The following is a 288,358-nucleotide window of genomic DNA, read 5'->3' on the forward strand; positions in this document are numbered from 1 at the left end:
AGCGATGGGAGTCCCTGTCTTTGTTCTACTTAACCTGCAAAAAGCACAATGTCTCTACACCTGCATAACTCTTGTGTGCTGCCCCTTGTTGATCAGGCAGTTTACCATGTTCCTGCTGATGCTGCTTGCACTGGACGCCCACCTACAGCATCATTTGGCAGAACGGTGAGTCTAGAAGAGTTAAATAAGTTAACATCAAACCTTATATTCATCGCCAGTAAAAGCTGTGTATATGACAAAAATAAAGAATCTTGCACACAGAAGCACTGAAATGAGTAAATAATGCCTTATATAAACTTTATTTCTCAAAAAAGTAGCAGAATAGTTTTAGAATTTTTTACAGTGCTTTGATGCTGAAGTAGGAAAGGGTCATGTAAGCATCAAAACAGGTAGAATATCAGGGGGGGGGGGTCTGGGTGTACTGAGAGATTGGGTAATCATACCTCTTTGAGTGCCTGAAATGCACAGAAAACCATGTTATCATATCACTTCATGTATCCATAGATTTATGCCTTATAATTTTGTGTCGAATGCTCTTCCTGACACTACCATTTGCATGATTAGGAAAGGCAAAAGCAAGACACTGGATTTTTGCCCTGTTGATGCTGCATATATCTTTTGTTTTCTATGTATGACTGTGTGTAACTGTGTCTATTCTTAAAAATGATTTTTTTTTACTTTTGTTTTATTTTTGTCAATTAGTTAGTTGTTTTTTTTAAATGTTTTGTTGTGTTTTTTTTTGTGTGTGTGTTCTGCCCATGCCATCTTGAGCCAGATACATGTTTTCAAGAAAAAAAAAATCTTGTCAGGTGACAAAAGAAGATAGGAGAGAAATGTCAACAGCATTGTTTGGAACGCTGTTACATCAGATGTGTGTTTTTATTGCATGTTGACATACGAGAGTCAAGGAAAATGCAAAACTGTCACAAAATATAAAGAATAGATTTCTGCTCAGGCATCAGATGATTTATGCCGTTTGCTTTGTTTGTGCACATGGTCTGTATGACTTAAAATCCAATCTGCACTATTTCCATTTAGCAATGATGCAAAACTTAGTAATGCCATGAAACTACTAGATTTAGAAGCATCTTCATTTCTTACAAATAGCTCAGCAAGGCCGATGCTTTTCAGAAACCAGACATTTATTTCAGATCAAAAAGACCCCTTTCAATATTAAGAAGGTTGATGAAAAGCTGTCAAATCACATCTTTGGTTGTAGAAAAAATTAGTCTGATTCCCAGTAATGAAAACAATTTGATATTTGTGTCTCTGAATTGCAGGTACTCTTCAGTCGTGACCCGTCAGCGAGCTCTGTGCGTGGTCCTGCTGTGCTGGGTGGGCTCGGTTTTGTTTTCCTTTTCTCAGTTCTTCGACTCAGATGTTCTCAGCACGTGGAGAAATGGAGGCACTGGTTCTGATACAACTGGTGTCGAGCTAACCGGAAATTGGACCTCTTTACCTCATATTCCTACCACGCCCCCCAAATACCACCAAGATCGTAAAGTTATTGGAAAAAATCTTCCATATGGGGGTTTCTTGTCAAAGTTCTATGTGGAGGACAAGGGGAACTTCACCTACGCTGAGATTCATAGCAGCCACTGGGGTGTGTGTGGATCTGATCATGTTTTAGGTCCAAAGTTCCTCGTCTATGTTCATGGGATGACTTTGTTCATCCTGCCCTTGCTTTTCTTATTGGGTATTTACCTAGAACTCAAGTGCATGAGACCAAAGAAGACTCCCTTTGGCAATGCAGGCCCTCAAAAGCATGACTCTGGTCGGGTCCGCTCCCTGGCCCTTTCTCTTTCGCTTTTAGTTCTGTTGTGTTTGCCACTCTACATCACCCATGCTCTCTTGCTCTTTACTCCAAACACCCGTATACCTGACTGGATGCACACAGTTGCCGCTTTCCTCTTCCAGTTGTACAGTCTTGTTCCCCAGATTCTCTTCACTCCTCCTAGGAAACAGGCAGGAGAAGAACAGGCATGCTTCCCTCTTGCTGTTCCCAATATCCACCCTGTAGTTACCAATTTCACGGAAAAATTTGTCCGGAGGGCAATCCATGAGGCAGTACAGGCAGCACCATGGTCCTCAGCTAAACACTCTCTCCAAGCCAAAGTGTATCCAGAGGTTTGAGTTCTTTTCAGCAAAGTGGAATAAATATCTTTTGTGTTCTTTTTAACTCTGAAATGAGTGTGGTTATTCAAAATGAGACAAAGCCATCTCCATCATTTGTGTGCATGTGGATCGGATTGAAAACAAACGAATGAATAAATAATTATAGAAACATTCTCGTTTGTTTTTGGCTTTTAAACAAATCCTTAACATCATGTACACTCATTTTGCATTACTTGTGAATGAAAATGCTATTAATTATAAGGTCCCTCAACAAATGTCAGTGAGAAAATGAGGTCTCTAGATGATAACGGCAATCTCTTGCAGACATCTGCTTTCTTTTCTCTTCTTGTGGGCCTTTTTCTGAGCTTGTTTTCAATCTCACTAAAAGGCAGTTAACAGCAGTAGCATCTAGATGCTTGAGATAACATTCATTAAACACCACATCTACGTAAAAATGAGGCTCTGCAGGGAAAGAATGAAAATCACAGTCATGACACATGACTTTTTTTTTACATTTAACATCACAAATCTGTATGAATGATGCAGCTCCATGATAAAAGAAGGTTTTGTTAACCGGTACTGAATTTTAGATTTTCGACAATGGTTAGAAATAACTGATGTTAAAAAATTCATGTTTCCCTGTTGCTTCTTAAAAAAAAAGCCAAATGTCTCTTATTTTAGTGCTGGACTGTGTTGTTTTTGCAGTGGAGATTTATCAGCTGCACTTGTTAGCAGATCATTTCTGAGCTCTGAAAAGCACTTGTGTCCACAATGAATCTTTTCGTTTTACCGTTGCCGGTTGCTAAAAGAGATTATCGACAAATGACTCTGATAAATAAGGACACAGAGAGAAAACTTGCCTGACTACCCTGTTGGTTTAGCACATTCAATCATTGTGTATGCCTGAAAGCTCTCTCTCCTTGATTATTTTAGAGTCAGACACACTTAGCCACCCCAATCAATTTCTTATGCTACACCATCACCCTGCACACACCTATTTGCAACACAGACGCCACACTGCCAACAAGAACAACAGCTCAAGTTGCCTTTAATGAAGGGTAAAAGTGTCCAACATGCTGCAACCAGGAAAATAAAGACCTACAGTTTGGAAGGAGAAGTGTTATTTATTACAAACTGTAGAAACGAAACACATCATAAATGGGCCATAACTTAGAATTCTATAATGAGAGCTAGTTTCAGGGCATTCATCAGTAAAACTGACATCAGAGAAAAACAATGTGATTTATTCATATATTTTGTGCCCCTATTATTGTCAATATTATGGTGGAATGTAATAAACTCTGACAAGAATGTTATCAATCTGGAATCTTGTCCTGATCTCAGTGTTTTCTCCTTATACTATTTTTATTATTATAATTGATTCTAGGGGTGACATCAAGCTTAAACGGTAAGTTTAGAGAAACTGCTTTATCAATTGTGCTTCAAAATCCATTTTGGAGGAGACAAAAACTGGTTAGAGTAAACCAAAAGCAGTCAGTTGGCAGAACATCAATCTGGAGAAATTGATGGAAAGAGCATGCAATCCTAACCAAAATAGACGCTGAACATTTGGCAATTGATGTTTTTCTTCTCTCCACTTCAAAAAAGCTCTACATGAAAGTAAACTACAAGTTCAATAAACACACCAGACAGTTTATAAGACACACCTGTTTGCTTGTTAGCACAAGCAGTTATTCCACCAGTTGCATATGGTTGCAATTCAGGCATGACTACATGGTGAAAATGGCTTAATGAGAACATCAAAACTGTAAAGACATTAGGTTTAAATGAGTTTGGACGTGGTTGTTGGCTTGTCCATGTAATTTAAAAAAAACCATATGGATTCAGAATCAACTTCATGGAGAAAAGTCTAAAAAAAAATGCAAAATGGTCAGTGAGCAGCAGATATGTGGACAAAAGTGAATGATTGCTATTTTGCATAAGGAAATCATAGCCTTAGCTCTCTGAGTTGAGCAGTCTGTCTGTTTTTTGGCGCACCTTTGACCCCTTTGTACCAACTGTTAGGGATTTACACTACGGCCTACCTCAGAAGTGCTGCTGACCATGTCAATCCACAATTAACTATAGAGTAACTATCTTTCTATACATTGTTTCAGGCAAATCAAACTGATTTCTCAAACAGATGAATTTTTTGACTTGACTCTATAGGCTTCCACAATCAGACAGACAGATCACCTCCGGGATCAGGAGATTTGCATTACAGACCGCTGCACAATACTATGAAATAGATATGGAGCAAAATTTTTTGAGAAATGTTTCCAATTCTTTATCACATTTTCTGGCTTAAGGACCTAAGAAAGTTCTGAAAGCAAAAAGATGTCCAATAGGAGCAAGGTGTACTTGATGGAGTGCCATGTGAGTGTATTCCTGATGAGGGAAATAATAAACAACCAAAGAAAATAGACGGCTTGCTGTGAATCTCAGAAAACAAACCAAAGAATGCTCGTTTTAAAGGACTTCATTTCTGTCCTGAAGACATTTAGAGGAACAGCACTCTCAGTTTTATTGCCCATCGACCTCCTCTGGGTTGATAATAGGAGTGGACAGCACTACCTTTGTGTCATAAACTGAAGATATGTCCAGCGTTGACTGAATTGTTTGCTGCCCATAGTGTCAACTCACACTGGTAGCGTCTGGCAAGTCCATTACCTTGATTGCCATTTGACAATCTGTCTTTATGACAGGCAACCACAGAGTTTCGCCATCGATGGAGGAGAAACACATCGATCTATCACCTTGTGACCTCCAGCGGCTTTCAAATCTAGCCCTGCACACAGATGGACATGTTGAGTGCTCCTCGACAGAATCAGGTATTGATTGCACGGAAGTCAATGGCAGAGTCATATTTTTCTTTGTGCATCTGACTCAACCCTCTTGTCACTATTTTTCCTCCACTGCCTCTTATTGGGATTCATCAGTCCAGAGGCAGAAACCCGTGCTGTGTTTGTTATAAAAGCACTTCCAGATAAAAGTGACTCAACCTGTAATTCTTCAAATCTGGACTGATCTAAACATCTGTCGCAGCCACTATTCTTTTTTCACAAGTTTTATTAAAATAAAAACAGACGATGTCATAGAAACCACATCCAAAAATGAATCTGACAAATATTTTTTTTGTTTTTTTCTTTATTTTGTCGTGCTTTGTATCTTTCCCCTATAAAGAAATAGTTAGCTATATATCAACAGTGACACATGGACTCAAAAATAAACCAGTGAAAAACAGGAGAAGAGACAACTAGGCACAACAGACAAAGAGAGAGAAATACTGGGAAGAAAGAGGGAAAAAGTGAAAAATGAGAGTAATTTATCTACAGTAGAACCAAAAACAAACCATGAGAAGTGTACAGTTCTTTAACATTTACAATTATAATATAACAACGGCAATAATAACAGTAACAACAATCATAATTGTTCAAATAATACCAATAATTATTTTTAAAAAAATCAATAAGACCTCTGGTTTCTTGTAAAGACAATTTTCTTTTTTTTTTTTTTTTTTAATTTTTTTTTTTAAAGATCACTGGACAGTAGTTTGTTCGGCTTCTATAGGCTAATATTCTGTGTTAGTATAATTGGTTGGTAACGTGTTTCAATAGTAAACAGTTCTTTTTCATTTCTTAAAAGTTTAATTTAATTTATTACACAGTTCTTTTTTATACAAACAAAGAATTGAGAGATATGTATATTTGTTCTGTCAACTTGTTTACTGTATGTTTGTGTGCATGTAGCTGCATTTGTGGTCGCATTCAGAAAAATGTCCATCAGACTTGTCCTTTTGTTGCTGTCTCTCCACTTGCCCTTCTTAGAACTCTCAAACTTTTTGATCCTCCTAATGACATTCTAAAATAATTAAGCTAGTCTTAAATGCCTTAGCAAGTCGCATTTCTTTTCTTTCACAGGAACACGGCCCAACGCTAATCTTTTCATTATTAGGAGTCAATAAAGGAGGAGGAAAAGAGGGGGACAGAAAGACGGATATAGAAGAAGAGGACAGGATGGTAACAGCAGGTGTACAGAGAGGATGTTGAGAGCAGATTACAGCAGAAACCCTCGTGCCTTTTATGGCGCAGACACTCAAAAACATGAGCTTTTCTGTAAACTAACTGGCAGGCCACCGTGCAGAAGGAAAGAAACAGAATTAGCTTGTTCTTATGGTATGGATGATTCCAGGGACTCTGACTTTAATTACTTGTGTCTTTCTGGAGTTATACTTGAGCTGGGCTGTGGGGACAAGATGCCTTGTCAATTTGAAGAATTTCAGCGTTTTTTCATCATGTTCTCCGCGGCTCAACTTTGCCCGATCCTTGCCTCTTTTCATCGTGCACAGAATTCCTATAGTCTTTTCCAGTTAAAAAGCTTAGTGAATTGGATTCTTCTCTTCTTCAGGCAGGGAATTACCGCAGTCATCTCCCTCTAATTCTCCTTCCATTTCGGCAGCTGCACAGGCAAAGTGGCTCTTTCCGCCGCATCGCTGTCTCCCTTCCCAATCAAAACAATTATGGCATCACTTGGATTTTTCTATACATTCGCTTCCTTCTGCCCGCGCTCTCTCACTGTCATTGCCCTCTTTTTTTCCAGTGTCTTTGACTTACATTAAATATGGCACAGTCGTTAATGTCTGGTGGGTCTACAGGCTCTCTTGCTTTCAGTCTGTCCGGGTTTTGAGTGTGCATGAAGGGACATGGAGTGAGATGGATTGTTTGTGTGCTGTACTTGAATACAGTCACGTGTGTGTTTGAGTGAGTGCACGTGTGTGTATGGTGGGAGACTGGGATAGGAAGGGCAGGTGTATGAGGTCAGAATGGACAGGATTAGGAAAGGAGAGGGGTTACAGTAGGTACTCCTTCTTGCCCTGGCTGGCATCGTTCCCATTGAGGAAGGCCTCCTGCACTTCGCCATGCTCATCTAACCCACTGGCCTCATGGGTAAGATAGGAACCTGGATGGAAATATCGAGAAAGAGAAGAGAGTAGAAAGAAAGGAGATAGTGGGGGCAAGGTTAGGTGGCAAAGCGTCATGATCATTGCAGCGCCATGCAGTTTTATCAACCATACAGTAATAATATTATTTTGCTCCACACCTAAGACTGATTAATCCATTAGTTAACTGATTGTTAGGTCAATACCACGCCAGAATAGGCTCTCGTGTACGATATGAGCCTATCAGCAGAAATTAGATGTGGCAGATGGATGCATGAACGTAAGATTCATAAGAGAAAGAGGTGATGAAAAGGGAGCGATGAGGGTAATTGAGAAAAAAGACAGAGCACAATAAGTCATAGTAAAATAGTTTGACGGTAATGTCAGGTGCATGAAAAAAAGCCAAGTTTACATCCTCCAGAAAAGTCTATAAAAACTCTACCAGGTCTTATGGAGGTCATGTCATCTTCCTGCTTGAGTGTGCCTTCAATCCAAGACTGAACGACACTCTCAATCTTTTTACCACAGAGGCTGCCTGCCACACTGACAGTCATGACAGAGCAAAGACAAAGCCTCGATGGCCCTGTCTCAGCACTGATTGGTTGTAAGGGTCCTGTCTGTGTTCTGATATGTGGCCAAGCCACGCTGAAAACTGACTGATGGCTTATCTAGCCACAGGGTAAGTTAAGGTGGTTATAGTTTGCTACACTATTTCGAGATGGCTCGTTGGCAGCTGCAGTGTATAGTGTAAGGCTGCCAATAAAAGGAGCACTTAGAAAGATGGGGAGCGCAGGGAGGCTGCTTTGAGCCTTAATACAATGTAACATGCAGTCATAAAACCTCAAAGCCACACCTACAGAGCCCACTCCATCCTTTCTCGTTGACTCCTCTGGCCAAGATTATTTATTATGGACAGTGGTTTGCCAGAGAAGAGCATCACACTCTGCTTTCTCTCTGTTGACAATTTTACACCTGAGTTTAAAGGGTTATTTATAAAGAATCTGAGCGTAACTGGCCCCTCCAATGAGTTTTTTTTAACTGCAAATTACTCTGGAAGCGGTAGAAGTGAGAAACAATTTCGGAAGCAAAAATGATAAAATACTCTCATTGTGACAAACATAACTGTGCATTTTTAGAGTGTGTCTGTACTTTACCTTTCTGCCGAACTGAGCACCAGATGGTGACAACAAGGACACAGATGACGGTGAAGACCAGAAGGGCCAGAACGACAGCAATCGCCTTATATGGTACTGCACTTTGAGAATCTACGATTGCACCAGGATCTGTGAGAACAAGGGGGTTAAACAGAGCACATCAGCTGAAGGCTGGATCTTTGAAGGGAAATGTAGAGATAATAGGAGAGAAGGGTGCGGACAAAGACATTGAGATGAAGAAACAGATGGATCAAAAATGAAAGCAGAAGAGATAAAGGGGAGACAAAAGGGGCACATTAAAACAGCAGAATGGGAGTGTGTACAGGGAGCAAGGCTTGGGAGAGGAGAATTCGATATCTTCCACCCAACTTGCATTATCACCTTTCATCACCCTCCACTGAACAGAATGCCAGACAGTCTGAATGGGTGAGAAAAAGGTGGAAAAACGAAGGGAATGAATAAAGAAATAAGGATGTCAACTTCTACACTATTTCCAAGCACTTGGCAAGAGCACAATGCATTTCCAATGAGGGAAACTTTGTGTGTTTACATCCTGTGTGATGCAACAGAGAAGCACTTCACCTTAAAAATGAACCACAACAGATAATAATCAAAAGAAAAGGTGGGAGAAGTTTTGTGACAATTTCCAGACAAAAATGAGAGAAGTAGGAAATCGTTTGTGCCGAATCCCACCTTGTAACAACTATACACACCTTTAGCAGGTTAGTAATGAAAAACCCTGACCATAAAATCCTGTTATTTTCCCACAGATATGCTGCAGAAAGATGGACATTTCCTGGGAAATTGTTTTCATCATTTCCACTTAAAAATTACATGGTTAAAATTGAATTAAATAGTTAAATATCAGCTCCTTGTACTGAATTATTATCCTAGAATCTTAATATGTTGATATTTTCTCTACAAAGTGAATGAGAAGTGATGCTGAAACCCAGTCAAAGCCTCCCACATAATGGATGGCATCTTAAGGATCTATCTGTGGAAAAGATGGCTGTTGTCAACATTCATGTAATGATCTATAACATTCAATTAGTCCAAGGGAAGAAAAGAACAGGCCATGAGATATTGTTAGTTTCTCCACTCAGCCGTAAAGAACCATCAAGCTAATTGTTAGTTGTAAAGAAGCATGTGTGCAAGCTATATTTAGTGAAAGGCTTTTTGCAAATTCACACGTTGGCTGTCACAAACATAACAGAATAAATGACCACCAGATATACAACTAGTATGGATGTTGGTAACGAGTATCTTTTGAGGCAGAAGTATGAATGCCATTAAGAGAAACAACAGCTTTTTCAGTGGAATTTTTGAAATAATAATAATTATTCACATAAAAGGCAAGGACATGTAGGTATTGATGCATATCTTGATAGGAAAGAATTAAAGCATCAATAAAATATGTGGAGATCAGGGTCCGGGAAAGCAGCAGTAAGGTAGAAGCGGCAGTTCACAAATTGAACCATGAACAGTTCATTCTTCTAAGTGCATGCCATGGACAAACTGATTAAGATCACATAGTGACATGGGTGAGTGTAATTAAAATTGATATGGGTACATTGACGGTTACATAACTAATGGGATTTAAATGTATTAAGACAGAGCTGTTGGTCAAAGCAATATCTCCCATGAGGAGTGCAGAGGAGCTCTACCTCTTCCTCATGTTGCACTGTTTTTTAATCTTTTGCAGCCCAGAGCTTTGTGCAAATTGACTGACAGAATTAAAAACTGTGTTGTTTTCTCCTAGGAGCCCTGTGGATAATGCATCAGCTTTGACTAAACATCCACCAAAGGGTTCATGCATCACCCAGCAAGTGAACAACCTGTCACAGGTGATGGCGGAGGCAACAGTCGAACAAGAAGGATGCTGTGCTCCCTTTGCCTCACCTCACCATTTAAGAAACTGAAAGTGTGGAAACCAGACGAAAATTACAGCGAGCAGGAGAGTAGATGAGATCATTTCAGGAGCTAAAAAGAGAGGAAAACTACTAAAGAGAATGTGTAGTCACTCTTTAAAACATGCAGAGAAGCAAAGTAACTTTCCCCATACCCACACAGCCCTCTTTTGGGACAACATATACAGAAAACAACCTGAAAATCCCTGATCTTTCATTCTACCTTTGTCTTTCTGCATATGTGTGTGAAAAAATGTGTTTTCTGTAACACCGTCTGGGCCCTCCAGAGGACAATGTCAGTCCATAAGCTCTTCATGCAGAATCACTAGCAGTCTCCACCAAGGTGCGTAAAACCTAACCCAGCATGGAAACTCGCGCGCGCACACACACTCATGCAAATGCTTACAGAGCAATGCTTTTGGTAGGAGTGGTAGGAGACTTCAAACAGCCAGTGATAAGAAATGAGGAAGGTGGTTGGGCATGGTGCATATTCAAGATTCTGCAGGCGCATAGACTCATAAAGATTCACAGTAAAATAGGGCTGCAGCAGGAAACAGATGTGTGTGCGTGTGTGTGTGCATGTGAGGGCAGCACCTTCCGGATCCATTTGGTTGCTGTGTTCCTGGTGAATGTGAGCTGCAGGATGAGAGCTGATTAACTGGGTGGTGTTAGGGGTTAGTGTAGCCGTGGTTGTGATTGACACAGTATCTACAAACAGACAAGGCATGGGGAAAATAAAAACACACACACATTGAAAACTATGATCTACAGCAAGCAGGAACAATTAAACACGAGCGTTGGCGGGTTTTATGGTAAATATGACACAGCACATAAAGCATGAAAGCATAAAGCATGGTGCTTTATGTGCGGTGAACTGGGTTAATGGAGGCTCCTTTGTCATTGGATGAGTTGGAAAGTCAGCTCAACTCAGACATGCTTTGATTAGGAGCCAAAACTGCTGAAGAGAGTGTAGATGGAAGACTGACACATACATTATTCAGTAATCAGCCATAAAGTCTTATGCCACTCCTCAACACACACAGATTACCAAATATCATCCTTAAATGGGTGAGCCTATAAATTTGAAGTGATTTTGACCCCTGGGATGTGATGAGAACACCAATAAATGATGAAGCTCCTGAGAGCCATTTAGGGTAGTTGGGCAGTGGAAAACATCAAAGGTTAGAAGGAAAGGATGGAGGAGGCAGAGGAGGGGATCTAGGAATGTGATCACCAGGACAGTGAGGGAAGCTTCGACCACTTCGGCTGTACAAATACTTTGTTTTAATATCTTCTGGCAGCAATGATTACAGAGTAATAATGATTATACTGTTTTATAAATCGCTAAACTGAATCAAACAAAATCTGTTTATGCCTTCATTACTGCCATAAAAATGATGACTTTTTCAAGAAATAGACTCATTTATTTTACCTTAAAAAAATACTTGTTTTGAACTTACCAAGGAGTTCACTTAGTGAATCTTAATTATTTCAATTGCTTCGTATTTGAAAGCAGTGGCATAAAAGACGGGGGCTCACATGGGTTCTTAGATGTGACAGCAGACAAAGTACACAGTGCTTTCAGTTAATTAAACTTGTTTATTCCGGAATTAAAAGTGCAGTGCCGAGAGGGTTCTCTGCTAAGACTTTTTATGATAATTCATTTCAGTGTTTGAGTCTAGCTCTGAATACTAAAGTTGTCATTTTAAACAGTTGTGGCGAAATGACACGTGAACAAAGCAGGATTTAGAGCGTTTTCTTTTTTTAATTTTCAAACCACTGTCTCTACGTTGATACTTTAAAATGACTGTACTTTGTTTTCATTCACTTTATCTGTACACAGCTGATTGGAAAACACACACTAATAAATTCTATTATCTACAACAGACGGGGGCAATTAAACACAAACTTTGGAGGCTTGTGTGGTAGAAATGACACCTCACATAAAACATGACACATGGTTTATGACTTGTTATCATGAACCAGGTTAATGAAGGCCCCTCTGCTGGATTGTAGTTGGAAAGGCATCTCGTTTAAGCCTTGATAAAGGGCCAAAACAGCAGCAAACACAGGGCGATTAAAAGACTCCCCCACTTGTCACCCCCTCCATTGATCCTTTTCTTGCAGAACATAGTATGAGGTGAGGTGAGGGCTGAAAAAAAAAAAGGTGTGTGTATGCATGTGTGTTACCTGGTGGCGCCGGGGGAAATCTGTCTGGCAGGAGGGTTTGAGTGACATGATGGAAGGTGATTGGTTGGGTGGTGTTAGGAGTGGGAGGGACCATGGTTGTGACTGACACATTATCTACAGACAGGGAATGGGATAACACACACACACATACAGACAAAATGCTATTATCTACAGCATGCAGAGACAATTAAACACAACGTTGGCGGGTTTTGCAGCAAAGTTAACAATGCACATAAAATATGACACATGCTTTAGTACCTAACATGAATCTAGTTAATGGAAGCTCTTCTGTTGGTGGACATAAGTCTGTTTTACTCAGCTACGCACTAATAACTAGCCTGAAATGCAGAATGCCAAAGATAGATGAAATTCCTCCACATAATAAACCATTATCACATTTTTTTTCTGAATTCTATTTTTTTCGAATTAGAATTGATTTTTGACAGCTAAGGTTGGATGTGGATGTCGATAAATGATGCTTTCAGGCTGACCGGCCTGAAGGAGATGTTTACAATGTTAAAGAAATGCTTAGAAGAAGAGGCTGACACAAATTATCCTGGCAGATTGACATTCATTCACAAAGCAGTAGTAATATCTTGGGACACGTTCTCTATTGCTGGAACATTTTCTATCGCACAATGGCAAGGGACAGAGCCTGACAGATGCATCCCCTGTGGAAAAAAGCACCATACAGGGATTGTTTCATTCAATCCCGAACAATAGTTTGGATCCTGACATTCTGCAAATCAATGGCAAAGACACAGATGGTGGGTAAAGAGGTAGAAAGTTCATATTGCTGTTTAAGACAAAAAGAATAGCTGAAAGGAAGCGGGGAGACGTGGGTGTAAATGCATGCATGTGTGTGAGGATCAGCACTTTCTGAGTGAAAAATGACATTCCATCACACAATCGCGAAACAGCTGCAACATGCAATTTACACTAGGTTTGCTAAAGCGCACACGCAAACACGTTTTTTTGTTTGGATATCGATGCAAATGCAGTCGTGTGCACATGCAAACTTTTTCGAAACAGTGGTTCAACAAAAATGTCTACACGCACAACAACGCACAAACACACAGTGCCCTTTCTGCCCAGGAGTAATTTATTGGTAAGTATTCCTCTGTCTCTTCTCCCCCTTTCTCCCACTGGCCCTGAGATCATCAATCTCTTTTTGCACTCTTCTTATGTCAGCACTATAGTTCCCCCTCATGCTTTTTTTCTCACTTCAAGGCCAGCTTAGGTCTTTCTTCTCCCTGAAAGAAACGTACATGATGCATTTTCTGTTCAAGACAAAGAGTGATGAAAAACTAAAAGCGACAAAGAACCAAAGTCGGGTCATGAAAAATATCTAAAATGATTCAATTGCATTTGTCCTTCATACATTAGAAGCCTGCATGTCGTGTATGTAGTTGTCACTCCAAACTCATGGCTAAAGATTAATAGCAGAGCTGGATGCTCTAATTAACTGTATTATAATTAACTTCTAACTTGAAATTATTTTTTTTAACCTTTTTCTAGTTTTTATATCTTCCCCCTGGCATCTCTGACTTTTCGTTTTTTTTTCTCTGAGTTGCTCCAGTCCCTCATTTGCAGCCCACACCTTCACTCGGCTGCCTCAAAACTTCCCTTCCTCTGTGACTGGACTCCCTCCCTTCAGCTTAATTAAGGAGAATGCCATACAGCTGTCGTTCTCTTGGCCGATAGCATCCTTTTTTCCACATCATATTGTTATTCATTAACACTACACGCCTGCCAATCAGGCGCGCAGCCCGTGTTATTTCCAGGGATGGTTGAGGCGGCACTTGTGATAATGGCGTTTCTGCTTGTATCTCATTCTGCAGTACGCCTGAGGATACTGCTTCACCACTTGGAATTCTTTTATGTTTAGCTTTCCTTTATTATAAGAGCCTGGCCCAAAGCGCCGGTTGTCTATCCAGTTGTCCATCAGTGCACTCTGTGCAGAGCCACAAGGCACAAGGTCCACCGCCGAGGGTGTGAGGGTCAACCCAATTCATTTGAAGCCTCATTCAAAACTTGCTTGGATCTCAAGTTTATGATTATGGGTGAAGTAAAACAGAACTGAAGACAAAACTAACTCCAGGTCATTGCAGTGTGTCTCGCACAACCGCTACTCTCCACACTCTTTATGGTGTAGCTTTGGTTCTATGCTTTAAAGTCTCACTTCATTAAACAGAAGTCTGTGTTTTTCTTTCCAATCATCCTGACGGCTCATTACACCAGTCAAGGAGACACAGACAAATCCCTGGTCACGTAATAGCCCCTCTGTCTCTCTTTCTGCCCCTTGGCTTTATTTTTAATCAATCTACAAATACAGTTATTAGGTCATTGGATTTTTCTTCCTGTTCACTTCTGCAGGATTATTTGACAGAAATAACAGCACACAAACATTCATGGAGAGTCTCCTATACATGAAACCCCAAATTTGAATCTCTTGATTTTCTCTTTTCATATTCTCTCAATTTCATCCTTCTGCAACACAGCCCTAATGGCTTTTATTTGCTTAGCAATTCATCTGAGTGCAGCAGCTCAGCTCAATTATGTAAAGGAGCATCTAGACTTTCACTACTCAATCCGCAAAGTCAGATGTATGTGCAGCTTTTAATATGCACATGAGAAAATAAAATGTAACATGACAATAGATGAAAAGCAAGAAAATGAAAAGCAGATGCTCCTGTGTGTGTGAATGTGTGTTTGACTGGGTGAATGGGTCTGTGACTGTAAAGCGCTTTGTCCTTGTAGGAAGAAAGGCGCTATATAAGTATACGCCATTTACCATTCTGCATTTTGCAAGTGCTTCCCTTGTGGTGGTTAGTGTATGTTCTTATATTCTAGGCTACTTTAGTAAAGCAATGTTACATTTTATTCACGTTTGAATTCAATTGAATGTTCCTAACAGGAAACATCCCTTTTAAATGCAAAAAGAAAAAAAGAAAAACCCAAACGCACAGACGTAGCAGCGGGTGGCAAACTTCACCGTTCCCAGGCTTCCAGCGGAGCTCCTGCTTTAGAGCTCTTCTTCACAGCAATGTTTATCTACATTCATGAAGTTACAATTTGTAAGGCCAGAAAAACAAATAAGCAGCAGTTTTTGGTTCGTGTAAAAAAGTATATTCAGGGATGGTAAAAACTGAGTGGGACAAAGGTGGTAGTTTTTCTGAACCTGCCTTTTTTTAGCTGACTCATCCTGTACCTTCCAGAAACTTCGTCTTTCGACTGCAGTCCTACAGCTACGCACTTTGGTATTCCCCGTGGGAGCCAACCAAATAGACATTTCATTTATCTGACATGCCGTTGTATTATATTTTAACCTGCTTTCAACCTTCCCTGTCCTTCCTTACTCCCTTTTCATTTATCCATTCCACCATCCTTGTCTAGAACCCAATGCCCTAAGTAGCCCAATCAACCCTTTCCTGACTTCTCACCTCCTTCCAAACGCTTGTTTTTTCACACAAAGACACTGAACTGCAAGTGAACCTGGGGAAAAGGCAGATCCACGGCAAGGTGAAAGACCGCTGATGTTCAAAAATCGAGGTGAGGAAAGGAACTTGGGGAAGGGACAAAGACAGATGGGCATCGGAAAAAAACCCCAGAGAAAGACAGATGTCCATAGCTTGAGACGTGATGAGAAACATCTTTTAAATACATGATGTTTTCTTTTCTTTAATTTTGGAATACCAGAAATCCCTTAATTGAGACTCTTTTCTGGTGATTGGTTCCAATCTAAAACGTATGCGTGTGAAGATAATTCAAATCTATTTCTTTTACTTTGGTTCAAATCTGTAGAAGAAAGTAGACGACTGCTGCTGAAACATTAAAAATGCATTTCCTCCAAATTATGCTCACAACTCAAGACTGGATGCAAAACTGAGAAATCCAGGGGGGATTAAAGACAGATTTTGGTACAGTCCAGGTGTCTCAGGCACAAAATCAAGATGCCCTCCAGACCCCTCCCAGGGAATATGTTTTAGATATGTCTCACTGGGTGGAGGCCTCAGGGCAGGCCAAGGACTTGCTTAAGCAATGTATCTTTTGGCTGGTATGAAAACGCCTCCATGTTCCCCAAAAACAGCTGGTGGAAGTGGTGGCAGAGCGGGAGGTCTAGGGACGTCTGGTCACATTGTCAGCCCTTTGACCTGGTCCCAGCAGGAAATAGATGGCTGGTTTGACGGATGGACAGAAAGATGGACGACAAAAAAATGTAACAGTAGAGGCAGAAGAGGATAAAAAAAAATCCTTTTCCTGCAGAAGTAGAAATCCAGAACTCAAGGTGTGTCTGACCTTTGAGATCAGACAGAAAGAAGGAGAAAAGAAAGGTGTTGGTTGAGAATGACAATTTCTTTTGCCAGTGTCGCCAAGCATGGGGAAAGTGTTGATGCGTATGTAATTGGAGGGCGGTGTAAAGGAGAAATGCGGGTGGGGACGAGTTGAATGACTACTAAAAGAGCATAATCAAATTTGCCAGATAATATTGAAGATCTCCACTCCAGTCAAAAACTCTCCAGTTTTGATCTACCACAATAGCTGCCAAATAACAGCTGAGCGAGAAGATTCTTAGCTGCTTCTGCTGCTGCCCTCATCTCTTTGTTCAACAACAAGCTTGCTCCCTTGTTTTTTGAATTGCACAACAAGAAAACACGACCTCATATTCACATTCGACTCTAACTGAAAGTTTGCCAATTTGTCACAGAAAAAAAACTGTGCACTGTTTGTGTCACACATAAAGTACCCCTGTTTTTGGTGTTTGCATCTGGGTCAACCTTCATTAACAATCTATCCACCACCAGTGAACCTAGGTGCAACATACTGGAAAAGAAAAGGACAAAAGCCCTGCTAACAACTCTGCTTTGTTAAGAAAGCAAACTGTAGTCGCTGTAACACAACAAATGTACAACATTTTTTTCAGAATTATGGATTAAAACTACAATAGATCTGTAGTCTTTTCAGAGTTGAGGTAGATTCCTCACAAGCCAAAGCTGGGACTGAAAACCTTAGAAATAGTGTTACATGTTTTTTGCATTGATTAATTAAAATGTTTTCTACCTTTACTAAATCCATTTAGATGTAACTTTTTTGTGACATCATTTGGTAAAAGAATATAAACTGGACAGATAAAAAAAAGACAAGTGCTATCCAAACACGTTTGCTATGCATGTTTCTCTGCATGTGAAATCTCAGATGAATCAAAGATAAGCGAGTACTCACCATACACCAACAGAGTGTATTGATCAGCAGCGCGTCCAAAGTTGTTCTGGGCTTGGCACAGGTACGTTCCGTTGTGTGATTGGCTGAGACGGGAAATCTGGAGAGTGGGCCCAGAGATCTCTGCCCTCTCAGGCAAGGTGTCATTAATCTTGGACCACTGAATATGTCTAGGCCTGTGAGGGATTATGGATACAGAATATAGTATTTGATGAGTCAGTGAACCATTCCTCAAATGACAATGTTTTTCAAAATCAGTTATTTAATGAAAAAAAAAAGAAGCTGTTTTTTTCTTTTGATATCAAAAATTCCAATAAAAAAAGATAAATAAGTCTCTACCTCAGATATAAGCAATATCTTTAAAGGGCTTACATTATGCAAACTCAACTTTTTTCAGCATTTAAGTGTTTTGTAATTTTAATTCCCCTCAAAAAACAACCCCAAAATGGTATTTTGTTGTTCGTTTTCATGGGCGAAACGCAAACACGCTACGGAGGCCGGCTGTAGGTTGACACCATGAAATGTGCGGCTCCCAGAAGGAGAGAAAGGCGGCGACTCAGAGAGAGAGTTGCCTTACTTCCAGGAACTATGAAAATCGTTCTTTCGAGTACCAAATGTAATAAATTATTATATTTATGGATATAGTTTAGTCTGAATGTGCAGTTTGAATTTTTACATATATTCCAGAACTGGAGCAAAGTTGCAGTTTATTTCTGTTTAAGCGTAACATTTTAAAAGCGGTAAACTTTTCTTGTAACTTGATGAACTTGGTGTTAAATTTTAAAAACGTTTCAAACAACTAGATTTAGGTTTTGAAGCACCAAACATGTTTGTCTTTCTCATTTACACAGGCATTTTTCAATGCTTTGTTTTTGTTCTAACTTTATAGTATTAAATTTGAAGTCTATTCATGCCAGCACTCTATTTTGATAGTGCATCTTCCACATAAAGCCTTGCACTTGTTAAAGGAGACAGCTCTTTCCCTTGCCAAACTTTATTAAAGATCATAGCAGTTTAAGACAATTTGTAAAATTGGTGGTTTATGAAGTAATTAAAAATAAATTATCTAAAAAAAATTGAGTACAGTTCAGTGAAAGTAAACAGATCTTAAGAAAATTGCACCAAAAAAAACAACAACATATCAATCTTAGACAAATTTTTCCCAAAAACATAAGTCATCTAATGCAAAAAATAAGACAATGGTAAAAGCACCAGCTGTTGGGAGTGTTTTAAAACTAGAGAGGGGAAAAGAAGGGTAAAGGAAACCACAGGGTGAGGTTGACATGGGAAGATGGAGAAAAAAAAAGCTTGCAGAAGGAGCCAATGGCAACAGGGCGCTTCCTCCTGAAAAGTAATGAGGAGATGAATGGTCAGAGGGCAGGGATGGTGAGAAACAGTTGGCAGGAGGTAGAAAAGGGCAGATGAGAGAGGAATAGGTGTCAGGTGTTAAGGGTAAGGTAAAAAAAAAAAGACAAAAGCAGACAGAAAATAGAAAGAGGAAAAAAAGTCGAACTGTGTCAGAAAAGATGAAGGGAAGACGGAAGAGAAGATTGTGTGGAACAAGATGAAGGGATATAAAATGATTTGGTCATGAAAGATGGGCAGGCAGTGCAGACAGAAGGTGCGGGGATTACAGAGACATCCTGGCGGGGAAATCTGTGTATGAGTGTCTTTGGCAGGGAGTCATGGCTGATGCTAGTCTGGCTAGATTATAATCCTGACTCATCTGGTTTCTATTCCCATGGCATGTTTAATAAAACCACTTTTCTGCTTAGTGTCACACACACATTCTTTAACCTCTCCTGCGTTCAAGTACACTTAGTAAAATCTTTCTCTTTGAAATATACACATTGCTAGGGATGTTATTGCACAAATAAGATGGTAGTCAAGTAAAACGGCAAGACATGCCCCTTAACTGCTGTTGTCTTGACAGCCAAACAATAAGTGCAACTTTTTGTACCAATGGAGCACATCTTTATTGGTCATTATTGCTTAAATTGACCAGAATCATTTCAAACATAAGATGACAAAAGAAATGTGCATCTGTGTGTAATCCAGCATAAGATGAGGGTCCAGAGCAGACTTCAGTTCTGTCTCTTTCTGTCAGTCAACTACATTCTCAAAGCATCCATGCAGCGTTCCCAATCAGCCATTTGAAAGCTTCAGTGAGGTTAACGCCAAAACACTTCTCAGCCAGTCCTCTCTGTGGATTTCATAAAAGTCAATAGACACACAGAACAAGACCGCTACACTTTGTGGCTCCATGAAACTTTACTGAGGAGCTTTAGTGGACCAGATTTCTCACAGACAGATGGGCAGACCATTCAGAAGGTGGTGGTTTATGAGCTTAGGACCCAATATCCTTTTGGAAAATGTACAATCAGCTCTGAACATCCTGAAAAAAGAAAGATTTGATAAAAAATTGTTGAATATTGCTTGGTTTTACCATTCCTCACAAGTGGAGGTGTGTGCAAGTTTACAATATTCACACTCAGTCTCCTCTCTGAACAAGCTCTCAGTCAGTCTCAGGTGCTTTTTCTCTGTTCTGCATGCAATAAAATATGAATCGGGTGAGTTTCACCCATCTGTCAAACTCTAAATGTCAGCTGATGCCACAGCTGCTGCAGTTTGGCTGTTTTTGACTAAACTTACAGACACAACACTTCTTTGGCACGTGCCGCCAGAGAGTTTTCACCTGAATTTTAAACATAGCAGATGTTCACATGTTTGTCATTAACAGGCTTCAGTCTGCACTCCTGGATTTTCCTGTGTGTTCCCCCCCCCCCAGTTTTTAAGCTATTCTAATGTTCAGTGACTCCTAGATGAAGAAAAACTAACTACTTAGACAAGATAACATTTCAAAAGCAAATATATAAATTTAAGGGAATTATTTATAAAAAAAAGACAAAAGACCGAGAAGAAGTACATTTCCTGCCACCTCAGTTTACACTAACCAAAACAGACCATAAATGAAGCAGATTTTAAATAAATTTGAATTCAGCAAATTGCAAACTTTTTGTGTGCTGTCTGCTGTGAACTGACTTGAGCATTAGCTGTTATAGAAAAACACTGGTGCTGTTATTGCATGTAAATCTGAAGCTGTAGCTCCATTATTTTACTCTTTATTGCTTCAAAAAATCTTCAACTGAAACACGTTTTCCTGACAGAGCATTTTTCCTGCCAGTAGAGGGTCCCAAAGAGCATTTTACCACAAAAACGCACGGGTACTGTTTTAAGGATGGTTTCACTTTTGAAGTAGAATTCATTTTTAATGAGATTTATCTAACAACAAACCTGCAATTTACACACAATTGCACAATTTGAACATTAAAATAGATGTATGTACATTTCACACGAATGACTTCGCTGCTGCAACCGAGACTATTTAGCAAGAGTTTGGCGTTGAAGGTCTACGAAATGGAAGAATATGTATTAGTTCCTATTGGTTTGGGCGAGCCTCTGCATAGATTATTAGAATACATTAACTATAATCCACATTAGTCACTGTCAAGTAGATGAAAATAACTTATGTGAACCTCTAGAACACATTGAAGAAAAATATTGGTAGAATATCTGGTATGCAGCAAAACCCTTATATCTATTTATGGTAATATGTGTCCATGTGTCATTGAGAGATGAAACAACTAAATAAGACATTTGATCAAACTCAGTTTATTGCACCTAATTAAAAACGTTTATTAACTATTTTCTGTGCATATTTTTTTTTCTTTTTTTCCAAGCTTTTCGTTTCAAATTTTTTTTAAACAAATATTAAAAGACTTTGGACAAAATTTGACCTTATAATACTGAAAACTGTTTTTTATTGGAAAAAAAGTCTACATAAATGTTTAATATAAAAATAATATACCTTAATAAAAATCAATTTGGTTGATTATTCCTTTGGGTAGAGAAAATGATCATTAAAAGTTATTTAATACATGTCATTTTTTAATACATGTTTTTTATTTGACTGTTTTTTACACCAAAAGAAAACACACATAAGTTAAAATACTTGTATCTTGTGAAATTCAGCACTCAAAGGGATTAAAACTGTACCATAAAATATAATGTCTTAAAACATCAATGAGTTACTGAATAGATTTCTTAAAATCTATCCTGTCTTAATTTTTTAATCAGGTTTGCCAAAAATGCATAACAGAAAACAGACAGACTCCTTTCTGACAGCTCCTAACAGCCTGGAATCATATCATCCAATAGGTGAAGCAGAGCCCTGTCAACTGCTACCTCTATTACAAATATGACAGAATATTTTCCTGAGTCAAAGTTACAAAATGCGAGTCTAGCATAATGCCAGTATCAGACTTAGTTTGCACGAATCCAAAGTCAAACTTACAGAGGATTACCGGTGACAGAGCACGTGAGGGTGAGGGAGTCACCCTCACGCAAGATGCCCAGTGGATAAATGATTCGAACAGTGGGTGCAACTGCAAGAAAAAGAAAGAAAGATGAACACATTCCAACACAACATTTTGTACTTCAACATATGTCTATGCTATGTAAGAGGGAAAAGCATTTATTAGCATTTTATCAATTAAAGACAAAGAGTCTGGATTGAGGCTGTGTTTTGTGTAGGGATGTGTTAGATGGCACCTTGAGAGGAGAGCAGTGGTTTAATATGCCTACATTACATTAAGTAATGGTAAGTAGGTAAGTGTAGACTGTACATTCAGCCTTAAAGCTATAATTAGAGTCTTGACTTAGATCCTGGCAGCCACTAGAGTTCAATGAGGGGAGATTCTGCAACTGCATCTAACAAATTGAGAAGGGTTTCCAAAATCTCTCTTTTTTTAAAGTGTTGCAGCCATTTGCCCTTGTGTCAAAGGATGTTTGCAGGGTAAAACGTATCGTATATTAGAACCACTCTTAATTATAGATGGTTAAAAGAATGGATGGATGGATTTTTATGTCAGTCCATGAGGAAATTGCTACTACTATGTGTAGTTCTGTTAAGTCTGTAAGAAATTAGCCTGGTTGATTAAGTGACATAATAAAATGTAAAAAAAGATCATCTATATTAATTTCAAGGTGTTTAAAAAACATTTGCAGTGGAAAATTATTCATATTTTTTACAGTCAACACTGTGTTAAATGAACTGAATGGGTGGTCAGAGAGCTCCTATGAGCTTCATGTTAAAAGGACGAGCCAATCGGGTCAGGAAAATAGACAATCAGGTGTATATTTTTATATGAGAAGTCATGTTGGTGGATGAGTAAGAATAGGGAGCTGATCTAACCAGCAAATTTACTGGATCCAAGTTTTAAACGTGTTTTTTCTATGTCAGTCAAACAGAGTGTGGAGGGGAAGAAGTCATAATTTCCTGCGTTCATAGCTACAGATATGTCAACAAAATAAGTTTTAAGCATTTTACTGACCATTTTTCTGCCTTTAGGGCCTCTGTTATTAATAGTGAAGTGTGGCGTCTCTTAAATACACAATGAACTGGGTGTAATGTGCAAAAGAAATTTGGGTCACGCTTCCAACCCTCATTTTAATAACCATATAAGAATTGAAGAAGCAAAACTGGTCAATGGATCCCTGGTCAGGTTCAGATTGGCAAAGCTGTAACCGTAGCCTCTTTGAATGCAACTGGAAAAGTGCCAAAGGCAAGGGAAGCATTTATTACATGTCTGAATGCAGGTTCAACGCGAGGAGAAAGTGCATGAACAAAGTAAGCAGGTTGGTTGTGAGGCTGTAGCGAATAACAATGAGGCTGACTTGTTGCCAGCTTTATATAAATGAGGTCTATGAAGAGGTTTGAAGTCAAATCAATGGATCAGAGAAAAGAATGCAACAAAGTTCTGACACATATGATGAGCACAGGGGGACCATGTTCTAGAAAGAAAGATAGGAGACTGCCAAGATGATCTACAAAGCTGTTCTAGTGGACGGCAGCTATCACACAGACAGTAACTGGAGCATTCATGACAGGTAACAATTAAAATAGAAAGTTCAGACAGATTTTTCTTTACTTCCTGGCCTCCATGTGTGGATATTAAGCTTTTTAGTATGATAGGTCCAAGTACATAATGGTGTAAAGACGACAGTCGATAGAAAAATCCATTTGAAATTCATTTGAAAACAGAAATGACCCAAGAATAGCGCTGTGGACAAAAGATTCTGATGGATGATCGACTCCTCCAGGGGTCTGTTGTCACAGATTTCAACTTTAAAAAAAAAGAAGGATGAACACGACAGAAGAACAAAAAGAAGGAGCAAATCAAAAGTGACACAAGAAGGAATCTTTAACACTCGTTTCCAAGGCAACCAGCTGACAATCTTGCGGTTAAGACACCTGTTATCATAAGCTGCCTACAGCTCGCAGTTGATGTATAGCTCCAACTTCAGCAACGGAGCGATGGGATGCCAAATCCACCTTGGAGGTTGGCCATTGTTCCAATTTCTGTGGCTGGAGGAACCAGCAGCATGCAAATCATCAAACGTATGAATATTAATCGTTCTAATCTATCAACAAACATTTATGTACAAATTAACTGTACTCAAAGAGCAATACAGGCGTGCTTACTGAATATGAATCATATCTACAACAGTAAATATTTATATATGCCTGTGGAGTGTTTGAATATGGAGAATTATAGACATATTGCAGGATAAGAATCATGCTGAACTGGCAGGGATGCCGATAGGAGAAAAGAACAAACTGATTAATCTAATATTGGTTTTGTGGAAGCATCACAGTAACACTGTAGGTGAAATGCTCCTACCATCTGTCTCTGTGGAACATAAATATAGTATTAAAATGTTTCAACACCAGGAATCCAAACGGATCCAAAACGGAGCAGCCACTTTCTAGAAACAACATAAACAAGAATAGCATTATTAAAAATTAACTCGGGTGAAATGAGAGCAAGTCATGGCAGTTTTCTCTCCCATGTCAAATAAAATAGGCAGGAATATTAAACATAAGATATTAAAGCTGACAGAATTACATCTGAACAAGATGAATGAACCTTTCAGAGTCTTTCAAGTGTTTACAAAGGAATATAGATTAAACATGTTTGACATTTTTAAGATCAAAGTATCTAAATATAGAGCTGTTTTTGTACAACACATTTAGCTTCTTGATAAAATTTTTAATATTAACAGTTTTTTTTTACCATGATGTATTTAAACTACACTTTCTATTTGTATGCATTTTCCTTTGATATAAAACATTATTTTATTAGTGCTCCAAGGAAATAAGCTAAAAAATATTAAGCTTTCCCTAAGCGTTTCTCAGATCACACAGAGTGATCTGACAAGCTTTCTTTCCAGCTGAAATTACTAAGATGCTTAAACCCCAGGCCAGGACCTTAGCCTGGCTGGAGGGTTTATGCAGAACACCAGTCCGGGCATGAATTAGTCTGTAATGACAGCAGCTCTCACACTGGGCAGATCCACACGTGACTAAGTACCATGTAAATTTGGCTTTGGACGACCCAAATGAAGGAGGTGGGGGGCAGATGTGGCAGAAATTTGAAACATTCAGAGAAAAAGTACATGACAAATGCAGTACAAACTGAACTGCTGCTCTTAAACATGAAAAACATAAAGTAAACCATGAAAGAACTAATGCGAAACTGAGAAGCAACCATTGACTATATTTGAGAACTTGACAGAGTGACCCCAGGTGATGCCAAAGAAATGTTGACCCAGACTGACTTGGCCCAATCCCTGCTAACTAAATATTTCTAGTTCCAAAAAATGGCAACTGAATTGTCTGAATTTTTGGTGAAACTGGAAGTAAGCCATTTGCTACGGGTGACGTCACACTCACTCGATCCAGTTTTCATCTAAAGTCAGTGGGAGCAAGAAACAGGCTTTTTTCTCTGTCTTGTCACCTTTTTGTTTACTTGTTGTCATTTTGTCATCTTTTTTCAAGTCAGATTTAATTTATTTATGGAATTATTTAAGCTGTTTTCTCGCAGTCTCTCTATTAAGGTCCTGAACATCAACTTATTATGAGACTCAAACCTTAGAATAAAGTTTGTTTTCAACTATGATTATGATGATGAAGAGTGGTATAAAAAAGTTTAAATAAAGTAATTTAGAGGAATCTTACAATACACATCTAGGCGATAATGTCGGATCTTCTTCTGGTCGTTCAGTGCCGGGTGGGTTGCTTCACAATTTAGTGCTGCTCCATTGTCCTTCCTTTCCACTGGAATGCGAATGGTGCTGAACACACTGAACGTCTTCCCATTCTCCTGCTGGGACACATCACCTGGAGGCAGGTAGAAAGAACAGAAGGAGGAGGTAATGCGATCAGCCAACATCCTATATTTCCTTTTTTATTTTTTTTTTATTTCAGTTGAGATATCACACCTACGGAGCAAGGAAGGAAAAAAGGCAGCTGGGAAGAGACTGTTAGCCAAGAACACAGAGGGGGACAGCAAAAAGTGTGCTGAAAGACAAGTTAGTGACAGTTGAATTAACCTTTTAGGTCTTCACTGGGCATCTTAGGAGGGGTAGACAGGCAGCAGAGAACAGAATGAAAGAATGCAATTTGCATCCATGTTACGCAGCAATTATGAGCAGCAGACAAGTTTGTTTTGAGATAGCAAATCAACTGTGTGTTTTGTGTTTGTGGGCGCAAAAGAAAAGGACGACTTAAGAAGTGACTGAAGGATAAAAGAGCGAATATGCATAACTCAATTGAGATTTTAACTGAGGCAGACATGGGAGGAGCAAGATGTCACAGCAAGAGAATAAGGGGAAGGAGAAAGGGACTGGGGGGAGATAAAGATGCAACATATGAAGGATTTGATGTCTGTTACAGTGTGGCTGTGTGTGCGTTTGAAGGGGGGGACATAAAAGGAGATCATAATAGAGCAGAGCAAGATGAAAGTGAAAAACAAAAAAGATGCTAGAGGAGGGGAGGAGGAAACACAGATTGAGGGAGGAGGACACACTGGGCAAAGCTAACAGGACTTGACACGGTCACGTAGCCAAGGTTTGTGCTTGTTTAGGCAGAATACAATATTACTTATGTCGCACTTAGTTTTCACTTACTTCCAACAAGCAAATGAAAGCTGACCTAATCTCAGACTTAAAAGTACGCGTACTGCAGAAAGATAGTGTCTTAATTAAAAAATGCTTCCCATATCTGCTGGAATCTTCCTCTAACCTTCAGTGTCACAGTTCGTTTATTTCAGACCCAAAAGGCAGTGGAGGAGGGGTAAAGAAGCGGGAAGACAGAGCAGTGAATGAAAGACAGTCGTGAAATACAGAATCCGCACTTCTGAAGCCTTTTTGCAACCTAAAACTGGGCAGATGAAGACCGTGTATTTGTCAGCGGCAATATTCCAAGACACAAGGAAAGAAACAGGAATCAGATAAAAGGTTGAGAGAAGTGATGGGGAGGACAGAGGGGGAGTGACAGAATGATGAGACAGGTGCCTCCTGACAGCCAGCAAGAGAGACAAAAGGATGAAAGAGGCACAAGGTGTCAGAAATCAAAATAAAAAGGAAGGAAACTGAGATCAAGGCTGGCATGAGGTTTAATCAGCACAAAACTTTTGATCATGTCCTACAGAACTGATTTATTATTTCAGTCTGTTAAATTATTCTTCATATTTGGAGGAACAACAAAATAAAAATAAAAAGTTTTAATTTAAAATGTAGTCAACGGTTTCAGTAAAAAAAAGGTTTTTCATAATTCACCTTTGCTCCTTCATTTGTTATTTTTGGTTGTTTTTTTCCTCAGTGAATCAAGAAAGATTTTAACTAAAACCCAAACACTGTAAAGAAATAGATTTAACAGAATAGTACTCAATACATTTTTTTGGGTTAAACAGGCTGAAGGCTACGAAAAGACAGATCTCAGATCTATTATTGAAGGACACTCCCTGATAACTGAGAAACCAAAAGAGTCAGCGAATTACAGACAGGATAGATCAAGGTAATGGACTGATGGATGGCTCATAGAATTTCTAGACCCAAACATGTAGGGAAAGATAGAAGATGAAATAATTAAGGGTTGAATTAAATACCATTTCTTCAAGAGGCTGAAATAGACGCCAAGAGAGATTGGCAGAAATATTCAAAGTATATATCGGCTAAGCCTTCATATTCTTAGACTTGACAGTTTGTGAAACTAAGTCTTTAAAATATTCAGACAGTAGTGCAGATACTGAACAAATTTGAATTATTTGGCTTTCGCAAAAAACAAAAAGTAATGTCTAACAGTGGCTTTTAGCCGTTTTTCAACTATGTACCAAACATTACCTTTTATTTTTAACAAATGTACCCCTTTAATCAGCAAAAGGGAAGCTTTATTTATGAAAGACCAAGGTTACAAACAAAAAAAGCAGCAAAATAAAAAATATGCATAAAAACAACAGATGATTTGAGTTGGAAACAAGCACAGTACTGTTTCAGTAGTTTTTTTATATTCAAAATTGCAGATTCGCAAAAATGTAAAAAAATTGCGATAAGATGGTTAGAAAATTACACTAAAAATATTTAGATTGTAGATAAATTGTAGACAAAAATAATTATCCAACTGCTGGAAATTTTAAGCGGACGGAGTTTTACATAGATAAGTGTTTTACTTTTTACATTTTCCTATGTGCAATGAAATTTAAAGAGTGATCTCTGATTAGTGCAATACTCAGTCATTGACAACAAGGAATGTACAGCTAATACAAACATTGTATTAAAATGAAAACTGTGCTAAAAAAAAACAGGTGAAATTTGGATTTGCATAAAACATCAAGTTTGGAGAATAAAAATTAAAACACAATGAAAAAGAACATAACAGAACATAGTTCTGTTTTAAAGGAGCAATAGAAACTAGATAGGAGTAATTTTGTTCCAGATTGACAAAAAGAAAAACCCTGGAAAAGGATGTATTGGGAAAAAAAAGTAAAAACAAAACAACCAAGAGCAAAGAACTATAATAAAAAAATTAAGCCTTGCAGCTCATTTCTACAACTGGTTAATCAAGTTTATGGAAGTAAAGCAGAACATAAGATATCAAAAGTTAAGTGCACCATGATTTACTGCAAATGCAGCATACTGATAGGTTGACAAATCACTGCATATAAGAGCAATAAAGGCGAGCAAAGCGTAAAAAAATAGTGTATTTTTTTTTTTTAAATATGACAAGAGAATGCAGCTCTAGCTGAGTTAGTCACTCAGTTTCCATATGATGAAGCAGCACTTTATTTGCTAAAATTAAAGGCAGAAAACAAACAACAGCTGCAGTGAAGGCCTAACGAAGCAACTTGGGGAATTATTTTCTTTCATGATGTCCATGTGGTTGAAACCTCCGGCACTGTTTGCCAAGAAATGATTTATAACAAATTATCCTTCATTAGGATCATGCTAACTCGTCCGGTAACATTTAAGTCTTTAGAAATGCAGTTACTTCATCTTAAGAGCCGGCCCCTTGTGGGCAGAGGCAGGGTACACCCTGGACAGGTCGCCAGTCTGACGCATTCACACACCCCATACACACTCACATTCACACCTAGGAACAATATAGAGTAACCAATCAACCTATGAAGCATGTTTTTGGATGGTGGGAGGAAGCCGGAGTCCCCAGAGAAAACCCAGGCATGCACGGGGAGAACATGCAAACTCCACTCAGAAAGGTCTAGCATTGGTTATTCTTTTTCAGGTCCCCCAGCCAGGACTTGAACCGGCTTGCATATAAACAGTGCAATAATCTTGCACAGTTCATGATCTACGTTATTTTATATGTTCTTTGCATGGTTTATTCGTACATCTTCCGTAGTTTTAACATAATTCATTGTGATACATCTGAAAATTTCATGTACTGACCACGACTTTTCTAACATTTTCTTCGTATATTCACGTATGACCAATTTTCATTTGTAAAATATGCGCAAAATGTACATAGTGTATGTGTGACGTGGCCTTTAAAGAATTACTATTTGTAAACTGACTGACTATATGCACCTTTTTATTAAATGAATATACTGTAGCTGGGTGAAAAAAGAAAGATAAATTGAGGCATGCACTAATAAAATGAACACTAAAGTTGAAAGCTTCATCATCTTGAAAGAATGAGAAGACAGAAAGTCTTGGTGTTCAGATCTCACAGTAATCTACATCCCACGGATCAATGAACAAGATGGAGGAAATAGGAGGAGCCATTTTTGCAGACCAATCACCCAGATCCTTATTCTCTCCACCCATTAATCCACCCAACCATTTATCTTTACCTGCACCCATCCATCTGCCATTCACTCTATCAACCCATCGATCACACATCCATTTATTCCTTTATTCAGCACTCAATCTGTGGCATCACCCAACCATTCCACTTCGCTTCCCCTACATCATCCCATTAACTTTTCCATTTATCGCTCATAATCATCCAACCATCCATCCGTCCATCTGTCAGACATGTCCTTGTACCTGGTATCTCCCGTCCATTACGCATCCAGCGCAGAGTGGCTGCTGGTTTGCTGCGCGGCGACATGCAGGTGAGCTCCGCCTGGCCGCCCTCCACCGCCTCCTGCTTCACCTCCACAGTGGGAGTCTCGGGTGGCACCAGGACTGACAGTGTTGCCACGTGGTGGTGCGTGGACTCTGTGTAGAGCTGGCAGTAGTAGCCCCCCTCATCAGACACGCTCACGTTGGTCAGCGAGATGCGCATTAAGTGTGGCGTGAAGAGCACCATCTGGAAGCGGTCCTCCTTCAGTGCTGCAGATGGATGAGGATAAAAAAAAGAGAAGGGATTGAACAGAAACAAAGTTAAATCTGTGAAAGATTAAAGGAACAATTGCAAGAGAAGTGAGGCTGAGTTCGACAGACTTTGTTGTTTAAAGAAAAAAAAACGTTTAAGTAAAACTAACCAGAAATGCACAGTCGTTCATGTAAAAAAAAACACCTCAATATTAAATGTCATCTTTTCTAAAGCTTGTCTTAACATTTCATTGGCAGCATTTCACTTTTATTATTTTGGCTCAAATGAGAAGTGTTCTTTGAGTTGGTTACAAACTCTGACTCAGCAGGATGCATTCTCTTCTGCAGCAGGAACAGCTGGAACTCCCTTCGTTCACATTTAACAGAGGAGATTGTTAATATTTTATAAATTCCTTTTTTTTTTCATTTATTGTTCAGAATGACACTGAACACAAGAACTCAGTTTTTTTTATATTGGCAGTATTTTAAACCTATTTTCAGTCAACATGTGGTATGTGCTTGAAGCCACAAAGACCTGGATTACCCTTCATCTGATAGCAACAACCTCAGAGTCTTATGTTTTGTGTCCAACTTTTTATTCAGTTCTAATTGACTGCCAATTCATTTGAATTCTTTGGTTTTGCTGGAGTAGCATGACAGTAGTGTTAACATTCCTGGACTAGTTCCAGAGTAAACACAAGCACTTATCCACAGTTTTTTCTTTTCTTCTTTAACCACGGAAAAAGATAGTGACCACAAAACCACACCTGTGATTTGGTCTGTCAGTAATCAAGTTCAGATGTCAGAAGAAAACCCAAGATATTATGTAGCATTGTCAATTAATGGCAGGAAGACATGGAGGTAAATGGACACTGGTGTTTATGATTACATATCTACTCTGGCCAAGTTTGGATCTGTGAGTTGATGCAGTCACAGAGAGCCTGGTCAAATATAGTTGCAAGAAACATGTCACATTACTAAAATTGGTAATTCTTATGATATAAATGTTTGCAACCAGTACTTTGTAAGTCTTTAATCATTTAAATAGGCACATGCATTAGCATTAAAACCCAATACCAATCATCTTTTGAGCTATTTTAAAACATTCCCAGTGGTCTTTTAATTATGATTATGTAATTTAAAGCTAAAATTTAAAACCTGTGTTGTCTTCTAGAACATAGTTTCTGGCAGTAGTTTATTAAAAATTCACCTCTGAGTTGTGGGTGGGATTACCCCCCCCCCCCCCCCCTCCTCCAAGCAGGCAGCTTGTGGCCCGCCCAAATTATTTTCAACGCAACAATTTCAAATCTTTTTCAAACTGCATTTTTTCATCTGCTCCAGATTCACGACAACTTATATGAAAGAATATGCAGAGATGTGATGTTGAGCAAAATTTTCTTAATATACGTCCCTCACAGGGATGGAGCTGTGTGTGTGTGTGTGTGTGTGGGGGGGGGGGGGTTATAGCACCTCAGCAAAAAAATCTGCTGCTTCAAAAATATGAATAATAAAATTGCTTGGAATATGTATTTTTGATCATCTCCTTTTAAGAAATGACCTTCCAATCTGCTGTTTTCATTTGCTACCCTTTCAAAGTCTTCTGCCCCACATGTAAAATGTTCTGGCTCCGCCTCTGGTCCCTCATCTTAGGAAAAATGCAACAAAAACATGTTAGAAAACACCAAAAACCCGATTTTCATCCAAGTAGGTCATTCATAGAGCTGTGTAACATTTTTAGTGGAGAGTTTAGTGTCTGCCTTCCGTCTTACACCAGGCTTAAAACTATAACATATTTTTTATGTCAGCCATGTGAAGAACTCTGAAAAAATAAAAGTGAGAGAAGTTGGGTTTGTTTATTGAGGACCCCCAATTATTTGCTGCCCTAAATTTCAACTTCATTTGGTATGAGAAATTTTACAGAGTGCAGGGCTCAGGGCTGAACAGGGATTGATCAAAGTAAAAGCGACGGTCCTCTCATCTCGTGTTGTTCAGTTTCCCATGATGTTATTCAACTACTCTAAAGCAGTTGTATTCATCCATTCTTTTATTTTATTTATTCTATAACCCTGTTTTAAATTAGGGTCTGGATTTTTATTGTTCCTTTTTTTTTTAATCAGCTTCCTATTTTTCACTGTGAGGAGTACATTGGCTCTTTTGAGTCCACAACAGACTGTCTAAATGCCATAGTTGAACACTTCTATTCAGAGATTTCAAAATGCAGCAATTGTAGTCAATCTGGACCCCTAGTTTGAGCTGCAATTTAGCTTATCTCATTCGCACAATGAAGTACAATGACTGAAGACTGAAAGGGAAAAATGAGCATGCTGCAATTTTACTTTTGTCACTAAAGAAATGTTATAATCAATGTGGAGAAAACTGCTGATAATAACAAATAATTCTAATAACAGTCTATGGCTCGATGTCAATAGATTCACACAAATACCTAGGAGGCGGCTTTTGTATTGACTTGGCCATGAAACCTCCCTCATTTTCCAGCTGTGTTTTGTTCTTCCACCCTCTTTTTTCCTGTGAATCAACTCACAATGAGATAACTAAAAAAAATAAAAACAGGCACTTTCCTGATGTAGCACCTGGCCACTCTGAATTGTCCTTATCAGTGTGAGTACATGTGTAAGTGTGTCCCAGAGAGAGTGTGGGTGGAGAGCAAATGAAAGAAATGGACTAATATTACTACATAATGTGGCAGCCAGGATCGAATAATACGAACAGACAAAAATCCAGGGGAGTATAAGAGAATGGTCTGAACAGATGGAGGAAGTCCACTCCTCCAGAGAGTACACCGCCACACTGTTTTAACCTCACCTCAAATGTTACCTTTGACTGAAAGGCAGGGAGTGCTTTGTAGACTGCTAATCTTAACAGACTGACAAGTATTTTACTCTTTACATTTGCAGAGCAAATGACAAATCTAAGGCTTCTGCTCTTGTGTAAAGTCAGCTTCCCTTGCATGCTGACTAAGGCCATGTCACAGAGCCACTTTTTGCACATTTTACACGTATGAAATGTCGTACCTTTGTGATACATGCGTGACATACATAATTTATACGTATTTCTTTCGTTCGTCATTCGTCGATGTGTGCAGATGTCCATCAATGATTAAAATTTGTAGTCAGTTGAGAATTTTTTAATGTAGATTATTCACAATTATTACGTAAATCTTTTACGCAATTGTGTGGGATTTTTACAAGACTCATAGACAAATTTGTGGCTTTCCTCGACCATTCCACGGATGTCTATGTATGTAAAACAGACTTTTCACTAATATAGCACCTATGTATAACATTATTAACGCATACACAGCGCACATATCACGTTAAAATCATGTAATTGACGCACAAATGATTAATTAGTTGCATAAAAATAGTGCAATAAACATGCAAGGTCCATGTACTACATTAATTTAGGTGTTCTTTTTATTCTTATTTCTTCCATGGTTTTAACATGGTTCACTCGTGACACATCTGTGAACATTTCACATAAAGAACAAATTGTATTTTCCAAATGTATTTACATATGACCAATTGTCAACCATGTGTGGCTGTGTGACATGGCCTTTCAAGCTGACAGTGGTGGGAGGACTGGAGGAAGGAACCACTGGCAATAAAAGTGGTCCATTTGGTTAGCTCCTTGGCTCTGTTTGAGCTAACTGTCCCCATCGTCTCATAAAACACAACCCTGACCGGTTGTTTGTTTGCAAAACATTCAACCTAATTCCCGGTGCCTCCTGCAGCAGCCGTGTTTAGACAGCTAAGTGTGCACTGGTCGAGCAGAAAAAAGGCCTAAATTTGTGATCTGGTTGGCGGATGGCCAGCAAACAGGGAATGGAATAGAAAGATAGGAGGAGAGATTGAGGAAAAAATGGAATTTCTACTCTCATAAATTGTCCATGATGACGGATTTTGTTGCTTTATAGGAAGTCATCTCATATGTACAAAAAGTCCTAATCATTCTGCTCATATTTTTATTTTTTCCATTTTCTTCTTTTCTAACTTTCCCTTGTTTCTCCTCCTCTATAGTCTTCCTGATCTCCCCTTTCATTCTTGGCTTCCCAAACTCCTTTCACACACCCGCTTGCTCCACGTTCTGATTAATCTCCGCCACGCTTTTCGAAGGGTGAAAGTCGATGCTTCATGGGGGAGCAGACAAGGCAGTTCTGTTTAAACACTTAATGGAACCTACAGTTGTGCTGATCTGATAAAATTTCGGAGGAGAGCTGAAAGTAAGATTTTCTACCCTGAAAGCAACAACGGAAGAGACTGACAAATGAAGGAGAAAGTCTGTGAAGCAAAAGTATTTGCATACTGTTGTAAAAAAATTTAAATGGGAAGTGTTTTGTTGTGCTGGATTTTGTCCAGAAAACTTGTTATTGATTTTGTAAAAAGGCAACATCTCTTTGTACAAAAAAAAGTAAAGATATACAATGGGGCAAAAAGTATTTAGTCAGCCACCATTCGTGCAAGTTCTCCCACTTAAAAATATGAAAGAGGTCTGTAATTTTCATTATAGGTATACTTTAAGCATGGAAGACAAAATAAGAAAAAAAAATCCTGAAAATTACATTGTCTAATATGTAATTTTTAAATAATTTATCTGTAGATTATGGTGGAAAATAAGTATTTGGTTAATTACAAAACTTCAACTCCATACTTGTTGTTATATACTCATAGTTGGCAATGCCAGCAGTCAAACATTTTCGTCTTCACAAAGTTGCTGGTATTTTGGCCCATTCCTCCATGCAGATCTCCTCTAGAGCAGTGCTGTTTTGGGGCTGTCGCTGGGCAACACGGACTTTCAACTAAATCCAAAGATTTTCTTTGGGGTTGAGATCTGGAGACTGGCTAGGCCACTTAAGCACCCTGATATGCTTCCTGAAACCACTCCTTTGTTATCTGGGCAGTGTGTTTGGATCGTTGTCATGCTAAAAAACCCAGCCATGATTCATCTTCAATGCCCTTGCTGAGGGAAGATTTTCACTCAAAATCTGATGATATGTGGCCGCATTCATTCTTTCCTTTACACGGATCAGTCGTCTCAGTCCTTTTGCTGAAAAACAGCCCCAAACCATGATGTTTCCACCCCCCTGCTTTACAGTAGGCAAAGTGTACTTTGGATACAGCATTCTGTCTCCTCCAAACATTATGAGTAGTTCTATTTTGGTTTTATCTGACCATAAAAAAATCTCCCAATCCTCTTCTAAGTCATCTAGATGCTTTCTAGTAAACTTTAGACAGGCCCGCACATGTCCTGGCTTCAGCAGAGGCACACGTCTGGCACTGCAGGATTTAAGTCACTGGCGGCGTAATGTGTTACTGATGGTAGCCTTTGTTACTTTGGTCCAGCTCTCTGCAGATCCTTCACTAGGTCCCCCGTGTGGTTCTGGGATTTTTGCTCATCGTTCTTGTGATCGTTTTGACATAAGCTGTTTAACCTATTGCTGATTCAGTCTTACCAGCATCGTGCAGGTCAATTTTGTTTATGGTATCCAGCTCTTTGGTCTTGGCTATAGTAGAGATTGAAGTGCGACTGTTTGAGGTTGTGGACAGATCTCTTTTATGTAGGTAACAAGCTCAAACCTCTACTATTAATAGAGGTAACGAGTGGAGGACAGAGGATCCTTTTACAGAAGAAATAATAATAATAATTGATACTTTATTTATCCCACAATGGGGGGAGCAGTGAAGTGCAGGCTAGCCATGCTCCGGGGGCGACAGCTGGCTGGGGAGAGCAGGGATTGATCCGCCAATACTTCGTTGTTGGACAACCTGCTCTCCCGCCTGAGCTAAACTGACGCCCAAGAAGATACAGGTCAGTGAGAGCCAGAAATCTTAATTGTTTGTAGGTAACCAAATACTTATTTTCCACCATAATTTGCAAGGAAGTTATTTAAGAAAAAAAAAAATCAAACTATGTGATTTTCTAGATTTTTTTTAAAATTTATTTTGTCTCTCATAGTTAAGAACCACAGGCCTCTCTCACCTTTTTTAATTGATAGCTGACTAAATAAATTTTTGTGCCTGTATGTTCCTGTATAAAAATTCTGTAAACAAAGGCATATTATTTAAAACTGTCAATAAAATATGAACAATTTAAAGTAATTTATTCTTATTTCTCAAATATCTTAGCCACATTAAAAGAACTATTCTTGTTTAAAGAATTGTCCATAAGCATCAAAAACACAGATGTTTGGATGGATGATGAACTCATCTTCCTTTTTTATGTGTTTTTTTCAAAGGAGTGGATGTTCTTGAATAGTGTGAGCACTTGTTACCTTCAAGGAAGCTCATGATGAAAAATCCCTGCAACAACTTTCCTTTCATGTTTTCATCATATTAAGGTTGAACCGGAATGCCAGTGAGAGTATTAGCCGTAATCTGCAACCTTGACACTAACACGGGCTTTTGCATACTTTTCCTAGAAATTAACTGGCATTTCAAATGCTAGAAAGACGCTTTAATCTACTTAAAAAAAAGTAAGAAAAATGTAACAAGAAGCTCGCCCTGAGGTCATAGGTGAGATTCTGGGCTACGACCATAAGTTCAAACTCCAGATGCATTTCTGGATCCTCAGCTTGCATTAAACTGGCAATTAGGGTCATTTCAACTGAATTTTTATTTCAACTGTTTCAAAGTGTTACCTGAGACCCTGCAGGAGATTAAGGCTGAACAGGGTTAAGGAGGAATTAAATTCTCTGACTATTATGAAAAAATTCTAATGGGTTCATGCTTTTATGCACAAGTCCTAAAACAAATAAAAATGAGGAGTTTACAGAATAATCAGCTGTAGGGATAGCAGGGGTGTGGTGTTTCCTCTGTACCCACCAGTGGGAGATCACTTCAGGGCTACTATGAACTTTGTGTTCTATGGTTGGTAAAAGCCCTTGTAGATTGGAGTCCTGTTTGTTTTGCAAAGACAACTGCAATTCAGTAACAGACATTTAATTGGTTCATTAAATAAACTTTGTGTAATTCCAGTTTTACTTTTTATAAGTCTGCATTTCTCATTAATTATAAGTGTTTTAGGATTCTATTAGAATAATTGTATTTGCTACTGCAGCACTGACAAAGGTTGCATTGTCTTGTTCTGCAAGAAGTTTTTTTTTTTACCTTTTTAAAGGCATATTCTGTCTGTGTCTGCCCTTTTGCCGTTTATACAACGGTCTCAAATACAAGTGCCACATGCGATAAGGAGGCATAGGCAGAATCGACAAGATTTCATGCCGCTGGCCGATTTCTTGTACATCATTCGCATGGTCATGAACGGAGGCGGAAGCAGTCTGGCGGCCGTCAGTCAGGCAAGGATGATGTCATTACAAAATCAGGTGACAGCTGGGCAGTGGCAGCCGGATACTGGCCAGCAGCAGCAGTTCTGATTGGATGATGAGTAAATGTCTTTGGACAGCCGCCGTCCATTTCAAGTGCCAGCAACTGCCAGCCGCCCAGCAGTATATGAAAGCGGGGGATTCTACACCACTCGTCAATCTGAACTCAGATTCCTCCTATGCCCTTCTTATGCAGCAAGATAAGTAGGACATTGTTCTCATTCTTCAACTGCAAGTCGTAAAAACCCAGTTCTCTGAGTCGCTGTGGTGCCATCAACTCCATGATAATAGCACCACTCAATGACGTCTCCCTAATTATATGCAGGACCCACAGATTGACGTCAACAGCCCTCGTCGAGTGTCCGCGCTGCTACTGTACAATTTCTAAAAATCGGACGGTGGTAGTGGGACAGCAGTGGGCCACCCATTGCCACAGCGGTGGCAATGGGTGGCTGGAGGGTGGCCTTCCTGCCACCTGCCTATCACTAGACTGCCACCTCGTGACCTCAAAATGTGCACAGGCGGCCACTGAAAAATCATCTGGTTGCCGTAAAATTGTAACTTTTTCTGAAGACCACCATGGCCCTCGTGTGGGATGTAAAAACGTGATTGCTGCCTTCTGATCACAAATGCTGCCATGCAGCCAGCTGCCGAATTTGCTGAAAAACTTGCATTTTGGTACTAAATGCTAAATGCAACTGTGGCATTTTGGCATGTATGACCATAGTCTTAGTGTGGGATATTACATTTTCTCTGATATAATTTGTAGGTTACATAGACAGACTGTCGACAGAACGCTTTTATGACAGCTACGTGTGGAAAGGAATGAGATTAATCAAACTGTATACAAAACAATCTTTAAAAATGTTACTTTTTGCTTTGTTTTGATGTTTTTCTTGCACTCTGTGCAGTGCCTTGAGGCAACTTCAGTTGCAAATTGGTGCTTTATAAATAAACTCAACTAACTCTGTTATTGAGGCAAAATCTGTTTCCACATATAAAAATAAAGCTGTGCATAATCTCCATTGTTCGCTTCATTAGGATGCAGAAAGTAGCAGGTGGCACCTCCAGGAGAATCACTAATCCCTCTTGCCAACGAAATTCCCACACATCTGTACCAAACTCTGTTGAACTTTTGTGAATAACAAGATGCAAAGCTCGCTGGGAAGAAAAAGGAGTTTTAAAAAGGTAGAAATGCTGTTTTGTTCCACTTTTTTTTAATAATTCATCAATTGTCATGCATTTTTCATGTTTGTGTGTGCATGAGGTTCCACTCAGTTGTATACATTTTGATTGCTGTCTTGCACATTTAAGACACACTGAAAGATGACCAAGCCCTCCTCTTTGACGATACACAAACAGCTTGATTGCATTGCCTTAAACTCAAACTAATATCTTATCATATTGATTATCGAGTGAATAATCTACTGCAGCGCTATAAACCACAAAGCTATTTTTTGCAACAATTAAGCATCCACACAAGTTTCAAAGGCAAGTCCTTGATCCCTGTTCTTTCCCTCAAAGGTTTCCTAGCAGCGCTAGCAGAGAATTTGACTAAGGTGGCATGCTGCCCTTGTTCTTAATTAGAAATAAAAAAAACACATGTAGTGTTTTCCTGCCTCAAGGTACTAAATAAAATCAGCTTACCTTATAGTTTTGGTTACAATTAAAGTTTTTATAAAGCTGCCCTTAAAAAATATAGCAGAAAATGTACTTTAATGAGGACCATAATAAGTTCTGATCTCATCAATATGTTTATCGGTGGATTAGGCTGCAAGCTCCAAACACTAGCAGCAGCTGCATTGCAGGAGCAGACGGTAACTTGCTGGCTATCTGACTTTTATGTATAACAGCTTCAAAGAAAAAACCTTTTATGTTTCACAAATTTTGTAAAATGTGGTGCTATGTTCACAGGGCATGTGACGTGCATCATAGAACACGCTAAAAGTGCATTTTTGTCTGTCACGAGCCCATTGTTCACCACCCACAATTGGAAGAGGCTTGCTGCAAAATGTCCAAGTGGTGAAAATCTTGTGAATCGTACTCCAGGCTTTTTGTTTCACAGTTCTATTCCGATATATGAAAGAATTGGTGTCATATTATTTAGACTGGGCACAAAATGCAATTATTATTTTTTTCCTCCATGATACATTTTTAAAAGGTTGGCACTTACATGAATTAAAAAGGATGTCATTACCAAATCCAAGTCCCTGAGTTGTCAAAGTAAGACTTGGCTTAACTTTCAATGTGAATTTAATGATCATGCGTTTCGTACGTGGAGCCTGAAAACTGACTTAGAAACTTCTGTTGCCACGTGTAAATGCAATAGTTTTAACAAAGGAAGCCCGAAACATATATTTATGTGCATTTACATCAATGTTTTATTTGAATTGGCCGCTTGAACAAACATTGCTGAGGGCAGTGCGAACGTAGCTTAAAATTTGGTTCCATCATCCATCCCAGCAGAACATAAACACTTACTTGAGCACAGGTGTCAGCTTTGCACAAATAGTATGCGTGACTGAATGAAATGCTTTACATGTGTTGGTTGGTTTGTATGCATAAGTGTGTGCGTGTGAACTGTAGATGTTGATGCGTTTGTATGTGAAGATTTTTGGAGCCAACATGTATATTTGTAACATTTGAGTGTGTGTGTGGACAGGCCCCGCCCCTTTTAGACTAACATTTACACCTGACAGTAATGATTATAAACTTCCAGCAACTTGTTGCTTTATGATTCTACCCTCCCTTCTATAATCATCCTCCTATTTCCTTACCCCCCCCCCCCTTGCCCGCCCCCCTTTTCTTTTGTGCCCTTACCCCCCTTGCTCTAACATCCCTTCTTTTCTTTACTCTTCTTCTTTTTCGTCTGGTCCAACAAAAAATGTCATATAAAACGTAAACATAAATCAATATAAATAAAGTTTAGCTTAAATTACAAAAGGGGTTTATACAAATATACACCTTGAGTGTCAGAAGATTCATAACCACATGTTGTTACAGTAAAATATGTTCAACACAAGAGGCCCCTCAGCTCTTATTTGTTTGCTCAGCTGTTGGACAGGCGAAGTTAAAAAAAATAGAGTTGGTGATGGTCCATGAATGTGTCACAAAGGGCATGGACACAGATGGATTGGGTTTGCCAATGGAGACAACCACTACAGCTACACACCTCGTGTGCCATTGAAGAAGAGTGTCTGCCGACGGGGATTCTGGATCACCACAATGGAGCCATCGTAGTTTTGCAGGTGGCAGGAGATGTGTGCCGTGCCTCCTTCCAGGACTGTCACACTCTCTGCTTGCACCGCCTGACAACGGGCTGAAAGAGAAAAAAGGTGGCAGATGATTCAGTTATTCACAGGTTGGATGATAAAAATTAGGGCTAGAAGAGGACAGGTAAGAGACAGACATAAAGAAATAGATGAAGTGTCAGTTCCCTTAAGATACAATCATTCAAAATAAGCTACTTAACACATTCTTCATTTGCTTGCCATTCATCACATGGATGCAACAAAGGAATAAATGAAGAGGGGAAGGAAAAAAGATAAGGGGAGACAAAGCGATAGAGATAAAAAGACTGAAAGCCCAAGAAATGACACTGAAGGACTCAACAAGTGAGAGAAGGTCCTTGTGAGTGATGCTTTCTTATAATTATAACAGGGATGATTATAATTACTGCCATTCATCTCTAACAGTACAGAAACCCTGCCATTCTAAAAGGCATGTTGCCTCTGGCGAGTCTAACAGAATGCATAGGCACATGTTTGAATACATAATGCCTAATTAAATCTCTATGAAGCTTCAAAGCAGCTTGGAGCCACACAGTCTCACACGCATCCAATCACGGGCACAACTGAAGATGATCACTGCCCTGCAGCTCTGATGCTACCTGCTTCTGTTCTTTGCACTTGCATAGTATGCTTTTGCAAAGTGCAGCGCTCTCAGACCTCATGAAGACCTTGAATGTACATTACACATTACCAATGCCATTCATCATCCAAGCTAAAACAGCTGACTACACTCCAAACTGGATTTCAGCTGCAGTAACCTTTTCCAGAAGTCAAAGTCCGTTTGGTTTCCTTAAGCCTCAAACTGTATCTAAAAGTTAGGAAAAAATATTTTCTACCTTAAAGTAGGCACTGTTGTCCAGAAAATTTGGGGTGGGGTTCAGCTGAACGTTTGCCAAGAATCTACAGCATATTGCGTCCACCTTTCTGTCATCTGAAGATTAATTTTCCTATGAAATCTGTTTAGTTGAAATAGCCCCAGAAGAATTTTTCCTACCATTTATAAACACAACATTTGTCATTCATGCAATTACATTCAGATAAAAGGGGTGCAGCCCGGTGAGCTCTAGAGGGAATAAGGGGAGGAAGTGATCATTAAAAAAAAGTAAAATAAAGCATACATCTCTCTATTTTTAAACTAATGTTTTAAAACAAAAATTAAAGCACAAACAATGAAATAAATGGGTCAAATTAAAAGGGTAGGTCTTGATTTGGTCTTTTTCAGATGTGTAAAAACAAAAAGAGTGGGCTGATTAGAACAAGGATTTGTGAGAAATAAAGTATTCTCAAATTATTTCAACTGGAGTTCACAAACAACAATTATCTTTATTCTTTTAGAAGTGTTTAATGTGCATGGAACTTTATTAAAAATTCCTGAAGCTCTTTTTTTTTTGGATGGGTCTATTTACTATTTTTTTTTATTTTAACTTGTCCTGTCCAACAGCTGGGCAAGCAGATGAGAGCTAAAGGCCTCTTGTGTTGGACATATTTTACTTTAACAACAGGGGTTATGAATCTTCTGACAAACCAGAGGTATGTCTGAATAAACACCTTTTGTAATCTAGGCCAAACTTTATTCATTTTAAAACCATGAAGCAGCATAAATGGCGTTTACTTATATAGCGCTTTTCTACCTACAAGACCCAAAGCGCTTTAGTCACAGACCCATTCACCCATGCACACAAGCCTTCACACACTGGTGGCGGCTCCGCTGCCGAACACAGGCGCCAGCCTCCCACAAGAGGCAAGGTGGGGTTCAGTGTCTTGCCCAAGGACACATCGACTCATGGGTGTGCAAGGCTGGAATTGAACCTGCAATATTACGATCATATCACGCCCCTCCGCTGCACCATGGCCGCAACAAGTTGCTGGATGGTTATAATCATTACAGTGAGATTCAGATGTAATACAAGTCTATAAGGGCGAGTCCTGTCCACACACGCTCAACTGTTATAAACATACCTGTAGGCTTCAAAATATTCATATGTCAACATGTACACAATACAAATAATGTTTACACACGCATACCTATGCCATCGAACCAACTAAACCAACTGGGGGGACAGAGAGTGCAAGCTCCAGCCCAGCCAGGAAAGCAACCCCCCCCCCCCCCCCCCCCCCCCCCACGCCGGGAGGACCCAACGCGGGGCCTCGCCCCAGAAGAATGCGCACAGCCCCAGACGAGCAGGGGTCTGTACAACCATCGTAAGAGTTTGGATCATATTGGCGGCAGTAAGTCGAACCCCTTCATAATTTTTTATGGACAGAAATTTTGGGCACAGCCATGGGCCTGAAGGAGTTCACTCTGAAAACAGCAGGATTTCCTTCCTGTTTTTTGTAGATGATTTTGCTCGGCTGGCTGGAATGAGAACTTGTACCTCCGAGTCAGAGGCCATGCTTCTCAACCAGAAAAAGGCAGTTCATCCTCTCCAGCATGGTGGCAAGCTTTTGCCACAAGTGGTAAAGTTTAAGGTTTTTTTTTCACAAATGAGGGCAGGATAGCGCATGAGATTGACAGGTTGATGGTTACAGCTGCTGCAGTACTGCAGTTTTTGACTCGGTCCGTTGTAGTAGCTGTGGTGAAGGGCGAAGCTTATACACTTTGGGTCATTACCAAAAAGATAGGATCCCAGGTACGAGCAGCTAAAATGAGTTTCCTCTGCAGGGTGGCTGGGCACTCCCTTAGAGATAGGGTGTGGAGCTCGGTCACATGTGAGGAGCTTGGAGCAGAGCTGCTTCTTCTCAAGACACACAATTGAGGTGGCTTGCTTTTGGAAATCTCCCTAGAGAGGTTTTAGGGACATGCCACACAGGGAGGAAACCCAGGGGTCTGCAGTGGAGGGTTATTGTTCACAGCTGTTGGGAGCAGCTAGTCCCCAATTGGAAGCTCCTGCGGAGGGGAAGGTCTGAGCATCTTTGCTTAAACTGCTGCCTTGCTCCAGATAAGTTTATGAAAATGGGTGGAGGGGGCTGAAAAATAGCAGGAGGCAAGTTTGATGTTTCCGAAAAGCTGATAATGAGTAAAAAAATTATATTTTGATTGTCGCAACCCCTGTGTTTTGTGGAGCAGGCTGTTGACACGACTGCTGACTCTCACCTTTCACTGTGCTCCATGGACATACAGCGTCGTTGTTTGAATGTAAATGAATTGGAAAGCAATTATTCACATGGTTGCAGCCAGGAGTGGAATGTGATTGCCTTCAAGAGAGGATCAGCTTTCTGGCTTTTCCAAACTAGTATTTACCAATTTGCATCACCATTTACATTCCCCTCCCTCCCTGGCAAAGTGTTGGCCACAGGGAGGATTTAGAGATAGAATAGCATCAATATTAAAGCATAGTGATGAAGCAGGCAACAAGAAGAGGCGATAAAAGCGATGGGACTATATATATTTCCCCGCTGAGTCTAATGGAGTCTGGGAGCTCTGTAAAACACCTTCAGAAGACTGGAAACGTGCGACAAACAGATGGTGGCTGCCATGGCAGAAGTTGCTGACATGACTGCTTTGGGGGAAAATAAATGTCTATATCTGCAACTGTGGAGGTGTCTGAAGGGTGTGTGTATTTCTGCACCATAGGTGGGCATATGCAGTGAATGCACAAATGCAGATGTTGGCATGTTGCAATTAAAAGGTTTTGACATCATCTGATCCTGCTAACTTTCAACCAAACCGTTTTCAGCCTGATTTTAATATCTTTTAATTAAATACTGCAAGCTCACACTTTCATCCTATCAAGAGAGCATAAAGACACAGGAAGGATATTGGAATATGGACAGAATGAAACCAAGAGGGAATAAAGACAAAAGAGGGTCTAATACTCAGAGGAACAGAAAAAAAAAACTTGACAATTACCACTAATTGAAGTCATTATTACTCCCATTCTCCACATCATTTATTGTGATTGGTATCAAGGGCCATCAGGGCCTGCCACCTCCACCCTACATATTTTTCTAATGGCTGTTATTACTCAACACATATAGCATGTGACTGGGCTATACCTTCCATGCATGGCTAATTTAATAGCACTGCTGTGCGTCTTCTGTGCAGTGTGGAAATAGACATCCAACAGGAAAGGAAGACTTTTAGTGGGGAGTGCAACTAAAATAAGAAAAAAAAAGTCAAAACTTTGAGGCTGAGGTGATGTCAGAAAAACTAATTAGCTCCAATTTCTCACGACAGCTGTCACCCCGAACTGTGACAGTCAAGCTCAAAGAAGAGTCAAATTAAAAGCAATAATAGCGGTTTCAGCTGGGACGGCTGTGATGAGATGTTTCCTGCTGAAAAACCCACCAGCTGCAGGTGCATGATGGGATCGGGGGAGGAGAAGGTAGAGGGGCTATATCCAGGAAATGATAGGAAGGAGCAAGGAAGTTTTGCTTTGGGCATAATAATGCAGCTGTTGGGGGGCTGGACAAAATATACGAGAGATGACGCATATTCCCGCACTTCTGTTCATAACCCAGCTGGGTACAGCACTTTAGTTTGACTGTAAGTTTTATAGGCGTCTATTGGCTTCAAGGCCATAAGCCTCAGCCTCCGATCACCAGCGTACAATCCACTCAGGAGATGAGAGGGAGGGGGAGTGAAGTCAACTTCTGTGACAGAGGTATTAATCTCACCCCCATTAAAACCTGTGCCCATAATAAAATACTCCACAAGCGTAGACTCATATTAAGAGAAACTGCCTCCAGCAATCAATATTATGGTAGTGCATTGATGGCTATGATCAACTGATAAATAAAACTACAGGGGGGGGAGAGAGAGAAAGCAAATGCGATGAGTACTCTGTTCAGCCAAGCGGGGGCAGTATTTTACAGTAATGATCCGATGCCTCCAAGCCTTTGAGATGCCTCCAGCCCCGGAAAAAGGGAGCCTTTATTTATTACTTCAACAGACTTGTGTGAGAGGTCATCATTTCACAATACATAAACAAATAAATAAATAATAGGTGCACAAATTCATAAGACAAGGCTGTTCAGGGGCCGATCCTAATGGTCCCGCATTGGGGGTGAGTTATAAGCAAAGGGAAGCAGGGGATAGACGGAAGAAATGGGGAGGGGTGTGTGAAGGGAGTTTAAAGAGAGGGATTTGGGAGGCAGCCATTTGGACGGCTGGCTTGCCTTTACTCACAGTAAATTCTAGAAAACTACCTCATTGGTGCAGGGTTAGGTGGAATTACCTCCTTGCCGGGCACTTACTGCTCTCTGTCCCCTTCTGTGAGTTTGTAGACAGGTGAAGGCAGAACAAAAAGGCAAGCAAGGCAAGGAATGAACTGTCTCCATTTGCTCCAAACAAGCTCCCTTGTATCCTTGAATGAGTGCAATCACTGTCACCCTATTCATTATCTGTCATTATCTTTCAGCTGGAAGTGAGCCAAGAGCTTGTGTTTTCTTTGCATGCTGGCCATGGATTTACAAGTGAATCAATGCAGGAGGACTGCAGTGGCCAACCCTGCATGTTGTTGCTGCTTTAATTAAAACAATAACAGCGGTTCAGAGTTACAAAACATTTGAGGTCGTCCGTTAATAACTTCTTCATCTCTTCCCATCTGGATGAAAGTTTTTTTTTCTTCTAGTGATCCCCTAAGGATGCAAAGTGAGCCTGCTTTCCATAGTATATATGCAAATTGAGCTCGCAGTGTTTATCCTTGCCTGTGTTTTCCTGTTTTTGTTCTCATCTGGACTTTAACATTTTCACCAATCTTGTCAGGACCAAAAGTCCTTGTAGGAATTAAAGGTCAAGTCTATTTTGATTTAACAGACCGGTAACTTCTCAGTCCTGGTTTGGCTTATTGCTGAACTGTGAGCGGACTTACATATGTTTATAAAGAGTTGATGGGGGAAAGTCAATTCCTGATTTGTGTAAGCTTCTTTCAAAGATGTTTGTGTATGTGTGTTTGTGGTGTACCGACTCTATCAAATAGCTGACTTTATGGTTTTTCTCTTCCCCAGCTTCCTCTAAAGACCTACAACTCTCTTCCAATCCATCTCCCCTCTATCCTTTTCCTGTCTAAAATTATCTCTCCATCTCTCTCAGGGAGCCGGAAGTCTGCCAATCAAAGAAAAATGCAGAGAGAAGATCTCCATCACTATAAATAATACATAATCCTTTACAAATCTTGCTGTCATCTCTGCAACTACCTTTGTTCTGTTGCCTTCTCCTGTCCTCCTTTTTTGGGTCCCCCACACTTAGGCCTATTCTTCTTTCTTTAGAATACCCCTCCATACCCCCATTAAGTCTCAAAACTCTCTTCTCTTCGCCTTTGGGTCTAATCTCATTCTCAGATCTGCCTCTTTCTCTTTTTATTTAAACCCACAATCTCTCCGTTCGTCTCCTCCCCACCTTCTGCCTGATCCAATCCATGATTTCTCCTGCCTTCATTGTCTCCTCTCCTTTCTTCCTGTCGTCTTCCTCCTAGTTTCCCCTTATCTTTTATTGCATCGTTCATTATGCATCTTCCTCATTTAAGCTGTCCCAAAGATCTCCTTTCCTCTCTTTGTCTACTAGGCCTTAAGAAAAAGGTTGCAACTCATCCTTCTTCCATGTTAGACCCCGTCTCTCATTCTTTCCTTCTTCTTGGTGTAATTTTTCCTGCCCTCGCAAATGTTTCCGTTCAGCCTGCAATATGCTTTCATTCCTTTTTTCAATCTTTCTCCTTCTTTCTCTTTTTGTGACTCAGTGGGAATCCTTTCCTGCCTCTCTGCTGGTTCTATCTGCACACTCTTGCTAAAGTGATTTGTTCTGCAGCTCAAGTTTGCAGCATAATCGGCCTGTTTTTTATAGTGAGCCGGAAGAGGGAAGAAGATGGAGGGGGAAAAAGCAGAAGAGTGAATAGGACAAGAGCACAAAACAAATGAGTGGATCAAGAAAGTGAATGTCAGTTTTTTTTCCTCCCACTTTCATCTTTCTTTGTACTTTGGTTTCCTCTAATTGCCTGCCATTTAGCTTAAACCTCTTCTCATTATGTACTCTCTCTTTTCCTTCCTCTTTTCTTGTTTCTATTTCTGCAACATAAACTTCAAACCGTTTCTCCATAATGCAATGGGACACTATTTGCTCTGCATTGGTAATGAATAAAAACATACAATTTAAACGTTTTACTTCTGAGGTCTCATTCAAAGCATTTACTTTTACCTATTTATACTTCAATTTTTGTTTTTAATATTTAGAGTTTAATCCTTCTGCCACATGGCCGTTTCTGTCGACACACATGCCCTCTTTTCATACCTTTTTTTCCACTCCCACCTCTACATTTTCTCATTTGACCTTTGAATCTTTATGTGTCCTCTGCGCTTGGAGCACTTCAATCCACTCCCCCCCCCCATGCTAAATCCACCACTTCCGTTTCCTGCTTGCAGTTTCTCGCCTTTCTCGTCCAGCCATTCCTCACTCTGTCCTTTTTTCTATGCTCTCCCCCATCCTCTAATACCCAAAGCTGGTTATAGCTCTGTCTACTGTGCAGCGTTTCATGGAGAGGGTCTTTCACGGCTTCAACAACCATGTGACAATACCCACCACACAGGCTCAGGCCGCGGCTTAATGGAAATTTACAGGGTTATTACACAGCTGTAACCACACTGGAGTTTTAGCCAAGCCAAGAAACTAGTCTTAAAACCCCTCCAACACCTACCCCCACTCTATTGCCTTCCTTTTAAACTATCCATGTGGCTCACATGACATATTTGATGGCAACTGATGTCTGTGTAGAAGAATTTTACAGCTTCTCTCTATCAAACATGAAGACGAAGTGACAAAAAAATCTCTGTTAATCCTGTAAAGACCACGACATGAATTAATTGACAGAAAATTAAATTTATTTTGGAGTTAAGATTATTTTTAGTCCTTTGACGAAAGCTGCAAAAAACTTGCAATATCCTTTTTTATATATGATATAGATGGTATCAAATGTGATACGTTGGGTGATTTGGTAAGTTTAAACTAACAACAATGTTAGTTTAAGATTCAAAAATATTGAAACGTGTGTTTCGGAAAACACAACTTCTTTACCCCTTTCTCAAAATTTGATACAAACATTTTTAATATGGTGTAACTGTACTATAAAAAATTAATTGTCAACAAATTTTGCATTATTTTAATCAGTCATTCAAAATTTGAATAACAATGTATGACATATGAGTTATGCTGTCCATATTTGTTTTGACAAGGTTTTGTAGACAAAAGTGTTCTTGAGATTTAATGGAAGCAGTCATTTTGAAATGACCAGGAAAAGCCCCATTACTGCCTAGAGTGGATTAATCATCCACTTCTGACCAGAAAACCAGGACAAGGTAATGTACAATGGTTTTTAAGGAAATTTGAGATCATGCCAATGATATGTATCAAATATGAAGTGAATATTTATATATGGTTAAATGCACGTGGGAGGTGTATCGACCAAAAATGTGTTGATTTTTAAAGGTAGTGTTTTGTTTAGTTGCTTTTTTTCATTTTGGGTCTTTTCTCAGAGCCACACAAATACATTTGAGGCCTTGTCTCTTGTTGTATCTTTGTACCACTCCCCTCCATCACTGTCTTCTTTTTCCATACACACACAGGCGGCACTGTTCTCCATCTCAGTCGCTTTTTTCTTTTTCTTTTTCTGCTACAGCTGCTCTCTCCCCCACAATACTATCTGGACAAATCCTTTCCTTGAGGTTCTCTGTTACTACATATTGGTCTCCTGCACTTCACTTTTCCACATAGCTCCCCTGCATTCAACAACCTCTCCACTTGGTTCACTATATCTCTCCCACTTGAGAGCCCAACTTTCTTTTATTAAGTTCTTCTGAGAATAGCTGAGAGCATGGTTTCAGCCACTCTTGTATCATTTGTTGGCCATTCCCTTAGAGTGCTTTGGTCCATCCATCCGTCCTCTTTCTCTTTTGGTCTTCCTTTGTCCTCTTGGGTAAATATTTCTCTCTTAAGCTTATGTACTTTATCTTAATTATCAATTTTGCCTTAATTATAAGCATTTTGAACAATTGAGCTGCAACTTCCATTACACAATCCCGTCATTAGCTTTCCCCCCTTGGTCATGGGAAACGTGCTCTATCTCATGCCTTATCCTCTTACACAGATACGTTTTATATTCACAACCTCTCTTTATAGAATAGAAACGTTACATCGGAGCATTTAGTGGTATATCTGCAGGGAGTTTAATTTAAATGAACAAGAGCTGGTGCTTACACTAAATTGCCACATCCTGACAATAATATGAAACAAGTCTCTCTTTGGTTCCTGTGATTTATTTGGTGTGCGAGTTTCCTTCTCACATCAGTATAATACATCAGCATGTATTTACAGATGTTAGTAAGAATATGCTATCAGGACTTACGAGTAATGCAGATCAGGGCCATGACCAAGCTGCACAAGGCCAGAGACGGGGAGAAGAGGAGGCAGCGGCAGAAAACGGTGCTTTGGACAGGCCTCATTGTGCTTCCAAATATTGCGTGCGTTTGTGTGAGCCAGACCAAGGATCAAAGGCTCCTCTGTGGCTGTGTCCCCACTTCTACAGACAAACTACTCAACAGGCAGAAGTTCCCAGCTGCAGTGCTGCGGACACGTGCAGACTCTTCAGCTTTACTCAGGCACGGTAAAATAGAAGTTATTGTTTGAGAGAAAGAACTATTTCTAAGAGGAACTATCTCAACAGAGGCAATGAAACCGCTTTCGCTGCAAAGCTACACAAGACTGACTTATGGCAATAGCTTTACCGCAACACATAAAGGTTTGGTCAGAGCTCTGGGTGATAACAGAGATAGAAACTATATTACAAGGCGCAAAGAGATGAGCTTAGAGTAGCAGTATCTCCAGCTTGTGTAGCTTTAAAGGAAGTGATAATACATATTGTTGTAAATCCATATAATGTGAAATTGTGATACTATAAACCATCCAGGAGCTTGATTCCATTTAATCAAAAAGAAAGTGATATGATAGACGTATATTTTTGAAATCAAAATGCTCAAAATCCGCATCAGACCTCCAGATATCCGGTATTTCTCAACAATGAGAACCTGCACAACTATCTGCAAGTAATGGAGTTGAGTTTTATTATCTTTGAAAACTATATGATGCAGTTTCAAACTCTGAATTATGCAAACTGAGCCTCAGGAGCTCCAACGATCAACCACAATTGTAACCACAGCAGTAAATAAGCTACTTGTCTCTGTCAGGTCAAACCACACAGCTCCAAGGAACAGCAAAGATCAATAAGTATGATTCAGTCACACATAGCCTGAAAATCTCCAAAGAACGTCTAATTCACCTGCTTGCATGTTAGCTGAAGGACTTTTCAACAAAAAGCTACCAACAGTGTTTTGCCCTAAATGATAGAGAAATGTGGGGCAACATTGTTGACTGTCGAACTTATTGTATCTAAACAAGACAATACTTTTGGCACTTTTCTCACCCAAAAATGAGAAGACCAAAGTTAATATACCTTAAAGCTTCAACCACACCGACCAGAACCATAGACAGCCTGTGACACTTTTGGGTCTGCAACTCATTTGGACATAGCTTTGCTTGAATAAAATCTATTGAGCTTGAGGGCTGTGCTGTAAAAAAAAAAAAAAAAAAAAGGTGAATTCGTCGCCCTTTGTTAAACAGCCAACTTGCAAAGGGCCATGAAAACTGCAGTGACACACTCCAGTTTCAGATATCTATTTTTCTACCAGAAGTGTTCACAATTATTTGCTTGAATGATAGAACTTTGTCAATAAGCTATCATCCGCAGCCCAGATGGACAGTGATTCCTCATGGTAATATAATTCTCTTCAGAATAACCACAGGTTATCAGACAGTATAACCGTGCAGAATCGACCGACTAACTCTTCCTTTCCAACATGCTTTGCTGGATACAGTCAGCACCAGGATGCCCTTTAGTTATACACCTCGTCAAACGCAGTGATCTGAAAACGGGCAACAATTTAGTCCAGAAGAAGTTCTGCTGATTGTCAAAAACAATAATACACAACAGATTTTGAATGTGTAGCCTGTGGTGCGTGGGTGTGTTTGAGTGAGTTTCTTTGTACGGTGGAAACTAAGTGTGACAAGCTCCTACACACAGCTAACTAAACACCATCTCAAAGAACACAGTACGTCACTGGTACATTACTAAACACTTTGAATCGGCACCTCTGCAACCACAAACAGCTCTAAAGGTGACTGCCCTGACACCTGCGGTAAAGCCTAAAGTGGATCATCACACATCGTCTCCACTGTGTTTACTTCATTGGTCAGCCAACTGATGCTGAGAAAATTGCTCTGCCGTGGTGATTCAGCCAAAGCACAGACTTTTCAGGTCGGAGACTTCGCTGTAGATGAACAGACAAGAAAAGCCAAATCCCTCAGTCAACAAATATTTCCAAGTGGTGTATAGCTTTTAAGTCCTAGCCCCTTCTCTGTGATGTCTTCTTTCACTCCATCATTGTGATCAGTCTTGTATTTCCAACAAGTTAGTCTCAATTTTGGCCTTCATTTTTCCTCTTGATCCACAAAAACTCTCTCATAGTTCCAATGCCCGAACACCAACAAACACTTCCATCTGTCCGTTTGCTGCCTCTTACTTGTTTATATACGGCAAGCCCCCTCCCCTATATTGGAACGTGTGTTGGTGTGGAATCCCTGCTTGCACATTTTGCATCCCATTTTGTGAAGGTTAGAGATTGAGTGTCTGTGGCTGGAAACAGTCACAATGGTTGCCTTTCAGGTCAAAAAACACTGGCAGAGTGTCTGTGCATGTGACTGTGCTTGACTGTCCAGTGTTGACTGAAGCAGTGTACATTTGGCTGAATGTTTGGCTCTTTCACTATCTCCTACACATTAATTTATCCGTGCAGACACACAAAGAAGCATCACAGTGCCTCTTCATGCTAAATGGACAGTTTTATGTCCGCTAGGATGCACATGTCTGCATGTTTTGTATTTCAAAGTGAATGTCAATAAGACAGAAATGAACATGTCTATGACTTTCATATGAGTTATGCTGGAATCTGGATTGTTCCGATGTGTCTGCTCTATGGTTTTATTGTAATGAAACAGAAATCATTGCTCAACCACTAGACAAACCTGTCAGCACATTCTACATCAACGAGTCGTGCATAATGTAGCTGCCTTGCTCAAGCTCATTTCCGTGTGTACTATCATTACTGCTATTGGCAATAAAACTGGCAATACAAAAAGCAGTAGCGGGAGCTAACTACACACAACTCTTCAACTATGACTTTAATTATCCTGTAAATTCTGAAAGGCAACACAGTGTTGCTTTTATAGTAACACCTTTGCCTTTCTTTAATCAGATAATCACAAAATTCTAGCTCTAACTTGACCAAAGCAGCATTTACAAACATCTTTATGCAATTCAATTTAATTGTGCTGTTTTCTATCATCAAGTCAAATAAAGTCATATTTATTTTTTCAAGCACTTTTTACTAAATAGGGCCATCTCAAACTGTGTTAAAGAGTAACTGAGGACATGGTTGGGGGAAAAAAAAAAAAAACATGTGGCGAATCTTTTAGCTGCTGTCAAGGATGTGTGTGTTTGTCTGTCTAAAAAGTCCCTGTGTGAGCAACTCCCTGATGGGTATATTTGTTTTTGTCACTCTATGTGCTGAAGCAAAGGAAGTAATGGCAAATTGTGTCCCCTATCCCCTTTCCTCTTTTTAGTCCCTTTCCCTTTCTCATCCAAATCAAAAATTTAATGGGCTTCATTGGTGCCACCGTGGAATAAGTGTTGCCAAAGCACTTAAGGGGCTTAAGTCAGTGGCGTGCTGAAAATATTAAGCACTCAAACAGCCTTACAAGGATCCCTGCCTGCTTAAGTATGCCAAGAAGGTCGCGCCAACATTTAATACTAATGGTATTAAAGTACTGTGACAAGAGAGTGGAACAGAAATATAGATACATATAGCATAATGTGTACCTCAACTGGGAGTTGATGGAGGCTGAGGGGAAGAATGGAAAGAGGCTGTGAAGGCATGGGGTGAACAAAGCATAGGGAAACAAGGGACAGTTCATGATGCACAATGGGGGAACAAAAAGAGTGAAACTATAATGAAAAAAGGAGGGCATAGGGAAAGTGACAATAAGTAGTGAGAGTTTTTGAGAGAGGCAGCGACAGGGAAGGAATAAAAGCTAAAGAAACAAGCAGCACAGCGGAGGCGAAATATAAGGGAATTGAGCCAAGGTGTGGGAGGTAAGGGTTGATGGGATAGCTGTGAAGATGCAGGACTGGGCTAATGCAGAGATTCTATCGAGAGGCTTAGCCAAGATTAAATTTCTCTTTGTCCTTAAGGCACTTCTTGGGTTAGCGGAAGTGTTAAATTTATTTCTTATGTCTCCCTTGAGGTTGTTCCGGGCAAGGTGGGAGGGGTGGTGGTGGTATTGGGGGGGGGTTGTGTGTGTGTATGTCCCTGAGTAAGCACGAAGCGGCGTTAGTCATGATAGCTTCAAGGGTGGAGGGAGAGGATGTACATGTATATCTTTTTGAAAAGGTGAGAGTCCTGGGGGGTTTATTAGCCAGTGAAGTGTAAAGGAGGGCATGTGTTCCTGAAAGGTAATGATCAAATAAAATGAACATCTCCTCTAGGGTGAACATCACGAGGAGAGGAAAACCTGTACACTTTAAAGTTGTTCCACCCATATTAGGGGAGTAAAACCAAGTTCAAAAGAACAAAAAGCAGCTCTGTGACATAAGAAGGGGTTCATTGAAGATTATCATAAAGAAAATAGTTTTTTTCAATTGATTTGCTTTCAATCTCTAATTTTTCTTTAAAGATCCACTCCGACAGAACATGTACTTGCAGCATTTTTCTCATAATTTATAAAGAAACTTAAGCTTAAAATTGAATTTCTGAGTATTTCTTAGTTCAAATCGTTGTGAATCAGGATAAAAGGCTGTTTGAAAGGATTGCAGGTGTCCCGTAGGACCTACAACAACAAGACACGAGCTCTCTTCTCCACTCCATTCTGATGCATCCACTTGGAGACAAATAGATCCATGTGCGTCTTTGTTTTTTCCTCATCCGAGCTGGCATCTTGATCAAAACTGTACAGCTTTATAGCTCCAATATTGCTCGATATGGATTTATTTCACATATGCTGTGCTATGACACAGACTCCTAACAACTCGTTCCTAAATTAGATTCATTAGATTTTACATTGATGATTTACAAAAGAACGCACAAAATAACTTTCAAACTGCAGCTTGATATACTCTAGAAACCATCTCAAAGTTGAACTAGATAAATATTAGCAATTTCTTTTAAAAAGCTTTGCGTGTTTAATAGTCTATAATTATTGCCAATTTCTGCATACTTCTATATATCAAGGTTGGCGTGCACACTCAGCCTCTCCCAGACCCTCTGCTCTCCTTCTCCCTTCATTTTTCTGATTTAGTATTTGTCTGGCTGACTTGGTCTTAATAGCTAGCCTGGAGCCATGCACTAGCAAATCCAACTCAGTTCTGAACTCTCTAATTAGAAAAAGCCACAGCTCCTCAATCTGTGGAGCTCGTCAGTGACTGCATTTTCTAAAGCTACGATTCAGGCTTATCCTGCCTCACGGTCTTGAGAAAAGGGATCAATGTGGGTCAATCTTCAGTGAAGCATGCAAGTGACACTACCTGTCTTAATTCCCACAATTCAGAGTTCTGAAGTTTCAACTTCCCTTGTCTTTTTTTCCCCACTTGTTGACACTGGAGCCTAGCAAATAAATACAAGTCGATTTTGCTCTTGACACGACAGGCTAATAAGGATACCAAACAGATCAATAGCTTTGTAAAATGTCATGGATGGCTGGGAATGTATGTGTGAACAGTGTAATCTTTAATTTACGACCTTTTTTTTCAATCTTGGTGGGAGAGGTCTGTGTGTCTAGAGTAAATTGCTTAATTTCAGGTATTTTCTGGAAAACAGCTGCTTCAGTTGTGTTTTTCCAGACATATAAGGAAAAAGAAAAGACCTAAACTCTCTTTGATAGATTTCTTTTTAGACATTCTATTGATTGCAGTCCATAATCCATTTTCTATGATTTTTCTTATGCATTAAAAGGGATAAGTTACCTTCTTACCTATAGCTAGGTTGAGATTAAAGACTTATAATATGCTTTTGAGTAAAAATAATACTGAAGAAAAATCTCCGAAGTCCACTGCTTCACAGAAATTAAAGAAAACGTGTTGTTCAATGCTCAACAGGCATGCAAACCAGAACTGCTGCACTGTTGTACTATACACTATACAAGAAAGACGGGTTTTATTTAATAGATTAGGGCTTTTGCTAGAATTTCACTCTGAACAAACAAAAAACTTGTGAAAAATTGAACCTATTTACAAGGATTGTTTTTCATAAATAGGGATTCTGAGAAAGTGGCAATAATATCTGTAACTCTAGCTTTTAGGAAAAAATACAGCAGGCCTCCAGGTAGTTAAAGGTTTTTCCATTTGCTCAGATAAAGAAAACTGCTGGATATAAGATGTTAGACTTTAGAGGCCATCAAGGCTGGAAGCCTTTTAACACAGAAACGACAGTTGATGCTCTGAGCGCTTGCTGTTTTCAAACCAGCACTGATAAAACGATCTGCGGTTTAAGAGAATGCATTACAGGCATATTTAATGCATTCCAGTGGAAGTCCACCCCCACTGGGTTGCAATAGAATGCTAAACTCAGTCATCCCTTATTCAGTAAGATAAATGCAAACAGCTTTACCTGCCAAGTTGAGAACCTACTGTCAGAGCTTCCTAACGAGTGTGTCTGTGTGTGTTGTATGCCACATGCTACAGCTACCTGCTGGGAGTAACACTCATTATCCATGCAGCATCGCACCTCCCAGTGACAGGCTACGACTTTCTGCTCACTGTTTTCTCTATTGCTGTGAACATGTCAATTTCTCTTCTTTGTTTTCCCAGTGCATGCCTAACATTTGTGCGTTACCAAAGAGCAATTTTCTTTAGTTCCGTGATGTGTGAGTGTGTCTTACAAATACTTGTCACTGTGTCTGAACTTGTGTGCTCCTGCTCCTTTCTTGCACTTAACTTTTCCGTTATAGACATGGAATGTGTTATTGATGTTCCTATCAGCTTGCCAAGGCCACAGCTTTGTGACAACTCATTTTTGGGTGCTCAGCTGGGGGTTGATAAGAACACCACAGTGTGTATGTGGAGTTGGGAGCTGGCTGCTGTTGTGGCATAAGGTGGGTGATTAGAATTGAGCAGGCATGGGCCACCTCGCTGGAGGGAGCCCTGCCAACTGACTTGCCCTCATTCCGCCGGTTCACAAATGCCTAACAATGGGATAATTTCGCCCTTGCATGATATAATCTTTCCTTTCACCAAATGCCTGAATGGAACCCTTTATGGCTTTTAATCACATCTCCTTTTTTCCTCCCTTCATTTCTCTTCGCCTGACTCCCCTCGCAGGTTTTCTCTCCCGACCCCTCCCTGCTCATGTGTCGCCCTTCTCGCTGGCCCTTTCTGAACATTTTCTGACTTCCCCCCTCCACTCCCTCTGACCTTACAGAGGCTCTTTGCACCAGAGACGCTCCCGTTACTCTTTCTCCTTTTGTCTCCTTCTCTTTCTCTCTCTGGAGAAAAATCACACACTCATCAGTTTGCCGGCTCTGTTCCTGACGAGCAGGCTCGCAAGGAGAATATTAACGAAGCTCCTCAGCCAATTAACACCTAAAGCACATAACAACCTTTTATGCCAGCAGACGCACTCACGTGGATGGGAATGCACATCACACACACACACGCATGCAGGCTGAAAAACACACTTCAACACACAAGCTGGCTGCCACATAAAAATTCAGCATGAACAATCGCTACCAAGGAGGCAAACACATACATAAACCCATGTCTCTAACCTTAGACTCACATCACACTCTAGCTGTGAGTGAAGAGTGGCAGAGAAACAGGAGCAATGGGATTTTGAGGAAGATGCAAACAAAGTGATGAGAAACACAAAAGGCATCATGGAGTAAAGAAGAAAGGCACCAATGTCTCCTTTCAATCCCCTTTTGATCCATTTTTAAAGCGTTCCCGGTGGTCTTTTAATTATGGTAATGCTGTTTATCAAAAATAAAAAGGTGACATTTTTCAGGATATAGTTTATGCAAAGTGGCAGTAGTTCATCAGAAATTTGCCTCAGAGTTGTGGCCCGGACTCTTGCCATAGAGTGAGCCTGTCCTTATTTCCCATCATCCCTTTGTTTACGTGCTCTCTGATAGCCCCTCACAACCCCAACTTAACACTACTGATGTATCAAAAATGGCAAACAAACCAGCTCGGACGAGGAAAACAAAGTCGTACATGAGCGAATGACTCAGAATGGAGTGGAGCGGGGAACTTGTGCTCAACTGTAGCACCTACTGTATGTCACAGCTACAGTCTTTTTCAAACTGCATTTTATCGTTTGCTCCTAATTCAGGATAATTTGAATAAATAAATACTTGCAACTTTAAGCAGTATTTTCTTTTTTTTTTTTTTTTAAACTTGTCCTGTCCAACAGCTGGGCAGACAGATGAGAGCTGACAAACCAAAGGTATGTCTGAATAAACCCTTTTTGTAATTGAGACCAAACTTAATTAATTTCAATCATGTTTGAAAATCTTTGGTGTTGGACCGGACGGAAAAGGAAAGGAGGGAAGAAGAGAGAGGGTTGTTGGGGGGGGGGGGGGGGGGGGGGGGGGTGATAATAGGAGGGGGGATAAGACCATAAAGCAGCATAGAGCAGCAAGTTTACTGGTTGTTTATCATTACGGTAAGGTTCAAATGTAGTACAAAAAGGGCGGGGCCTGTCCACACACACTCAAATGTTAACACACCTGCTAGCTGCAAAAATGTCCACATGTCAACATGTACACAAAACAGATAGTGTTCACACACGCATACTTATGCCTTTAAACCAACTAGTGTGAAATATTTCATTCATTCAATCATGCAAACTATTAGTGCAAAGGTGAGCTAACACCTGTGCTCAGGTGATTGTTTATGTTCTTCTAAAATGGATGATGGAATGTGAAAAGAAGGAGGGAGAGTGCCCAGCCATACCCACACAAAGACCCCCAGCGCAGCAGCAGCGGCAGCCGGAACCCCCAAACGCCACACGGCAGCAGGCAAGGAACAACCACCCCCTGGGCGACCAAATCCGCCAGGCCAGGGTCAGCAGGACCGCCGCGAGGCCACTAGAGCCAGAGAGCAGGGAGGCATGGGGGGAAAGAGAGCGCCGCCCCAGCCCAACTAGGAGTGCAGCCCCCCCGCCGCGTCAGAAGATCCCAACGCAGGGCCCCACCCGAGAAGGGCACCCACAGCCCCAGACGAGCACCCCATCACCACCCAGGAGTTCTGGGCATCCCCCCGCCCCAACCCCAGGTACGAGCCAGGACCACCCAAGGGAGACCCGCTCCGCACTCCAGGCAGCCACCCACCCGGCCAACGGTTGGTCCAGGGAGGAGCAAGGCAGGGGCCAGCCGCCCCTGCCCAGGAGGGGACTACCCCGGGGAAAAAAGGGGGCCCACAAGGGGTGTTGTAAACATGGCCCGACCAGGCTCGGCCACAGTTGGAAATTTGGCGGGGCCCAGCGCTCAGGGGCAAGGACCAGAACCCACCCCCCAGGGACACGGACACCCCCGGCTCAGGTGTAATGTGAACCCCCTCCCCGCGCGGAGAGAGCACCGCCGGGTCCAGGAAATCGGCACCCAGGGGACACGGCCGCCGTTGCCAAGGGCCCCATACCCCCCACCAGGGAAGGGGTAGGGGACAGATGGTCTTAGGTCCCACCTTCCTTGCAAAATGTGTGTGCGTGCATGTGTGTGTTTAAGTTGGAATGTATATTTTGAGGGGGGAGGGGTGTGTGTACTAAGGGGGTTCAGTTAAAATTGGCTTAATTAATTAATTAAGCAGTATTTTCTACATGTCCTCAATCATCAGAAAAATGCCACAAAAACATGACCCACTGCAGTGGGTCTAAAAAGAAGTAAAATTAACAGCGATGGAAAGGTACCACTGTTCTAAAAATGGCTGTTTTTTTTTTTTTTTTTTTTTTTTTTTTTTTTTAACTTGTTCTGTCCAACAGCTGAGCAAACAGATTAGAGCTGAAGGCTTTTTGTGTTGGACAGGTTTTACTATCACAAAAAGAGGTTATATAGCTTCAAGAAACTAGAGTGTAGATTTGTATAAACCCCTTTTTGTCGTATTAATTTTTTTTATTTATTTGTTACATTTAGTGTGTGTGGGGAGGGAGAGGGGAAGAATGTGAGGGGAGGGTGGAAGAGAGTAAAAGGAAGAAAGGTGAAAAGGTGGGGGATACAAGCACTGATTTGACTAAGTTATTAATTTAAGCTGTAACAATTATACCAGATCTGCTGGAAAGACGAATGTTACATCAAAGGTGAAAATCTGACACTAAGATGAGCGAGAAAAAAAACTGTCCATCAATACACTGTAGGTAAGGAGGAGGGATGAAGCAGACAGGGAGCAGTGTGGAGTGTGCACGTGCACGTGGGGGTGGAGATACATGCATGCTGCCGACGTGAACCGTGTGTTCATAAAGGGAGCCAGATCCTACCCAGCCAGACCAGCCAGACCAGGAGAGGGGAGGAGAGCCCCCCAGGCCAGAAGCCCCCCCAGCATCCGGACCCAGGCAGCCCGGGAGGGGAGGAGGAGGGGACCGCCCACCCCACCAGCCAGGCACAGAGAGGGCCCCCCTACAGGGGCCCCCCCAATGCCCAGAGGCACAAGCGAACCCAGTGTCCGGCCCCCAGGCCACAAGACAGGAGCGCTTAGCCGTACCAGGCGGCAGCCATGGGGGCCACCGGGCGCCGGACACCGAGACAAAGGCCAGGGACGAAGCCAGGGCCCCCGGAACCCAAGAGCCGGCCACCACCCGACCGGCGCCCCGTCCCCGCAAGCCAGCCCAGGCCCGCGACCTTAGCAACCCAGGGATCGCCACGCACCCACAGCCACAGCCACCCCCCTAAAACCCTACGCACTACCACCCCCCCCGCCATAATATCTGACCCCCCCTCCCCAACCCTCTCAGTGCCCTCCCCTCTCTGTGATGGGGAGGGAAAGCCCCAGAGGGTCCCAGCGAGCCAGCCTCCAGGTCGGTCCTACCCATGCACTCACACACACATACTCACAATCATCTGGTTACCCTCCCTACCCCCGCCGCCAAGCAGCAACCCCCCCCCCAGCCGGCCGACCCCCAGCGCCGCATGCCCGACCCCTCCCGCAGCCGACAGGACACCCATAAGCCCGGCCGCCCTGAGAGGACCAGGCGGGTGAAGACCGGCCGCCCCCCCCCGACCCCACCCATGTATGGAGGTGTGGGAGTGCTGTGTGTGTGCTGCAGGTAAAATAGGAGGTCACCAGTGTGGGGGGATCCACCGCTGCCAAGCCGCAAAGCCCCCCACTCCGGAGTCCCTCTGTGAGTGGTGTGTATTTGCTGTGTGTGTGCTGCTAGCATGCAGTGTGTGTGTCTACAGAGGAAGTTAAAATTGTGGGGGGGCCAGCGAAAGGTGAGCACGGATGTTTCACCGTGCCCCCCTCCACCAGACCCTCTCCACAAGGCCCTAGATGAATCAGAGTGTCTAATATGCAAGTAAAAAGCGGGGAGGAGGGCGGGTGCCAACGAGAACCCAGAGAGGGGCATCCCCAGTGAGCCCCGCCAGCATACCCCTCCCATCCAGATCCCGGGGCCCTATGTGCCTGTGTGCAATATTTGTTTGGGTGAGAGCGGGGAGGAGCTAAAAATGGCTGTTAATAACTTAAAGAGTTTAATAATAAGGAGAAGTGTGGAGACAAACGCTTGTCAGCACAATGCATTAGACATAGTGTCAGAGGAGGGCATTATCAGTGAACTTTTAACTTTTACACACACACATTTCTGGACACAAGTAGGGCAGTATCCTCTTATGCATAAAACATGGTGAGAGACAGCAAGAGCAGGGGGCGTGAGGGAGATAGGAAGAACAAGTGCAAATGGACAAAAAGCATATGGTAATGACCCGGATAACGAAAGCCAGCCACAAGGGGTGGGGAGTCAAAGAGAGAGTAAGAGAGGGGTAAGAACGGGTGTGATAAAGCCATGGAAGGAGGGAGAGGCGGAAAGTTTCCTTGCGGCCTGTAGCTTTTGGATCAAACGGCGTGCAAATGAAAAATGGAGATGAAATAATTAGACAGGCTGACTAGAAACACTCATTTAAATATGTAAATGCACTTAATTTTACTTTCATTTGCTCCACTGCTTCCCTATCACACCCCTATTTCCCCATTCTTTCCCACTCGCACATTTCCATTCTGCTCCCCTCTGATTTTTATGGCTCTTTCCTCTTTCCTCTCAACCTTTCTGTCACCAGCCTCCTCTCCTCTTCTGTCCCTCTTTCATCTGTTTTGTCTTTCTGCATATTAAAGCTGCAGCAGGTTACCCCACTGAAGATACTGCACTCAATTATTCACTCTTTTATGGACTTGCAGCAGTGTCTGAGTAATAGAGAGTGTGTTTAATTAGCTCATTCATGCCTGTCTGCCTCTGTGATGGGAAGCACATGTTGCACAGTCAACACACATGTATTCAGTCCATAATATTTGTGGTAAATGAAAAGCTGGGATTTTAGAAATTAATATTAATCCAGTGCCATCATGCGTTAACTGCAAAGTCAGAGTTTTGTGGTTGTAAAGATTCTTCGAAGCTGTAAAAGTATTAAAACACTCTCCAACTTCCTGTAAATTTAATCAATTCTCTTTTCTGATTTATTCTTCTCAGCATCTGTTTGCCTACCCAGGAGAAATCCTCCTTTATTGTGCCAATTTTCCTAAAACTTCAATTGATTTTACATATTAACTCGTTCTAAGATCAGAATGAACTCCAACAATTGTACAGATGCCCTGTTTGTACAGTGTTTGTACTAAGCGGCAAATAATGGTTCCCATCAGATATCCTTACAGAAAAGGTCTGAGCGGTTAACCAGCTTTTATTTTTAATTACAAGTTTATTATTTAACACTCCTGAAAACACGATAATCCTAATAAATTACATAACTTTTGTTATAAATTCAAAGACTTGTGATTCTTTTATCTTGTTGTAAATCCAGAACACCCCCTTTTCTTTTACAGAAGCTGAACTAACGGCCCTCGCCTGTTTTCTGTCACCGAGAGGCATGTTTAATTCAAAGCAGAAATAAACAACAACTTCTGCAGCAAGAACAGGAGACGTTTGTATATCACCTATGTACTAATGTGCTTGCTTAAACAATTTTAGCACGCTGGGAGACTTGAGCTTAATGCAACTATTTTTAGAGATGCATCACACAGACAAAAACTTGCTCTCACACTTCTGAAGCATGCTCAGTCACAAGTGCATTTACATGCATGTTTCTGGACTGCAACAATATAAGAAAGAAGCAGAAAATATATCCTTGCATATGGGGCAATATTAAAACCCCACAATAAGGATAAACTTTACTTTGTGATTGAGGCTGATTTGACAACTAATCTAACCACCTGGGCAGTGGACCCATGATCGTAAGATAACAGGTTCGATTACCACCTTGCACACCCATGTGTCGCAGTGTCCTTGGGCAAGACACTAAACCCCACCTTGCCTCTGGTGGTTGGTTGGCGCCAGTGCTCGGCAGCGGAGCCGCCACCAGTGTGAGAATGTGTGTGTGCATGGGTGAATGGGACTGTGACTGTAAAGCGCTTTGGGCCTTATTCAAAAGAAGGTAGAAAAGCGCTATATAAGTACGGCATCTACCATAACAGGAGCCCGATATGCTCCAGGTGAATTGCTAAATCAGTTCTCAGTCACTTCATTATTAAACAGCCCAACTGCACATGTAACAGCCCAACTGCACATGTAACAGCCCAACTGCACATGTAACAGCCCAACTGCACATGTAACAGCCCAACTGCACATGTCTGTCTGTCTGTCTGTCTGTCTGTCTGTCTGTCTGTCTGTCTGTCTGTCTGTCTGTCTGTCTGTCTGTCTGTCTGTCTGTCTGTCTGTCTGTCTGTCTGTCTGTCTGTCTGTCTGTCTGTCTGTCTGTCTGTCTGTCTGTCTGTCTGTCTGTCTGTCTGTCTGTCTGTCTGTCTGTCTGTCTGTCTGTCTGTCTAGAATAGAGGAAAGCCGTTGTAGTGGAAGTGACAGTACCAAGTGACGGAAACATCAGGAAGAAGGAACTTGAGAAGCTGGAGAAATACCAGAGACTCAGAGAAGAACTGGAGAAAGCCTGGAAAGTGAAGGTGACAGTGGTGCCACAACAGATCCCTGGAAAGACCTCTGACATCTCAGTCCAGAAAAGCGCAGTGCTAAGAACAGCTAAGATGCTGTGCAGGACCCTCAAGCTCCCAGGCCTCTGGTAGAGGACCCAAGCTTGTGTGAGAAAAATATTTGAAAAAGTCATTCACTACTCGTTACTTTACTTTTTCTCTCACAAATTGTCAAGGGAAAAACAGTTTGCACAAACACAAACTAGTCTTTTATTTAACTTTATTTTTAAAGGGACGACCTCGAGCAAAGTATGAACCTGCTTCAAGACATAACCTTGCTTGATTTGATTTCAGACAACAGTGTGAAAAATGACACAAATATAAGTTACACCTGTGGTCTATGCCACTGCTCAAAGTGAGATGTAGAAAAAAAACTCTTACGCCTATATTCATTTCTATCAAATCTGAAATTAAGCCATTATTTAAAAATGCAAAGAACTATTTAATGCCTCCATGTTCCTTTTAGCCTACTTTAGGTTTTCCCTCACAATGAGTTGCACCTTTCTATCATTTGTGCGCAGTTCCGCAAAAGCTGCGGGTGTACCAAACTATCCCCCGTCAACTCATTAACCAGAGATGCAGTCAGGTGCACCTTAGAGAGTAAAATAATGTCAGAATGGGTGGTGAATTCATATTGAAAAAAAAGACTCCCAGGAAGGAGTCGGCTCTTGTCTTTCACACTAAAGAGCGGCTCTAGAGTCGTGTCGGTTGCGAGTCTCTGCTCTGCTGCACACCTGCTGCTCCTCTGGGAATGAGAAGACTCCTTGCAGCATCTCTTTTTGTCTCATCTTTGAGCCAGTTTAGAAAGAAATGTGACTGCAGCAATGAGGGCATGTCGGTACTTTGACCAATCCCCAACTCTGCGCTTGCATGCGTGTAACGAGGCTTTCTGTAGTCCAGTAATTCTAATGAATTACCGAAATTTGAACTGTAATTCGTTATGTTCCTCCATTACTGACAAAAGTTATTAAATTACAGTATTTCTTTACTTTGTAATCTGTTACCCACAACACTGTATATTTTTGCTTCATTTCAACATTAATTTATTTTAATTAATTCTCCAGACATCAAATGTTCGAACTACTGTCAGGAGTCCTTATCCTGCCAATTTGCCTAATTTAAAAAAGGCTCAGTTGGGGTTAACCATTGTTGTCATGGTTTTTTTGGTGAAGTCTGGTCCCATGCTTCTGTCGGAACCTCATCTATGGCCCAACAAGCTTCATCACCTCATCATTATTACATTTAAATCATGACTTCACTCCCTGTTTGTTGCCGCTCAGTCTTCCCATTCCAGCAATTTTCTCATTGGAAAACTGTTTTTGACCCACTACGTCGTAGGACCCAGCGCCAAGCCAAGCCCTGAACCAGCAACATCCCAGGATGGAGCCACCAACCATTAACTCCAGGATTATTTTATTAAGACATATTAAACTTTGTTGACTCCATCCCAAGGTTGTTCTTTTCCAGGTTGTCCATCTTTAATCTTAACAGTGAAATGTTTCGTTGAGCTACAATCACACAGTGAAATAACTGCCTTCCAGCAGTCCCCGTGCAAATCACCACCCTCTGTCCATCTCCTATTGCTTCGCACCAATGCTTTTGGCTGTGTGGCAACAGTGCTAACCTACATTCCCCAGAGCAGGCCGGGGATGAGGGATAATCAATAAAAATTCTAGCTTAATTAAATATCAATATTCTCTCCGCACGGTGGGGGGGTTCATATTACACCTGAGCCGGGGGTGTTCGTGTCCCTGGGGGGTGGGTCCTGGTCCTTGCCCCTGGACGCTGGGCCCCGCCAAACTTCCAACATGGCCGAGCCTGGTCGGGCCATATTTATAACATCCCTTGTGGGACGCCCTTTTTTCCCCGGGGTTCCCCCCTCCTGGGCGGGGGCGGCGGGCCCCTGCCTTGCTCCTACCTGGACCAACCGTGGGCCGGGTGGGTGGCTGCCTGGAGTGCGGAGCGGGTCTCCCTTGGGGGGTCCTGGCTCGTACCTGGGGTCGGGGCGGGGGGATGCCCGGAACTCCTGGGTGGTGGTGGGGTGCTCGTCTGGGGCTGTGGGCGTCCCTCTCCGGTGGGGCCCTGCGTTGGGCTCTTCCGGCGCGGCGGGGGGCTGCTTTCCTGGCTGGGCTGGGGCGGCGCTCTCTTTCCCTCTGCGCCTCCCTGCTCTCTGGCTCTGGGGGCCTCGCGGCGGTCCTGCTGGCCCTGGCCTGGGTGGCGGTCTTGGTCGCCCGGGGGGCGGTTGTTCCCTGCCTGTTCCCGTGTGGCGTTGGGGGGGCTCCGGCTGCCGCTGCTGCTGCGGCGGGGGTATGGGTGTGGGGGTGGCTGGGCGCTCCTCCTCCTTCTTTTCACATTCCACCATCCATTTTAGAAGAACATAAACACTCACCTGAGCACAGGTGTTAGCTCACCTTTGCACTAATAGTTTGCATGATTGAATGAATGAAAGATTTCACACTAGTTGGTTTAAAGGCATAGGTATGCGTTCGTGAACACTATCTGTTTTGTGTGCATGTTGACATGTGGACATTTTTGCGGCTAGCAGGTGTGTTGATAATATTTGAGTGTGTGTGAACAGGCCCCGCCCTTTTTGTACTACATTTGAACCGTACCGTAACGATAAACAACCAGTAAACCTGCCTGCTCTATGCTGCTTCATGGTCTTACCCCCCTTCCCCTCCTATTATCACCCTCCTACCCCCCCCTCTCTCTAACGTCCCTCTCTCTTCTTCCCCTCTTTCCTTTTCCGTCCGGTCCAACACCAAAGATTTTCAAACATGATTGAAATTAATAAAGTTTGGCCTCAATTACAAAAGGGGTTTATTCAGACATACCTTTGGTTTGTCTGAAGATGAATAACCCCTCTTGTTAAAATAAAATATGTCCAACACAAGAGGCCCTCAGCTCTCATCTGTTTGCCTAGCTGTTGGACAGGACAAGTTAAAAAAAAAAAAAAAAAAAAAAAAAAAAAAAAAAAAAAAAAATAAAATATCAATAAAAGAAGGATGTTCACGAACACCTTACCAGTTTAGCTCGTAACATGGTGGTTCTACAAGTTATTTCGAGGAAGCATGGCTTCAAATGGATGAACACTCAAATGCTATAAGGTAAATTAGAAAAATCCCAACCATAGGGTAAATCTGATCAATTAGTGAACACACTGTTTAATGTTATATCACTGTGTCCTCAATGTTGATAAAAACAATTATAAAGTCCGTGCAATGTTAAAAAAAAATGTTTTTGCCCAATGGCCAGAGACTGTCATTGTTAAATAAAAGAAAATCATCAGCTAAATCACTTTTTTCTAAACTTTAATCTCTTTTGTCTGAATTGTCTGGGTTGTGTTATCAATTTAGACCTGATGGCACAGATGACAGTTTTTCTGTTACTGATGTTTGCAGAGGTTTACCTTAAAACCAAGATGTCAGCCGTGATGACAGTAGCTGCGGGCATAAATGAAAAATGAAAATGTGGCTGACACTTTGTGTATCTGGTAGGTTCATTACATATTCCTGCGAGTCACCACAGACAAAGACGGCTTTCCTTCTTAAAGGTAATCTGTCACAGAGCTGCTCTAAGTGCTCCACCTCTTACATCAGTCTGTCGACTCTTTCTTCAGCTCTGTCCTCTTCTTTCAGTCCAGCTTGTACCAAACATCCCTCACTGGGACACTCACTTACTGCTCCTACAAGGAGAACCTGACAGCAGAGCCTAAGATTTTAGCCTCCTTTTTTTCCCTTATTCCTTTGCTTACAGGTGTCTCTTAAAAGACGATTTTTATTTTATTTTATTTTTTTAGTAGCTGTTAACAGCGCTGTGAAAACTGCCAGACTGGGCTTCTCTCCACTGAAAATGTCTGTTTTATGTGAAAATTTAATCATCATAAAAGGAAAGACATAGTTTTTGCAACAATTTGATAATTGACTCAACACTAAACTAAACTCAAGAGGCTATAAGACTTTTATTTTCAATAGCTTTAATATTTTTTATTTTGGCTCGATCAGTTAAATTACCGTGTCAGAAAAATGGTGATCCATGTCGAAAAACTGCCGCCTTACTAATTGTGACACATGCTGTGGCTACCACTGGTTGTTTGAGAGGCTAGAGTTAATAAATGGATCCTACTAATGACTGCTGATGAAGAAAGAAAGTGTGATTTATGGAGGTTGAACACGTCAGACTACATGAACTTTCCAAAGGCTGTGTTGATATGATTTCAGTCTTTAGTTACTCTCAATGTTTTTTAGGATTTCTCTCCTCTGTAATTCAATTATTCTAAGCAGCAAAGAATATTTTACCAACATCAAATAACTAGAGAGCTACTGGTGAAAGATAGAAAAAACTATGAGGAATGCCACAGAAATTTATTTTTTAACCTTAGATTTCAATTATTTTAACCAAATATTCTGACTGTAAGCTTGACATTTTTTACTTTTTAAAAGAAAGTTTGAACTTCTCTATTTTTATGCATATATAAATGTTTTAAGTCTTATTAATTTTCAAAAGGTTAGCATTTTACCTTAATTTTTTTTATAAATTCCAAACTTAATTTTAGAATTAAAAAAAAATTACAACTCCTTAAAATTTCATATGTTTGCTCTGTCAAATTCCTCTTTTTAACCCTCATGAGCCCAAATCTCATTCAGATCAATAGAAAATCAAATAAACCCTTTTTGGTTCACCGTGATCAACATCCAGCTGGCATGTTCAAAAGACCACTCTCCCCGCACACGGCTGACCCAGACACAGCACACTTCTTCACACCTCCCAGCACTAACAGCCTTCAGGGTCTGTTCATGAATTTGGAACAGGCCACCAGAGTTTCACCTAAATAACAGGCTTTAGTCCTCACCCGGCTGACAAATGAGCGCTCAGCCAAAAACACACAAAAAACACCCACAGCAATCTGTAACTGATTCAAACACTTAAGGTGATTTACCTACATTTTACTAATCTTTTTAATAAGTAGAAAATGCCTCTTTTTTATCCACACATGCTTTCTCAGTGGTTTTAAATCATTTTTTTTGGGTCATATAGAGTGTCAAAAAAGAAAATCTTAAATTTTCTGGCAAAGGGTGTTATTTTGGATTTACTGGCGAACAGCCAACATATTTGAAAAATCGGCCTTTATTCCAGCTGCAAAAGGTTAAGAATAAAAAAAAGATCAATTCACCTACTATCTTATCCTCTTTTATAGTCTTACAGGCTACTGGACATTGTTTTTTGCCTTAACAAGCCAATTCTTGTCAAACCATTTTAATGAGCTGATTTCACCTCTCAAAACACACACGTTCCTCTCTTTGCTCCTGAATTACCCAAGGTTGGTGAGGAGCTCGGAAGAGCACACAACGCAAAATGTCAGCAGAGATAACCCGGCACCAAAATCAATCAGTCCTGTGAGAAGGATCAGATCTTACCTTCGATGAGCAAAACCTGTCGCAGTGCTGCTGTCAGCCAGTATTTTTTTTTATCTAGACCTAGGTGCACCTGTTGTTAATTCTAATGAAGAGAATAACACCCACAGCTGGGGACTAAATTTAGCTGCAGGAGTCACAAACAGACCTAATGAGGCCTGTATGTGGGTCCTACACACCAACACATGGATTCCAAACTGTGTGGAAGACTCTTCCAGTTTCATTACATGACCTTGGGAAAAGCCTTCTGACATAAAGCATAAAGTTATTCTATATATACTCACATTCCAACACCCACATGCATAGAATCACGCTGTTTAATGAGTGCTGTGGTCCTGACAGCAGCCCTCCTTTAATTTCCTCTTAGTCTTAAGTGAGGATCTCAGCCGGTGTTTCCGTAATGATGGTTATTGCCTTTCTCTGCCTGCAGGACGCATACATGCAAACACGTGCGTACCATTTTAGAGATTCCATTTCAACAGTTCAGTGTCGTCCTGAAAAATGTTTAGGGTTAAATTGAAGGGTAGGCAAGTGCAATCATGCATGCACGCACAAAAACTCAGTAAACACACATGCTGACATAGTTACAGAGAGTCATTGTTCACAGCTGGTCCTGTCTATACAGACAGCAGCTCGAGCTAGCATCTATTGCCTAGCAACCACCTATCAGAAGGCACAGTCACTCCAAGACTCAAGCAGCCACCCCCTCCAAAGAAAGCCAATCAGGTGAGCTGCTCCCCTGGGACAAACTCGTGTGATCAAGAGAGAGGGTTTTGGGGGTTAGTCGATAAGGTTTCAAGGTCTCCAGCGTAAGCTTTTCATTTCTTCTTCTAGGTCAAACTGTTTCGGTGCCCTTTTGACACATTTATTGGTTTTGAAACACTCAAACCTCATTCATGACAAGCTTCTGTGTGTGAAGATGGCCCTTCCTGACTCAAAAGCCCCAACAGTGCTTTCTAATACATTAGATTAAACACTTTTTGTGTTTTTCTTGATATAAGACTGCAGGCCTCGCATGAAGATGTGCCAACTCTAAACTGTGTGTAGTAGTTTGTACATGAAGCATGGTTTCCCGCACCTAAAGAAGAAATAACATCCAGAAATCATTTGCAGTTTGCAAGTCTGTCCTTTTATCCAAAGCACAATAGAGGTTTTATCAGCCTTTTTATGTTGTACCTTCAACACAAATCTCAAATAAATGCCTCAAATGAGGAGACATCATCGTGGTGATAACTTAGATAGTCAGAGTGTTTGCAGTATTTTTTGGAGAGGGATTATGTCCCAGCAGCGTATTTTATTCCTTCTAGTAGCTGTCAGGAGATTGACAGTAAGCGGAGCACAATGCTGCACAGTGAAATGAAAGGATTCAAGCTGGGGACTACCTGGCACACGGAGATAATAATAAAGCAGGGCTCCAACAGGACCAAATCAAAGCCTCGTTTTTACTGTGATGGATTTTCTGTCTTTGGTAATTTTCAAGTCTGAGCAAGCTGGTTTTCATGTATAATAATGCTGACAGCAAACACTGGCTTCTTTAGATGCTCAAAAAAATGTCTCAAGTTCAGTTTAAAGCAGTTTGATTTGCTGTTGGATAGAATAGAAGATCTCAGTAAACCACAGCCTCCTAATGGGACCTTTAAAGATGTTGGATTATGATTATTAGTGGATCTTCTTGAAGTCCTGAAGGTTCACAGAGTTAGATTCTTTAAACCCCCTCAGTCTCAACACCACACAAATCTACACTGACCGCTGCTCCTGATTAAGCCTTTGATCCAACTGTACAGGTGAGCAAATCTGCTGCAAATCAGCCCGATAATCCTCTGGCGTGCCTTCATCCTTGCTCTATCTAACACCCTTTTCTGGATCTTGCTGGTTTCACACTGCACTTGCTTTTTTCTGTTGTGCTTCCACAGCGGGTATTCGGTCTCAAATTTCTTTCTTTCCAGATTTTTTTATCTCCTTTACACTGCAAAACTGAATCTTAAGAACGTCGAAAACAAATATCAAGAAAAATTGTCTTATTGTCTGTCTTGGAAGAAAAAGAATCCTATTAAGAAAGTTTTTCAATAGTAAAAATATGTTTCCAAGTAACTAGATGTTTTTTCTTAAAATTTCTTTAAGACCAGATAAGATTTTTTGCTGATTTAAAGTTTTTGTTTGAAATTTTAAGAAATGTTACCTTATTTCTAGGGGGGGGGGGGGGGGGGGGGGGCTGTTTTTACAGCATACTTAAATGAACCAAGTGTCAAGGTAATATTTCTGAGTGATTGCAAAAAAAGAACTAAAATCTATTCACTAAATTAAGTCAATCAGATCCGTTATTTTCCTTCCTGGAAAAAAAGGTTAAAATCCTCTTTAATTCTGCCCTTTTTTTTAAATCAGCAGCCACATTTGACAACTCTCATTAAACCTAAAACCTTCTTTAAGCTGCCAATTATTTTTATCAGGTAAAACAGGCTTTTACCAAATAATCAGTGTCCTTGTCCTTTTGACACAAACAAAGTCAGAAGCGTTGTGAGATCGGTTTCACAATCGCAGACTCACAAATGTCGCCAGAGCTGATCAGTGAGCTGCCGTTTTGGTTCTCGGCCCCCACAGTCTGGATTCCTACAAGAGCGACATTTAACCCCAGGAAAGTGACAGATTTGTGAAGTCCCTTTGGGTAAAAGCGTTTCCTATGTAAATGTAAGAAAATTAAAGTAAGGCCCTAATATAGATGAATAGTCACTTCTAATTTATTCATAATAAGGCACATTGGGGATGGTATTAAAGGGCAAGCAGCTTCTATCAATTTACAGGCTCCATTAACACCGTGGGTCTTAATGATTCTAATAATGAAGGTGAGGAAATGTGTGAAACCTTGGCCACGAGGATCTGTCAAACATTAGATTATGCCATTACAGCGCACTGTCATCATTCATGGTGACGTGAATCACAGGAGTTCTGCTTTTTGTCTTGCTCTCTCCCTCCCCTCTGGCCTTTCTCCATCACCCCGTCGCTGCTTCTTTGCCTACTCTACAGTGCGATACTTCCATCATTTCTATTTCTCCCTGGTGTGCGGTGCTTTTTCGCCTCATCGCTTCAACGGCACCACTTCCTCTCTGCCCCCCTCCCTATATCTCCTTCTTGCTGTCTTGTACCCGACATCCCCCCCTCTGGCCCCCGCTTACCTCCAGCACGCTGGCTCCCCTTGATTGTAACCTTTTTTTTTCTCCATCCTGCCCTCCCCTGTTCCTTTTCATGTCACCCTGCATCATGCAAATTCTTATCTGTTTGTCACGTTTCTTCTCTTGCTGGGCATTCATTATCCGTTATGCGATCTGCGTCCCTGTCTGCCTTTGTGTCCTGTATTTCATCTTCTCTACATGACAGCTACCTGCCGTTCATAGCAGGCTTCACCTCCCTGCATCCTTTACAGTATACTTGGTCCTAATATGTCCAGGATGAAAATCTGGGACATATATTTGTCTGGTGAAATTCAAATTTTGAAACGAAACAAGTAAAAAGCAAAAGAATAAAAATTAAGCAATAAATCTACTTGCAACAGATAATTTTTTTTAATTTTCTTGACCCTGGAAGGTAGCAGATGTTATAGACTGTTCTTTTTAACTTTTAAAAAGTCTTTTATTACCATTCTTAAAATAAGCACTCAGGAATTTTAGCACATTGTTGATTGTTTATTCCAAATATTTAGTTTGGATCAGATAAATATTTTAGCGGGAAAGTCACTTGTCAAAACTCAACTTAGTGAAGCTAGAATACATTTGACTGCCTTGTGGGGTATAGACAGTGACTTTATATGAGAACTGGACTGAGTGAATGTGATGTCACCCATAGAAAATGGCTTACTTCTGGTTACAAGAAAATAAAATCAATTTCGTCATCTTTTTTTTCTTCGATAGACACTGCCTTGTTGGAATCAGCAGTGGACAGTAAGCCGTGCTATGTAAAGATTCCTTCCCAACTCCCTATTACTTAAAAACTAGACATTGGGGACTATACAGTACCCTGGATTTTAGAAACATTTCTCAGCTGTTGGACAGGACGAGTTATATAAAAAGAAATATATTTTTTTTAATCAATTGTTTTTCACATGAAAAATTGTTCAAACGCAATGCATTGTAGTCTATATACACCAATCTAGTGAGCATCAATATACTTTGTTTTATTGCAGAGACTTCTGGGAAATTTCTAGGGCACTAAATGGTGGAATTGTAGAATTGGACAAAATGGCAAACAGACTATAGTGCACTATGTAGAGAGGGAACGTGGACATGATCATTATTTTAAGTTGGTCTGAGTCAATATTTCTATGGCAACAACTCTCACCAATTAGGAGTGAGCTTGTTGGAAATCCACAGCCCTACCACTTGAAAGTGGGCTCGGGAGAATCTGTGAACCAAACGTTTTGAACGTTTGACATGAGACCACATACCTTCAATAAGGCATTGACTGGTCAGTTTATAACCTGAATTAATTGCATTACAGAAAAATGATCATGAAAAAAAAAATTAAAACGAACAAGAAATGTTAAAGGTAGCAGAGCAAGAAAGGTTTTACTGACAAATAAAATGACTGAGTAATTAATAGCTGTTTATTTCTCAATAAAAGTTGATGGGATTATGGCTTCTTGGAGCCAGCGGGTACTTCCTATTTGAAACAGAAGACGGCGGAGGGGGCACTCATCAATTCTCATACGCAGTCAATGGGTGCACATATCCTGACTTCCTAGTGAGCTTTAATGTGCCCAAACTTTAATCACATTTCTTTTATTAGTGTTTTTTCCCATGTGCTAACATTTGAATTCGGCTACATTGCTGTTTGATGTGCTTTCCTACCTTTGATTTTCTCATTTTAATGTTTTGACTGTTTTTAATATTTTCAAAAAGCTTAATATCCTTAAAGCATTTGGAAGTGCCTGAGTGTGTAAAAAGGGCCGTGTAGTGCCGTGAAAAGTTGCCTTTGCAGCATCTTTAACCCATAGCTCTGTACATGTGATGTGTACAGCACTGGAACAGCTGAGTTTGTTTCCCCGCTCCTGATAAATCACCCTGATTGCTGGAGCTGTGGTGACAGAGGTGAAACAACTGCTGTGTGGAGGAACGAACCCCCACAGCAAAGGCTGTGCCTTTGAAGCTGCTGTTACTCAGCTGATCTCTGGTGTTGCGTTCCTGTGTATAATGCTGAGTTCACAACGCACACCACTCATACGTCAAATTTACGTTGGATGCCTCTCCTTTGACGCGGAATACTTCCCATTGTGACCCAGTTTGATGAATTACTGTCCTGCAATAGGCCAAGGAGGGAAAATAAAAATAAGTATAAATCAGACAATCTTGTTATTGATGGAAAAAAGAAAGATATTACAAAAGTTCAGGAGTAGAAAGATTGTCATGTTGGTTTTGGACTCCATCCGCTGAACACGTCATCACGTCACATGCCAAAAATTGGTCGACAGGACACGTCTTCTTCGTCAGAGTTCAGATTTTCAACTCTCGACGTGCCGCAACACCCATAGCAACTGTATGTGACTGTACATTAACAGTGAAACTAAATGCCCCTGATGTGATGTGGACCCAGCTTAAGTGCATGTTGATGCAAAGCTATGGCCTGATTGTCCAACTTACAAAAAGGGTAAGTGCGGCACCTCAAGAAAAAGCATATTTTGGGGGAGATTTGGAGCATCAACTATGTGAAAATTCCATTTAATAGCTTTTAAGTAATGTGGATAAGCTCTCTATGCTATTATTTTTCCAAAATATGTACAGTACCTTTAAAGTAGGGGTGTCATGGTACACGTAGTTGGACCGAACCGTTTCGGTACGGCAACTTCGGTTCGGATCACTTTTGTACCGTTTCGGTTTTTTCTGTTTGTTTATTTTTTTCCCCCAAATGTATTAACTTTTATTAACCCGCTCTGGAGGCTCTGAGGGTCAGAATGGAAAAGTGAACCCCGAAGGAAGATCCGCCCGAACGAAGATCAGCCTTTGGCGGAGAGACGCCCCTGCGTTTTTCGACCACGGTCAGAAACCTCATTGCAGGAGGTTTAACAGCTATTAGGTGACGGAGGTGACAGTGAGCATGTCAACAGTATCATGTGGATGCGAGGCCAGAGCTGGAGGATAGCATATGCCACAGATAACACATCTGATCTGTTCACGCCCTTAAAACGACACCATCCGACTGTAAAAATCGGGTCTACGAGAAAAGAAATGTGCAAGTTAAAATGGTTTTTTTTTCTCAAGCCAGTGTTAAGTATCCAAAGTTTTATGTTTCCTGACAGCTAATATTTGTATTGTTTTAAAGAGCATTGGTTAATCTTATTATTGTTACATCAAACCAATAAATGCATTTTGCAAGAAATATTTTTCTGCCTTTTTTGTACCGAAAAAATACCGAAAATGTATCGAACCGAATAATATGAAATTCTGAATCGAACTGTATTGAGATTTTGGTGTACCGTTACACCCTTACTTTAAAGAGTTCTATTAAAGCAAAAATATACAAAAAAGTTTCAGTAAAAATTATGAATGTACATAGAGATTCTAGACAAAACTTTCCTGTTGGATTTCTATCTTCATACTTTTTTCTGAAAATAATTATGTGATAAATAGTAGTTGTTTTTTTTTTGCAGGCAATCAACTGTCTTTGTCATCCCTGGTATTTGCTTTTAAGTAGACTAGAGCCTGTGGAGCAACATATTCTGAAGGAGCACTCGGTCTAACTGAAGAGTGCAGTAAACAGTTTGTCCAGGTTGCAGAGAATTTGGCGACCTTTTGGTGTGTGGGAGTGCATTACCTAAAAAAAAAAACATTACCACTAAACCCCTACTTTATTCAATTATGCTCAATAAAAATCATTTTAGAGCCAGGAGGAGGAAAAAACTGTTAGAATGTGTGATACTATGTGTCTGTCTGCGTGTTTTCCAATATCCTGATTGGCCGGGTCCAAGTGTCCAGCACTTATTGCTTTAAACACTGGAGCAGAGTTCAAAGAAAGGACAGGAGAGGGCAAGAGATGCTGTAAATGGGGGGCTGACTGTGCAAGCACACACACCCACACCCACATACAAAGGTGAACACTTTAAAATGATGGCTCCAGTACATTATTGGACTGTAGGGATGCGCACAGACAAACACAAATTACAGCCACATGGATGAAATGTAATGTAGAAGCAGGCAGTAATGAAAAGGAGGATAGGGACGTGCATGCACCGGGAGAAGACAAAATGCAAATGAAAACAGGTAAAGTGCATGTGTGGCTTATCTCACACACAAATACACACACATAAATACACAGGCTCACTGCAGAGTGGAGAGCACTTTGATAATGTCAAAGCCCTTAGGCCTAAATCTTCCCTAAAGGATCAGCCCCTGCCTGCTTTAAGTCAGCATCTTACAATTTGTGGGAGTGCGTGTGAATGTGCGTGTGCTCCTCTAAGACCGATGATAAAAGCTGCCTGCGGCGACATGACAGGCTTCACTATGACACCAAATAGCCCCCAGGGGACTGTAGACAGGCTGCTGCTCATACAGGAACGAAAGGGGGAACGGTGGGATGAATGCGGAGGAAAAGGGAAAGAAAAGGAAAACAGCTGATGGAAGATGCAGACCGGGGAAATAGACGTGGAAACGGAGCAAGCGTTGTGCTGACAGGGGGAGACTGAGAGAAGACGTAATCTGGGATGACAGAAGGAGAAAGTGAAAATAAAGAGGCAGACTAGGAGAGGTGGAGAGAGAGGGAGGAAGAACAGAGATGTGCAACATGATGTAAAAAAAATACAAACAACAAAAGGATGAAAGGCATCACATGGAGAGATGAGGCAAATCTTCATCAGAGGGTTTAAAGGTAAAAACAATGTTTATCTAAGCCCTGGGGAGGAGGAAAAATGAACAAACACCAGGGAAAGGGGAAAAAGGAACAAAATAAGGAATAAAAGAGGAAAACACTTTTTTGGTCCTGAGTTTTTATTAATTCAGTCACATTTAGATCTCTATCTCCCAGCGAAGAGCTCCGTCAACAATGGATTCTTCAAGCAAAGCGGAACAATACGAGTTTAACTCCAAGAATAGAGGAGAGGATGTAAACGGTTTGGAGGGAAAAAGAGGCAGAGAAAGTGTTTTGTGGAAGGAGAGGTGGGGACAGGTTGGTGCACTCTCATTGTGCTGAGACCTATTCATCATGAATAGACTCTGAAGGGAAGGGTGGAACGTCAAGTTTTATTGTCACAACCATGAGTTATTGTTTATTCACCTGAAAAGACAAAGGGAGTGCAGGGGGTGCTTTTGCAAGTTTGGGACAGTGCAAGCTTGTCGTACTTTCATGTGGGAACACAGGGTGTGTGTGTGTGTATTTGTGTGGCAGACAGTAAAAGGAAAATCGGAAAAGTTGCTACACCCTTTTTTGCACTCAAAACTCATATTGGTGATGACCTGTACAGATGCTGAGGTTCTTTTGGTCTGGGCTTGTGGAGGATCTTAGAAAGGTGCGGCTGCATCTTAAAGGGAGCCCAGGTGTGTCTTGCTGTTCGCTTGTGGATGTCATCAAAATAAACTTGTAATTGTTGTGCATGGGGTAAGTATATCTTAAGGTATTTGTAAGGATGATGTCAATTGCTCTTACACTTCACTATAGTCTTTATTGAGGTGCAGGTGATACCTACATGCCGTGTAAAGTGCGGATTTATCACTGAAAAAGCACTATGGGCCCCTTTGCACAAAATGCAGGTTTTCGGGGGAAGGGGTGTGTGACGTAGGACGTGGCTGCATCTCACCTACTTCATCCGTCCTTACCACTAGGTGTTGTTCAAGCTTTGCCTACAACCTCTCGCCCATAGCATGCCATAGAAAATAATGTTCATGAACATTTTTGCTCTACAAGTTCACCAAGTGGTTTGCCCATGTTTTGCCGGCACACAGCCTGTATGCACATGTAAGGACTATTGTGATTTACACTGGTCTGTCTGCTGTGTGTCTTCGTTGTGTTAACACGAAAAAATAGAATGTTCATTAATCAATCGGAACGTTGGATTTTTGAAGCATGCATGCATTTTTAAAAGATTCAGTGAGGAAAAAGAGGGCATGGGACCTGATTGGCAAGGTTTGGGATGTTGATGGCAGGACAAATCACTCCTCCAGAATCAAGGTGGGAGGGAGAACAGACTGGAGACACAACAAAGACAATGGCTATGTCCGAATTCCATCACTACTCAGTACAAAGTGGACTATATAGTGCGTTCACCATTTTGTAGAGCTGACCAAATCTAAGAAAAAGTAGTGGTTCATGGTGTCCGGACACAGCCAAAGTACACAAACTGATGGTCATGAGACCGACACCCCACGCAATGCAACGCAAAGACAACGCACTGCACACAAATCAGGCATAAATGTCAGCCTCACACGCAGATTTGTGCTTTCAGAGAGTTGGCGGGCATGTATACGTTCTAGAAGATGGCACATTTTTTGACAAAGTCAACTGAGTGCATAATTGACTATCCACTCCTCCTCTCTCCTCCCCAACCTTTTCATTATCCCTTTCTCCCTTCCCACACTTGTCTCCCTCTGCTGGGATTATTTATCATTTACAGTACTATGTGGCATCATCTGTCACTTCTGTCTGCCCCCTATCTGTCTTGCCCTCCCCCTATCTTGCTTGTCAAACACTGGGGTCATTGTGAGTTGTAAAGTAACAGCAGACAGAGGAATTCTCAGCTTGTCTTGCATCCGCTGTGTCTTCTCCCCAGTTTTTCCGTGCTTGCATTGCCTGCTTAAACAATTTACTTGAAACTCTGAGCTTGGCAAGCCACCTCTTTTGTCTCACCTCTCGAAACAACCACAGCAGGCTGTGATAATGGAGCTCAGCTAATACCAATAAACGGTGCAGTAAACACTCTGCAGAGGTGTTGGCCTTTATTTACACTCTGAGCATCTAAAAAGTCCCCCATTTCAACTCCATGTGGTCCAATCGTTTTCCACACAAGCATAAGAAATCCAGTGTTGTGTAAGGCTTACAGCACCTTCCTCCAAGAATCTGGATTTATTCAACGAAAATGAGTTTTTTCTGAACATCACCAGTTGGTTTTTGAGTGATCATCGCGGTTTACAGTTTACAGGGACACCCAGAGTGCTGCAGTCATACATTTTGACTGAATGACAATAAAATGCAAATTAGATGCTGATTATGCAGCATATCTCTCTAAATTGAGGAGAGATTATAGAAAGAAAGTCTCTCCCCCAAGAGTTTACCTGCATGATTTTTTGGTCAAGTTGTTCCACAGGTGTACCGGTAATTATTTTCTTTTTTTTTCTCTCAGTGTCAATTGTCGAAGCACCCTTACCAAACTGTTATGCGTTGTAAGCCAACAACGCCACCATCCCACAGAAAACCCAAAGGGACAAACGCACACCAACCCTTTGAAGGCACAAAATTGGTTCTTTCTATTCAAAGCTTCAAAGAGAATGTTTGTCCTATTTTTTTTTTTTTTTCGTTTGTCAGAAATACTTTCTGAGGTTTCATTCTGCTGTATGAAATCTTAAGTCACTTTACACAGAAGCTGGGTTTTTTTATTATTATTTTTTTCTAGGGGCTGTGACTTGCAGCCAAGCTGGCCACTGTTCAAGTTACAGTGCAGGACTAAAAAATAACAGTTCAAATTTATCATTTGGTCTTTGTAATTTTTTCTTTGCCCTATTTATTATCTTAAGTCATTAAACCTTAACATAATTAAGCTATAATATGCCACAGAAAAGAAGGGAAACAGAGGAAAAGAGAGGAGATAAATAATGAATGCAACCACTGCGGGTAAGGAATTACACAATTATGCCAACAACAAGAGCATTACAACTAGCCTTTCTTTTTGTTGTTGGTTTTTTTTACGTCAGCTTGTCATCAGTCTTTTGTTGACCGTTGCTCACAGAGACACTGCAAGCCTCTGTGACACAAACAGAATTGAGAAAACCCCAGAGACAGGCAGTTTATGAAAAGGCCCTCCTCCAGATGGCTCATGTATTCAACTCAATTCCCTCAGTGGATCTGGCCTATATTGACAAAGCAGAATGGAGAGAGGCCATGTCAAAGTATGAGATGGAACAGTGTGACACATTTCTCACACTACCTGAATGACACACCCAGCAAAACAACATCACATCCCACACCAACTGTGCAAATGATCTCTGAGTGCTGGAAGCCAAAAGATTATTGAATATCAAATTCATAAAAAGTCTGAGGAACATTTTTACATGGAAGGTGTGTCATTTTTTGGGTGCCAGCATTTTATTACGATGAAATTGCTTTTAAAGTGGTCCTGTTGGGATATTTTTTTAGTCAATTCTTCAGCCTAAGCATTTTTAGATCTTCTTTTCTTTTTTTCCTTTTCTTTTTATTTGTTCTTTGGCATGTTCTGGGACCAGAAGGGATCAAAGAGTTCAGTCAAAACTGAAAACTTTGCTAAAAGCTTACTTTCAGTCTATTAAATGTTGCAAGAGTCAAATATTTGCAAAATAATACTTTCAAAAAGAGTGCAGAATTAATGCTCAAAGCTAGATTAAAAGCTCACAAGAGGAATTCGTCACTTTTATTAATTTGTGCACAGTGTTTAAATATTTAGCATTTGTAATACTTTTCTTTTTTATATTCTTGTTTTATTCATTTATTTAAAACAGCAGTATTCATCTCTAGGAGTAAAATTCACTTAATATTTTCAAATTGAATAAAAATAGCCCTAAATTATTATGTGAATTTATAAAATACATGTTCTAAATACCAAATACTCAGCTTTTTTTTCCAATCCTTATAATTAATTTCTAATTATGTTTTCCCCTATTTTTTTTCTTTACCTCAACAGGCCTATTTTTTGGCTTATCCCCTCAGGGGGAGCCACAGCAAATCAGCTTTCTCCGATCCACACAGGGGTTTGGCAGAGATTTTTAAGCCGGATGCCCTTCTTGACATAACTCTGTATTTTATCCAGGCTGGGGACTGGGCCCCCTTGTGGCTACATAGGTAGGGTTTGGCCTAAGGACTCACCGCGTACCCCTGAAAAAGGAAAACCCTGGTTCCTCATGCGTCAGGCAGCACCCTGTGTCATCCAGCCACTTTTGCTCTATAAAGGATGACTTATTTTAAATTAATCATGTCATCCATTTTATATTATATTTGAACAGATATTTTTTCTTTTTTTTTTTTTTTTTTTACATTTTTCTCTTTTTCAAACCACGTTTTATTCAGATTTAGTTGTTTTTCTTTGATTCGTTTCACATGTACTTTTTCTTTTTTTTTAACTTGTCCTGTCCAACAGCTGGGCAAACAGATGAGAGCTGAAGGCCTCTTGTGTTGGACATATTTTACTTTAACAACAGGGGTTATGAATCTTCTGACAAACCAGAGGTATGTCTGAATAAACCCCTTTTGTAATCAAGGCCAAACTTTATTCATTTTAATCATATTTGTGTTGTGTGGGGAAGAAGAGAGAGGGATATAAGAGAGTGGGGGAAAGGAGGGTGATCATGGGGGGGGGGGGGGGTGTAAAACCATGAGGCAGCGTAAAGCAGCAAGTTTTTGGATGGTTATACTGATTACAGTGAGGTTCAAATGTAATCCAAGTTTGAAGGGGGGGGCTGTCCACCCACACACTCAAATGTTATAAACACACCTGTTGGCTCAAAAAATGTTCACATGTCAACATATACACAATACAAATAATGTTCACACACGCATGCTTATGCCTTCAAACCAACTAGTGTGAAATATTTTATTCAATCACGCAAAATATTTATGTAGAGGTGAGCTAACACCTGTGCTTACCCACAACCCCAAACGAGCACCTCACCACCACCCAGGAGTTCTGGGCATCCCCCCGTCCCAACCCCAGGTACAAGCCAGGACCCCCCAAGGGAGACCCGCTCCGCGCTCCAGGCAGCCACCCACCCGCCCCACGGTTGGTCCAGGAAGGAGCAAGGCAGGGGCCAGCCGCCCCCGCCCAGGAGGAGGGCACCCAGGAGAGAAGGGGGTCCACAAGAAGTGTTGTAAACATGGCCCGACCAAGCTCAGCCACAGTTGGCGAGGCCCGGCACCCAGGGGCCAGGACCAGAAAGCTTTACATATACTTTTAATACTAGGTTTTTGTGACTCCCGATACACAACAGATACAATGCATGTTTGTTTTAAAGAATAAATAAGCAAATGTATTTTTATATCTTTACATTCTCATTAGAATACTTTTTTTCCACCTTAATTCTCTGCAATAAAGTTGAGTAGTTGAAAATTATTGCTGGAAAATTTGGTAAAGGGGCAGAGACTTCAAAAGCTTCATTTGCTTCGTTTAATCCCTCTATAGGACCACATGTTGTTTGAAAGCTGTCACAATTCTGCATAGACTCATTCATTGAAGATATTCATTAGTCCAAACCACAATGACATGTAGTTTAAAGCAAAGAATGATGGATTGTCTCATGGTAATGATGTTGAGGATATGCAGACGCCTGACATGATGAATGACATGTGAGCTTCTGCAAATACTGCAGGTGGAGGCAAAGGAGTTACACAAATCTGCATTTTGATGGGATCAACATGGTGGCGTCATGACTCAACTCGAGAACTTCATATACAAGACTGCAGTTTACAGATTTTTTATGGATTTCATATCCAGGTTCACCCAACTTTACTTGTAGTACTGGTTAAGTTAAGGTCAAGCTAAAAGCCTCAAACAACAGCTTTGCTAAATTGTTAACAGGGACAATACTGTATAAACAGAAGACATTGGTTGTGAATGATGGAGTATAAGATGTAAAATAAATTAGGTCACATTTTGATTTCAAAAATTTAATTATAGAAAGAAAACAGCTCTAAATAAATATTTGGTTTAATTTTCGGGAAAGGCAACTAACAATATAGAATCAATAATTAAAGCTAAGAAAGTCAATTTGATACATCTTCAAAATTTTCCCAACTGCTCCAGTGGGTCGGAGTGTTTGATGGTTAAAAATGAAAAAGGATTGTTTACTAAGTAACATCTATAAGATCTTTGAGGCAAAGTATTTCTTTACAGTTATTTCCAACCAACTCTCAAGCATGGTGGTGGAAGAGTATTAATTTGGACCTTTGCTCCCACATGTATACTTTAAAGTCAGATATTCTTACACAGAGTTCTGTTTTGAGGCTAATGTAAAATAATTTCCTAAAACTCAGAAGTTCTTACACAAAGGACTTCAATGGTTAAATCTGAGACAAAAAGAGCACAAATTAAAATAAAACTTGATACAATCCATCCTCGTAAAAGAGACTTAGGAGTATCTAAATATAAAAGGACTTTTTACTATTTCATGGAACAAAATCTGGAATTCTGCATTAACAAATTTAAAACACAGATGAATCATTCAAAGGGAGATAAATATATTCTGGTTACATGTGATGATGAAGAAGATCAGCTCCGCCGTTCAAATCTATGGAAATATTGTAATTTTAATCATGGGCATGAGCAGGAATAATAGGGCGTATTCTAAATGTATATAAATTAGTCACTTAAGAATTGACAGTTCCTCATTTATTTTTCATTAAAAGATGTAACCAATATTGAAATGGTGAAAAATTCTCTAATTGCAATAAATGGCAGTCAAATATGGCTCAAGCTTTTGTCATTGACTGTCTGTAGATCAAAATGAAACATGTTAGTGCTCCTTCTGTTGCATTTTGTTTGAAAATGATAAAGTTTCATGTGTTAAAAAGATGAGGAAGGCACTTCTAAAAAAGTATGCAAGTGACCATATGGCATTTTTCTCTTGGTGGAACCTGCTGGACGTCCGTTGGAGAGTACTTCAGTTCCAGTGCCTCATTAAAAAATCACTCCCACGCATGTGAGAGTTAATTACACAGCTGTCAACAAGCCTGTAACTTGTGTGTGACAAAAGCAAAGCACAGCCAACAACGTGCAGTGTCTGGGAGATCTTCTTTCTTGTTGTAATTACGGTCTTGCATATTGTCATAGTCACACAGGACACACATGCACAGACATAACTGTGTCTCTTTCATTAATCCTGGCGAATAGAGGGACTACTCTTTCATCCGATTGTTTTTCTAAAAAGAAGGGCAGCACTTATCTCACCAGTGGGTGGCTGAGTGTTCCTGCATCAGCAGACTCCAGCTTGCCAATTACAGCACTGGTCTGAGCTTAGTCTAAAATCAAAGCGGAGCAAGAAACTCCTGATTCATATTCTAGCTGGCTACTTTTCTGTTTGAAGGGTCTCCCTGGTTGTGAGAAGTACTGTGGTTTCTTTACATAACCCAAACAGATCTGTGTTTGGTTCATGCTTGGTTCTGAATTTACAATAAGAGAATTTACAATAAGAGAAGAATTTACAATAAGAGCAAACTGTTGCTGAATGTTTTGTATGGACCCCACCTCACAGGCGTTTAGTCACATGCACCTGTATAGGGGTTTGACCAGTACAGGTGCTGCAGGTTTTTTGGGATGGCCAGAACCATATAGGGTTGTAGAGAAAACTGGCTGCATCTTCAGGGGAGCACAGGTGTGTCTTGCAGTATGATATACTTACGCCACACTCTAGTTTTAGTAAGGTGCAGGTTAGTTGCTCCTTACTGACCGCAGTAAGGACGGGGTTAGCAGGTGATACATAATGCTTGTAGGCTGCAACACAAACTACATTTCTTCATTTCTGACTGGCTGCATGCAAGGAGGACTCACTGACCACTTGAACAGCACTAACAGGCCCATTTGGCAGTGCGCAGGGTTTGAGGGGCTGAAAAAATAAAAAATCCACATGATGTGCCTGCATCTCACCTACTCCACCCTTACATTTTGTGTCCACTACAACCTGTTGTCCACAGAAAAAATGTGTTTGAACATCTTCCCTCTACAGGCTCACCCTGCAGTCCAAAATTTTGATATTTGGTGCAGACCACGTGCGTGCCAAATATAGATTTGCCCGTTTTTCGCCAGCAGACGGTCATTATCCACCTTTGAGGACAGTTGTGACTAAAGCATCTTCTGCCCCAATAGCTCGGAGTGACACTGAACACAAAACAGCGAGGGATGAATCAGGTCCAGAAATATTATGCAACTAGCAAAGCTCATAACTCATGTCTTTTTTTAAACGTGGAAAAAATGTGGGATGTGCAGATTTTATTTGGAATATTTGACCTTATTGGCAATAGCGGCATGAGCTTAGGGGGTAAGGTTGTTCTGTCGGTGATATGACTCCTACCATTCACTGACAGTTTGCCAAACCAAACTAATGTAGCCTTCACTTCTCCAGTGTGAGATAGTGAACTTTTTAAAGTGTCCTGCAGGATCTGGACATATGACGGGTCGACAAGCCGTGTGGCTCCACTCGCCATTTAAAGTGACTGTAGTAAGTACCACGTGTTGCGTCATTTCTCAATGATGCAACATTGAAAAGTGGAATAACAGTAAGGAAAATATGGCATCATCTGCCAATGGTGATGTAAAAAAAATTTGGAAACCTGTCCTTCCATCTATCCGTCTATCTGCAGAGAAAGCGGCGTGTTTTTTGAAGTAGTTAAGTACATCTCTGCAGCAGGTCTGTAGTGGTTATATCGCCACCTTCATTGGCTCATCTCAAACGGCAATTTGTAAAACATGGCCCTGTGTTACCCCCCACCCCTCTCCCTCTCTGTTCACAGCCATTCCCTGCACGACTGCTCTTCTTCCTCATCTGTCCTCCCTCTCTCCTCTTCGCGTCACTCGCTTTACTCCCGCATCCTCTCATTTCCATACCTCCTGTGCACTCGCCGTCTCCCTTCCCTCTGCCTGTTTATCTCCCTCCGTCATTCTGTTTCCCTCTACCTCTCTCATTTGCCCTTCCAGCTCATGTGGCTTTTCCTCTTCATTATCCCAATCTCTTGTTTTTTTCTCTCTGCTCACTGCAGTCTTTGTACTGTTTTTACTTCCGCCATCTAATTATCTACCATTCATTTTAGGAATTACAAAAAGTTAATTGTTTATTATTTTAAGAATCTCCTTTTGCCTCCTCCATATAATCTAATCAAGTTTCTGTTCATATATTAGCATATTGACATTTAAGTAAAGATGTAGTCATTATTGAATCTTGGTGATAAATTGCTGGTCTTCATTACTAAGAGGAAGCAATTGGAAACAATATAAGTTTGTTTTGTTGTCACTTAAATCGATGTCATGTATCACATGGACTAGTGGGACTATGAGAGTAAAGTTTAAAGTGTTATCACTAAACAGGACAAAAAGGCACGGATATCAACCATAATCTGCAAGAACAGGAAACGGTGCTTTTTTTGGACTTCATTGACCCAAAGTCCCAGAGCTGTTTCCTCAAAGCCTTAGTCACTTGCACCCATATGGAGGTTGACCCGTACTATTGTACGGGTCTGTGGAGGGTTGTAGAGAGGAGTGGCCGCATCTTCAGAGTATTGTATGTCTTGCAGTTTCCTTGAGGCTCGTGCGGCCACCTAAATGGACCTCATGAAAATGGAACGCACAATTGCCAAGTGTGTGGTAAGTGAACCGTGAAGTGTTTTTAGGTCTAATCAAGGCAAGTTGCACCCACTCATGATGTGCAGGTGATGCTGTCCCTTTACACTGTACTCTAGTTATTTAAGGTGCACATAGTGCTCCTTAATGACTGTGCGGGTAAAAACTGATTACTTTTTATGCTAATTTCTAATAGTCAGATTGCACACAAGGAGCACAGAAGGAGCACGCTTCTTATCACTTGAACAGCACTAACTGGCCCCTTGTGCAGTGCACAGGGTTTGGGGAGGTTGAAAAATGAAAAATTTAATTCTACAGACTCACCGGGTGGTCTACAACTTTGATATTTCCTGCGGGCCTCCTGCGGGCCACCTGCATGCCCCATAAAGATTTGTCTATTTTTTGCACACAGACAGCCCGTATCTACCTGTAAGGAGAGTTGTGACTGAGGCCTAATAGATTTTATTAGGGTAAGTACACTATATGCCTTTAGGCCGACCTGCTTGGGATTTTAGCCTTTGCTTTAAGCTCCCATTAGACTGCACTTCCCAAAATCTGCTCTTCAGTAAAAAGTCGCAAGAAAAATTGGATCTGGAAAATTGGCTCTGGAAATGTTCAGTCTTAGCCGCAGCACTCACCTGCAAGAAGTGCACATATTAACAGATTTCTCTGCATTAAAAAAATAAAAAAAATCAGGGTTCAGCTCCCATCTGTTCCTGTCGTCTGTGACACATCCACAGTATGCTCGTTTGATTGATATGAATGGTTAAAGCATCATCATGTGCAGTTGGAAGAAAGCAGATGCAGCAACCCTCTCTTGAGGAAACATCTATCCGGATCCAAATGGGATGTACCCGTACTGTGTTTTTATCTATTAATATCAAAGTTTTAAGGGGAAACAAGGAACACTGACACGAAATGACTCACGTCGTACAATAACATTACTTTAGCAGACTGATGAGGCTTTCAGGGTTTTGTTTCCTCTCATCCCATGTCTGATAAGAGCTGTATTTTACGTCTATTTTTCAGAAGTGTTTTAATGGAGCCACACGAAATAACCTTAAAAATATGGAAAATTCTGAGATAAGTGTAAATGGAGCATAATGACAGTAACTTGAAGGACAGAAATGAGAAATGAGGATGGATCAGACTTTTTTTCCTTTTTCTGCAAACAAACTCTCTTTCTCTCGTCTATTATTCTATTTGTTCCTCTATTCTTCTTTATTTTGCATTAATGGCTTTATGTAGTTAACTGTGTTGCCCTTAAAAGATTTCCATTATACGTCTAAGATAGAGTCGTCCTCATTAAGTATCCTTTTGCTACTTTTCTTTTTTGCATTTTTCCGAGCCATTTTTTTTTATTTATGTCATTGTACATTTCCATGACAGCTTTGACATAAAATCTACCTCAGTCCAAAATAACCCCCCCACCCACCAACACACACACACACAGACATATTTAATAGATTTGCATCTAATTTACATGGTTCTCAAACAACCAGCAGTATTTCTCTGTCCCTTTCGTCTTGATCTCCCCTTTCTTTCTAACTCTCCACTTGTCTCCCTTTTTACTTTATTCTCATCCTTTAGTTTATTGCTATAATAGTTTGAGCTAAAGTGTTAGCTGCTGTTTAGAAAACAGATCACTTTCACCAGTCAAAAGTGTTCTTTTTGCATTTTTCTTTTCTGTTTTTTCTGATTTGTAAACATTTTTTCCCCCCAATCATTCTCTATTGCTTATATGAAAGAAGCTTCAGCTGCACGTCTTTCATTCCTTTCCATTTTGAAGAAAAACTTACATTTGGCTCCTTTTGCAAGTCGGACAAAGAGCTTTTCACCAATTTTCTTTTCAGAAAAACACAGCTGCTGGTAAACACTTGTGCAAACACACCGTGCATTGATCAACCCTTCCACATATGAACCGTCCGTCGCCAAAAAGATAAAATAAAATGATGATACATACATGCACATGGCCCAACTGAATCCACAGAGAATCCACTGCAAATACATATGTGAGGATTACTGCATAAGCAGTAAACAGGCGTAAAAACAGGAGCAAGTGCACAACCAATGCCCTTTACGCAGCCTGAACACCCAAAGTCAGGCAGAAATCCTCAATCGGCTGTGAAATTAAACTTCTTTTTCAGATCTGACATTTCATAAAAATCTTTTGAGTGTTTAACTAAACAAAGAAAAAAAAGAACATGTTTTTGTCCCTTCTATTTTGTTTTGTTCCCTCATGTAGATTTCCAATTAAACTAATTCTCCATCACCGAGATTAGCATCACTAATTTGCCTCTTCCACTCTACGACAAATTACACTTCACCATCAACAATATGGCAAAGTCACGTCCCTTTCCCTGTGCTCCGCTGGAGAGACGGCAAAGCTAAATTGATGTGAGAGTATGACAGAACCTGTCCTCCGCCATGGAGAGTTTAAAAGCTGAGCTCAGGATGTCTGCTGTAATTGGCTGCTGAAGAGTAGAACCCTTCATGGGCTTCATTACGGGAAAGCCAACGTGTAGCATGTTAGCAGAATAAGAATTAGATGGCATCAACGATTTCAGTCAAAGCACTCTAAATGCATGTATATATTGAGTGTGTTTTGCTGTTGCTGCAATACCCATCAGTATGACTGACCAAACGTGCAAGAAATCACAGAGAGAGTGTGCATAGATCGCTATGTTTCAGTAAAGAGGAACCCATCTTTATAAATCCATCAGTGAGTGTGTATTTCTGTGCATGTGTTTGCCCATTTCTCTTACAATATTTGTGAAAGACATGGTGCACGTCAGTGAGAGAGAGGGGGGGGGGGGGAATCATTGCTTTCTGGCTCCCTGTCTGACATTTAAAAAACAGCCGCAGAGGACAAGCAAAGCATTATGAAAAGAGACTAACTGTCCAACAGGGTTGTCAGGCGGAGAGACAGCCACAAACACAGGGGCAGACAGACAGATTTGGAGAGGGGGGGTATTCAGAAGAGCAGAAAGAGAGGGAGGCAGCTCAGCAGGAGGGTAAAGTTCAGTATTCAGAGTCATGGAGAGAGGAAGGGACTGTGCAGTTTCATTGATTTGAAGCAGTGGGAGTGGGGACAGGCAGTGTGAGGGAGGGGGCTCAGAGACAGACTGGCTACTGTAAGAAAATGGCTTTATAATACAGTTAAGTAAGGGGGGTGAGGGGTTGGAGTTTGACTGATGCAGGACAAGAAAGGGGAAGCAGTCAACATGAGAACAGAGTTGAAAACACAAACTAGTTTTTCCATTTTGAGTTTATGTGAAGTTCTTTGCTGCTTTTCAAATCTGCACTTCCCAATTATTGCTTATAAGCCCTTTTTATCCATTATTATTAACAATAGTGGATCTTTAAGTTTTTAAAGACCCACTCTGATCATCTTTTAAACTATTGTAAAAGCATTCCCAGTGGTCTTTTATCTATGATGATGCTGTATTTTTAGGCAATTTTTTTAAATTTGTCGTTTCATAGGACATAGTTTCTCCAAGCGCACCCCCATTGCCTGTCAACCATCTGTTTATACACTCTCATAATTAGGACCATGGATCTATTTTCAACAAGTGGATGCAACAGAATAGAGCTTGTGGCCTGCCGTAGTAACTTGTACATCACAAATACAAACTTTTTCCAACAGCATTTTTCTGCTCTTGATTTATTAAAGCTTGAATAAAGAAATACTCAGAAATATAATTTTAACCTTAATTTGTAGTATATATGTCCTCCATTATCAGAAAAATACCACACCAACATGTGAAAAACACGATTTTTGTCGGAGTGGGTCTTTAAATAAATTCAAAATTTATTTCTGGTGTGCTCTCCCACTTTATTTCATCAAAACTGAATGGTTCAGATAATGTTTTTTAGACTTGTACATTAGCGACGTGACAATTGCCCAATCCTTCCAATTAAGCCCCTTGGATTGATCTGAAACAACCCGAAGCACTCAAGAAGAGAAAAGCGGTGGCTGAGGAAAAGGAAACATCTTATAAATAACTTTGGAGAAAATCTATTCTGCGTAATTGCTATCTATTAATGCAATAAAAGGAACAATCAATTTACTTTGATTGCTTGAACATGTCCACATACAATTATACTTCTTTATTAAACAAATATACAATTTAAGGTTTAATTTCCTTCAATAAGGGCTTCCAAGAAGTAGAAATGTGTTATCTAAATTAAATTTGAAGCAAAAAAGGTCATTAACAGCTCTTTTCCCTAAGATCTTATTTGGAACATAATTTTAACTAAATAAGAATCCAATGAACAGAGAAATTTTTACTTTATGACATGTTCTCCCTGTGCATGCGTGGGTTTTCTCCCGCGTACTCCTACCGTCCAAAAACATATTTATAGGTTAATTGCCTCCTCTAAATTGTCCCTAGGTGTAAATGCGAGTGTGTATGATTGTGGGCCTGTGTCAGACTGGTGACATGTCCAGGATGCACCATGCCTTTGCCCACAAGTGGCAGGGATCTCATACTCTACACTTAACAAAAAAAGATTCCAACAAAAAGGATAAAGTTGTCTTCAGTTGGAGGTTCTTTTTTTAGTCTTTTCCTCTGTGAACTGTGGATTGAGACCCTCCAATTAATTAGATGTCACTTTCCATGTAACAGCATGTGGAGTAGTTCAACCTAACCCCACCTTAGCAGCTGCATAAGTAACACTACTGCACATCAAGATGTGCTCCATGAAAAATCTAAAAACATCTTACAAAATATATGTCAGTTAGAGCAGGAAACAAGGACACGATTGATTTAAACTAGAATCTTTTTATGTTCCCTTTTAATGTTAATTTTCCGATTTAGATATTCATCAGATAAATCTATGATGTGTATTGGTATATTTAATTAAGCAGAGGGTCTTTATAGTCACATTTTTTGTTTCCGTGCTGTATGATGTTTTATAAAAACTGCAGCAATGTCCTTTTTTATGCCTCGCAGCAATCCTGAACAGGAAGGACCAATTTTTCTTTCTTATTGTGCCTTTGAGTGACAATTTTGCCCTGCCACATACTCAAAGAGAAGACAAAAATAAATGAATAAAATTAAATTCACCAAAATTTCCACGCACCTAGAACCCTGATGAAAATGAATTTTGGGCAAAGTGAACAACACCTCCCCCAAAAATGATGACATCATAGTGGGCAAATCTGTCAAAAAAAATGAATGGGGCCAAAGTCTCTTACAAGGCCAAAACAATATTTCCAAATCCACAAACAAAACCAAACACCCATGTCAGAGATATCAAAGGTAGTTTTGAAAATATTATGGGATTGCCTTTTTGTGGCAAAGAGAAATGTGAAAGTGAATGTGAAAAGTGAGAAAAGTGAAATTTGGTGATTTTTACATTTTTCCACAATATGGTAAAAGAAAACTTTTGTTTACCAGCTACAAATTTAAACTCCCTCTTCAATCTATCGCCTCCTAACTCTTCGAGCGTCATTGGAAAACTCCCGGGGAAAAAGGTTGGACTTAGAAGTTGTTGGCTTTGAAAAGCATCAACACGGTGAGCCCACAAAAGTAACCTTCCTTTATTGCTCACACGTTATTTTTTTTACCAGAATATTGTGAAAATGTAATAAGTCAATCCCTGGCTCAAGTTGAACAAAAGGAAATGACATTTGGCATGAGCATCTTAGGAATGTGGGTGTACTTAACAAAAAACCTCAGATGACAACGAAATCCAAAAGTTTACTTTTGCTGATTCCTCTAAAAATTACACTTATTGTTTATCACCCCCTGATGACCAAGACATAAAATGGTTGCTATGGAGATAAAATCAACGTGGGAGCCACAATTCTGAAGAATGTGCTCTAATTCATGAAGTGGCCATGTGCAGCTCTGATCATGGTAGCAGAGGGGAAGAGTGAGGGCATGTAAGGGGCCACCAAGGCGGGGAGCACCTGCGGATGATACAACACTGGTCCCAGTTTTAACATAATATAACATCCACTTATCATGTGATATATTTGAATTCATTTGTATTTAAGGTCTGCTGGTTGTTCCAAAAATAGCGACTCGTCGCATTTCGGGCAGACACTCGGCAGAATTGCAGGTTACTCCCCTAGGGCGGGTCAGTTAATTAACCCACCTGCTTAGCGTCCTATTTAAGTCAGGTGTGCAATTGTTCATTCTCTCTTACCTTCAGCGCTCATTCTTTGCAGTTCCCTGTGCTCGCTGTTCTCTTATCACTGTCCCACCGGTCCCTGTCGGATCTTGTTGGATCTTCATCCTTTTCGCAGCAGCGCTGGGGTCCTCTTCGCCGATTCTCCGTGTTCGTTGTTCTCCTTCTGCGTCATGGTGTCCTCCCCCGTTCTTCTGTTTGTTGGTTCCCCCCGGCGCGCGGGGGGGGGGGGGGGGGGGGGGGGGGGGGACATCCGTCTCCCCGCGTCTGCCCCTGTGTTTCGGCTTCCGGCTCGTGGCGCGTCTTCGGATCCGCGGCTCTCGTGTCGCGTGCCTGCGTGTCGCGTTGGGTGTCTACGGAGCAGTGTCCTGCCTCAGTCGGGTTGTCTGTGGCGATCGATCTGGAGATGTCTCGGCGTTTTTGGGTGCCGTAGTCACCGGAATGCTTGCACCTCTATTATCGGATGCAAGAATCAAATCCGGCCGAGCCGCACTCCGTTGCTACGTGCGATGTTGACCTTCCTCATCTACAATCTCCTTGGTTCTCGGTTATACTTCCCAGTGCCTGCTCCTCCGTGACCTTCCGCAGGTGCGTCCCTTTGGAACTTTTGAAGGTTACTTCTCTTACCACTGGTGTACATAAAATTTGGTGTTAAGTTTTTGTGCAGGTTCTGTATTTCACTGTCACTTCTCTGTTGGAATTTTTGATTATGGTGGTTTCCATTGTGCGATGACTCCACAATGGGACTTTTTCTTAACTTCTACCGAATTTCGCTTCTCAGTATTGTTCTTTTAAAAGCAGTGTTATTCCATTTTTTCTCAAGCATTTTAAAACTGATCAGTTTCTGAGTTATTTATATGTTCTTTGCCAAGACTAATACTGGTTTTGTCTTTATCTATGCATCGCATCCTGAGCCTGCGAACGCCTACTCCCCGGTCAGCTGCTCCATTTCTGCCGATTGTCACCCCTGCATTCCCTGGTCTGGTGCTGCAACGATGACTGCTCAACGCACCTATTGCTGCACTGAAAGTGAAGAGGTGGTGGACCTCCTCTGCGTTCCAAGGACATTTCTGGCTTGAATCAATCTATGTCAGCGGCGGAATGAGTGTGAAATTCTTGGATTATAAATGTTGGAAGAAAATTATTGTCAGGTGGAAGCCTAAAAAATTAAGGATGTTCTGGGTTTGTATTGGTATGCGATGGAGCTACAAAATTGGTTCGTAAGTTCATTTATATGTTAGTGTAAAGGAACTCGACTCATGGAGGTTTGAGGGCGTTTAATTGGTATGCCAAATGGGAGAACTTTGTGGCCGTTAGGCTCGTTGTGGGATTGTCGTTGGGAGTTCGTAATAATGGAAGTTACTAAGCCTGCGTGATTAGCATGCCTAATGGATGTTGTGGCGTCGAGCCCGTCATAGTGTGATGGCAGCTTAGATTAATGGATGTTACTGAGCTTGTGTGAATATTATGCCAGATGAAATGTTTATGGCCGTTAACCCCGTCATAGTATGAGATGGAAGCTTCGTATATGGGGTTATTTCAGCATGGCACAGAATGTCATGTATTGGATGTAAGTTTGTGTCATCCTAGGGTCGTTCATGGCGGCTAAAATTGTAGTTCCGCACAGCGTTTTGCGGACGTGGGCTTTACGTTCTAAAATCAGGTATGAGTACTTCTTCTGTCGGCTCCCATTTCATTTCTTTCCCTTTCTCTTTTAGGTAGTATGCTCCCCTGGTGAACGGGAGCAGCCCAACGGTCAATGGTGCCGGGGTAAACACATAGCAGATACACTAGATAGCATGTTCCCTTCGTAGAGTGGTTCTCGTATGGGAGCGGCCCAAACGGTCAATGGTGCCGGGTAAACACATAGCAGATACACTAGATAGCATGTTCCCTTCGTAGAGTGGTTCTCGTATGGGAGCGGCCCAAACGGTCAATGGTGCCGGGTAAACACATAGCAGATACACTAGATAGCATGTTCCCTTCGTAGAGTGGTTCTCGAAGGGAGCGGCCAAACGGTCAATGGTGCCGGGTAAACACATAGCAGATACACTAGATAGCATGTTCCCTTCGTAGAGTGGTTCTCGAAGGGAGCGGCCAAACGGTCAATGGTGCCGGGTAAACACATTGCAGTCATACTGGAAAATGAAATGAAATGAAGTGAAAATGGAATGCCGCCGAAAACACACCTCATCTTATTTACACACTGATTATACATTCACATTTTCTTCTTCTGGATGATCTTGGGTTGGGGGTTTGTTACCCTAAAGCGTAAGGAAAATAATTATCTTAAGAGAAGTCCTTCCTCAAGTGGAAGCCGCGAATGATGAGTTTAAAATGCATGGTGTTTAAATTCAAGAAGAATTCAAGAAGAACTTTATTAATCCCCGAAGGGAAATTTAGTTGAATTTAGTTTAGTTAAATTTAATTAAATTTAGTTAAATTTAATTGAATCAGGTTGTGTAATCTCGTTTGCTCCCCTCCAGTCTTCTCTCTCTCTCTTCAGATAGTATGCTCCCCTGGTCAACGGGAGCGGCCCAACGGTCAATGGTGCCGGGGTAAACACATAGCAGATACACTAGATAGCATGTTCCCTTCGTAGAGTGGTTCTCGAAGGGAGCGGGCAAACGGTCAATGGTGCCGGGTAAACACATAGCAGATACACTAGATAGCATGTTCCCTTCGTAGAGTGGTTCTCGAAGGGAGCGGCCAAACGGTCTATGGTGCCGGGTAAACACATAGCAGATACACTAGATAGCATGTTCCCTTCGTAGAGTGGTTCTCGAAGGGAGCGGCCAAACGGTCAATGGTGCCGGGTAAACACATAGCAGATACACTAGATAGCATGTTCCCTTCGTAGAGTGGTTCTCGAAGGGATCGGCCAAACGGTCAATGGTGCCGGGTAAACACATAGCAGATACACTAGATAGCATGTTCCCTTCATAGAGTGGTTCTCGAAGGGATCGGCCAAACGGTCAATGGTGCCGGGTAAACACATAGCAGATACACTAGATAGCATGTTCCCTTCGTAGAGTGGTTCTCGAAGGGAGCGGCCAAGCGGTCAATGGTGCTGGGTAAACACATAGCAGATACACTAGATAGAATGTTCCCTTCGTAGAGTGGTTCTCGAAGGGATCGGCCAAACGGTCAATGGTGCCGGGTAAACACATAGCAGTCATACTGGAAAATGAAATGAAATGAAGTGAAAATGGAATGATGCCGAAAACACACCTCATCTTATTTACACACTGATTATACATTCACATTTACATTTTCTTCTTCTGGATGACCCTGGTGTTGGGGGTTGTTACCCGAAAGTGTATGGAAAAAATAAGTGTCTCGAGGAATTGAACGGAGCCTTATGCCAAAACGAAGTTGTGAATAAAATTGTGAATGTCAACCTAAAGATGTTGTGAAATAAATATTCTTCTGCAAGAGTTGTCTGACTGAAATAGCGACTCGTCGCATTTCGGGCAGACACTCGGCAGAATTGCAGGTTACTCCCCTAGGGCGGGTCAGTTAATTAACCCACCTGCTTAGCGTCCTATTTAAGTCAGGTGTGCAATTGTTCATTCTCTCTTACCTTCAGCGCTCATTCTTTGCCCCTCCCTCCTCCCCGGCTTCCACCTGTGGGCTCCGTTACGGGGGTTGTTACCCGAAAGTGTATGGAAAAAATAAGTGTCTCGAGGAATTGAACGGAGCCTTATGCCAAAACGAAGTTGTGAATAAAATTGTGAATGTCAACCTAAAGATGTTGTGAAATAAATATTCTTCTGCAAGAGTTGTCTGACTGAAATGGGAACTAAAATGCACCTGCAATACGAGTTTGAGCTTGAGCTGTTGTAAAGATGTTTTATGTTGTATACCATCTTAAAATGATTCTATCAGGGCTGAATCATATAAAAGAGAGGTGAATTATACTTGCATTGATTGCCCTGAAGTTGATGAACTCACTTTAATGCAAAACATTGACTACTTCTCTCTCAAATTGCTGTAATCTTGTTCTGTTTCCTTGCAAATCCAGATCACTTGTGCAGCCTTACTGGCTTGCATAGTGTTTTCAATGAGACACAACACGTAGATGAAGCAAGGCAATCAGACACTGAAGAAAACTGACAGGAGTTTGAAAAGATGACATGGCTAACTATGGAGAGAAAGAGAGACACGGGGAGGGAGATGAACAGATAAGCCCAAAGCACAGAGGAGTAAACAAGCCCAGGCAGCAAGCTGTTGTAACCTGCGGTGACCCTGTGACAATGTGACTAATGGCCTTGAAACAAACAAGGACCAGGAGAGCAACCACTGATGGAAGCGAACAGCAACTCACACGGGTATGGAGCGGTGCACAGGTCCAAGTCACTTCCAAAAGAAAGCCCAGATGAAAGCTCTGAGGCAGGTTAGACAGCGAAGATGAAAGCGCTGTATGGCTCCAAGTGAGATTTGTTTGCTCCTGCCACCCAGCAGGGAAAAAAGAGGAACTGAAACCTATCTTTAACCCCACTTAAGGTAAGCTAAGGTTTGCTGTAATTTGAAGAAAGGAAGCAAAGCCTCCACCAACTCATGAAATCCTTTTTAACTCTGCAGCATCAGGTTGGATTTTGCCCATCCAGATTTTACTTTTACTTACTGAAAGTACATTGAAAAGAAGCCTCTGTTTGCTCAATGCCAGCTGAGAGAAAGCTTTAAGCGTTTGGCTCTGAGGCAGATGGCGGATCATTGCATAGCGTTGCCCTGAATATCACATAATTCACTTGTATTTTGTCGAATCCTATAACATGAAATTATTTCATTCTTTAGTGGTGGTTACAAAATGCGATCATAGAAGGGAGAACACAAAAACATCGGGAGTCCAGAATCAAACTCAACACAATTAAATATAGAATAACCTGTGTTCAGCAGCTGCTTTTTTCTTATTGCTTTCACTTTTCCAACCATAAGCTATATTTATTTTACTCCCCAGTGGTGCACTGGGGCTTGGAGCCTATTATAGGCTGACAGCGAGCAAAAGGCAAGGTTCAGTCTGGACAGATGGCCACTACATTACAGCTCTGACACAAACCTACTTTTAGATCTGGGTAGATCCATCTGAGTCACAGGTTCACTTAAAGCCACTTTTGAAGTTTTCCAAAGAGGACTGGGAAGGCATGTGTATGTAATGTGTGCTAAGACCTTCACACACAACATGCAGACTGCTTTTTTGAATAAAGGTGTAGAGAAAGACTGAGGTAGATGACGATCACCTCTTGCTCTTTTTGTTTCTTTATCTCAGTTAATGACTGCGGCTGACATGAGAGCCTGCACACCCAGGGGTGTAGCAGCCTTTGTTCAACAAAACAAGAAGGGTTTTTTTTGTGGATCCTTTGAATTGGAGTCGTAGCTGAAATCCTGTGACATTATCATCCTTTTATCGTGCACTTTGGAGAGTAGAGGCGTTTAGTTTGACCACAGCCTACACCTGTCTTTGAATTTGATTTAACAAATCCTTGATTTCATCTCATTTTGCCCATGGCAAATGTAAAGATCTGCTGCAATGAAAATGGTGTTTTTGGTGTCTTTAACATGTTCTTGTGGCATTTTTCTGATAAATGAAGACATGAATTATACGCAAATTAAGCTGAAAGTTGAATTTTTTTAAGCTAAAAATAAAATAATTATAATTAAAAACAACTGGAAAGGCTTTTAGAGTGAATCTAAACATGATCGGAGTGGGACTTTAAGAGATATTTACCTCATACATTGGATTTAATTTAAAAAATAAAATAAAATTGTCAGCCTGCCTCCTGCCTCTGTAAGTATACTTGGATTTTGGATTCATGAATAATAACACAATATACACAAAAACATTAAAATATATATATTTTTAGCAAACATCAGAAGGATCCATTTACTCAAAACAAAGAATACATTAAAACACAATTTAATGTTTTTATTTCAAAACTCAAAAGGAAAAATGTTGATCTGGTATTAAATCTTTAAGGATTGATGAGCATTTTTGCAGTAATCCTAAAATACCTTAAGAATTTCCCCCAAACCCACCAAAACCCTTCTCATCCAAGGACAAACAGAATCCATTAGTGATAAAGTTTAACAATAACTGACAAATTTCAAGGGGATGAACAATATTAAGCTTGTGAAAACAATATAAAGCAAAATATAGCATTTTCATGTTGACATTTATGTGACAAGCTGCATACGTCAATTATAGTGGCGTCCTAGAGCTTGATCTAAAGTGTTCTGATGTCCTGCTAACCGCTTTCAACAGTGGAAAGATGGGATTTCTTGGTGCTGCTTTACTGCAGAGTAAAAAGGACATAAATTAGAAAATATAAAGAAGCCCCTTTGCTTTTTTATTGGTTGTTTTCATTTGATTTCAAAGAGGAAAATACAATAAAAAGAAGCAACATATGGCAATGCTTCAAAGCAAAGAAATATGTTTATGGGAGTTGCAGTATTATTGGAAAACTGTAGAATCTAAGGGCTTTTTTTTTTACACTGAGTTGTTTAGTCCAAATTAGAGTTTCTGTCCCTAGCTAATCTGATTCTTTAAGGTAGGTGAAAAGCAGGTAGACTCTGGTACACTTTTACCTGAAAACAAACCAATCACTCCAGCAGCAAGAAAAATACAATTCGGGAACAATGTATTTATTGCCTTGAGCTTGAGCTGTTTTAAAGATGTTTTATGTTGTATACCATCTTAAAATGATTCTATCAGGGCTGAATCATATAAAAGAGAGGTGAATTATACTTGCATTGATTGCCCTGAAGTTGATGAACTCACTTTAATGCAAAACATTGACTACTTCTCTCTCAAATCGCTGTAATCTTGTTCTGTTTCCTTGCAAATCCAGATCACTTATGCAGCCTTACTGGCTTGTATAGTGTTTTCAATGAGACAGAATACATTCTGACATGTGTACTTTGTGTACAAATGTACTTTGGTTTGAGGTTTGATCAAAAATGGATATAATAGAAAGCATAGTAAACAGTAAACTGAACCAAGTTGTTAACTACCAAATTAAATTAAAATCAGAACTGGGTTCAATTGGCTGAATATTTTGGCGGTGAGACCCAGCCTTTTGTTATGTACTGAAAACTATTTTTAATAACCACAAGACGCTATTGTTATGATGGGACTTTTATGTTGAGAATTGCAACAAATGCTTGTTGTGTTTTCAACAGTTTGTCCTCCTTTCCCTCTCTGTTTCTGCATGTCTTTAAAAAGTCACACTCACTCACTCTCCGTGTCACTCAAACTATTGCCAGTGTCAGGTAGGAACTGCAGTTGCAGTCCATGCCAACAAAAACAGCATTAGCACAGTAAGTTTGGATTGATGTAAGGTTAGTTACAAACACAGACAAACGCAGGTTAAATCCTGCAAACACACTGTTTCACTCACCACTAATAGTCACCTGTCACAATGTTTCAGACACCAAGAGATTTCATGTCAAAACACACATTTTGAGTCTATTCAGATTGCCAGTAAATTTCCTCCTCCTTCTTAACTTTCACTTTGTGCCTTTCTCTCACTTGTTTGTGGTATCTTTCCTTCCCTCCAGGCCTCCCTCTTCTCTCCCTTTGTCATCTACCTTTGCCCCTGGGAGGCAATTACTGTTTTCCCCTGGACTTAAACTAATTAGCTTAAAAACTCCCACAAATAAATAAAGCATTTGCTGATTGTGTATTTGCCTGTGTGTGTACACATTATTTGTGGATCTGTGCACTGGTGCTTGTGTGTAAATGAGTGGAAAATGAAGCTGAACATATAAATATTAATATGGCACAGATTTAGGAAGAGGCTAAAGCCTGTTAGAGCGAGCCTCCAAAGGAAGGGGAAAAAAAATGGCTCGGAAGTGAGTGTGGGAACATGCAGCTCATATAACAAACTTTCATGGCAGCTTCGTCACGATCAAAAGTATGCAAAGTGGCGACATGTACATTTCCACAAGCTTAATTTTGATCAAATATGAAATGGGAACTCACAGGCACACACGCACACACAGGGTAGCCTGGCTGACAGCTCGTTTTGCTCCGGTTGCAGGGCAGGTAAAATACACTACAAAGTGATGTCTGTAGTAGCAAGCAGCTGAGTCACAAAGACATTTCTGCTTGTCACATTTAATGATTCATCGCCATAAACACCCCACACTCCGCACTCAAGAGAAATGATCAAAATAAATTCCAATAAAACAGCAATTGCAGATAGAAGGCATGGGCTGCTCTGTCCGAAAACAAAGCTAACATCACTCCTGGGGCTGCCTCTTCCGCCCATAAATTCAAACGCATCACAGATTCACTCTACTTTTCTGGTTTGAGGGATAAATTCACGAGAAGAGAAATGTGCAATAAAAAAGAACAAGTTTACAACCTATCAAAAAGGGAAGATGGAAGACAAGATATTTCTCTTGCGGTTTGAGGTTGTTTTTTTTGGTAGAATTGAGCTAAAAAAAACCTCATTACTCAGCAATACACAAATGAGCACACACACTGTAATGTATAGGAAGTACTTATTATAGTTTTTTTCCAGTCATCTTTTTATATACTGTAAAAGTTTTTCCAGTTGTCTTTTAATTGTGATTATGCCATTTTTTGCCAAAATTCAAGAAATGCTGTGATGTATTTTAGGAGCAGCAGTAGATTATTTAGAAATTATCCTCTGAGTTCCAGGAGGGACTGTTGACGTGAGGTAAACCCATCCGCTTCCCATCAACCATCGATTTACGTGCTCTCCCACCAGCTTAGAGCCCCCAACACGCCTGACCTATTACTAATGCAACGAAAATGCAGAGCAACATCAGAGCAGTGAAGTTTTTAGCCAGATGCCAGCCCATGAATGACAACCAAGACATGCTTGGATCTAATCATCTACATCGGAATGGAGCGGAGTAGGGACATTGTGGCTTGCCGTAGTAGCTTTTACATTACACTTACAAGCTCTTTCCAACTGCTTTTTCACGCCGATTCGACTAAAGAAATACAAAGTAATGTAATTTAAGCTTAATTTTCTTTATATATGTCCTCTATCATTAGAAAAATGCCACAAGAACTTGTTAAAAACAGCAGAAATACGATTTTTATCGTAGTGGGTCTCTAAACATAGCCTCACATTGAGACATGCACGCACACACAGGGGGACAGAATCCTCGCCTCATTGATTCCTCCTGAGGAACGTAGGGTTGCTCTTAGTAATAGCACTGTCACACTGTAGCCAAAATGAACATCAACACACCCATTTACACACAAAACACCCGGCAACCCGGTGGAGGAGAGAGCATGTCCCATTTTTAATAACAAAAAAGCTCTAGGGAGCTGTGTGTTTTGATAGCTAAATGACACTTGCAGGTTGATGTGCCATGGATGTGGCAGCAGAAAAAATAACAGACTGCCAGGCACAAGGGGAGGAAGGCCAGGCTTACACAGGGAATTCATGCGGCATTGGAGAGCTGATTAAAGTGCCTGACAGAAAACTGGTCGAGTTGGAACCAGACACAGTAGATCAGGGCTAGCCAGAAAGTCTCACTTCGTGGGGTAATAATACCCATCCCAGCAGGCACAGAGATTGTAGCTTAAAGTCTTGTGCATCAACTGAGGCTCTCAAATACCATTTTAACCTGAAGTGTTTCCACCAGGTTGCATTTAAAATTAGAAAAAAATAAAAAAATTCAACTTTCTTGCTGGGATCACAGCTGGAAAAACTACAAGCTTACAAGCGTGTAGAATAGTATTACTATGATATAAAACATTTACAGGTAAAACAGGTGGTAAAATGCAAACACAGAGAACTCAAGTAAATTATTTATTTTCATATTAGGCAGAGATCTGTCAGGCTTGGAAATGTGACACGCACTTTTACATCATATTGAAAACAGAAAACCTGTTTGCTTTTTTTTCCTTTTTGTCCAATTGTACCAAATATAAACCAATAATTCATTGCATATGCAAAAAGGCCCCTAGGCAAAAAGATACCACACTGAAGTATGGGGAGCCTGAGGATGGCTTAAATAAATTGAACTATGAGTGGAACTTCTTATGTGTGAAAGTCAATTTTCTCACTTACAAAAAGAACAAAAAAAAAACTATTTTGTTCAAAAACATTAAAAAGCAGTCATGAAACTTACCATAGTGCTCTAAAAATAACTGACCAATTAGAACAGTAAAGTCTCTAAAGCACAAGGAACCCTGTTTGATTAAGACAGCTATTAAAGCCTATTAGTTTGGTAATTAGCAATCTCTTGTTTCTCATATTTGCAATAAGCTCCATAACTTGAAGAAACACTTCCCCAGAACGCTGATGCTTTGAGTATTGCAGGAATTTCTCCAAAGCCTCAGCGTGTTGCTTTCAGCGCAGTAACCTGTGCACATGGACACTGTCTAAATGTCTGTAAAACACATTGTGTATGTGTCCAGGCTGTTGAAACAATGAGGTAGATTAATTTAACTCGGCTGTAGCAATTTGTAATAGTCACATGTGGTTGTACAATGATGTTCTGGGGATTATTGAGGTGGGGTGTGAAGTGAAGCAAGAAAATGATGGCAGAACACAACTGAGTTACAACTGCAATGTATATGCGTTGATGTCGGTTTGCGTGTTTAGCCCCTTAGCCCCCTTTTCATTCTCTCCCGCTCCCTCTTTCATATACATCTCCATGGAGACTGCCGCCTGGCAACAGCTGGAGGAGAGGCAGTTGCTGCGGTGACACTAAAGCCCAACGGTAAGGAGCAGTGATGTCAGCAGACGCCCAGAATGCCCAGATTGTTGAGGGGCAAGCCAGAAGATTAGTGCAGTGAGAATCAAACCCTCCTCCTCTTCTCTATTACCCTCCATCTATCAAGCAACACTCCACTCCAGTGACAGCTTCTCCCTCTTGTTCATCTTCATTAAAGGTGTTTTTGTTCTTTCTTCGTTCATTTTTCTTGATCTACCTCTCCTTCAATGTCTTTCTGTTTTGCTCCCCTAATTTATCTTCCCATCCTGCTTTCTCCTACTGTATAATTCCTTCCCTCATGTAGTCCATCACTCTTCTTTGTCTATTTAATCACAAGGTAACCCTGTTAATCCATCCAATCATTTCCCACAATTTATCCAGCAGTCTTAGTGTAGAGTTGCGGACATTCACCCATCTCCCGTGTTCCTTGAAAAGCACCTTGGCTTTCCTTAGAATTACATGCAATTCCTTAAAAGAGAATTCAGTTTAGTGTTGAAATATCATGCTCCAACCACCTTAACCAGTTCACGCTCCTTTAGATAGAACTCTACTTGAGACCTTCGTGGATGACTGAGTGCTCAGTCACAGACAGTAAGCCCTACTGTCTTTGGAAGTTCTCTCTGCAAAACTTGTAAATGACATTCTCACTCATCCCCCCTCCACTCCCCCCTCTACAGCTAACCACAAGTCAGGTTTAGGCTGTACATCAGCGAGCAGATTCTGAGATTTGCCTGTCAACTCCCTATTTGCCCAAACAGAATTGTATATCAGCCATAATGATGCAAACATTACATGAATCCACTGCCAAACTCTAGCTCTGTTGTCTTTTAAATGGCTTTGCTGTGTTTCCGCTCTGACAGCTTCTGTTTTAAAAGTAATTCTGCTGTGCTTAGACCAAAAAGTAACAATGCAAAAGGATGAAGAAAGTAAAAGGTTGAAGAAAAATGAAAACATTAGAGTGAAAATGGACCCCCTTAATAACACATAAAAAACCAATTAAAGTGAGAAAGAAATTTGGACTTTAGCTGCATTGACTTTCACAGTTAGTTTAATTATAAAGTCTTCAAAAATTTAATTTCTGCTCTGAGATGATAGGTAGCTTATGCTGGAAAACCGAAGCAACTCATGATCAGGATCGGGAAACGTTCACATGGAGCAAAGGGCTGACTTGCACTGTTTAGTAACATGTGGCAGCAGGTAGCAGACAGGCTGCCTGGATTGACGGGGTGTTGGGGGGGGGGGGGGGGTGTTGGGGTGTTAGGCAGTCTGTGACAAACAAGAAAAGAAAAAAAAACACACAGAGAAATTAAACTGATCAATTGCTTGTCATTTTGCGAACTGTTTTGCTTTTTCTTAGGTGTTTATTGGGTGAAATTGTAAAGCAGCAAACAAATGAAATTGCCCAGTTTTCTGTGTCCGATCAATATTCTAGGTAGACACTGTAATCTTTCCAAAAAATAATACCGAACATAAATCCTGGAATTGTCAATGTTGACATGTTTTTTTAGAGAATGTCATGTCTCTTACAGCTGCCTGTTGGGAAAAAGGAACCCACTAATGCCAAGATAAAAGGGATAGCTATGAAGTTTAAATTAGGGGCTATTGAGCACTCCTGGAGTCATGATGGGTCCATAATGTTAGACGCTTTTGGCTGAAATTAAAACCCAGATAAACTTGTATATACTCGCAGCTAATTAGATTACAGGTTTGTGAAGCTGTAGTAGCAGAGAACTAGTGTATTTTCCATACTATAGGGTCCACCTCAATGAATGGTCTATAATAATGCACTATGTAGTGAGTAGTGAAGAAACTTAGACACAGCGTCAGACTTGACTGAATTCACAGTAACTTTAATACATCACACTTTAGACACATCAAATAATTTTAATTCTCACCTTGTTTAAAAAACAGACTTATAAGGCGCACTGTTGTTTTTTTTGGAAAAATAAAAAAATAAGGCTTTTAAGTGGCACTTATTGTGTGGAAATTCTGCATAAACTGTGTTAGTGTTGAACAGCTGGTGTGTACCAAACTTGGCTTTTTTGATGACACAGCTGTTGCTGCTGTAACTCCAGTTGTATTCCACCAGGAAGAAATGGCGGTTGCCCTATTTGCAACTCTACTGAGTGCCACATCTTTATTATGTGGCTTTCTTCATCAGTGCTTTCCTTCGAAAATTTGGAGATTAGAAAAAAAAAATGTTTTTGATTATCTAAAGGTAGATATAGGACGTTATGTATCAGCTATTTAAGGAAAAAATCTAGACTCCCATTTCTCAATATTTAATACCTGCTGCTATTGGATAAAGGACATCAGATTATCTAATCTACATGTCACTTGAAAAATCTGATATCTCAAGAATTCAGTTAATGATCCAGTATTTGGTGCATGTAAATATATGTGAGCCCTCTTTAAGAAATAGCTTATTTTCCTTTTTCCGACACTAAAAGTCATTTTGTTCTTGTCAAAAGCTTGAACGACCTTCTGATGTCATTGGTTACTGGGATCACATGCAAATTAGCTATAAAATCCTACCCCCCCTTTAATCAAAATTTAACCTTCTATGTGGAGCATATGGGTTGCTTGCCCTTACCTGCCAGGTACCCCAGATTGCCATTCCAATGCCAAGCTATTTAGTAACAGTTAGTTGTTGATTAATACCAATAATGTCAATCTGAACTCTAATGTAATTATGAGCTAAAATTGGGGGGGGAAAGTTAAGAAGCAGACTAAAGACTGAAAATGTCTTTAAAAAAAAAAGAAACCTCTAAAAACACACAAACAAAGACAGCTCTTGTTGTCATGGTTGGCCAGTGACCCCAAGAGAAAACGAGCCAGGAAGGCAAGGCATGAAAAAATTAAAGCTTAAGAAGAGAAAACAGGCATGTGATGAGGAAGGCAACAAGGCAAGAGAGAGCGGCCCTGCTTCAGTTAACCCACTAACGTGATCTGAAATGCTCCACGTTCAAAACACACTTAATTAATAAGTCTGTGCAGCGCCTATAGCTCAGCTAATGCTAAAAGTAATGACAAAATGAATGCGAAAGCTAATGCTAGGGGAAGTGCTGCAGACAGAAGAACCTAGTTACTGGGGTGGAAGAAATCAGTGCTAAATGGTTTAGCTTAGGTAATTTACTCTGGAGTAAGTAATAGCTCTGAGCAGCAATGGAGTTGCTGAGAGAACACAAAGCCGCACATGCTTTATCATTTGTGTATCTTAATACAAGTGCAGCACAATTACAAGCAAAGGAAAAAGACATACCTCATTAGTAGGTAGAATATTCCAGTGCAATAAAAATATTTATTATTCTTCCCTCAAATGTAATTCAATCTAATCTATATTTTTACACTGCGCAAAAAGCAAGTCTAAAAAAAGCTTAAAACTCAAACTCTGCAACTTTTTCAGTAAGCATTGCAAAAATTCCGGACATGTTCACTGATATGGTTGTGTGTTTTTGCTCAAAGTAAAAGGTGCACAATTGTGAGCACACGAGGAAACAGTGAGAGCAAACAACAGCGCTGTTGTCTGGAAGATAAATAGATCCCCACAGGTACGTGCAGCTCAAGAATCAACTACTGTGTGTGAGGTATGTGGTGGAAAATACTCTGATTCCTACTTCACCAGCATGAGGAGGGGGGTCTTAAGGATTAAGCACTGACGTTGACTTCTTGACCCCCTTTCATCCTGTTTTCTTATCTCCTGCATCATCTGATGGCTCCTTCTTTTTCATCCTGACATGCATCTTGTTTTTCCTTCCACTCTATTTGTTTCCTGTCTTTCGTGGTGGCTTCTCCTGTTCACCCCCCCATCCCCTCTTTTTCCTTCTCTCCCTTCGTTTAGCGGTGTTGTGAATGCAAATAGCCTGACACCAATTAATAAAAAAGGACCCACCCCCTTACTTCACCGCCAACACACTCCCTTTCAGAAGCTGTTTCTGCTCCTAATGGGATAGTTGGACGATTGATTGCTTCCCATCACAAACACTGGTAACATGTAGATAAGCACACGTATTAAGTGGCAGATGCACATAAACAAACCTCTGATAGGTGCGTTCTTGTTGCTCTTCATTAGATTTAGGAGAGAAAAAGTGGCACATGTGCATTTTTGTCCTAATTTTTTGACTCTTGACTTCAGCAGAGCAAGAAAAAACAGCAACCTTCCTTTTACTTTTGGCTCACAAAACAAGAACTGTTGATGCTTTATGCTTTCTTCTGTTCACACTCACTTGTACTCTGCTTCAAAGCCCTTCTTTGTGAGCTGTGCTTGACATTTAAAGTAGGTGAACAGTGGGCAAGTTTTTTGAAATTCCCTTCAACTCCCACTGATGTCCTGTCCACATGAAAACTTCTTCTGAATATGTTCACATTAGTGGCACTTCTAAAAGCTCACTTTTAAAGGGTTAGGCCAAAAGTGAAGGCTTTGGAAACCACATGAGAGCAAGAAGTGGCAAAGATAGAATGGGCGGTCCTGAGAAAACCAAGACCAGACCGCTCCGATCCAACACAGAGAAGAGACGCGGCATATAGAACATATTTTGTTAACTCTGTCCAGCCTTACATTGGATTCAAGACCAATTAAAGGAGAGCTGACACTTCGTTGGAGAAACAGATTATGTGTATGCTGAGGTGTTAGTGTGGGTTTGTGTGGGTGAGAGTGGCACACAACAGCAGCGTGGGTTTACAGGCATTGTGTACGCGTGTGCACCTAATCTTTTAGCCTGTTAATGTATGAGATGAGCAAATACACTTGGGAGAGCAAGCCTGTGTGTAGGCACTGCTTAAAGAGCTCATTACTGGGTTTGTGGGAATCCAACTGTCTCAAAAAGGATGTTTGACTCCTGTCTGCTTGAGAATCGGAGTGTGTGTCAAAGATGATGTGAGTAGGCGCTTCACTATTAATAGCGATAACACCAGTGAATATGTGTGTTATCATAAGTGTGACTGATCTTTGCATCAAGTTTTTAATCTGAGAGAAGATTGGGAGATTTACTGCTGCGTGTGAAGTGTTTTTTTTTGTAGGAAAATAGCTTTGAGCACACACATTTAGAAGGCAGATTAACACTTGGTTCATTGTAGAGCATAATCCTCCAAACTTTAACAATTACCAGTTATTGCTTAACCTTGACCATCCCCTTCCACCCTAATCTCACTTTTGCATGCAGTTATATAGATCTAGGCACTTAAGTGACAACTCCAGCATTTTCTACAAATCACAAGAGCAGAGGTTGATAGAATGTTTTTTTAAAAATATGTTTCCCCGACATTTTGATAACTAAATATTAAAAAATAAGCACAAAAAAAGTTCTGTAAATGTAACACAAAGTCTGTCTCAAAAACAGAATCAGCATTCCTCCCGTGGAAGCACACTCGTAGGTTTCTTGAACAAGCCTAGCTCCTTTAGCGTTTGTAGCAAGATGATTCATGCATTTAATAAGTTCGTGGTGGAGAATGCATTTTTCCAGCCAGTTATCTGTTGTGGCAGCAGCATTAGAGCCAGTGACTTACAGAAACTGAAGGAACGGGAGATGAATCTTTGGATCTTTGCAGAGAACTGCTCTGAAATCTTAGAGATGATTCGGCAAAAAAGATCTGTGGGAGAAATTACACGCAATAACACGGGCACTTGGAGGAATCGAGAGAGTTTTCTTCAGCAAGAGGCTTTTTTCGGGTTTGATAAAACAAGACAAAACAATGACAATGCAAAGTTATAATAAATGTAGCTTAATCATTTTTTTTTTCGTCATTTCACAAATGTTCCACTGTTTTATTTTATTTTAATGTGAAAAAATCCTATTACGTGTAAAATAATAAAAGGAAAATGAAACCCTTAAAAAACCCTCACAAAATGAGTTAAAAGAATATTAAAGATACCATGCAGACATTCATACCACTCACCAATTGTGAATAAATTCTAACATTACATATCAAATATATATCAGAACCAATATGTTTGGAGTATCAGTAGTATATTTTGCATAGTTTGGCCAGGGGTGCGACTTCTGTGATTTTTAAAAAATTTAAATAGATGATATATATATCATCTATTTGTTTCTTTTACCACAGACAAGCAGTTGCCTTTTACCTGTTGTTTCCCACCAACAACTGCTAGAGGGCAGTGTAGGGGTGTGTATCAGTATTTGGTACTAACAGCATCGCAGAAGAAGTGTCGTGAAACATGGAGCAGAATCTGATCGTCCTCCTCCTGAACTTGATGACATTTTTTCTTATTTGCATCTAGAAATTATTATTCCTGCTTTAATGTTTTCCTTCCATGTACTACTGCGTGACAACAAGTTAAAGTAGGTTACAGAGAGATGGAAGTCTCGCTGAAAGCACCATCATTCACACTAAGCTGCTGCTGTAGAAAGTAAAGATTGCCACAAATTAAAAACGGACTCCAAATTATTTCATGAACCCAAACATGGAGACATGATTACCAGTGTTTTTGTAGAGCTCTTCTAAATAAATATTTTTCTAAACATCCTCTGTGTCTTCTGGACATTGTAAATGAGGTAAACAGTCCATGCTCTCATGTAGAGACAAGGCCAAAAACTTGATTGACGAATTTAATGCCTGTCGAAAAGGGGGCAGCAAACGCAAATTTGATGTGTGAATTGCATTTCGCATGAATGCATCATTCCTACGAGTTAAACTACTCCAGTGCTACTTATATATTCTTTTTTTCTTCTTTATAATGCCTTCTTTTTATTTTGCTGCAACTTAGGCTACGGAGCAACATATCATCTGAAAAATAAAAAGTATGCAGTGGATTTATAGATATAATTAAGTCCAAAATTTCTACTTTGTTATTTAAAAGTCTTTCTGGAATCTACAGATTGTGGAACCACGGTGTTAGGTTTTAAGACAAGAAATGTATTTTATTTTTTTTGCAATAATACGTTTTGCTCTGCTGTGAGGTTTTAGGGCCAAAGGACAGAGCGTGCTTGGCAATAAATACTGTATGCCTCAGCCTTTTCTGTTTTGATGTTAAAATTAGGGTGTGATACTGTACACAGCCAAAAATGCAATCTATTTTTAAGTTTCACCATGCTCTGCTGTAAGACTTTAAAGAATATCACAAATCCAATTTAGAGATTTTAGGAAGGAGGAGAACAATGCTCTGCTTAGCCGTTGTCTTTTGAGATTGCCTTCCTGTGGGCAGTTTGATGACATCCTGACAATTGTCCGAGGGCGTAATTAAAAGAACTCCAACGGCAAAGAAGAAAGCTTGTCAGTGTTGCAGGTAATTTGAGTCTTTGCTGTGTGGAATTTCTGGCTTTATATCTTCTTCCCTGAATGTTTAATTGCCTGATTGGTAGCTTAAAACTCAGGTTAAGTGATTCGGGAGAAAAAGACTTTTCCACAGCTTCAATTAGCTCTCACAGATGTGACAGACACTGCAAATTGTGGTGTTTATGAGGGAAGGGATTTAGAAATCTCAAGTTCACATTTCTGCTCTGCAGAAAACACAACTGCCATGTTTTTTGTTCTAATCTGTGCTTTTTGTCCATGTCCTCTTTGCTCTCTGAAGGCGGTGACAGGTAGACTGACGGATACACGGTGTCAGACAACACTCATGAATATTTCAAAGGCCTCACGCAGAAAGTCACACAAAGACACACAAACTGGGGAAAAAAATCAGTCAAGCGTGAAATAAACACAAAATAACATGATGAAGAAAAACAGGAAAATCAAGAGATTTTAACCCCTTTGTGCAAAAAAAGTGACTAATAAAGCAGTGACACTTCAGAGAGTAATCAAAGCAGTGTGGCCAGACTGAAAAAGCAGAACGAGCGTTGGTGTTTAGCCCAGAATGTGTGGGCTGATCAGAGCGTTAGAATGCAGCAGACTTCTAAATTGACCAACATGACTTGTTAAGAGGAAGCGAATGCTGACCGTCTGTGTGCTTTCACAAGCCCGTTCCTTGTGTTTGAGTCTGACGTCTAACACCACTTCTATTAAACACAAGACAGCCCACTGCAGCTGCTATTACCACAATCTAACACATTTCCATTACACCTCCAACTTTTATACTCCTCAGTACAACATCAGAAAGCACATAAAAGCCTCAGGGGGACCAGAGTTCAGCGCATAACGTCCTGACAGTGTCAATATAGGTGTACATGCTCCACAAAAGCTGGTAATTTACACAGTCAGTGCACAATAGATTCCTCCTATTTTTGCTTCTCCACTGGACCCATTCAGCTGAAGCAGACCACTTCAAGTAAACTCTCAACACCGCGCCCCGCTACTCTGCAGTCTATAGCATTGCTTTATGTATCAGCATTGGCTAGTCATCAATCACAATGACACATCAGAAGTCACTTTGTTTGCTGTTCCGCTTTGTGCATTTGCTGCAGTAAGTGAATGTTACTTCTGGTTAAAATGCAAAACTCGTAGAATGCGTTACACAATAAATGTGCTTCAGCAAAAATGGACGTATTTTTATTCCAAACAAAGCCTCTGTCTTTTTGCGACTCCTCAAGGTTTTCTTTGAAAGTAAAAGGTTTGGGCTAAAAATAAAAAGTTGGTCTTGAGTTATAAAGAGCTGCACCCTCTCTAGGTTGAGTACACATAAATAAATCTACATTTTTAAGGTTTAATTGTGATCGGCACTGCTGTTACTGTCCTATATTTGTCTTCATGAAAAACCATAGATCTGGTAGAGCTGATGAATTTTTAATTGTAATCACAGCAGCTCACAAAAACCCAGTCGTCCCTGAAAGGTCTGTTATCTATACAGCATCAGTGAATATTAGACGAGAGAGCCAATCTCTCATGTAAAATTCAGAAGGACAGAATATAAATAAACTAAAAATATCTTCTCTATAACATAAAAAGAAACACTGATTTATCTGGCGGATGGATTATTCTGATGTATTGTGTAGGAAATTCACTCTTACTGCTCACACATGCTTAAAATAGAAGGAAAACTAAGAAAAAAAGAAAGAAAGAAAGAAAACTAATATCTTACTTTTTTTTAAAACCAAAGTTGACTGCTCTCCAGAGCCATCATAGGAACTGATCCTAGAATCCTAACTTCGGTTTAAAGACTTTAAAAAAATAATAATTACATTTTTAAAATAAAACTTTATTATGTACAAAAATCAAGCAGCATAAATGAGATATCAGATCAAAGAGAACCTCAAGCTTCTTCACTGTTAAAAGCCTAAACATGTCTGAAATTCAAGAAAGCGAATTTGCTGGTTCTACAACAGAAGACAAAATTATGTTTGACGTGTTCAATTTCCAGAAAATGATGGCCAAAATTATTACCAAAGTGACTCAACTGATGTGTTTAAATAGTAATCTGATTTTCTACAGTCTGAAACATGTACTATTTATTTTTTCTAACAAAATTATGGTTAGCCCTTTCCTGGTTTCAACGGTTAGGGCCAATTAAGGTCAGGCGTCTTTTGGCTGCTGTTATGCTTAAGGAAAGAAAAAAAAAAAAGATTTTTTGCTAAATGACATTATTAAAGTCCAACTCCAATCCTTTTTTTAAGTATTGTAAAATGGTTTATATTATTTTGTTGCTTTTAGCCAAATCGAAAAACCTACTTCGTTTTCAGGTACATAGTTTCGGCAGAACAGCAGTAGTTCTTCAGAAATTCACCTCTGAGTTGTGGATGGTACCATTGGTGCAGAGCAAGCCCAACCCTATTTCCCATCATCCCTTTGTTTATACTCTTCCCACCAGCTTACAGCTCCTAACAACCCCAAACTGACATTACCAGTGCAACAAAAAATAGAGAGAAATATTGGAGATATCCAGCTCCAACAGGTTTTTTTGATTTCTGCTAAAAACGGCATGAAAAAGACCACTTTGCTTTTTTCTTTTGGGAATGCTTTTAAAATAGTTGATTTTGATTTTTGATTTTATTGATTTATTTCAAGCATTGTAGTCAAAGCAATGAAGAATTTACACATTTATCAAACTCATTACAGAAATGATGAAATGCATAGATTAAAAAGACAGAAAACAAAACAAAAATGTCACTTAAATCATATATGCTTAATTAAATACAGTGATCATTAACTGAGGTATAAGTAGAGTTTGATTTATTGCTTGAAAAGGAGTGGGAAGAAGCAATCTTATATAATCCCACCCCTACAAAAGTAGTAGTTAGTAGTAGTTAAAAAGTAGTTGATCGGAGTTGGTCTATGAAACTTATGATTTCAAATGAGTTTTTTTTTAAATAGGCTACCACTATTTGTTTGTGTTTCGAATTAAATTTCTTTAGTCAGTGTCCATTATAGGAATGATGCAACACTTCCTGCCTCCTGTTCTCATCTGACTCAGCCTTCATGAGCTTTGATCACACTTATGTGAGAATGGGGATAAGACTGCATGTAACCGTAGGGGCCTGTACATGGGCATGTTGCACAGCACCTCAGTTACACTGGCCACCGGCCTCCTTTGACAACAACCAGCCACACCTACCCTCATTAAATATCTATCTGACGCCTTGTTGATCGCTTATGCCTCTTTTTTGACACTTCAAAGAAATGCTGTAGTGGAACCGGCATTGCAGATTTTTATTTGTCTGCACTAAAACTCCTATTATCAATCAATAAAAACTAGCAGAGATGAAGACTATTATGGTTACAACCTCCTGAAATAGCTTCCTTCTCTGCGTTTTTGGTCAGTTAATGAAAAAATGCCAAGAAGAAATATGTTTAGCTAATGAAAATACGTCATATGCCCGCAAGCAGGCAGCTAGAACCTGATAAATAATGATGCTCATGATGTCTAATCTGATATCAGCAGGTCAAAACGGATATGAAAACACCACACAGCTTCATTACTGCCACACTGATTGAAAGATTTCCTTTTCTGTGTGCAGCATGTAGTCAATTTAAGTGCAGAACAGCAATACCTGGCCTCCAAAGTTAATGCATTCGGTCAGATTACTATATCATCAGCAGCCCATGTTGTACTATGCAAAAAAATCTCATTTACTGTTCTACTTCAGGCTTGCAGGTCGTTATTGAGCAGCAAAGTAATTGATGAGGCAGTGCTGAGAGAATCCTCCAGGACACTGACAGCTACAGCCCTGCCCTGTGTGAAGCGGTGTGCAAAAACCAAACTGCATTTACTTCACTTTATCAAATATTGGTGTCACTATTACCAACTCTATCTTTTTAAACTAATTCAAGTTCCAGGAAAAATAAAATTCAAACATTATTAAAAAAGGAAATGCTTGGACAGACTTTGCGGACTTTTTCTAAAGATGGAAAATGAAACTCTTAACAGTGTAATCACATTTTGCACATAGCTGGATTTACTTATGTAAAGGCAGAGCTAAATCATTTAAATTCTTCTTAGGAAGTGGATAATGGCTGTCAGCAACACAGGCCAGAGATAAGTACATATTGGCTTAGTCTCGATAATGAGAAGAACATGAGCTGCTCGCACATTCCCACTGTCCATGCTGTGATTCTCAGTGTGCCTGCATGGAGCTGCATCAGTGAGCTGCTCCGTGCTCCACGTGTCCTCAGAGAGCCACAATCACAGCACTGTCAATCACGCTCACTGGGATGCGTATTGACATGAAAGGAAGACACGCTAGTCCATGAACACTGGGGGCTGCAAACTTATAGAGGGAAAAAAGGGGGGGGCATATATCACCTGCAGCACACAGACTTGAATCTACTTACATCCTTATTTTCTCCATTCAGATGGAGCAATGCCATGGTGGTGTCCAATTCCATTTTCCTCAGACTCTTTCGAAAGTCCGTCTCTCACTCATTCCCACGTTTTCTCTTTTTTAACCCTGTTCCTTTTGCCCTCTGTCACTATTCTAGTTCCTCCTGTGTGTTAATTCTTCCTTTGCAGCCTGTCCACTCCTTATCTAAGCACTTTTTTAATGGACTAGTGGGACTGCTTACAGTAAACCACAAGAAGTAAATCACAATTAATCTTTCCAATAGCTCTCCTTCTCCACAGACAGTGAGAAGGACCGCAAAGAGGGGCGAAATGAATAAACAATTAGTCTCAAAACACATCCTCCTCCATTTTCTTATTTTACACATAATGGACTCATCCAAGTGCCACCCATCTGCAGCTGCAGACTCATTTGTTTTATGCTCTTCCCTCCCTGAAAAATTCAGAATCTCCGAGCAGCCCTCCGTGATGTAGTGCAGCCTCCGCCTGCCAAATGGGTTTCAATATGTCACAAACTCAGAAGGGATAATTAATCAAAGATTGATGCATAAAATATCAAGTTTGCATTTTAATATACACTAAGACTTCATTTAGACATTCACTGTTAAATACACTGGCAGACGATCTATTTTGTTGAGCTGTTGGTAAAATGAAATATTCCAGTATTAGAAATCTGAATTTGAAACGCCAGTTTGTTGGTGCTGACACAAAGCTGTGAAGATTAACAAAGGGTTCAACTCTTGGAAGAAACACAAGGTCCTCTCAGCTGTCATCTCCTTTTGACAGTAACATTTTTTGTGAGAAATGTCCAGATTTTTATTTTTATTTTCACGGTCAGGAAGATTTTGTATTTAAGCATTCCTTTGCTGATCTGATTACAGATCTGCATCGAAAGCCCAGCATCAAAGGATAACACACGCTTTCAGTTTCTCTCATCATTAAGGAGTTATTTAGAGGCTCGAATACTTGTTTGTTACTTGCATATAAATACTAATTAGCTGAACTGGATTACAGTTAAATTGATCTTAACAAACTCAATGCCCTTTTAGCTGCAGATGTAAGGTGTTAAACCAAGTTGAGTGAGGTTTAGGAAAACCGGTTAAACAGGTTTTTGTCTGCTTTAACATCTACCGCCAATAGGAATTTGTCAAATTCCTAAATATAAATAAACAAGCATAACTGTAAAGCAACCTGTCAAATGGGTTTTGCGACATGCTGAGCTGAGCCGTGCCAAACTGAGCATAACCATCTTCCAGTGTCTTCTAATTATACTGTTCAATTAGTGTTTATCCACTTAGACATATTGCCGAAGTGTTTTGCATTATTTGTCATACAAGTGAAACATGGCCTTTTAACATTAAGTCATTCTCTATGCTTGCCAGCAAAAGGGAGAGTAATTAAGGCTAATCCTAATTCATTTAATTGAATTTAAATAAAGAGGTAAAGTCACAGCCAGAGGTTTGTATCATGAAAGAAAAGAAGAGTCAGAGGGCTAAGGGGGGTTAAATTATTAGAAACGGGCAAACAAAAGCTGTGTGGTTGAGAAAGCAAAAGGGTTGAGAAGGCAAAATATAATAAAAAGACCAAAACAGTGGAAGCAAATGTTTAACTTTTGGGAGGACAGGAACAGTGGACGACTGACAGCAGGTGTGAATGAGCAAAGGAGATGAGACATACGAGCGATAACAGAGCGAGGCAGTGTGCGAAGATGCTGCAAGAGGTCACACTTCACCCTTATTGTCTGCAGAAGACAATCATGGCTCAGAGAGTCTGTGTGTGATGCCGTCATGCGCACGCCTGTGCAGATCTGTGTGTTTGTTGACAGGCCATTCTCACTGCAACAAACTGTAAGAGCGAAGGGAAAGGCTGAGATACCACAATGACAGGAGGCAAGGACAAGAACAATGCGGTGTTGAGCGTCAGTCGCAAAAAAAAAAGAAAAAAAGAAGACAAAGATAAATTGTATTGAACTAGACTGTGCAAGACTCTTCTTCTGGCCGGCTTACCAGGAGAGCAACTACAGCATACTGCCAAAATCTGTTGCATGAAAGCAAATCAATCTTTGAACATACAATTGGTACAATCAGCAAAATCAAGAGAAAAAATTAACTAAATCTGCAATTATAAATGCTAAAACTGACATATGGTTCAGTAAACATGAGATAGTTAGTGGTTACCTTTCTTTCAAACAACTGAAATAATCTTTTGACAGCTGGAACATCGCTTGGATGATTCTGTAAACTGTTCTGACAAATTTCAAGAAGTCAAGAAACTCCAATGAACTATTATGGGTTTTTTTATGTCAAAGTTCTCAGTAAGAGTTGAGTCAGAGAAAAAAAAAAGGGGGCCAAATCTTTCTTTAGACATATTTTAATTTGTTTTTGCAGCCCATGCCAAGACCCCCTCATCCACCCAGCTGGTGCCAGGACAGAAATGATGCTTTCTGTCTCTCTCCCATGATGATCCAGCATGAGCACATCATCCGCTTCATCAGGAAGCCATGCAGAGTTCACCTGAACTGAAAGCTTTGTAAACATCCAGGATCTACTGCAAATCTGAACTTTATAGTTTTCACAAAACTTGCCTACGATACTATTTTCTCTTCTAGTCTTTCGGCTGCCCCCCTTTAGGGGTCGCCGCAAAGAATCATCTGCCTCCATCTAACTGCCCTTGTGTCCTCCTTGAAAATATCCTCCTTTTTGGGCTCCCTTTAGACCTCTTTCCTGACAGTTCCAACCTCAGCATCCTTTTACCAACATCCCTGTTCCTCCTCTAAATGTATCCAGACCATCTCAATCTGCTTCTCAGCATTTATTCAAAACATCTAACATAAGCCGTTCCTCTGATTAATTCCTGTTCGGATCCATCCTCATAACTCCCAATGAGAACCTCAACATCTCCAGCTCTTCCTCCTTCAACAACATGGCTGCTCTTACCACTGTTTTGTAAACACCGGACATCCACCTTTCCTCTTTCCATCGTGTAGGCTAATCCTCTAGTTTTCCCTGTCAAAGTCCCAACATTTAAAGTTCTTACGTTCAAAGTTTCTACTTTGAGTCCTACGCTCCTGACTTTTATTTTCTTTTTCTCTTTCTCTTTATCTTTAAACACACCTTCCAATTTCCACCCTGCAGGTCAACGGTGGTCAACCTGGACCAAGACCGATCCCGTATGAAAATTCTGTTTGTGATTCACATGACTGATCCAATTCCATTAAAAAAAAAAAAAAAAGACAAATTGAGCTGGAGTGGCAATATGTGTAAATTAAATTCAAATTCCACACTGTTATCTAAAAGAAAGAGATCCATAGCACTCTTGAAGGACATTTTTTATTGCAATTCATATCATCAAAAAAGCATTAAATCAATGATTCAATTTATGGTTTGAAGTTGCAAAATGTGCATAGAAATGACAATGAGGTGTTCAAAACTGCCCTGCATAGATCTGCTAGCATCAAGGGCAGAAAAGAGATGAAGGGACAGCTCAAGGTGGGGTCGGGGGGGGGGGGGGGGGGGGGGGGGGGGGGCAAAAGATACTACCGGTATAAAAACTTGCAGGTTTACAAACATAAAAGGCTTTCTTTTTTTAAAAATAATTTGTGTTTTATTACACTCCAGCCTTACTAATCAATCAGTCAATATGGCCAGCACCTGCAGCTGAAGCAATAGTGGTAGTTCAAACTCCTGCAGTGCCTCATTGCTGTCATTTGCATCAACTTTGCATTTACTCCTTAAGTCATACGTCAGTCACTTCTGGCCACAAAGGTATGAAATGAATAATTTTGCATTCAGCACACACATGCTGTTTTTTATGCAGGGTTTCCACACAGTCAGAGTTTAAGAGCGCTGGTATACTTCATGGATATGTCTAATTGGTGAGAGGGGCCAGCCAGTGGGACTCCCTGCACTTTCCATCAGAGAAGGCAGCCGACAAATGAGAATTGGACACAAGAGACAGCATTTGCTCCTATTTTATCCATGATGGAAGCACAAACCTGCAGCACATGTGGCTGTACACTCATTTGCTTTTCGGACCCAAAATCAATCAATAAATGTAATACTGGAAGGACTCATGCGGCATGTGTTCAGTCACCAAACCAATAAAAGCTGCATTTCAGGAAAACTCATGGCCATTCAGTGCAACATCAAAGATTTATACTTAGTGAATGAATGCCAAGGCTTCATTCCCAGCGTTTATGATTAAATCCTACATTCAAAGAAATGACATAAAGACATTAGATTTTTTGTTTTTTTTTATAAAACATATAGAGCACACACACCTGTGTAAAATCTAACACAAGTCCGCACAGGCCCTCAGAAAATATGAGAAAATAATGTTTTGGTATTATTAGAGAAAAGATGAATTATAGAAAGGTTGAAAAGGTCATTTTTCTCTTCAGCAGCCAAGTCAAAGACAAGACTGAGAGACACTGTCGGCAACAGCATGTGGGTTGATTAATTAAAGGTCTTTATCTTTCATTATACTGACAGAAAGAGAAAGAGGAGGCTGTACTTGAGAAAAGGCAACTGGATAAAGGGAGAAAAAATAATAAGAAAGAGTAATAGGGAGCAATAAGGAAGAGAGATGGTTGGTCCAAGGGATGTGAGGTGGAAAGATAGTGGCAAAAGAAATGTGGTGATGATGTGGAAGTGTGTGTGGGGGTGGGGGGGGCATGAGTGGAAAGACAAGGAAATGAGGCAAGACGTTAAGATGAGGGAAGCCAAAAAGATGGGATGAAGGAGGGGCGGGAAGGAGGTGAGCCAGGGTGAGCGGGGTTTTTTGTGCAGTATTTTTACCTCTTTCTGATGATGGAGTGATGAGAGGTGGGAGGTGGGGAAGAGAGCGGAAGCTGTAATTAATGGAGGAGACAGGGAAGCGGGTTGAGGGATTGCGTCGCTAAAAAAAGGAATAGTAAGTGTACAAATCTTCATCCTCTCTTAATGGATTTGTAGGACGGGTGGTGCAGGTGGATTTAAAGTAATAACAACTCATGCGGCAGCTCATGGGGTTGCGTGCATTTGCATCACCACATAGCAAGAAGTAACAAATTAGCCTTATTTTGCACAGCGCTTTAAATGTTCATTATATTTCCGTCCTCTTTAAAGGACTCGGTTAAAGAGCTTCATGGACACGGCATATCATTTCTGCAATTATCCCCTTCATTACACTGTGATATAATTTGACTCTTTTGCTTTGTAGAGTAAGCGTATATTATAGAAACACCTGCTAACGGGCAACTCCTCATTCAGGCTCACAATCCTCCAGCCTTTATCCACAGTTTACTTTTTTTTTTTTCGGTCTATGTGGAGTAGAAGCAACGTGCTAATTGCACTTCTCACAATGCAATGGAGCCAAATATATTCTGGAGTTCATATCAAAGCCAAGCAGTTAGATCGCAAACTAAAAGGTAAAGTGTGCTTTATTTTTTTCCCAGGTTGCCGCCAGTCCTGCAAAAGTGTGCATTTTCAATATTCACCTCTTCCAGTCAGTCAGCAGTTCTCGATTTTACACGTAGCGGCGCCTCAAACCCACGCACATACAATACAAGCATCAACACCACAAACCTCTGCGCTACTACAGGCTGACTGTGCCGGCTCAGAAGAGCTCACTCAGCAGCTCAAACAAAATACAACTCGACCAGCAATCAGTGTCAAAACTGATGTTTGACCCTGCAGGCTTGAAAGAGCTCGCTCATCAGTTCAGAGATTTACAGCAACTCTGCAAACCGTAACATCTCTGCACAACTATCTCATCTTCACTTTTTCTGTATGATAACTTGCAGCTACAGTGGGTTCTGCTGGCCATCGGCTTTCTTTTACCTCAGCGTGCTTGTTAATGAATGACTTCAAGAGGTGGGGCCATGTTTAATACAAGGTATAAGGATTCAGGTCAACACCACTTGACCCATTCACACAGGCTGGCTTAACAGAGATGTAATGAGACAGGAACCAGAATAGGAGAAGAATCATTAAACAAAACTGGCGTGCAAAAAAGAAAAAGAAAAAAAAGATGCTTTTGATTACAGACAGTGAGGTTGCTCTGCTCTCACTTTCCTGTCACCCAGCTCCTCCTTCCTGATTCCCAAGTCACATTTTCTTCCACTTCAAGCATCGCTCGGCTCTCTCGCAGCATTACATCCCGCTCCCCCCTTTCTTTTTTCCTTTTCCATCTCTCATTTCTTTGCTCTCCATGTTATCTCATTTACTCTGTTTGCGCCTTGACAGGATCAGTCGCTTAAACGGCTTTTAATCTGTATTTTCATCTTTCTTTTCTCATTCTGCAATGCATACGTCTATGTCTGCTTCTCTCTCATTACACTTCTCTCTCATCATTTCATTTTCCCCTCGTCACTCTCAATCAGCTTCTTGCCTTCGGTCATATTTTATCATATGCAACTGCCCCTGCTGACTCTGTCTACCCTGCCCTCCCTCACTAACCCTCCTGGTCATTATGGATGATAATGATGATGAGAAACACTCAAAGACACAAGGGTAGTTATGGAAATAATGAATTTTCCCTACTTGCTTTTACATCATCTTTATGAGTCTTTGCCAGTGTTTGCCGCACTTCAGGTATTTCAGGTCATTTTAAAACGTCAAGACCAACAGCCCATTTTGAGCTAACTTACTGTTTCACTTCCTTTCTAGTGGTATGACTGCAAGAAGAGAGCAGTGAGCTAACACTCTCATGGATGACAAACAAACGCGTGCTTGTTTTTGGAGTTTTTAAAAATATTCTTGTGAACTTTCTTCTTATAATAAATGACATACAGTATATAAGGAAAATGAAGGTTAAGATTGCATTTTTCTGAGTATTTCTTCACTCAAATCATTGTGAATCAGGAGCAGACGAAAAAATGCAGTTGGAAAAAGGTTGCAGACATGACGTAGAACCTTTAACAGCAAGCCACAAGTGTCCTGCTCTGCTCCATTCTGATGCATCCACTTGCAGACGACTAAATTCATGTGCATCTTGGATTTCCTCGTTCGAGCTGGCATCTGGCTCTAAACTGTAGAGGTGGATACCGCCAATATTGCTCGCCATTTTTGTTTGGAGCAGGATTTCAAACATAGCCAACATTCTGATCTCTTGAGTTCAACTGAGTCAACACCTATCAGCCCCACCGGGATGCAATCTCACCTTTCATCCAAAATGACTCCCCCTATCATCTCAACGCAGAAAAAAAGTGACCATCGCTAACACCAGACCCAGCAGGCTCAGACAACGGCTGATAACCAGGGACGTCATTCGGAAAACTTGGATTCAGCACTGCTGTTTCCTCTCTCCCAGCACTCTCACTCAGTCGACCAGCTCAGCCTGGAAGCCTGCCAGCAGCAAGGTCAGAGCTGCTGTAACACGGTTCCACCGCCAAACACAAACACACCCCATCGGTTCATTACCGCCAGTTAGCCCTTTCACATTTTTGGCTGCTCTTCATTTTACTGTAGGTCGACATTCTTTTCAACTTCATGTTGAGGTTTACTGTCAAAGTCATAACGTGAAGGAAGATGTAAAAATGTTTCACCCTAATCAATGAGGTTTGATAAAACATTGAGCAACGACATAGTGCATCATACAGTATGTACTTTTAAATATTGAATTAATGCAAAACAATAATCCTTTAAAAAGGATGTGGAGCCTTCATTATGTTTTCTTAAATAAAGTGTTTCAGTGCTGCGGTCTGGTCAGTATGAGGGAATGAGTTCACATGTTTGATAAATGCATGTGGGAAAAGGCCTGAGGCGTTCATGTCAGACTTTTCAGACTTAAATGTAGTCTGGTCTTGGTCAGGCGAGGTTTCGGCTCTTTGAGCCTTCCTCCACTCAAGGACTGGGTGGCAGCTGATAAAGGCTGTCCTCTAGATGTCATCCTCCCACACCCACTCACTCAAAAACCAAATGAGAACAGCATGAGGCTGCATGAAAGCAGAGATTTTTGCTGTGAGGATGAGAAACTAGAAAAGCAGCATTGAAGAAGGAGAGACAATAAAAACATTATTGTCCCAATGAGAGGACAAGATGCCCAACGGCGAGGCTACGCCATATCTCATACACTTGACAGAAACAAAAAATAAAGAAGGTTTTTTAATGATTTTTTTGTCATTTTATCAGAATCCTACACGAATTAATTTATTTTAAAATTATTTTTAAGTTATAAAGTACCAGTTTATAGCCGAGGTTGTCTAGGAGCTACACAAAAGGCAAAAAACTCGGGCTGTGCGGGTCTTCATAGCTTTTGTTGTTCATATAGTGTAATTATACATTAATTGGATGCGTCGCTTGGCCTTAACTCCTTTAAAGTCCCTCTCTAATCCTCTTTTATTTTAATTTGAAGGTGTTTCTAGTGCTCTTTTAATTATGATTATATTTATAGTTTTTAGCCAAAAAAAAACCTGTGTTGTTTTCTAAGACATAGTCACAGCAGAGCAGCTGTAGTTTATCATACATTTATGATAAGTTGTGGGCGGGACTGTTGGTGCAGAGCAACCCCCCCTCCACCTCCCATCACCCAACTGTTTACACTCTCTCCCACAAGCTTTCAACCCCCTCAAAACCCCAACCTAACATTACGAGTGCAACAAAAATGGCCAGCAATATTGGAGCTAGCCAGCCCTACTGTTTAGAGCCCGATGCAGCTCGGATGAGGAAAATGAAGCAATACATGGATCTAGTCATCTACAAGCGGTTGATTAAGAATGCATGGAGCAGGGAGCTTGTGGCCAACTGCAGTGACTTGTATGTCACACTTACAAGCTTTCTATAACGAAATGTTTTGTCTGCTGCGGATTCAAAACAATTTGAAAAAAGAAGTACTCAGAAATGCAATTTTAAGCCAGATTTTATTGATATTAGTGCTCCATCATTAGAAAAATGCCACAAGAACGTGTTTTAAACACTAAAAACATGATTTTCACCGGGGTAGGTCTTTAAAGTGGACAACTCAGGCTTGAAGGTTGTGTCATGCTCCTAGACGCTTTACATGAACAAAGATGTCTGTTTTTATCTAAATGCATGGAGAATAATGGAGTGTGCCCATGTGGACTAGGTGAAAAATGAAGATTGATAAACATAAAACCCAGACTGGCACCGTGAGAAGGACTGAGAAAACACTTGACAGAACAGAAAAAAACAGGTCAGAAAGGAAAATCTTACTAAAAAGGGCAGCTTGTATATCGTGCCTATAGTAGATAACCAACACGTTTAGTTGGAAAACCAAATGTTTTTTAGATTAGAGAGCTTCCAGACCACATTTCTGTCTCAGGCAACTCAACTTTAGATTATTTTTTCCTGTTCTGTACAGACAAAAGCTGTCAAAATCATCCATCACTGGTTGTATGAGGTGTTGAAGTCACACAAACGTGCATGTTTTCATAGTTTTTATTTATCCTCTTTTTATTCTCGTTCCCCTGCATCATCTCTTTTCCTATCCTAGCTATTTTGCCGCATCCCAACTCCCAAAAGGTTGAGTAATTCATCACACTCCCTCTATCTCCCCATCCGACCCTTTTTTTTTCTGTCTAACTTTCTAGTTCTATACAGGAGTGGAACAAATGGAAATCAGTCGTACTAATGCTGACTTAGGCCCCTCGTTGATCTGACAAAGCTACAACATTACACTTCTCATTTAGCCAGCCTCTGATCCGCCGCCCTACATACACACAGACTTGAAAAGGGCTCACTTTATCTCCATTTCTCTCTTTCACACGCACATAATGGGTGTTTACACACATGTCCGCAGCTTTTCATGGATTCTTTTCATGCACAAAATGGCATTTCAACTCTTTTAACTAGTTGCCTATAGGGTATCCAATACAGTTGTCAGCTGTGGTGCTCTTTAACAAATGGGTTTCAAAGCCAAACCTGCCAGTTTGATGTTTTTCCCCATTCTTTCGAAAAGCCTTGGATCATGTTTTTAAAGATTGCACTAATAATCCAATGTGATTTTTTAAATTATAAACACTTACTCTTTACGCTTTAAGATTGGTATATCAAACTGTAACGTTTTTAATGCAAAGTGCTTCTTTTAAAACTCTTTTCATAATCATGCTGTTAGGTGGACCAGGATGCTCATGTAAGAGCTGCAAGAGCTGCATCCTGACCTTTGTGAGGCAAATCCACAGTCTCTTAAAGCCAATATTTAAGCTTGTGTGTGTTTTAAAAGAGGGATACCCTGCCTTTACCGTGGAGGGAAAAACAGATAGGAAGCTGCAGGTCTAGTTTGTTATGCTACACTGTTGAGGAAAAACCCTGTTACGCTAAAGCTCGCTTAGATAGGAAGACCATGAAGTATATTAAAGTGGACTGTTTGCAACTATTTGATCAATCCTAATTTATCTCCTTTTTTATTTCACTTTTTGAGAACAAAAAGGAGAGGCGTCCCTTAACAGTTTTACTCATATAGCTTCCACCAAGGTTGTAATGTTTTGGTGGATCCTTTGCTTACAAAAAAAAAAATGGTTCTAACTTTGAAAAAAGACGTTTCCTAATTGAGGCGAAACTTTGCTAATTGAGCTGCTCATAAAGCAAAAGAAACTTCAAAGTACAACAAAGTCTTCTGGATAGTCATTTCTTTATTTTGAACATTAATAAATTCTGATGTGAATATAATTAAAAGAAGAAATGGAAGAAGTTAACAGTTCACTAGATTATTTTGGAGCAAACCAAGCAAAACACCACATCCTTTTTTGTCAGGACTAAAAGTTTTTTAGAGACGCACTCTGATGTAAATCGTGTTTTATGTGTTTTTCACATGCTCTTGTTGCATTTATATCATGATGGAGGACAAATATAAAAAAAAAAAAAAAATCTGCTAAAAATTGTATTTCAGAGTATTTCCTTAGTAAAAATGTGGTAAATCAGGAGCAGAAGAAAAAACGCAGTTGGAAAAAGTTAGTATTTATATTGAAGAAAATACGCTTAGTTCTTTGCTCAGGACCATTTGGATGCTTCCACTTGTAGATGACTAGATCCATGAAAGTCTTCTTTTCCTCGTCTGAGCTGGTCTGGATCAAAACTGTACAGCTAGTTAGCTATAATACACTCACCATTTTTGTTGTAACCGTAATGTTAGGTTGGGGTTGTGAGGGGTTTTAAGCTAGAGGGAGTTCGTGTAAACACATGCCTCTTTTATCGGGGAGGGAAAGTGGGGCGGGGTTGCTCAGCAACAGGCACATTTCTAATGAAGTCCTGACGCTCTGCAAAACCGAGTCCTAGAAAACAACAGGTTTCTTGATTTTGGTTAAAAACGGCATCGTTTTTAAAAGATGTTTATGATAAAATGCTTTTAAAATAAAAAGATGATCCGAGTGGGACTTTAAAAAAGATTTGCTTGTAGAACAAACCCCTAGTGGTAAGCTTATTATCTGCACTTATTAATCATCAAGTTTCTTTTATCTTTGATCATTATGGTCAAACTAATTTTTCTTAGCATTGCTTTAACTAAAAACAGTTCTGCTTCTGACTAAACCATAACATGAGGTCTTTAGCACATCCTAAGACCACAGGCCAACAAAACACATCCACAAATTCCAGGATATTAAGCCATTATTATTATGACTATTGTATTTCAATCAGCCAATTAACCTAGAACACAGCTGAACTAAACATTTGGCATTTGGCAATAGGGCAGCGACCTGCAGTGATAATTACTCTTTCAGACTGCACACACACACAAACACGCGCACAATCACACAACTGCAGCAACAAATAACACATTTGAGATACTGATGGCTGTGATAAAAAAATAAAAAAATAAAAATAAATGTCTGTGCAAGCTGTGCTTGTGCAAATCGGTACCCTTAGACATGCAGTCCACAATGATAGCTGTTAAAGTTGACGGTAGCATGTACAGTGGACAATATGAATTCAGAAGAATGCTGAAAGGCATTAGAATGCCTTATCAGAATGAAAGCTCTACACACATTTAGGAATAAAGGCAGTGCAGCTCCCACATAAACCCGAACATGGTGTGCACAATTGAGACATTTTTTCCCTGAGACAGAGCGCCTCGCTTCTGAAATGTCAAGATAAAATGCCGTGACAGTAGTGGAAGAAAACATGAGAGAAAGCTTGAAAGAGAGGGAAAACAGAGAGAGAGGGTGGGGGGGAGGGGGGCAGAAACCCGTGAACAAGTGATCAAGAAGGAAAATGTAGGTAAAAGAAAAATATGGAAGCAAAAAATAAAATAAAATGACTCAACGTAAATTGGCAAAGCCGCCTCTAAAAGCAGGCTCTGAAGAAGAGGAAGAGAAAGAAACTGGCTGAAAAGAAATAAGTAGTATGGCTTGTTAGCTTGTAAATGACTGACATTTTCTTTAGAGAGATGAACGGATTTGACACCTCTGCATACTTCATTTCCTCTTTTGTCCTTGAGTTGTCAGGATGCGCTGATTCAGAAAAGAAAGTTCCCTTTCCGAGTGTCTTTTTCTCTACAATCTTTAGATGTGTTTCCGTCTTTCTTCATCTTTTTCTCCCTCATCCACTCTAGTGCACAACAAACCCTATTCTTGCAAATATGCAACATGTAAAATAAAGAAAAAGGAGAAAAAACATCAATAAAAGGGAACACTTTTGACACAGAAGCAGTTATCTCTTGCTGTCTGTGTAAAGTGAGGAAAATCAGATTTCAATCGCGTTTCTTGTCACACCTGGAGAAGGTGGGACTGTGCCTCCTAAGCAAAAACAGACACACGTGAAAAGAATTAGGTAGGTGGGAGAAAGAGAAAGTTAAGGTTACGATCACATAAAAAAGGCCACAGCCCAGCAACCTAAATGCAAGTTTTTTAGCAAATTCGGCAGATGTAACCATTTGTAATCATTGTCCCCATGCGGCGGCAGTGGAGGTTTTCAAAAAAACTCTTTTTATTTATTTTATTTAACAGTGACCGGGCAATTTTTTGACATTGGTCAGTGGCCGGCAAGGCACATTTCAAGGCAGGAAAGCAGCAGTGCAAAAATTGACTGATGGAAGGGCCTCCAAGGTCCTCAAACCTGTCAGAGGATCGGCCAATTTCAGACTGCCAACCTCCATCGTGCTGCCCCCGTGCTGCCATCCCACTGCCACCAACCAATTGTTATAAATTATATGGTAGCAGTGTGGGCACTTGACAAGGGCTGTTTAGAAGCTAGGAGACCAGCGATGACCAGACGTCAATCTGGCGATGGCGGCCACTTTGGGTCCTGCATATAGATGGGGAGACGACAATGGTGTTTCAAAAAACTCATCATGATGTTGATAGTACCACACTGTCTCAGAGACCTGCGTGTTGACAAATTGTAGTGATGCTGAGAAGAATACAAAGATAGAACATTCTGTAAGAATTATTTTATTTTAAAAAAACAGAAGTAATTTTATTTTGAAGGTGAATTTTAGGAACTGTACGTTTTTTACTGGAGTAACTTCCAGTTTGATTGTTGATGAAGCAGCAAGTTGAGGTCCTGTTTTCTGCTGAATAAAAGCTGAACGGGAATGTTCAGCAAACTCATAAGAGCCGCCGTCATCGCAGCTTTCACTAAATAGACTGTGATCCTTGGCCTTAATAAATGAGGAAAAACTGCATTTCAACACACAAAAAGATGAAAAAAAGTCAAAAAACAGAAAATACTACATACAGAGAGCTCACTTCCATTATACGTACAAGCTTTAAGATGATATATATTGGGAGAAAGACACCAAAATAGGGAAAAAGAATAAATTGGTATGAAAGATAAGGGGAAAAAAGTGTTGGAAGGTAATTCAAAAACAGCAGGGTGAAAACATGCAGCAGCTCATTCAATCTTTTAAATTAACGAAGGGGTAAAAAGATTGAATAAAATGGTCCGACTCTATTAGAGCTGCACCATATCTCTGACTTGTGTCTGTGATGAAGGAAGTTGTTCCGCCGTGATAGCGCAGCCTCAGGAGAAAATGATGGGAAAAAATAAACAATGTGAAAATTAGGCCATGCAAACACTACAGATGCACGCATGTGGAAACACGTGCACATGTGCACATTGGCTCCAAACAGCACGTTATCCAGGGGAGGAAGGTTGCCAGATCCTACAACAAGACCTCACTTGGGGGCATATTACTTTAAAAAAAAAAATCACGCACAAATTTTGCACTCCTGCTGTTTTTGCAAGCAAAGGTGAAAATAAATATGTCTAATAAATGAAATGCATTTTTAATCAGCATTTGAATTAGCTCCATGATTCGGAAAATAGGTAATACAGCATGGTTTGAAATCTTCATTTTTCCACCTTGATTTATTGAATTTGCCTTTTTTCTTAGTTAAAAGCACGTATATAAATCAGAAGCTGCAGCACTCTGGGTCCCCTCGACTTGAAAATATGGATATTTTTGTTCCATCACTCACTCAGCTCAGACAAAAATGATTCAATCTCCATAACACTTTCTCTTTCTCACCCTGTACTATACTTTCAATCTAAAATTATGCAGCTTTAATGGTGGAGTGGCAAAAGTTATAGCATGTTTGAGTTTTCTGCCTTTCAAATGATTGCAAATCTTTATCATCAATGGTGTGAATTCTAAAATGTAAAAAAAGAAGAACATAATTATTTGAAAATGTAAACAATACAAAATATTTGATGAAAACCTAGAAAAGGATTTCAGGAAAAAAAATCCTTTTATCAGTTGTTTTTCTAAGTAAATCAACTGATTTGTGAAATGGAAAAATGACTCCATTATGAATCATGCAGCTAATGAAAACCGCATGAAAATATAGAGCTGATATAAATTGTTGGAAAATATAACAAGAATTGAGACAAAGGAGCATTTTTACAGGTTATGCAGCACAGCCGCTTCCTCACGTTTACATAATTGAACTAGTATATGACCTCTTGCTAATACTTAATTCTGAAGTTTGTGAAGAGCAAGCAAAGACGCTCTTTAAGTCTAAGCCAAATAGTCGTAATGTTTGCTGAAAGTAAAATCCTCCTATCCACCGTCTATGATGCGATTACTACTACTACTACTTTTGCTGGTAATTCTGTTGGCCTTTTGCCGTTTTAACTGATTAACCATCATCTCAGACAACTGCATCAGTTGAGGCTCGATCAAACCTCTTTTCAGTTTCAGTCTATGTGCTAAACTAATAAGTACATTTGTTTTTCAATGAACCCTAATTTTCTTTGATCCAGCTTCATCGCAATCCGACAGTTTAATCCCAGCCTGGAAAACTGACTTCTACTTTGCATTTTTTACAATTTTACAACAAATATTACATTAATAACAAAACTTTCATGTTACAAAAAGGAAAAAAAAAATTCCATAAAAGTATGCATGGATTAACAGTGAAGCTAGAACATTTACATCAGCCCATGAATAAAGCGGTTTCATTGTCTATAGAATAAGGGAATAAAAAAACAACTATTAGATGAGGAAAAACCTGTAAAAATGAGTGTTTCCAGTTTGATATTTTACCGTTTGAGCTCCGTCCTGCTGTGTTCAGGTGTGAACTATCAGGCGGATTTTAATAATCTCTCTCAGAGTCATAATGTACCTTAAGTGGAATTTAAATGTAGATTTCCATTTAAAGGACAGGTTAAAGCTACACAGAACAGATGACCAATAAGTGGTGGAGTCAAGTGTCTCCTACAACTACAAAAAAAGGAACATTTAGAGCTGGATGGAGAGATGAGTGGGGCATTAAATGTAAAAAAAAACAAGACAAAATAAAAGCAAAAATCAAGCTATTGCAATACTGATTTTTTAGGATTTTAGGAAAAGATGGTGGGAAGTGAAAGGATGCAGGAAATCTTAAAACAATCAAACCACAATGGCAGAGCAGAGTGAGAGATTAGAAGAACAGAGTAGATGAAGATTAAAAGATGAGATGATGCAAAGCTAGTTTAAAGGAATAAGGGCTCAGAGATGAGGCACAGAGCACTGCAGAGAGTCAGCTAAAAATCAAAGTAGAAGGTATGGGAGGGCGAAATGGGGGGAAAAAAAGACAGCCAGAGTGAGGAGTAATTCAGTGAGATCAAAGGAGGTGTGGATAACAGACAGAAAACAGAGGTGGAGATGCTGCGCTGCAGATTAATCTGTGGAGAATGCTAAAGGATTTACATCCACATTCCGTGTCATGAAGACATACTGTGTAACGACAGGGTGAGACAGGGAAGATGGAAAAAGATGAAGATGCACCAGAGTTGAGGAAACAAGAAAACAGAAGCCTGAGAGAGACGGGACAAAGGGAGGATGAAAAGCAACAACCAAGCGTTAAAAGGAATCAAATTAAGCAGTGAGCAAAGGTATTCTATGGAAGTACAACAGAAATAAAGAAAAAGAGAATTGAATGAGACAAAAAGATTGGTAGAGATGGGCAAAGCTGTAATGTCCTTAATAAATGCCCCAAAGAATATCTTAGATCTTTGCATCTATTTTAAAAGACTTCCCAGTGGTCTTTTAATTAGGATTAGGCCGTTTTTAGCCAAAGTTGGTTGTTTACTATAACGTAGCTTCTGCAGAGCGGCAGAAGTTCATTAGAAATTTGACTCTAATTTGTGGGCGGGAGCATTGGCATGGAGTAACCCCACCCCCTTTCCCCTCCCCATTGTCGAGAGCCTAGAGCAGGAAGCTTGTGGCCCACCCAGCATATTTTCTGCATCACAGAGAAGCACTTTTTCAAAAAGCCCTTTTCCGTCTGCTCCTGATTCACAACGATTTGGATGGAGAAACACTTTAAAAATGTCCTCAATCATTAGAGAAATGCCACAAGAACATGTTAAAAAACCCAAAACCCCATTTTCATTGGAGTCTGTCTTTAAAATGGGAACATGCAAAATATACACATCTATAAATAAATGTACAGATAAAACCCCTGCAGGAAGGTTGGGAGAGGAAAAAAGTCTTTTGAACAAAAACACAAAGAAGCCAACGGGTTGCATTTTTTGGAGGAAAAAATTGGACAAAATTGTTGGAAAGGCAACACATATGTGTGCTTGTGGATGTGTGGTGGGAGGGATTGGTGAATACAACAAAACCTATTACAGAATTTTAATATGATGAAAGCTCCAGGGGGTTTGGCACTGTGTCTTACAAATAAATCTTCCATTGCCTCAAGCATTTCTGGGGAGTGTAGTGGGTATTCTGTTCTGCCTCTGCTTTCATTTCTGAAAGGGACAAAAGTCTTTTTGTATCCCTGTGTGCCTTTGTGTGTGTTTAAGGGGATGGACTGACACATAAAAACATCTTGTCAGCTTATTTTCAATATCAGGGCAGTTTTTTTTATTCATTCCCTAATTCCTTTACCTACCAAGTCAAACTTAAACACACATAAAACTTTTTCCATCATCACAGTCTTTGCTCATAATAACCTAAACTGACTTCCTAAGAAAGTGAAGCCTAACTGACATTATTAGACTGGATTCAGTTTTTTGGAAGTGGTTGTTGAAAACATGCTAATGCAGAGACGGATGTCATTTTCGGACAAATTGAGAACAGTCGGCCATTTGGGACTGCAGAGAATTTAATTCTACAGAACCCTACAGACCTCTACTTAAGATGGCATTCCTGGATAGATTCAATTTACACATCTATCTAAACTTCAGCTGTTTTTATTCAATACGTTTGGGTTGAATTTAAAGATAATTGTTGTATTTATGGGGTCAAATAAGAATCACCTTAAAGTGAATTCAAAAACAGACTGTACACTTAAAAAGTAGACATGGTATATTTGGAAAAAAATACTTGAAAATAAAAATGTTTAATTCAAAATTAAACATTGCAATGTTTAAGGAAATTTGGTAAAATTGGAAAAATACAATTGTAAATGGGAAAAAAAATGAAACTTTAAAAAAACGTTGAAAAATAAATGTACTGTTAAAACTTGAACCAAACTTTGGGAGACCATTATCACTTGTGATGACGCTGGCGGTGCAAACAGTAGATGCTGTTTTGGAGCAGAAATGACATCACCATACTCTGTCAATCATGTCACAGTAGCCAATGGGTTTAAAGCCACGTGAAATTAGGCTCAACACAGAAAAGTGTAAATTAAAATTGTAAATTAAGGACTAAAACCAAAAAGGGAGAGAAACAAAAAAGCAAAACATGAAAATACAAAACAGCAGCAGTTTAAAAATTAACAAATTTTTTTACTTGATTACAGTTTTACGCTTATAGATTTCTTTGTCACTCAAAATGTACATTTTCTTCTTTCAAATTTATTTTCAATTATCCTTAAAACGTATCCTTTTGAGTTCAAAATTATTATATATACATTTTTTCTAATTTCCAATCTGGTTTAGACCTTATTTTACATTACATTTAAACATTTCATGGCACCATCTGGATGTGTTTCATGTATGAGGCACTAACTCAAAGCCCAAAACGAGAACTTTTAAAAACAACTTTCTTAATGTATAAAACAAAAAGTGAAATCTGTTCAGCAGAAAAAAATGGGCCAGTCAAAAAAAATGTCCACATTTTGCAAGAGACAAGTTTTTTTCACTCTTTCTTTTCATAGAATCGGAGCTGAACGTGGGAAACAAAATGAAATATGACCCATCTTCAGTTTCCGCCACACAGGCGGCAACATAAAACACAAACCTCAGATTCAAGTCAACAAAGGGTTTCAGTTATCTGCACTATTTCTCAACTCTGTGAGGTCGGCGAGCCGAAACTTGCTGAAGGTGGGAATGTGGGTTTGGAAAAAAAAGGTTTGGAAGAAAAAAAAACCTGTTATGTGTTGGTACTTTTTGGTTCTAACTCTTCTGTCCTTGCTGCAAAACTGCCACATCAATAAAAGGCTTTATCATCTGTTGGTTTACCAGAAGACATCTTGAATTTCTTATGTGAGACTCTCAGCACTGGAAATGAGTTAAATAAATTTGTAAGAATGTACATTAATGGCTGGTATGAAGCCAATTTATTGACTTTGATTTGTTTTAGAAAGTGGGCAATGGTGGAGAAACATCACATACTATTTTCTTAGGGTATAGGATACAGTACAAAATTAACCAAAGACATGATACGGGACTGGCAGATCTGTTTATGTCAAACAATAAGCTCCAAAAGATTTAGATTTTTCTTGTTATCTTTGACTTGCCCTGATAATACAGACATTTGGAGCACACAGATGTTGTCACTAATGATTACATTACAAAGTCAGTGGTAATCTTAATTTGTGATCACTAACCTAAAAACAATCCAGGACTTCTTTAGCCAAAACTTTAACCATTGAGACTCAGAGATAAATACCTGGTACCGAACGGTGCAGGTGAAGTTTTACAGATTCCTTGTATTTCTTGCAAGATAATCAAGTGTAAATTAAATATGTGTACAAACAAACAAGTAAACATGAATTGATGGCAAATCCATTCACATTTTAGTTTCATAAAGTTCAGCCCAATGTTGTTCTTACACGTCAAAATAATACAAACTGAACATTATGAGAACATTCTTCCAAACTGTATGGTCACGTCTTTGCAAAATTCAAAGTGCTTCCACACATTGATTGTTTTTTAATGCATTACGTGTGTGTTATCCGCTGTGATGTTATAGTAAAATAAACCTACCGTGTCTCAATCCACATGGTATTTTCCAATATCGATGCAATCGATTTATTTGATTTGTCAATTTGATGAGTAACTTGCCTCAGACAGATCAATCTGGTTGGATCATAGGATTATGTTCATCAATTAAATGTTACACCGCTACTGGCTTTACATGAATGTTTTCAGTAAGAGAAAAAAGAAATCCATTTATGGTACACAGGAAGCCATTGTGCCAAATTGCCAATGATAATCTCACTTACAAGAGCTAAAGTTCAGCACTGCTCTCGAGGGGTTTAAACCCCTCAGTGACAGAGAAGCGTGGCATTAAGCTTTTTTTTTTTTTCTGCCTCATCCACCATCTTTTTGCACCTCCCCTCTGCTGCCTGAAGGAAGAGGATAGACAGAGAAAGGCTGGAGGTGAGACAGGGGTTAATTTAGTCCCTTAAACAAGACAACTGATTGGATTACCAGTGCCGCAGACCAAGCAGCCACTCCAAGAATTAAAAAGGACACACCTCAAAAACACGGACAACCCGAATTAGTCTGCCACCCTCTCACAGTCCATTTACTATTCAGATCATGGATCCAGGCATTGGCAGCGGCGAGCGGGAAGGCCAAACTGGCTTTGCTTTGTTAAATCAAACCCCTCCACCTTAGGCAAATACCAACTGATTTTGGTTTTTAGACTGGCTGTGATTGAGCTTCCCGAAAAGGAAATCAGGGTAAAAATTACCGGCACACTCGGAAAACGCGTCACACAGCAATATGAAGGAGGGGTGGACAGAACCAAGGGGGTGTTAGATTTTCATGACACTCCACTGGATGCCTCTGAAAGGCAGGATAACAACAGAGGAAAACAGAGGGAGGAAGAACAGACGAAATAAGCAGAAAAGCAAAAGTTGTGTCCTATTTTTGGTTATAAACAAATGTTTTCTCCTTCTTTTTTTGAACTCATTTCATGTGTATTTTTTTTTCTTTTTCAGTTTTTGCCCTTTTTTGAATCACAAAAGAAAATCCTTTTACTGGAATTCAAAAGGAAACCGAGCTCGCGCTGAGAAGGAAAGAGGGAGGAAAAAAGACTAACAGAGACCGAAAGACAAATTTGAAAGTGTAATGAATGACTGTGTGGAGCAGAAAGTGCAGCAGAAAGTTGGAATCAGACAAGCCAAAAAAACCACCAGCGAGATCGTGGCGAGGAGGGTGTTTGTGTGGAAGTGATTGGTTGCCTATCATTTTGACAACATGCACGGTGGACTTTTCACCAGCGTGTGTGCCGGCGTGCCGGAGGATACAGCTACAGAGGACGAGAGGGGGGGAGTCAGACTGGGATAAAGGGCTTTGCAGCCATGAATGTCATACTAATAAATCCCAGCTGGATACTGAGGTTCAGCTTACGAGGGGAGGAATGACAGAAAGCAACGATGAATAGGAAGAAGATAAAAATAACAGAAACAGATGAAATAATGGCAACTAAAGGAGATTATTGGAGAGCCTCGAGAATGGCAGAAAAAAAACAGTCACAATAAATACAACTTTGAGAAAAACAAAAGACGGGGCCTCCAAACAGGATCACAGACAGGTGATAAAAAAGGTAGAAAAGTGAGAGGAAAAGCGTAAAACATGGGTGGCCAATGGGGGCTAAAGAGTCGGATTAAAGTAGGAAGGGAGTGGGGATGACGGAAGCAAAAGAGAAATGGGAGAAAGGCGGCAAAATGTTTGTTGATATCCTATTTTCCACAGAAAAGATGAAAGAGAGAAAAGGGGGATTAGAAACGAGTGGGCAGAGAAGAGGAATGAGCCGCAGATGCTGGAAAAATAAGTGTGTGTGTGTGTGTGTGTGTGTGGGGGGGGGGGGGGTATCATGCAGGAGAAGAAGCAGCGGGTTTGGGTTAGATATGTAACCATAAGAGAGACAACAGGGTCGACTACACTAATCTGCGATGTGGGAAATGTTAGTAATGTGGGAGTCGTCATCACTGCCGTCTAAAAATAACACTGGCATTGGGCGACAACAGCCCGGGAAATAGGGCAGAAGCACAGGCAGAGGTAATTACAGCAGGGCTATTAGCATGCATGCTGCCCTCATCACATATTCACACAGGAAACTGACGAGTCATGTTTCGACGCAAAGACCAGACAAATCCTAAAAGCTTGGTGGACACGGAGAGAGCAGAAGAGACAAAAAAATGAGAAATCATTCCATCTTGTTGTTTTTCCAATTTATCAGCTATAAAAAATAAAATAAAAACACAGTCAGGGAACCTCATGCTTTTGATGACAACTGTCAATTCTAAACCCTATCCCTTAAGAGGACATGAAATGAAGCTCCACATTAGCAGTATCAACAGTAAAACCCGAGGGAATTGTTGACGAAGATTAATTACAATCTGGTTAAGTAATTTTCTAATGGTTTAATACTGTTCTAATATTTATTTGTTTACCCCGTTGAGTAAAAAGGGGGGGGGAAACTGTGCTGAGGCAGAAAAGGTCTCCAAACTGTGTTGAGGACATTCTCACTTGGATGATTTAGGAGATTTGTAGTCTTTTAAACTCCACAGAGGCTCTCATCCAAACATTTACAAAAGCTACTGGCCAAGAAGGCGGATGGACAACCAGACGAAGAAGCAGTCTAATGAACAGCAGGGAGCCACGTGGCTCTGCGCCCGCTAAAACAGCCTAATGCACCAATGTACGGACTTATGGAGTTGGCACCGTGGAACAGTCCCTGCACACACACACACATTAAGATAGACAAACAGCAACAGATGGAATCAGAAACAATGCTGTTACCAAGCATATACATCATACAACCACTAAAATTAACACGCGGATCAACGTAGACGCTTGAAAAACAACCTTTCACTGGCATTTAAGGCCCTCCACTTAAGGTAAAACACACTTGATCACCCAGGGTGTCTGCAAACCTTTTGCTAATTTAGTGACTGTAATCTTAAATGGCATTCTGACACAAATTCAGAGATGCGTAAAAAAAAACAAAAAAAAAAATATACATCCACAACAAGTCCCGTATTTAACAAGCCACCGCGAGTGCTGACACAAGCAGACAGTCTGACAAGAAAACACACATTAAAGTGTCTCTTTGACTCCTCAAGCAGTACGAGCTCACTGTGTAATGTGCAATCAGCAAACGTACTAAAGTCTCATGAGGTGCTTTCTTTAAGAGGTTCAGGCCTTTATGCACACAGCAGGGACTCGTACGTCCTTGTTTCGAGTTAAAAGTTACTCTGTTAAATTTTCACTTATGGCTTAATAAATGATTTGTTAAAAAAATGTGTGGTATTTTTCAGTGACTTGCCATCTAATCGTTCTCAGAAAACAGCTTCCTACACTGCTCTACTTCCACCACAGTAATGTGGTGCTAAAGTACGAAAGTTTTATAGAAAATACTCACGACTACAGGTAGTACTGGTAGTCAAAGTCTAAACCTTGAGTCACAACCTTTCTTTTTCTCAGTTTCTTTCATTTGAATTTAAATACACTTCAAATGCAAGAACATGTACAAGCTTCCACAACTAAAATCTGACCTTTGTGAAGGAGCTGCCAGGAGACAGGGTCATCAACTGGATAGGAAATTTAAAAAATGTTGTTTCGAGGCCTAGAGAGAAAGTTTGACTTCACACAATAGAGCTAGTTTGACCTGTGGCAGTTTAAAAAGAAAAACTGCCTGGAAGCAGCCAGGCATCTGGTATGTTTGTTATAAATTTTAAAAGAGACACCCTGACATTTTAAAAGTAATGTTGACATTTCTCACCATGACAATCAAAGAAAAGGACACAAAAATGTCTCCTTTATTGTATAAACAGAACCTCTTTTGCTACATAAATAAAAAAAAATAATAATAAAAGTCCCATTCTGATTAAAATTGTGTTTTTGGTGTTTTTAACATATTCTTGTAGGATTTTTCTGACGATGGAGGACATATATAAAGAACGTTTAGCATAAAATTGCATTTATGATTATTTAATTCTTGCCTAAAAAATGCACTGTCCGGTCCACAAGCTCCATTCTGATGCATCAGTTTGTAGACAACTTTGTGACAGTGTGTAAACGGAGAGATCTCAATTATGGGTAACGGAAAGTGGGGGTGGGTTTTCCCCATGCCAACAGTCCCCCTCACAACGCTAATTTCTAATGAACTACTGGCGCTGTGCAGAAACTGTCCTAAAAAACGACACAGCTTTTTTTATTTTGGCTAAAAACTGCATAATCATAATAAAAAGACCACTGGGAACACTTTTAAAATAGATCACAAGATGACTAAAAAGGGATTTTAAGCATAATCGAGAAACATTGCTGGCTAAATGAAGGGAAAGCACATCTGTAAACATCTTGTATGATGGCCTAGGTTCTTGACTGGAAGTCATATTTATATAGACTGCCAGATTTATGCATGCATCAACAACCCTGATGCAAATTGTGTCATTACTGTGTTCAGAACATTAAAAATGTATTATTATTGGGATCCTGGGCAACATATGTGTGTGGGACTAGCAGGCAAGTTCCACTGGTTTATCTTATCAAGTTTAAAGCTCATCCATCAAAAATCTGGTAAGTGAAGAGTTTCAGCTAATCCATGCTAAGAAGCTGTTTTGGTTTGTGTTATTTTTACACTATTTACATCACCAACAGCACATTGTTGCTGGTGGCACACAGGCTGTACATCAGATGTGTTGTATATCTTCACCAAGAAAGATTTCCACAGACAGAGAATGAATGGTAACGTCATGAAAAATGAAAAACGACTGGAAATATTGACGCTCAACTGTCATCCATAGTTAACAAGTAAACCTAGCAGTGGCAGAAACATACTGTAAAAAGACAGGCCAACAGGAAACAGTGACAGAAAAGCAGGCACAGGAAGTCAATAACAGACAGGCTCCCATGCTAAATTACCTTCAGCCACATCTTGGCACACACTCACAGCCAGCTTCCCGAAACTAACAAGTACAAACATGTCCTAGCCTTGTCCCCGCGAAAAAAAAGAAAATTCACACTAGTGAGCTGGCACACCATAAAACATCTCTGTGCCAACCACAGGCACCCACACACGGCATACCTGCAGCAGAGACACGCACATGCAAATATGTTGCACCGGGAAATGGAGAGCACTGGTTGTGAATTAGCAATCAGTGACAACAGTCAAGAGTAGGGATTGTAAAAACTCCATCTGGCCTTTATTGCTAACAAACACTCGACTGCACACATGCATACACTCAGGTCAGCCTTGAGAGCTCTCACACCCGCCCTGTTGGTTTACTGCATTTAATGATTATACGTCTCCGAACATCTTTTTAATTTCCTTTTTAACCCTCAAGGACCATCCTTGATCATAAAATGCTTCAACAAAGCTCCTTCAAAGTAAATTTGTTCATGTGCAAATTTTAAAGCTTTGATCCATTTGTGGTTTAAAAAAAATCCTGATTTTGGTGATGCTAGGAGCCTAAAAATATTCCAAGTTCTTGCTGGAAAAACTAATGCCTTAATTTTTATTAAAAAGATAAATTTGAGGGTGGGGCAAAATATCAAAGATGGACACTAATTTTTACTTTTATTTTTTTTAAGTGCACCAATTTACAAGCACATGTGCCACCTACCAAAGTTGAAACAGATGAGTAATGGTATAAGGACGGCACTTAAACTGTGCTTTTCTACATGATACAAGTACTTAAACGACAAAAAAACGATTGTTCTTTTGATTTAATACATTTTCTTAACCATTTCAAAGAAAAAGACACTTAACCTTCTGAATACATTGGTGCATTCTGCAATTAAATATCAAGGACACTTTATCACGCAGACTTAGAAAAGCCATGGATCAAAATAAACTTTCATTTAGGAAACATGTCATCTGCGATTTGAGCAGATACAACCTATGAAAATAGAAAAAAAATGGGTCAGGAAACTAATTTGTAGAGAAAAGCTGAATATTATAGAAAATGTTTTAAAAACTCAAATTAAATTTTTCACGTATATTAATTTGTTGTTATTAACTTTTTGCTGCAAAGAATGGAAATCTTAATTTTTAAAAGATAAAAAAGCCAAAGTTTAAAACGCATCTTATGAGCATGCGCTTGGTTGATTAAAAGACATTTAATATGTCTTTTAACACATGGGACCCATTTAATACTGACAGCGTGGAAAGAAAAAAATAATGTTTTATATATGCCAATGCCTTGTTTTTGTTTGCCTCTTCCTTTAAATACCACATTTGTTGAGGCAATCTACGTTGTGGGACGTCTGCGCTAAGACCCAGGGGATGTGAAAAATAATGCTTTTTTGAGTTGTGCTGCCTCACATTTGATAGTTTTCGCCCATGCTGTTTGTTTTAGGTGCTGTAATGTATTTGTCATCCAACTCTTGATATACAATAAGAAATTGATGAAGTACGTATTTTTTCTTCAAACAATAAGGGAGTTTTATTTTTTGATACATTTAAGGAAAACCTGCTCATAGACAATATTGTTTCAACATTCTTTCCTTCTAAATGGGCTTTTCTAAAAAACAAGTTAAATGAAAGGCATGAAAAGGCATGAATGCAACCTGTAGGATCAGAAAGAAAGAAAAGTGAAAGGACAAAAACAAGGACAAATGAAAAAAGTATAAACAAGCTTGCATAATGTGAACAGATATAAGCAATCTCCCTCATTTTTCCTAACTGAATAATCAAAAAGAGGTAGATTTCACTTTAGTGGGGTTTTTCCAGTGATACACTGCAGTGGCAATCCTCAGGACAGCCCCTGTAACTGCCTCGACAAAGCCTGACAGTAAAACTACTGACAATGACAGCATAAATTTCCTTACACAAGAGCTCTTCATGGAGAACTGTGTGCTGCCTCAAACTGTGAGTGTTTGGCCCAATGAATTCAAGTCACAATACAAGGTTTTGTACTATGTGAATGTTTTTTTCCTACTATTATTATGAGTGTGTTTACCGTCGCCATCAATCCTCCCTCCAGTGTCAGTCAAAACAAATCGCACAAGCAGAGATGATTCGATTTAGGGGTGGCAAAGATCACTACAAAAAATTTGGTAGGAGGTGAGCAGGAAACAGCGGAGGAATACCTAAAAAAAAAACATCCCAGCTTTTTTAAGTTCATGAAACCCCAGCGAGAGAGAGGGGGAAAAAATGCTGTTTGTTCCCCCAGTTGCTGCAGATGCATGCGATGCCTGACTGATGGTTTGGAAGGACAGTGTAATTGGGTTTAGGAAGACTCTGCGCTGGGAAATGACTCGATCCTTTGCTTGTGTGATATTTGGGACACAGGAAAGAGTTCCCTGGTAAAGAACCGCAGAATTTAAGATAAAAGAAAAATTCTGCCGAAAAATTACGCTCTTGTGTAAGAGTGCCTGGGCTCTCTGTTAGAAAGTTTTTGTTCCATGCAATTTCAACAGTTAAAGAATAAAAATACATGTTTAGCTCTTTTGTGTTATTTTATGCAGCTTCTAAAACTATATATAGCAGGTTTATGACTATTCAGTCACACCATTTGTTCTAGTTTAGAATGGAATGGTGTTCCGTCACAAACAAATGGGTGACGGAAAGTGGGAGTGGGCTTACTCCATGCCAGTAGTCCAGTCCACAACTCAAATTTTACATGAACTACTGCCGCTCTTCAGAAACTATGTCCTAAAATGAGACACTGTTGCTTTTGTTTTTTGGTGGCATAATCATAACTAAAAGTCCACTGGGAAGTCCTTTAAAATAGATCAAAAGATGATCAGAGTGGGACTTTTAGGCCTTCACCCAAACAAAGTCAATCAACCTTATCAGATTATTAAGTGCAGATAGCCAATCTGGAAAAAAGTTTTCCACAAGACGACATTGACACGTGAAGAATGCAAATGAGTGATGGCGAAGAGTTATAGATCTTGATAGAATTAAATATCTCCACTTGAATAAAAAAGCATTAGTCTAATTAACCAAAAGAATGGTTCAATTACCTTTTACTGCCCAAGTAAATTGAAACAAACCAGAGAGTGCATGAGCTGGAATGCCCTTCAAATTGAATGGTTTTTTTTTTTTAAATCCATGTGTGCTTTGGATCCTTACACATGGTAAAGCCTCTGCTGTGAGAGAGGTCATTCCATAATTCAGGGCAGTCAGTATCTGATAAGTAAGGCCAGTAAATAAGTTGAAGACCTGGCAAGTGTGCTCTGGCAGCAGATACAGAAGTACTCCTATGGGTTTATGATAGAAAAGCTGTGGACCAACAAAACTGGTCCTTAAGTGATTCGCAGCTGCATTCAGCTGCATCAGGAAGCCCTTGAGATGAATTCAAAATCCTACAATCAAACTCCATCTGGAACACATGCGTAAATATAAACTCAGTCATGATTCCCAAGAAACATTATACAAAAAAGAAAAATCATAAAAATGATCTCATTTACTTAAATTTATTCCAGAGCAGGTGTAGAAATAAAGGCATCATAAATTCTCAACACAGTAAGCCCTTGACTACTTGTTGGTTTAACCTAGTTTTACACACGTCGTAGGCTTATTAGTGGCATCAATTCCCATTTTCTTCTAGAGAAAAAAAAAAACTTTTAAGATTAGGAATGTTGTAGCTGTCTCAGCAGCAGAAATCACAACACGGAGGATGCAATAAGAAGCCTCATGAATCAATTTACCTACTGCTCATTAGATAAAGGGTTATAAGCGACCTACGCTGGTGTAATGGCAAAACGCTTCAGTTGTCATCTAGTTATACAAAATGCATGGTTGTCGCCTTTTAACATTACTTCGATAAAGCCACGGGGCGTTGTAGTGGCCAGAGGCGTAGGCATAGCGAAGAAACCACACGGGAAGAGGAAAAAAAAAGATAGAGAAAAATGGAGAGTATGAAAAGCCCCAAGATATAGAGAAGTGGTTGTGTTTGCAAGAGATAAGGCCAAGGAGCTAAATCACATAGTGAGCGAGGTGGTATGCTATTAAGCAGGACAAATATGCCTATTCAAACAGCAACTTTCACAGCCCAAACGAAAATATGTCAGGGCCTTATATGCAGGGACGGAAGAGAGAGATCGGGAGGGAGACGGAGGGGGGAGGAATGGGGGGGGAGAAGACAGGGAAGGGTAAAGGGGCATCGAATGAAGGGAGTCAGAGATGGATTACGCCCAAAAGAGGTAGAGCAAAGAGATAAAACAGGAAAGGCCCCATTTCATTTGTCTAATTATGTTTATCTATCTCTTGCTCACAAACAAACACAAGAGACAAATGGCACAGAGTGAATAAAGTAAAGCTGAGTGGGAACAAACAGACACCAAGAGACACAACAGCAAACACACAATTTAACTAAAGGCATGCAGCAGCAACAACAAAAAAAACAAATCCAAGGGAAAGGCGGAAGTGAGCAGAACTACGGCAAGTGGGAAAAGCATAGAAGAAATAAGAAAAGCTGAGTGCGAAGAAGATAGTAGGGCTAAGGGCACAAGCCAGATTGACACTGAAAAATTAATGCGCAATTGCAAAGAGGGAAGTGAGCGGGACCAAGATGGAAAGAGAATGAGTGAGTGACACAAGGACACTGAAAGAGAATATTGGTCCCATAGCTGACAGATTTAGGGTTATGGTCTTTGCGCTCTCCCCTCAGCCACACACCTTCTAGTTCGCCCACACGTTTTTTTGCTCTCATTTTTTGCAGATTTGACTACCTTTTCCCGTCCATCATCACATTTCTCACTAACTCCATCTCCATTTCTGTCTGGCTATTGGTACTAGGTGTGTCTTCATACACACTTGTGTACCCACTAACGTCGGTTCATCTTTGTATATGTGATTGTGTCAATTTGTCTCAGTGTCACGCCACTTTGCAATTTACCATGAGCCTGACAGAATCTTATTGATTGGCCCGCGCACTTGTCATTCATCCAGAGTCTCACCTCCCGTCCAATCTCCATGTCTTTATTTGAGAATAGTTTTCACGTTAACCCCCCCCCCCCCCCCCCCCCAATCTTTACACCTCCATCTATTCCTGCTTCCATTCTTTCATTCTCACACCTCCCTTAACACAGATACATCTCCATCTCACCACCCCTCTCAACCCCGTTCCCACATCCCATTTCACTTTTTTCCCTCTCATTTCCCTCCTCGGGTTTTATAGCACCACAAATCAGAGCTACGGGCTTTTATGCTGTGATCAGTTACCCAAATGGAAACGCAGGCATAGTTGTGATTACCTGTCATAGTCCAGCTTTGCTTCTAACTGCATTGCAGAGTCTATCGCTGACTTGAAACGGCAGACTAACAGTCTTAACAGCCTCAATAAGTCTGCCAGTCAGAAACCATGTTGAAGCTTGAATGCCCACCTGAAAACTTTGGAGTCACCTGAAAGTTTTACTTAAAGGATAAGAATGACTAAAAGAGAAAACAAATTTGTCAGCCAAGATTATCTACCCCTCTGTCTCCCCCCTATTGCTCCAATCGGAGGGGCATTTAAAGTTGTGGTGGAGTCTAAAAATGTCTTTTTAAGGGGTAGCTGTGGCGCCTTAGGGCTGGCTATCCCTCCGCTGGTAGGGTGATCCGCGTCATGCTTTTGGGGCTCAGGACAAGCACTTTCTCTTCACATGGGTTTGCTCTGAAGCACAGAAGTTTACATTTAAATGTAAATATTGAGTTTTTGTTTTTGCATTACTTTTTGAAGTTCTAAAACCAATGTAACGTTCAGTGCTAACGTAGATGCCGGGGCTATTGATGATGTAATCGAGCGGTAGTAACATCGGAATTTAAAAACACTGTTTTTTCATAACTTTCCACTTAAAGGGATAAAAATGTAGTTAAGGGGAGAAGCCTAAAGGGTGGGTAAACAATTCGAATTCAGCCCATGTTTTTGGACAGTTTTTCTTACTGCATTTAATAACCCTTAAACTACGTTCACACACCCCTTTAGCAACACGTGTTCAAGCTTCCCCATTTAAAACTTTCTTGCATTCACGAGTAGCTACGCAGGTTTCTACGACTGTTTTTGGGATCCACATTCAAAGCGCTTGTCCATTGAACAGGCGTTAAAAGTTAAACCAGGTCAAACTTTGACCGATCAGGGTCTCGGGTTTGGTGGTGACGTATGGATAGCGTGTGACGTATGGATAGGCCTTATCATTTACAGTGGTGCCAACCATTTGAAATTTGATCATGAAGGAGAAAGTCATAATTATGCTTTGTGCCCGGCCAGAATTATACAACACCAAGTATTTCATATTTTGGAATAGAGCTTTGAAAGAAAAACCCTTGAGTAAGCTTTATGAGATTTGCACCAAGCCTCTTTCAACTGTGACTACATGCGTTAGTATCGGGGTGGTGACAGTTCAGTGAGAAAACCGTATGCTAAAAGTGCATTCAAGAATACCCGTTTAGCGGGTTTTAATGTCCCAGTAGCGTTACTGTCACTCAGTGCAGAACAGATTTCAGTTTTGTTTTTTTAGCTTTACACTATGAGAAATATGTTTTTACTTAACATTGTGTGATTTCAGGGCCCTGGGGAACACATTGAAATTGAAATTCCATCAAATATCCCGCTGACAGACAGTGTTGTCAGTGCGCAGCAGCAATCCATCAATGTAAATGGCGTCTATTTATTCAAAGGAAAACAGTTCCTTTTCCAATTGTTTATTTCAGAAGACTCCTTTGATAACCAGGTCTGAGTTTCCAGATAACTTATGTTTGAAACAATGCACTCAGCAGAAAATCTATACACTCACTCCAAGTCAGTCTGCTGCATGAATTTTTTTTTTTTTTCTGTATCAAACAATATATTTTCCTCTGCTTAAAATGAATAACTAACTAAAGCATGCAGCTGCAGGAACCATCAGAACCAGGCAATGTTTAAACTCCACATTCGGTGTTGCAGTCCCTTTAGCTTCTAATGTGTTAAACAACTGTCACTTGTATTATTGATGACTTGTTTTCTTGCAGGAATCCATTCATTCATGAATATTGCATGAACAAATGTCTTATTGTTCACATTAAAGAGAAATGGGATACAGCAAGAGAGCTAAACACTTATATGTCTCCTGCTTTTCTTTGGCATTTTTGAAAAATACCTTTGACAAGTACATAATCGCAGTTGTTTCCTTTAATTAGATTTCCTTTTCATTTGTTGTTTTCATGACCTAATTCTGTAACACTTTTGTCACATGGCTGTTTTTGTGTAACACTCAAAAAGTGAGCTGTTATTATAATAAATAATCATTTTATAAGCTAGACTACCTTCATTTTCTACAGAAACGCTGCCTTTATCATCCTGTCTTCGTTTTATGTTTGATGATAATTATTAAGAAAAAAAAAGGTGGAGCATTTTTCCTTTACCTCGTTTCCAGGAATACTGACTTTGGCATGCCAAAAAATGTCCTGCCACGATCAAAGCTCGTCTCTGGCAGCAGTTGCCTCAAAGCATGATGTAAGCACAGAAATGTGCAGGATGGCAAGTTGTCACAATCAGTCAGACACCGGTTAACACGTTTGGGATAAAACTGGTGAGCATGCTTGATCTTGGGTCAGCCATCTGGAGCAGTTTGCACTCTTTAAATAACTCCAAATTAGTTGCTTCCTTTTTTATTTTTTTTTAAGCTCTGGATTAACCATTCCTCAATTATACCTCACAAAGGTTTTCTTTATCCATGTAGGGTAATTTAAATATTGTTACTTTTTTAAACAGTTCCTGTGCTTGTAAAGTTTTTCTGATATTTTTCTAGGAATCTACACAAAATCAACGTTAAGGAATTCTTTACCCCCTTAAAAAACAAATAATCATGTAGACATGCTTTGATTTTAAGACACATATTGGTCAAAAATGATCTTTTGATGGCTTTGGTCCCTTTTCAAAAAGTATTTTAATTTACCAGATTATTAAGAAATATAATGTTAATTTCCCAGAAATTTTGGATTTGACATTTAAAAAGGTAACTTTATCATCTTACTAGACACATAAACATTAGCGTCGTAGTATTATTTTCAAGTCAAAAGTACAGACATTTGTGTAATACAGTAGTTCCTCGCTATATTATGTTTCACCTTTTACTAATTGTTGTTTAATGCAATTTTGTGCGTCCTTTTTTTTAACAGCGCATTGTGTTCTGCGCCCTGATTGGCTGTTAACCTTGTCAATCAACCTTCTCTGTGCTGCATCTCCTGTACAGAATCTGTTCATCTTGAAAAATCTACATAAATCTTGCAATCAAATATGTGCTATAGTTCTGTAATACTGGAATAGTTTTTTTCTACAAAGGTTTAAACTTTAGGAATTTAAATGAGAGAAAACTATAAAGAAATGCTCATGTTTAGTTCATAAAATGTGTTATCGGGAGTTTTATAGTCTAAAATAATCTGTAATCCCAATTCCTAGATTTCACCTTTAGCTCTTTTTTTGTAGAACGTATCCCCCATGATAAACATGGTAACACAGTTTTTACAAATATTTTTTCTTAGTGTATAAATTTATGTCTGCTACTACAAAAACTTCTTTAAAAAAAATAAAAGGAAACAAAAGAAGATTGCAGATGCATAATCACTGAAAGGTGCATAAACCATTTCCTAACATGTGGTGAAAGAGTGGAGAGATCCCCCTCAGAAGGTCACAAACAACACAGAAATCCTCAAAGAGTGTAGAAACCTTTTTGTCCTTTCATCTAGAAAACAAGCATTGGCCAAGTCTGGCATTACATTTTGTTATTGAAGCTCTGACATGCTTTGTTTGTACATCTTCTCCCTGTGAAACGAGGGATGATGCTGCAGTTTTAGAGGTGATATTAGTTATGTTCGTTCTTTCTTTTTTACGTACAGCCATGTATTGACCAAGAACAGGTCACAGGGGGCAAAAGCTTAAACAAAATGCATCCTCACTGAAGCATTGCCTGGCTACTCAAAAACTGTAATCTCCTCACTGAGCTCTGGATCTGCCAACAGGCTCAGCATAATAAAATCAAAGATGCATATCTGCAGATGCTCACTTGGACTGTTGATCAATACAAATGTCTCATAATTATATTCCCCCTGAAAGTGATATGTCTTTTTCCAGAACCTCCCATTTCACTTGTTTTGACTCAAAAGCCTAATTTCTGGTTTGAAGACACATTAAGCTTTGGTTTAATTAAAACTTGGCTGTCTTCTCAGCCTTAGTGGTGACCTTTGGGTTAATCTATACATTTTTGGATATAATGGAGGAATAGGGGTTTTGGCAGGCGGGAGAGAAGGCAGGTGTGCATCTCGATCTGTTTTTGGCAGCAGCATCAGATCAGTTTTGAGTGCGAGCAGTGGAGTAGTTACCCATCCTTCTGTGAAATTGAAGTGTTGTCCAGAAAAAATAAAGGCTTGAAACATTCACCAGAGGTGTTTAGGTCACTGAAGAGAGGCATTAATATGAAAAAGGGGCAGCTGTGGGAAAGAGGGAAGTAAAATATTAACTTCCTAATAAATCACACTTGTCCCTTACCATTAATAAGCTCTTCTCCCACTATTCAAGTGTCTCATTTCACAGGCTTTGTTGTGCATGAGCTCGTCTGCTTTTTGATCAAACCTTTTTCATTATGTTTCACTACCTGCTATATTTTATCATCATGTCTCATAAAAGTGAGAGCAAAACTAAAAATAGCCAGACACATTAGGATTTTTTTATTTCTTATTTCCGTCATCTCGCAGGATCAACTGCAGTACCAGGAATTTCAAATCAAAGCCATTCCTGCTGAGCGTGGATGCAAACACGAGGAATAATCAAAGCCACCTCACTCAACACACAGACAACACAAAATGCAACTTCAGCTGCAATGTTTTGGGTTCTTAACAGTTTCTCAGATTTAAGGGTGTATTCAGACTGGTAAAACCCCTTTGTCTGGATCAAGTCTGCTTAATTTGGTCCGGATCGAGTCCTGAATCTTGCGCTTACTATGGATTCAGACTGTCTTTCAATTTGACATTTATGTTTAGAACCAAAGCTTGTAAACAAAAGCATGTGACTAAAGCAGTGTTTTTCAACCAGTGTGCCGCGGCACAGTAGTGTGCCGTGGGAGATGGTCAAGTGTGCCGTGGGAAATTGCCCTCATTAACTTATTTAACAACATTTTCCATCTCCAGGATTTCAGTTCTCTGTTCATCCCTAAAGGCCCTGATAAAACACTAAGAAATTGGGAATATGAAAGATCGCAAAATACTTTTTTCTTTGTGTTTATTTGATTCTATAAAATACATTTTGATAAGGATGACAGTACCGCGATTTAGCCGCAGTTTCAGCTGTGTTAGGAAAATTTCCGCCCCTTTAACTGTCTCCAATCAGTCTTGGGATTTTAATCACATGTCATCAGTCTGACCAATCAGAAATGGTTAAAGTCTTCACTTCCTTGTTCTGAAAAGTCGCTCAGTTCTAACAAAAATACCAGCTAAAGCTCGTCTTTAGCGGTGTAGCTTACCACAGAATCCGGTGTCAGACAGTGGAACAAGAGGACAAAACAATGAAGCTCAGAGACGCTAGTCTCTCTGCGTTCGTCGGATTATTGAACTACATCTCCCATGATGCAATTGGTTAAAGCGTGTGTGAGCGTCTGGGCGCACGACTCTCTCCTCTTAACGTAGTGAAACCACAACGACCACAAATCAAACAGTTTTTAATTCTTAAAAGTTAATTCTTAACTTAACTTTTATCACATCTTAAAAAAACAGCTGCAGCTTCCAGCTTTTTCTGCCACAATTATCACAAAAATGCATGTGAGATCATGGAGGGACTGTGGATCAATACAGACGGAGTTTCTCCTTTTTTTTTTTTTTTTTTGAATGCCGGTGTGCCGCGGGATTTTTGTCAAGGTTGAAGTGTGCCGTGGCTCAAAAAAGGTTGAAAAACACTGGACTAAAGATCTCTTCAGTCGTTGGCCAGGAAGTACACGGTTGGGGCAAAGCAACATGAGAAAGAACAATGGAAGTCCATTTGCTGTCCTTGTCGGGATAGTTCACTTATTCAAAGTTTTTATTTCACTGACCAATTTTGAACGTCTGTATCAACGTCAGGTACAACACATTTTACTTTCCACTTTGGTTTAAGTATTTCCTACATCAAAGCTATTAAAGTATTGAAGTTTAATCTTTTGCTAAGAATTCACCTCATCTGTTTTAAAATCTGAAAATCCATTTCTACCTTTAAGGCATGGGAAGTAGCTGTTGCTGCTTCTTGTTCCTCGCGAGGTAAACAGGACTTGGCTTGGACTAAAATGGCTTTGAGCTGTTTGGGGGCAGATTTCATCTCCCCGTTAGTAGAGGGAATATTGCCCAGGGCTGGGCAGGTGATCGATATTATCAAGGCGCATCTTCCAATGGAATCAATCACATCTGACGGGTTTCCAATAGAAAGACAGAAATGAAATGTGCTCATCTCCAGTGATGAAGTGGTGAGAAACCACAGTGGTCACTAATGTGGCTGTACCAGCAGCTTTCAGGTCACCTCTTTTGCTAAAATTCATCAGTTGAATGCTATAGTTTAAGCACAAAAGCTTTTCCCTCTGTCGTTTCTCCAACATACTTTATTTAGCACATTGATGAGACCCAGGCTGTTATTTGGCCCTTTGAAAATAAAACGGAACTGAATTACTAGTTACTTTCTCAAATTTTTCCCCTCGGGGTAAACAAAATTGCACTTTTTGAGGAAAAAAAAAATCCAAAAAGAAAGAAGAAACTTTTAAAATTGGCTACAAAATAAAAAACTTTCCAATTTAAATGGAAAACTTAGTCCTCGCCACAGATGTGACAGCTGTTGTCCAAAATGATTTTACTGAGATTACATTTAAAGCTATCTGCTGGAAGAAACGGCACACGATTCAGTCTGAAAATTGTTTTGTTGTTTTTTAAGAAAGGTTGTTCTAGTTTTACTGTGATCATTATTTTAACACTAAAAACATATAAAAGCGTAACGATGTGCCTAAATGAAGTCATGTTCATTATTTCAGACCTTTTCATACTGTCTAATTTATACAACAGTTTTTATCCATCTAACATCGAAATATAATTTGTAAAAGCAATTCACAAAAATAAATATCACAGGATGTTATCTCACAGGTTTTCCTTTTATAAAACAAGGTAGGTAATCAAAATTGATGTGGGGCACTGGGATCACCTGGAGTGCAATGCCTGATGCTTGGAGTCACGGTAAAGTTATAACTCATAAATGCAGATTTTCTCATCATTGTGTTCTTCTGGTTATTGCTCTTTTAGTATGAATGGCATTTTGCCCTGAAAAGGAATACCTAAGAGCTTTGATTGCTGACTTTAATCAGGCTCAAGTTTTCTTCCTTACTGAGCAAATGCCACACTGGTGAGCCTCTGATGAAACAACAGCCTTTCTAATTTGGCATTTCATGTGCCAGCATGTGGCAAATGAGCACAAAGCCTAGGATGGCAGCTTCAGCAGCATGGCCACCCACTTTAAAAACATGGCCGTCCTTGATGTAGACTGCCAAAGCCGTTGCTATTGACCTGCTGCATGTATGGAGCAGCCAAGACCAACCAGCTCTTGATGGGAGCATTGTTTGATGACAGCATCAGAACTAAACAAGTTCAGTTCTAAAATGTGCCTCAACTGCTACTTTTATCATTAGCCAATCATTCTTTCCCACTCATCTTACTATTCACAAGGTGCTGCAGTGATGAGAAAAGAGCCCTACAAACAGAGAAACTCAAGCATGTCAGAGTTGTACATTTCAGATTGTGTAGTTGAGGGCTTGCAGGTGTGCATTTGTGCAGACTGGTTCATCATGCCGCTCGGCTCTCAGGGCACCGCTGGAGACGCAGGTTGTCTCAGAGGACATTGATTGACTCAGTGGGAGACGATGAGCAAGAGGTACATGAGGTGGAAATGAACTAAACCTGGTCTGGCATGCAAGTACACACAGGTGCTCTCAAATACGCACACATTGTTGTGTTTTTTCCACTCTCAATGCACTGCGATCGGTCGCATAAATGCACAAACAGATAAGCTTCTTGGTTATGCTTTGATACTGCTTCCTATTTACAGTTAAATCAGACGTAGAGACCTGCTTCATAACGACTTTTTTCCCGGAGCTTGGTGACACCGAATGATGCCTCATCGCTCCCTTGTTTGTATTTCTCCTGGCCTTTCTGCTGTGCTGTTTAGATGCACATCAATTCTCTAATTTATTTATCCCTTTGTGTACATGGACAACAGGTTCTTCTTTCTGTCTTATATTGATTTCACATCTTTTTTTTTTTCTGAAATGTTTTATCTTCCCGTGCACAAGCATGTGCTATTTATTCCAGTGCGTCTAGAAACAGTCAATGGAAAACATTTCTGGTTATGGATGTATAGGGCTGTTCTCTTTTCTGAAATGTTATCCCATTTGAAAATATGGGTTATGGTCTTTTTAATAAATATTCTCTCTACAATGTCCAGTATGTTGCACTTTATTGTGTGTATTTGTGTCTCTCTAAAGGCCTCCAAGGTGTTTTGATAGAGTACTTTTGCCTATCATGTAGTCAATATTTGCAAGTACCGGTACAGAACATTTCTGTACCGGTACTTTCTAAATCTGTCTGAAATTATCTCCCTAACTGTTTATAATACATGCAGCAGTAAGGAAATTGATATATATTGATAGCTCGTGAAAAATTACGCTTTGACACACAAAATAATTATAACTACTACAATTTTCTAACCCTAACCATTCCAAATACTGGAAGAAGCTGGAAAGAAAATATTGCAAAGAACATTTGGTAGCCTCACCCTGAGCCTTAGCAATGAAATTATCTGATAAATCCTTTACATGAGGACACTAAGGACGGAAAAATTGCATCCATCTTTTCACAATCCCACCAGGATTTGGAGGCAGTGTTATGTTCCAGGCTAGTTTGATCTGTTTTGGTTGTTTTCCAAGCAGATAATACATATTCCAAGAAAATATACAAATGTTATCAATGCATCTTCTAAACCTGCTTTATTCCCAGTTAAGATCACAGGGATGCTGGATCCCTGCCCCTCTACTGAAGGGCGAAGACAGAATACACTCTACACAGGTTGTCGGCGGGGCCACATACAGACAAACCACACATATTCTCATCACACCAAAAAGGCAATTTTGGTTTCAACAATTCACCTGTGATAGTTTTGGACTATAAGAGGATGCAAGAATACCTGGAGGAAACCAGGGGGGAGAAAATCAAATACACACTGAGGATCCAACTGAAAGTCACACCAGGGCCTCCTTACTGTGACGCAAGACTGCTAACCACTACACCACTGTGCCGCCCTGTGTAAGAATTTTTTGGGCTTGTGTTGAAAATAAGATGAGGCTGCACTTTTACACATGGTCAGAGTCCAGGGGCCTCATTTATAAAACTTTGCGTAGGATTTGCGTCAGAAGTGGCGTACGGATGAAACATAGGACGTGCGTACGCACAGAAATATTCGGATTTATAAAACCGTGCGCACGCACATCCTACGCATCTTTCCCTTAATAAATCACAACCGATTCTAAATGCAGCGCAGCTTTTGCGGCTTCATGACACGCCCATATTTGCCCATAAATAGTCCGCGAAACGCCCACAAATGAATATTCATGGCTTGCGAAATCATGGCAAACACAGAGAGGAAATCAAAAAAACGTAACTTCACTCAATGTGAAGTAGAAGTTATCGTTGGCGAGGTGGAAAAGAGGAGAAAATGTTGTTTGGAGGGCACAGTGTGGGCATTACTAATGCCGAAAAGGCACGTGGCCGGCGCCGTAAATGCTGTAGCCTCACAACCTCGGACCGTGGCCGAAATAAAGAAGAAATGGTTGGACATCAAACTCGAGGCAAAAAAACGTCTGGCGCTGCATCACCAGAGTGTGTCTGCCACCGGGGAGGGGGGCACCGGAGCGCCAGATGCACCGGGTGACACGCGTGGTTCCTCCGAGTGCTCCTCTGTAAAGCCGGGCCCAAAAGCCCGCAGAGGTCCAACAGGACGGCTCGAGGAAGTCGGAACCGGCTCATAAGCCACTCATAAGCAAGTCTTCTTGCTGTCTAAAGATGCGTTCACTCCGAATTCTTCCATTTGCCACATCTTTTAAGAGCACAAGATCAGCCATTGTGCGTCATTACGCATTGTGATGGGGGATTTTATTTCCATCTATTTAATTGCATCTGACAAGCTACAGATGTCGGTAATAATCGACGTGGAAATGGGAAATTTTTCACCGCAAATGTAATTTCTTGTTGCTTTCTGAATGGTTGAGACATACGCCATACATTGTTTTATCAAAAATAAAACAAACTAAAGGCATATGCACGAATACCATAATTCCGTAGCTTATGAAGAAATGTTTTACTATGAAAACAACTTTCCCCAGTGGACAATTAGTGCGTCTGTCCGTCTGTCCTTCCGTCCGTCCGCACGCCCGCACCTATATCCGCTCCGCCAGACGGACACACTGACGAGAATATCAGTTTTGTAAATTATTTTGTTCTGTTATTATTTATGAGGATGAATTGCACTACATGCCAATATTGTAGAACATATTTCACTGTTCTTTTTCCAAATATGTGTTCATTTGAATTTCTGTTGTAAATTTCGTTTGATTTTTTTTGTTAGTTTCACTGCTGATCGATCCAACGGGTCTTCGTGTAGGCTGTTAATTTTAAGACTTGCTTTGTGAAGTCTTCATGTTATTTCTGAGAGGCAGTATTGTCATTTTCACTTTCACGTGTTTCTTCCATCTGCCGACGGTGTCGCCATTTCTCATTTCACCCGTTTTTGTGCGTACGCCTGGGTCAGAGCTTGCGTGAAGGACCGCACATTTTCCCGTCAAGTTTGCTTTTTATAAATCTCAACTATTGCGTAGAGAGTGGCGTACGCCTTCTTTTGTGCGTACGCAACGTTTATAAATGAGGCCCCAGACCTCCTTTAGAATCTTGGGAATTCCATGTAAAGGACTTTAAAGCAGCAGCCCACCTCTTATTTATTCAACATAAAACCTGAGCAGAAAATTCATGATGAAAATAAATGTTAGAAAATGCCTTTGTTGCATAAAACAATGTGCCAATGTGAGGCAATATTTTGAGCTAAAGCTGGTTCAATAGTATAATAATTAAAGGCCTTGTAGCATTTTTGGCTGGTGTGAAAGACAATGACATGTTAGAATATCAACGCTGTATGATTGTACTATTTGAAAGTTTTAGCATTACTCATAGTAAAGCTCTGAATGGGTTCTGTCTGCAAAGAATAAAGACCGTCAGTGCTATTATACTATCTCAGCATGAGCCCGCTTCACAATCTACAGTAATGATAAATCAGTAATAGCATATTACTTTGACAATGTAGTCATGAACTTTACCGTTAAAGATTATTTTAGTCCTCTGAGTAATTCCTTTTAATGAATGCAAAGTCAGAGTCTCAGTTAAATACTTTTTCCAACATGTGTGAATGTCTGGAGGGTTTGTGCCACGTCCCCTACGATTACTCCAACGGCTGACTAATTTTGTTTCCCCCTCGGCAGAGCAGGAAAACCTCAAGGCTATTCCGTTTGCTGTGATGCCCACAAGAACCAAAGTAAATCTTAAATGTTTGTGAATCTTCTAAAGGATAGCATACACAAAAATCCATCTGCATTTCTTAACATGTGTATCTGCATTAACACTGTCTGTCTGAAGAATCACAGTCATCCAAGATATGTTACTGCAGGATTCTGTTCTTCAGGATAACTGGACTTTAAAAGGTGGATCTAAAAGACTTTCATTGCTCAACTGTTCATAAAGCTGCCTTTAGATAGGAATTTTTGTACTGTGTTGGCCTTGGTCAAACGACCCTTACCGTTGAATATGGGTTGTCTGTAAGCGAAAAATGGGCTAACCTGTACTCGGTATGCAGGAGGCCAACCTGGAATATCGAGGTCGTAGACCGCTCAGTGATACAGTAGAGCGAAAATGTTCATGGACATTTTTTTCTATAGGTATGCTGCAGGTGACAGGTCATAGTGAACAATTAAACAACACATTATTAACAAGAAGGGTAGGTAAGTAAGAGTGAAGGTGAGACACAGGCATGTCATGGATTTTTCCTTTTTTTAGCCTCTCTAAACCCTGGCTGCTGCACAAGGAGATCGTTAGTGCTGTTCAATTGATAAGTGCGTGTCCTTTGTCCCGTCCCTTTAGCAAATATGAAAGAGCGCAGTTTGTGTAAACATCATACAGGTGTCCTACTTGCACTTAGATATCACCTGCACATCCCGTACATAAGTGGTCAGTAAGGAGTCAGTCCGCGCACCTTGCTAATAACTTGAGTGCTGTGTAAAGGACAGCATCACCCGTACGTAATAAATGCGTGTAACTCACATTATCCTTACAAATACTTTGCAATACATTTACCACACAATGGTATGTTCCATTTTCATGATTTCTCTCAAGGTGACCGCACAAGCCACAAGGGAACTACAAGACACCCCTGTGCTACTCTTAAGATGCAGCCACTATGGGCCATACAACCAGAAAACCTGCAACACTCGTACAGTTAACCCCCGTAAAAGTGCATCTGACAAAAGCATGAGATGCAGCTGCTCTGGTTAATACCCCGAAAGAAACCACCAGCACCCATGCAGGGGTTGACTCGTGTGGGCGCTGGCAGCTTTTGGGTTGTCCAGTCCCATGTGCCTGGGTCACATCCATGAGTCACATGCATATGACTAAGGCTTTTTAGAAAGAGACTATTGTGTTTTAAAAAAAACTTTTACTTAGCTAAAACGGACATTTAAAGACATTAACGACTTTTTCAAAGCTGATCTAAATCAAACTAAAGTACCATGGGGATTTAGGTTTGACTTGGCTTTGTGACTGTACTGCATATAAGCTAGTGGTGACACACTAACTCCTCTATCCTTATTCAGTGTAAGTGACAATCATGACACGGTAAAGTTATAATTCAGGCTGACCCCTGAATGACACAACAAGCTGATTCAGGCCAATCTCTGCTACTGTATGTTGTTGCACTCATCCTGCCTTCCAGCGACATCAATTATGCCAATAAGACGTCTGCCAACATGCCGCATGCATTATGGAGTGTTGATTCATCAGTTTTTGCCCTATTGTGACTGTAGAAGGGGAGACGCAATGCTCACTGAGCTGGGAGGAAGTAATGCGACAAAGTCAGGCTCATCTTTGAAATGAGATCAAGGATCAATGTTCCCAATTTTCCCTAGAACCATATTTTGCAGAAAAACCTTAACTCTTTCCTTTAAAGGAAACTGCCATACATAACGCTCACTCTAGTTCTTTAAAAAAAAAAGACTTCTACAATCAAAAAGGCACTTTGGCTGTAACTCAAAAGTTTAAATTTTAAATTTTCACTTCACCAATTTTACAATTCATTTGAAGAAACATTTGCGTTTCTCTCATCAATGTCATTCCTGAACATTGACAGAAGCACTTAATTAGCTCCGAGTCAGTTTGTGGCAGAAAGGTGGAGAGGACAATAAAAAATCCGTCCAGCGTGGAAAGATTATCAGTCAGATATCTAGCTGCTACAAGTGATAAAGATAAACTACCGGCCGCCACTGTCATCATCAATCCCAATGACCACCAGCCCCACACAGCCTGTCATTCCTTTAACACTGCTGGTCACAGCAAAACAAGTGAGAAAGTGAGCAGAATTGGTGTCTGGTTAAAGGTGAGGAGTCAGCTGAAGTAAAAGTTAAGCGACAAGTGAGGAAGAAAAAGCTACAAAACTGTGAAACGTGCTACTGTAAATCATTACGAAAGCCTGGGGACGTCAGAGAGACGACGAGGAAGACAAACTGAGCGGCTTTACAGACGAAGAGTTGAAAAATGTTAGGTGGGGAGAATGATACACATCCTGCGAGCTCAGAAAGGCAGAGAAGAGAGACGCCGTCAGGCACTGAAGGAGAGAGCAATTAGATTTATCTGCTCATTAACAGAAGGGATAATTGACTACAAGAGTCTGCAGCGATACACTAGTAGACAGGGGGAGAAGAAGAAAATGAGCCAACGACAGAAATGAGAGCAGGTGGAAGGAGAAAAGACGAAGCAGGCACGGAAGGATTGAGAGAAAAGTGAAAAAGGAAAGATGGAGTGGAGAAAAAAATTTTTATTTCACTGAGATTAGTAAGAGGAGACGGTAAAGGACGAGAAGGGAGTAAATAATGCTAAATGCATCTAATGGTGTTAGAGGATGTGTGTGTGTATGTGTGTCAAAACCAATTTTGTACACCTTAGTACAAGTATGTATACAGAAATGCAAAAATAAGGGGGGGAATCTACATTTATTTCCATTTATCAGTTATTTATATTCATAAAACTCAAATTTAAACACATTTTATACTTTCTCACTCAACTGTATTTAATACTATTGCATGATTAACAAAAAAAAGGCTTCTGAGGCTAATCAGAGCAGACCATCACATAGCAGAAATACATTCTGCAATCAGCTTTTCAGATCGTTTTTTCCCAGATCCCAGGCCTTTTTTTTTTGAGGAAATGAACACAGTCCTGCAGAAGCTGAATGAAAACAGCACTATCAACACTGCCATCACAAGTCTGTGAGGTTTAGAGCAACACATGCTGCCTGAAAAACGACACCTTTTGCAAGACATGTGGTATGAAAACACACCAGAAACACCTCACAGATTGCTGTCCTTCATGATATGATGTGTAATAACTTTGATACCAACCTAAATTATGCTTTATTTACTTGTCATTTTGTTATGTGTTGTTAAAAATACAAAACAAATTCCAAAAAAAAAACACAAAAGGTGAGGTTGAACAGATAGAGGTTCTCCCTGAGCTTAGGTTTTCTTTTCATCAAAGGTTAATTGGAGACTCTAATTTGTTTCTTAGCGTCTTGAAATAGCCGTGATAGACTTCACCAAGTCCCATAATCCTGCATAGGACAAAGCACGGAGAAAGATGGATGGGCAAACAAATTGCAAAATAACTTTTTTTTCCCCCATTACATGAAACTTACTCTCTGACTTGGTGATGAACTTTTCTTTTAGTTGCTGGTTCAGACGTGTCCTTGCTTAAGCTCATTGTGTTGATCTAGGCAGAACTGGTTTCACAGAATCTGTCTAAGTGAAACTGACGTCCCCTTAAAGTGTTCGGCAAAAAAAACCCACACGCATAAAGACTGACACACACAGACATTAGCAAACCAGAGCATTAAATGCAAATCAGAGATGACTAAATCCCAATCACAGTTCACCTCCTAAAAGCTGTTGTTCAGCAACAATTGCAATCAAATCTCGACACATTTATCAGAAATAGTGCAGTTCCCTGCAGTTCTGCATGTGCGTTAGAGCGCTAGAGCTTTGCAATCAGTTGTTCTTACACACATGTGTTAGTCAGTGCAGTTAGAAGTGTTCCTATGGGGACAGATAACAGCTTTAACACACAACCCAACAGGGTTTAGAAATGTTTCCCTACACATTAAAAGCATGCTGATTGAAATGTCCCAACTTTTATTTGTATTTGATCAGAAATAAACAGACGTATTTGCCTATTCCAGTCACACAGCTTTACTTTGGAAAAAATGCATTCAAATAATAGGCATTTTCTTTGCAAGAGTTGTTTTGAAGAATGTGTGATCACCGCACTGATCATTTCAATGACACGTTTCAGAAGGTGTGATTTTGTTCTCAATAGGGGGATTGTTTGCAAAGTACAGCTTTTTTTATTTAAAAAAAACTGCATTGATTTAATACAAACTTTTATTACCAGGTAAAAGCAAGTTGTCAAATAAGGTCATAATGTATTGCAGTCTGTCCATCCTATTTTTTAAACAATAGAGAAGGACAGTAATGCAAAAGAGCTAGCCGTACTTTGGGTAAATTTTATATTTTATTCATCTTCTGATCATGAAGGGCATATGAATGACAACCCCAAACATTTACTGAGGGGTTTTTGAAATGTAAGAATCATCATTCTATACAATTATATTTTGCCAAATATGTATTCATTACAAAAGGTTACACAAAATGTGACATTTTAAGATGATATTGAAATCATTGATTTTTTTTCTAACTTTTCTACTAAACACTGACAGAAATAACTGCTAAGGTTCCTAAGCTCTAATCAAATATAAGGATGGAAAACTAAAAAATATGTTAAGGTATGCTAATACCTTACACCTGCTACACATTATCCACAGTGACAGTGAAAGCATTTCATTAGCACACAGCTGAAAGACTGCAAAAGCTGTACTGTGTCCAATTACATCCGTATTAAAGCTGTGAGGTGCCTGGTGCATATTCAGTGTTTAACAGCGTTGATGCGCCCCCTTTGAAAAGCCTTAACTTTAATGCAACAACACAATTTTTATGACCTGCAAGACTGAAGTTTCAACAACAAATTTGACAGAACTTTGACTTTTTGTAAGCAGTTAAATCATTTGTTAATTTTTAGATTTATTAATCACTGTTTTGGCTGAAATTAAAAAGTTCCCATTCAAGCGTGGTTCAAGTTCTGGGGAATTTTTGTTTTTTTAATTTTTTAGAACAAAGGCTTTGAACATTTGACTCAAAACAACTGTCTGACTATGACTACTTTTAGGAATTCTCAACACAAGTCTTTGTGTAAAGTACCACAAATGCAACATCACTCTTTGGCTCTATAGGCATATTAGGTCAAGGCAAAGCAGGAGGAGTTTTTAGAAAAATAGAAGTAAATATGGAAGGTAGACAGAGCAGAGTGGAAAGCCACCCTTTGTCACTTCACTAGCAGCTATTTTATGCTGATGAGAGATTGAATCTCTAAGCAAAAGCAGCCATTACTCTCAGTTGCATCATGAATACAATGAGAGATGTAAAAGATGTGGGCCATGGTGAGAGGAGGCTTAAAATCTTCAACTGGCTCCCACTCACTCAGTTCTACAATAACTTCCTTTTTTTGACTTCCTTCTTCCTCAGCAACCAGCTAAACTGTACGGTTTGGCTCCTCTGCAGACTGTTCAAACATTCATTCAAAATTAAAAATGCAATGGTTCAACTTTCCAAAAGAACACTGCTGGAACTGTGTTAAAACAACTTTTTACAGTCGCAAAGAGATATAACAATACGTGGGGGTGTACTGATAACATTTTTGAAGGCATTCAAATCTATACATATGCATGGTTTTTAATCATTTCTCTATTTTTCCCCTTAGAGTTTATCTGTGTTTTCATTTTTCACTCTTCTTATTTTTATTTTTTTTGCAAACAGCAACACACATAATGGAATTCGAACATAAATATCCCCATCAGGAATTGACACTGCCCAGTTTTGTTGTGAAAAGTTTGAATTCTCCCATTTGCTTGGAAATCTACAACTATATTTCTGCTTTTCTATATATTTATTTGTCCTACACTTCCTCATCAAAATAATGATGTTGTAATCAGAGTCATGGAGAGAAAAATATTAATGTAGCAACAAAGAAGGCAAGAGTACAATAGAGTATAGTAACTGGGAGAAGCTCTATCTCATTCCTGGATATTTGCATGTCATTTAAATGCGGTGAGTGTAATAGGATGCCCAGAAGGTGTGTTCAGATTTTATGACCACCCACGAAAGGCTAACAATTCAATTACGACAATTTTCTCTGTATTTTTACATCAACAATGTCAAGTGTGAGCGTTTGAGACAAGATGCCACCAATACTCTGTGGTACGTTTGAAAAGACATCAATGGAACTAGGTGTAAATGTTTGCAGGAGTTAGGCCTGCACAATATACTACAAATTTATCGTTAATCGCGATATCAAGTTGTGCAATATACATATCGCAAAAGACAGCAAAAATTGCAATAAATGGTTACCTTAAATGTGCTAAAACAATCGTATGGCAACTTGAAGCATTTAATGAATCAAATAAATCCCTTTATGCATTTGGCCGATCGAATGGACCCTTCACGTTGTTGACCAATCAGATTGAAGCCCTTTTATGTTAGATGTTCGCCTCCTATATCGACGAGGGTCATTTGGAGTGTAATTTTTAAACTGTTGCAATGAAATGGGTATTATGTTTTTGGTTGTTTTGCTATTTGTTTGTTTACCGCAAATCATATTGTTATCGCAATATTAATCACTAATATCGCATATCGTGCATATCGTGCAGCCCTAGCAGGAATGCATCTTTAGCTGCCAGCAGAAAGGTTTATGGCCACGATAACAGCAAGGAGCTGCAGTCAAGTCTGGCACATATCACAAATGTGAGCAAATTCGAAAACAGCGTCTCTTTAAAGAGAGAAGGAATTTTTCAAAGCCCTTTTTTCAGAACACAATTAAATGGAGGAAGGAGAAAAAGTGGTTTAAAGAACAAATCTCTGACCCCCTGAGAAGTAATTAGGAAATAGTTGGCCTGGTTTATGACGTCTTCTTTTACTGTTGTGAGTCGATAGTCTAAATCTAAGCTTATGCGTGATGTTGAAGCAGAATACCTGTGGACATTTTCCAAAGCTGTCCTTAAAGTGCAAAGTTCAAAAATGCATCATTTAGAACCTAAAAAAACAACCTATTTCTGTTTATGTTAGAGACCCACTCCAATGAAAATTGTGTTCTTGCTTGTAGCATTTTTCTCATGATGGAGGACATGTATAAAGAAATTTAAGCTTAAAATTGCATTTCTCAGTGTTTTCTTTATTCAAATTATTGTGAATAAGGAGCAGACAAAAAAATACAGTTGGAAAAAGCCTTTAGCCGTAGGTGCTACAATCGGTGGGCCACAAGCTCCCATCTCCGCTCTAATCCTGATGAGTCTACCTGCAGACAAATCATGTACATCACCTGAGCAGGTATGTGGCTCATAACACTACGGATGGATAGCTACGATTTTGCTTGCCTTTTTTGTTGAACTGCTAATGTTACGTTAGGTTTGAAGGGGCTGACAGCTAGCGGGACAAAGTGTAAACAAAGGGAATTCAGATCAGGATTACTCCATGCCAAGAGTTCCACCCACAACTCAGAGGCAAATTTCAATTGAACTCCAGAATAGCTTTGAAAAATGCTTATCTTAAAATACGGGTTGTTGAAAATTAGTAAACTGGTAAAATTACTGATTGTTTCTTCAAATAAAAAAGCCTAATGGATTACTGTTTCAATTCTGTCTTTATTACCCTTTTTTTTTTGTGCTTCTTTGAGCAATGTCGTAGTTTTAGGGGTTTTCCAAGAAGTGCGATTGTGAAAGTGGAAGCGATGGTGAACTTCCAACAGTTGGCCTGCTCTCTGCACATAAGACGGTAAAGCTGCCTAACAAGGCAACTCTCCATGCAAACACAGAGGCTTCTGCACAGGTGTGCATGCACATACACATGCAGGCAGAAACTGGAAGACCTCCATGCTTCACAGGCCAGGGAAATGGCTTTCCTCCATTTGGAGAGCCACAAACAAGAGGTGCTGCCGGCCCATTTTTGATAGGAGCCTGCTTAAAGATGCCTTCTGTCTATGAATATGGAGATGAGGATTTAGGAAAATGAGAGGGGGGGGGCATTTGAGGGGGAGAAAGATCAGAGACCAAAAAGAGCAAGAGATTGTGTGTCTCTGAGGTGCTTTTCTACCCTGCCCTGTGGACCTTGGCTGGAGTTCTGCACTGGATTTAGAAGAGTGTCTCTCTGCATGTGTTTGCGTATGTGCGTGTGTGTGGTACAAATGAGAAAGTCTATGCGGATACTGAGCCAATGGCAGCAGGTCAGAGCGCACACACAAGCACATGCACAGTTATGGGACACACAAACACACACACATCCTTCCTAATCCATTTTCTTTCTCATAGAATTCCCACTATCTTCTCCACTCCGTTAAACATAGCTGTGATCGCAAACTCACAGATCGCATACACCTATGAATCAAGTTAGTGGCACTTCTCTACCACGCTCTCTCATCCCCGTGTTCATCTTTTCCCTCATTCACTCTCCAGCCACTATCTGTTGCACCCTAGATAAACCTATGTGGCTTTTTCTACCCGCCTGCATTAATTCATATGCAGCTCTCGAGCAAAACAAACAGCCGTCCATTTGCAGCAGATTGCATCTTAGTATCACCATCCATCAGCCATTACAGACCACATGAATTATGGATTTTTGAAAGTGTGAGGAAGAGGGACCACAAAATCTGGAATTCTGAAAGATAAGAGCAAATGCAAAAGTTTTGCTCTTAATTATTTCTCTTAACAGTTTAGGGTTAAAACCACAAAAGGAGCCACCTGTGTGAAAAGAGACAACACCAAGGTGAACTAAATTACTCTGATATAGGGTAACTTTAGTGTAAAAATCCTGAACCTTTTTTTGCATACTTCACCTACCGTTTCCCCATTTTTGTTGTGTCACCATTTCACTAATTAATGCACCATGGGAATTATCTTCAGCGGGACTGTAAATAATAAATATTGCATAGACAGATTAATTTGATGAGAGAGAATACTCGCTCCTACTGTGCCATTTAGGAATATAAAATGTCCACTTATTTTAGTCTTAAACCACTGCTTGCATACTCTAATGATAATTGACAACATCGCAGCTTGCTCACAGCGATTACGAAAAAATAGTTTAATTTGAATTTGCATTGCTTATGAAAAGTAAGGATTCCCTTTTATAAGCAAAAGTAAGATCCAAAGTTCAATTTAAAACATCTCTCACCCAACAGAGGTTTAAACTAGAAAGATCAATGGATTATTCCCCAAAATTTCACTTCTCTTGATATTAAAGTATCACTGCAGCACTCTGGCGGATTAAGGGTTTAAAGTGTTGACCATGAAGTGCAACATCCCTGATCTGAATATGGCCCATGAGCTTTTGTTGCTTCTTCACATATATCACCTCCCACGACTCCCTTGAAAAAAAAGAAAGAAAGAAAAAAAAGAAGACGTAACCCCAAAATAGGCTTTTTGTGTTGCAATCTATGCACCACATCTCAGCAAGGAAACACTGTTCAGAGAGACAAAAAGAATGCATTTGGAGCTAATATTGCAGCTTGATTAACCACTTTATCTTTCCAATTCAGACTGCCGAGCACTCATTAGATTCATCTGAGATTTAATATCTATTTTAGCACAGAAATAGGACTGTGGACGGTCTTCCTTTGCTTACGCTCTAATCTCATTAGAAACGGATCCACCAAATCCCAGCATGCAGAGGACCAATAGTTAAGTCAACCAATAAGATCTCCAACACACACTTGTATGGTTTTTAATAATATCCCATTTTATAAGCCTCTACATATTTATTTAAATAAATGGTACCCGGAACATTTCAAAATTGAATTGTTTGTTAAATGTTTGTGGCTCGCAGTTCAAGCAATTACATTTCACACTTTCTTAAATGAAATATATGTAAAAGGAAAAATAGGAAACAATTTGTTTTCACTTGTATTTTTATAGGTTGCTTCAGCTTCTTCTGCATTAAGTTTCAAGGTCGGGGTTTACGTACTTTCTGGATATAAATAATCTCTGCAGTCCTGCAACAATCATGTGAGTATGCCTAATTAGCAAATAAACACTTAAGTAATCTGGGCTTAATATTTTTATTTAGATCCGGCAAATAAATTGTTTTTATGCAAATTCTTAAAACCAAGTAAAATGACAGTACTTCTCAAATTAATAACTAGATTTTGTTCACCCATAAAGGGACATTAGAACTGAAACAGAGTTAGTTTCCTTGAGGTTGGTGTGAAAGCTCATTTGAACTCTGGTCTGACTTAACAAGGAAAATCTGGTCCACCTGAAGCAAAGTGTCTCAATTTGCTTACAAATGCTGGTACTGTTGTCTCCCATGAGAACGACAAAAGAAAATCTAATTAACCAATCAACATAGAAAAGACAGAAAGGTAAAGAGAGCAGCTGCTGTTACTGCATGGCATTATCCAAGGGGTTTGGTCCACTTTTGAAATGCAATGCGACAGCAACCTAAATCAAGATTTTACCTTTGTCAGTAGTTTATGCACAAACTAAGTCTGAAAACTATTATAGAATAAAAACCCTCTATTAAAATGGTGTATGCCTATATACTGCTTTTCTACCTTGCTTTAAAGCCTAAAGCACTTTACATTTACACACACACACACATACACACTCTCATTCACACGCTGATATTGCCTAATGCACGCTCATATTGGGAATTAGTTACATGCAGTTATTAATACACCTCCATAATCAATTTTCAAATGGTTGGCACTTCTGTGAATTAAAGAGCCTGAAAACGGTCATAGAAACGTGAATGGCGACACGTGAACACAACAGTGTTTAACGAGGAAGCCCAAAATGTGCACATAGGCGTGTTTACATAGACTTTTCATTAAGGGTGGTCGCCTAAACAAGCATTATCAAGGGTGGTGTGAAAGTAGCTTAACTGACACCAACCTGTAACGACCAGGAGCAATGTGGGGTTCAGTGTCTTGCCCAAGGACACTTTGACACATGGGCGGGAAAGGCGAGAACCGAAACCTGTGATCTTCCGATTAGAGGTCGAACGCTCTAACTCTGCTACACATGTCCAAGTTCCTTCCTAGGAATTCAAGATGCTTACATAATTTCTCCATTGGTAAAGTTGTTATTGTGAATGACACATTAAAAACAAATTAAGGTGAGCTATCCGGATGGTAAACTATTGAAAAACCATGTTAATTTTTTTTTAAACCAGGTTTTGATGCTGCAGGGAAGTGAGAATTAATTCAAAGACCACAAAGACTAACTAAGATACAAGATTATTGTGTAGAATTGCTAAATGAAAAACATGTTTGGAATTCTACTTAATTAGCAGAGCTGACACCACAAGGGCCCAACTTTTCTGTGCAACAGAGAAATGCAGTTTGTGTGTATTAGCAACAACTAGATGTCCATGTCATTGTGTATCTGCAGTTTGTAGCTCTTTTGTCATCTAATGCATGCTAGGAATTCCTTCAATCGTACTACCGTCATGACCCTGAACAAAATATGCAGGTACAGAGGCATTAGAGAACCAGTGAGGACTAGTGGACATGACATTGTCATTGCATTTATCATCATCTTCATTAATGTAATCATAATTCTAGCAATAACAATCACCATGACACTTGTTTCTTCCTCAGCATCATCATCATTATCCTCCTCAGAGGACCTTTACCGACATCATCCTCTCACTCCTCCCTGACGTCACCAGATTGGCTGCCTGCCGCTTCACCGCCCTCCGTGTTTTTACACATACCTTGTCGAGTCACATTTCCTAACAGCTGCAACAAGTAATGAGAGCCATCACCATTATTGTGCAAAGGTCTCCAATTTTAATCCTTTTCTTCACCAAATGACTTTCATTTGCTGACTCTCTTGCCATTTATATTTCCCATTCCCCTGCTCTAATTACTGCCTGTTTGTTTGGCCCCCTAGCTGCCCTCAGTGCAAAAGAGAGGGGTCATTAAAATTATTTACAAATGTGATCGCCCCTGTCAAGTCCCCACCACAAGGCACCCCTCAACTGTAACTCAGCCAAATATCACCAGCTGCATTTGAAGCACTTTCGAGGAACTTTTCCTTCAGCTCGCAGTCTTCCCCTTATTGTTTGAAGGCCGTGTCACACAGCCACTATACATTTTGCGCATACTGCTTGATGGAAAATTGATCATACGTGGTATTTACATGACATTTTCACAGATGTATCATGAATAAACCATGCTAAAACCACGGAAGAAGTACAAATAAACCATGGAAAGAACACATACATTTATGTAGAACATGAACTCTGCGTGAATCTTTTTATGCAATTTATTAGTGATTCATGCATCACTTACGTAATTTTAACATGCAATGTGTGCCGTCTAGGCGATGTAAAGTTATACATCAGTGCTACATGTGTCAAAATTCTGTAAACATACGTGGAACAGTCATGGATAGCCACAAATTTGCATAGGCATCTCATAAAAATCATGCACAACACATAATTCTCAACAGACCAAAAATTTTAAACAGCTCAAAACAGATTCACGTAAAGCCCCGTGGGCCGAAACCCTTGATGGACATCTGCGCACATCAATGAATGACGAATGCAAGTAACAGTTATGAATTACGTATATCACGCATGTATCGCAAAAGACTGAAATGTTTTAGGTGGAAAATGCCCAACGTGTACGTAGTGGCTGTGTGACATGGCGTTCACAGTCGATCACCTTGGGTCTTTGGCTGCATTTCTTACGTTTTTTTCTTTTAACGTTTTTCCATTCTTCCTGTACTTTCTCTCTTCATTTACTCAATATCACCTTTATTTAGACTGCCACCTTTTTGCTCCTTGTCATTATATTATCGAAGAAACTGAAATCATTTCAGATGTTTGACTCAAAAGTTGTCTTCTTCCCAGTATCGTTGTTTTACTTCAAAACAGGAAGCACCTTCCTTCCTTTAGCCAAACTGTCACTCCACAACTGTTGGCCCAACTTTCTCAAACTTTTTCTTACCTTATATGACCTCCTGAAAAAGGCACAAACGAATAAACATACTGCAGATGTCTTTAAAAAAACAACCATAAAGTCTATACAACCAGCAAACATAAACCGTAGGATTAAAATCAGATTCAATTAATCCCTTATTCCCTGTACCACCTACTCAGCAGTGCTCCTATTCTTGTACTTTCCACACCACTAACTTGCTCATTTTACTCTTCAACGTCTATCTTCTTGGGTTAAAATAGGTTTGAGTGTGCGTGTGTTTGGGTTCTTGTGTGGGGAGGTAAATAATTTTATTTCCCCCCTCCAAACTCTCATGTTATCTCTCTTACCTGATTTTCCCACACCCTTAGTCTCTGCTTTTAATTAACACTCTTTATTTCGCAGCCCTCTGTGCTAATCTCTCCATCGGAGACCTATAGCGCTAGAGGCTGAGCTTTCACTCCCACCGCGGGCCCTTTGTGCTCCTTCAAAGCAGAAATGGTAACAAACACAAGTGAAGCCCTGCACACGCTGATAATAACCCACACACACTCACCCCCACCCCACACACACACGCACACACACACACCTCTTGAAAAAAATTAATACGCTAAAATGAAAAAGCAAAAAGATGTGAAGCACAGGCAGAAATATCTCTCATCTCATTTATACCGGGAAACATACTCTCTGCTTCTGTGGCGTGTGCTTCAGGTGCAACGTGAGGCTGCTGGTGTACTAACAATTTAGGAGGATAACTGATGCGTTTCAGCTTCTGATTAAATGGATAATTTCCACACACCACAAATGGATCTCTTAACAAATGATATCTATACTGATTAAAAACAGTTTTACAGAGAAAAAGGACATATTTATTGGGGATTTTTGTTAGAGGCCCAACAGTCAAATCATTTCTAGACACGTTTCTGAAGCCATAGTTATGCCGTCTCATTATGGGAGAAAGCTCTGTCACAGTTTTAAAACTGAAAGTTTTTCATTGCTGCTTGGAGATTAGCAAATCCACAAGCTGACAAAAGGTCAAGATGTTTGTCAAAGCTAACAGTACTCGTCTGTGGAACCTTCGATGATGCCTTCTGAGGCTGTGGGAGAGCTTTGTTGAAGAAGTCTAAGAAAATTACCACTCCTGATGTCATGTTGATGTCATGGTTATCGTGGTGTACAAGCAGCCACTGTTACAAACTGGGATTAAAAGACACTTTATCCGCGCCTCTGCTGCTTTGAATTTCAATGAAAAGCTTCTACAGCAAAAAAAATTAAAAATAAACTATGTCCCTACTTCACATGGATAATCTACTCTATTATGGTATCTAAAGTATGCAAGTCAAGGATGAAGATTATGAAGGCCACACATAGAGAAGACATTAGAAGAGTTTATTAGAAATTAGAAATCTCACAAAATCTACATAAATTTAGATGTGATTAAATTAAAACTCAACTGGAACACATCAAATCGGCAAACCTACCTGCTCGGAATTTAGGACTTAAGCTACGTTCACGCTGCCCCTAAAAAGCGACCACTTTCAAAGAAAAGTCTATGTAAACATGTGTAAATGCGCGTTTCAAGCTTCCATGTTCAAAATTATCACATTCACGTGTTGGTACACAAGTTTCAGTACACAAGGATGGTTTCCCTTTTCATTCACAGAAGTGCCAACTGTTTGAAAATGGCTCACGGAGGAGAAACCAACAATTGCGGTTTGTGCCCGGCCAGAATTCTATGACACCAACTCTTTCACATATTGGAAGAGAGCTGTGAAAGAAAAATCCTGGAGCAAGATTCTTGAGATTTGTATCGCTTTGACATTTCACACCAAACCTCTCCAACTGTAGGTGGTGGACATGTGATAGTAAACACTAGATAAAGAAAATGAAGAAGAATCCTGTTCTTGCGTGTACAATGTGAACACTATATGGGCTAAACGGATATTTAAGAATGTGTTTTTGGCACATGCCTGGTTGTGCTTGATATGTCTAGTGTGGCCACAACAATGTACTGACTAATCTAGGATAAAAAAACGTGAAAATTAGAAATAGAAAAGGGTTGTTTCTACATTACCCTTGTGCTATCCTAGGCACTTTAATGTTGGGAGTGGGGTCATCTAGACCCCACAAGACAGTGCGCTAAACCTTTTTTCTTCAATTATTTGTGATCTTCACTGGTGTCCATGGATTCCGTGAATTCCTTTTCACCTTTATCCACCTCTGTCATGCTAAGGATAGCACGTCAATGTAAGGATCGGGTCATCTGGACCCCATAGGATAGCACAAGGGTAAAAAAGGGACAACTCCATAACAATTTAAAGAAAATAACTGAATGCTGGAATTAACCAAAGAAAATAAGCAACTGCCTTCTATACATCCATGCATCCATTATCTTTACTTGGTTTGTTCAAATGCCAGATTAAGGAATTTTAGAAGCTATCATTAGAAATAGTAATGCAATAATAATTAATAGAATAGAAATACAGAACAAAAACATCCACCACTCAGTAATAATGTTTCTCACATTGACTATACACTCATATTTTAGAATGGCATATATATAATTTACTGTGAAAGAGTAATTAAAAAAGCAGGACCTGACCTTTTCTTACGTCTGGCTACACCAGAGTCCAGACTTATATCTCGCTATTTTGGGTGTGCTGGATTAGACATAATGCAACAGTTTTAACTCCTCCATCATTACTGCAAGAATACAAGATCTTTGTGAAATAATAATGCAACTCTGCATGGAAACACACGCTATACCATTGCATCACTTTCTATTTATACATATTTATTCATTTCCAGGCAATTTACCAATAATGCTACAACATGAAAGTGGAGTTAGCTAAAACAGCAGTCAATAGAGAACATGACCAATTCATCTATGCTTAGCCTAGAATATGTCTAAAAGGGCTTCATCTACTACCATTCAAAATGCTAACTGAGCAGTGGTAGCCATGGAGTCTTGACAGTGATTGTCATATGGGTGATATTTCATATTCTTTTCATGAAAGTTGAATTACTTGATTTTGTTTTTATTTATTTATTTATTTATGTATTTATTTATTTATTTATTTATTTATTTATTTATTTATTTATTTATTTATTTATTTATTTATTTTTGTTAGCGGGTCTTTGATAAGTCTATTATTTCTCATAGCATTCGGCTTTGCAACAAAATCCACATCAATAACTGTTTATCAAAGAGCGGTTAGTCAAACGTTAGAAGTGAGATTAAAAAGTCACCGCAATTAAATTGCATAGAAGAAAACTGCTTAGAAAAAGTGTGGGAGACTTGATATGATCACAGCCATCAAACACTATGCTGGAAGCTTTATTGTCAATGCATCTATCAACTTCATTGAAGCCCTTGTGTCAGAACTCCCATTGCTCCATGTTTGCAAAGACCTTCATGAGCGCTGAGCTGATTGCAAAATTGCAATGTGGCAAAGAGAAAGATAACAAGAGACTGGCTGGCTGAGGGACACATTTTATTTGGAGCCTAATCTTTACAGCACGTTACACTGTCAGCGTTAACAGATCCTCAGCACAGCTCCACATAGCAGTAATAGATGAGGGAATTAGCAATCATCTTTTAACACAATTATTTCATTCTGCGGTAAGTAGATGGGTTTACATACTGTATTATCATGAAAAGTATTTAGCACTGTTGGAATAATATGCATGATCACACGTGCCGTGGAGAGATTGCAAAGGCTTATGACAGATCAGTTTGTGATGCATGCAAATTATAGCGATGGCGGCTGCAGAGCTGTCAAACGATAAAGCCAGAATAAGGCCAGGAAGTTTTTGGTTTCTGTCCAATTAGATCAAGCAGAGATTTGTTGACAACATAATTACTGAATAACTGTATAAAGATGTGCAAAACTTGTTCCATTGTAAATAAAATAAATAAATAAAAAAAACAAAAAAAAACTCTGACCTTAAAAGGACTAAAAGGACAGTTTGAAAACACTGTAAACATCTGAGGGCTGAATGGATCATTGCTGGAGGATCAGGGTACAAGGCTACTGTATATGTAGTTCAGACTGTCAGTTTTATTTTGCATAAAATAATCAAAATCTGTGAACACTTAAAAAAGCCTTCTTTTTCCAGTCTTCTGTAAGTCAAGTGGTATATATATCAATTTGCCATCCAAACAATAAAATTTAAAACTTAACTTAATGCATTTCATAAATACATTTTTACACATTAACCTGTTTGCCCATTCAGATAATCAATTTAGGACAATATGTAAAAAGTTAGCATGTCAATGTCATCCACATTAATGACAGAAGATTACATAAAGCCTACATGACATAAACAGTCTGTCCAAGTATGGCTCTCTGTGGGCTCAGTTGAGTCCAGCTGGCCTGTTATGTGGGCAGCTTGGACAGGTGTTGGTCTTTATGTTTTCTTCTGAGACTCTTCAAATTTACGTGTTCCATTTCTCTGTTCCAATGATCATGGGAGGCAGTTCTCAGAAATAATTACAACTCTTGATCCCACACATGAGCACTTTAACCGCTGATTGCTCTAATTGTTGCATCTCACAGACTTCTTCCTGTGTTACAGTTTTTCTGGTATCATTTAATGTGTGATTGTTCCTCAAACTGAGTGGTTCCTTTTATTGAAGCTACAAAACCAGGTTAAAACAATAAAACAACTCAAACTTAGTTTGGGGGCTAAAGGTGGGCCTTCTTTGAAAGCGGGCGTATCACGGAAATTACAAATCACACAGATAGCTGGATTTATAGAGAATACTTGCGTGTTTTTTGTCACATTTGCCATCAAGCTTGAATGCTGAAAAAGAGAGTTCTGGTTGTCTTTAAGGTGCAACATTCGGATGGGGCTGTATATATAAAAAAGGGGCCCTGATATGCCCCTCACCCCCTAATATTCCTTCTTCAAGGTTACTCCATGCAGAACTGAAAACACAAACTAAAATATCTAAATCAGAAGCTAATAACCCAACTCAACCCTGAGGATGAGTCAGTGGATGACAGTCCTGTCCATCATTCCAACCTGAACAAAATATTTAGCATCTTATGAATAGAAAGAGAGTTTAAATGCCAAAACTGCACCATAGATTTCACATATTTGTTAAGAATTCTTCACATTAGCCCATGATATATTACATTTTCCTTCTTAGTACCCATTAATACTCTTACTAATAGTGCTTAAGAACAAAAAGCCATTATTCACTTGTCTATAGACCATGTGTGCAAATAAAGACACATGAGATTGTTTAGATGAACTATCAAAGAAGTGTTCCATGTAAAACTGGGACATGTTGGCAGTAGAGACAAAGGGAAAAAATCTTTTGGAAAAGAACATTGGGTGTCCTTCATGCATATGGTGTTCTACTGTTTTAATGTGCTGTATTACAGCTTTGTAATCCTCATATTACACACACAACATTTACACAGGGGGGTTATAATATTATTAAACATGTAATACATATAGAGAGATTAAACTGTAAATATCATGATAATACGGCATCTCAGAAATGTAGCTTCAATGCAAGTGCATGAATAGCTCTATACATTTAATCAGCAGCTATGTTCTGCTTTTAAGTACATTTGATTTTCTGGAAATCAAATATGATGGGTTGAAAATTATGTCATGTCACAGGGAATTTATGTAGCACAGGGGGAGAAGGCCCCTGTGGGAAGAAAAATACAACACACACATATACAATGACATGCAAGCGTTTGCAGCTTTTTTTATTATGACATTTTTTCTAACATCATATGACCTTAACTCTCACTTCAAACATCACAAGTCATACTGTACCACGATCTCTATTCACATCTCAGCCTTAGACCTCAGCAGGATATAGGTTTCAGTCATACCTTCCAATCATGTCAACTGGTCCCGATAAAGGGGATGATTATGCCATGAGAGGTCCTAACTAGGCACAAAGACATGTACACACACACAAACGCACATCAGTATGCTTTATTATGCATTTTAATGTACTATTTTCACAAGATAATTATATCTTTTATTTCAAATAATTTAATTTCCTAGAAAGTGATAACTCACATAGTTACTACAATCCAAGCCCAGTCAACAAACCCCATTTTCCCTGTTTAACTGGTGTTTGCACTCTTTGTCATTTCTGTCATGTTTCCTCAAATTTAAATAGCCATGCATTTGATTGACTGAAAATATATTTATAGCTAAAACAGTAGATGTGCATCTAGTGAAGTGGACAGTAAGTAAGAATCATCAACCCAAACACAGCACCAGCAGTGAATGGTTAATAACCATAATAATTGTAAGCAAAAATGACTGTGGCTAATATGAGTTTCCCCAGGTGGTAAATAACGACCAAATTTACTTTATTGGATTTTATTATTTTATTATTTTCAAGGTTCTTTTGTTTTTGGTTAAAAAAATGTTTCATCAGACTTTAGTTTCTACTTGTAGGTTACCATTTTAATTTGCTAGTTGCTGTGTGCGTCCATTCTGCCCCATTAAATAACCCTCATTAAAGGGCAACAGCAACTAATAACAATGTCTGAGTCGCACCAAGCTTGTCCCTGCACTCTGCCCCTGCTCTCCTTATTTAATTTCCCTTTAAAGCTGCTTATTGATCCTCGCCTTTCTATCCTGTAACTATTTATATTAATATTACAAGGCAAAAACAAGAGTGTCACAACCTTAAGTTTTGCACAAGCTATTAAGAAGATGAACCTGAGGCGGTTAAATGCATATCCTGCAATGTTTTCTCTTTTTTCAACTGTATGCCTAACCTCATTACACATCTGAAGTGTTTTAAGCCTTCACATCTCTCCTTCAGACTTTTAATTCAAATTTGTACAAGAAGAAAACTTTAGAAAGGCTGTGCAAGATCCAGAGAGAACGAACGAATTCGAAGCAAGAGTAAATGTATATGATTTGGTATCAGAACTGAAGATGAGATTATGTGGAAAAAGAGAGCCCGAGAGGATAAAAACAAAACAAACAAAAAAAAACCACAGCAAGAAAGGGGGGAGAACTGCAAAATGGATGAGGAACTGCCAAAAGGCAAGCCTTGGTGGTAAATTCAGACAAGGTGCGCAGAGACTGGGATAGAGAGAAGGAAGCAGAAGGAAAACAGATTTGCTGAAGGATCACAAATGAATAAAATATGGAAGGAAACAGATAGGATAGATAGGTAGTGGAGGTGAATGAGAGAGCAGCTGGTGCCACATGTAAATTTCCATAGGCACTTTCTCCCTGCTTTCATTTCTACTCAGTATGTAAAATTCACATTTATGTGATTCTGACTGTTACATAAAAAAGGACTCGAATTTCACTGTATTTGTTTAAAATGCATGTATCAAGCAGAAAAATAAGCTACTGATCAGAATTCCTGCATGGTGGCAAAGGAAGGTACAGCAGAAGTTTTCAGAAGTGTGGGTTAACTGCATAACATCACGAAATATAAAATGTGTAAAAAGGCTGACAGCCAGAGATTGTGCTCTCTGTGGATCATACAGGCACTTTCTGAATACTTAACCAGAATGCAATGCAGCCAAATTACCATACCCATAGGATTTAAATATTTAAAGAGGTCATCTGCAGTCTTTGACACTCACTCTAATAGACAGCTTACAGATGAGATAGATTTTGTCGTATGTGTAGATTTCTTCTTTAGTGTGTTGTCTAGTCTTTAACTGCAAATCTATTCTAAGGAAGGTAACATGCATGAAGCTCTGTCCTGCTTGAGCTTGGTGGATAACCAATCTAGGTGCTTCCATCTTTTTTTTTTTTTATAGATAACAGTGTTTTCTGCTAATGGTAAAACTGCTTATGGTATAAACCAAGAAGCACAAGTTATGAGTCAAAATAAATGCTGCAAAGAACGTCACACCACAATATGCTTCTAAAACTTACCTTCAAGCCCTTTCATTTCTTGGCTTTTACTGAAGTCAAAAAAAAAAAAGTAAAAGTAAAACCCACGCATACACGGGAAGAATATCCAACCTCCAGACAGAAAGGACCAAGCAGGGATTTGAACCAGAGCCTTCTTGCTGTAATGCTATGCACACGGTTGCAGCAGACATCTGTCCACACACTGAAAGGTTAAATAATTATGATCGCATAGGCAACAGTTGATGCTTACTGAAAAAAAATAAAAACAGAATCTGGACAAAGGATAAAAAAGGTCAGTGTTCATAGATTTAAGTGTTTTACAGCTTTATCAGCACAAATGAGGTAAAGTTAGAGATCACAAACTACATCTTTAAAAGCTTTTCAATCAGAGTCGATTTCCAAGATTAAAACGTTAAAAAAAACAGCAGCATAGTGAAATTCATTGCCACTATTTAATAAAATCTGACTTTTTGATACATGACAACAGAAAACAGTCACATGGGCATGATGCATTCAACATCTGCTGCATCAATAATGGCAGAAACAGCAGTTGCATCAGGCAAAGTGTTTGTTATCTCAGCTTCACACAAAACCCACGCACACAAGAGGGAAAGGACAACACTATTCATTCTGGGCAAAAGATGTATCGTTTTGTGTGATTATGTTGTTGTTCCTCTGGTGCGAGTGGGCAGATGAAATTATGTTGCACCGCTATGGTGCCAGCAGTGGTCAGGAATGTGTGTGTGCATATGCACAGGACATAACTTTTTAAGCATGCATGCTTACAGAGGAAATGAGCATGGCTGTTATCACTCCCCACTGGCTGCCTCAGTCCCTCCATCCCAGCTGCCCCTTTCCATCAATGGCAGGTCCAGGTAAGCCGTTTCCAGTCATAGAATTTTCAGGGAAAAAAGGATGGTAGTATCACCCTCCCCCTTACTCTTCCAATCCCCACTTCCCCCACTCCCTACCCTTCTCATAGGATTCCTCCATCCATCCACTACCTCTGACCATCCCCATCACTTTGCAGCCAGATGAGCAAAGCAGCAGCAGCTACCTACCCGTCCCTGTGATTGACTGTGCCGCTGCAGAGCGAGCTTCGCTGTATCCACACCATGTTTATCGCTTCCTTCACCTTCGTTGTAATTGAGTCCCTTCACCATTCCACATATGCACTGTCAGAAGTGTCTACGTTTGTGCATGCACGTGTGTGTGGAAGGGGAATCTGTCAGGGCATGTGTGGAAGTTGATTGGCAGGCTACATAACTCAATTCAGCAATTTTGAAGGAGCCTGATGGCTTTTCCGGTGTGCTTGTGTGTGAGACTCTACTTATATGTGTTTGATTTTATGCAAACTTATGTGAGGCTATCAGACAGGCAGCCTCAATGTTATGCTTTGTGTGGAAGCGGTAGACTCCTAAGTGCAATGCATTTTTACAGATGAGAACTTACTTGGCTTAGCTCGTAAAAGAGAGGTGCAGATGTTTGTGTATATCATTTGGGAAAGGTACCCAAACCAAATCACGCATCTATTTTTATTTACAGTCACAAGCCAGTTTATTTGGTACACCTTGTTAGTACTGGTTGAACTCCCTTTGGCCTTCAGAACTGCCTTAATCATTGGTGGCCTAGATTTAGCAAGGTACTAGAAACATTTCTCAAGGCATTTTTGCCTACAGAACCACTGGATATTTTCTCTTTTTGGGACCATTCCCTGTAAACCTTAGAGATGGTGGTGCGTAAAAATCCATTCTCCCCCCCAACAACCATGCCACATTCAAAGCCACTTAAATCACTCTGCTTTCCCAGTCCGATGCTCGGTTTGAACTGCAGCACATTGTCTTGACCATGTCCACACCCCTAAATGCATTGAGGCGATTGGCTGATAAGAAATTGCCGTTAACGAGCAGTTGGACTGTTTGCCTAATAAAGTGGCCTGTGACTGTAAATGCACATGCTTTCTTTAGTGTGATGGTAGGAGCCTAAAAGTGAGAAATAAATGTTTCTTCAAACACATCTAATTACCCAATGATCACATGCTATAGTCATTTCAATTCATGGTGAATATGTGACACAAAGTCCCACGAAGACTTACAAAAGTAGAAGAGGAAATGACAGAAAAGATCAAGTCGGTCAATGCGGTTTGCAGCACCTTGCTGCACAACTAAATTAAATAAAAGGAAGTACACTATGAGAGCTGCAAGGGGCAGGATAGATAAAAACAGCCACTCTAGGCAAGGTATGTCTAGTGGTTGAGAGACTTTAAAAAAAAGAAAGTTAAAGCAACCGATTTAAAAAAAGAATAGATACATTTTTTAAGAAAAGACAAGAAGTGGAAAAGCTACTTGCTGTAACAGCAGGGGGAAATAAAAAGTAAAAGGTTAACACTTTAATACATCCTTCTAAACGTTGTTAGAAGCACTTTTTAGTGTTGCTTCTCAACATGTTGCCTCATTCATGCATTACAGACACACACACATGCTAGTAAAGCCTTTCTTGTTAGATCTATACAAGAACCCCAAATACAGGTGGTGCAGGCTGTCCACTCAAGCAAGAAGAAAGAAAAAAAATAATAATAATATTGTAAATGAATTGCTGCACCATCAATAAATGAAAGCAGAATAAGGGAAAAATGGAAAGTCAGATGAGAGGAAAACTATTTTGTCAATGCAAATGAGAAAGGGAAGGGAGAAACCCAGGCGTTCAAGCTGGAAACCTGGGCCCTGCCAGTTCTCTCTCCTTTCTCCTTCTTCTTCCCTTCATCTTACATCTTATCTATCCACACCTGTCCCTGCCATCTCTACAGCCTGCAGCGACAGTATGAGATGTAGATAGAAAAAAAATAGAGGAGGTAGAGATGGGCCACAAGCAGCAGGGGAGGGATACTGCCAAATATTCCTCAGCAAGTGATCCTGGCGATCAAAAGTCCCCACTCTGCTCCACCAAAACGACCCTTTCCGAGTACCAGAGAGTCTCTTTCTGTGTTAAGTATCCGAATCAGTTACATGTGGCCGCATGGATTTGGAGCTCAGACATCAGTGGGTGTGTGGCCAAAGGCGTTCACGTTTAAGCACCAACAAGGTTAGCCAAAGAAAAAGAAGCGCACAGGGGAGGGGTTGGAAGGAGGAAAAAAAACAGCTTTAGCGTGATCTTGATGAGCACAAACCAAAAGACACAGTCACTGCAAAGGCCCTTGAAAAGGCTTCACACTTCGGGGAGCCCAGGAACAAAGGATCAGAGAAGGAGGCGATGTTAAGACAAAAAAAAGACAGACAGAAGAAAAAGATAAGACACCAAAAAGGAGCAGTGGGGAAAATCTGTTCCCTTTTCTTTTTTCCTTTTTTTAAAAGCCGAGCAACAAAGAAAAAGGAAAAGAACATACACACTGATAATTTGTGAATATGCTATTTTGTCCTTTTGGACATCAATGACAGGGAGTCTCTTGCCATTTTTCTACAACACAGGAGGTGAAGTACACAAAAAGCAAGCCAGCGGGGAAAGACATTTAGAAAGCACTGAGCACTTAGACTTTCACAATAAGAAAAGTTAAGAGCTCCAAAAGATTCTTTGAAGTGTCTTAAGTGTCCTGAGTGTGTTTTCTTGCACTTGTTAATCGTTAGGGGTCAAGAGCCCCAGGATGGGATTGTGAGAAACTTTTTTTTCCCCATTTGCAAATCTCCACATGGCTAAGACAAAGCATTGTAGGCATAAAGTTCTTAAAAGTATATTTTGTTTTTCCTTGCAAAAAAATATATATTCTTTTAAAGCTTTCATGACTATCAAAAGGAATGTGGGGTGACAAAGCCTCCACTTTCTGTTCCTGAAACCAATTTAAACCAAGAAGTCATAAATGACACAGTTCCTCAAAAGACCACTGGAGGTAGGTTTCAAAATGTTTCATCCAAATTTTCACCTAAAATAAACGTATGCACATTATGCACTTTCTAGTTTTAATTGTTTTTTTTTAGAGTGTATTCAGACTGGACAAAATTGATTTGCTTAAAGTGAACCAGAGTTCGTTTCACCCGACAATCCGGAAGAAATTTTCAGTCTGAATGCAACTGAACAGACCCTGGTCCGGGGCCAGGAACTGCTCTCCACTCATCTTTCGCGGTGGTCTCAGATCGTTTCCAATCGGACTGAGCTTTGGTTCACTCTAAGTGTCCTTAGTCGGAATTCGCTCCATGCACGGAGAAGAACAACTGACCCAAAACGGCCAACGGACATTGCACAATGTAAACAAAATAACAAAGCAACAATAAGGGACAGCAACTCATTAAAATGTGTTCGGATTAATGCAGGCTCATTAAAACAACTTTTAATGAGATGCACTTTGCTTCTGACACAGTTTTCCCGACAAGCTATATGTCATAAACACTTATCAGTGTACCTTTATTGCAGAGGTCTCCTCAGTCACCGCCTCGCAGCATGCCTTTAATGTACCAAAGTCAAAAGTTTTGTACTTGACATTGATACAGAAATTCAAAATTGGTCAGTGAAATATAAAGTTTAGCTTGACAAGGACTGCAAAGTGCTAGACTTCCATAATTTCTGGCTCTTATTGTTTTGCACCACCCTTGTTATTCCTGGCCAATGACCGAAGAGATATTTAATCACATGGTTTTGTTTACATGCTTTGGCTGAATTAGAAATGTCTGGTAGATGGCGGTCTGAATACAGATCAAACACAAGGTTCAGGACTCGATCCGGACCAACGAACCTTTCCAGTCTGAAAAAACCCTTTATTGACTTTGTCAACTCTTGAGGAGGGGTTATTCAAAATGAATTTTACATTTCATTATAACTCAAATTTAATAAAAATTAAAATAGTCTTTTTTATATATATATATTTGAAAAAGGGTGCAATGTTTGGATCTGACAGAGCTTTAAACTTTACCTTACCCTATCAAATGTTTTTTTCTTGGGAAGTTATTGAGTTGGGCCAAATAAACTCCAGTTAGCGCGCCCATTCCATCTAAGGCTAAATGTTTGCTGTGCCGAGATCGATGGGTGACATCAGAGAATAAAACTCTAGTGTCTGTGTGTGTGTGTGTGGTGGTGGTACCAGAAACTTTGAGAACCACTGCCAATCCGTGTCTCTGAGCTGCACATTCAAGTCAGTTTTGGTGACGCAGCCAGTGATTTATGCACAACTCATCATTCGGGAACAACCTGCTTTTTAATTGGCAGCAGTTTATGTTTGTTTTTAATTTTATTTTCCCCGTAAGCTCGTAAATCGCTTTAAATTGCTTCCCTCACAAATCCATCTTCATGGTAAACATGCATCAGTTGTAATTGGTTATACAAGTAAGGCTGTCAGAAATGGAACACAACAAAAAACTACTTTGCACCGTTGACAGAATTAGATGATAAATATTTGTGGTGTATTTGCAGAGAATTATTTGCAGAGAATTGTGTTAAATCTAGCCACAGGGGTTGCAAGCCAGTAACTTCTGTGCCGGTCCAAAGCCCGGATAAATAGAGAGGGTTGCGTCAGGAAGGGCATCCGGCGTAAAAAATTGCCAAAATAACCATGCGAATCATCCACAACACTTTAGACATACCGGATCGGTCGAGGCCCGGGTTAACAACGACCGCCACCGATGCTGTTAACCTACAGGGTGTCGGTGGAAATTTGACTACTGTTGGTCGAAGAAAGAGGGGAGGCAGAAGGGTCCGTGGCCAGAGAGAGAAGGGAAAAGGCAGGAACATAGGTTTGAGAATAGGGACTCTTAACGTTGGCACAATGACAGGGAAAGGCAGAGAGCTGGCAGACATGATGGAGAGAAGGAAGGTAGATGTACTGTGTGTGCAGGAGACAAGGTGGAAGGGCAGCAAGGCACGTAGTATTGGAGGAGGATACAAACTGTTCTATCATGGTGTTGATAGGAAGAGAAACGGGGTAGGAGTGATTCTGAAGGGGGAGTTTGTAAACAGTGTTCTAGAGGTGAAAAGAGTCTCAGACAGGATGATGAGCCTAAAGTTAGAAATTGAAGGGGTGATGGTGAATGTAGTCAGTGGGTATGCGCCACAGGTTGGCTGTGAGTTAGAAGTGAAGGAGAGATTCTGGAGTGAGTTGGATGAGGTCATAGAGAGTTTTCCCAGAGGAGAGAGAGTTGTTATTGGAGCAGACTTTAATGGGCATGTTGGTGAGGGCAACAGAGGTGATGAGGAGGTGATGGGCAGGTTTGGTGTGAAGGAAAGGAATCTGGAGGGACAGATGGTGGTGGACTTTGCGAAGAGGATGGAAATGGCTGTAGTCAACACTTACTTCCAGAAGAGAGAGGAACATAGAGTGACATACAGAAGTGGAGGTAGGAGTACTCAGGTGGACTACATCCTATGTAGACAAGGTCATTTGAGAGAGGTTAATGACTGCAAAGTGGTGGTAGGAGAGAGTGTAGCCAGACAGCACCGCATGGTGGTGTGTAAGATGACTCTGGAGGTCAGGAAGAAGAAGAGAGGGAAAACAGAAAAGAAGACCAAGTGGTGGAAGCTACAGAATGAAGAAACTTGTGAGGAATTTAGGCAGAAGTTGAGGCAGGTCCTGGGTGGTCAGGATGAGCTTCCAGAGGACTGGGAAACTACAGCAGAGATTATCAGGGAAACAGGTAGGAAGGTGCTAGGTGTGTCATCTGGAAAGAGGAATGACGGTAAAGAGACTTGGTGGTGGAATGAGGAAGTACAGGAATGCGTCCAGAGGAAGAGGTTGGCTAAAAGGAAGTGGGATGTAGAAAGGACTGAGGAAGGTAGACAGGAGTACAAGGAAGCGCAGCGTAGAGTGAAGAGAGAGGTGGCAAAGGCCAAACAGAAAGCTTACGATGAGCTATATGACAGGTTAGACACAAAGGAAGGAGAGAAGGACTTGTACAGGCTAGCCAGACAGAGAGACAGAGATGGGAAGGACGTGCAACAGATAAGGGTGATTAAGGACAGAGATGGAAAGGTGCTAACAACCCAAGAGAGTGTACAGAAAAGATGGAAGGAGTATTTTGAGGAGCTGATGAACGAGGAAAATGACAGGGAAAGAAGGGAGGAAGATGTGGTTGTTGTGGAGCAGGAAGTAGCAGAGATTGGAAAGGATGAGGTTAGGAAGGCTCTGAAAAGGATGAAGAGCGGAAAGGCCGTTGGTCCTGATGACGTACCTGTGGAGGTATGGAAGTGCCTAGGAGAGACAGCAGTGGAATTTCTAACAAGGTTGTTCAATAGGATTTTAGAGAGTGAGAAGATGCCTGAGGAATGGAGGAGAAGCGTTCTGGTCCCGATCTTTAAGAACAAGGGTGACACGCAGAACTGCAGCAACTATAGAGGAATAAAGTTGATGAGCCACACAATGAAGCTGTGGGAAAGAGTAGTGGAAGCCAGGCTTAGGAAGAAGGTGGAGATTTGTGAGCAGCAGTATGGTTTCATGCCCCGTAAGAGCACCACTGATGCCATTTTTGCTTTGAGAATGTTGATGGAAAAGTACAGAGAAGGTCAGAAGGAGCTGCATTGTGTGTTCGTAGATTTAGAGAAGGCGTATGACAGGGTGCCGAGGGAGGAGCTGTGGTACTGTATGAGGTCGTCTGGAGTGGCAGAGAAGTATGTCAGAGTAGTTCAGGACATGTATGAGAGAAGTATGACGGTGGTGAGATGTGCTGTAGGTCAGACAGAGGAGTTCAAGGTGGAGGTGGGACTACACCAAGGATCAGCTTTGAGTCCTTTTTTGTTTGCTATGCTGATGGACAGGCTGACAGACGAGGTAAGACAGGAATCTCCCTGGACAATGATGTTTGCGGATGACATTGTAATTTGCAGTGAGAGTAGAGAGCAGGTGGAGGAACAGCTAGAGAGGTGGAGGTTTGCTCTGGAAAGAAGAGGCATGAAGGTCAGTCGTAGTAAGACAGAATACATGTGTCTGAACGAGAGGGATCAAGGTAGAAGCGTTAGGTTACAGGGGACTGAGGTGAAGAAGGTGCAGGAGTTTAAGTACTTGGGGTCAACAGTTCAGTGTGATGGGGATTGTGGAAAAGAGGTGAAGAGGCGAGTGCAGGCAGGTTGGAGCGGTTGGAGGAAAGTGTCAGGAGTGTTGTGTGACAGAAGAGTGCCAGCAAGACTCAAAGGAAAGGTGTACAAGACAGTGGTGAGACCAGCTCTGCTCTATGGGTTAGAGACGGTAGCAGTGAGACAGAGACAAGAGGCTGAGATGGAGGTAGCGGAGATGAAGATGTTGAGGTTCTCCTTAGGAGTGACCAGGTTAGACAGGATAAGGAACGAGTACATCAGAGGGACGGCTCATGTTGCCTGTGTCAGCGACAAAGTCAGAGAAGCCAGACTGAGATGGTTTGGACATGTTCAGAGGAGGGATAGTGGATATATTGGTAGAAGGATGTTGGAGATGGAGCTGCCTGGCAGGAGGGCAAGAGGACGGCCAAAGAGGAGATATATGGATGTCTTAACAGAGGACATGAAGTTGGCTAATGTTAGGGTAGAAGATGTCCATGATAGAGTGAGGTGGAAAAGGATGATTCGCTGTGGCGACCCCTGATGGGAAAAGCCGAAAGAGAAAGAAGATTTGCAGAGAATTGTGTTCATGGGCTCTTCATTACAAAATAATTAAATAAATAACAATTAAAATATAGTATGTAACAAAAGACAGCATATAGACAGTATTAAACTAATTTATTTCCCACAATGAAGACCTCAAATATATATATAAATACTTTTACTGAGAAATATTACTTTATGTTAAAACATCCTTAGAATTTTTCTGTACCAGCTAAATCTTAAAAGGTCCATTAGGTACTGAAATTCACTAAAATAGAAATTACAAAAATACGAAGAAATATTGTCTTCTGTCAGTGTGTGGCCCTTCTTTTAATGTTTTCTGACATTATTAAAAATTCAGGCCATCAGAACTACTGTAAATTATGTGTTTTTTAACTGAATAAAATAAGAGTTTTTCTTTTAATTATTATTATTTTGGATATTATTGATTGTAAATGCAAGTAAACAGATCTTTAAAAACAAGAATAGGACCATTTTTTTATTTCATCTTTGGTCAGATACAGAGCAAACTGGATTCCTGTTGCCTAAAACTGTAGGTAGAGCTGCTCTGATAAAAAAGAGGGAAACTGTTAGCCCTCATAGCCTGTAGGAAGAAAGAGAATAATCAAGAATGAAGGACTATTCCCCTACAGCTTTCTTTTATTAGTTTTCCTAGCAACAAAGTATGTTACTGTATATGCAGTCAGGAGGCGACGCTGTCGTGCTGTGTGTACTGTTTCCCTTTCCAGACTCTAGGATCTATATTGCCGACACAAAAACAATTTGCTGTCCATGGCACAAAGTTGACAAAAGCTAAAAATTACTTTGGTGCCATCCACAGAACCCCACCGGCCTTCGCAGGCTGCTTCACAGCTCAATTCACCATTGGAGGCAAGCAGGAAGCAGCCACTGTGAACCACCATTTCTCTTCAAGTGCGCCCAGTGCCTGAAGGCCTCTGTCAGACTCATTCAGAATCACAGACTGTTCACACGTTCCACTCCTTCGCAGCAATGGTCAGAAAGGAAAAACGCGGTCCTCCCGTGGTCATTGATAATATCCGTATAACAGATGGATCGGAACAAGGATACACAAATCTGCGGACTTGAGCCAAGCACCACTTCAATCGGCTAGTCATGGTTTATGAAAGGTGAGGTAAGTGGGGGGCGTGCCTCCTAACAGTTGTAAGGTGAATCGGCAGCCGTGCACTTGAATGCCCCTTCAGCCACTAGGCGGAAAATGAATCTCAGGAGAGAATCAGCTAACGCCTTCCTCAAGGTCATCGTTGCTTGGGCACCTTTCAAGTGGCCTTGCCAGCTGTAACAATGTGTGCAGAAACAGCTACAGGAGCAATCTAATTTGGCCTGGTTTTCTTTTACGCTCCTTTTTATTCACCGAGGTGGGTACATCACATCATTTTTTTGTTGGGGATTTTTTTCCTGTGCTGAAAGCAGAATAAGAATTGATGACCTTTTGCATTTGAAAGAGCGTGGAAAATCTTTGCTGTAAATCTTGCACATGAAGCATGACCACTAGCTTTGTTCCTCTCTGATATATTTCCTGTTTATATGTCCATCTATGTTTTCACTCTGCAAAAATGTAAGGAAGGCAGGTTCTTTTGAGAAGCATCAGGTTATCAAGCTCTGTTACTATATGTTTCTTATTAGTTGCTTTCAATTGTTTGGTTATGATTTCAACATAAAGTGAATAAAACTCATAACGACTGGCTTTTGGCTGAAAAAAATAGAAAACTAGGACAAGTTAAGAATAAATGTAGAGTTAACTGCAGTGGATTCTTTTCTTCCTTTTTTACAAGCGGGTATGTCAACAACCACTTGGCCTCTGTTCGAGTAAATGGTTAGCAGGCAATCTAAGCTTGAACCACTGACATTGACCCTTTTTTAGGACTTTAATGTATAGAAAATGTGTTTGCCACGTGGATAAGAAAAATTATGATGTAGAAATATGCATTTTTAAACATAAATACACAGTATTTTTTATAAAGAATATACTAACTTATTTCACTAACATAAGGCTGTTTTTTAGTTTGAATGATTTGCTTTTAAACCAAGTGATGGACAAGTCCGGCCAAAGTTATTTAAAATGGTTCATTTTCCAGCCTCATAAACAAAGGCTGCAAAGCGGTTTGAGTGAAGCATTATTGCAGCTGGCAGAACTGTGTCAGTCCGCAAGTCAAGCTGGCAGAAAATTGGCACGATAATGACACAAAGAATCCGTTCAATTTTCAAAATAAAGCACCACAAGCAGCCTTTAACTTGTTGTGTTGTTACTACATCAACATTGCTTCAGACAAATTGGAAGAAGCTCACAGGGAAACGACTCAGTGAGTCTTGGAAGTCGTTTTAACACAACTGACAAGCCTGAAAAAGGGTTTCTTTTGGAAATGGAACGGTACAACTAGAGCACTATTTAGTCTGTTTTCGACTATGCTGATCAGAGCATAGTCTTCTGTTGGAGTCCTAATCTTAGGTTATACTTGGGGGTTGGACAGTGGTGTAGTGGTCAGCACCTTTGCCTTCTAGCATGAGGGCCCTGGTTCAAATCCCACCAGGGTCCTTTCTGTGTGGAGTTAGTATGCTCTCTTTGTCCATGTGTGGGTTTTCTCCTGGAACTCCAGCTTCCTCCCACATTTCAAAAATGTGCATTGTAGGTAAATTGATGAATCAAACTTTAACCTAGGTGTGATTGTGTTGCTCTGCAATAGACTGGCAAACCATCAAGGGTGTACTGCACCAGCAGAATTGTCCACAAAAGCAAAGTTCAAAGATAATTGAAGAAAACTTTACTCCTTAAAAACTTTCAGTGTCTGTAGGTGTTGGCTAGACCCACCAAACACAATTACTCCTTGTTTTTTTGTAATCAAGAGAGCTGTAAGAGTAGTCCAGCAAGTAAGACCTCACTGCACACAATACACACACGTCTTTTTAACCTTTTGCAAAAATCTTTCCTAATAATGTTTTCAGGATACAGGGAAGATTCAAAATATGATCAAAGTTGAACTATGTTTGACTAAAAAAGTTGGTGCAATTGTCATAACTGAGCATATGTGTAGCCACTTTATCTTTGCCAGGCATGGTAATAGCTTGACTGAATTTGCTGCACTTGCTAGAGAGACATTTTAAGAGTTTTCCCAGATAGAAAAGTCACTTGAGACCTCTTTGGCATTGTTGCGTCTGCGCTCTAAAAATCTCCATCTGATTTCCCAGCAGATTGTGCTCTGCCTTGACTGGCAATTTCCAGTCTCTGACAATCTCCTCAAAGCAAATCTATTAATGGTGATGATATGAAAAAGGAGTTTAAATGGCAGAGAGATGAACAGCCTAGTGTATGCGTGGGTGTTTAGTTCTTTAGTGTTGAAGGACTGCGTAGCTTTTCTAAAAGTAGGAGTACTGGCCGTAAAGCAGTGGGAGACATTTCTAGACTTTTTTTTTTTTTGCCCGAGTCGAAGTTAGTGTGTAGGTGTGACAGTCCAAGTGTAAGCCTTGATACCATCAATCATGACATTTTGTCCCTCAGGTGTGGTCACCTACACAGTGCTTGCCCTTTCTCCATCTTTATCGTTGTGTGCCACCATCCATCTCTCCAAGTCTGCTCTACCTCCTACTCACCTCTATCCCCTTCACACTCAAACACCATGTATTTTTCTGCTCTGGGCACAGCTTCCTAATGCCACTCCTCCATCTTTACTCTCATTTTTTTGCTTTACAAACCAGTCAGTCCCTTTCTACCACAAACGTGGTCTTCTTTCCCTCATGTTTTTTTCAGACATTTTCCTTTTAAAGCTCAAATCCTGCAATCATCCACTTGTTTGCTGGACTCCTCTCCTCCTGACTTCCTCCTCTGCTTCACTGGTCTGTGACACATGCCCCTGGTGCTTTCCCGCTTTCTATTTTTTTCTCTCTTTATTCTTTTATACAGTGCGCAGCCAGCCTTCTCCCCCCTCTGTCACCATGACGCTTTCACTTTTCTTCCGTGACCCCATCAGCTTCCCAGTGCCCCAGCTAAGCCTGGTCACTCTTCATCAACTAGCCTCCCTTGAGCACATGGGCCACCCAGAGAAAAAGGGAAATGGGGTTTCATTGGCAGCCTCCAAGCCCAACACCACAGTTTCACCAAACTCTTCTGTGACCCTTGTTACTTTTGAACGATCTCATCATTAACAGCCATCCTTCCCTCCTCTCGTTCATATATTAAGTCTTCCACATGGGATGTGCATTAGCCTCCACACTGGCAAAGCGCGCAACTTTCAGCTCCTCGATTTTACTCCCCTGCCCTTTTCAGCTCATTCAGCTTCTCTAGTCCAATCACGGCCGGTGAGGGTGCCGCCGCACCACCTGAGTGGGGATAATCACCTTGGTTACTGGCGTAACCGGAGGCTGCTGTCTAACCATGTTAGTCCTGTGCCCTGCAGGAGCCGTGGAGACAGGTGTCACAGCATTTAGAGAGGGTGTTAAACAAGCCCACGGCCAAACAGGAGGCAGACATATTTACTCCTACTCATGGAAACTGTGTCACCAATAGCAAAGAATGTTCACCCCATGGCATTCGTGCTTTCGTGCTTCTTTAGAATTCCTATCCCCTCTCACCCCTCCGCAATTCAGCATTCGACTGGCTTTGACATGAGTACACTTTGTACCCTAGCAGACGGAATAAATAGCAGTTGCCTTTGTGTCGGAACCAAAAAGCTGTGCGCTGATGTCAAAGTTTTACAGCAAACACAAATGTACAGCGTAGAGGGTCCGCTGCTGGAGAAAAGCTGCTGGCTCAGGGGACATGGGGTCACATGATGGAGAGCTGCACCCTGACCGGCTGCTTTTGCACTGATCTGATGTACTTAAGAGCACTGGATTGATTGGCAGCCTTCGAACGCCAGCAAATGGACGAGATGCCCTTGGCACAGCACTCAGCATTAAAAAACTTGAGTAGCAAAGTTGGTGAACCGCCAGTTGTTCACAGAGAGCGACACGTAAGGACGACATAGATCACCATTATGATAATCACAAGTAGCACTGTCAGGGGAATAGTAATGGCGAGGAGATGAGGTGGCAGCCATAAAGAGTGTTTCTACATTAGCGCAAGGCTGATTAGATTGATAGAAAGTTTCACTAATGGAGAATTAATCAAATGGTCAAATGAGAAATAAGGATTCAATTGCCAATTGGTGTCTTTGTGTGACCCTTTCAATCACCATGCATCATAATTTACATGAGCATGAACCTTTCCATGAGCACAAAGCATGAACCAAAACAGCGCTGTAGAAGGGATGGAGTTAATGGACTTGTGACTTATTTCCCCTTTTTTCTGAAACCAGAGACCCGGTTTTACAGATCTGAGAGATCACAGATTTCCTGAAACATATGTTACTTCTTCTCAAGAAAGTGAAGGCACAAATGTAATTTGAGAAGTAAAATCCCAGACTTTTGTGAAGATTTAAGAAAAATATAGCTTGTCTGTAAAATAAAAAAGTTAGTGTAAAGTACCTATCACTTAAGGCTTAAACAATAAAACACCTATTTATAGGCCTGAAGCATTTGTGTCAATGTAAAAATAAATGCCCCCACTCTCGCCTCACTGTAGTGCTGAAGGAGGGTATTGAGATGTTCAAGACAGCAGAAGTTCAAAACAAAGACTGGGGGCAGATTACGGTCTAATCACTGTGAAACACATCAGTGGTATAAAAAAAAATTAAGAGTGACTTTCTCCCGCTGAGTAATGCATTCACCAAGCCTAGAGGAGAATGAAAACAGGCCACAAAAAGCCTCGTAACTCTTTCTGTTGTGACTCCCCCCTGAAGCTACACAATTTGTTTATGGAGCTTAAGCAGAGGCAGTTGCTCAGCTCAGATAGTGGGCCACCCTGTCAGGACCCTTTAGGACTGCATCAGTTGATCAAACAAGGTTGTGCACAACAGCAGCAGGGGGCGTAACGCAAAACAAAAAAGCGAATTTCTGCGTCTTTTTTTGCATTTTTGTCTGCGGAAAGGGGTTTTCAGCACCGTCTGCCAAGTTCAGGTTATCTGGATATTTAGACTTGCAAAAGGCAGAGAACTGCAGGAAGAAAAATCTATATCATTGTGGCACTGGAATCTGATTGAGCTCATTTACACAGCGCACCAGCAGATGGCAGAGGAGACAGAAACATGGTTTCGTCTTAATTAAATTGGTGACGAGTTCATTTTATTTTGAAGATGAATTACCCTCCAAAGTAAGGATCAAAGGATAACCCTTTGCTTTGCTGGCTTCTTGGATGCATTAGAGAATAAAGAAAAGCAATACAGCAAGCAGCCAGCCTAGCAAAAAAGGCCATCTTAACCCTGATGTGAAACAAACTCTTATTCATTGTTTTAAAGCTCTAAATCACTATAACCAACAGATCTAACTAATCTTTTAATAGTAAATAATGTTGAAAAGAATCTGAAGTATACAAGCGTGCCGACATTTTTTTAGCTTGCAAACCTGCAGCGTTTCCCTTGATGTTTGTGTCGTCACGCCAAGCCTCCGATCTGTGACACTGTGACATTGATTTATGCGTGGCTTCCCTGCGCACATGTGCGTGCGTGCACGTTTGCACCCGTGCACAAGCTATAATTGGTATTCAAATCTCCTCCCACAAGTACGCCCAATTGCTGCCATTTTTCAATCGAGAGAGCCAAAGCCAAGGTCTAAACAGCATGATGGGGAACAAGCTCAAACGGGTGGCTCTCATTACACACATTCGAAATAAACAAATGGAGGTGATTTAAAACACACGGTGAGAAGACAGGTGGTAATGGAGGCATTGGAGAGGCATTGGAATGAGGTGAAGGAAGAGGGTTGATGGAGGGAAGTGATTAAGGGTGGTCAAAGTGAGGTGGGGTTCACTGCATTTGTTACTTTACGTGACAGGGAAGTTTACTGCTGTGGATGTGCTCCCTCCACAAAGCCCCTGATCATTAAAGTCCCACTGCAGTCATCTTTTGAGCGGTTTTAAAAGTGTTCCCAGTTGTCTTTTACACGTGATTATGACGTCTTAAGCATAGTTTCTGCAGAGTGGCAGTAGTTCATCAGAACTCTGAGATGTGGACAGGACTGTTGGAGCCGAGTAAGCCTGCCCTCATTGCCCTTCATCCATTTGTTTACATGCGCTCCCGCTAGCTTACAGCTCTTCCCAACCCCAACTTAACATTACTGGTGCAACAAAAAGGAAGAGCAATATTGGAGCTATCCAGTTGCACAGTTTTGAGCCAGATTACGGCTTGGATGAGGATCAAGTCGTCTACAGGTTGATGCATCAGAATGGAGCAGGGAGCTTGCATTTCACTGACAAGCTGCTTTTTTGCATCTGCTGATGATTTACAGCAATTTGAATACATAGACTCAGAAATGCAATTTTAAGATTAATTTTGCTTATACATCTCCTCCATCATGATAAAAATGCCACAAGAACACGTTTAAAAAACACAATTTTTATCAGAGTGGGTCTTCAACCACTCACTGTATGTTGCTGACTGAATGCGTGCCCCTCAGGCCTGCCTGTCAAACACACTGGGAAGACCGTTTGCCTTTTTTCCTTCATTCTAGCCCTTTCTTTTTCACCCTCTTCATTTTATAAAAGAGGGTGAAGTCTTCCAGGCTTGCCATTTTCACATGACCCTTTGATTCAGTTTATCCAATCCCTCTTTCTGTAGCCATCCTGGGATACTGTCAACCACCAAGCCCATCCAACTGCACTTCTCTCCTCCAACTGTTTCTTTACTCAAAACTGTAAAGAAAAATGACCAAAGGAAGCCATACTTTCTGAGCAGAACCACTATGTGTGTGCTTTCATCAGAAACTATTTTCACAGAGCTTTCTCTGCCTCATTCCCCTGTCCACCTTGTGCATTTAACACCCCCATCCCCAGGCTGCTGTCTCTAGGCCCCTGTCAGAGCCTAGATTAATGGCAATGATCAGTGAGCAACCCCCAGCTGAGGGTGCCTGCAGCTTAGCCAAAACCCTGCACTGTACACAACAACATCCGCACACACGCACATGTGCACATGTACTCATCAACGGACCCCCAGATAAACACACACAAACCCCTCACACACAGTACACCATTTAGACTGCCATTCTAACGCCTACAGCTCATGCATATAAATCAGAAAGCCACTGTCTTGGAGCAGACACACAAATGGGAAAAAAAGGGGGAAAAAACCCACACACACACATTCTCCAAAGAGGAAATCAATATACAAGCAAACGGTGAGGCAGCAAGGACCAGCCATCATCACATCCTGAGCAGATGTGATTGTGGCAACATCCAGGACCAGAACTTAACCCTTTCCCTGGCCTACACACACACAGCGCAGCATCCACATGACAGCATCACTCCTTCAGAGGATGCTCACGTTTACAGGTTTGGTTTGCAAGCAAAGTTGCTACATATCCCCCCCTTCCAACATCTGCTCTGAGCAGAATCAGGGAGCAGCGCAGGACTATCCCAGGCTGAGGTGCCCCAATGAGCAGAGGGGATAAAAGCCGGCATGGGCTCTGCGGGAGCGATTACAAGGCTTTGTTATGGGATTGTTAAATGAAACTATCTGATAAAGGGACGTCTCAAAGGTCTTTTCCTGTCACTGCTGCAGAATTAAGAAGCAACAACAAACACTTCCCGCCTCTCTGGCTGTAGTAGTGGCTGATACGCATCTGCTCCACTGCGGGCGTTTGTTATGTGTTCTCGTGGGCTTGTCGGAGCTGAGCGCGCGCGCAGGGATTAATGCACACGAGACTTTTGCCACAGTCCCGTCCAGCCCTGCAGAGCAGCTCTGATACGTGGCTAATCCTGGAGAAAAATAGCCAGATCAAAATACTGTGACGCATGAGGGTCAGCGGAGCATGGGAAGACCCCGGTCCCGTCAAGCCCGGCTGCTTTCGCTTTTGTTTTCACCTGTTTTAGCTCTTCATATTTATGACTTTTTGACTCGAATTGTTTTGGCTGAGTCTTCACTTGTTCTTCATCCTTTCGCTTCCGCAGCAGACTTGGGGAGAAACTTGCACATGGAAAGCGCACCGCGGCTCTTTTCATTCCAATCACACTCACTCACTCACTCACTCACTGACTCACTCATCTGTGTCTGTCCGAGCCTTACCAGTGTTCACCAAGCAGGCGACAAGGAGGATGGAGACGGGGACGCAGTAGTTCCACGCGGCCATTCTTGGTATTCCTTAGTCTTGTTGAGTATTCCTCTTCCTCGCAGCAGTGAGTAGAGTGTTCGGGAACCCGCAGGTTCACTCTCCCGCAGACCTACAGCGACCGCGCACCTGTGTGTGAATGAGAGCGCGCCGTGCGCCAGTGAGCGAGTGCGCGTTTTTTCCCCAGCGCTTAGTCAGAGCGTCAACAACAGATCTTTACATAGCAGGGCTGTAACTCACACAACACACCCACTGCCTCTCCTACCATGAAGCCGTATATGATGGCTTAGCCGGTTTTTCTTGGTTATTTTTCATTGTAATTGTACTTAAAGCTGACCAATGGGGCGGGCTTACGCGTCTTTCTGGCCAATGGCAGAGCAGGAGCATGTGGAAGAGGGAGGAAGAGAGCAAGCGGGTGGGCTTTGAAGCCAAGTGAGGAAAATTGGAGAATTGAAGAGGGAATGAGGGCATAGTTAAATGAAATCTGGTCGCTCAGTTATGATTAATAAAACAATTTGATAACGTTTTGATGTGTAAAGTGGGGAAGAAAGTAAACGTTTTCATGTCTGAATGAAAAGACACTGCTAATTTGCCTTCAGAGTTGATTAGAAATTAGACATCACAATTACCTTCATTTATCATTTTTTATTAAATACAATGGCTATATTATATATATTTATTTACTATATTATTTGTAAGTATTTTTTATATTATTATTTAGACTTTCAGTAAGATTATTGCACCTGAAGAACTCCCCTCCCCTCATAGAAATTGAATGTTTTGCATATAAACATACCTGCAGAGGGCCTTCCGAAGTGGTGTTTAGCGTGTTCGTGTGAATAGAATGTTTTCTTGTTTTTGCTTTTTTCTTGTTTAGGTTTTTTTCTTCAAAAGCTTTTTTGAAAACAAAAATGGACTCAACTTTGGGCACAGATTGGCCAGAACACATAGGACAACTCCCCAATACAGCTCACGTGCATGAGTTGTTAGAATGATCGAATAAAAAGTTATTATACAAGTTATAAGGAAAGTTTTTAGCAGCCAAATTATTGTGTGTATCCACTGTTTAAATGTATCACAGTTGGTAGTAATACCCGATGAGAGCACAACCATCCAAAGGATTTATTGTGAAACTTTTTGGGGAACAATAAGGAGGTTTTTGGGTAAAGAAATGATAAAAATGTGAATTTAGGTAGAATAGTTGAGTTGGTTGATAATCTATACACTCTTATCATTTTGGGGAAGATTTACGTTAATCCAGGGAAGTTCAGAATAAGGTTTTGTTTAAGTTCCTCTGGATGAAGTATTTTTAGTTTTCTAAATCAATTCTTATTTCAAATTAAGATTCAGTTCCAAAAGATGCGTTTGCATCCAGAAGCAGCACAGCGGTGATGAACTAACCCAAGTTCATTCAGCTCACAATGGCCCAAAATTAAAACATATGATGAGGACAGGCTAGTATTTTCTGCTCAACTGCAGACAGAGCTATTAGGCCCTGCTTTTAGGGTCCTTTTACCTTTTTCCTCATGCCACGGCTGCAGGTTTTCCATAATTGTGTTTCCAGTCAGAGAGCGCTTCTCCATTATGAAAATTGTTTCTCTTTCCAGATCTCTTATTTTCCCTTCCCTAATCTTGTTTTACAGGCTACCATGCAGGCTACCGCATGTCCTCCTGTTTCAACTGTGTCTTTGATGCCCCCCTCAGGTTGCTGTGTGTATCTCACACCATGGCTTCCAGCCATGCTTTGGCCTTTCATCTGCCACCAGACCTTTTTGGTCAGTTTTATTTTTCAAAAAATCTAGCAGGAGGAAGCATAAAAACAAAGCAATGGCATGAAAATGAATGTAATCTCCCTATAAACTCTCATGTCTGACCAGTGGGATGTATTAGAGAACATCTTTACCTCTGTCTCTTCCCACTTAATTTCATTCTTCTCCATATTTGACCCAGTTGTTTTCACTAGGATAATATTTGCCCCACCAATTCTCCAGTTGCCACCCTCTTCCATTTTTTTTCTGTCAGCCTCTGTGAAGCATTGGCAAAGCGTTAGTGGCAGCAGCACCCTCTCACCAGATGGGGCATTGTCAGGGAGTAATGAGGGGATAACACCTGCTTCTCCGTCAAACTTCCCTCCTTCGTTTTCACCCATTTGACACAATAACACCCATATGTAGGATGCACATGCAAAATCAAGTTCCCATGACATAACCAGAACCAGGCAAGGACCTGCACAAACAAATGTTCAGCAGCTCAGCAGACTACTCAGTGAGGTGTCATGTTTGGTACAGGTCACTTTTGTGAAGTGTACCAAACATGATGTGCGGACTGAGAAAACTGTAGTTTACAGCTCATCACCAACTCTCTACTGCCAGGACCAGATTTTTTTGTTTTGTTTTTTAAATCTAGAGGCTTGGTTTAAGTGAGTCAGAGTGTGATTGCAGACTTGTACTTTTGTTCTTCCCAGCCTTTGACCCACAATTTCGTTCTTTTGTCTTAAATTTCTAGGGGTTTTTTTTTTGGCCTTCCTGCCATTCAGAATCACAGAAAATGAGGATCAGTCCATACTTTTTACTCATAATGAAGTCCAAGGCTAAAAGATTTGCAATTTTTTCTTTTAATCCATCTGATTCTTTGCTTTTTGTTTGTATTCAAGGCTCAATATGACTTCTTAGAATTAGAAAAGAAATATAAATAGTGGTTTAAAATGCTCAACACAGCCTCCAACAGCTGTACTGGGGGGCTTGAATAATCAGTTTAATAACATTATCCAGGCTGTGTTCTGTGGTGCGTGCAACACTTAATGGAGTGTCATTGTTAAAGTGCCGTTTTGCCCATTATAACTAACAGGCCCGTGGTCAACCACACACTAATAATAAAACCACATCAAATCCTGCATAACTTTAACAGACAGGCGTAATGAAATTCTCAGGGATATGAGCATCGTTATGGTAACAAGCAATGGTGATGGTGCCAGTTTAAGGGTTGCAAGGCAACCAAGGAGAAAATTAAAAATATGAACTTGTATATGATGGTTATTTGGGCACGCGGGTGGAAAGGCTGGGGTAGAATAAATCCAGTCCAGCAGAGATGGAGGCAGCTAATGTTTCAAGGTTACATGAATTTATTATTGTTTTTTTTTATTCAAAGTGTGAACTCTATAGCATGTGCAGCAACAAAGATGGCTCCCTTTAAAAATGACTCCCTCTGGATAATCTTTTATGCTGAAGAGGAACGTTGGTAAACAAACAGATGCAAACCCAGGATAAAATCTTTTTTAAGTAATGCTTGGCCAACCTTTCAACATCTCCAATCTCTTTGTTCATATCAAAAAGAAACAAAATCAATAACACATCAGAGGCAGGGGTCATATTTTTAAAAAAAGGAATGTCATTTGAAAGAAATTCAAAGAACAGAATAACAGAGCAAAGTGCTTAAGTGCCGCAAAAACAACCAAAAAGAAAAAGGTTACAAAAGTCTTGCTCAAGTGTTGGTGACTCTTTGAGCTGGTTATGATTTTAAGAAGCGCTGAGAAAGAAATGAATCAACAAAATAAATCCTCACCCGTCCCTCAAATGTTCCATTTGTGATAAAAGGCTCAAACAATTCCGTTTGTCACTGAAAAGGCAAAATTCCACGAGGAGTCTTACAAGTACACAAAGATTAATCATCATCCCCTTTGCTAAGAATGTAGCGAGCCAATTTCCATGCTGCAGAGTAAATGAAAAGAAAATTGCCCACCTTTTTGCCTCAGATACACAACTGCAGTCTATACTCGCATGCAAAGCTGTTTCGGCATCTCTAAAGCAATCATTTGCCCTTCAGCGGTTTCTTTGTACCCAGCTTGTTAATGATTTGGATTTTACACTCCACTCAAGACTCCCAATATCCCAATATCCCCTCACTCCTCTTCTCTCCTTCTCCTTCCCTGGCTGGCTGATCTTTCCCCACCAAACTCCCATCCTTCCCTCCGACTATGAAGTCACACCAGGGGTTGTTTGTCCATGCAGGTGGAGGGAATGGATTCAACACTTGTTCGGTAGATTGGCTTCTTCTGAGAGTGGTCATCACTGGAGAGAAGGAAAAACAGAGCAACATCACTATATTGATCTCACAGCAGGCCTTCTGAAAGCATAAGTGGGGAAATGATAGTTTAGAACTGGAGGCACACCTGGCTGTCAATATGAAAGTCTATTAACCTTTATTTTGCGATGTGTATTCCTCTGTACCAACTAGGAAAATAGCTTTGCCCTGCTTTTTATATTCCACATAAAATATACGCTCAATTCTCACAATGATAAAGCTCAAGAGTAAAGGAATAAGCAGCCAGTTAATCACATTAATGAGAGTTCCCCTAATTTCCTTAATATTGATGGAGCATTTTTTCCATACTTCACATTAAAAAAAAAAAATCACACTTTTCAAGAGCAACGTGTGTGGAAACACAAGGGAGAGCATTAAAGAGATCAAGGGTCAGGTCAAGAGGGTCAGACCTGCTGAGGTAAGACTTGAATATTCATTTGGATAATGAAGTTTCAAACTTTTCTGAATAAACATTCAGAGACTGAGGGTGATGCGGCGCTCATACACTCAAGCACCTTTAAAGACCCACACAGTCCATCTTTTGATGTCTTTTCAAAGCGCTCCCAGTGGTTTTCCAATTATGGTTATGCCTTTCATGCCATAATAAAAAGAGGTGTTGTTTTCTAAGACATAGTTTCTGTAGAGTGGCAGTAGTTCATTAAAAAAATCCCCTCTGAATAGTGGGCAAGACCACTGGCGTAGAATAAACCTGCTGAGAGCTCTCTACATGTTCATGCTCTCCCACAAGCGTACAACCCCTTAAACCCCCAACCTAGTGCTACGTTCACACTGGGCTCGGAAATGCGTGTTCAAGCGACAGCTTTCCCTTATGTTTTAACATACATCTACGTGAGTTTTGGGCTTTCACATTCAAAACTCCTGAGTTACTTTGTAAGTTTTTAAGTCAGCTTTTGGGTTCTACATCCAAAATGTGGGGCAATTGAGTGAACTTGTTGAATTTTGACCGATCAGGGACACAGATTTGGTAGTGACGTAGGGATAGTGTCCTTTTCAAAACATGGAATGCAAACTGTTTGAAAATTGATCATAAATAAGAACTGAATAATTGCGGTTCGTGTCCAGCCAGAATTATATGACGCCAAATCTTTCATGTATCTGAACAGAGCTGTAAAAGAAAAAAGCGTTTAGCAAGGTTCTTAAGATTTGCACCGCTTCAACATTTCGCACCAAATCTTTTTCAACTGAGAGTACAAGCGCTAGTATTGGGTAGTGACAGACCTGTTTGCCATATGATAAAAGTGTGTTCAAAAACCCACATTCAGCAGGTTCTTGAATGTTCCACACATGCCTGGTGTGTACGTAGCCTAACATTACAGAGATCACAAAACTGGTGAGCAATATTGGTCGAACAGTTCTGAGCAACTGTTCGGACGAGGAAAACCAAGATGTGCATGGATCTAGTTGTCAACAAGTGAATACATCGGAATGAAGCTTGTGGAGCTTGTGGCCCACCCAGGACATTTTGTACGTCACAAATAAGCTCGTATTCAAACTACATTTTTTCATCTACTCCGGATTCACAACCATTTGAATAAAGAAATATGCAGAAACACAATTTTAAAATTAATTTTCTTAACCCTTGTGCTATCTTAGATGACCCTACCCTTACTTTGACGTGTTCTCCCTACCATGACAAAGGTGGATAAAGGTGGAAAGATTTCATGTAATCCATGGACACCAGTGAAGATCACAAATCATTGAAGAAAAAAGGTTCAGAGCACTGTCTAGTGGGTCTAGATGACCCAACTCCCAATGTTAAAGTGCCTAGGATAGCACAAGGGTTACATCATCATTAGAAAACTGCCAGAAGAATATGTTAAGAACAGGATTTTTGTCTGAGTGGGTCTTTAAAGTCATTGGTCTTGGTTCTGTTGGATGAGGCAGAATGAAATACCATGGAAGCGGTTAAAAGTTTCAGACGAAGTTAAACTGCAGGCGGGGAGCAGGGAATGAGTTAAGGAAAACAAGAGGCTGAAGAGGGTAAACAAACTCACACGCTGAGTTGCACTCAAAGGTATATTATCCATCAGGTTTTGAACATGATTTAAGACATCATTAACCAAAGTGACTTCAAAGTGGTTGGCGAGTAAAAGGTGCTTATGAAGAGAAAGTAGGGGAGACTTTTGGTATGCAGACAGCAGCAGATGAATCCTGTTTGTCTCAGGCTCTCTCTATATGATTAGAATCTAGTTCTTATTCCAGCGGATCAATCTGACAAATTTAATGTTCGGCTTGAGCGGTGCTCCCTCTTGTTTTAATGGCTGATGTAGAAACAAATGAAAAATAAACTCCAGCTCCATGAATAAAATGACACAAACACTCGGACAGTGTTGTCTTACATGGGCCCCTTGCTGGTCTTGATCTTCTTGGCTCTGCGGCACAGGAGCACGCTCACGCAGAGGACACACGCCAACAGGACCAGAGCCGCGCATGAGGTCATCAGCCAAAGACTGCCATTAGTAGTCTTGTACCAAGGGGCATCCTCTGCAGGACACACATGAAGAGAAATGTGCTTCACACAGAATCCAGAATCAGCTGAGCTAACCGCCTCCGGGCAAAGCATCTTTAGTCGACCTCATATTTGTTTGTATGAGCAACAGGGTCTGGATTCCAGACAAGCTGCAGTTCTTTATGCAGCCCTGACCTTCAGGAAGTAAGCCTGTTGAATTTTTTAAACTGGCTGATTTTCCCCCTTTGTGTGGCAGAATTTACACATCATTTTTTGAGTAGGGGGGACTCTTTAGAAGCTGGTTTTTGAGCTATGGATAAAGCAAATGACAACATTTAAAGCACTAGCAAACACATGCATTGACTTCTCGTACCACAGAGCTTTCAGAGGATTTGGGGGCAGCTGGAGTCATAAGACTTCTTTTAAAGGGTTTGGGCAGCAAATATAGTGCACAATATAAGCAGCAGAGTCTTCCTCTTTAAAGAGAAAGTCTTTTTTCCAGTTTGTATACATTGCCTCCTATTTTAATTGGAGAGGATGCTGGAGAGACAATGGAGGGCGGAGCCTGGTGTTTCTGCAACTGCAGCAAAACTGAATGCAAACCTTTACATATTCGAGTGATAAAGATGAAAAAGGCAAACACATTTAGAGTGCTGTTATGAAATTCTTTGATGTAAATATCAAATTTATATGAAATATGTTGATTGTTACTTGGATTTTTATGGCGGGCCTGAGGTGCAAATCACATCAACATATCACTCAAAGATAGATCACAATTAAAAAAGCAAATGCAATAACAAAAAACAACATTACATTTAAAAAATCAAAATTCCAGAAACTAAAATTTTAAATAAAATAAAAAAAACAGTTAGCAAAACAAAAGTATTTTTTAGAAATCAATAAGAAATTGATTAACCAGTCAAACTGTTGCTTTGCCCAGAAGCTTGTTACGTTTTTTTAACATTATGTTTAACTTTTTTTGTGTTGTGGTTTCTGGAATTTTGTTTGGATTTCTAAAATGAAATGTTTTTTGGTTTTTTTAACAATTTGTGTTGCTTTTTTAATTGTCAATGGGATCTTTAATGTTTTTTCGTTGAGGAATCTGTTGATGTGATTTCCACCATTTATTCAGAAGTAGGTAGCATTTTATCTCAGGAAACAAGTTACATATAGTTACTGACAGTCTAAGAACATCCAAATTGTCCACATAAGTCTAAAAAATATATATATATATATATATAAATATATAAAACCAAAAAAAATTTTGACTGAGTGATCTTGCATCCTTGGTATTACTTTTAAGGATAAAATTATTAAAGACCAGGTGAAACAACTGCACTCTTCTGAATCTTTAAATTATAATTATTATATGGTTTCAAGCTATAATACATCTTTGCTGCTCATTATGATTTGTATTATGCATCTTTCCTCAGGTATGAAAGCCTTACAAGCTTGACATTTTAGATCTAATTTCATTTCTCACCTTTTCTAGTTTTTTACAGTAATAAATATCTTTTTTCCTTTTTCCCTCCTCAACCTTTTTTATGCTACCATAAACTGTTGGCATTCAAGGTTGCATGGCTACTGCTCATAACTCCTGTTTTATGATATTAGCGTGCCTGAACTTTACCCACTTCCCATCTGGGGGAAAAGAATTCTCCCAAAAAACCTGTCCTGTGTGAAAAAAGGAAGTTGGTTTTACTGGGAACTCGACAACGTTTGCATGCTAATCTGATTTACGAGAGACAGTTTGGGACATACGGTGGCTATAAAACTGGAACTTCAATCGATCAAAGGACTAGCAGGACTCAACAATTGGTGGCATGGAATTTGTAACTTCTGTTTAAATTCCTTTCTTTGCTTTATGCTTTACGTCACAATTTCCCTTTAAATTCAGAGAAATGACGCACTATTTAGAAAGAGGAAGGGGTCAGAATAAAGCAGAAAAGGTGTTATGAAAGTCATACTGGGCAGAACGGTGATGCTGATGGTCCGCTGCACATTTAGGGACTCCACCGACGGATTCTTGGCCAGGCAAGTGTACTTTCCCTCATCCAGCGCACTCGCCTTCGTCACCTTCAGCAGCGGTGATGGCAGGACCCAGTCGCTGCCCTGATAGAGAGAACAAAGCAAGAGAAAAAAATGGAAACTTTTCCATGCTGTTTACAACTTTGAAAGAACAAACTAACTGAAAGAGTGGATTTAAAAAAGAAACGTGGAAAAAGGATTCTGAAAGAGTTTTTTTTCTCCAAAAAATCTCTGAAGGGGCGGACATAAAACAGATGAATAGAGACAAAGAAGCAGAACTATCTCCTAGTTTGCTGCCCTCATAGAGAAATCCCACAAGTCCCAAATGAGGTATTTACCTGTGAAACAATCCCACCAAAAGGACACACATTGGCACAAGTCACTAACCCAGATAACACTATTACCAGGGAAGAATAATGTTGCAACAACGCACTGCTAACACAACACGTAATGAGAAGGCAGGGGAGCAGAATGAATTGTTGACACAGAAATAGCAGCACTATTATGAGATAGAGCCCAACATGGGAGGAAACAAATAATAAGCCAAACAGGAGGATTGGAAAACAAATGAAGGTGGAGAGGGGTAAAAAAAAAAAGGAAAAAAGCATAAAAAAATAAAATAAATAAAAACAGAACACAATGCAAATGATTTGGCTCTCGGGTGCTGCAGTTCCTGCCAAGAAAGTCCATTTCAATTTGAATAGATCTGAATTAAGAGGATTTCCCATAAAGGCCAGGTCTGGCCAAAGCGGCATTTTGTATGCAAATCTACTGGCTCCTAAGCAGTGGGCCGTTTCTGCCTCTGTCCTGCTGTTATTGCCGGGGGCCAAAGTGCTCCCGGCGGCTGTCTGTCAAACTGGGCCGACCCAGTGCTCCACATCCCATCACACGAGCAAACATGCATAGGGAGAGACAAGCAAAATCTTGTCAAACTAAACTGTAAATCGTCGATTTCTGATAATCCTGTCTTTGAGTGTCTTTATCATTGACTGCATAAGAGCTGGAGCGAGTGAGTGTGACGCCACCCATAGAAAATGGCTTGTTCTGGCTCTACAATAAAGAAAGTCAATTGAGTCTCCATTATTTTTAAATATAGATGCTGTCCTTGTCAGTAGTGATTGGTTCAAGTTGGTCTGAGTCATTGTTTCTATGGCAACCACTCTCGCCAATCAGGTGGGAGCTTGCTGGATGTCCACACCCCTATCAATTAAAGCGGGCTACACAAAATCTGTCAAACCTTTCAAAAGTTCAATGTGAGACCACACATTTTTATTGAGGTATCTGATTGACCAATTTATACCGGGAATAACTTGCACTAAAGAAAAAAATAAGAAAAAATGATGACTCACTAATCGCGCGTTGAATGAAGAGTCTATGTAAACGCCTGTAAATGCACTTTTCGAGCTTCCGCGTTCAAAACTCTCGTGTTCACGTGTTGGGATGCCAGTTTTTAAGTCTGTTTTCAGGATCTAGGTACAAAGTGTGCGGCAAATTGAGCATGTTTGACCAATCAGGTACTTGGATTTAGAAGTGACGTACGGGTATCGTCCTTTCCAAAACACGGAAATACTAACTGTTTGAAAAGTGATCATGAAGGGGAAATTAATATCTGCAGTTTGTGCCTGGGAGGAGTTATATGACACCAAGTCTTTCATATTTTGGAATGGAGCTGTGAAAAAAAAGCCTGGAGCAAGATTTGCACCACTGTGACAATTCACACCAAGGTTCTTCCAACAGGGGTTACATGCACTAGAATTGGGTAGCAACAATTTAGTGTGCTTAAACTGCATTCAAGAATGCCCGTTTTTGAACGTGCCTCAACGTACGTAGCTCAAGGGATTTTGGCTTCTTGGTACTTCCTGTTTGGAATGCAAGGGGGGCAGGGTCACTCATGGTTCTCATTGTTGATGTCTGAGTGCAGGAGCATACAGCTGCAAACCCATCTGAACATCGAGAGCTTCCTCTCCAAAGTGACAGCTCTGCAGTCAACAAGCAAAACCCAAGTCCGGAAGCTCCATGTGATCCTGGACAAACAGTATTAACACCATGAACAGGATTTGGACTCGTAAGGCCATTTAAACGGCAGATTAGCATGAAATCTTCAATAAACATGGTAACTGTGCCAAGTTACCAAAAAAAGGAAACAAGTAACTTGAGTAAAGCATATATTTCCTAACAGAACTGCATGATTAGATGGCTTTATGGCATGTTGGCACTTGCAGTGAAGATAGTGTCACATTCTCGCCACTAGGGCACAGTGTATCACCTGCCTAATCATCTTCCTCTTGTTTTACATGCCAGTTTTACACTGAGATATTTTAATTTCCTTTTGTTCTTTGCTCTTTGAAGAGCTTAGTTGAATAATTCAGTGCCAGTTAACCAAACACACACACTAGATCATTACAAATCTATCCATATAATTGTTTTTTGGTTGACTGGTTCTAGCCCAGACTTCATTAAACTATTAATCCTCTATAAGAGGCAGAGCTGCGGTCCCCTGTGAGAGGTGAGCCTAAGCCAGTCGGTCACTTAAACACAGAGCGCTCCTTTAGCGAAGGAGATGGAGAGACCATAGGCGGGGAGAAGAGAGAGGCCGGAAAAGAAAGAGGAATACATAAGGATGGAAGAGGGGAGGTGAGACAATTAAGCAAAGCGAAAAGGCCAAAAGAGAATTGGAAATGGAAGGAAAGACATCTAAAGAGGTCACGTCGATGGAGAGTGAGTGGGAGAGAGAAAATGACAGGTTTCCAAACGCATAATGAGGACACTGCAGCTGTGTTCACAGCTGAGGTGCTCTCACCTCCTTTTGCCAGAAGTAGCTGGGCTCCTCTGACGAGCTGGCGGAGCACTTCACCACTACATCGGCTCCAACTCGCACCTTCACGTCCTGCGGGACCTCCATGTACCTTGAGTAGCCCTCCATAGTCAGAGAAGGCCCTCGCAGGTCTAAAGCACAGCACGGATGGCAAAAAGAAAGTTTAGACATGAACTGATCATTATTAGGGTTGGCTTTTTTTAAGGCTTTAGTGATGTGACTAAACATACGTTTGCACAGGTAACATCTCACAGGTAACATCTGATCAACACGCAGATCCTTTAAGTCTACTTGAGCATGCAGGCTTAAATATGATGCAATTGGTGCAGACTGTACAGAGGAATCAATAGTAATGATGATGGGCTTCATCTTATCGAAGTCTTTAGAGAAGCAATGTAGTGAATAATAGCTCATTTTCTCTTCCATCTCTGTAGATGGCCCACGTCCATCCAGCTCCTGGCTTCTCTACCCTTCTGCCTCCCTCTGTCCTATAGTTCATTCTAATCCCTTCTGCTTATTGATTCCTCCCATGAGGCTGAGGAGCTTATCAAAAAGCATTAGGGTCGATATGATGGCCACTGAGAAGGATGAAGACAGAAAATCTGACTGACCGTGCTGCAGATGACAATGCATGCAGGAAGAGTTTTGCTTAAAAGCAGGGCAATTCCAGGGGAGTAAAAACTGAACCAGCCCTCCTGAGCATGGAATTAAATGTGATTTTTTTTTATTGTTGATTTTTGTATACCATTCCATTACTATGACTAGTGCTGTAAATTATTAATGTGTGTTTTTCTTTTGCCGAGGAAAAAGCTGTGTGCAAACAGTGAAATATTATATTTACAAAATGTGCTGGCTCCAAATATTAAAATATTCATTTTGGGTGTAAATTCAGAAACTTTTTTATCTCTTTGTCAGAATAATTGTACCAGAATAATTTGTCAGAATGCTTTCAGGTTGAGAGACGCTCCTTTATCAAATATAAAACCCGGATGAGCTGCGTTTTATTTGCATCCTTTATATCCTCCTCCATGTTTTTTTTTTAAAGTCTGATAACATTTATTATAGGACTTTGGCTTCCCTCCATATTAACTCACAGTGCACTTTGAAGGTTATCGAATCGGAGACGTATTCTGGCTCAGTCGCATTCCCAGCGTCTGACACACAGCGGACGGGAACTCCTGAGAAACGTGTTGGGTAGAAGAGGCGCAGGTATGCCTTCTCGCCGTCCTCTTCGACCTCCACCGCTCTGTCATAGAAGCAATATGACCTGACACTTCTCCACCACACTTGATTCCATCCTTGCATGTACTGGCAGAAGAAGGGAATAGACATAAATAAATAAGAGAGGAATTTTGTTTTATATAGCAGGTCAGCTTTTATGTAAATTGGATTGTAATTCAAATCTAATTTAAATGTGAAAATACATCAATAACTCCCCAGACTTACCTCAGAGAAGAACTCAAAGTGAACGCGGCTGATGTTGAGGTCACCGTCTGTGTTAAGGCATTCCAGCGTGACCATATCTCCCTCCAGAACCGGCTCGGTTGGCCCTTTGATCATCAAAGCAGCTGCATGCGGACAGATATTACAGATACAGCTTATTGATCACAACATGAATGGGACAGGAGGGATGAAGGCATGTCGACATAAACAGAAGATCAAGCTGCTCTTTGGCCAGCAGCTTCAACGGGTTCTCGACCTTGTTTTGACATTTGGTTTCAGACTTCCAGCAAAAAAAATGACATTGAAAATAAAGAATTTTATACTCGTCAATGTCCCATGACAAGCAACTGATGTCTCTCCTCTTAACAAACAAAGGCACTTTTTCTTTCGCTTTAAGCAGCAATCATTCTAGAACCCAGCTAAGAGCTGTGCTCATATTCTTATGCAAGATCTTCAGTTGGCCTTTACATGTAAAAAGGCGTTTTTTTTCGGTTTCTCGTTGTTTCAAAAGACATTTCCTGTTTTTGTCAGTGGTTTATAACCACTACAGTACAGCAGCAAGTCAGAAACTGCAAAACATAAGCAAACTAAGAAAATTATAAGAAATTAACTCACACTAAAGAATACTGTAAATACAAAACATACATGTGGCAGAATTATGATCAATGCTTTTACAAAAATAATTGTTTAGGATAAATAAATCTAAGAAAAAGTTATTTTAAGACTATCACATATGTACAAAAAACATATTTACCATGACTGCTGTGGATCAGGGCAACAACTGCAGCAAGAAGAAAAGATCTCATTGTTGCAGAAAGAAAGACTAACTTAAATACTTGAGAAAACGTCGAGAAGTCTTCAAGCAGCGACTAAAGTGAAATGAAAGCGTCCTGCGTTTTTATCTGACGCGCTGTAGGTGTGGCTTTCGTTTGGTGTCCAAAAGCCCCCAAACTTTTCTGTCAATTTCACTTTAAAAATGAAAAGAAAGAAGTAAGATTTGTTTTTGTTTTTTTTTATTTTTTATAAGCGTTATCGTTGTTTTTAGATTTAATGACAGAGTTTTGCTGATGGATGTTGACATGGGAAATGACTGTGTGAACCAGAAACGCAGCTGTCCACTCTCTGCTCCAATAATCACGACTGCTCTCTGCGCGTCACGCGTCGCTCAGGGAACCAAACCACTTCTGTTTTAACCTGAGCTTTGCGGGTGTGTTTTTTTTTCTTTCCTTCCTCATAAGAGCCATCATGAAAAAAATGTGTTAACGATGTTTCTCACACTTTTTGGTGCGATGTGGAAAACCTATCAAGCCAACATTTCACGCTTTATTTTATTTCACTGCTCACGGGGGATAAAAAAAATTGTTTTTAGTGTAATCTTAGTTGTTTTTTTTTTAATTAAGACCTTCAGTTATATTAAAATGAAAAAGGGAAAAAAAGAAAAGGGAAAACTCGTTTACATCTAACAAAGACAATGCCTACGATGGCGTATGCTACATCATCTTGCATTATAAAAAAGTTTGTTTAAAAATATATTTCCAATAAAACAACAGCATGGCGTGAAAATAAACACTGAGATGTGAAAGTATACAGAGTATTGAGACGTAAAGAAAATCATAAATATTGGCAACCAGACCAATCTAGATTAATCGATTTGTTTTCCTGTGATTCAACCAGATCGATCTGTCTAAAGCAAATTGGTAAACGAATTGACATCTACCTTTATCAAATTGTTTCTAATAGTCATAGACAACAGACAACACACATGTAATGGCAGCAAAAAATGATCGAGCCGTCATTACAGTCCAATGCTTTGAAACATTTTTCATTTTTTGCAAAGAATTTTGTGACCATAGTAGAATGGTAGAATGTTCTAATATTGTTCAGATTATTTTATTTTGATGTGGAAAAACAGACGTGGGCTGAACTTTATGAAACTAAATTTTGACTGTAGATTTACTATTAATTGTTGTTTACGTGTTTGTTTGTTTGTTTGTTTGTTTGTTTGTTTGTTTGTTTGTTTGTTTGTTTGTTTGTTTGTTTGTTTGTGCACATATTTAATTTACATTTGATTATCTTGCAAGAAATACAACAAGGAATCTGTTCAGTACCGAGTCACACTGGCTGTTTTTTTTTGCTCAATTTTAGGTCAGTGAATTGGATGAAATTGGATGTTTCAAAATGAACCGATATCAACTTTGAATCCTATTAGCAACCACAAATTATGATACAGATCAAATCGTTTTTTAAAATGAATCGTAACACCCTTAATATTTATTATGTTTCCTATCAAAAACTTAAAAAATAACCCACAATCTTTTATAAAGCAACTGAATGACAGGCCATCTAAAAAACAAGCGTTCTCGTTTATTGTATTTATATATTTTATTTTCCGTGCTTCTCCACAGAGGCCGATTTTGTTCACGTGTTATTGAAGTGCCACACACAGTCCGACAGGGGGCAGCGTAGCGTGGACACGGTTCTACCGGAAACAGAATCGGGCAAAAGCGGAAGTTCCGAATATTGCTCCCTGAATTCTGGAACGGTTGTTGCCTGTTCGTAGACAAATTTAGTGTCAAAGACGTACCTTTCCCTCGAAGTAATGACGAAAATGGACAGATAGTGTTAATTTAAAAAGGTGAGTCAATAAAAAGCTGCCACGACTTAGAATTTTGTTTGAGGAACGCCGAACTGAGAAATTAGCTGCTGAATTTAGCAAGGCTAACTTCAAAGCTTTGTAGCTGCTATTGTTTTTAGCACTAACAAATCTGTTAACGTTGGATTCTTATCTGTGTACTAAAGAATTTATGTAATAATGGCATTTGCTTACTTTGTTGTATTTTATTAAATTAGCCTAAAGCCCTTAAGACATCGTGTAGCGTTAAGCTAAGCGCTTTCTGCTGCGCGCGTTTTCCGGTCTCTGTTTTGGAGTAAATAATTAGGGGAAGCAGACATCAGATTTACTAGTTTAATTAAAACATACTTGCATTTTGTATTGGATGCAAACGCTAGTTTTTAGGCTTATTAAATGCTGCTTTAAGCTACATGCAGTTAACCGAAGTAAACTAAATTGGGAGGGAAATGTTTTTGGGAATGGATCATCTTTTTTTCCTAATTTCACTGAAATTTGTACTGTTTTTCTACAAATTTAAGGTTGTGGTTCCTTGAAAAAGCGGTGCTTTCGACTGCCACGCAGGATTTGGGAGAGCCTTACCCGGGCCACCAGCGTCTTGTAACTTAAAGAACTGCTTTGCGCTTCCTCCTTGACCTTGATCACTGAGAATGGCCAATAGCACCCCAATAATAGTGAAGAGCCTGCCTGCTGGTCCTGCAGGTAGAAGCAGCCCAGAAGGATCTCAGGTTGAGTATTTTTCAGTTTTGTATTTAGTATACAGTAAACCCTTGTTTTTCGCGGGGGTTACGTTCCAAAAAGAACCCGTGATAGGCAAAATCCGTGAAGTAGAAACCTTTGTTTTTTCTTACAATGAATTCATTCATTCATTCATTCATTCATTTTTTTGAATGAAGAACACAATGCACGATGCAAATCCGTGAAGTAGCGAAACCGTGAAAAGTAAACCGCGTTATAGCAAGGGATCACTGTAACCACTTTTATGTCCTTATATTTTTATATATAACTTTTGAAATGTATTCTATTTGAGATATTGTTTATATTTTATCTAATGTAAAACTGTTTCATCTATTTGTCTTTTTTTTGCAACAACTACCATGTACGCTTTTGAATTTGATGCTTTGTATTTTGTTTTATTTTTTTACCTGAAAATATTTCTATTGTGTGACTGCAGCTAACAGCTACTTCGGGATACTGTTTAATTGTGAAACACAAACCTTACACTCACATGTGTAAGTGTTACACTTTCTCTTTCCTCTTGTCTTCAGGTCCTCTCTAAGAAGAAACTGCAGGACCTGGTGAGAGAAATTGACCCAAATGAGCAACTGGATGAGGATGTTGAAGAGGTCAGATTAAAAAAATATTGTAACCTCTTATAAAGACTATTAAAAGACATGCCTGTTGTATACCTTATTTAATATTTTCAATGCTTACGTCCGTCCAGCATTTCAAACTGTTACGTAGAAAACATGGATTTTTGTTACATTCATAAATCAGAACATATCTTTATTTGTGTGTAAAATCTTACTTTGTTGAGTTCCTTTGAGGCCTTCATATGTTTTTTCTTCTCAGATGCTTCTACAAATTGCAGATGACTTCATAGAAAGTGTTGTGACAGCAGCCTGTCAGCTGGCACGCCATCGCAAATCAAACACGTTGGAGGTTAAAGACGTTCAGTTACATCTAGGTATGTTTTTTACAGGCTAAATGCCCTTTTATTTTGTACTTTTTGTTTGATAAATATTTAGTGGAAACTAAGGGATTTTTGTCTTATTGTTGTGTTGTTTTTATGTATTTTAGAGCGTCAATGGAACATGTGGATTCCTGGTTATGGCTCTGATGAAATTCGACCGTATAAGAAGGCTTGCACCACAGAAGCTCATAAACAGGTAAACGATAGAGTAATTTTTCTGTTTGTGAAGTCATATTATTGCCGTAATTGTTAATTTTAGTTCCCTTTTCTTGAGTCTAATGCTCCCCATGTGTTTCTTTTTCAGAGAATGGCACTGATCCGCAAGACGACTAAAAAATAAAAGGGCAAGCCCTTAGGTTGAACCCAATTTGTATATTTTCAAATTTTTAACTTTTCTTTTATGCAATTGTTTTCATTTCCACTTGAGTTTGTCATTTTATTTTATTGACAGTAGAAAGCGTTTTGATGAGGTCGTCTGTCTTTGACATTAAATATCGCTCAATTGTAACGTCTCCCTGAATTTGAGTGTGTGGAGTCATTGCACAATGTTAGTACTTTGGTGTGTGTTTTTTTTTTTCCCACTAAACAGACTGGTAGAATTTCATTGTAAGTCTTGTCAATAAACACTTGCTGGAAGAATTCTTATGAATGGCGACCATTGCTGCTCCTCAGTTTTTTTTTAAATCCTTTTCAACATATTGATGTACACTTGGCCAAATCTGAAACGCATCTAAAATGACTTTGGCGTAGCTATTTTGCAAGTGTAACAAAGTGTGCTTTGAATTTTTTTTACTGTTTATACAAAAAGTTTAGCAGTAAACGGCGCATTGTTGCCAAAATAAATTTACCCGTGGTGTTAAAAAATAACAAATGAACTTAAGTGCATGGCGTCCCTAATGTTTTAACTAATAAGCTGTATTTTTAATCTCCTTGACGACTTTAATTTAGCACCGACATGAAAGCAAAACCATAAGAAATTTTTAAAAAATAGTTTGAAATAAATTCAGGCGTCAAGGGGTGAAAGACTTAAAAATGACAAGCCACAACATTAAAAACACATAAAATGGTTAACCTTTTTCCTCAGCCTGGTACTAAGGAACATTCAGATCGGTTAGATTTAGCCAAAAATACATTAAAGGTTGGGAAAGCATGAAATATTTATTGAAATTTTAAGTAAAATTATCATAGAATCCAGTAGTTTTCAAAACGTTTTTCCTAATACTTGACAAGAAAGGTTTCTATTTAAGTCTAAAGAGCAAGAATGAAATTATTGTTAGACCATGTCAAATACTCATGAGCCTTTACTTTTGTGCTATCCTAGGCACTTTAACATTGGGAATTGGGTCATCTAGACCCCAAAAGACTGCGCTGAACTTTTTTCTTCAATGATTTGTGATCTCTAATGGATTACATGAAATCCTCTCCACCTTTATCCACCTTTGTCATGGTAGGAAGAACACGTCAATGGTCATTTTGACCCCATAGGATAGCACAAGTGTTACGTTATATGTCTACAACAGTCTTCATTTTCAGCACCAGCAACAAACAAAAATGTTTACAAGAGTGCCAGGTTAATGACACCATCAGGACATTAGTGGGATTGGCTTTACACCATTCACAAATACAAAATCTATCAAGTTAAAAACCAAAAGTCTGCCTTGCATGCAGATTTCAGAGGCTTTGGGGGAAACTTTGAGCTTCGCTAATGCAAAGCGAGTTTTAAAAGAAATCCTGGACAAAGTAGAGACCTGTTGGCAAAACTTGTATTATTGCTGAAGAGATGAGGTCAAACATTTAACATTAATCATCCTTTATAGAAACAATCTGAAAAGACAACCTGCAGTCATAAAAATGTTTGTTTTAGATCAGTACGTCTCATGGTACCAGTTTGCTTTAATACACGAGTACAAAAACAGCATTTTAGTGATCATAGCCACAAATTTCAGCTCCTATGAGGGTACTTGTTGTCAGTCCAGTATTTACTCGCAACATTTCTTTTTCTTTGGCGCTGTGCTGGCTTGCGAAATGCTGGCCTTTTGAAACTGCAGTGCCTGTGGGGCAGCACACTTAATGCCATCCCAGCCTTCCTGCAGCTCCACTTCCCCGCTCAGCAGACCCTGATAAACCCGCCGAGTGAGAAGCTCGAAGCACTCCCTGACATTGTGGCCAGTCTTTGCTGAGGCCTCCACATAGGGCAGCCCCAGCTGTCCGGCCAGTTTCTCAGCCTCCTCCCGGCTCACCACCCTCTCTCTGTCGCTCTTCTGACCCACCAGGACGAACAGAACCTTGTGCGGCTGGACTCGCTCGCGCACCTCATCGTGCCACTCTTTGATATGGTCAAAGGAGTCTCGATTGGTCATGTCAAACACCAGCAGGCCTCCAACAGAGTTGCGGTAATAAGAGCGTGTCACTGACCTGAGGAGAGAGGTGAGGGGGGGGCAAGAGGGATTTAGATTTCAACACATTAAATCCTTCACATAATCCAAATAGGAGTTCAGAGCTCAGACTTTGACAGAACCTTTTTTGTCCTCTCTCTCCATACAGCTGCACTGCGTGAGTTTGATTCGTTTAGATGAAGCAGATTAGCAAAGAATCTTTGTCTTTAAGACACTGATAATGACCGCGTTTAATCGAGACACAGTCAACAAACACAGTTCTGTCAGCAGATACTGGCTGCCGTCTCGAGCGGAAGGTCCTCCCGTGGATGTAAACAAGCTGCTCCATAACAATACTTCATAACTAAAAACAAACTTAGCCGAGCTTTCAGCTGACTCCATGGAAAATGGAGCTGAGGTAAACAGTTTGCAGTCTGCCACAGTTCATTCAACCGGACAACTGAAATAATGAACGGAGTGGCAGAATTAAACATTAGGTGTCATTTAATATGCAGACTGTCAGCAAACTGCAAAGGCTGCATTTATGAACCATTGATCTTCAGAGGGTGAGTATAGAGTTGAAGCTGCAGGCAAACTGATGAAGAGAAAAGAGGAATGCAACAAACAGGAGTTTATGGAGGCACACCTAAGGTCGTAGATGGGGTTACCATGTCAAAAGGTGTTTCTGTGATCCGTTTAAATGTCTTTGTAAAGGACAACGTTTGGGAATTTCCAAGGCAGACACCTTGGTAGAGGGGCTCACCTGAACCTCTCCTGCCCAGCTGTGTCCCAAAACTGCAGTTTGACACGGACCCCCGGCTCCACCTCCAGGAAGCTGACATAGAAGTCCACACCTACAGTTTGGTTGATGGACTCCAGGAACAAGTCCTCAGTGTAGCGCTTCAGCAGAGAGGACTTCCCTACGGTGGAGTCCCCCAGCATGATGATCCTGAACTGGTACTGCCACAAAGTCAGGTCCATTGTCGCTGGGGGCGCAAAAAATAAAAAAAAAAACGAGATAAAAACAAGGAACTTTAGGATATAGAAGCACAAGGAGAAGAAAATATGAGGAAGATTGGAAAAGATCAAAGATAAGATTGTTGGAACAGGAAAACCAAAAGGAGATGGACCCTGTAAATAATCCGCTTCCCCATCCGCCGACTCCTTACCTCTGATGCTGCAGATATTGTGAAACAATTTAACAGCCACTCCCCGTTAATCTTCCAGTGGTAGTCTGTGGTCAGAGTCATGTCAGAGAGCTACGGGTTTGACCCAGAAGAGCATGTTTCTCAGTTTCATCTGGTATGACTTATCAATTCCTTCTCACAAGCAGGTGTGTGGAAAAATGTGTCCCAGACTAGATTCCAGCTTCCCCACAGGTCCGAGCAGCTGATCATAACTGCTACTGTAAGCATGTGTGGGAGTGCTGCTGTGCAGGGGCGTGGACTTGCTAATGTTTGCCTGTGGAGACTTGACAAAAGGAGGGGCCAGGACACAAGGGACAAAGGGAGGGCTGTTGTGGAAAAGGAGGGACTGATGTGGGAGGGACGCTCATCAGGAAGTGGTTGCAACACATAAAATATCAAGGCAAAAGTAGTTTCCTGCTGTCACATGTATTCTGAAAATTCTAGCTAAACTTAGAAATGAGGCCTGTCATAACTTTATGACTATCTCTGGAGGGGACATTGTTGCCCACAAGGGGAAGTTGATAAGAAATTCTCCTTGAATTCCCTGGGAAATACTCCGGATGTAAACACACAAGTCTGCTATGGGAGGCTTCGTTTGTGTATTCTTGTGTATTTTTAGAAATGAAACAGATCTTTAGACAATATTGTTGCAGGAAAATTTCAAATATTACCACTACCATGGTCAAATCTCCTCAAGTGAATCTTTCATCCAGCTTCTAGGATAATAAAGAAATCCTCTTTTATTGCTTTTGTGGAATTATGAAAGTAGACAGAAATATAATGCTGTTTGGATATTTGATAGCTTTTAAACTTTAGGGATAACTGTTTCCCTTTTGCAATATTAGTTTGCAGACGCCAAACTGTTTGCCTATCTGCCCCAGTTGTTGACTCAATGGTCATTTCAAGTTGGCTGGATTGTCAGATGACTTTGCATCACCAGTTTTCTCAGGAGGTTGACAATATCTAATGTCAAAGGATTATGAATAACATTTGCTGGTACGAAGCAGAGGTCACAAGGTTGGCTGTGTCCCAATCCGGTGTTATAGGGAACAAATTGAGGGAATTCTAAGGACCTTTATGAAGACAGAAGTGATTTCATGAAAAATGCTCCATTAGCGTGACAGTAACACAGATCAGTCATCATAACAGAAATTAAAGCTCACTCAAAGCGCTGTTACACTCGTGTTGAAATATTTTAACTTGTGTTTTCTTAAAGTCCCTCACCAACCATCTTTTCATTTATTGTACAAGCGTTCAAAGTGGACTTTAAATTATGATTATGCTGTTTTTAGCCAAAATCTAAAAATCTATCGTTTTCTGCAGTACGGTAGTTGGTTAGAAATTCGCCGCCAAGTTGCGGGCAACCCCGCCCGCCCCCCCTTTCCCATCATCTATAATGGAGAGCTCTCTGTTTATGCACTCTCCCTCAACCTTGCAGCCCCTAACACCCCCAACCTAACTATACTGGTGCAACCAAAATGGCGAGCAACATTGGAGCTATCTAGCGGTACAGTTTTGAGCCAGATTCCAGCTCAGACGAGGAAAACAGAGACATACATGGGTCTATTTGTCTGGAAGTGGATGCATCAGAATTGAAGGGGGGGGGGTTCTACATAACAAATATAATCTTTTTCCAGTGGCATTCTTTTGTCTGCTCCTGATTCACAATTTGAATAAAGAAATACTCAGAAATGCAACTTTGGGCTTGATTTTCTTTATACATGGCCTCCATCATATGAAAAATGCTACAAAATACTGTTAAAGACACACTTTTCATCAGAGTTGGTCTTTCATGATGCATTCATTATTCATGCCTTTTTCCAAAAAATGCCCATTTCAACAGTTAGTGTAATCTTTTTATTAGGTTTGTGAAAGCCTAATGTTTTAGTATAAAAAGGTAAAAACACAATTTACAATTTCCTTTCAAAACAATCTAGTAGAAATGTTACTATAAGTTGAAGAACGTTTAACTTTAACTAAAAAAAGTGACACCGTTACAAAGAGGAATACTTTAACTCAAATACGTCCATGTCAGGAGAGCTGCTGCTGCTGCTGCGATCGCTGTAAGTGTCCCTGAAATTGGAAATAAATAGATCAAAATGAGAACTTCACTGTAATCTAAAGCAAAATAACTCAGGCACACCAGTTTGCCCTCAGTGGATCTCAAAAACGGTTTTTGTTCATTCAGCTGAAGACCATCATTTGAGTTTAAGGTTGAAGGCTTTTGTTGTCAGTGCCTGTTTACTGCACCGCTGTGTGTAAAAATGCACCCCAGTCTGACATCCTGTCATCTGTTAGGCCTCTGCTTAGATATAAATACTTTGGAGACAAGTGATAATAGCACACATAGCAACCTCAAATAACCTATATTTTAGTTCAAATTAAACAATAATGTTAACCACTTTGTTGGCAGCTGGAAATTGCATTAGCAGTTTCAAATTTAAGCAACTGTTCGATTTCAACAGACTGCTCTTTTCCAATTATTGTTGTCTATAGAAGTGCTATAGAAGTGCTTTGGATTTGTCCCCCATGACTGAGTAAATGACAGAACTGTCTGTTAGATTTCATGCTCTCATGTTTACTTTGCTCTAATCTCCTTGGATGGAATAGTTGACTTTTTGGGATGCCTATTCATTTGTACTCGAGCACAAATCTGAACCTTTTCCACTTTTCCTCCTTAAGTGTGCATCAATACATTTATTTGTGGTTGATAGCTGACTGATCCAGATGTTTACCTTGGAGAAAGGCGACAACCTTTAGCCAAGTAGCTCTGGAGTTTCCCTGCAGCAGCCAGAAGAAGACCAAAGTACGGAGGAGAAGGCTTTATGGGCCTGGAGGTGAACTCTGGGTGATACTGAACTCCCACAAAGTAACAGTGATCTGAAACAAACACATCATCCGTTTCCTTTAAAGCCACACGCTTTCAGATTTGTGTGCTGGTTTTAGGAGGCCGCTCACCTTTCAGCTCTATGATCTCCATTCTCTCCCCTTCGATGTCTTGACCAACAAACTGGAGTCCTTTTCTCTCAAAGTGATGCTTCAGCTCAGGATTCACCTAAAATGAGATTCAAAATCCAATGAAATCACTTTTACGGCTTCAGCGGTCATTACCACACATATCAGATCACATTTAGCATTATAAACCTGTGATCTTCATTCTTTAAGATCCTAACTATAAAGGCTTTAAGTTGTTTCATAGCCATACATTTACTTTCACTTTTTTAAACCGCCTCCTTTTATTTTTTACTAACAAATCACCAGACAATCTTGCTTCGAGTAGAATGTTTTATATCTTCCAGTTATCCAGAAATTTAAGTCCAGGGATTTTTGCAACATAACAGCCATACTTCTTTTCCTATAAGTGCAGTTTTATTGGAGCACCTCTGCAACAAGCAGGGCTGCGTGTCACTGCCAAAATAATTCCCTCGATTACTGAACATTTCTGGTTTGTGAGATGAAAAGCGGTTTGATTTTCAAATTCTACATTCTAAACTGACCTTTTTTCAGCTATGAAAAACACTTTTCACATAACGTGACAAAAACAGCACAAAGGTGGAATTTTTGAATCATTTATTTTACAATAAAAACTAATCAAAAGCAATTTTCTGCCTTAAAAAGTGCAACTTAAATTATTTTAAGGGAAACTGATGTATGGATTTGATAAAGTGATAGCCTTTTCTAAGTTCATTAAGTAATTAAGATTTTTAAACCCAATCCTTGTAACATTATGTTCATAATATAAAAAACATTTTTCTACAATAATACATAAAACATGTTGTACAACCAGATTAAAAAATACCTCAAATCTGTGTCTGTGCCTTTCTTCAACATATTCAACATCTCCATAGAGCTTCCCTGCAACAACAAGTTAGCCAGAACAGAGACTTAAATGAAGGTAAAAAAAAACAAAAAACCAGCAGCACTCCTTCCTAAATTCGGATACACACTCAGTACGCTGCTGCTGGATTTGAAAATGGTCCGCCTTTTTCCCAATCTCATAGTCCCACCCATCTGCCCAGGGTTGTGCTCTGGCATGTCAATCACCTGTTTAAAAAAATGAAAGTCATGCTTCTCTACTAATGTAAAACAATAAGAGCATGGGAACGAAAAATGAAACTTACCACGGGGTGTTCAGTTTCTGGGTTGAATTCTGTGGAGTTTGCATCTGCAAAAGAAAAGCGAATACTTGTCTCATCTTAAATAGAAATGGCCTGGGACTGTGTTTTTTTTCTCATGCAGAAGCTCCGTTGGAAAAGCACAATTACCCTTCCATTCCAGAACGTTGCGGGCAAACTCGCACACCGCCAGCTGCATGCCCAAACATACCCCTGCACACAACAAGAGCAGCGCTTATGAAAAGATACGACACAAAGCACTTTCAGGACTACGGACTAACAGAACGGTGTTTGTATGGATACCGTCAAAAAAACAACTTTTTCCTCGTATCAGATGGATGCCGTTAGGAGTAACAAGCAATCCTCTTCCCTGATTACAGAAGAATTTCAATAGAAAAACACTTTTCACAAGAGATTCATGTCTAAATGAAGAATAAACAAAAACTATTCAATTAGAAAACCTTACTAGTCCAATTTAGAAACTATAAATACAATTAAATAATTAAAACATTTGTTTTCATTTAACTTGCTTACAGAAGCAATTGATATTTGTTGCAAGGATCTGGAATTAGTGTTCTGATCTAGGGTTGTGCCGATGGACGATACCATCGTCCATCGTGATGGGTGAGTGACATCCCGATGGAGAGACCACCATCGTGATGCCACGACCCCGCCACGTTGCGCGTCGACATCATAAGCCGCGGTTACATGTACAAAATATCTTGATGGGATCAATGGTCGGATTAGAATCCAACCGTGTACATGGGCACAGAAAAATGTTTTCAGAATATAACAAACGTTCACTAAGGTCACACTTTCGGTAGTAATAAATCATTCGCACATGCGCAGTGGGGTTTGAAAAACCGGAAGAGGATATAAGTTCCGCCGAGCGGCTTTTTTTTTTTCAAACTTTATTGAATGTAACAATTCAATACAAAACAATGTTAAACAGCGCCGAGCGGCTATATACATTGACATGTCAGCTCGGTAAAATACGAGATGATCTTCTAAACCTGATTTTAATAATGTTACGGTTATTATGAAACACCTGTTCGCTCATCATTTGAATTTTAATCCGTGTGGTCAGAGCTTTTTCTGAACGAAGCCAGGATTAGCAGTATGCTAACACGGGCTAACAACATTAGCTTTGGGTGGTGCTGCTTGCTGGCTGCACGTAAACATGTAAGAATAACAAACACAAATGCGCGTGATTGATTGAATTTTTTCTAAGGACTGAGCGACATTTCTGCTTTGAAGCTCAAACCGCTGTGTGTGCTGACGATCCGAGCTGTGCTCAGACACACACTTTTAGACCCGGTTCTGAGTTCGGTTGTTTGTACCCCTAGAGCTGCGGGACGGATCGCAGTCCTAAATCTCCCACACATACCGCTCATGTAACATAGCATCCCCCCCCTTCCCCTCAAACACAAAGCTGTAAGTCCGCGCTCCGCCGGTCCACTTCACTAGTAAAGTGCGGGAGCGGACTACTTCTTTTCTATTTTGTTTGTTACTTTTTTTGTTAAAGTCACTTCCCTCAGTTTATACTGGATCATCGCGGATTAGTCATTAGTTGGGAAATAAAATGAAAAAAGCAAAAAAACGAATAGCAGTTATATAAGAACGAAAAATGTAAAAATACCCCCCCCCCCCCCCCCCCCCACGATGTCATCGTCCATCCTGATGGTTGACAGCAAACATCGTCAACGGCCAATTTAAGGGACATCGCCCAACCCTATTCTGATCAATCCTATAGACCAGAAGACACAGAACGATGACTGTGTATTTGTATAAACCAATGCAGTGTAGGTACATGAAAAAGACTCACAACTGCTCAAAATGCTCATTTAAGGTAGTGAAGCCCATGATGACTTGCAGTAAATCTCAAACTGCTCATTTGTCTGAACCTATTTGTGTTAGCTTGGTTCTCATCACTTGTTTTTCAACAGAACATAAAAAAAGAAAAGAAATGCTTAACACCTCTTACCCAGGAATGGCTTGTTTTGCTTCCTGGCCCAGCTGATGGCCATAATCTTTCCTTCTGTCCCTCTGACACCAAAACCTCCAGGCACCAACACCCCACTGTTCCACACAAAGACACAGGATGTGAACACACTGTCCCATCTGGAGGAGTGGGACTTTGATGACTAATTGATTTTTAAGTGAAACACGTTCTATCCCTGATAAATGAAAATAAATGGAATACACAAAGACAGAATTAAAAAAAACCTTTAAAAATCATACTTGTATTAATACTAATTTAAGCTATAAAATGATAGTTCTGAGACCTTTCTACATCGTTCTCTAGATCATCCCCCCCCCCCACCAGGTGAGACCTTTTCTGAAGCTCAAGGTGGAGATAGATTGTCAGTGATCTTGTTTTTCTTTCATGTTTTTTTGCTCCAACAGTTGATCTCTGTTGCTCAAAGTTGTTTGCTTATTGTAGATTAGTTCATCCCAGTCTTGTTCAGGTCTACAATCTTGTCCCTGGTGTCCTTAGACAGCTCTTTGGTCATGGTGGAGACAAGCTTACAGTCGGACTGTCTAAGATGTGGACAGGTGTCTTTTTTTTACAGATAACCAATACAAACAGCTGACATAAATACAGGAAACCAGTGGAGGATAGAAGAGCTGTCTTAAAGAAGCAGCAACAGGTCTGTGAGGGACAGAATTCTTGCCTCTTTTGTAGGAGCTAAATACTTATTACTCTCTACACAATTTTACAAATAAATTCTTTTAAAAAATATCAAACAAAGCAATTTCATGGATTATTTTATGTGTCCCTCACAGTTCAAATGTATCTATGAACATCAAAGACCTCTAATAAATTTAAACAAGACCACTTGCAGAATCTGTCACTGACAAATACGTTCCTGTCCCACTAGTTTAGCAGGAAGAAGGAATTTGTTTTAACACCTACAAACAACTTCTTGATCTATTTTTTCTCTATAAATGCAAATCAAAATAAATATCAAAACTTTTCTTAATTAATCTACATTTGAGGGAAGATTTATGAATAAAAAGTTCAGTATTATTTTTCAGTAGAATGCTTTCCAAGCTGCTACATTTATGCTTTTCCCTTAAATGCCTTCCACAGAATCAGCAGCAGAGTTCATCAACAGTACTGATTTGGTCTGCATTCATGATTGTTGTTAAATTGTTGAAATCCTTGATTCCTTTGAAATGATTTCTATCAGTTTTGTTTACTTACTGAGAGCTGCAGAGTTTCTGCCAGGCTTCGTGGTATTTCACTGGTTCATCCTGCAGAGTTGTGCTTTCCAAGTCTGCAGAGTCGATGTACTACAGCAACAAACAATGGAAAAGTGTCAGCAGTGTGGGATATTTTCTGTTCAAGACGTTTCCCCTCTCTTTTTTATTAGAAAAACACAAAGAAAAAAACAGGTTTGCATACCTTGACTTCTAGCTTGTGATTAATAGCGAGGGCTGAGTGCTCCAATGCTTTGATAACAGAAGTGTAGGAATCGGATAACTTTGTATATTTTCCCACCAGAGCTATAGAGACCTGCTCCAAGAGGCGGTCAGATCTGAAAAAGAGAATCTGATCATTCACAGCACTGACCCCCAATGCAGCGGGATGCAGTGACAGAGGCACATTTCTTTTTGACACCTCAACAGCCTCTGGTTTGTACCAGCTGCCAGCGATGACGGGGATTGCACTAACTGTCCTGTGACAGAGGTATGTGTCAGTCCAATTTGAAAAGGAAGCTGTCAAGACAAACCTCCTCACCTGTCGGCCATCTCTTTCCATTTTGTGAGCATCTTTCTGGCTCTCATTTCCACTGGCAGGTTCAGCCGCTGACACAAGTAATCTACGACTCCCTGGGCCTCCAGCAGCAGAGGCACTTTATAAACTGAGGACACGTCCTGGACACAGATGACCTGCAGGAAACATGATCAATACGGAAATTACAGCTTCACAATGCGTCAACATTTGGTTTATTTTGAAGATCAAGAAATTCTGTAAATAACTGAATGTTTGTTAGTCTTATCCAACAGCCGCTGGGATTATTTAAGTAATAATCAAGGCAGAGTTCACTTAGTTAAATGTATTTGTTTTGATTTAGCCTGGATTCTACTGATTGTGCCTCAGTCTCCTTCAATTTTGCACAAGACGTTGCAACGTTTTTTTCTTAACCAACAACCAAATAATCAAATAATCTATAACCATGTAAACACTACAATCATTCTGTCAAATGCCCCACAGTTTATCATTAATTTTCGAAAAGAGTTTGAAAAAACAAGATCACAAAGGTTATGAAATATTTGTTTTCATGTCAGTTATATGCAGCAGGCTTTCCCCTTTTACCTAACAAAAATTGGACGACAAACCAAATAATTAAACTTTTTATTTCAGTGAAAGTATTTTTAGACATATTTGTCTGTAACCTAAGGCCACATGCAGCTCTTTTTGCCTCTATTGTGACTTTTTGCCTTTAAAGAAAAATGCAAACAATGTTTGTTTTAATTAAGTTTTGACAAAAAAAAAAACTATGTTTAGATTTCTAACATGTCAGATAACTGTTGGACTGATGGGAAAAGGGTTAATTTACTGTCGGAGTGTTATTAGAATATGATTAAAGCACATATATTCTTGCTTTAAGCTGCACAACAGACTCTATCCCTGTTCAGATACAAAATTCTTAAGGTATTCAATTGCATTTACACGCATAGATTTTTTTTTAAAAATGTGATTCTACTCCAACGTTTTAATGTTTATATTTGATAGTAAAAGATGAAAAAGAATGAAGAGATACTAAAATCAAAATGCCATTTTTGATTCAAACTTGCTGCAGCAGGAGGATCTCATTTTTAAACAGGAAGAGTTTTATTTTGAAAGAAACTTCTATGTGCTGCTGTCAAAGTAAATGAAGTTACACTTGTATGTAAAAAAAGATAAAAACTTTTTGTAATTCATATATTATAAATATGTAAAGCTACACTCTAGAATTGAAAGGCTTAATGGCCACACAAATATAAAAAAATGATTTTTTTTGAACATGAAGGTAGAGCTTTGCAGCTCTCATTTGGTTTTGGTCAGTAAGAAACTGGATCAAATGGCTCTTTTAGCCTTAAATGAGCCAGAGTATATGCCTCAGAGTACAATAACAATAGAAAAACTCAACATTTCACCTGTGTGGGCTCCACATGACAAAACATGGAGATTTTCTCTTTGACAGACGCATCAAGAGCTGCAGAGCAACGGCACATAATCTGCAAAACAATATTAACAAAAATGAAAATTATGTCAAAACAGACTGGAATTTTTCTTTGTTAATACTCGTTTTGTCCAATTTACTCGGCTGCCTGCATCACTGATTCATGACGGGGAATTACCAACTAATCGACACATCGGTTACAAGAAGTGCTCTGGGTTGCGCTTATCTGGAGAGCAGAAGGAAATGAAGGTTGGACAATCTGATGACTTATTCTGGACGCATTCATTGGCTAATGCATAATCTGATTTACAGATTCATTCTTTTGATATCGTTTGGTAAAGATCTGCAAAACATGAAATATTAGTGCTGCTAGCAAATCTCTCTGCTCATCAAAAAACTAGGATAACTTGCAACATAAAAACAAAATCTTTTTTTTATTTTTTATTTACACTCTTTGGCGTGCAAACAAGAGGAGGCTTAGTGAAATGTCAATAGCATGGAGCAGACAAAAAACCCCAAATCAATCGTTTGAATTCTTATATCTGCTCTAATTAGGAGAGCAGACATGGGCTGAACAAGCTTGTTATGTATGCATGCCTCCTTATAATCACCTATTTCATTGATTTTATGTCACCTTTTTGCTAACGTTATCTGATAGGATAGATCATTTGTTTAATTTGTTTCTTTTCATCCTTTTTTTCAAGGTGTAAATTTCTTAGATTTATTTAATAAATTCATTTAACTACCATGTATAATCCACCTTCTAGTGTTCTGTCATCTAAAAATGCATTTTTGATGCTGGGTGGGCCACAAGCTCCCTGCTCCTCTCCATTCTGATGCGTTCACTTGCAGACAAATAGATCCACGTACATCTTCGTTTTCCTCTTCTGAGCTGGAATCTGGATCAAAACTTTACAGTTGGATAGCTTTGAAATTACTTGCCACTTCTGTTGCACCGATAATGTTAGGTTGGGGTTGTAATCTAGCAAGAAAAAAGTCTAAACAAAGAGATGATGGGAATTAGGGGCAGGCTTACTCCGCGCCAACAGTCTCACCCACAGCTCAGAGGCAATTTTCTAATGAACTACTGCCGCTCTGCAGAAAAACAAACCTTTGCTTCTGATCATGTAATTAAACAATCGAAAGTTAAAAGTTGAGCAACAAAGGTGCTGAAAAATTAATGAGACAAAACAAAAAAAAAAATTCTGAAGGATTGGACCTTTTCCAGCAGCCATTTACGCTCTGTGTTATGACCCAAAATGGTTGTGTTATGTGGCCAGATAACTACAGAGGTGATACCAAAGCAACATCCAACTGTCATCATACTCACCAAATCTGCAGACAAGCCCAGACCCCTCAACTCCCGAACGCTGTTCTGAGTTGGTTTGGTTTTATGCTCTCCTGTAGTATTGGGCTTCAAAAACACAACAGGCACTTGTGTAAAAAGAAATGCTCGATTGCGGAAGGTGTCTTCTAAATTACCAGAAAGCATGTGAAAAAAATAACACAGTGGTAAGCAGTAAAGCCATTGCTGGGAAGTGAGAAAAGCCATACCTGTGGTATCAAGCTGACATGAATGTTGCAGAAGTTTTCCCTCTTCACCTTGAACTGGAACTGCCTGAAGGCCTCGATGAAAGGCATGCTCTCGATGTCCCCGACTGTTCCTCCCAGCTGTCGAAACAAAAACAGCAGCTCAGCCCAGGAGTGTTTCAAAGAACACACATCTTACAGATTGTGGTTTTTAGAAAGAGCACTGGGGCCATAAAGCCGTCATAGCCGGTTTGAAGTATACTGTATACAGAGAACAGCCAGAGGCACAGATCATAATTTAACAAGCTTTATGGGGACCTGATGCATTTCACTACAGTTTTTAAGACAAAACATTCAAACAGAGCATACCAAAGAACAGCAGATATTTATATGCAACAAAAATGTACTATATTTTTAACGACTGAATGGAGTGCGATTCTTTTCTCCCCGTTGCAGGAAACAAACCTGAAGGAAGTAGTTTACACCCTCTCCTATAAAAATCCACAGATATAGCTCTCAATGTTGTTTTATTTTTCCACATTTTATGTCCCTGCCTCGGCGAGGGCGTCCATTTGTTCTTGTTCAGTAACTTATGGTGCTGAATGCTGTAAATATTCTATTTGCTTCAGGCAAAAAGTATATTGTTTCACAGATATGTTATTGGAAAAACTGGATTTCTCTAACTGCCTCAGGAAAATAAACAAGCTACAGCCAAATAATCAAAGAAAAAAAAATTGTTGAGGACATAGTTACCTCTATAACACACACTTGGGGCTCCACACCATCATCATCTACTGAAATCTTTGCTTGCTTCATGACCCAATCCTGGATGGCGTCTGTGATGTGAGGTACCACTGAGAACAGAGAAAATAAAATAAACTACAAAACACATTTGACAATACTGTACTGACAGTAATAATTTACCAAGTAACACTAATATTCATTTTTTGTGGCATACCGTTTCTCCTTCTATGTAACATAAACACAACCAACCTTGTACAGTTTTTCCCAGATAATCCCCTCTCCTTTCTTTGTTGATCACTGACTGGTAGATCTTCCCTGTGGTGAGGTTGTTATCCTTGATGAGGCAGATATCCAGGAAACGCTCATAGTTCCCTAAATCTAGGTCCACCTCCCCACCATCGTCAAGAACAAACACTTCACCTAAAAAAAAGCAAAGATATTACACTCACACGCTTCAAGGATCATGGTGTCTTGACTGTCCTTGATTTACAAAATTGATCAATATGAGCCACAGCGTGAAAACAATCTTAAATGTAGCCACTCTTCCTCACCGTGTTCATAAGGGGAGAACGTTCCAGCATCGATGTTGATGTACGGGTCGATTTTGATGGCCGTAACATGAAGGCCGCAGGACTTGAGGATTGTTCCCACACTGCTGGCGATAATGCCCTTACCAATCCCAGAAATGACTCCACCAGTGACCAGAATGTACTTCATAGTGGGTTCTATAGTGAGAGGAATGCAGACAAAATGAAGCCAGGAACTCAGATTTATTTGTTTTTTTTGAGATGTGTACTATGCTGAACTTCTACCACAAAAAAGTCATCATTTTATGTGTTAACGATTTTACTATATTATAACATTTACTCAAAAAATAAAATCGTGGATTAAATATAATAAGGCAATGCAATATTTTCATTTATAAAAAAATTTTTGGAGGTGGGTGATTTTTGCAAAATCCCCGGATGTGCTATACACGATCAATTTTGCACATCCATTGCCATAGTAACCTAGAGATGGTCATTCCAGGTCAACCAAGCTGTGCTTTGTATCCACAAAACAGGAAGGGAAAAGGCGGGAAATTACAACACAACTTGTTATTCCGGCTATCAATTTTAAAAGCAGCTAGCTAACCGCTAAAACGTGGTAAAAAAAAAAAAGATCCGACCGAGCTGCTGATCAGATACTGCTAAAAAAGTTTACTAGAGTGTTAGCCCGACTAAGTTATCGACGTTATGACTTTTTCCTTAGTCTTATGTAAAAAAAATAGTGTTACTCTCAAAATTATGTTTAAAAAACAAACTGGCCATTTTACTATGAGAACCGGAGTTCTATTTGTGTAGCATAAGCTTGTTCTTTGCTAGTTACTTACTAAAGACTACGAAGGACTAGCTGGTTGATATAGTATTATTATGCACTAAGTTACACTAATAAACCAAATATGTCGAGCCGTAAACTGCTGAGAAACAAACGTTCATATGTACCCTTGTGTTCTTACGAAGGCTGTCTTTGTTTTTCCTTAAAGCATCAGTCTCTCCGCATTACTTTATTAACACAAACACGTGTGAGCGGTTGATTCATTATCCAGATAAACAGGCTTCCCTTCCCTCTTCCGTTTGAGTTGTTTATCTTTGTCCCCGAGCTTGCCTTCTCAGGCACAAAAACACTGTGGGCCACCGAGGTGTCTAGGCTGAAGGAAATTTGCCTGCAAGTCATACTTTGGGCAAACATGCTACCGTACGGATTACAAAACGCCAGGACAATTCTAACGCGTTCTCTTTACATGTGAACATTTAAGAAACCTTACCATAAGTATTTGGCTATAAGTTGTTATATTTTGATTAAGAGATGTATAATTTGTTATCGTCTTGCACGTATACAGCCTAATGTATGTGAACAAAAGCCCCCGTATAGTAATATTAAAAATTTTATTCAATCATACGACAATAATAATAAATGAAAACATGATTTTAGTCATATAATTCCATACATATTAATTTGTATCGCTTCATTGTCAGATTTATGCATGTACAAATTAATGCCACTAGATGGCACACACGTTCTTAATTATGTTATCCTACAGTATACTTTCTCTCTACTCTGAGTTTTTACCAATATATACAAAGAATATTCTCAAGATAAACTGTTTAAACTACAGTTCACACACACCCACACATTTATGCGGCACAAATGTCTAAAAATAATAGCGTAGTTTATCTTGAATTCACTTTTGTGCTGCTCCCCTTTTTCCTGTGGGCCCAGAAAGTAATGCTTTCTATTCATTTCTGTCCATGATCTTGGTCTAATTAAAGGCTTCATCCCTGCCACCTCATTTTCATAAACTGTTCCCTTCAATTACATCTGACAAGTGAGCACAGACACACATTAACCTCCTGCATGAAGAGGTGCTGTGCCTCTTTCATTTCTCTGCAATCTTAACACATCATCCAGTGCAATTCAAAGGTGACTCCATCTTTTTAAATGCTCACAAAACCCATCTGGGGATGGCAGTGCATTTGTTGAGCACACAGCATTTTTTTTCCCCGGATGCAGAGAATAAGACAGCCTGCATGCCATGTTTTGCAATGTGATGCAGTCTAAAAAAGGGGGCCAAAGTCAGCCGTGACATATCAATTTTGTTAATGATTGTTTGCAGAGGCTCTTGTTTGTACCGTTTATTAACAACTAAAGAAAAGGCTTTTTTCAGAGAAAATGAAATCCCAGGTACAGGTTGTTTTTGTTAAATAATATGTGGACTTTCTTTCAAAGCTGCTCAAACAGCAGGCAAGAAGTACAGTAAAAAACCTTTAATCACAGGATCATCATTTCAACTTATAACATCTCTTTGATGTACATTTGAAAAAATATATATTTATAATGGGGATCTTTTTATAAAAAGTCATTTCTTTTTCTAAGTTTTAGAATAGTTATTCTTTTACTGCACTGACTAAAATAAAAGAAAGATTGTTACAGCTAAAAGTGAGGAGTTTTTTTGTCCCGGAAATGTATAAAGCATCCAGAAATGCATTGTATTCTCATGAATTTATGCTGATGACATGAACAGATTTAAAATAGAGCAGCCAGGTAGCTTTATTAGCGGTGCATAAATGAACCCTAACCTTGAATGAGCCTGAAACATTCTGCTATAGTCAAACATAAGTTTGGGCTGGTTGTGTTTTCTTTGACTCCACCCTGGGAAGCGAGATAGCACCAGAGTCATATATCAGATGGCTGCTTTACTCTCCCAGATCTCCATGGGGCTAAAAGGTCTACATCTTGGCTCAAACATCCCCCCATCCTGTATAAATCATTTATGAATAGGAGTGTGCATTGCCTTGTCCTCGTGTACTTTTGAAGTGTGCGGATCAATTTAAGAAGAGATCGCAGATGGCTGTCAAGCCACAGTACAATACACAACCAGACACTCAGAGGAGAAAGGAGCTCTTGAGCAATTAGTATCATTATTTCCGCTCATGTGCTTGGTGGGTTGGATAAACAGTGGCTGTGGCGGGAAAGGGGTTAGGAATGTGGGAAGAATGGATAATGATGGTAGATGCTGCACTGCAGCAGACCAATAACAGTTAGAAATTTCGACCTTCTGGGGATACAAAGGACTTTACGTTCAAACCACAAAGACCTGTGAATACAAATCGGAACTGATACATCTATTACTAACATTTCTTTATTGATTAAACATTAAAGTTCCTTTTTTTGGTCCAACCAATAAAAAGTGTTGAAATATTCACAGGAACCTAAGAAGAGCGATACATCTCAAAAAATAAATAATCAAGTTATGATTGTTTTTTAGATCTTTCCTAAAAAAATGTACATAATAATAATAATAATTCTAATACAAAATAGCGATTATTTTTAAACATTTCTTAGCTTAAAAGGAAAATGTAGCCATTGCGTCATGCTCCTTCTTGTTAGAGATGCATCTAACTGAAGATCTACACACCCCGTTAACTGTCTCTGATTAAAGATAAGGCCACAACTTTGCATGAGCTTCAGAACTCATACTCATACTCAGAATTGTCACAAAAACAAAACATAATCCAGTGAGTCTGCATTTGTCTCTGGGGAACGTTACAGTTACTCAGCCACAATGTCATATCAAGGTTTTGTATCTTTTATTGGGAGAATTGTTTTGTCAGATGAGAGCAGAGTTACAGTGAAATACACGGCCCCCTGTTTTGGCACAACTGCATTGACACACAAAGGCATATAAATAGCAATGACACACATGTGACAACAAGGTCAAGCTCAGTTGTAAACATGAGGCCAGAGGGGAACAATAATCTCTAAGAAACCCAGCTCATAAGCCTCAGGGGAAACCCACACTGAGTTTGTTGTCGTTGTCCTAAACCTGTTTAATACTCTGTTTATGCAACGTGCATACACGTGTTTATGTGGGCTCATGCACCTCTGTGGGAGTGTAGCATCTACCCAGCCCTCCACTAAGCCGCAAGTTATTGAGAAAACATTTCAGTGAAGGGGCGTAGTTTGAGGTGTCAGCATTGAAAGCTCTCCCCTCAACCTAAAGCAAGTCTAACTTAATGGAGAGGACCAGTGAATAAAAGGTACAGAGAAACTTTATTGGGTAAAGTGGGCCAAAAAACGGTGAGTGCAGGATGAGAGGTAGGGAAATATTGTGAAACAGAAACAGGAACTGAAGGTTTTAGGGCAGAAGCACACTCCTAACGCAACAGTTTCCTCTAATAAAAAGAAAAAAATAGTTTGCTGTTCCATTGTCTGCATGAGCCAACTTTAGCTGTTTAAAAAGACAAAAATCTCCATAAGCTCTTGATAGTTTCTATTTCAGTCTATTAATCAAGGACCCTTTTCCATTAATACACTGGTAAACTCATTTTCTGGTGTCATGCCAGAATGGACATCACATTTATTTTCTGTACACCAGTCTGACTAAGTTTGCTTTACGTCAAAGTCTCAGTCTTAATCATTGACTAAATTAAAGAACTCCCTCGTCATGTTCCAAAAAGGAAGTACCTGCTGGTTCCAAGAAACCAAAATCCCATAGACTTCTATAGTGAAATAAACAGCTATTACTCAGTCATTTCATTTGTCAGAATAACAAGTCTTGCTCTGCTAGTTTCTTTTTAACATGTTCTTTCTAATCCAAAGGTTTTCCTCATAATGTTTTCAGTAGTGCAAGTTATTCACGTTATAAACCGGCCAATCAGACGTCTCAATAAAAGTAAGTGTTCTCATGAGCCTGCTGTCACTGGGAGGGGTGTGGTCTTTTAACACGCTCACACCTAATTGGAGACAGTGGTTGCCAAAGAACTGAAGACTCAAACCGACTCGGACCAGTCACTGTTTACTGACGACGTTTGGCTCCAACATGGCGACGTTCGCCTTTGGAAAATATGGCAACTGAATTGACTTTAGCTAGTTTGAGCCAGAAGCAAGTCCTTTTCTATAGGTGACGTTACATTCACTCAGTCCAGTTCTCTTATACAGTCAATAGTCTCAACACAGCAAACTACTGCAGTCACACTAACGGTTGAAACATGGGTGTCAGCAGTGGGCTACTTTGGAGTTTGATCAGCTAAATCCCCTAAATCATGTTCTGAAATTAACAAACTGCATCTTTTCTCATGCATGGTTTATCAGGAAACATGAAAATCCTTCAAAAAGCATTTGAGCCGAAGCAGCCATCTGTCCGCCAACATGTCTCACTACACGTAATCTTTATGTGACACTTTTAGATATATGACTATAAGTTTATCCTCAGTGTGATGAAAGGCTAATTTTTCACTCAAGAAATGTAAAAACTTTAAGGATGAAGTACCTAAATAAATAAAAAGAAAATATTAACTCATGACTATGAATACATATTAAAAAGAAATCTTAACAAAAATGACACATAAATGAACTGAAACACAGAACACAAGATGTGGCAAGCAGATCCAACAGCTGAAACCACAGTCTTAAAATACTCATGAGAGACAATCAACATACAGGAAGCAGCTGTGATGATCAGCAATAGTGATCATATAAGAGAGCAAAGCAGGAAAAGAAAGCACATCAAGATAACACTAACTGCAAACTAATAAACTCCATAAAACACGTTTTAAAAAGGAAAACCAGAGTCCTACATCCTGACAAAGGTTTCATTTTTCTATTGGAGTTTTGTTAATGAATGAGCTTTAAGCAAATATTTTCAGCTGCTCCATGCACTGCCCCTGTATGTTCCACTCCACTGCACGCTTGGCATGTGAACAGGAATTGCTCTGGTGACACGGGCTTGATGCTGTATGAAAACAGGCTCTGCAAGGACTTTGTTTTTACACCTTCATGCCCGGAGTTACGAAACGGTCAAAGATTACCCAGTTGTTCTTTATTTCACTTTCACAGTCTGAAAACTCTGGAGTCAACATTTTAATGCAAAAAAAGACAAATGTGTGAAAGTCACTTTTTTTTTCACTTTGTCTTACTCATCATTCCCCCCCTCTTAATCTCTCTTTCTCCCTCTGTCTCTTTTTTGTCTCAAAGCCAGAGCACAGCTAGAAGCTGAGACTTAGCCACAGCCGTGAACACAGACATGAGGGTTTTGTTTTTTTCCTCCCTCCTGTCACAGATGTCCCCACAGGAAAGATCTGTCTGCCTGAAAGGAGAATAGGAAGTAGAAAGTCAAATTAATCTTTACAAATCTCTTTGTTCCATTTTTAAGATGTTGTGCCTGCTAAATAGACAGATGATGTTCAGGAGATGTCATTTATTCAGACATATAAACATAACGTGTGGGGAAAAAAAGGATACAGTGACCTTTAACCAGCACTGGTATTTGCTGAGTTAAGTTTTTTTTTACAAAGGAAAGACACGACAAGATCAGAATGTAAGGCCTTTTGAAAAAAGGATTTGATGCACCATTTGCTTGAAAATCAGTTAACATTTTCTGATTATGTTGTTTCATTGTTAGACACGACTGAAAACTCATTGTAAAGGGTGCTTTAAATATAAAAAAAAAAAATTGTGTCGTGTTTGAGATCCCTAATGTGCATCGTCGTTTGGTTCGCAGGACTGTTTCTCAAAGTAGCATTACCTGTTTTAAAGTTGGAAATACTTTTTCAAGAGTAAATATGATAAATATGGATTTATGACCTACAACTTACCTAACTTTCAAGAAGCATTAAAGCATTAAATGAGATTGTTACCCAGGCGGCTACTTGAGTTACTTGGCCAGTTAACCGACCACATTTTGCATCAGCCAATTATTAGAAATTAAAAAAGGAAAACAATTGATCCTATATTGATGAAAGAAGTTGTAATGTAAACACACTGTTTTCCAAAGACCACTTTTTCGGCATGTTCTTCATTTATATATATATATATATATTCTTATTTTTATTTATTTAGTTTTTAACCGTCATTTAACCAGCGGGGTCCCATTGAGATTTCAAACCTCTTTTTCAAGGGAGCCCTTGTATTGTTGGTTATTCTAGCTTAGCTTTTTAGTTTTTGTGGTCAGGTTTGACATAAACAATTTATTTTTCTGAAAATGGGCAATTAGGTGGGACAAACAAGCTTGATAGTTGCTGGAACAAATCTACTGGGTTTGCGGTACAGCTTAAGATTGTTTAACTTTAATCAAAAGACCATAAGTTCATTAATGCAGTTTTCTGAGGTCAAATATAAAGCTAACCAAGTTTAATTTAATGGTAATATCATTGTCAAGAATTAAAATCTTTCCTAGTGTACTCCACCTGTTTCCACCATTGACTGAATATGAGAACTGAATCGATTGAGTGTGACATCACCCAAAGAAAATGGCTTAGTTCCAGCTCCAACAAAATGAAGTCTATTTGGTCGCCATTTTTTCGGGATGTGGATGTTACAGCATTGGCGCCAGAAGATGTCAGCAAACAGTGATTGGTAGGAGTCATTGTTTCTATAGCAACTACTCTTGCCAATCTTGACTTTGTTTTATTAAGGCATCTGATTGGCCAGTTTGTAACTGCACTACAGAAAAAAGAAACCATGAAAAATAATTAGGATTATAAAGAACATGTTAAAAACAGGTAAAGCAAGAATGTTTTTTCTGACAAATATAATGACTGAGTGATAGCTCAATTTCTCAATGGGATTTTGGTTTAATGGAGCCAGCAGGTACTTCCTATATGAAATGTGAAGGGGGAATGGTCATTGAGTCCAGTTCTCATCTAATTGTTTCCACTTTTTAATTTATTTTTAGAAAGGGGTTCAATCTGCATTGATAAATCAAAAATTAAATCAATGAACTTCTGAAAAACAAATATTCTGTGCTGCAAGGATGACGATCTTTGACAATTTTAGAAAGAATGTCCAGCCTTGGCTGATAAGTGAGGTATTTATCTAAACGCTGCCAAGCTACATGGTCAAAATCTATTTTGAACTTCATAGTCTGCAAAGTATCTTTCGTGAGTCACGTCTTTCCTTCATGTAAAGGATGCTGTCATAACCAAGTGTTGTATGCTGCCTGAGCTGTCTTTAGCGCATGCAAAGGTTAAAATAAAAAATTGAGTTAGTGATAAAAGGACGGTTTGTTCAGCTCAGCTAAACATCTGACTGGAGAATGACATGTGGTACAGAAGTGCTAATGCACGTGGTTGTAAAGCATCAGGCCACATCTTATCCTCATCCTTGGTAGGATTTGCCGTCAGACTTAACACTCGACATCAAGGGTAATCTAAATGCCACTTCAGTTCATGCTGCGAATAGAATGCATATGTAAGATGTACAAGAGTCACTTCTGATTAAACAGTGGAGTTTTTATTATCAAAGACAAGCCATTCTTTAAACAAGTTGTTTAATTTGACTTTCCAACACCTATAAACTGGCTGTTTATCCAGAATAGCTTTAAGAACCCAAGTTAATTCAAAATGTATCCTCACTGCAGCTCCTCAGTTTAGGCGGAACGCAGAATGTATATACATATCAAAGGCCAAATCTATTGACATTTATTGTAAGGTGTTGATTAATGCTCTGTCAGGTTTTATTCCAAAAGACTTGAAGATCAGAACTTATTTACATTGCTTTTAGGTCTAAACTGCTTGGAAGTATTTCATAATCTTTCAACCTTCCCCAAGGCCAGAGAGGGACTAATTATTGGTCTGGGAGTTTCATATCAAAGACCAGCTTGACCCCCCCCTCCCTTTTTCTTTTTTGTAATTTGAGCGTCATTTCCAACCCTTTTGTACGTTTTCATTAGTGACTCTTTTTCCTGGAACATTGCTTTGTGATTCTCTTATTGTCAGTGGGCAGGAGGCTTTCCTGTTGTCATTAACATCCTGTCCTCTAAGTAGCTACATTTCTGCTTCTCCTCACGTATGTTAGTTTTGCAAATGAAGCACATTTGGCCTGACAGATTGGGAATTATAATAATAACCCAATTAATGTGTAATACCTCCACTTTTATTGTATTGGAATACTAATATTATAGAACAATTATTTATGTTGACCACAAAAGTTAGCCACAGATGTAAGTTTTTGTTCTTTCAAAACTAAAGTAATTTGTGGTTATTGTACTGTTTCAGTGGGTGACATGGTGGAAACCAGTGTTTAGTCACAGACAAAATCTAGTTGAGTCACCTTTGATGTGGTCTTTTCACATTAAAGACCCACTTCAGCCATCTTTTGTTTTCTTGTAAAGGCGTTCCCAGTGGTCTTTCAATTATGATTAGGCTGTTTTTTGACAAAATCCCCCAAAACGTTTGTCGTTTTCTAGGACATAGTTTCTGCAGAGCGGCAGGAGTTAATAGAAAATTCTCTTGAATGTTATGATTTACAACGATCTGAATAAAGAAATACTTGAAAAATCATCTTCAAACCTAATTTTCTTTACACATGACCTCCAACATCAGAAAAATTCCACAAAAAATATGTTAAAAACACCAAAAACACAATTTTCATTGGAGTGGGTCAATAAGGATACATATTCTCTAAATGTTTCACACAATCTCCAGTTTTAGTGCTAAAAGTCTTTTAGATCAATTGGTGATGTGTGTGGGATTTTCACGGGACCATGTCATGGACTGGCAAGGTATACAGTGTGTACCCCCACTTTTGCCCAACTAGGTAGGCTCCATCCTGTAATCTAGTGACCCTGAACAAGATTAAATGAGTTTAGAAGATGAATGAAAGACAAATGGGCTTAAAACCACTCTATCACGACCTTCACTTGGCAAGTGGGACAGGTTCCTGCAGACCCCCGTCTCACTGAAATTGAATAAATGGCCTTAGAAAATGAATGAGGGAAAGTTCAAGTATTTAAACTTTTATTATTTCTCAGCAGTTATCGTTATCAATAATAAAATACGGATTATTTTCATGGGAAGTGAATGGAAAGAGAAGACATATATTAGAATTCATTTATCTCTTTTCAAAGATAAGAAGATTAAAACAATCCCAGAGATTTTGGTAACACTTTATATTAAAATTCCTTAACAAGCTTTGTTAATGCATTAACAAGAATTATAAAAGAATTTTTAAGGTGTTAGTAAAACATTTATTAGTACAATAAGTCTAATAAGGTTGGTTAAATTACTTAGTTAACACATTTACAAGCATTATTATTAGGTTGTTTTTAAGATGCTAATGAAACATTTATTGACATTATAGATGCCTAACAAATGGGTCAATGTTAATAAACTTAATAAGATTTATTAACGACCTTTGTTAACAAATTGGGAAAGTATTATTATTGTTTGGGGTTCTTAATATAAGTGTATATAATCTTAATTTAAAGTGTTACCTAGATTTTTAATGGAAAAACTTTGAACAATGTCTAATTTAAATTAATGTCTCAATATTTATGTCATGAGGAATATTTTCCGCATTTTTTCTGTCCTGGTAATGTGTTTTCCAAGTGATCATTTGAAGAAACACTGACTGGCACCTTAACACAACTGTACAAGCTACAGGCATGATGATTTCCTCTTTTTTTGTTGTATTTGTCTTTTGACCAAAATACTAGGTCTATTGAAAAGCAGTCCTCTGGTGAAGGTCCCATACCTGTCTAGATAGATAGATAGATATAAACTTTATTAATCTCCCAAAGGAGAAAGTGGCTAACGAAGGTATGACCTTATTCCAGACATTTTATTTCCCTACCAAACAAGCCAGCATCAGTCAAGAGGCCGGCTCCATTAATGTCCTGTACCTCATGCCTGCCATCGTCCACAAAGAAGCTTCAGTGTTGCACAAAGAAGTGTTCTATTTTGGTGCCTTTATCAATAGAGGATCTGTCTCTGTCAGTATTTCAGCCTCCTGCTCCGTCTGTGAGAAGTCCTTATGAAGGAGCGCAAGGACAATGGATGACTTGATTGGAGGTCATATCACTTTGGATCACATGTATTGAAGAATGCAGCAACATGACCCAGCCAGAACGAATGTGGCCGGGCCCTTGTGGATTGTGACCTGTTTAGTAACAGACTTGGATGTAACGCCAGCTTGGAACAGAGACCGAAGGTTCAAAACCCATCCGCCATGAGGCTACTTCAAAGAACTGTATAAAAAGACTGAATGCATCATTTGTTTGTGATACAGGAAGCATCAGAAAGTTGGGGAAAACTGTTGCTATCAAATTCCCTTTAGCACACATTACTTTTCCTTTATCAGAACATTCAGGAGAAGATTCCAGTCTCCTGTGAGGCTTTATAGGGTAAACAAGATTTTACCCCACACGCCACCCTACTTACCTCATCGTCAGCATTTATCGAGAAATCTTCAGTTCTCATGCTGAGATGAAGGTTAGACCTGAAGAGATATAATCTGTTTAAGACTGTCGACTTGAAGGGATTGAGGCAGCGCAGCAGGTGCTTGTAAGTTTGGACCTGACTCATGACTTTTGCAGCTTGCCTATTTCTCTCTGCTGTTACCTCCTTTTCTCATTGTGGCCCATCAAGTGAAGCATGGCTGCCATAAAAATAATCATTAAGGAAAGATTATATCCCTCTCACCTCTCTCTGGGTCTCCTTCCATCTCTCATTGAGTTTGGAATGCACCAGTGCCGTCTACCCCACTGAGAATAACACTCACATTGGGTAATTTTGTCTTACATAAGGGAGAATATTGCACACAACAAGACATGTAAAAACAACATCAGGCAAGGCCAGAGGGAGAGAATGCAATCCTCAGCTATTTGTAATAGAGAACTGGGGAGGGGCAGCAGGGTGGAAGATGGATGTTATTTCACATTAATTGTGTGGGTTCACACAAGTGTGCATGTGTGCACTCATGTGTGTGTATCAACACAGGGTGGGAAGTGTTAGAGGAATTTCAGAGAACTATGCTGATTTTACAGGCGCAGCAGGCTTTTTGTGTTTGTGTGCATGTGCACATGTAAGTCAGCGTGGATGCATGTGAAGCTATGTGCCCGTGTTTGCGTTGAGGAACATGTGATTCTGTGTGTGTTGAGCTCCGCAGAGGGCTGGGGGGGTAGCAAGACGAATCTTTCGAAGTGTGATGTTGAATTTTGCAGAGCATGAGCCAGAGCCAGAAACAAGCTGATTTTCTGGAGTTCTTCCATGAGTCAGCTGCTGTACTTCACTGGTTTTATGAACATAGAAGAGCAATGCAAACATGCGTCTCACTTTATTCTCCTTATCTAAACAATGACTCACAGCCCACATCTACTGGAGGTGGTGGAAAAACTTTACAGACTGTCAGTGTTCAACTCGTACTTTATCTCATGGTCTCTGTTAAACAAAAGGAAACACTTACTATTGACAATAAAGTTGTCTATACACTCAACAGATTTGGTGCTGTGAGCACTATATCTTTTAAACTATTTCCTTGTCCTTTGTTGTTTTTGTTCCCCAATATAAAAAAAAGTTTGACAAAGTGAGGCAGGATAAAAACAGTAAACAACTTAATGTCAGAGCCACTATGAGAATAGATCATTATCAATATATATTAATTTTTGCCAAAAGTTTGTTGCATGGCTGTCAACAAAAACATCTGCGAACAATATTCAACCCTTTAACATCCAAGATGTCACTGGCAAAGCCTAAATAACACACGCCCTTTGACATACCGTGACTCCTCGAACGTTCATGCAATCAGTATGAATCAGCTGATTCTGATGTGGAGAAAAGCGGCTTTTCCTATCGGCGTGAAGCCACCTTTCTCCGTGACAGAATGAGCTGATTCATTTTGATTACGCAAACACTTTTTTCTACATTAGCGCAAGGCTGCTTTTCTCCTCTTTAGAATCCACTGGAATTACATTAATTGCATTCATGGTAGTCAAAAGAATGTAAACACTCAAGCTAAAGCTCCGATGTAAAAACGTTAGTGAGTTATGGCACAACTTCCCTTTGAGGTGGAAATTTGTTGTCTGCTGGCAAAAAATTAAACTTCTATGAGAAATGCAGGTGGCCCACACAAAATAACAAGGTCTTAGACCTTTCTTTGAGCCTGTAGAACAAAAACGTTCAAGCACCTTTTTTTCTAGGCATGCAGCAGGCCATAGGTTTTGGTGGAGATTTATACAACACAGAAGGCTAAGTAAGGGTGAGGTAAGATATGAGCGTGTCATTCAAATTTGTCCCTTTTTAACCCTCAAAATCCTGAGAATGGCCATCTCACTTCTCTGAAGTTCTGTTCAGGTAATAAGTGTGAGGTCCTTGTGTGGCCCTGTGCAGATTTGCCCATTTTTTACCCACAGACAGCCCATATTTAGCCATGAGGGCAGCTGTGACTAATGCTTTATGCCTGGAGTGTGACAGAAGGACACCATACAATGACATCACCCATATGTCACAACTTACATTATCCTTACAAATACTTCATGATACACTTACCACACATACAACAATCGTTCGTTTCATTATTAACGAAGCGTGAGGGAACTGCAAGGCAAAGATGCGTTGCTCTTCAGATGCGCAGCAGATGAGCACGGGCAATGTGTTCGGGTCGACCCTTGTTCAGGTGCAGGTCACTACCTTTAGTGTGCCTGACAAAAAAGAAAAGACAAACTTTTTTTGTTTAGTTTTCCTTCATATATTAGAGAAGTGTAATTTCATCCAAATGTGCATAATTTAAAAAGTTGTTGCCCGTTTCTCTGCAGCTGGACCCTGTGCTGCTCCACTGTCTAGCTTGTTGATTTTAAGCTGCGGGTGCTCTGTGAACCGCCACCTTAACGTGGTGGAGGGGTTTGAGAGCTAGAGTGATCCCAAGAGCTAATGTGTCTGGGGCTTTTGCCCCTGGTAGGGTCTCACATGGCAGACAGGTCCTGGATGACAAGTCAGACAAAAGGAGCCTGAGCTTGTGCGGGAGGTTGAAAGATACTGGCTAGATATAGTTGGGCTCACCTCCACGCTCAGCTTGGGCTCTGAAACTCAGTCCCTCTAGAGAGGTTGGACTCTCTACCATTCTGGAGTTGCTTACGGTGAGAGGCGGCGGGCCGGTGTGGGCTTTCTCGTGAGTACTCAACTTAGCCGCCAAGTGTTGGAGTTCACCATGGTACCAGTCCATTGTGTTGATGAGAGAGCTGAGCCAGAAAGCAAAGCTCTCAATTTACCTGTCACTCAGCTATGGTCATGATCTCGGGATCATGACCATAAGAAATAGGTACCAAATACAAGCGGCTGAAATGAGCTTCCTCCAGAGGGTGGCTGGGCATTCCTTTACAGATAGGGTGAGAAGCTCTGTCACCTGCGGAGAGCTCAGTGTAAAGCTGCTACTCCAGGAACCACTGGAGGTGGCTCGGGCAACTGGTCTGGATGCCTCCTGGATGCCTCCCTGGGGAGGTGTTCCGGGCATGTCTCACTAAGCGGATGCCCCTGGGAAGACCCAGGACAAGCTGGAGAGACTGCGTCTCTCAGCTTGCCTGGGAACATCTCACGGTCCCGCCAGAGGAGTTGGAGGAAGTGTCTAGGGAGAGGGAAGTCTGGGCAACTTTGCTTAGACTACTGATTAACCTTTAAAGACTAGTTGCTCTGAAAAACAAAAATACTGTAAAAAAAAAAAGCATACCTTAAATGACTGAGAACTTTTACAGAAACAATCACAATGCATGAACCATGCTTCTGCATGAAGCATGGTTCATGCATTGCAGTTTTCTACCATCAGCATTACTAGCCTTTCAGAATGTTTCAACTCAAAGTATATCCACCTTCTGCCAACACAGAATCTCACATTTACCATGCCTTCATCTTTAGCAGTTTGGGAAATATTTATTTGTCTGGGCAAAAAAGAATAGTTTGAGAGCTCAGGCATAATCTTTTTTCTGCCTATTTTTAATGGAATTTGTAGTCCCATGAGATAACTGCAACAACCTTTCAGTACCGCTCCTCGAGAAATTATGAAAACCAATTACAAACGATGATTTCTTCATTTAGCTCCTCATGCTCTCTTCTTATCCATCTTTCACTCAATTGCCTTGTTTAACACAGCAATTTCTCTTTTCTGCAAAGCAGATGTGGATCAAATATGCAGCCAAGCATGCAAAGCCTGAAAAGCACTGACCTGAATATCTTTTTATTTTATTTTTTCCTTCTTTGGATTGCTCTCTCCATTTTCCCCCCTGCAGCTGATCTTTTCTTCTGAGTGAAAGGAGCATAAAACGTATCATGTTGTTGTTGCTTTTATCAGGAGGCTTTGTTTCTAATCACCATATTCAGAGCTCTTCACCTGTTTATCAGGATCTCACTTTGTGACAGCACTTGTATGCAGGATGGGTGTTTCCAAGGTTACCGCAGAAGCATTGGATAACTGTGCCAGCTGCGGCTGTGGAATCTGGTCCAGCAGAAGGATATTGCAATTGATATGCAGTACTACAACATCTTTTTTTCCCATTACTTTAAACAAACAAACTGCTGTTATGAATTAAATCAGAACAATGTAGGGAAGGTATAAATGTGACAATTTCTTTAAAGCCAGCCAGTGTTGGCTGTGTCAGCTCTGTGTCAGCTCTTCAGCAAGGTTAGCAAAGCTGATGATTATCGGCACTACAAAGACGTGAGCACATTAGAGCGATTCGTGGACGGGTTCAAGGAAGAGGAGCATGTCTGTATTGTAATCTCTACTAAAGTACGTCTGTGGCCATCTGTGCTGCAGTGCTGGTGTGTGCGTGCATTGGTCTGTGTGACGTCTGTTCTGTGCCCATGTGGCTGGTGCTGCATTCATCTTTCAGTCACCCAAAAGCAGATGTCACCGGGATGATGGGGAGCGGCAGATTGCCGTGGCGACTGTGCGGTGGCAGGATGAAGGTGTCTCCGCCCTGCAGTGCCCAGCAGATGGGAGATGAGGTCATTAGCTCCTGTTCTGTTCATTGCCCCCCCCCCATCCATACACACACCTTCATCCCCTACCAAGCCTTTTCTCTCTCTCTCCATCTCTTATAGTACACAGACATAGCCCATGAGGTTAGTTACTGTGTGATTGCCATTCAATGTAAACACTTAAAGTCCTTTACATCAGGCAAACATATTAGGCATCTTAAGCTGTTTGTTCTGCCAACAGTTTAAACTCATTATCGCTGTGTTTCTTTAGAGTCTCAGGAACGCAACCTGATACGGGTGATGGAAAGCATGCAAAGGGACACGCCAGCAGACCAAAGTGATCCCTGTCCTCAATTGCAAAGCCATCATTCCATTTCATTTAAGAATTGAAAGAAAAAGAAAAAAAAAACTCTGACAAGTTGCCTTTCAGGACAAATGAACCAAGTTAACTAAGAACTCCAAGCAGAAAGTAGGGCAACCTGGAAATGAGCCATTTACCCTGGCAGGCTCCAGTTTGTTATGCTGCTAATACTTCTGTAATATGTTGTGCGTGCTATATGTAGGACATGTCTGAATCCATATTCTTCATGTTTTGTGCCCTTTTTTGTGATGTATGCTGTGTTTCAGACACTAGACAGTGTTTTCAGGCTTTCGTGGCCACTGCAGCATGGGATAGATGCCTCTCAAGCTCGGAGTGTCAGCAATTATGCCTCCAATTGCCACAGGCTACAGTATATTGAGAATATATCGCTTCCTGTGGGCCCTGAGCTCCTGCTGCTGAGCAGCTCCCTGTTGCCTTTCTCGCTCTTAAATATGAGACAGACCAGCTCCAGATGTGTAATGTTGCTCATTATTAGGACCACAAAGTATTCTGTTTGTGTTAGTGGAATGATGTTTGCACCTTTGGCGGATGTCCAAATGTGCCAAGTTGCCCTTGTTTGTTTGCTCTCGTGGTTAAAACAGCTTACCGGCCAGTTGATGTTTAACTGCATATGGGTTAGCTTCTCTCAGCTGCGGAGTGAGTGGGACGTGCCGGTCATTTTACAGTTTGTACACACATGTGGCACACAGACGGGCAAAACGGCAGCAAATGGGCCTGTTGTTGCCTTGATGTTAGTTTACTTTTGAAAAACTCTTGACAGGATTGGGCTTGAGCAAATCCGATCCAGTTTAACTTTGTTTTTCATTTACATCAGTTCAAAGACCCACTCCAGTGAAGATTGTGTTTTTAACATGTTTTTGTGGTATTTTTCTCATTATGGAGGACATTTGTAAAGAAAATTAAACTCAAAAATTGCATTTCTGAGTATTTCTTTATGTAAATCGTGGTAAATAGGGAGCAGAAGGAAAAATGTCATTGGAAAAAGGTTGATAGTGTAAAGTAGTACCATTGACTGTATAAAAGAACTGAACTAAGCGATCACTCCCCCTCACATTCCAAATAGGAAGTACCCGCTTACTCCAAGAAGCCAAAATCACATAGACTTCTGTTGAGAAACAGCCATTACTCAGTCATTTGATCTGTCAGAATAACCATTCTTGCTTTTTTACCTTTGTTTAACATGTTTTTCCTAATCCTATTTTTTCATTATGTTTTTACCATGGTAAAAGTAAAGCATGTGGTGATCGCTGGCGCCCTCCTCGAACGTTCGAAATGTTTGATTGACAAAATCTCCTGACCTTGCTTTCAGTGGAAGGGGTGTGGACTTTGAACAAACTCACACCTAATTGGCAACAGTAGCTGCCATAGAAACTTTGACTCAGACCGAATCGGAGCAGTTACTCTTTTATGTCGTCTGGCTCCAACACGTCGGAATAATGGTTCAGTTCAGTTATCTTTTACTGTCAAGAAGTTACAACAGCAAGCCACAAGCTCCCTGCTCCATTGTGATGCAGTCACTTCTAGATATCTAGATTGATGTATGCTTTTGTTGTCCTCCTCTGAGCTGGCATCTGACTCAAAATTGTACGACTGGATTTCTTTGATATTGCTTGCCACTTTTGTTACACTGGTAACCTTATGTTAGGGTTGTTAGGAGCTTTAAGCTAACGAGAGAGAGTGTAGACAAATGGAAGATGGGAAGTAGGCGCTGGCTTGTTCCACACCAACGGTCCCGCCAACAACTAAAAGGTGAATTTCTAATCAACTCCTGCTGCTTTGCAGAAATTATGTTCTAGAAAAAGACACAGGGTTTTTGATTTAGGCTAAAAGTTGCATAGGCCTAATCACAATTAAAAAACCACTGGGAATGCCCCAAGAAAATAGCTTAAAAGATTACTGGAGTGGTTCTCTGAGGTTTATAGTTGGTGTTACTCTTTTTTTATATATACATATCACAGTATTTCAATTTTAATCCAGTCACCTTTTAATCAACAGAAAACACCACATTATTTTTTATTGGAATTGGAATATTTCAAATGCAAATGGTTTGAATGTTTTTCATGTTATGCAGATAATATTTTTTAGAATATCTTAAAACACATTTACAGGAGTCATAAATTTAAGTTTAGCATACATAACTCACTGTTCTCCAAAATTTTAGACCCTTGTAATTTAAGATGAGGAGGACAGATTGCAGCCTATGATTCCCAACCTATTGGAACAAAAGACCATCGGATTACAACAAAGAAACTACAAAGATGAAACTAAAGGAGTCCATGACCTATTTAACAGGCAACAAACTGCAAACATGAGTAGTAATGTGTGGTTTTTACTTTTTTCTTAATTTGGGGTCTGCCATGTCTCAGTTTCTAAACAAAAGAAATACATGAAAATATACAAAAATAAAATAAAAAAGTAGCCAGTCCAGTATCTTCTCACTCAAGGGGGGTATTTATTTCACAAAGGAAAATTTTGAGGTCAGACAATGAGCGATCAACACTGCTATGTTTTCTGCACTGTTTTGCACAGATTGTGTGCTGTGAAGAGGCCCTCAGCCTCCCAGCAACATAAATGACAACAGTCAAAGAGCCTTTGTCTGTTGAGATTTCAACACAGAAGCTTATAACAACAGGGTAATTTTTTAACAATGAAAAAAACATGTGGGAACCATGCCATTGATCAGTTGAGCTTTTTATACTAGAAGACACTTTATGTAATCATCACATGAGTATCATTGGCGCATGGGGTAATCTAGCTTTGATCACAATGCAAAATCTTAGAGTATATGTTCAGTCAATATATAGTTGTTTTTTTAACTCTTTCCAATTGGCAAAACTGATTTTTTTTTCAAATGAAAAAAAGTAATTCCTTTCATGTGAAACAAATCCAATCCATCCAAGTGATCCGCAAATTTTTTTCTCTTAGCCAGGATTCCCTTGAAAAAGAGATTCTTAATCTCAATGGGACATTTTCTGGGTGAATAAAGGTTAAATACAAAAAATAATAATGTAGCAGGTTAAACATGATGCAACTCTCTCATGATACGGCTTAGCAGGAATGGATGGTTGTGTCATTTTTTACCTGTTGTATCAGACAATTACACCAAACCAAACTTTTCTTAACACAAACAAATTCTCTCCTTTGAAACCTCATCCATGGAATGTCCAGTGTCTATATGTGAATATGGTTTTGAACTTTTTAGAATCATTCAATAAGCTCATTATCCAAGGCAAACACATTTTTCATTTCTATTAAACGGCTTTCGCAGAGCTTTAATAGAAGGTCTGGGAAAGTAATTCAATCATGACATTTTTATTCACCTAAGACCAGCAATGATTTAAGAGAGACAGACACATTTTTCAGTGGAAGAGAGCAAACACTGGAAATGTGCATGAACAAAGGTCAGCGCTTATGCAATCACTTAAAGCTCAGAATATTTTTTCTTAGTATATCAGTGCACTTGAAACCCTTTTTGATACATACTGTAAAGACGATACAATATTTAATTCAAATTCAAATCAAATGGAAACTATTTTAGGCAAAAACAAAACCCAAATTGGCTTAATAAATAATATGCTCATAATAATAAATATGAATAACTGGAGTTTTCTCCCATTAGTCTTGTGTTATTTTTTTCCTCTGACATTGACGAGTGATAAGTGAGCAAAGCTGACTCAGTAAATCGAGTTTCTCACACACTCTCCCATCAGTCTTTAGCATTACATGCTTGCTGTAGTTGAATTCTGGTAGCTGCCCACATAGTGACTTCCCACATCATCCATAAATAATTCTATTAGGGTGAGGACTGCTTGGTGCCCAGACGGAAGCTGAGTCATTATCATAATTCCAGGCAGTGAGGCACACTTCATTCTGCATAGGTGCCTGGGTCCCTCTCTTACCCCTCCAGTGGTACAAGTCAGAGAGCCATTTTCAGCCCCTTCTAGCATTTCAGTGAGTAATCGAAGGGCTTTGGAGGTCTCAGTGCTCCATTTACATGTGAAAACCTCCCCAGGCTCTGGCTGTAAAGGACCCAATTTAGAATGACAAAGCTCAACCAGAGACAGCTGATCCACAAAAGGGGACTGGTTAAGTTCTTCCTCTCAGTCACCAGCTGCTCTACTGACCCATGGTACCTCTATTCAGCACAGACAGGGAATGCTGCCACGTGCACTCAAATCCAGCTACAAAAAAAGAGACATTTTATATTTGCTTGTGACAATAGTTTTTGCTTAAAACAAAATTCCCGACATGTGCAAACACTCATACAGTCCATATATTTGAGGCTTTGTCCAATTGTGTTTGAAAACACCCCTCAAGAGGACTGCTCCATGTGGCAGATGATACAAAGTCCATCCATCACTCCATCATCAATTCCCATTTAGTCCTTTGCAGAGTCACGAGGTTTGCTGGAGCCTATCCAAGCTACCTAAGGGGCAAAGGCAGGGTTCACCCTTGACAGGTGGAGATGATACAAAAGGCTTTAGGGATTTGCCACCTCCCTTCCTGAACTGCAAACTGGAATGACAGGATTCTGGCTTGAACTTTTATCTTACACCCTGCAAATTTTTTTTAAGGAATTTCACTTTCACCCTCATGATAATAGCTTTGACGCCATGGCCTCTGAGAAACACCAAAAACCAAAGGCTTGAGTAGATAGGGATGACAGAAGGAGACAGTGAAGAATTAGGTCGAGATGTGAGGATATTACAGGTTGCTTTAGCTGCATGGGGGTGGGGGGATTGCATAAATAGATTTAAACCAGCAAAAACGGGGACGTGTTTCATTAGCGTCACTTGTGCCAGATCTATATTTGGAGCATGAGCCCACAGAAACAGACAGGGATGAAAATAGCCTTTAACAGCCCCATTTGGGAGCTTTATTCTATTTCCCTCTCATGCCACTTGCACTGTGACAGACAGAGCACATTTTGCAGAGAGCACCTCAGTTCACCCAACCACAGCGCTCCCTTGGGCAAGGCAGAAAGAAGAGTGTGGGAAAATGGAAAGAGGTACAAGGTTGGATGCAGGCAAGTTGTGACAACAACAACTGTTTGAGTTATTAGATAAGAAATGTAGAAATTTCACAAAAGCAGCAAAGCCTCTTGGTTCTTTATTCAAAGTCCCGGAGCACATTGTTTGTGTATTTGCCCTTTGGTAATCACATAAAATATTATGGACTTTATTCTTTCACATGTTAAAACTTGCGTGTGCATCAGTGAGCCTGCCTTGCATTAGCATTTGGATAAACTTCAGATATTTGGCACATCAAGAGCAAATATATTTTTTCCTTGTTCACTAACTTTTTGACAATCTCAAAGCTCAACAAATCCTGTTTTGATGCTCACAGTGCTTTATTGTGTTTCCTTAAACTCTTTGAGATAAACATGAAGAACATTTAGTTATGTGGCTAATTTAATTTAGGAAACATTAACAATATTTTACCCTTAGTTAATGCAGGTATCAGTACAAAAGTTAATGTAAAATTCAATATGAACCGTGACTCACTAATCAGATTGGATGTTCGTTGTTCAACAGATGTGTTGCCATATCAGCCCCCCCAACACCACCACCACCCCACAGTAGTTTTTTGTTTTTAAGAACATTGCTTTTGCAGATTAGTCCAAACATGTACTTGATGGTGACCCTGTCAGGAACTGGTGGTGTGGGACCCAATATGCAGTAGACCAGGCTTAGTGTGAGAAACTTAAAACACCCACTCAGATACAAACAGTATTCTGGATGTTTTATACTTGTTGTTGTGGCATTTTTCTGAGGTTAGAGGACATACAAGGAGAAAAATAAAATTAATATTACATTTCTGAGTATTTGAGACAAAGAAAGAGCTTATTTGTCATGTAGCAAATAGGCTGGGAGGTAATAAGCTCCTTGCTCTGCATCATGTTGATGCATCTTAGATGATTATCCATGTAGGTCTTGGTTTTCCACATCTGGCTCAAAACTGTACAATTAGCGAGTTCAAATAGTGCTTGCAATTATCATTGCAACAGTAATGTTAGGTTGGGGAGTGTGAAGGGCTGTAAGCTAGCAAGAGAGCGTAAACCGAAAACACTCAGCAATGGGGAGGGGTTTCTTCTCACCAGCAATCCCACCCACAACTCAAGAGGCAAAACTTCTACTGAACTACTACCGTTCTGCTGAAACTATGTCCTTGAAAATGACTCAGGCTTTTTGACTTTGGCTAAAAATGGCATAAACATAATTAGTTAGAAGACCACTGGGAACACTTTGAAAATGGATCAAAAGATGATCGGCGTGAGTCTTTAAACAGTGTATAAATAAACTTCTACGTGACAAAACCAAAGAAGCAGCAATGGAGAGATAAAGCGGGAGAATTAGAATTCAGACACTTAAATACACTGAGGCTCATTAACACAAATCCAGACAGCTGTGGATGATTGGCAACCTGAATCTGGTGTGATTGACAGAGGGAAAATGGCAAACAGAACATGACCAAAACCAAGGACCCATCTGAAAAACCAAACTAAAGCACTCAATCCTTACAAATCCACTCTTAAGATAGTAAACTAAAAAAAAAGTGACCCTCAAAAAAACATTGCTTCACAAACTGCTGTTTGTGGGTGTCTCTGCTTTTAAGAAGTAACATTCCTCAAATGTTCTGAGAAATAAGTCAATGCAAAGTTGACGTTGCATTGATATTGCAAAGATTACATTTTGCAAGAATGAATTACAAGACTCATTGTTTGTATCTTAACATGTAATGGTTCCTCTGCTTTTTTTTATTTGTTTTCAGAGCTGGAGTCAGATTCGAATGAAGGGGTTGGTTTAATATCACACATCATGTTTTATCATATGTCATGTTTAATATCACAAAAAGAAGCAAAAAAAACAGTATCAATGATTTCAGGGCAAAAAAAACTGTATCTGTTGGACGTGCTTTAGGGGGTTGCAACAAAGCTGCTGGTGGAAACCCTATCTCCTCATATTGGGTGCTCATTGCCCCAGAGAAAAAAGTAAGAAACAAGAGGCCCAGCTGTCCTAAACAATGGAGCGGCCCCTCACCAAGCAGGACTCACAAGGCTCCTTTTAGTCCACAGGCTCCCCAAGGACTGCTTCCACAGACCTGCCAGGACATGCTCACATTCGGAGCAGATACGTCCTTTCCTGCCTGTGTGTCTATCATGCACATGTATGTGCTGTGAGTCTCTATACTGATATTGGTGGCATAGACCTCATGCAACAGATGCTGCTTTAAATGAATTCTAAGTATACTCCATGCTGCTTTGAGTTGCGTACTTCGTCTTCATGTAAAAACATTTATCTGCATGGTTCTTCTTAAATAAATAAACAGTTTTTTTCCAAACCCACTTTTCCTCAAGCTGCCTTATCTACTCTGACCTAGTTAATGATTTCCGTCATGTAACATTTCTCAGAATGTGGTCCTGAGGCTGTGCCTGGAACCACAGTTGGGAGGGGGGCACAGCATTTTTGAATTACATTGTGAAAGATGTTGGAAAACAAAGTCAAAAACACACATTTTTTTATTTTTAGAACCAATTTAATGTCTTTGGGTTGAAGAGTTTTTTTATGGACTGTGATAAAGATCTATTTTGTGGGATTTTAATGAGCATCTGTGCCCCTTTGACTGCATTAGCACGTCTGTTTTTTCCAGAGGCGTGCTACAACATCACTCCTTTTATTTGCAGAGGACCCAATCAATAGCTATTTTTCACTGACTTTTAATAAGCTGAGTTGTTTGCTCACAAGGACACAGGAAAGAAAAACAAAAGCGGACATTGGTCAACCACAGATGTTCAAGGACGATCCATCAGTATCAGATAACTGACTGCCATCTTTAATCTAAGCCAAATCTTAGTTATCTTGGGGAGCCAAACAGCAAATACTCAAATGTTTTTTTTAAAACTTAAAATATTTTCATATTTTAACCTTAATTTATTTTACTAGTTAAAAAAATGCAACTGTTTCATTGCAAAAGTGGAGCAGCTCTCTCATCTTGGTTTGGAGTATTTTTTTCACATTTCTTCCAGGAATGTTCTGATAGGTAGAGTGCCAAATATGTTTTAAAAAACTTTCATTAAACCTGACATTTTCTGATTTCTCTAAAGAGGGCGCAGTATTTCAAACATCAACATCTGAGCTGTTAGGACTGGAATAAAGTTATTGGTACAATTATTATGGTTTTTAGAGAAAAATGAAATAACATGATATTTTATATGGTGTAATGTTAAATGGCGTATACTTTTATAGCACTTTTCTACCTACAAGGCCCAAAGCGCTTTACAGTCACAGACCCATTCACCCAGTCACACACACATTCACACACTGGTGGCGGCGCCGCTGCCGAACACAGGCGCCCGCCTACCACCAGAGGCAAGGTGGGGTTCAAGTAGATGAGACTTCTCACAATCAAAATGTATGATCAGGAATAGGTCGGACAACAGGATAAGGTAGCTGTGCACATCTGCCTAAAAACTCCTGGAAAAAAGCAATGTTGCTGCAAGCTTTCTGCGCTTGTGAACAAGGTAAGGTTGAGCCAGGGAAAAAGTTAAGCTAAAAAAATGTAAGTTTGTTAAAAATGAGGAAAAACTGGATATTTTAGGCTAAAATCATAGCTATTTGGTGTACAGAATAACAAGTGAAATTAATTCTAACATTTATTAACTCTCATGTTGCCATGTGGCATAATAGTATGAACACAAAAAGCATGTAAACATGTAAATCTGTATTGCTGACATGTTTAAACATTTATATCAGGACATTTTTTGAATGGTATAATCCACAATGAACACAAATGGCAGATTCAACTCTGTAACTGTGCCTCTAGAAACGTCAATAAGACCGAACAAGATGTGTCACCAATGGGCTGCTAACGCAGCCCAGCAATCACAGCAAAGGCCGAATCTGATTTCATTCCCTACATCTAAAGGCCCGTACACACCGGGACGAATATTCGCCAGGCGTCATTCGCCAGCGTTTTTCGCCACGTTTTTTGTGTTCACACCCAGGCGATTTTCGCTGACGATGAGTGGAGTGAACATGCAATTTCATTCCCTGACATTAGATGGCGCTTAATGTAAAACAGAAATACTCCTGTACACAAGGTGGCGCTGCGCAACTTTACGCTTCTTAAAGTCACTTTTCACTCAGAAGAAGAGAGCAAGTATTTACACGCTTGTCAGAATCAAACAAAGAAAACATGAATATTTCAAGCACCAGTAGCTCCAACTGGTGCTTGGTTCGGGGATATTTTAGAATGTCCGTCATTATTGCTTCGCAGCTGTGTAGACGCTACTTGGCGTCTATCTTCTTCGCTGGTATGTGTGCTCAGCAAGGCAGTTTTGTGTTTGAGCGCCCCCAAGTTGTGTTTTACTGTAACTTCAGAAGCTCCAGACACGTGAGCAAAAGCGCCATTCTCATTGGTCGAGTAGATTTCGACGCGACGCGTCGAAAAAAAAAAACGAACCCGAGGCGTTTTTTTTTTTTTGACGCTTTAACGCGTGGCGTTTTTTCGCGTCGGTGTGCACACTCTCGTTGGTGCCCTTTGTTTAGTCACGAGGCGTTAAGAAATTCGTCCCGGTGTGAACAGGCCTTTAGGCTTCTACTGCAATCTACATTTAGCCCTCCAAGTGGAGAGTTATGGAAACCTCAAGTCTGGACATTACTGCCACTCGACGACGTCATGAATACCGTATTTTCCGGACTATAAGTCGCTCCGGAGTATAAGTCGCACCAGCCCAAAAATGCATTATAAAGTAGAAAAAAACACAGATAAGTCGCACTGGACTATAAGTCGCATTTTGACGGGAAATTTATTTGACAAAATCTGAGACCAAGAACTAATAACTTGCACAACCTCATATGACACAATCATAACAGACTGTTTATCTCATAATTTCACAGTAATTCTTTGTCATACTTATTTATTAAATCCTTTCATGAAGCATCATTGGCCAACTAATACTCTGTTTTCATCCTGTATTTGTAGAAACAGTTGTCATTTTTATTGCATTTCTGAATCTATAAAATCATTGGAAAATAGAATATTATGTTTTTAGCCTTCAAGATCTTACTGTAAAAAAAGTTTGCTGATTCTCTGAGTCACTTAACATACTCTTAACACTTAACATACCTCATACATCAAATTGACCCAGGAACATCATCTCTGTTCCTCACAAATGAACATACCAGGAGGGTTAACAATGTATTTATTTCAATGTATTTCTAATATAAGTCGCTGCGGGGTATAAGTCGCACCCCTTGTCAAACTTTGAAAAAAAGGGCGACTTATAGTCCGGAAAATACGGTAGTCACCATTACTACATTACCATGTAGCTGCCAGTGCTCGGAAAATACATAACGACATCAGTTTTGTAACTTTAAAGAGACATGCAAAAACAAAAAGTCATTACTTACATTTACAGCGCAATGTGGATCACACTACAGGCAGAGGGATACCCATCCCTAAGTTGCCTAAAGCACAAGTTTGGACACCGCCATGGCTCCAAATGTCCGTAAAATTGGAAAAATAGGATAGGGAGGGTTAGGAAATGAATCTGGATTTAGGCATTACGAAGTAACAGAAAAGGACTTCAGTGACCTGCTTGCATAACAGACCCCTTACAGGTTGCTTGATGAACTGCTGCATAGCTCCTCTTTGGATTCAAAATTAGCTTAAACCTGGACGTCGAAGCTGTGCATACAAACCATGCAAAGAATCACATTTTTGTGCAGTTGTGATAGTCAGGTGCAGGTAAAACATGAATTCTTTTCAGATGTATGATTGTTTCTGTAATGATGTGGGCGTTATACACTTGCTAGCTGCTTTCTGTGACATTTCAACACATTAGATCACACTCAGATTGGAGTTGGTTTGAAATGCATACGCTTGTCATGTCATATTATTTCATTCCACTTTAATCACTGTAGATGTGTCACTATGCTGCTGACAAACTTTTGCAGCAGTGCGATATCATCTGAAACAAGATGCATGTTACAATAGAATGGTAAGTGAGCTGTTTTGGATAAATTGGTTTGAAGTCGTTTTGGCTGAAAAGTCTCTGCTGTCCCTACAGGGTAAATTAGCTTGTGAGTGTCAGTCAACACAATCCAATAAACATGAAAAAAGTCTTTTAGCAAAGATATAAAAAACACGTCATAGAAGTGATCATAATGAAACTTTTTTTCTGTGTAAACAGGAAATGTTGATGTTCAGATATTTGGATTTTCTGGAGTTGTTGTCTCTTGAGCTTTTGGCGACCAAAGCATTCTGACCTTTTCAATCTAAATGATGTTGAAGCACATTAAAGTCAATTATGGCAAAGTATTTTAGTTTTTTCGGCAAGCTGTTTAAACTCAACAAAGAAGCCTAAATCCAAACATGCTGTGGCAAAATCTGTCACAATTAGACGTCTGCTCTTGATGTTTTTCTCATGATCATTTGCAGGAGCAGCCAGTTTCTGTCAGCCACTTATTGTTGATGCAGAGAAATACATGAGCGTATTTAAACAGATACATTCGCGAGATGGACATGTGGGTGTAAAAACGGTACTAATTGAGATTGTCTTTTGTGTAGGTGATGAACTCCCCGAGCATGCCAGGTTTTTATTTTATTTTTTGCACAAATACAGCCAGCTCTCTGCGGGGTAAAAAGCACCAGTCATTCAATTCTGGAGCATAAGCGAAGGCTACCCCTCCCCCATCACCAAGGTGATCCTCACATACACAAACACACAAATACACACAACGACGCCCAGACGGTATGCTGACAGGCTTATAGGAGAATGCTCTCTAACACACATCAAGAGCAGAACTGGCCTCTCCCTTCACAATCTGACTTGATCTTAGTGTTTCACTGATGTTTTTTTAAATTATCTCCAGTGCTGAATCCATCCTATTCAGTCTCCTCATCTACGTGCAAATCACACCAACAAATCACTTTACACAAACATTTTTGAAACATCACTATTAAAAAAACAAAACTAATTAAAAAAAACAACAACATTACATTTAAGAAATCGAAACAAAACTTAAGAAACCCAACCGTAATTCCAAAAAAATTGAACAAACTAAAAATGAAACATTTCGGAAAACAAAAATAATTTCCAGAAATCAAAATGAAATGTTAAAAAGAAAAGAAACTTGAAAAGGTAGGTACTATAACACGAAGCTGATTGGATGATGACGTTCGAGTTTTTTCACATGTCCTCATACTAATACAATGTTTGTAACCCTTGTGCTATCCTAGGTACTATAACGTTGGGAGTTGGGTCATCTAGACCCACTAGACAGTGCGTTGAACCTTTTTTCTACAATGATTTGTGATCTTCACTGGTGTCCATGGATTACATGAAATCTTTTCACCTTTATCCACCTTTGTCATGGTAGGGAGAACCCGTCAATATAAGGATGGGGTCATCTAAGATAGCACAAGGGTTAAATAGTACGAATCACATCCAGTTTTTTTTCGTGCCAAATACCTTTTGGTTGAAACGATGGACAAATATCCTAATTCAATTAGTGATGTCCTGTAGTTCCTACCTTTTACAGTTTCTTTTTTTGTTTCATTTTTTTAACATTTCATTGTGATTTCTGGAAATGACTTTTGTTTGCTGAGAATGTGTTTTTCCTTTTTAACGGAAAAGGCATGTAGTAGGCAACGTTGCTAATTCGATGATGTTTGTCCATCATTTCAGTCAAAAGTTATTTGGCATAAAGCTTTATTGGATATGTTTTGTATTATAAAATTTTTAGGAAGTGACTATTCACAAGTAATTTCTAAAATATTTGTGGCCAGTGCTGAACCTTTTCATTTCAGCACTTAAGTTGAACACTGACCCTATGTGACTTATCAGAAAATATTCGCTTATCCACTTGGTAACCGTTCTTGTTTTTACGGTATCTCTTAAAATACGTGCTACCAACCACAATATTTAGCCTTGGACACTTGAACTTAAAATGCAGAAATGTACAGCTTGTGTGCTTGGTCGCACTTAAAATATGTGCAAATAACATCGGCCAATTTTTTGTGAGTATGTGTACATTGAAGACACAAGAACTCAAACATCATAAGTTAAACATCATCATCTAATCAGTGATATCCCATAGTTTGTACCTTTTCCTGTTTCTTATTCCATTTGTTTTTTTAAGGTTTCGTTTTGATTTCTGGAAATTAATTCTGTTTTCCAAAATGTTTCATTTATATTTCAACACATTTTTTTTGTATTGTGTTCTGGCTTTTGGAATTTTGTTTTGATTTCTAAAATTTAACGATGTTTTTTTTTAATAATTTGTTTTTCTGTTTTAATTGTCATTGTGATCTTTAATTTTTTTTTTTTTTGCATTAAGTGATTTGTTGACTTTCACTTCAAGGCCACCATCTCCCCTTTGTCAAAAAATATTTTCCCTTTTTTCTTTGCACTTGAGTTCTTTTGACTTCGTAACTAAAGTGATCAAATGAATCAAACATTTGGGTTTTACAAAATAATAAACTTCTAAAAGAGGTTATCGCCTTAAAATTGTCTCAACGAGATTTTTGCCATGTTTCCACTGGCTCGAATAAAAACGTAGGTGTGATGGAAGAAAAACAAGAGAAATAATCGCATGTTCCTTGGGAAATAGTTTGAATTATTGCAGCAACACACGGTTCTCCTAAACAATAGGCAGCAATGGTCACACATTACAGACTCAAAGACTTGGAAACCATAGCAAAATATAATTTGATAAACAGCAGACAAATGCAGCAATCTGTGTGAAATGTGATTTATCAATTGTGCCCTAGTGTTCACGGTTATGTGCTGATCCTGTAATTACATGTTTCCCACTGCTCGGTTTCAGAAATAATTTCTCAAGGCTAAAAATAATCTCAATTATGCTTCACCTGCTGAGCTATATTTTTTCCCTGAGACAGGAAGAGCAATAAAGTCAGAGATTCAGGTCCTTGTGTGTCATAGATCTCCTTTACTGGTTTGATTTTTTAATCTCTGCAGCAGCTATGAGGCTGTTCCCTCACTGTTGCCTTTGCCACATTTACAAATCACAGGTAATTTACTATTGCAAATAAAATCATCACACCAAATGCTCCTATGTGACGAGTTTTATTCCAACTTCTCTGTAAAGTGTTTGACAAAGAGCTTGATGATCCACAATGATTGTGCCCTTGCTGCTTTTTTCTTTGCTGTCTTATTCAAGTACTTCTGTTTCTTCACACAGCACTTCACCTAATCACTTCTCCTTTCAAGCAAACCTCTGAAGGATCGTCTGTAAATGTATATGAATTGTACCGAAATTGACTGTAATAAAACTAAAGGCTCTGAAGTGCATTACAGTACTTGTTTCAATGGGCAACCGATGAGCATATTCTTTTTTCTTACTGACGGAAGTATTGAGTAAATTGGCCATAATAGCACATAATAAATACAGCAGCTGCAGTTACTGTTTATGAAGACAGAGGGTCACTTTTCTGTTTGTTTGTGCTGTTTCTGTTTTTCCTGCTTCCTTTCTGTGGCGTTCATCTGCACCTATTTGTTGCGAATATTGAACGTGCAGATAGAAACAAAACTGAACGCGTGTTTTCAAGCCTTTGAAATCTATAGTGGTCGTACATTTCCTGTGACACACAATAACAGGAAGTGGTTAACAAGGTCCCAGACAAGCAAACCCAGCACTGAGTGTAAGCACAGTGGGGGGGGTTCTGACAAAAGCGTTGCTTTTTAAAGAGTCAAAGGGATTAAATAAGTAAATTAAAACCCATGCAGTTTGTAAAATTTGTTTTCAAATTCCATTTTTACTCTGAAAGGGATGATGTCAGGCTTAGGAAAAGTGCTATAGTAATAAAGATTGATCAATTATGGCAGATCCATGAGTTCTAATTCAGATACAGGAATGTTTGTTTACATCTGTATAATTTAGCGGGTACAGGTTTGTCAAAAACATGTTTGATGGATAACCTCCAAAAACATTTCTAAGGCTGTTTAAAATGTTGAAATGTCACTTCTTGAAACATTTCTTGTAAGGATGCTTACACTCCGGCAGTGTTTCACATACGCGGTTTGCATTCAACCGATGGTGTTCACAGATCAGACAAGCATGTTTTGAAAAGGACACTCCCTACACGTCACTACTAAATCTAAGTACCTGATTGATCAAAGTTCAGCGTTGTCGCGACTGAGCGGCAAGAAGTTCAGTCAGTTATACTTTCGAGGCACAATCAATGAACCCCTGTATTGTACACCGAGCCCACAATCAGACTTTAAAACTTGTGTAGTGTTGCGCGAACGTGAGCGTTCTGGACACGGAAGCCCAAAATTCACATTGACACGAGTTTACATAGGTTTTTCTCCCTTGGGGGCCCTGGCTCGTGCCTGGGACTGGGGAGGGGGGATACCCGGAACCCCCAGGCGACGGTGGGCTGCTCGTCGTGGGCTGGGGGCTCTCCGGGGTAAGGTCCTGGGTTGGACCCCCTGGTGGGGGCTTCAGCTCTCATCTGTCTGCTCAGCTGTTGGACAGGACAAGTTAAAAAAATTATAATATATAGATTTTTTATTGAAAGTGGCCTCTTAATACAAGTTGAGGTGGTTGGTGTGAACCAGGCTTAAGGCATTAAGGATGTTAGAACCAAGTGGCTTTTGGACAAACCCTCATAAAGCAGCTGAAAAAGCAGTTCTCCAAGTGACCTCTAGGGCTTTTTTTTCATAAAGAAGTTCATATGAGTATAAAAAAAAATCAAATTGGATTTTTTCTTAAATACCCACCTTTAAGCCTAGAATAAAACACCTCTTATTTTAAATATTGAGATTACATTTTATTACAAGGACAGTTGTACTTGGTGTAGTCTCGTGGTTCACAGACAAACATGAACAAGGCTGTAGACATCTTGGGATTCAAGAAACCGTAATGCTTGTTTGTTTCCACTATTTGTCCATTTTTGAAAAGGTCAAGGATTTGCGCATCATGTCTGGCCAGAATGGTAATGGCTTAGATAAATATATTGTTTAGGTTCTCCCATTTTAGGAGGTGCCACAGCGTAGTAAAACCCTCAACCCTTTAACATCCTAGATGGTTTAGGCGACACCTAAATAACACAAGCTCTTTGACATACCTTAAATCTTTCACCGCTGACATGATAAACGTGAATCAGCTGATTGGGACACAAAGAAAAGGGGCTTTTTGGATCAGCTTTGGACAGAAATAAAACGCTACTTTTCTCCAACAGAATCAGAGTGTAAAGTGTTGCATATCAACTCTAGGTTCCAATTCAGAATCTGCTGTAAATCTGTTAATTACGTCAACGGTCTAGGAGTTACGGAAGTTGAAAGAATTTTAAACACTGGAACTAAAGCTCTGGTGTTAAAGGGTTAATTCACAAGCTGCCTTCAGGCCAGTTTAGTCCAAACCAGAAGGTCACATGACCTCTGCTGTCCATCTCCATTATAGTGATTGGTCCACTTTAGTCCGTGTTGTAGAAGTAAAACACAAAAACACTGAAGCTGGAAGACAAGTCAAAATAGCAATACACTAAGCAATAATACTGGAAACATTGTTTGAAAGGTTTGACCATATCAGTAAAACATGTTAAATTTGTCCAGGAAGAAGTTTCAGGTTGTTTTGGGACAGTAAATAAAAGTTAGATAAAACTATATTCTTCATGAGAAAAAAGAATTAGCGGTTAATAAACAACAGTACTACAAATTCACTCTTCATTGCTGTTTTCTCACTTCTAATTTTTAGTTTCACTGATAAGTTGAGTTTTTTAATCTCATTTTGAAACATCTTTTAATTAGGAGCAGGAAACACAACTTTTTTAGAAAAAGGTAAATGCTTAAGAAAACAGTAGATTAGTGTCACCTGGTACCACTTGTTTTACTGCAACTAAAATATGTTTTTTTATAGCAAATGGATACTAAATGGGTTTTTTTGCTGCTTAAAAGAAAAAAATTGACAACAAAACAAGAGCAAACAAATTGAAATCAGAGCATAATTTGCCAGAAGAACAAGTAAACATCCTTACATTTGAATTTAAAATGTAATGTCTTTAAACAAGTCATTCTATCTGAGTAAAATAATAAATTTTTTTGTGTATTATATCTAGTATGGTGAGGGTTTTGCAATAATGCTGTCATAAAGGGACATAAAACAATATTTGTACTGAAGACAATGTTGACAAATTAGAGGCCCCTGCCCCCTTTTTGCATCACTCATTGTCCATCTATCTGCTTTTGTAATTCAGTATGATAGTATAGTGTGCATTTTCTGTTGTAATATAGTAGGAAAAAAAGAAACCAGATCATCATATTTATATGGTTTGTTTGCTCTCCTAAAAGCTACCTTAGAACTGAAACACATAATTGCATGTGCAGGATTGGCTCAGAAAAAATTTATCTAATGTTCAGAACTGATGGCATTCAATTTTAATGCACCCTTTGATAACTGTAATGTCTGATATAGAGGCTGAGAGAATAAACCTTTGTAAGCCAAACCTGAAGCATTTCATAGAAGACTAAACAAAACAGAGCAATATGAATTCCCATTCCGTAAACATGTTTGTTGGATCCAGTGACACACTGGTGTCAAAATACTCGGGTTATTGGCTGTTTAGAGACAGAGCATTTGTTAACGCCTTTTTTTCATTTTTCTTTTTTTTTTTTTTAGAGACAAACAACCAAAATATCGAGTCTGTCCTTAGAGGTAAAGCCACAGAAATGTCAGCTACATACTTTGAGGCAAAGCAGCCAGAATGTCAACACTCTACTTAGAGGCAAAGCAACAGAAATAAAAGCCAAATAGCAGGCGAAGCCACAGGATACAGCTGCCACATCAACAGGACCACTGTCACGATCAAGCAGAATGGGAGTGAATGCCAACATGATCATTTCCACAGGAATTAGAGTCACTAATTTCCTGCGTTCATAAACCAAGATGCGAACAAGGCTAAATAATGTTTACAAGAGCCTCTATATTAAATAGTTGTGTCAGTCTGGTTTTTATATTAGATCCTTGCTCCCACTGTTCAGTCATAACTACCTTAGAAAGGCAGAGGATTGTGTTTTCTAATTACTGAAGCTGAGAAGCTGCAGGGTCAGGCGAGCAGGTGCTTTTGTTGATGCTGTCTAACAGATGTTACGGTTCTCAGCTGCAGATGTGTGATTATTAGTGTTTGTCCCCCCCCCCCCCCCCCATTTTCTTTCCTGGACATCCACCTTTAGGCCTTAGCTTTAACTGCTCTTTGGAGGACTATAAAAGTAATTGAATCAACCGTTAATTATTTTTAATAAAAACTGAAAATGTGTGTTTCCTTAAGATTAAGAAAATGCGTGCTTTCCAGAAGATAAGGTTCCAAACTGGATGACCCCTGGAGTGGCTTTGTGGGTTAAATACATTTAAATCAGGCTGGAAATGAATACATTTCCAAGTAAAACTAAATAAATAAGATGCTACTATAATAAGATACAAAGTTAACATAGATACACTTCAAAAATAGAGTCCATTTTCTTTCAGTAAGGATTATATTTTAAGGAAATTAAAGGTAAAAATGACTTGAGAAAAAGATCTGAGCATAATAAATATAATGGAGATGCAGAAATCAATAATGTATAGTTTTGCTCAGCATATTTGCATTAAAGCTTTTCTTTTCAAGTCACTGAATTGAACTAAAATGAACTAAATGCAAAACAACCCCTACATTTATGGAAGAGAGTCAATCGCAGAAAGCCCCCTCAACAAGCATTCAAATGTGCAGCTACCAGTAAAGCGACACTACTTTTTTCTCTCTCATTCTGTAATTAATGTTCTTTGGAGGCTGTGTAAATATAGTTGCTCAGTCTTTTAGCCAATTATGCAGAACAAAGACAGCGTATGTCAGCAGAATCCTCTGCGCTCTGGGAGCTCCCAGCACAACCGGGACTGACCTTCAGGCTTTCATTTCTTTAGTGCTCCTTATCAGCCCACAATACTTTGTTATTGTCATCCAGACTCTCAGCAGCAATTCAAGGACAGTTCAGGGTGTGAATCATGCAGGAGGCTCATTTAACTTTTTCAGCATAATTACCTCACCAAATAAAGTCTATGACCTATCGCATTAAAATGACTGTATGTCTTAAAAGTTACTGAAACACATCTGCATTTAGCACAATTCTGTTTCTGTTTTATCTTTCTTTTCAGACACTTTCCACTTTTTCTTTTCTTGGTATCCCAGATTTCTTTCAGACTCCACTGAACAAACAAGGCAGGGTACACAAACAGCGATTACGATTCTCCCGTGCCCCCTAAATGATGGTCCCTGTTCCGCTGGGTCTTATTAGTGCATGAAACACTAAACTCCAGTGTTTTATTAATAACTATTATTTACTTCAGGTTTCTAGAACAGATGCAACAAAGAAATTATAAAATTGGCAAATCTGTTTATCTTTGACCTCTGCAGATCAGCAACAGAGTTGAGCTATCTTAATGCAGCAGTTTTTGAGTCATTCCAACATAACCAGAATTCCTCTTTACTGCTGTCTTGGAGACCAACTTGTTTGCTTTCAAATGTTTGCAAGGGCATCATCAAGTAGATGGAACAACTCATTGCTTAGTCTGGTCATTTGCTATTTATTGTAAAAGCTTCCTCAGTGGTCTTTCAATGATTATGCTGTTTTTAGCCAATATCAAAAACTTGTGTTTTCTAGGACATAGTTTCTCCAGAGCGGCAGTAGTTTGTTAAAACTTTCCCTCCGAATTGTGGGCGGGACTGCTGAGCAACCCCACCCGCCCCTTCCTCCCCCTGTTGCTGAGCGCCCTGAGCAGGAAGACTGTGGCCTGCCCAGTGGATTTTTCTACATTACAAAGAAGCTCTTATCCAACGTTTTTTTTTTTTCTAGTCAGCTTCTGATTCACAACAAATTGAATGAGGAAATACTTAAAAATGCAATTGTCAACTGAATTTTCTTTATATCTGTCCTCCATAGTCAGAAAAATCCCACAAGAACATGTTCAAAACATCAAAAAGACAATTTACATCTGAGCTGGTCTTTAACAAGCATGTTTCTAATTAAAAATATATTTTTTTTAATTGAATATTATTAGGTGTCTAACTGAGGGCACTTTTACACTGAGCTGTTGGGTCCACACTAGAGTTGTTTTGCTTCAATCTATGTTTTTGTATTTCTTTTTTTGGTAAGTGTCAAAACTCATTTAACTCTGGTGAGGATTAAACAAACAAACTGGCTCATCTGAGAGCAGAGCAGAACCCTTGAGCTTGCACGTGAACCCTGGTCAAATTTAGCAACAATGTGAATGCACACAAGATGTTGAGACGTCCAAAGTGCAAAAGTAAACCAAGCAGGACAAAAGTGCATTCACATAACCCACATTTGAACAAGCACAAGCTGCAAAAAATATATTTTGTCTGTGTAAATGCAGCATTGTGGGGACGTGTAGGCTTTCAATAAGATACTCAGAAGACGATAAGCTGGTTTCAGTCTGTGTCTTTTTTTTTCTTGGTCAATGTTTTTTTGAAGCTAAATCGTGCCAAAACTAAACTGACAACTTTTGCAGCAGCATATTTTTCTAAATAGTTGGCTCAAGTCAGTTTTTTGTCTCTTTTTCAAAGTTCAGTCTGTTGACCAAATATAGGGGAGGCTTTTTTTTTCCGTATTCCTCATCCAATTAGGCTGAGTCTGCCAAAAAACAGCCACACCACAATACAAACTATCTAATAAAATTCAATTTAGTTTAAAAATTATTCACTTTATTTAATTTTTTAGTCATGTTCAGTAAAAAATGGACAGATTGGGAATTTGGCTGAATTTTCTTTAATATTTAACCTTCATGCTTCCAAAAGTCTTAATGTAACCAGAAAAAGCTTATTCACCTCATAGAACAGCCATTTCTGATCAGTGTCTGTAGAACACATACACATGTTGGAAAAAACAACAGTAACGTGACAATCTAAAGATGGTCATGATGTAGTGGGGCCCAGGAGGACATCTCTGTAGGACACGAACGTAGCCCTTAGATAAAGAATCTGAATTGGAGAAAAAAAAAAGCTGTATTTTTGACTATTTGATCAGATGTCTCCTGGGTTAATCCCACTGCTTTGCTCCGCTCAGCTCAGCGGTGTGTAAGAAGCAAACACACTCTGTTGCCCGGTGGTGTCTATCTTCAGTAAACTTCAAATAAAAATGTCTCTCAGCTGAACTGACACTGTATGATTTTATTTTTGCCTTCACATTAGTCAGACAGTTTGACCACTCTACATATTTTCCACATAAGTTTTGCTGCCACTGCACATAAAAAGAGTCAAATGAAAATAAATGTGAATGTAAAAAGCAATAGTGCTTATGCTTTCTAAAAGATGGAGTCAACAATGGATGTAACTGTATGGAAAAGATAGTTTCGCCCCTCTAATCGTGTGTTGTGTTTGTTACCAAAAAAAAAAAAAAAACAGTACCTGTGTTTACTTTACCCATAGGACCTAATATAGGTTGACAGTGAGAAGTGAGAAATTTGTTCTTGCATGCAGGGAGGCAAAAACAAGAGCCGCAGTGTTTCTGGTCAGGTTATTTTCATAATGCAGCACATCTCACCATTCTGAGCATTTTTACAACAAAAGAGGAAAAACACAACAATACAGCAACAGCACAGCTGCAATTAGACGAACAGTATTTTCTAAAGTTGACTGAAGAGGAACATGGCTGAATGTGAAGCACAGTAGAAAGACGATTTGCATTTTCTTGTGTTTAGCATGCCCCTCCATACAGCACACTGTATATTGTAATCACACCTGTTTCAAATGCATTGCTAGCCAAATTCCACTGTAGTTGAGACAAAATTTGAGAAGCTTTCACACTTTCTTTAATCTGAACCCATTGTCTTTTCTTCTAGAAACATTTTGCAATATAGACAAAAAAAAAGTACAGATGCTATGAATGAACTTCAAACATCATTTGGTTGAATGAGAATCTTCGCCGACATATTGCAACACAATTTGGGAGAGCCCCTGGTGGTGACCACGTCTTCTCTTCCTGACCATGCTCAAGCTTCCAGACCCGTTTGCTCTGTGCGCTGGAAAAAATCCAAGACTACAAGATGTTTTTTCCTTGTGATGCTATGCTCACACCAGGTTCGGAAACACGTTTTTGAGCAACTGCTTTCAATAAAAAGTCTGTGTAAACACGCTTATATATGCCTTTCAGGCTTCCCCGTTCAAAACCCTTGAGTTCATCTGTCGCTACAAGTTTTTACAACTGTTTTGGGGCTTTTTAAGAAAATAAACCAGTTGAACTTTGACCAATCAGGGACTTAGATTTGGTAGTGGCATATGGATGGAATCCTTTTTAAAATACGGAAGTGCCAACCTGTTGAAAATCAATGATGAAGGAGAAATAATAACTGCAGTTTGTGCCCAGCCAGAATAATATGACGCAGAGTCTTTCTAATATTGGACTAGAGCTGTGAGCTGGAGCAAGATTTTTTCACCAAGCATCTTCCAACTGTGGGTTCTGTCAAGAACCCATGTTCAGCGTATTCTTGAACGCGCCACACATCCACAGTGTGTACGTAAAATATGCTATGTACACACTGCTAAAAATCACCAATGGAACTAGCCAAATTTGTCTTGGTGAAATTCTTTAAAACTAAGTTATAATGTTGTGCCCTTTTAAGATAATGAAATTTTGAAATAAGCTATAAACACTCATATTTAGATATATGCCTCCAGTAATTGGACATTTTATATGTCAAAATAATCAAGTTATATATCTTCAAAGTAAGAATATTTGTACACTTTACCCCAAGATATAACCTATTTTAAGTTCTAAAACAGTTCAACTATCCATATTTATTTACCATAATCATCCTAAAGTGAGACTGGAAGGACACTTTTATGGATAAATGTATCTAAAATTTACGACTCAAATACTTTCCAGTTTACCTAAATCAAAGAAATCATTTTTTAAACCAGAGCACAAACAATCAAAAATAAAATTCCTGCCTAAAAATATTAGGTAAAGTAAAATAAAAAAGTTTAATGAAGATTTTAGAATAACATGAAATGACTCAACAAGAAATTCAAGATTTGTTGTCTTAAACCAAGTCTAGTTAATTTTATTTTTGAGCTATTTGGGCTAGAAACTAGACAAAAAACCAAAAAAAAAAACATTGTGTTTTTGCACCAGACCCTGAAGTTCCTTGAATAATCCTTTTTGGTTTCAATTTTTCTAGTCTTTGTGTTAAACTTTGAATTGAATCTTAAAATTTACCAGCTCGGTTTTGTTCTTTCTTGAGTTGTCCATCTGCAAATTGCTGAATAATTAACAGGTATGCAGGCATTTATGAAATTAACATTCAGTCAATCTCCTGATCAGCAGCATTCACATCCCAAGAAAGAAACTTATAAGCAAGTGGTGAAGAGAAGCAATTCTTGCAATATGTCAACTTGAAAGGACTATAGAAATGTCCAAACAATACAGATTTTGATATTATAAAGTAGGAGAAATACGTAAAAGCAGAAGCTTTTTAAGACAGTGTCATTCCTTGTAAACCGGCTTTTGTTCAGTTGTCAGTCAATTCTGTGCTTAAGGAAATGTAAAAACCCAAAAGCCCATGGACAAAAAGAACCATAAATACTATTTGTGTGGAAGGACTATCAAGATAAAGCCTCTTTTGTCTAAAAAGAACACAAAAGTGTGACTGAAGTTTGAAAAAATAAATTGCATCATAACGAAACACAAGACCTGTGGAAAAATGCCCTGTAAACAGCTGAAACCAAAGTGCAGTTGGCTGACCTTAAAAAAGCCAAACATCACTTAACCACCTCATGCCCACTGTCAGATCCTGCAAAGGCAGCTGATGATCTAGCCCTGTTTTGTAGCTAAAGGACATCTTGCAGTCATTAACTTGATGATAAATTACTCTGTCTGTCAGAGAATTAAAGAGACAAACGTGAAGCCATCTGTCTGACAGCTTGGGTAGAAGTGAGTCATTCAATATGACAAACATCCAAAGCACAGCAGCAAATACACCCAAGCCATGGCTGAAAAAAAGAAAAATCTTGGACTGAGGATCTGGACTGATGGAAAGGCCTCAATCTAACTGAAATGCAATTGCCGGGTCATTTCAGACCCTTGTGGTCTTACAAATTCATAAATTATAAAGCAACTCTGCTAAAAATTCATATGTCAGTTTTCAAGTCTTCATTGTCACAATTTGTATAACTTGTCATTTGCACTAAACCGTGGAGACGTTATTTTTTCTGCTTCAAAAACAAAACTGTACCCTTCTATATTTCAGTTTTTGTCAAAGACTACCGATCTGACAGCTATTGCCTTTTTCGTCCATCATAATACTACACCAATTACATCAATTGAGTTATACTTGGTGTGTAATGATTAATTTCTATGGCTCATGAAACAGACTTTAGTGTCTTTACTTTCACAACTTACTCATTCTTCATTTTCTTCAAGATGATCTTATTACATTTTCAGAGTTAATGAGCGCTGCTTCAGATTCACTCCACAGCGCTCATAAAAAAGTGCTGTAACCTGTAATGAAAAATCAGACAAAGCCACCAAAGATGTGGCTCTGTGCCTTTAAGATATATGAAAAGTGGGTCATGTTGGAGGACTGATCCTTGTATCTAAATCAAAGAACATACATAAAATCACTGGTTGTCAAATATGGACATAATTGCGGGTCTCCTGGTTCTGACTGGACAGCATTTGGGGCAGGGAGCTTTGATTGTCATGTATAAGTGGGTATAGTCTTTGTTGCGACCAGTGTGGGGGGTTGGGGGAACAGGCAGTGCAAACAAAGTAGACATTCATCACTGCTGCTAATCACACCAAACATGATTAAGTTAAACACCCTGCTGCCGGAGTGCTGGCGCTAGCATTGCACCAGTTGCCCAGGCAAACACAAATGCACAACTTACACAGGAACAAAGGTCAAAAGGTGCAAGTCTCTTTTTGCAAAAAAAAAAATACCCCAAAGAGGTCACATGGTTTATTTAAGGATTACACTTAAAGATCGTAACCGAGTCACAGACAAGTTAGTATTACTCTAAAACTGATACAGAAAAAAACATTAAGGAAAAATCAGCAGGTTTCATTAGACAGGTTCACATTTCAAGAACCTAGGAAGCAAATTTCCTTTTTCCCAAAACCTCTACAATGAAATGAAAGAAAGAGAGCAACACTAATTAACTCAGACTAGGAGAAAACACAACAATCACATTGGGATGACCTTCAGAATGAAAAACTCTGGCTGGTTGAAAACAAGGATAGATCCGTTGGTAACAATGGAAGGGATTGAACTACCATGTAACTTGTAAATTATAATCTGGTCAGAAACATTGAAATTTAAAACAAGACCACAAAGCTCTACACAATGTTTAGTGGACTCCATCCCAGCATCCTGAACGTGTGCGCAAGGTGAAAAAGAGGATACAGAGAAGTTAAGACTGTCAAAAGCACCAGTCAGGATGAAACTACAAAGATCCAGATGGTTAGTTGAAAAGGAGGTTTAGTGAACACTTAAGGTAGAAATAAGGAGAACAAATAAGAAGATGATGAATTGGGAAGACAAGCCTCTGCATGGCATGTTCCACCAGCAAATATAAAAAGTGGCCAGAATCAGAAAACCATACAACTGGTTGAACTATAAGACAACACAGAGGCATTAATCAAGGCCTCACAGGAACAGCCCCTGAGAACAATAAAGGCTGGGATCTGCCACATCTGAAAAGATTCAGGCCAGGAGTTTATAAGTTTCCATCTTTAGTTCTTGTAGAGAAAATCTCGGCCATGCCAAAAAAAACAACCTTTTTCAATAAGCTCTCTACACTAAAATTAAAGAAAATCAAACAACAGCTAGAAGCATCATAGCGTCTGGATGGCTCAGTTGGCTGCATGCAGAACTGGTGTGTAGAAAAGAAGTGTTTGTTTCCAAGGGTGCGCTATTAGATTATTCCAGTATTGGTCCCTAGGCAAAACCCTTCACGCTTCTGCCTAACTATGTAGCTACAGGGGGGCCCGAAGTCTGGGTTTCCCTGTGCTGGTCCTAAGCCTGGATAAAATACAGGGTTGTGTCAGGAAGGGCATTCGGCTAAAAAGTCTCTGCCAAGCCAAACATGCGGATTGATGAAGGCTGATTTGTTTTGGCAACTCCTGAAAGGATCTCATGAAAGGTGGACGACAACTAAACAATAGATATAAGTAAAACGAAATATCTTCTTATTGACAATGTATCTCTGATCAAATTAACTATTTAGGACCTGTATGTGTTAAATACAGTGGTATGGAAAAAGTTTGGGCACTCAAATTTTCACATTTTCTAATTTTCAAAAATTTTCTTCATAAATCATTGGTTGTTTGGATCCTCAATTTCATTTAAATATAACATATAGCAGATGAACACAGTGATATTTGAGAAATGAAATGAAGTTTATTGGATTTAAAGAAACTGTGGTATAATTACTTAAACAAAAACAGGCAGGTGTGTAAATTTGGGCACCCCAATAGAAACATGTCATCAATATTTAGTAGATCCTCCTTTTGCAGAAATGACAGCCTCCATTTGCTTCCTATAACTTCCAATAAGGGCCTGGATTCTGGTTGAAGGTATTTTGGACCATTCCTCTTTGCAAAACATCTCCAGTTCAGTCAGATTTGATGGCTTCAGAGCATGGACAGCCCGCTTTAAATCACACCACAGATTTTCACTAATATTCAGGTCTGGGGACTACATTGTAGAATTAGAGCAGTGTTTACGGGCAGTGTCTTGTTGAAGTATCCAGCCCCGGCGCAATTTCAACTTTGTCACTGATTCTTGAACATTGTTTGTAAGAATCTGCTGATCCTGACTGGAATCCATGCGACCTTCAACTTTGACAAGATTTCCAGTACCTGCACTGGCCACACAGCCCCAAAGCATGATGGAACCGCCACCAAATTTGACTGTGGGTAGTACCGGTAAGTGTTTGTCTTGGAATGCTGTGTTCTTCATTCGCCAAGCATACCGCCCCTTGTTATGTCCAAATAACTCCATTTTAGTTTCATCAGTCCACAGCACCTTATTCCAAAATGAAGCTGGCTTATCCAAATGGACTTTAGCATACCTCAAGCGACATGTTTGTGGCATGTGAGCAGAAAAGGCTTCTTCCGCATTACTCTTTTATACAGCATATCTCCTTGTGCAAAGTACGCTGAATGGTTGAACGATCCACAGTGACACCATCTGCAGCCAGATCACGTTCTAGGTCTTTTGGAGCTGGTCTGTGGGTTGAGTTTGATTGTTCTCACCATCCTTTGCCTCTGTCTATCTGAGATTTTTCTGGGCCTTTGCTTGAACTGTGCCTGTGGTCTTCCATTTTCTCATTATATTCCTCACAGTGGATATTGACAGCTGAAATCTCTTAGCAAGCTTTTTGGATCCTTCACCTAGACTATGATGTTGAACAATCTTTGTTTTTAGGTCATCTGACAGCTGTTTTGATGTTCCCATGTTGACATTCTTCAGAGAAGATGCAAAGAGGAGAAAAACTTGCTCTCGGCCACCTTAAATACCTCTTCTCATGATTGGCTTCACATGTGTATGTAGGTCAAGGGTCAATAAGCTTATTAAACAAATTTTGTGTTCCAATAATTATTGCTAAAGGTAGTCAAATCAATAAAACAACAGGGGTGCCCAAATTTACGCACCTGCCTATTTTTGTTTAAGTAATTATTGCACAGTTTCTTTAAATCCAATAAACTTCATTTCATTTCTCGAATATCACTGTGTTCATCTGCTATATGATATATTTAACTGAAATTGATGATCCGAACAACCAATGATTTATGAAGAAAAATCCTGGAAATTATCAGGGGTGCCCAAGCTTTCTCATATTACTATGTATGTACTATGTAAATCATTTGAAAACGTGTTTTCAACTTCAATCAAATTAGAAAAAAGACAATGTCCTGTAAAACAACTGAAACTCAATTTTGTGAGTTAAAAAAATATATATATATGAAAGAAAAGTGGTTAATTCCTTGTTCTTACTTCCAGTGAAAGATGGTTTTAATAGAGGGGAAATTCCCATACACTCTCATGTTAAAAAGTCCAAGATTACATGAAAATTGAGCCCAAGTACAGCCTTCTTTCAAAAAATCTTTTTGGCTATTGCTTCATTTTCTGTTCATAACAACTGAGTGGGCATGTAACTACGCTTTTTTATATTTTATTAGAGCAATAATTTCTGCAAATATGAGAAACATGCTTTTATTCACCCAAACTTTAAGTTAACACTGTCCCTGACTTTTTTACCTTCTGTTTAAATAAAATAAAATAAATAGAAGTCACTTTTAAACCAAATCAAGATGCCAATTTATGAGTAATTCCTTAGTTTTATTCACAAAAAACAAAATATACAACTACATTTTTACTAAATATGACTTATAAGTTGAATAAGGGCTACTGTAGCATGTATCCGTTTAAACACATGGTCTTTGGCAATGGAGCACCATAATTTGGAGCATAGATTTGCTTATGATTCACACTGACTGTACAGAGTTGAACAGCTAAGCTAAAGATGTTATCAGACGCCATGAATAAATAGAACACCCTAACCAAAAGGCTTATGCATTGTACAAGAACATCTGTGCTAAAGATGGGTAGAAAATCAAAAAGTTAAGGTTGAAGGCGTCCCCAAAAGTGGAGGAAAAGGATCATGTAGTGCTCCTGTAAGGTGTTCAGAAACCAAATGGTGATGGCAATCAACTAGACATCATGGTGATGGACCAACAGCAGAAGAAAGTCATTGAGATAGATGACAGCAATGGCATAAATATAGCCTCCAATTCCACAGTTAGAAACCTAGGTGTTTAATTTGACCAGGATTTATCCTTTAAGGCTCACATGTCACTAGCTTGTGAAACTGTATTTTTTTCACCTGCGCAACATAGCTAAGATCAGAAATGTATTATCTAAAAGTAATGCTGAAAAGCTCCTCCATGCATTTGTCATGTCCAGACTGCATTATTGTAACTCTTTGCCAGCAGCGTGCCCTAAACGTTTTATAAAAAGTCTTCAGCTTGTTCAGAATGCAGCAGCAAGATTGTTAGCAGGAACTAGCAGAAGAGATCATATCACTCCTGTGTTAGTTTCACTTCACTGGCTCCCAGTTGATTCTAGAATTAAGTTCAAAATCCTCCTGCTAACCTATAAGGCCTTATATGGCATGGCCCCATCCTATAATAAAGATCTCACAGTGCTTTAACACCCAAACAGAACACTTCACTCACAAGATGCAGGACTGCTTGTGGTTCCCAGAATTTGTAAAAGCACAGTTGGAAGTAGAGCGTTTATCCACCAAGCTCCTGTTTCATGGAATAAACTCCCAGCTCATGTAAGAGAGGCGGACACAGTTTCTACATTCAAAGTTAAACTGAAAACATTCCTCTTTGGACAGGCTTATTATCAGACTAGCTAGTAATCACAGAATATTTAATTTACTATTAACATGTTTGAATTAAATTTAATAACTATAACAATTTGTTTCTCATTGGCTGCTAGAACTTAGAAGCTGGGAAAAGTATGGTGCACTGGGGTTCTGTCCTCTACTCTCATCTTCTCCTCCTCTCCTCTATTCTTGGTTATTATTCATCATTTAGTTCTCCATGCCTCTGTTTGGTGCAGTGCGATTCATGTACTGTCCCTCAGATTCCACATCCGTGCTCCTGTAATTTGCCGTGAACCTCACCTCGGGGTTAGCTGTGCTCCCGCACCTACACTTGGTCATTGACCCCGCCTCTGGCTCGTTTCGCGCCCCCAGCCGTCCCCCAACTCCATCTGGATGAAGCCCATCTGCTGGACTATTTAAACAGGTAGTTGTAGAGTTAGATAAGCTAATTCTTCTCTAAGAGTTCTGGTAAATCGCCTGTCTGTCCTGGGAGAAGATCCCTCCTTCATGTGGACACCCCTGAGGTTTCTTCTTTTTTTTTCCGGAATCTGTTTTTTTAGGAGTTTCTCCTTACCGAAAAAGAGGGTTTAAGGGTAGGGATTCCCAGTTTAGCCTAGTCTGTTAAGTTTAGTTTAGCCATTACCCATTGAATTCTAGGACTTCGTGCTCTTTTATATTTCAAGTTTATTAAACAACTACTGGTATGAAGCCCATTGTGACGACTATTGTTGTAATAGTGGACTAAATAAATAAAATTGAATTGAATTTAGTTGAAAGGAGTCTGTGAATCTAGAAAAATTTGAGGGCTGATAAAGAAAATGAAAAGAAATGCGAGGGATGCTGGCAAAAACAAATAGTTCCTGAAGTAATTGGAGCAAAATGGGTTGCTAAACCAATTTTTTTGTTTCCAGTCAATTTTTTTTCATTTTATTTTATTCAACAACTACAAGGAATCAAACAAAACACTGACAGTTTTTGGCACTCCTGAGTGTTTATAAATCAGTGGATAAAAGAGAAAGAATGAATTACAGCGTGAAACATTTGCTCCCTACTCAGTCGGACATGTGACTTTGACAAAGCGGCTACTATGAGCATGAACCAAACTCCTCTGCAACCGATTTTCATGATTATATCCTCCATCTAATGAAAACCTTAAATTTAGCATTTCAAATAAATAGAACATCACATCAGACCAATCAAAAAAGTATATTTTCTGCACAAATGCCAAGCTTCTGAAAATCACGTTAATGTTGATGCACTCAACACTTAGATGGGCCTCGTCTTTCATTATTTACTGCATCAATGGTATATTGTATGGCAGCCAATAGGTGTAATGGAAGCCCAGATTTCTTTGATAGATGCCTTCAGGTCATCTGCATTGTTGATTCTCTCATCTTTGTCTTTACAGCAGAGCAGAGATTTTCTATCAAGTTCAGATCAGGTTAGTTTGCTGGCTAAACGATCATAGTAACACTACCGTCTTTGAAGCAGCTTTTGTTACCTTTGGAAGTGCGGGAAGATACAAAGTCCTGCTGGAAATTAAAATCAGAAACTTCTTACAGCTTGTCATGACGGGTAAGATCCTGGGAACAAGCAACTTAAATGAGTTTACTCCTCAGGGGGGCTGGGCTCTATCACCTGGGAGGAACTCAATGTAGTTGCTACTCCTCCACATCAGTAGAAGCTAGTTGAGGTGGCTTAATTCTCTTATTCAACCGTATCTCATGAGGAGGCTGTACGGTCGGAATGGCAAAGTTTCAATGCTGTGTGACCTGTCATTTAACATCTGAGATGCCTCCAAATCTTTACATGTAACACAATGCACGATCAACCACGTCTTTATCTAGAGTTAGTAAACTAGAGAAAGTAAACTGACAAAAAGCAACACCATTGACTCTGATTGTTGTGAAAAAATCGTGTATTTTCCAGGCCAGATCAAACTGTCTTTAGAAAACAGAAAAGTCTAAGAACTAACAAATTGCACTGGCTTGTTTCTTCTTTACAATCCCCACAATCAGGGCACTTTGGCAGTAATATAGTTCAGCTGATTTAGTTCAACTCCGCACAATTTAGTTTGGTTTACTTTCACAAACTCCGCTCTCAAGAGTATACTGAGGATCTAAACAGATCAAATCACCTAGAGACACAGAATTGTGATGCTGGAAGAATTCCCAGACAAGATGTTTCCAGATATTTTTTTTTATTATTTTCACCTTTTTGAATTGGTGCTATTGACATTTTTTTTCTAAGAATCTGCAGTGCATGCGCCTGTCAGGTGTCTGACAACTGAAGTTTGGCTGAAACTGGGTCATACTACATGAAAGTGAATTTAAGCACACCAGCAGACTTATGGGAAACTAGAAAAGGGCAAAAATCAGAGTGTGGCAATAGTTTCATAAGTCTCCAAGAAATCTCAAGCCAACCGAACGGATGTAGGAAAACAACAATAGAAGTAAAAAAAAAAACTGCACAAAGTAAAACTTTGTGTCCTTAAAATAAAAACAATAGTTGTTTGTGTAAGAGAGGTCACAGTTTGCAAGCCCACCTTGACCTTAAGGTGTGCAACTTGTTGTCAGGTGTTTAATGATCAGCAGTGCACATTATGCAGGGAAAAAAAGAAAATCAAGGCTGCCAGCCACTCATCACTTGGCAAACACACACCATGCAAATTTCATGACCACAGCATGTTACTGCTGCCAATTTTTTCCCCCCTTTCAGTCAGATTCAGTGTACACCCACAAAAGCCTAGGGCATTTATCTTTTATCATACTGTTTTTGTCTCCATTTGACACACCCAATAAAATATTTAGAGGGATTCTTAATCCTATGGGCCTTGTCAGGTAGACACTGCAACGGCTGCTGCTGTGGTGATGAAACCGACAGTCGAGTGATGAAGCGAGGGAGTGTGCAGACTGACAAGCAGACAGACAACCGTGGCTCCTAATGTTGCAGAGAGGGAGGTGCTGATGGCCTGTTGCCAAGGTGACATGGGCCAGCCGGGTTCTGTCTCATTTACAGATGCAAACGAAACCTAGCAGCTCTTAAGGGTGCATGCTAAGCCTCCTCTGGAGACACAAACCAGGCTGTTTCCCCCCTGGAGAAAAGCTCCTGCACACACCTGATTGGAGAGGAGAGGGAATGCGCAACAATTTATTTGCCTTTCACGTTTGCTTGTGATGTGCCTCGTTTGTGCCATGTCTCCTCCTTTTGGGAAAGAAGGATTGCTTCCAGTTTCCTGGTGTCCGACAACCCCCACAATGACATCTTCCCTTCTTGTCTCCTCTCGCGTTTCCATTGATTCCCCGTGTTGAATTGGCCTTTTCAGTGAGGGGGATGGATGGCAGTCTGCACTGTTGAATAACAGCCCTCATCCAACGCACACTCCACCCCAGCGACAACAAAAAGGCAGACTCCTTTGTTTGGATGGAAGTAAACAGCTGGGAACAGATGATGCTGGCCGGGGTGATTTACGTGGCCACATCCACAGTTGTGACGGGGTTTTGTTGTGATAGGGACAAACAGACGAAAGGAGGGGGAGGGAGAGTGAAATTCAAAGACAGAATGATATACGTCAAGAAAAAAAATATCGGTAAGTGGTTTGGATGTTTGTTTTTATGGGTGTTATGTTCCACACTTTAAGAACTTTTTTAAAAATACACCTGAAAACAGAGCTTCACAGCGGTTAAGGCATCGATTCAAAGGAAATAAAAGCACAATTCAAACGTGTTGGTCCTTAAAGCACAAGTCATTTGTACTGTTTTGTATGTTTTTATTCATAAAACAATTAATTTTTAATGATGACAGAAACATTTTGTTCAGTAAAAACCATATGAGTGGTTTGTTTTTAATTATTTTGAGGTACGAGACACAAAGAAAAAAAAACAGCTGAACTAAAAAAAAAAAGCCATTAACAAGTGTGGCTGACACACTCTTATGAGAAACGCCACATATGCCACAGAGCGAATCCTGAATGGTTAAATGGTCATGAATAATTAGGGCATTCTCTCACTGAGCAGATGTCTCTTTCTGTCGAGTGCTTCTTCTCTCAAGAATGAACGGCAGAAAAAGATAAGCCTGGCAAGGAAACAACCTGGACTTCATGGGACAGAAAACATTTAGGGAGGTTAGACGCTTTAATGCAACTTAACAGGAGCACCCAGTCACACACACATGCAAATATAGCACTAGTTCTCAAAGCCTCCAGCCCTTTGACCCTCCCCCAAAACATATAAACACTCTACACCAACATTATTTATGAGCATTCTCACTTCAAACCCTCAGGTCTGGAGAGGCTTTACTAGTGAGACTTATATCAAAGTGTCAGTGAAGGCAAAATTACTGAGGAGAAAAAAATAACGGGTTATTCTAGTCTGCCATGTACAGGTGATACACAATGGCTTTTTTTCATTGGGAACTCAAACCACAGATAGTTGCCCCCTTTTCTGCAAAACATGTTCCTATATGGAGCCCACAAATAGTTCTCTGCTTGTTTTTCTTACTTCATATGATGAACGTCTAGGGGTTGTAATGATTTGTCCATCCACTAATGACTCGTATTCCTACCAGATTGATCTGTTAGAGGCGAGTTGTTAATCGCATAAACCATACCATTATAAAATTAGCCAAATACCATTTGGATTGGGGCATGGTAGGTTTATTTTACTATAACATAAAAACAACCAAGTGGATCATTGCGGACAACAAACATAATGAAAGCAAAAAAAGATCAATCCAAGTGTGGAAAAACTTTGAATTTTTGATTATCTTGCAGAAAATACATGGAATCTGGAAAACTTCACCTGCACTGTTCAATACCCAGGTGTTTATCTCTGAGTCAAAAGATGCTAAAAGATGTTCTGGATCCATTTTAGGTCATCTATGAACCGCATCATAAACCACAAATTATGATATGAATCGAATTGTTAAAACAAATCCTCAAACCCAGATGAGCTTACAAAATAAGTGATGTCAAAGTCTCCTAAATAAGCTGAGTAGAAAAACATTGAAACATTTTAATTAATGGAATTGGTTAAAGTTCAGTTAGTGGATCGGTTTATTATGGTTCCTGTCACATCCATCTTTCTCCCTCTACCTCATTCATGTTGGTGGCTTGAGACCAACTTTTGCTGCCGTTTGATTTATCTCTTCTAATATGCTGTCAGATCTATTTTAGTGGTCAGCTGAACTCAATGACTTTGTTCCTTCCACATGTAATATTTCTTTATGTTTCCTATCTCCTGTTCCACCTAAAGGAAAAGTAATACCAACAAGTTTGATTAATGTAGGGATTCTCTCCGACTTGTTTTGGAAAGACGTCCTGAAAGACTGGCAGCAATCTGAACAGAAAACATGACTCCAAGCAGTATGTTGTGAAATTAAAAATGCTCATACACACATACAAACAACTTACTGACTGCCACAAATGGTGACTGGAGAGCAAAAGATTGGGCTTCTTTTGTGGGATTGTGAACTTTTGCAGCATCTCAGGAATTAAAAGGTCAAATGTGTCAAATGGCCAACATTTGGTCAAACTCTGGCCATTCAGCACAACTACCCCCAATAAAGAAAATAACTACAGAATTATCTTGACAGTGTCCAGAATTTGATCTGACATGAAATGTTAATGATAGCACCTTAAAAGTCCCCGGTCTCCCACACAAACGTTATGAATGACTGATAATCAAACAAGAATAGTAATAAAACAAATGTGAGTGTAAGCGATGTTTTCTTTCTTTTTAAATTTAGGAATATTAAGTTTGCGGTTTGAAGTGTTCTTAAAAGAATAAAGACATTGTAATGGTGGACTAGAAAAATATTTTAAATAGACCATCAAAGGAGATTAAATCAAATATTGGCAGTAAAAGAATCAAAACTAATCAAGTGTGAATGGGTCCTTTTTAAAGGTCAGATGGATGAAAAATACTTATTTTTTGACAAGAAAAAGAGACTAATTCACCTCAAATCAGTACAGTGATTGGATGTTTAAGGGAAAAAAAATAACAAGTTAAAAAATAACAACATTAAACTGCATTATTAGTCATGAGGAATTTTTTAGACATGTCATTGGTCATTGCTCTCATTGCTTTCTCATCAAATATCTAACCTCAGGGGATGTTTCTAAACACAAATTTCAATGATCACGAAGAAAAAGTTAGGCTAGTCAGAAGAGGCAAAACCTGACAAAAATACAAAGTCTAATAGATAAACTGGAATATGTTCAACACCAGAACTACTTTAAAAATTTAAGAATTACAATTTTTGGGATTTCTAATGTTACTGGAACATTTTGCTTAAAAATTTACACCTTTTATTAAAGAATTGTCCTTACAAAATGTTGAAGTTTTGAAACAAGAAATTGAAGGCACAGGTTTATCTGTACATACTTGTAAATTAACAAGTTTTAGGGTTTTGCAAGAATTTGTTATAATTTCATTGTCTTTTTGAGGAGAGTTAAAGTGACATTAGCTGTCGTGCACCTTGGTGTATGAAATTTGTTCTTCAGTTGCAGTCACAGCTGCACTCGAGAATAATTTGGTGGCTTAGCCCCCAATCCCACCCCTTAATGCAGGGACAGACCCATTTTTTGAGTCTTTGGTTTGGTCCTCATGATCTTCCAGTCTCAGGGCAGACACTCTACCAAGGCCACTTTAGCTGATAAAGCCTTCATGTTTAATTTTGTTCCCCAATTCAAAGCAAATCTGCAAATTCAGAATTTTGCAACTTCTCAAAATGAACGTTTTTAAAGGGAGCAATTTCCCACTGGTGTCCATGTTAGAAAGACCAATTTTACACCAAAAAAAAAAAAAACGTCTGTGCATGGAACTGGGCTTTTTTCAACTGTTTTTGAATTTCCATTCATGACAGCTGCGTTTAACACTTCTATTAACGCTCCCAAATCTCTGCTGAATAGTTATTGGCCATTAAATATTTGTACATTCATGGATCACATTTTTTTGTCATGCATAAATGCATTTGTGGTTTCTAAAAGGCTGTTAGTTTGTGAGGTTTTTAGGTGCTGAAAGTTGGAATCGTGGTTGTGACTTCCAGCAAATATTGATCCCATTCTTGTTGAGGAATCACCCCCACCACTCCTCCCAATTGCAGTTTCTGCTCACACCTGTAAAGGTCTGCCGAGAAAAACAAGTGAGGCATCAATGAATAGATTTCTCTGTATGTAAATCAAGTTCAGGCTAGAGGGACGGAAACTGCGGGATTTGCAGCAGGGGAGACAATAATTGTTTTTTATAAGGTGGATAGAATTACCGAGATATAGATTATACACAATCAATGCCCAGCAAACAATTTAGCGCTTGAAGTCTATTGATTTCCTCAGCTTCCTTTGCATGCTGAAGGGGGTTTGAGAAGCATTGATGGTTCTAAATGTAAAGCTGTTTTGTGACAAAATAAAACAAAGAACTTGTGCTCAGATGAAATAAAAAAAAATTCTGTTTTGCTGTTTTCACTTAAACTCTGCCGTCTGCTTGGAAAACCTCCAGCAGAAAATGAATCAGCTCCCTGCTTTTAAGATTAAACTGCTCGACAGTGAGAAAGCTTTATGTCAAAGATGTGCTTGTCACCAAAGAGCTGTTTGTGTCTACATAAAGGAAAAGGGTTTTGCAGTCACAAGATACATTTTGTTTTGTGTCAAAAGCTTTCTTACCATCTCTGCTGAAAGTTGTCACTTCATGAGTTACATAAGGCTTGATGTCTGAACAAGAGAACAGCTCACACCCTCGCTCAGTTCCCTTTACAAATGACTCACAGGCAGCCAGTAAATCAAGCAGACACATTCTTGACTGTCTTTCTGATGCACATGCCTTATATGAATCATGTGATCAGTGATCACCTTGAGATCTAGTGGCCAAAGTCTGGGCGAAGCAGAGATCATTTATGTCCATCAGTGCCCATTTAAAAAAAAAATTAAAATAAAAAAGGGCAGCAGTATTTACTGGGGTTTTATGTGTGAGGAAATGTGCGTTCTAGTCACCACACTGACAGGAAATCCTGACAGGAGGCAGCTTGTGAAACCTCATCAGTGATAACACCATCATTGTCCTTTTAGTAAAAGCTAAGAATTAACGGTCCTGGGCCTCTATCATCGTCAAACGAGGGCATTTTTGACACAAAGTCAGCACCAGAAGGACTCAGGGGACAGAAGGGTGGAAAATCATTTTCATAAATAAACTAAAAACAAACAAAAAAATGTTCTGAATCTAACAATGAACTGAATTCTAAAATGAGGAAAAACTGGAATTATCTCTTGGGAAAACAGCTATTGCAATTTGTAAAAAACAAACTGGTAGAAACACTGAAAACACAAACTAGGTAAAGTAGAGACTTAATATGGCTCCGATCAGACAAGAAACAACAGAAAGTAAGCTGGATGTTTATATATAGATGCTCAGAGAGAACTACGGTAATGAGCAGCAAGCAACAGCTGTGCTGATTAAAACTGAAACCAGGTGTGAATAACTGACAGCACAGGGGAACTTCTAACTGAAACATGACTATCCATTACAAAAAAACAAGAATAAACCCCTCCAAAAAAAATAAAAATAAAAAAAAAATAATAATAATTCAAAGAAAAATCCATAAATAATTGATTTGGTTGATTTGGACATACTTTTTGTCGTAAAGTAACCTTCAATAAAAAGGTTATGTGGTCTTCATGTAAATATTTTTCTTTTTATAGTCTCCAAGAAAAGTAATAAACAAATAAATAAATAAACAGCCAATCATGTGTAGATGAAGCTAGGACCATGTTCTTGGTTTTTGTTATGAAAAAAAAAAGACTCAAAAAGATAGACATTTTACATTTAATGAAACAAACAGATGTTTAAGATCTGCTTCTCTTTTTTTTAAGGGATGGCAAATTTTCTAATTTTTTTGGGTCAATTTTTGCTACTAAAGGTCTCAATGTTTTAGCACAAACCAAATAAATTCTGCAAATAAATGTGAATGTTATAGGTAAATGTGACAATACATTTCCTCATTTATAACTTGCTATTTTGTTTAACATTTTCACATAATTTGATTTCATTGTAAAACCAGTAATATAAAAATAAAAATATAAAAATATAACTATTTTGCAAAGCACGATTTGTTTCATTGCTTGTCTTTACAACAGACAGACATTGATTGCTGAGAGTAGTGTATTGGTGACTGTTTTCTTGCAATTATCAGTCGTACTTGTTGCTGCCCCGTGTTGTTTTTTTCCCCTGGACTAACACCCTGCACTAGGGTGGAGGTCATCGCAGAAGGAGTAGATAAGAGAGACAAAGAAGAAGAGGGACGATGGAGGAAGGAGAAGAGGGTGTACTCCCAAACCACCAAGCATAGCCTTATCTTTCCTCTCGCCCTCCCTGCTGTTATCGGTTGAACGTAGTCATGTAGACTGCACACAGGAGAAACTGCATGAAACATGTGGACAACACTTAAAAGAATAATAAACTGCTCCCCATATGAAATAATAAGATTTTCTTTGTCATTAATTACATATTAGATACATTAAAAATCTTTTCTCATAGTCAATGTTAAATTAATCTTTTTGAAAGGTTTTGGCCTCTGAACAAATGTTTACCACTAAAGCAACTTCATGAAAGTTTTTCTCCTTTTTTTTCAGGCAAAAAGTTAGTCTTATGCTACATTTTCTTTTCTTGTTTTTTTTTTTTTTTTTACTTAATTCTAAGTCTTTTTTCCCCTCTGCTGTCAGTTGCTATGGTGACAAACAAATTTCCCACGTGTGGGATCAATAAAGTATCTCTGATTCTGATTCTGATTCATCTTTTTATCTGTTCTAAAAGGCCTTTTGGTGATTCTTTGCTTTAACCAGATTGACAGAAACCAAGTGTGAACCAGTTCCGCCATTGCAACAGCCACGTTTTGATCACTTTCATTTCCATTTGTGAAGGTAGTACCAGTCTCTACAAAGTGCTTATTCTCCTTCTCTTTCAAATATTACAAATCGTAATATTTCAAATTACTATGAGCCTGTTTACATGCACACAAAAAGTATATAATCAATGTCTGTTTTGTCAAGTTATTGGATGGGGACAGAACCATCCAGTGTCTCCAATGACAACAATTATTCCATAATGAGAACTTGGATCAACACATGTAGAGTTTTTCCCCGAGGAAATGTTTTCCGGCACTTATCCAAGTTTATCTACTCTATGAAGCTTTGGCGTAATTTCAAATAAGAAAGATCTACCTTCCAAGAGCCTGGGCTACAGTTACTTCATCTGCACCCCACCCATTGCTACACCTTCTTTCTGAACCAATGGCTGAATGGATTCTTCTTAGCCAATCTCAGTCATATTTTCACCTTTGAATTCATGGATGTTTATTTCTCCAGCCGGTTTCACCACCCTGTTCTCTACCCCATTCTCCACCAATCGTGACGTGACATGATCTGGCTCCTAAAGTCCCACTCCAATTATCTTTTGGTCTATTGTAAAAGTGTTTTACCGGAGATCTTTTAATTATGATTATGTCGTTTTTAGCCTTAATAAAATTTTTTTTAAAAACCTGTGTCATTTTCTAGGCCATAGTTTCTGCAGAGCGGCAGTATTTCTTCAGAAATTTGCCTGAGTTATGGACGGAACTGTGTGTGCAAAGTAAGCTGTCCTTGACTTCCCATGTTCCTTTTGTTTACACTCACTTCCGCTAGCTTACAACCTGATCACTGTAAAGGCTACCCAATCCATCCATGCATGTGCAAAAAATATGCCACTTCCTCCTTGTGACCAACAGTATGACAGTTATGCAATATAATTTAGAATTACTCCCCTAATTTGTTTATTTTTTGTACGTTTGTTGTTCCAATATTGTAAACCTTGTAATTCATTATCAGAAAAAATTAAAGAAAAAGTATCTTTAAAACATCAGCTGCCGGTAGCATTTCCCGACAGTTCCACCTCCTTTACCGCTGTCCGAGCTGTTTGAATGGCAGGTAACTCTGTGATCACAAGAATTTATATTGTTCTCAACATCAGAGAGATTGGATTACAGCTTCAGAAAAAAAAGAACATCGCCTAAATGAAATAATCGTGCACTTTATAATCATATATTGTTGTCATTACAGACAATGACAGCAAAATGGCTTGGAGTCATCCTCTCTGTTTGATCACTTTTATTTTTATATGTTGGCAACAGGAAAAAAGGGATGAAGTGAGCACATTTTGCTCTGAGGGGGTGTCACAGGCTGCTGTAGCTGCTTTTGCAGTTAATAACATATCTGTGTTAACGGAGATATGAAATTGTCAATAAGTGGCGCTCTTACCTTGGGGAGTAAACTGCCATCAAATGAAACACAAGATGAAGAAAAAACATTAGTAGTCCACTTGTAGTTCTTTGCAGGATCATGCTGTCCTGAGTCTCAACATTTCTTTTTTTTTGGTCAACATGGAAATAGACATTAAGATAAAATAAATGTTTTATTATGATAAATATTTTTAAAATATTATGTTATTAACATACGGAGACATCTTCTCACCGGAAAAGGCATTAGCGGAAGTGACGCGGTATTTGCACATGCGTGGATGGATCGGGTAGCCGTCACAGATTGGGTAGCGACACAGCCCAAGCTAACATTGGTGGTGCAACAAAAATGGCAAGCAATATTGGAGCGATCCAGGTATAGAGTTTTGAGCCGGATGTCAACTCGGACAATGAAAATGAAGATGTAGATGGATCTATTATTTAGCAAGTACCGGAATGGAGCGGGAGAGAAAAGCAGTTTGAAAAAGCTACAGGCTTTTTCAAACTGCATTTTTGTTTTTCATCTCTTCCTGCTTCACTGCGATTTGAATAAAAAAATACTCATAAATGCAGTTTTGATCATAATTTTTTTTTTCAATCATGTCCTCCATCATGAGAAAAAAGCCACAAAATCATCTCAAAAACAAGATCTTCATTGGAGTGGGTCTTTAACCTCCATCAGCGCCTAGATTTTTCATCTATGGTCTGCTTATCCCACAAATGCAAAACATCACGGCCCAGAGTCTGACTGCCAAAGATTTATGGACTTATTTGTTTTTGCACATATTTCTGTATCATAACTAAATACTTACTCATATTCCTCAGATCTCTCCCTATTTAAACTTCAGTTTTAGATCTGTGCATGTGCCAACAAAATGCAGAAGATGGAAGACCCAGGGTAGGGTTGCCTGTCAGGGGTAAGCACCATTTCCTCCTTGCAAAGTAAAAACTGGGGCACAGCAGCAATGTGTTTGTCTCAATAGCCATAGTAGTTTACATGTCAGCGAAAATAAACCCAACATTCAGTGCAATAATAAGAAAAAAAATGCAAAACTTTTTATAGAAACAAAAAGCGTAGAATAGTTTTTTTCCTACATGTGTTCTACAAAATAAATTAGAGTAAAGCATAGACTGGGACTTTTCGATGATCGCTTTTCTGGACACAATTTGCAGAAATGATTACTTACTCCCAGTTATCCCATTTATAGGGCATGTAAACTACCTCATTTTCCACCTTCATCCCATCATTCTGCTGGTGATTTTGCAAGAACAGAGAATAGATAAGTGCCCTACTCCAAAAAGGTAGTTGCTGCAGAAAAATGTGACTGGAAAACGGCTGACCAAGCTTTTGTATGAGATAAGTTGGCAGTGAGAATATTTTGGGAGAGATCCAAAGATAAAGAGATTCTGCTGGGGCAAGTGAAAGTGGGCAAATTAAGATAGGCTACTCACTGTTCAAAGCTGGAAGTTTTTTTATTATTATTCTAAATCAGTTTTAGGAAACCAGTATGTTGCACACACATTCTTTTCTTGGAGATTAAAGGATAAGTAAAATAAATCAAATTACCATCATCCCTTTTTGATGGTTGAAACTCTTTTAAAGGTCATTGCTGTCGAGATGCCCTTAAACTGGCCAATGACGAAAATTCAAGGGAACTAAATTTGAAAATCCAAAGCTTTGTGTTAATTTAAAATTCAATCCATCTTAGTGCACCCAGCAAAATTAAATTAAGTCTCTGCTTTTGAGCACAGTTTTGCCTTTAAGGCATAAATCAGATCTACATTAGACATAAACAGCATTTTCAAAAATAGTCATATTAGCAAAATGTTTGGCAGTGGATGGACGGTATTGTGGGTTTATGACTATAGCATTTGAGTTTTATACTGTATCTTCTGTCCTTGATTCATGGTTTCAAATGGCAATATCCAGGGATGAGCCTAGATCTTGGATAAGCCTCTAGCCCTTGGCTTAGGTCCCCGCCCCCCACCTCACTGGTGCTTATTCTCCTTCTCTTTCAAACACACACATGCAGGGAATCCAAAAGCACTACAGATACTCTTTGCCAATTTAATAAAGAGAGACTTTTTCATGCGTATCTCTCCCACGGCTTCCTGGCCAGAGTGACAACAGTGTGGGTGAGTGGAAAAACAGGAAGTGGACAGGCGGACTACAGGCAGCTTTAGTGGGCAGTAGATAGGCCTGTTGTGTGTGCATGTGATGTCAGTATACAGCATATGTGCAAAGCTCACTAGGATGTGTGCTCACTCAGTGATTGCTTAAAGGCAGTGGTGGTGAAACACAGACAGGATTCTCGTCAGAAAAGACAACTTCTTGTTTCCTGATGGGTATGTCTAGCTGTCAGCGTCTATGTAGGAGGGGGATATGGCTCTACCATTAACCGACCTCATGATGGGAGGACCAATGGACAAAGGTCATAGGGAGAGCTGCAGCTCAGCATGCAGCTTTTGAGTAAATTCAATAATGCATGGTTTGTATCTTCTTGTTAGTAGAACGTTGTTCCTGTATGTGCCTCTGGAGAATAAACATTTCAGAAATTGTTCACATCCAAGAACTAATAGACTATACAGCTAATAATATACAAAATCCACCCTAGATAGTAAAGGAAGTACATATTAATTCAGACATGTATTTCCTTTCCTGTGTGCCTCTTAATCTTATTGCTGCTGTCAGAGATACTGTAACTATTTGAATAGTAGCTGTGTGTTCAAACGGATTTACTCTGCAAGTGAGTCATTTAGTAAATATAGGCAATGACAGCACTGACTTTCATTTTGGGCTCAGCTGTTTAGCACCGTAGCTGGAACACACAAACGACTGAACACCATGACAAGAGCGCACAATTTTGAGAAACTGTTGCTGTTTCGGAGGTTCCCGGAAGACATCTGAATTCCGAGGTACACACAAAAAGAAGATGGAATTGCATCAAGCTAACATGGTGTGACACAAAACCACCGCTTGAAAATAGGTCATTTCACAGGTTGCATGGCGCCTGAACGGCCTCAAGTGTTATTGCATCGATGCATCAGTAGATGAGACCTGCATCTGCTTGACAGCTAGGGATGTTGTGCAGATTGTAAAGAGAAAAAAATTTGATTATGCCTAGACCAATCAAGAATCATGCTTTCCAGGAAGGCTGTTAGTACACACTATCTGTATGGGGGTCAATATGTCAGTTTCACAAAAAGATTTTTTTTTAGAAGAGAATAAAACATGCCCCCAATTCTCTTGACTGACATATGATGTTGGCATGACTTTTGAATAAATACTTTCTGAAATATTTGCCTGAAATGTTAGACCAAAACACAAGTTAAGTGACCTTCATGCTTTTACAAACACTTTTCAACAGTTTTCCAATTCCTTTCTGGAAAGCGGTTCTTTCATAGACCTCAACAAAAAGAACTCAAAAGAAGTTTTTAGATGTGCTTTGGAGGTATCACATAAAGAAAAATGGAAGAGGATGGGATTTTATTTCAAATGCAAAGACAGTAAATCAGAATATAAAAAGAAAGCTATCAAGCTGCAGCACAGGACTTAGGCACGACTCTACTGACTAAAAAAACCCAAAATTGGAACAAGTGAGAGCACTCCAGACCTGACAATTTGATTGTTATCAGCCAATGAAATAATTATGCTATGATTACAAAGATTATCTTAAATACAAAGGAAGGAAAACAAAAATTCACTGGCAGTACAGGTATCATGGGTATCAAAACTAATCACAGAAGAACAGTGGCCCTGAAGTCCAAATCACATCAACAAATGACTTGATGTAAAACCATTCAAAGAATTATGACAATTAAAAAATGAAAAAAAATATTAAAAAACAGCATTACATTTAAAAAAAACCAAAAGATTCTAGAAACTGAAACGAAAAAAACTA

General features: G+C 39.7%; 5 protein-coding genes across 12 annotated transcripts; 1 reads left to right on the plus strand and 4 right to left on the minus strand.

The window, feature by feature from the left end:
- Nucleotides 1-5,244: 5,244 nt before the first annotated feature.
- On the minus strand, nt 5,245-195,249 carry cadm4 (cell adhesion molecule 4). Of its 6 annotated transcripts, none has more exons than XM_011485610.3 (11): nt 195,135-195,249; nt 194,852-195,023; nt 40,712-40,858; nt 29,931-30,218; nt 25,606-25,767; nt 21,880-21,970; nt 17,529-17,701; nt 12,306-12,419; nt 10,710-10,823; nt 8,209-8,337; nt 5,245-7,074 (listed from the first exon to the last, which is right to left on the minus strand). In XM_011485610.3, exons 2-11 carry the CDS (start codon nt 194,913-194,915, stop codon nt 6,965-6,967), a joined length of 1,392 nt encoding a protein of 463 aa, XP_011483912.1. In that variant the 5' UTR covers nt 194,916-195,023; nt 195,135-195,249; the 3' UTR covers nt 5,245-6,964. The 6 variants fall into 6 exon arrangements, with proteins under 6 accessions (XP_011483912.1, XP_011483913.1, XP_011483910.1 ...); XM_011485611.3 differs by lacking the exons at nt 194,852-195,023; nt 195,135-195,249 and adding exons at nt 7,216-7,294; nt 50,162-52,372; XM_011485608.3 differs by lacking the exons at nt 194,852-195,023; nt 195,135-195,249 and adding an exon at nt 50,162-52,368.
- A 2,748-nt stretch (nt 195,250-197,997) lies between these two features.
- Nucleotides 197,998-208,619, minus strand: LOC101164588. The gene is made up of 7 exons (XM_004078265.4): nt 208,485-208,619; nt 207,734-207,855; nt 207,382-207,595; nt 206,273-206,418; nt 203,412-203,556; nt 201,335-201,479; nt 197,998-198,961 (listed from the first exon to the last, which is right to left on the minus strand). Exons 1-7 carry the CDS (start codon nt 208,534-208,536, stop codon nt 198,874-198,876), a joined length of 912 nt encoding a protein of 303 aa, XP_004078313.1. The 5' UTR covers nt 208,537-208,619; the 3' UTR covers nt 197,998-198,873.
- Nucleotides 208,620-210,211: 1,592 nt separating this feature from the next.
- taf12 (TATA-box binding protein associated factor 12) lies at nt 210,212-212,707 on the plus strand. Its single transcript, XM_004078266.4, has 6 exons — nt 210,212-210,365; nt 210,881-211,087; nt 211,628-211,705; nt 211,932-212,046; nt 212,160-212,248; nt 212,357-212,707. Exons 2-6 carry the CDS (start codon nt 211,010-211,012, stop codon nt 212,390-212,392), a joined length of 396 nt encoding a protein of 131 aa, XP_004078314.1. The 5' UTR covers nt 210,212-210,365; nt 210,881-211,009; the 3' UTR covers nt 212,393-212,707.
- A 1,090-nt stretch (nt 212,708-213,797) lies between these two features.
- On the minus strand, nt 213,798-216,939 carry rab42 (RAB42, member RAS oncogene family). Its single transcript, XM_004078281.4, has 3 exons — nt 215,597-216,939; nt 215,191-215,413; nt 213,798-214,467 (listed from the first exon to the last, which is right to left on the minus strand). The coding sequence occupies exons 2-3, from the start codon at nt 215,406-215,408 to the stop codon at nt 214,032-214,034; spliced, it is 654 nt and encodes a 217-aa protein (XP_004078329.1). The 5' UTR covers nt 215,409-215,413; nt 215,597-216,939; the 3' UTR covers nt 213,798-214,031.
- A 513-nt stretch (nt 216,940-217,452) lies between these two features.
- On the minus strand, nt 217,453-228,794 carry LOC101165095 (CTP synthase 1). 3 transcript variants are annotated; one of them, XM_004078267.4, is made up of 18 exons: nt 228,662-228,794; nt 227,729-227,902; nt 227,427-227,597; nt 227,187-227,287; nt 226,458-226,574; nt 226,234-226,317; nt 224,878-224,958; nt 223,475-223,626; nt 223,139-223,271; nt 222,938-223,026; nt 221,714-221,808; nt 219,880-219,942; nt 219,736-219,779; nt 219,562-219,658; nt 219,414-219,469; nt 218,573-218,669; nt 218,350-218,494; nt 217,453-217,687 (listed from the first exon to the last, which is right to left on the minus strand). In XM_004078267.4, exons 2-18 carry the CDS (start codon nt 227,892-227,894, stop codon nt 217,609-217,611), a joined length of 1,770 nt encoding a protein of 589 aa, XP_004078315.1. In that variant the 5' UTR covers nt 227,895-227,902; nt 228,662-228,794; the 3' UTR covers nt 217,453-217,608. The 3 variants fall into 3 exon arrangements, with proteins under 3 accessions (XP_004078315.1, XP_020565944.1, XP_020565945.1); XM_020710285.2 differs by lacking the exon at nt 228,662-228,794 and adding an exon at nt 228,550-228,568; XM_020710286.2 differs by lacking the exons at nt 217,453-217,687; nt 218,350-218,494 and having other exon boundaries at nt 218,587-218,669; nt 219,421-219,469.
- Nucleotides 228,795-288,358: the final 59,564 nt, after the last annotated feature.

Source organism: Oryzias latipes, chromosome 16, assembly GCF_002234675.1.
Source record: "Oryzias latipes chromosome 16, ASM223467v1".
In the NCBI taxonomy this organism is placed as follows: Eukaryota; Metazoa; Chordata; class Actinopteri; order Beloniformes; family Adrianichthyidae; genus Oryzias; species Oryzias latipes.

Bases quoted from the DNA above. Each gene is read 5' to 3' on its own strand.
- cadm4 (XM_011485608.3), bottom strand. From the start codon at position 50,258: ATGAGGCCTGTCCAAAGCACCGTTTTCTGCCGCTGCCTCCTCTTCTCC. The intron at 21,971-25,605 runs GTAAGATTCCTC...TTTTTCTTGCAG, and splicing joins TTATCGCCTAGATGTGTATT to TTGCACCCACTGTTCGAATC. The intron at 12,420-17,528 runs GTGAGTACTCGC...CCCTGTCTGTAG, and splicing joins ATACACTCTGTTGGTGTATG to ATAATGTGTCAGTCACAACC.
- LOC101164588 (XM_004078265.4), bottom strand. From the start codon at position 208,536: ATGAGATCTTTTCTTCTTGCTGCAGTTGTTGCCCTGATCCACAGCAGT. The intron at 207,596-207,733 runs GTAAGTCTGGGG...TTCTTCTGCCAG, and splicing joins ACTTTGAGTTCTTCTCTGAG to TACATGCAAGGATGGAATCA. The intron at 198,962-201,334 runs GTAAGACAACAC...CCTTCTCTCCAG, and splicing joins AAGACCAGCAAGGGGCCCAT to TGATGACCACTCTCAGAAGA.
- taf12 (XM_004078266.4), top strand. From the start codon at position 211,010: ATGGCCAATAGCACCCCAATAATAGTGAAGAGCCTGCCTGCTGGTCCT. The intron at 211,088-211,627 runs GTTGAGTATTTT...TCTTGTCTTCAG, and splicing joins GCAGCCCAGAAGGATCTCAG to GTCCTCTCTAAGAAGAAACT. The intron at 211,706-211,931 runs GTCAGATTAAAA...TTTTCTTCTCAG, and splicing joins TGGATGAGGATGTTGAAGAG to ATGCTTCTACAAATTGCAGA.
- rab42 (XM_004078281.4), bottom strand. From the start codon at position 215,408: ATGGACCTGACTTTGTGGCAGTACCAGTTCAGGATCATCATGCTGGGG. The intron at 214,468-215,190 runs GTGAGCCCCTCT...CTCTCTCCTCAG, and splicing joins GCTGGGCAGGAGAGGTTCAG to GTCAGTGACACGCTCTTATT.
- LOC101165095 (XM_004078267.4), bottom strand. From the start codon at position 227,894: ATGAAGTACATTCTGGTCACTGGTGGAGTCATTTCTGGGATTGGTAAG. The intron at 219,943-221,713 runs GTAAGAGGTGTT...TGTTGTGTGCAG, and splicing joins GCAAAACAAGCCATTCCTGG to GGGTATGTTTGGGCATGCAG. The intron at 219,659-219,735 runs GTAAGTTTCATT...TTTTTTAAACAG, and splicing joins CAGAAACTGAACACCCCGTG to GTGATTGACATGCCAGAGCA.